The 241,224-nt window shown below is 40.3% G+C and overlaps 4 protein-coding genes across 4 annotated transcripts in view; 1 reads left to right on the forward strand and 3 right to left on the reverse strand.

Annotated features, from left to right (window-relative positions):
• Nucleotides 1-1,407, reverse strand: part of nr0b2a (nuclear receptor subfamily 0, group B, member 2a) — a 1,485-nt gene extending 78 nt beyond the window's left edge. Inside the window, exons 1-2 of the mRNA XM_007240988.4 lie at nucleotides 789-1,407; nucleotides 1-530 (exon numbers count right to left, since the gene is read on the reverse strand). The exon at nucleotides 1-530 is cut by the window's left edge and continues 78 nt beyond it. Coding sequence (XP_007241050.3) covers nucleotides 289-530; nucleotides 789-1,320 — 774 coding nt within the window. The 5' untranslated portion in view covers nucleotides 1,321-1,407 and the 3' untranslated portion in view covers nucleotides 1-288. The remainder of the gene's footprint in view (nucleotides 531-788) is intronic.
• A 15,864-nt stretch (nucleotides 1,408-17,271) lies between these two features.
• On the forward strand, nucleotides 17,272-29,983 carry nod1 (nucleotide-binding oligomerization domain containing 1). Its single transcript, XM_022662430.2, has 11 exons — nucleotides 17,272-17,983; nucleotides 20,045-20,219; nucleotides 21,576-23,388; nucleotides 23,871-23,954; nucleotides 24,047-24,130; nucleotides 24,472-24,555; nucleotides 24,659-24,742; nucleotides 26,872-26,955; nucleotides 27,055-27,138; nucleotides 27,867-27,950; nucleotides 29,838-29,983. Exons 1-11 carry the CDS (start codon nucleotides 17,822-17,824, stop codon nucleotides 29,908-29,910), a joined length of 2,811 nt encoding a protein of 936 aa, XP_022518151.2. The 5' UTR covers nucleotides 17,272-17,821; the 3' UTR covers nucleotides 29,911-29,983.
• A 29,483-nt stretch (nucleotides 29,984-59,466) lies between these two features.
• Nucleotides 59,467-226,663, reverse strand: LOC111196442 (NACHT, LRR and PYD domains-containing protein 12-like). Its single transcript, XM_049479605.1, has 8 exons — nucleotides 225,803-226,663; nucleotides 90,475-90,751; nucleotides 89,445-89,522; nucleotides 85,791-87,552; nucleotides 83,703-83,876; nucleotides 82,710-82,883; nucleotides 81,759-81,805; nucleotides 59,467-60,677 (listed from the first exon to the last, which is right to left on the reverse strand). The coding sequence occupies exons 2-8, from the start codon at nucleotides 90,740-90,742 to the stop codon at nucleotides 59,965-59,967; spliced, it is 3,216 nt and encodes a 1,071-aa protein (XP_049335562.1). The 5' UTR covers nucleotides 90,743-90,751; nucleotides 225,803-226,663; the 3' UTR covers nucleotides 59,467-59,964.
• LOC125802242 (NACHT, LRR and PYD domains-containing protein 12-like) lies at nucleotides 110,605-174,303 on the reverse strand. Its single transcript, XM_049479643.1, has 9 exons — nucleotides 174,298-174,303; nucleotides 172,477-172,496; nucleotides 168,777-170,558; nucleotides 167,756-167,929; nucleotides 156,856-157,029; nucleotides 151,216-151,389; nucleotides 150,236-150,409; nucleotides 146,489-146,535; nucleotides 110,605-112,026 (listed from the first exon to the last, which is right to left on the reverse strand). The coding sequence occupies exons 1-9, from the start codon at nucleotides 174,301-174,303 to the stop codon at nucleotides 111,044-111,046; spliced, it is 3,534 nt and encodes a 1,177-aa protein (XP_049335600.1). The 3' UTR covers nucleotides 110,605-111,043.
• Nucleotides 226,664-241,224: the final 14,561 nt, after the last annotated feature.

A 241,224-nucleotide genomic window follows, 5' to 3' on the forward strand; every position in this document is an offset into this window, starting at 1 on the left:
TAGGTACAGTCTCACAGAGACTACATCCATCACCTCCTTTTGAGGTTGGAGGTGAACACCAAGAACTCCAAAGGTGTTTTAGAGAGCTTTGCTCTCGTTATTCGTCCATTTACCTAAAAAACATTGTAGAAACATTGTTCTGTAACCAGTATAAACATTTTTTTAAGTCACTAAGACTGTATAAAAAGTCTTTAAGGTGTGTAAACAGTGGGAAAGTCCTCCTATTCCAAAGTCACTTTGGAACATCTAAACTTCAGCCATGGTGTCCATTCATTTTCAGGCGATTGGCTACCTGCTAAAGAGCATGTCCACCAGCAGGTCCAGCAGGTGAGCCTCACTGATGATTGGCCGGAAAAACAGTTCGGTGACGAGGCCGGGAGTTATGGTCTTCAGCAAAGATCCAGCCAGGAGCAGACTGGCAAAGCGTCCACGATCTTCTGGATGCAGGAGGACCAGGACTTCTTGAAGGGCGCGTTGAGCCTCCTGCTGGAGCCCCTCGATGAAAAGTGTCGCCCGCAAGCCAGGAACATCTGTAGGGAAAAGAATTTACAATGTAAGTGTCTGGGGGTGGTTCTCCAGTGAAGCAGATGGAGTACTTTGGTCTAGAACAAGTTGAGTTGAACAACTCTGGTAGGGTTATTAGTTGACCAGGAAATTGCCAGACCTTGTTAAGCTGCAAGGAATGTGCACCTCCAGCAATTTACCTGGATTGAGAACCACTATGCTTTAACTCTTTAAGGTATCAGCTTGGTGTCATGAACATGTACAACTGAAGAGGATCTACATACCTGGATTGAATATCACGGTGCCTTTGAGGTAAGCGTACTCCTTTGGGCTCAGGTCCAAAATCCAGAACTTCTTCAAGCAAGATTTGAGTTTCTGGACCCCTGCAAGCGTGGGCTCCTCCTGCTCTGGTTCCTCTGCATCCTGACGATTCATAAGGATCCTCTTCAACATGCTGGGCGCCGGCACGTCCTCCACCTCAAAGCTGACTCGCTCCTGTGCCAGGCCCAGGATGAAGAGTGGTGTCCAGCAGCTCTGCAGCAACACCAACTGGTCTTTGGGAGGAAGCTGCTGGAAGGCGGGAAGACTCTTCATGAAGTGGATGGTCTTCACCAGGATGCTGGAGGCCACTTGGCACGTGGCGGCAGGCGTCTTCAGTCGCACGGACCGGCGCATCTCGCAGTGGCACCTGTTGGAGGGTAAGTAGTTGAGGTTGTTCCTGGGTGGAGCGCCGTTCTCGGCCCGGCTGAGGATGTTGAAGAGGATGGCGTTTTGCCGGGCGTTGGCAGAGTCCGAGCACTGGCATTTGTAATCCATCTCAGGGATGGGCGATAGTCTGGTGGTAAAGTCAGGCGGTGAAGGTCTTTCTCTGTGCAGTGAGACCAGTACTGTGACAGGTACTCCCTCAGGTCAGGACGAACGGCTGTTTATAAAGGCCCGTTACTGGGTTAAAGCGATGAACCTTGACCAAATTACGTAGTCCCGCAGAGAAAAACAACTCGCCCCCGTCCCACGACTTGGCAGAGCGCTACGCAGCGATAAGCCTAGCTCAGGATCATCTGCTGGACAAAGTCACAGGACAGGAGTGAGGCAACGTTATCTCAGGCACGGTCATTAAACCAGGCTGTACCACGGATCCAAGGACTGTTCAGGTGTTCCAGCATGTGGAGTGCATTCATCACGAGCTCACACCTGAACGTCTGGCCTCGCGCCAGATTACACAGCTATGAGTTCAGTGACCCTGACATTAGACCTTGAGGGATAACTGTACCTTCATTAGTCTGATTTATTGCTTATTTCCTGACCTCACCCTAATTCACCGTAAATCAGTTTACTAGACTGATATAAAATATAGAATTTTTTATATTTAGAATAGTTCTTACACATGGTATAATAGGTTAAGGCTGGTAAAGTGAATGAGTGCGTAAAGTTCGTAAAAGTGTTCAAGTGAACGTGAACATATATTTGCACTACTGTTGTGCTGGATCTGTTAATACTTGTACTGTCATTCCCTCTTAATCACTATTGCACTTTTGTCTTTTGTCTCACGTATGTCTATCTGTGTCCCTGTTTGTATTGTGCATATAGTGCCTCCCATTCTTTTATATTTATAATCTTATTTTCTGTACTTGCTGTATTTTTGCGAAGGAGAGTAACATTATTTAGGTAAACTATGCAGTACTGACAATAAAACTACGTGACTTGACTTGACATATTTGAATGGAAATATTATTATGCCTTACATTTCTAATTACTAGAATCTTATTTGGTATGCATTAAATGTAGACAGTTACCTGCAAATAGAATAAATATAATCATTTCTATAAAATAAATTGAGTATTGACTAAAATCAAGTTCACTAAGATTCTAAAATTCTTTAGTAATAAAGATAATAAGGATAACATTCCAGTACTAAACCTAACCCAAACCTGTAAAATTCTATATATTTTTTAGGTTTATTCTAATGTTATATAGAGTTAATTACAAGTACACAGTCTCATTGATCTCACTGATCACTGACTTCATATTTATTTATGTTTAGTATGCTAATGTTTTATAGAGTTAAATACATGTAGACACTCTGGCTGACCACTGACTTTATTAATGTTTATTTGGTTTTAGTTTTCTAATGTTATATAGCGTTAATTACAGGTAGACACACTGGCTGACCACTGATTTTATTAATGTTTATTTGGTTTTAGTTTTCTAATGTTCCTAAGAGATAATTACATTTAGACACTCTCACTGATCACTGACTATATTAATGTTTATTTGGGTTTAGTATTCTAATGTTATATAGAATTAGTTATAGGTAGACACATTGGCTGACCACTGACTTTATTAATGTTTATTTGGTTTTAGTTTTCTAATGTTTTATATAGAGTTAGTTACAGGTAGACACTCTCACTGACCACTGACTTTATTAATGTTTATTTGGTATTAATATACTAATGTTATATAGAGTAAATTACAGGTAGACACTCTCACTGACCACTGACTTTATGTTTATGTAAATCTGCTTTGTTTTTTCAGTTGTAAAAAGCTCTATAAAAATACATTTTATAGTAAATATTTTATATTAAATAGATTTAATTGGATGTTTATTTGGTTTTGTTCTAATGTTATAAGGTCAGTGTCTAGCTGTTTTCAAGTCTATATCATCATTGGTCAGTAATGGTTGGGTGTAAAACACTACTGTACAGTACAGTGTGTATATTAGATTAAGTATGTATAAATATATATAAGTATATATATATATATACTATAAGTATATAAGTAAGTATAAATATGGCAGCGAATGCTGGACACTTAAGCCAACTCTGGAGAAGTCCCTTGATGGGTGTTACACCAGGATGCTGCGTGCAGTACTTAACATCTGCAATGATGCACATGTAACCAACCAAACCCTGTACGAGGAAATACCAAGAGTGAGCGAGAAAATTGCGGTAAGGCGAATGAGACTTGCAGGACACTGCCATAGGCACCAGGAATTGCCAGCCAGCAAACTGGTGCTATGGGAACCGACACATGGGAGCCGCTCAAGAGGACGTCCCACACTAACCTATGTGGACGTACTCAAGAAGGACGCAGAAGCCCAGAGTACCAGTGAATTGAAAAGATGTATGGGGAATCGGGATGACTGGAAGAAACGATGGAAGGCTCGTCTGAGGACGACCTAGAGATTACAAATGATTAAAGCTGGTACAGTCTGATCTTGTCCCAGCGGTTCCGGGCTGGTAGTAAAAGTCCAGTTGGAGTCATTAACCTCCTGTGTAGCGGGACGTTTCCCGGGCTGTTATTGTAGAGCAGTTATGATCATATGAGTCATTCCCGGCTTTATTATCCCAGCAGTGCCTAGCACAGAGGCCGCGGCCCGATAAGCAAATGACTTTATTGTTCTGAATCAAATCAACAAACTGTTAAGGCCCTCACGTCTTCAGAACCACCCGGAGACCCGTCACCAACCTTCATATTCTACAGCTTTCTAATGGTGACCTGCAAGATCTTGCAACCCGGCCAGTTTACGAGAGAAACAGAAAATAATTGTATATATATATACACTGCTCAAAAAAATAAAAGGAACACTCAAATAACACAATATAACTCCAATTAAATCAAACTTCTGTGAAATTAAACTGTCCACTTAGGAAGCAACACTGATTGACAATCAATTTCACCTGCTGTTGTGCAAATGGAATAGACAACAGGTGGAAATTATTGGCAATTAGCAAGACACACTCAATAAAGGAGTGGTTCTGCAGGTGGGGACCACAGTCCACTTCTCAGAACCTATGCTGTCTGGCTGATGTTTTGGTCAGTTTTGAATGTTGGTGGTGCTTTCACACTCGTGGTAGCATGAGACGGACTCTACAACCCACACAAGTGGCTCAGGTAGTGCAGCTCATCCAGGATGGCACATCAATGCGAGCTGTGGCAAGAAGGTTTGCTGTGTCTGTCAGCGTAGTGTCCAGAGACTGGAGGCGCTACCAGGGGACAGGCCAGTACACCAGGAGACGTGGAGGAGGCCGTAGGAGGGCAACAACCCAGCAGCAGGACCGCTACCTCCGCCTTTGTGCAAGAAGGAACAGGAGGAGCACTGCCAGAGCCCTGCAAAATGACCTCCAGCAGGCCACAAATGTGCATGTGTCTGCACAAACGGTTAGAAACCGACTCCATGAGGATGGTATGATGGCCCGACGTCCACAGATGGTGGAGGACGCTTGGCATTTGCCAGAGAACACCAGGATTGGCAAATTCGCCACTGGCGCCTTGTGCTCTTCACAGATGAAAGCAGGTTCACACTGAGCACATGACAGACGTGACAGAGTCTGGAGACGCCGTGGAGAGCGGTCTGCTGCCTGCAACATCCTTCAGCATGACCGGTTTGGCAGTGGGTCAGTAATGGTGTGGGGTGGCATTTCTTTGGAGGGCCGCACAGCCCTCCATGTGCTCACCAGAGGTAGCCTGACTGCCATTAGGTACCGAGATGAGATCCTCAGACCCCTTGTGAGACCATATGCTGGTGCGGTTGGCCCTGGGTTCCTCCTAATGCAGGACAATGCTAGACCTCATGTGGCTGGAGTGTGTCAGCAGTTCCTGCAAGATGAAGGCATTGAAGCTATGGACTGGCCCGCCCGTTCCCCAGACCTGAATCCGATTGAGCACATCTGGGACATCATGTCTCGCTCCATCCACCAACGTCACGTTGCACCACAGACTGTCCAGGAGTTGGCGGATGCTTTAGTCCAGGTCTGGGAGGAGATCCCTCAGGAGACCATCCGCCACCTCATCAGGAGCATGCCCAGGCGTTGTAGGGAGGTCATACAGGCACGTGTAGGCCACACACAATACTGAGCCTCATTTTGACTTGTTTTAAGGACATTACATTAAAGTTGGATCAGCCTGTAGTGTGTTTTTTCACTTTAATTTTGTGTGTGGCTCCAAATCCAGGCCTCCATTGGTTAATAAATTTGATTTCCATTGATGATTTTTGTGTGATTTTGTTGTCAGCACATTCAACTTTGTACAGAACAAAGTATTCAATGAGAATATTTCATTCATTCAGATCTAGGATGTGTTATTTGAGTGTTCCCTTTATTTTTTTGAGCAGTGTATATATATATATATATATATATATATATATATATATATATATATATATATATATATATATATATATATATATATATATATATATATATATATATATATAGTTCTACATGGAAGGCAGCAACACATTGGTCTTCATGATGTTCTGCACATATCACTGAGCTGTTAGTGTTCCTCCTATCACTACTAGGGGTGACCGACTGTCACTATATGAGATGCTCCTCAGATCATCACACCCGCAGTTTACACTGTGAGCTCTTCAGTCCACCTCAACGGCAGGATTGAACCAGCCATCATCAGATACCAAAGGAGAAAATTTACTGCATGCTGAGTTTGCAGTATTTAGAGTTTGTTATTTTCTTGGTCAAACATAAAAACATAAAGTAAAGTAAGTGAAATAAAGTAAATAATTTTATACAGAAGGGAAATGGAAATGACAGTTTTTGGACTTTGAATCTCCAAAGCCCAAAACAACAGAAATAAATCAATATTGCATTCTGCAATAATACCAGCCTGTTTACCCTGCAGCCTCTGCAACTCGGATACACTGACCAGAGGGTTCCTGCCCCGGGTCACGGTCAGCTCCAAACTCCACCAGATACTACCCTCCACTGTCTGTCTGTCTGTCTGTCTGTCTGTCTGTCTATCTGTCTATCTATCTGTGTCTCTACCTATGTATCTGTCTGGCTGTTTATTTGTCTTTCAATGTATCTGTCTGTGTAGCTGTCTGTCTATATGTCTGCCTGTCTTTCTGTCTCTATATATGTCTCCATCTATCTATGTATCTGCCTATCTGTCTGCCTGTCTCTCTCTCTCTATATATGTGTATATTTATCTATGTATCTGGCTATCTATCTGTCTGTCTGCCTTTGTCTATCTATCTATCTATCTATCTATCTATCTATCTATCTATCTATCTATCTATCTATCTATCTATCTATCTATCTATCTATCTATCTATCTATCTATCTATCTATCTATCTATGTCTTTGTCTATATGCCTGTCTATTTACCTATGAATATGTCTGGCTGTTTATGTGTCTGTCTATGTGTCCATCTGTCTAGCTATCTGTCTATATGTCTGCCTGTCTTTCTGTCTCTATATATGTCTCCATCTATCTATGTATCTGCCTATCTGTCTGCCTGTCTCTCTCTCTCTATATATGTGTATATTTATCTATGTATCTGGCTATCTATCTGTCTGTCTGCCTTTGTCTATCTATCTATCTATCTATCTATCTATCTATCTATCTATCTATCTATCTATCTATCTATCTATCTATCTATCTATCTATCTATCTATCTATCTATCTATCTATCTATCTATCTATCTATCTATCTGTGTCTTTGTCTATATGCCTGTCTATTTACCTATGAATATGTCTGGCTGTTTATGTGTCTGTCTATGTGTCCATCTGTCTAGCTATCTGTCTATATCTCTGTCTGTCTGTCTTTTTGTCTCTATATATGTCTCTATCTAGCTATGTATCTGTCTATCTATGTATCTGTCTGTATGTCTGTCTGTCTGCCTTTGTCTGTCTATCTATCTATCTATCTATCTATCTATCTATCTATCTATCTATCTATCTATCTATCTATCTATCTATCTATATGTTTTGCCTATCTATCTGTTTGCCTCTATATATGTATGTCTCGATCTAGCTATGTATCTGTCTGTCTGTCTGTTTGTGTCTGTGAGCAGCAGGAAGTTATCAGATTTATCAGTATGTATAAAACAGTGTTACTGTGTTCTGGTCTGAAAGAAGGAACAGCAGCAGATATTATTGTGGAACAGTTTAATGAGAACTGCAGCCCCGAGGTCCTGACCACACCTGGAGATAACACCTGTCCTGCAGCACCTGCAGCTCCATATTTACCTCAACAAAAGACCAAATGCCTCGAAACCCCCACCAGGACACTCTGCTGATCAGTACCTGCAGAGAGGTTCTCAGGTGTACTCTGATGTTCTGAAGTGTTTCTGGTGTGCTCTGCGGTGTTCTGGGGTGTTTTCAGGTGTTCTAATGTGTTCTCATGGATTCTGATGTGTTCTGATGGAAAGTCAGGTGTTCCCTGGTGTTCTGGTTTGTTCTCCGATGTTCTGGGGTGTTTTCAGGTGTTCTCAGACAGTCTCAGGTTTTCTGATGTGTTTCTAGGTGTTCTCATATGTTCTGATATGTTTTCAGGTGTTATCTTGTGTTCTCAGGTGTTTTTTCTTTCATTTTCTTTCATTTTTTCTTTCGTGTTCTCAGGTGTGCTGTAGCTGAAAACACCCAGCATGCTCAGGTGTTCTGGTGTGTTCTGAGGTGTTCTCAGATGTTCTGGGGGGTTTTCAGGTGTCCTCAGGGGTTCTGATGTGTTTTCAGGTGTTCTGGTGTGTTTTCAGGTATTCTCAGGTGTTCTTTGTGTGTTTTTAGGTGTTCTCTGGTGTTCTTAGGTGTTCTAGTGTGTTTTAATGTGTTTAATGTGTTCTCAGGTGTGCTGTAGCTGTATTTTATGAGCAGGTGTTCTCACATTTTTTCTTTCGTGTTCTCAGGTGTGCTGTAGCTGAAAACACCCAGCGTGCTTAGGTGTTCTGGTGTGTTCTGAGGGGTTCTCTGATGTTCTGGGGGGTTTCAGGTGTCCTCAGGGGTTCTAATGTGTTCTGATGTGAAGCCAAGTGTTCTCTGGTGTGTTCTGAGGTGTTCTCAGGCATTCTCAGGTTTTCTGATGTGTTTTTAGGTGTTCTGGTGTGTTTTCAGGTATTCTCAGGTGTTCTTTATGTGTTTTTAGGTGTTCTCTGGTGTTCTTAGGTGTTCTAGTGTGTTTTAATGTGTTTAATGTGTTCTCAGGTGTGCTGTTGCTGTATTTTATGAGCAGGTGTGTTTGTGTGTATTAGTCTGAGACGGCTCCTGGAGCTATTTATATCGGGTTTATGATCGGGCCGGGCTGTAAAGTTGAAGGTCGAGACGGAGCGGAGGTCCGGCTTCTCCGGGCTGAACGCCAGTAACCCGTCCAGCAAGCATGTCAAGGATAAGCAGCCTTTAGTTTATAGCTGAGGAGTTACATAACTTCTCTACACAAACTGTATATAACTCAAACACATTCACCTGCAGCCTGACCGAGATTATAGTACAATACAGTGGTGTGAAAAAGTGTGTGCCCCCTTTCTGATTTCCTGATTTTTTGCATGTTTGTCACACTTAAATGTTTCGGAACATCAAACCGATTTAAATATTAGTCATTATAGTTATTATTAAGGGAGAAAAAAATCCAAACCTACATGGCCCTGTGTGAAAAAGTGATTACCCCCTTGTTAAAACATACCGTCACTGTGGTTTCTGACACCTGAGTTCACTGTCTCTAGCCACACCCAGGCCTTGATTATACCACACCTGTTCTCAATCAAGACATCACCTAAACAGGACCTGTCTGACAAAGTGAAGTCCACCAAAAGATCCTTAAAATCTACACATTATGCCGAGATCCAAAGGATCTGGAAAGGGTTATAAAGCCATTTCCAAAGCTTTGGGAATCCAGTGACCCGCAGTGAGAGACATTGTCCACAAATGGTGAAGACATGGAACAGTGGTCGGCCGCCCAAAATTACCACAAGAGCGCAGCGACGACTCATCCAAGAGGTCACAAAAGACCGCACAACAACATCCAAAGAACTGCAGGCCTCACTCGCCTCAGTTAAGGTCAGTGTTCATGCCTCCAACATCAGAAAGAGACTGGGCAAAAATGGCCGACATGGCACAGAGTTCCTAGACCAAAACCACTGCTGATCAAAAAGAACATTAAAGCTCGTCTCAATTTATCCAGAACATCTTAATGATCCCCAAGACTTTTGGGAAAACATTCTGTGGACCGATGAGACAAAAGTTGAACTCTTTGGATGTGTGTGTCCCTCAGTACATCTGGCATAAAGAAACACTGCATTCCAGAAAAAGAACATTATACCAACAGTAAAACATGGTGGTGGTAGTGTGATGTTCTGGGGCTGTTTTGCTGCATCAGGGTCTGGAAGACTTGCTGTGATAAATAAATGGAACTATGAATTCTGCTGTCTATCAAAAGATCCTGAAGGAGAATCTCCCACCATCTGTTTGTGACCTCAAGCTGAAACGAACTTGGGTTCTGCAGCAGGACAATGACCCAAAACACACCAGCAAGTCCAGCTCTGATTGGCAAAATGAAGACCTTGGAGTGACCTAGTGAAAGTCCTGACCTGAATCTGATTAAGATGCTGTGGCATGATCTTAAAAATGTTAATGCTGGAAACCCTCCAATGTGGCTAAATTTACAACAGTTCTGTAAAGATGAGTGGAGACAGAATTCCTCCACAGCGCTGTAAAAGACTCACTGCAGGTTATCACAAACGCTTGGTTGCAGTTGTTGATGCTGAGGGCGGCCCGACCAACTATTAGGTTTAGGGGCTAATCACTTTTTCACACAGGGTCATGTAGGTCTGGATTTTTCTTCTTCCTTATTAATAAACACCATCATTTTCAACATAATTAATCATTATCTTACTATAATATTATATAAGATTAAGTAATTTAAGACAATTCATGATTTTAAGAAAACAGGGGAAAGTATACATTTTAAACAATTAAAAAATATATTTTGGGGAAAAAAATTAATTGTGAAAAGACTTTTAAGAACAATTAAAATGAACGACCACATTTTCCAGAACTGGGAAACAATAAAGTGATTTTAGAAAAACAAAGAAATATTAATAAAGAAAAAAATTATTATTAGATAATTAATAATGAATAAATCTAGTAATTAAAATGAAAAAATACTAGGGAAGTGTAGCTTAAAATAAATTATACATATTTTAAGAAAAATCTGAAAGAATGAAAAAAGGTGAATAAGTGATTTAAGAAAAAAAATCTGATAATTTTATCAGATAAAATGATTTTATTTAGAAATTAATCCATAAATTTTTTGCATGTTTGTCACACTTAAATGTTTCGGAACATCAAACCGATTTAAATATTAGTCATTATAGTTATTATTAAGGGAGAAAAAAATCCAAACCTACATGGCCCTGTGTGAAAAAGTGATTACCCCCTTGTTAAAACATACCGTCACTGTGGTTTCTGACACCTGAGTTCACTGTCTCTAGCCACACCCAGGCCTTGATTATACCACACCTGTTCTCAATCAAGACATCACCTAAACAGGACCTGTCTGACAAAGTGAAGTCCACCAAAAGATCCTTAAAATCTACACATTATGCCGAGATCCAAAGGATCTGGAAAGGGTTATAAAGCCATTTCCAAAGCTTTGGGAATCCAGTGACCCGCAGTGAGAGACATTGTCCACAAATGGTGAAGACATGGAACAGTGGTCGGCCGCCCAAAATTACCACAAGAGCGCAGCGACGACTCATCCAAGAGGTCACAAAAGACCGCACAACAACATCCAAAGAACTGCAGGCCTCACTCGCCTCAGTTAAGGTCAGTGTTCATGCCTCCAACATCAGAAAGAGACTGGGCAAAAATGGCCGACATGGCACAGAGTTCCTAGACCAAAACCACTGCTGATCAAAAAGAACATTAAAGCTCGTCTCAATTTATCCAGAACATCTTAATGATCCCCAAGACTTTTGGGAAAACATTCTGTGGACCGATGAGACAAAAGTTGAACTCTTTGGATGTGTGTGTCCCTCAGTACATCTGGCATAAAGAAACACTGCATTCCAGAAAAAGAACATTATACCAACAGTAAAACATGGTGGTGGTAGTGTGATGGTCTGGGGCTGTTTTGCTGCGTCAGGGTCTGGAAGACTTGCTGTGATAAATAAATGGAACTATGAATTCTGCTGTCTATCAAAAGATCCTGAAGGAGAATCTCCCACCATCTGTTTGTGACCTCAAGCTGAAACGAACTTGGGTTCTGCAGCAGGACAATGACCCAAAACACACCAGCAAGTCCAGCTCTGATTGGCTGAAGAAAAGCAAAATGAAGACCTTGGAGTGACCTAGTGAAAGTCCTGACCTGAATCTGATTAAGATGCTGTGGCGTGACCTTAAAAATGTTAATGCTGGAAACCCTCCAATGTGGCTAAATTTACAACAGTTCTGTAAAGATGAGTGGAGACAGAATTCCTCCACAGCGCTGTAAAAGACTCACTGCAGGTTATCACAAACGCTTGGTTGCAGTTGTTGATGCTGAGGGCGGCCCGACCAACTATTAGGTTTAGGGGCTAATCACTTTTTCACACAGGGTCATGTAGGTCTGGATTTTTCTTCTTCCTTATTAATAAACACCATCATTTTCAACATAATTAATCATTATCTTACTATAATATTATATAAGATTAAGTAATTTAAGACAATTCATGATTTTAAGAAAACAGGGGAAAGTATACATTTTAAACAATTAAAAAATATATTTTGGGGAAAAAAATTAATTGTGAAAAGACTTTTAAGAACAATTAAAATGAACGACCACATTTTCCAGAACTGGGAAACAATAAAGTGATTTTAGAAAAACAAAGAAATATTAATAAAGAAAAAAATAATTATTAGATAATTAATAATGAATAAATCTAGTAATTAAAATGAAAAAATACTAGGGAAGTGTAGCTTAAAATAAATTATACATATTTTAAGAAAAATCTGAAAGAATGAAAAAAGGTGAATAAGTGATTTAAGAAAAAAAATCTGATAATTTTATCAGATAAAATGATTTTATTTAGAAATTAATCCATAAATTTGAGATAATCGCTAATCGATAAAGCTGATAGATAAACTATACTGGTCATACAGCGGGTTTACTGGTTTTCATTAAAGACCAGTTTAGAGCGGGTGGATCCAGTGAGCAGTTGGAGGTGGTGGTGTGGTGGATGTTCAGCAGGGTGGGTGAAGGTGTTTAATACTGAGAGGAAAACCTGTGGCGCCCCCTGCAGGTCAGAACCCTCAGCACTGTGGCCAACGATAGATTCATTTTCCTAAATGATTAATTATTTTCTTAACATTCTCATATAGATTTACACCTTATATTTCCTTATATTTTTATATTTAAATTTCCTAAAATTTAAAAGTTCATAAAATTTTGCTATTTTACCAAACTGACAAATTATCTTTTTATTTCTGATCTTTTATTTTAAAGTTGTTGGTTAATTTGATCTATTTTTTAATTCATTCATGTGATCAGTTTACTCTGTTTATCAATTATAATGTTTTTATTTCAAATCGAAAACGAAAGGAGGAGAATAATAAATTATACAGTAAAACACAAACACAACTACAGTGAACTATTTACTTAAAACAATTAGACAGCTTCAGTTTCTGATTCAGTTTCTCTGATTTTGCTATTTATAGGTTTATGTTTGAGTAAAATGAACATTGTCATTTTGTTCTATAAACTACAGACAACATTTCTCCCAAATTCCAAATAAAAATATTCTCATTTAGAGCATTTATTTACAGAAAATGAGAAATGACTGAAATAACAAAAAAGATGCAGAGCTTTCAGACCTCAAATAATGCAAAGAAAACAAGTTCATATTCATAGTTTTAAGAGTTCAGAAATAATCAATAGTTGGTGGAATAACCCTGGTTGGTTTTTAATCACAGTTTTTTTCATACATCTTGGCATCACGTTCTCCTCCACCAGTCTTACACACTTGTGGTGTTCCACAGGGTTTTACTGTAGGACCAATAAAACTTATGTTAATAATGATAAAACTGTAGTTCTGAGAGTGAAGGACTGAAGTGTAGATTATATACAGGTTCTAAACACAGTTTTAGAACCAGTGTAATGTATAATCAGTGGAGCTGAAAACAGTAGCACAATAATGGGTGTAGAAACAAGGAGGTGTTCATAATGTTCTGCTAAATCTAAATCTCTGTATTTATTTCTGCATCTACACTGTAGTACAAAAAATTACTCAAGATTCAAGATTCAAGATTTAATAGTTTATTGTCTCTTAAACAGTAAGAAACAAGTTTCCTTTTACAATAAAATTATTTATTTCCTCACCGCCAAGTATACCACATAAAGATAAAAGTGCAAAATACACAATAAAACAAGAAATAACAAACTAACTAAATACAGATTTTTACATAATTACTGTAGAGGATAAGGCCTGTTTCTTTTGGGGGAATCTTCTTTTTTTTCTTTTTTGTGAAGTTTAGTTAGTCTTTAATGTTACAGTATTATAGTATAAATTACATTGTTAGATTACACACCTCTTCTCTCTATGAAACGTTTGAATTATTGACTTCCTATTCTTAGTAAAAGTCATAATTCACCTGATGTACAGAATTATCTTCAGGATTATTAGATAAAAAAATGTGCTGTTTGTATAAATGAATGAGAAATGGATTCTATGACTAGATAAAGCGCAGGTTGAACACACCATTTTGAGAGATTCAATCTTATTTTGAAAAATGCTAAAAAAAAAAAAAAACAGAGAAAAACTGTAATTTTAATATATTTACAGATTATAACAAGCCTCCACCTGAACCTGCACTACCACTCTTTACCACCAGGACAAACGTTTCATGCATGTTTTTGATTTCAGAGTTTTCACTTACTGTGATTAATGATAAAAGATTAAGATTGTGTGGAACAGAAAAAAATAAAATAATTCAGAATTAAAACAAAATAGAAATAGAAAAATTAATTCATATATTTTTAAGAATTTTAAGAATAAATACTCAATTAAAAAAGAAAGAAAGAGAAATCTAAGAATAGTTGATATAAATAAATGAGCGATTTTGCAAATAGGACAGTAATTATATGTTTTAAGAATGAGAAAATTTTCATATTTGTAAGGGAAAAAAAAAGATCAGCTTATTGTCACATATTAGAAATGTGACAAAACAAAACCTGAATTGGGACTTCGAAGCAGTTTATCAAAATACTGTGATTTAAAAGAATCATTTTAGTTCTAAACTGAGTTTTGAGTTTGACATTAGTACTTTAGGGGATAAAGCCTGTTTTTGGGGGGGATCTTCTTTCTTTAGTTCTTGTTAGTTATTTGTGTAAATTTTCTTTCTTTTTTTTGTTAGGTTTAGTTAGATAAACACCTAAGTTAAATATTACTTTGGGTTTTGTTTGCTATTTTAGGATTCTTATCCCTAAAGTTTTTGTAACGTTTTTTTTTTAATCACTTTGGCTTGTATTTCTCAGGGAGGTATAATCTTTGGTCTCACGAAAAACAATTATTAATTATTAATTATATAATGAAGTTATAGGACTGTAGCATATTGGAGCATATTTAGTTGTGCATTAACCAGATTTTGGAGTTCTATAAAACCCAAAAATCAAACTGTTATCACATGACATCATTAAAATCTTGAAGACCCCTTTATGTACTATTAATGATATAAAAATCAAGTGATATTTCTGTAAAATTTTGGAGTAATGGGAGGTCAAACCTAGAACAAAAGTCTATTCGGTTTTGTTCTATAAAATCAGCAAATTAAACTGTTATCACATGAAATCATTAAATTCTTGACTAAAAGCCTTTCTATTAATCTATTAATCTTACAAGTATTGAGTGATATCACTGTAGCATGTTTAAGTATAAAAGGTTAAAATTAGGGAAAATGTCTATTTAGTTGTGCATAAACCAGATTTTGGAGTCCTATAATACTGGAATTCAAACTGTTATCATATGACATCATTAAATTCTTAAAGAAGCCTTTCTATACTTTTAAGGTTATAAGTATCAAATGATATTTCGGTAGCATTTTGGAGTACTGGAAGGTCAAACTTAGGTAATGTGTCTATTTAGTGCATAAACCAGATTTTGGAGTCTTATAAAACCAGCAAATCAAACTTTAATCAAATGACATCAATACATTCTTGAAAAAGCCTTTATATACTATTAATGATACAAATATTAACATATATTTCTGTAGCATATTGGAGTAATGGGAGGTCAAACTTAGGAAAAAGGTCTGTTCGGTCTTCCGTAAACCAGAATTTGGAGTGCGACAAAATCAGCAAATTAAGCTGTAATCAAATGACATCATGAAAGCATTGAAAAAGCCTTTCTATAGTTTTAATTTCATAAGTACCACGTTATATTAATGTAGCATATTGGAGTTATGAAAGGTCAAATTTGGGAAAAATGTCTATTTGATTTTACAGAAGGCCAAATTTAAAGTTCTATAAAATCAGCAAATCAAACTGTTATCAAATTTCATCAAAAAAAATCTTAAAGAGTCCTTTCTATACTATTAATCGTATAAGTATCAAATGATTTTACTGGAGCATTTTGGAGTAATGGTAGGTCAAAATTAGGAAAAAAATATATTTATTTGTGCTAAAAACTGATTTTGGAGTCTTATAAAACCAACAAAGTAAACTGTAATCAAATGACATCATTAAATTATTAAAGAAGTCTTTCTATACTATTAATGTTTTATACTATTAAAATATTAAGATATTTTTTACTCTAGTGTATTGGAGTAATGAATAGTCAAACTTAGGAAAATTGTTGATTTATTTCTGCGAAAACCAGAATTTACAGTCCTATTAATCCAGCAAATCAAACCATAATCAAATGACATCATAACATTTCTGAAGAAGCCTTTATGTACTATTAAACATATAAGTATTAACTTATATTACTGTAGCATTTTATAGTAATGTGAGGTCAAAAAAAATGTCTATATGTTCATGCATAAACCAGAATTTGAAGTCTTATGAAACCAGCAAATCAAACTGTAATCAAATGACATCATTAAATTATTAAAGAAGTCTATATATACTAGTAATGTTACAAATATTAAGATATATTACTGAAGTGTATTGGAGTAATAAAAAGTCAAACCTAGGACAATTGTCTATTTATTTCTGCGTAAACCAGAATTAACAGTCCTATTAATCCAGCAAATCATAATAATCAAATGACATCATTTATATACTATTAAATATATAAGTATCAAGTGATTTTACTTTAGCAGTTTGGAGAAATCGGAGGTCAAACCTCAGAACAATTTAGTTGTGCATAAACCAGATTTTGGAGTCTTATAAAACCAGATAATCAAACTGTAATCAAATGACATCCTTCAATTCTTGAAGAAGCCTTTCTATACTATTAATAATATAAGGATCAACTTATATTACTGTAGCATTTTGGAGTAATGGGGGGGGGGGGGGGGGGTCAAACCTCGGAAACAAAATATCTATTTAGTTGTGCTTAAACCAGAACTTGGAATTTCTGTAATCAAATGAAATTCATTAAATTATTGAAGATCCCTTTCTGTATTATTAAATATATAAGTATTAAGTTATATTACTGTAATATGTTTTGAGCAGAGACTGTAAAAAAGATGGACGCCGTGTCTCCGTTGCCGTTCATTCAATGAAAATGAAGCCAAAATCTTCCGCCATGTTGGCGATCCTGAAACCCGAGTCTGTAGAGCGCAGTAGAGACCAGAGGAGGGAGAAAGAAAGACTGTGGAGAGACCGCCTACTCATTTAAATAACCCCGCCCACGAGGGCTGCCTCGAGGTCACAGGCTGCAGAGCGGGGCGGAGCGGAGCTGACGGTCTGTTATTGGTCCCGCCCATAAGCAGCCCTTTTACCATAACCACACCTTTTTTGAATAGAGCTGAATAACGTTTTAAAAAACGAATTCTGTGGGGATATAAAAGTGTAACAATATAAGCAGAGGCTACACTAGCTGCTGCATTTAAGTAATGGAGGTAGAATTACAGTATATTAGAAAAAAACGTGATTGAAAGTTTTCTGTTTTGCCATTGAAACCTATGGGGATGGGTGGAGTTACACAGCTTTCTGCAGCCGAACAGCAGGGGGCGCCCGACCTGTGGTGGCTTCACTTTTAAGAGACGATGCTCTGTCCAGCTATATACAGTCTATGGTTTTGAGTAACATGCTGTTAAACTTAGGAAACACGAATAGTTGCTAGGGGTGTGTGTGTGTGTGTGTGGTTAGTGTCAGATTTCAACAGACATTCCAGTTTCACTTCCTGAAACAGAGCAGCGACACACACACACACACACACACACACACACACACACACACACACACTGTGAGAGGCAGTGATCGAGTGTTGGGTTTTTATGAGTTTCTCTACAGTTTTACTTTCAGTTCATTAAACGATCTTCACCAGCAACACCAGCATGACTGAACTGGAGATACTGGCGATACTGGGGACACTCTTCAGCTGACAGACGGTCCACTTGTGTGTGTGTGTTTGTGTGTGTGTGTGTGTGTGTGTGTGTGTGTGTGTGAGATGGACGGGGCTCGAGCTCTGAAGTTACTGACCCTCCACCGCGAGGTTCTGGTGGAGCGCGTGAGGAACACACAGTGTGTGCTAGATAACCTGCAGAACCAGGGATTCATCTGTACCGAGGACCTGGAGATCATCCAGCACACCAACACCAGAACCCAGCAGGTACACACACACACACACACACACAAACAAACACACAATTCAAAAACTATACACACTCATAGTGTATTATACAGGAGAAGCCACACCCTCTTCACCATGACTGGTTGCTTAAATATATATCACTAGGGGTGTGCCATATCCTATCGTACATGATAATATCACCAAAAATGTAGAATATGGTGAACAATATTATGCCCTAAAATATGGTACCATATCAACCACCCCTAATTATCACATCAGGGTTCTACTTTTTTACTGTTTTTGGTAAAAGAAAAATTCATACTGTTCTCATTTCCCATTTATATATCTACTAGAGACAGATTATATCTGTACAGTATCATTTATTTTATGAATGAAGTTCAACTTATATAGCGCCTTTCTAGAAACCCAATGACGCTTTACAATTAACACGTTTTATTATCCACATAAAATTATCCACACACCGGTGAGAAGCAGCAGCCAGTAGCACACAGCGTACTCTCAACCGGAAACAACCGTCTATCTGGAGGACTGCATCCAGCACTACAGCATTTACCCAGGACAGAGTACCTGGGCATATCTGGGCACAATCATACACACATATTTACATACATTTACACACACACACACACACCAAAAACTTACATACATACCACACACTTTACTTTACTTTGATTTACTTTACTTTACTTTACTTTACTTTACTTTACTTTGATTTACTTTACTTTGATTTACTTTACTTTACTTTACTTTACTTTACTTTACTTTACTTTACTTTGATTTACTTTACTTTGATTTACTTTACTTTGATTTACTTTACTTTGCTTTACTTTACTTTACTTTACTTTGATTTACTTTACTTTACTTTACTTTACTTTACTTTACTTTACTTTGATTTACTTTACTTTACTTTACTTTACTTTACTTTGATTTACTTTACTTTACTTTGATTTACTTTACTTTACTTTACTTTACTTTACTTTGCTTTACTTTACTTTAATTTGCTTTACTTTAATTTGCTTTACTTTGCTTTACTTTGCTTTACTTTACTTTACTTTACTTTAATTTGCTTTACTTTAATTTGCTTTACTTTGCTTTACTTTGCTTTACTTTACTTTACTTTACTTTAATTTGCTTTACTTTACTTTACTTTACTTTGCTTTACTTTACTTTACTTTACTTTGATTTACTTTACTTTACTTTACTTTACTTTACTTTGCTTTACTTTAATTTGCTTTACTTTGCTTTACTTTAATTTGCTTTACTTTACTTTACTTTACTTTGATTTACTTTACTTTAATTTGCTTTACTTTACTTTGCTTTACTTTACTTTACTTTACTTTGATTTACTTTACTTTAATTTGCTTTACTTTACTTTACTTTACTTTGATTTACTTTACTTTAATTTGCTTTACTTTACTTTACTTTACTTTACTTTGCTTTGCTTTGCTTTGCTTTGCTTTGCTTTACTTTACTTTACTTTAATCCTGGATATATGGAGATAAATGGAGTACATTATTATTATCATGACATCCTGGATCATTGACTTCTGTTACAAATCTGATAAAATTATTTGTTTTTATATATTTCAATTAGCCATATAAAATTCTAAATATTTTTTCTAATTCAATGTTTTGTCTTATTGCCAAAAGTATCCATATCATGAAAATACCATGAAATATCAAGATATTATTTTAGAGTCATATCGCCCACTCCTATATCACACAGTGTATAAAGGTAATTTAAAGACCGGTGAATGTTTTCTGAACGTTTTTAAGATTGTTTTATTAAATGTTTTTAAATGTTCTTGACTCGACTTGAATAATAATGTTCTAATGCAAACCTTTATTTTGTCAAACATTTTCAGAATGTTCCTGAAATTTTATTTCTGTAACATAACAGGCTAATGTTCCTGCAACCTTTTTAACATTTTCCTTATTTTTCAATAACATTCTCTGTTAGTTTGGATAAAAAAAGAAACACTTTTGCTTCACTTTTTCAATATGGAATGGCATTCCTTAAAGAACTGAAAGTGTACCGATGATGTTTTTATGTTTGTTTGTTTTTTCCTTTTCTAAATAGGTTCGTAAAATCCTGGAGCTGGTCCAGAGTAAAGGAGAAGAAGCTTGTGCGTATTTTATTCACATTCTCCACGAGGCGTACGATGCGTACATCGACCTCCGGCCGTGGTTCCAGAGTATCCAGTATGAACCCGCCGACTCGGTCAGAGCCTTACCGGTGATCAACACCGACCCGAGTAAGTTCTGGATCTTCATTATTACAAAATCATCAATAAGAAGTGGTGCTGTGTAGGACCGTGATCATTTTAAAAACTTTTACTCTACTGTCAGTCAAAGACATAGCTAGCCACGTTGACCCTCCTTTAGCTGATGTTACAGATAACTAACATTAGCAGTTTGTGTTCTCCTCCAAGCATGTTGAGTCTGAGCCATATTAATGATCAACACTGTCCTGAGTGCTAGATCTTCTTTATTACAAAATCATCAGAAAAAACTGTGAAGGAGAGTGCTGCGGGACTGGGGTTTCTGCAAACATCATTCACTCTGAATAAATACGGTTCCTGAAGTGTTCTTGACTTAAAACAATGGTCCTGTAAAAAACCAAGACAGTTTCAAATATGTCTGGATGTTTTTTGTTTTTTGAGGTCCAGATAACTGGATTATTTGCTTAAGGCATTATGCTAGTAACACTAAGGTCCAGGTTTGGTATCTGTATGGGTCATCAGTGTAAAAATATGTATAACACATTTACAGATTGTCATCTATGGGGCAGTGGTGGTAAGATATCTGGCTTTAACAAACTGCCACAGTTAGGTCCTTGTGGCAGTGACTGGGAGTCCCAGACAACCCTGTGTTTCCCTCTCTTCATTTAGCGTGATAAAGGCTAGCCACTGAAGGTGTCTGTTAGCTGATGTAACAGAATTAGCGTAAGAGTTCAGAGTTCTCCCCTAAGTGTGATGAGCTCCAATGGTGTTGTGCTGGCAGTAGTCTGAGACGATGTTGTGGAGTTTCTTTTCTTGTCTTGAAGAAAGACTCTGCCTTTGTTCTTCCAGTGCTGGGAGCATCAAGTAAGAAAGGAAGTTCTTATAAGTTGGAGGTCTTATGTAATACAGTATATCTTTTAAGGGGGATTAATGGAAAACCTTCTTAAAAATGTCACTAAATAGTAGCAAAAATGGCCAAAGGGCTCTGTTGCAATACTTTGTACATAGAACCCACTGTTGACCCTCTAGAATGTCTGGCCCAGCACTCTGACCTTGGATAGCTCAGTTGGTATATGCAAAATCTGTGAGGCAGTAGTAGGTCAGTGGAACAGGGCTATGGGTTCAATACCTAAGGGTCTCTTTAGGGTCCCTCAGTAAGTATTTTAACCCTTACTGCTCCCTGTGGCCAACCATGGTGGCTATTTACCACTCTGGGCAGTTGTGTCCACTGCACAGATGGCTTAAATGTGGAGGCCAAATTTCATCTGTGTCCAAAACAAATGGAGACACCAGCTGTTCTTTGTCTCTTTATAAGTTACAACATGTTAATACTCTACAAATATTCACTCCATAAATGTCAGATTTTTTAACACTCCTATTTGTTCTCAGTCAGCAGATACAGCGAGAAGCTGAGGCAGGAGCTCGGGAGAGACACTCGCTTCCTCACCTCGTATGCCCAGCGGGAGGAAACCCTTCTGGAGGACCTTTACACCAACACACAGATGGAGCTACTAAACGACCGAGGCGAGAGCTTGGGCTACCTAGAATGTGTGGAGGACATCCTCGGAGAGCAAGGTGTCTTCAACAAGGAGGCAGAGACTATCTTTATCACGGGGGACGCTGGTGTAGGCAAGTCCGTTCTGCTCCAGAAACTTCAGAACCTGTGGTCAAAAAGGGAGTTAAACACTGGAGCAAAGTTCTTCTTCAAGTTTCGGTGCAGGATGTTCAGCACCTTTAAGGATACGGATGAGATCTCCGTGAAGGATCTGATCTTCAAACACAACTGCTATCCAGACTTGGATCCAGACAACGAGGTCTTCGGTTACATCCTGCGGTTTCCGGAGACCGTCCTTTTCACGTTCGATGGATACGATGAAATCCAGATGGACTTTGATACGGAGAACGTACCAGAAGTGGTTTCACCCGAGGAGAAAACCCACCCACTTCTCGTTCTCATGAACTTGCTTAGCGGTAAGCTTCTGAAAGGTTCCCGCAAGATTCTGACCGCTCGAACCGGCACAGAGGTTCAGAGCAGGATTATTGGGAAGAAGGTTGTACTTCGGGGTTTCTCCCCGGACCACCTCAAAAGTTACCTGGCTTTGCATTTTCCTACAAACGAACACAGGGAAGTAGTGTCTGTGCAGCTGGAGGCTAACCCTCACCTGTGCGGTCTTTGCTCCATCCCCCTGTTCAGTTGGATCATATTCAAGAGTTTCAAGCACCTTCAGTCGGTGTATGACAATTTTGAGCTTCCAGAATCTTGCATCACGCTCACAAATGTGTTCCTCCTGCTCTCAGAAGTGTTCCTGGGTCACATCACCAAAAGGCCAGGTCTCCTGAAGAGGAGCACCAGGTGCACTTCGGACACCTTTAAATCCGGCCTGAAGATGCTGTCTGCATTTGCTAAGCTGGCTCTTCTGGGCATGGAAAAGGGCAGCTTCATTTGCAGCCAGGAGGAGGTGACGTCCTGTGGGCTGAGCGAAGACAGCCTTCAGATTGGATTTCTGCGACCGGTCAGTCACTACGATGCTTGCGGAGGTGCTGCAACCTTCGAGTTTCTCCACGTGACCCTGCAGGCGTTCCTGACAGCCTTCTCACTGGTGCTGGACTCTGAGGTGAGTCCCGAAGAAATCCTGAAGTTCTTCGCTAAGTGTGAGTACAAGAAGTCGTCTCGTTTCTCCTGTGTCTCCTGTCTGTGTACGCCTTCGCGTGCCAGAGATACGGACCCGTTTATGACCAATGAACACTTTCAATTTACAAACCTCTTCCTGTGCGGACTTCTGTCCAAACCCAACGCCGCTCTCCTGGAGCACCTCGTACCACCACTCGACCTGAAGAAGAAACGCCGGGCCCTGAAATCCTACCTGTCCAGCAGTGTGAGGATCCATCTCAGGGGTCTTCCTCGGTATCCTAGCACTGATATCCAGGGCAGCAAGGTTCATGTAATGCCCAACTTCCTGTGGATCCTCCGGTGCATCTTTGAGACCCACAGCGAGGACGTGGCTCGGCTTACGGCCAAAGGCATCTCTGCGGATTACATCAAGCTAGCCTACTGTAACATCTACTCGGCCGACTGCAGTGCCCTGAACTTTGTGCTGCATCACCACAGGAAGTCTTTGGGAGTCGACTTGGACAATAATAACATTAGTGACTATGGAGTGAAGCAGCTGGTACCTTCCTTTAGCAAAATGACAGTGGTAAGGTAAGAAAAAAATTGGGCTGGACTAGATCTGATTCAATTTTTTATAAAAAGTATGTCTCTAAAGGGGAAACTTAACTAGAGAAGGAAAAAACTGTTAAAACTGTTAATAAACGAATAGAGGTGAGAACCACAGGGCAACTCACAATATGATATCATCCTGATACATTGCCCACAATAATATATACGATGATATCACAGTACTCTGATTCTGCGATACTCAATATATCACAATACATGTTGAATTGTATATTTTCATCTTTTATCTTCCTTTACCTTTTGTCGTCGGCTTACTTGGCGAGAAAGAAAGAATTTCATTGTTCGAGGAAACTTCCTTCTTATTGTGCAATAAACTCTTTGAATCTTGAATCTCTTGAATACAATTCTCTACAATAGTTCACAGCATCTGTGTTACTGATTTTGAGAAAAAAGAGGCGTGTCCAGAGTTTTCACTGGTTCTGTATTTGCTCTCTGTTATCTGTCAGGTTTTGTGTGAATCAGCTGACAGACAGCAGCATCGAGGTTTTGTCCAGGGAGCTCATCCGCTACAAAATCGTCAGGGTTCTGGGGTGAGTTAAAACATGTTTAACTGGAGTTTTATTAATGCACTTTATCATTGATATAATATACAGTATATATATATATTCTTTATTAAAAACAGACTCTACAAGAATCACATCACAGACGCTGGAGCCAAACTGGTGGCACAGATCATCGAGGAGTGTCCTCATATCATGACTGTAAAGTAAGAGTACAACATATTTATGATAATGATAAAAGAGTGATAATTAATAATTAATATTGATTCAAAACTGTGCTGGATTGTGTATTGGATTACTAGGCGGATCTGTAGGCAGATATATGCTATATTCTGTATTTAAAAGAAAAAACGTATTTATATAAATTTATATAACCTCATATAACCATTGCAGTGCTTTCACCGCTGAATCTGTTAGCTTCACGTTTAACCTGCTGAAACCCTGCTGGGGCCGGCTGTTAGCATCATGGCTAATCCGCTACTCTAAGCTTCAGATCAGATATCATGATGTTTTTATGAAATGTGATGTAATGCTGTTGTTTCTGAAGGATGGGCTGTAATCACATCACCGCAGTGGGCGGCAGGTTCCTCGCTGAAGCCATTAAAAAAAGCAAGTCTATCTTTGATGTTGGGTAAGACTGAGCTCCATCAGAGTGGAGTTTATATTAATAAAGTATCCAGTTTGTATTTTTGTGAAGGTAACTGTAAATGTAACTGGTGTTTTCGTGCTGGTAGGATGTGGGGGAACAGTATTGGGGATGAAGGTGCAGAAGCGTTCGCTGAAGCTCTGAAGAATCACCCAAAACTCACCAACCTCAGGTGAGCTCACCTGTGCTTACCGACACCTGTACCCTCCATTATTTAACCTTCTTACTATGAATACTACTACTAGAAATCATATAGTACCCACTATGTATTATTCTGTATCTGATATGAGTTATTCAGTATCCACTATGTATTAATTCTCTACTATGAGTTATTCAGTGTCCACCATGAGTTATTCAGTATCCACTATGTATTAATTCTCTACTATGAGTTATTCAGTATCTACTATGAGTTATTCAGTATCTACTATGAGTTATTGAGTATCCACTATGTATTATTCAATATCTACTATGAGTTATTCAGTGTCCACTATGTATTATTCATTATCTACTATGAGTTATCCAGTATCTACTATGAGTTATTGAGTATCCACTATGTATTATTCAATATCTACTATGAGTTATTGAGTATCCACTATGTATTATTCAGTATCTACTATGAGTTATTGAGTATCCACTATGTATTATTCAGTATCTACTATGAGTTATTCAGTATCCACTATGTATTATTCAGTTTCTACTATGAGTTATTGAGTATCCACTATGTATTATTCATTCTCTACTATGAGTTATTGAGTATCCACTATGTATTATTCATTATCTACTATGAGTTATCCAGTATCTACTATGAGTTATTCAGTGTCCACTATGTATTATTCATTATCTACTATGAGTTATCCAGTATCTACTATGAGTTATTCAGTATCTACTATGAGTTATTCAGTGTCCACTATGTATTATTCATTATCTACTATGAGTTATTCAGTATCTACTATGAGTTATTCAGTATCTACTATGAGTTATTCAGTGTCCACTATGTATTATTCAGTTTCTACTATGAGTTATTCAGTATCTACTATGAGTTATTCAGTGTCCACTATGAGTTATTCAGTGTCCACTATGTATTATTCATTATCTACTATGAGTTATTCAGTATCTACTATGAGTTATTCAGTATCTACTATGAGTTATTCAGTGTCCACTATGTATTATTCAGTTTCTACTATGAGTTATTCAGTGTCCACTATGAGTTATTCAGTTTCTACTATGAGTTATTCAGTATCTACTATGAGTTATTCAGTGTCCACTATGTATTATTCAGTATCCACTATGATTTTTCAGAATTCACTATGTATAATTCTGTATCTGCTATAAATATTTAGTACCTAATATTAATTATTCAGTACCTACTAAGAAATATTAAATGTCCACTTTGTATTATTCTGTATCGGCTATGACTTATTGATTATGCACTATGAATTATTCATTATCCAGTATGAATTATCCAGTATCCACTGTGATTTTTTAGAATCCACTATATATAATTCTGTATCTGCTTTAATTATTTAGTACCAATCTTCATTATCCACGATGAATTATCCAGTATCCACTCTGGATGATTAAGTATCCACTATTAATTATTCAGTGTCTACTTTTAATTATGTACTATTTATTATAAATTTATCAATTAATTAACATCCTCTATGGATTATTAAGTATCCACTATGACTTATCCACTATTCACTATGAATTATTCAGTATCCACTATGATTTAATGAATATCCACTATTAATTATTCAGTATACACTATGAATAATTCAGTATCTGCTCTGGATCTACTTTGAATTGTTGAATGTCCGCTATGAATTATTCAGTATCTACTTTTAATTATTTAGTATTTATTATACATTAATTAGCATCATCTATGGATTATTCAATATTAATTATTGAGTATCCACTATGACTTATTCACTATGTACTATGAAGTATTCAGTATCCACTATGACTTATTCACTATTCACTATGAAGTAATCAGTATCCACTATGAATTATTCATAATTATTCTGAATTCTACGTAGAGTCAGTATTAAAGTAAATGTAATAGTAGTGTAAATGTAATTTGGTTATCCAGTGTGAATTATTTAGGGTCCACTTGTCTATGGTGAGCTCCTGAGTTGTGTGATGTTATTCAGTAAACACTGTATATTTATTAATTAGTTTATTCTTGTGTAGAAATAGAAACAGCTGGCAGTGTATAATCAGATTATATCTTTAATTAAACTGTTAGATTTGTTTTAATCCAGAAACTCTGTAACTCTTGATTCCCTTTGTTGTTGTTGTCAGTCTGTCGGCGAATGGGATCTCGTCTGAGGGTGGGCGGAGTTTAGCTCGAGCGCTAAAGGAGAACTCCAGTCTTCATATCTTCTGGTGCCGCTCAGATTAACTCATTAATATCACCTTCATTAGCATAAATTAACATTAATACTGACAGCAGTGTGCATGTAAATGTTGTTTTGTTTTTTTCAGGTTGATTCAGAACAGTATTTCTGATGATGCGGCGTCGGAGCTGCAGGAAGCTCTGAGGAGGAACACGGCGCTGACGCACCTCATGTAAGATATGTAATATATATATATATATATATATATATATATTCATAAAGTTTTAAGAGTTCAGAAATAATCAATATTTGGTGGAATAATCCTGGTTGGTTTATAATCACTGTTTTTTTCATGCATCTTGGCATCATGTTCTCCTCCACCAGTCTTACACACTGCTTTTGGATAACATTATGCTGCTTTACTCCTGGTGCAAAAATTCAAGCAGTTCAGTTTGGTGGTTTGATGGTTTGTGATCATCCATCTTCCTCTTGATTATATTCCAGAGGTTTTCAATTTGGTAAAATCAAAGAAACTCAACATTTTTAAGTGCTCTCTTATTTTTAAAAACCTGTAACACCACACAACAGCACAATAACAAAGCTAAAATCTTGTTACTCTCAATCCTGTTACTGTCATTCCTGTTACTCTCAATCCTGTTATATAGCTTTTTAAAAAATGTGTACAGGTAATTTCCTGACTTTTACTGGTAAAACACTATTATTGCACCAACTGGGGGCACTTCTGTAATGTTTCTGTAGTTTTGCTAAAGTTCAACAATTATTGAGAGCAAGGAAACTGAATTATCCTGATATAACTGTAGTAGTATTTTTCACAGTTATAACTGGAGGTCGTCTCTATATATGAGGTAAAGGCAGGCAGTCGTTAGATCCTTTATGATCCATGGTGTGTAGATGTTAAATAATATGTTTAGAAATATGTGAAACTTTTTGTTTTTGCAGATTAATAGATAATAAGCTGAGCGCTCGTGGAGCCCAGATGCTGGCGGAAGGTCTGGCCAACAACACATCTATCAAAGAAATCAAGTGAGTAAACATGACTGTCAACCCTGTAACTCTCAATCCTGTTACTCTCAACCCTGTTACTCTCAACCCTGTAACTCTCAATCCTGTTACTCTCAACCCTGTTACTCTCAACCCTGAAACTCTCAATCCTATTACAGTCAATCCTGTAACTTTTAACCCTGTTACTCTCCATTCTGTTGCTGTCAACCCTATAACTCTCAACCCTGTAACTGTCAACCCTGTTACTCTCAACCCTGTAACTCTCAACCCTGTAACTCTCAACCCTGTTACTATCAACCCTGTAACTCTCAACCCTGTACCTGTCAATCCTGTAACTCTCAATCCTGTAACTCTCAACCCTGTAACTCTCAACCCTGTAACTCTCAACCCTGTAACTCTCCATCATGTTACTCTCAATTCTGTTACTCTCAATTCTGTTACTCTTAACCCTGTAACTCTCAACCCTGTAACTTTCAATTATGTAACTCTCTACCCTGTGACTCTCAACCCTGCAACTCTCAACTCTGTTACTCTCAATCCTGTAACTCTCTACCCTGTTACTCTTAACCCTGTAACTGTCAACCCTGTAACTCTCTACTCTGTTACTCTCAATCCTGTTACTCTCAACCCTGTAACTCTCAATCCTGTTACTCTCAACCCTGTAACTCTCAACCCTGTAACTCTCAACCATTTAACCTTTATGTTACTGTCAACCCTGTAACTTTAAACAATGTTTTTGTCAACCCTGTAACATTTAATTCTGTTACTGTCAACCCTGTAACATTTAATTCTGTTACTGTCAACCCTGTTATTGTCAACCCTGTTAATGTCAACCCTGTTACTCTCAATCTTGTAACTCCCCGCCCTGTAACTCTCAATCTAATTACAGTCAACCTTGTAACTTTTAACCCTGTTACTCTCAATTCTGTTACTTTCAACCCTGTAACTCTCAATCCTATTACAGTCAACCCTGTAACATTTAACCCTGTTACTCTCCATTCTGTTACTGTCAACCCTATAACTCTCAACCCTGTAACTCTCAATTCTGTTACTGTCAACCCTGTTATTGTGAACCCTGTTAATGTCAACCCTGTTACTCTCAATCTTGTAACTCCCCACCCTGTAACTCTCAATCTAATTACAGTCAACCTTGTAACTTTTAACCCTGTTACTCTCAATTCTGTTACTTTCAACCCTGTAACTTTTAACCCTGTAACTCTCAATCCTATTACAGTCAACCCTGTAACATTTAACCCTGTTACTCTCCATTCTGTTACTGTCAACCCTATAACTCTCAACCCTGTAACTCTCAATTCTGTTACTGTCAACCCTGTTATTGTGAACCCTGTTAATGTCAACCCTGTTACTCTCAATCTTGTAACTCCCTACCCTGTAACTCTCAATCTAATTACAGTCAACCTTGTAACTTTTAACCCTGTTACTCTCAATTCTGTTACTTTCAACCCTGTAACTTTTAACCCTGTAACTCTCAATCCTATTACAGTCAACCCTGTAACATTTAACCCTGTTACTCTCCATTCTGTTACTGTCAACCCTATAACTCTCAACCCTGTAACTGTCAACCCAGTAACTCTCAATCCTATTACAGTCAACCCTCTTACTGTCAACCCTGTAACTTTCAATTATGTTACTGTCAACCCTGTAACTCTCTACCCTGTAACACTCAACCCTGTAACTTTCAACCCTGTAATTCTCAATCCTATTACAGTCAACCCTGTTACTGTCAACCCTGTAACTCTTAACCCTGTTACTCTCAGCCCTGTTACTCTCAATCCTGTAACTCTCAATCCTGTAACTCTCAATTATGTTACTCTCAACCCTGTAACTCTCAACTCTGTAACTCTTAACCCTGTAACTCGACCCCTAACGTTTCTTCCTGTTCTGCAGTATATCGGGGAATCAGGTGTGTGTGGAGGAGGAGCCGCTGTTCCAGAGCGAGAAGAGGCTTCGCTTTCACTGAACCACACACACACACACACACACACACACACACACACACACACACACACACACACACCACACACACACACACACACACACTACACACACACACACACACACACTATACACACACACACACTACACACACACACACACTATACACACACATTACACACACACTATACACACACACACACTACACACACACACACTACACACACACACACACACACATTGCACACAACACACACACTACACACACACTACACACACACACACCACACACACACACACACTATACACACACATTACACACACACTATACACACACACACACTACACACACACACACTACACACACACACACACACATTGCACACAACACACACACTACACACTACACACACACACTACACACACACACACACATTGCACAAAACACACACACTACACACACACACACACACACACACTATACACACACACTACACACACACACACACACACACACACTGCACATAACACACACAATACACACACTACACATATTACACACACACACTACACACACACAGTGAGCACCGCTACATTTCAACTGTTTATTTAATGTTAGGACTGTTTACAGAATGTTTACATGATTGGAATGATGGTAAATAAAATGTGCATCTCATTAAAAACTGCTGCCTTTCAACTGAGATTCTGTCTTCATCTCATCATCTCAACTGCCAATTTAACCCAGTCCATTTTAACCCGGACCACTTCAGTACAATTACCCCCGTCTAATTTAACCCATTCCAGTTTATCCCAGTTCAATTTAACCCAGTCTAGTTCAACCCAGTTGAGTTTTACCCAGTCTAGTTTAACCCAGTTGTATATAACCCAGTCTAGTTTAACCCAGTTCAATTTAATCCAGTCTAGTTCAACCCAGTTCAGTTTAAACTAGTTTACTTTAACCCAGTCTAGTTCAACCCAGTTCAATTTAAACCAGTTTACTTTAACCCAGTCTAGTTCAACCCAGTTGAGTTTTCCCCAGTCTAGTTTAACCCAGTTTTATTTAACCCAGTCAAGTTAATCCCAGCCTAGTTTAATCCAGTCCAGTTTACTCCAGTTCAGTTTAAAATAGTCCAGTTTATCCCAGTTCAGTTTAACCCAGTCTAGTTTAACCCAGTTTAGTTTTACCCAGTCTAGTCCAACCCAGTTCAATTTAAGATAGTCCAGTCTATCCCAGTTTAATTTAACCCTGTTCAGTTTACCCAGTCCATTTTAAGATAGTCCAGTTTATCCCAGTTTAATTTAACCCAGTTCAGTTTAACCCAACAGCATCATGAAGAGCAAGGAACTCACCAGACAGATCATAGAGAAGAAGTTTAAATCAGGGTCAGATTATAAAAACACATCCCAAGCTTTGATCAGGAGAATCTGTTCACAGGAGAACTATAAGTCCTGCTCTCCACAAATCTTATCTTTATGGAAGAGTGGAAGAAGAAAACCATTGTTGAAAGAAAGACGTAAGAGGTTCTGTTTGCAGTTTGTAGCTACAAGTCATGTAGGAACACAGTAAACATTTGGACCAAATATAAACTTTTTGGCGTAAAGGTAAAGCAAAGCTATGTGTGGCGAAAAAGTAACACATGCTTATCACCCAGATCCCCACTGTGAAACATGGTGGTGGCAGCATCATTCATTAACAGTTTATAATACCCTGCTATAACCCACTGTTTATTAACAGTTTATAATATCATGCTATAATCTACAGTTTGTTAACAGTTAATAAATACCCTGCTATAATCCACTGTTTATTAACATTTTATAAATACCCTGCTATAACCCACTGTTTATTAACTGTTTATAATACCCTGCTATAATCCACTGTTTATTAACATTTTATAAATACCCTGCTATAACCCACTGTTTATTAACTGTTTATAATACCCTGCTATAACCCACTGTTTATTAAAAGTTTATAAAAAACCCTGCTGTAATATACTGTTTATTAACTGTTTATAATACCCTGCTATAACCCACTGTTTATTAACTGTTTATAATTTACGCATAAGTGGAAGTAAAAGGTTCTTTAATCCCTCAGACTTTAACCCTTTAAACAGCCAATCAAAACAGTCTCTGGCCCTGGATAACTCTCCTCACCTGTGCAGGTGTTAATCTGCAGGATGTTCAGGACACCACCTGTTCACCTCAAATTACTCGTTCACCCATTCAGCCTACAGCAGTATAGTTCAGTATAGTTTAGATCACATATATTTAACATCAATTCTCAGTTCATTTCTAATATACCTGGTGTAGAATAATAAATACTGATACAGTTGTAATACTCATTAATTGTGTTATAATTTTACTGTAAGCTTATTTAAAATATGGGGTTACACAAAGTAGTTTAAATGTTACTTAAGTATAGTTAAAATAGTTCCATTTTAGTACAGTTAAGAACGTCTTTTGTACTATTTTTTATACAATTAAAAAATAATAAGTACAAAGAAATGTGTTCAATTTTATCACTCTTTAAATATACTGATTATACTGATACTATACCATAATAATGCTTAGCATACTTTAATCTACTTTTTTCACTAGGGTATGTATAACTATTTGTGTTACTATTCTAACATTGCAATTTCTTTCAAGGTCAATAAAGATTATATCTGTCCATCATCTAACTATCTATTATTGTATTAAGAATACACAAAACAGGTAAAACGGTTCATGAAATCTGTTCAAATATTCAATGAACTTAATTTGTACATAGGTACAAAAAATACTAAAAATGTATATTGTATACTTTATTGTGCATTTACAGTTTGTCTGTAGTAATGGAAATAAACTGAGTTTTGGAAATCGATTTTTAAAAAAGTGAATTTCTAAATCTTTTATCTTTAGTAAAGCAGTGGTGGAACAGATAGAGTTACTGCTGTTACTCTCTACTGCAGCATTTACACACTTACATCATCATAATAACTAGAAAAACACACCGAAACACAGAGAACTCTGTAACTATTAAAAAACAGGAGGACCAGTGAGTTTTTAGGCCTTTTTCTCGGTCACATGACAACACAGAGTTCAGTAGCTCCTCCATTTCCACTCGCTGTTGTGTTTTTTTTTTACGTGGATCTCCGTGGAAACCGTGGCGCGCCCAAAGTGTAATTACGGTGCGCAGCAGTGGACAAATATCTATTTTATTAAAGGCGAGGAGACGAAACTCAGAGATGTGCGTCCGGACGGGACTAAAATTACCGGAGGAGCACGGAGTTCAGAGAAAAACAGTAGATAATTCAGCCTGTAATTTACTCAGAGGACGTCTGAGAAAAACACCTACATGATCGTTCTGGACGGGAATAAAATCACAGAGCATAAAAACTCCTATAAAAGAGAAAAGTGGTGATAAAACAGCAGTAATAAAGTCATTAATAAGATAAAGATAAAATAAAAAATGCAGCTACAGCACCGCATTAATTAAGTACATTTAATATAATTAACTATTTCTATCTCTAGTTGTAAAACACTCTAACGGGCCAAATACCACAACTCTAAAACAGGAAGCTGTGTTACAATACGGATTACACAATCATCAACAACGTGACTGACCACACCACCCCCAGCACACTTAACCCCTTCAGTCCTACAACTACACTTCACACACTTAACCCCTTCACCTCCAACATCTACATTACACACACTTAACCCCTTCACCTCCAACATCTACATTACACACACTTAACCCCTTCACCTCCAACATCTACACTACACACACTTAACCCCTTCAACTCCAACAACTACAATACACACACTTAACCCTTTCACCACCAACAACTACCCTGAACACACTAAACCCCTTCACCTCCAACAACTACACTACACACACGTAACCTCTTCAATTCATCAACTACACTAAACACACTTAACCCCTTCAACTCCAACATCTACACTCAGCACACCTAACCCCTTCACCACCAACATCTACACTACATACACTTAACCCCTTCAACTCCAACAACTACACTCAGCACACTTAACCCCTTCAATCCAACAACTACACTACACACACTTAAACCCCTTCAACTCCAACAACTACACTACACACACTTAACCCCTTCACCTCCAACAACTACACTACACACACTTAAACCCCTTCACCACCAACATCTACACTCAGCACACTTCACCCCTTCACCTCCAACAACTACACTACAAACACTAAACCCCTTCACCTCCAACATCTACACTACACACACTTATCCCCTTCACCTCCAACATCTACACTCAGCACACTTAACCTCTTCAACTCCAACAACTACCCTCAGCACACTTAACCCCTTCAACTCCAACAACTACACTCAGCACACTTAACCCCTTCAACTCCAACATCTACACTTCACACACTTAAACCCTTCAACTCCAACATCTACACTACATACACTTAACCCCTTCAACTCCAACATCTACACTTCACACACTTAACCCCTTCAACTCCAACATCTACACTACACACACTTAACCCCTTCAACTCCAACAACTACACTACACACACTTAACCCCTTCAACTCCAACATCTACACTACACACACTTAACCCCTCCAAGTCCAACAACTACACTACACACACTTAACCCCTTCAACTCCAACATCTACACTTCACACACTTAACCCCTTCAACTCCAACATCTACACTACACACAGTTAACCCCTTCAACTCCAACATCTACACTACACACACTTAACCCCTTCAGTCCAACAACTACACTACACACACTTAAACCCTTCAACTCCAACATCTACACTCAGCACACTTAACCCCTTCAACTCCAACATCTACACTTCACACACTTAACCCCTTCACCTCCAACATCTACACTACACACACGTAACCCTTCACCTCCAACATCTACACTACACACACTTAACCCCTTCAACTCCAACAACTACACTACATACACTTAACCCCTTCACCTCCAACATCTACACTACACACACTTAACCCCTTCAACTCCAACATCTACCCTAAACACACTTAAACCCTTCAACTCCAACATCTACACTCAGCACACTTAACCCCTTCAACTCCAACAACTACACTACACACACTAAACCCCTTCAACTCCAACAACTACACTACACACACTTAACCCCTTCACCTCCAACATCTACACTCAGCACACTTAACCTCTTCAACTCCAACAACTACCCTCAGCACACTTAACCTCTTCAACTCCAACAACTACACTCAGCACACTTAACCCCTTCATTCCAACAACTACACGCAGCACACTTAACCCCTTCAACTCCAACATCTACACTACACACATTTAACCCCTTCAACTCCAACATCTACACTACACACATTTAAAAACTAACAAAACTCTCTAACGGGCCAAATACCACAACTCTAAAACAGGAAGCTGTGTTACAATACGGATTACACAATCCTCAACAACGTGACTGACCACGCCACCCCCAGCACACTTAACCCCTTCAGTCCTACAACTACACTTCACACACTTAACCCCTTCAACTCCAACAACTACCCTCAGCACACTTAACCCCTTCAGTCCTACAACTACACTTCACACACTTAACCCCTTCACCTCCAACATCTACATTACACACACTTAACCCCTTCACCTCCAACATCTACATTACACACACTTAACCCCTTCACCTCCAACATCTACACTACACACACTTAACCCCTTCAACTCCAACAACTACAATACACACACTTAACCCTTTCACCACCAACAACTACCCTCAGCACACTAAACCCCTTCACCTCCAACAACTACACTACACACACGTAACCTCTTCAATTCATCAACTACACTAAACACACTTAACCCCTTCAACTCCAACATCTACACTCAGCACACCTAACCCCTTCACCACCAACATCTACACTACATACACTTAACCCCTTCAACTCCAACAACTACACTCAGCACACTTAACCCCTTCAATCCAACAACTACACTACACACACTTAAACCCCTTCAACTCCAACAACTACACTACACACACTTAACCCCTTCACCTCCAACAACTACACTACACACACTTAAACCTCTTCACCACCAACATCTACACTCAGCACACTTCACCCCTTCACCTCCAACAACTACACTACAAACACTAAACCCCTTCACCTCCAACATCTACACTACACACACTTATCCCCTTCACCTCAAACATCTACACTCAGCACACTTAACCTCTTCAACTCCAACAACTACCCTCAGCACACTTAACCACTTCAACTCCAACAACTACACTTAGCACACTTAACCCCTTCAACTCCAACATCTACACTTCACACACTTAAACCCTTCAACTCCAACATCTACCCTAAACACACTTAACCCCTTCAACTCCAACAACTACACTCAGCACACTTAACCCCTTCAACTCCAACAACTGCACTACATACACTTAACCCCTTCAACTCCAACAACTACACTCAGCACACTTAACCCCTTCAACTCCAACATCTACACTACACACACTTAACCCCTTCAACTCCAACAACTACACTACATACACTTAACCCCTTTACCTCCAACATCTACACTACACACACACTTAACCCCTTCAACTCCAACATCTACACTAAACACACTTAAACCCTTCAACTCCAACATCTACACTCAGCACACTTAACCCCTTCAACTCCAACATCTACACTACACACACTTAACCCCTTCAACTCCAACAACTACACTAAACACACTTAACCCCTTCAACTCCAACATCTACACTCAGCACACTTAACCCCTTCAACTCCAACATCTACACTACACACACTTAACCCCTTCAACTCCAACAACTACACTACATACACTTAACCCCTTCACCTTCAACATCTACACTTCACACACTTAACCCCTTCAACTCCAACATCTACACTACACACACTTAACCCCTTCAACTCCAACATCTACCCTAAACACACTTAACCCCTTCAACTCCAACAACTACACTACATACACTTAACCCCTTCACCTCCAACATCTACACTACACACACATTTAACCCCTTCAACTCCAACATCTACACTAAACACACTTAAACCCTTCAACTCCAACATCTACACTCAGCACACTTAACCCCTTCAACTCCAACATCTACACTACATACACTTAACCCCTTCACCTCCAACATCTACACTACACACACACTTAAACCCTTCAACTCCAACATCTACACTCAGCACACTTAACCCTTTCAACTCCAACATCTACACTACACACACTTAACCCCTTCACCTCCAACATCTACACTACACACACACTTAAACCCTTCAACTCCAACATCTACACTCAGCACACTTAACCCCTTCAACTCCAACAACTACACTACATACACTTAACCCCTTCACCTCCAACATCTACACTTCACACACTTAACCCCTTCAACTCCAACATCTACACTACACACACTTAACCCCTTCAACTCCAACAACTACACTCAGCACACTTAACCCCTTCAACTCCAACATCTACACTTCACACACTTAACCCCTTCAACTCCAACAACTACACTACACACACTTAACCTCTTCAACTCCAACAACTACACTACACACACTTAACCCCTTCAACTCCAACAACTACACTACACACACTTAACCCCTTCAACTCCAACATCTACCCTAAACACACTTAAACCCTTCAACTCCAACATCTACACTCAGCACACTTAACCCCTTCAACTTCAACAACTACACCACACACACTAAACCCCTTTGACTCCAACAACTACACTACACACACTTAACCCCTTCAACTTCAACAACTACACCACACACACTAAACCCCTTTGACTCCAACAACTACACTACACACACTTAACCCCTTCACCTCCAACATCTACACTCAGCACACTTAACCTCTTCAACCAACAACTACCCTCAGCACACTTAACCTCTTCAACTCCAACATCTACACTTCACACACTTAACCCCTTCAACTCCAACATCTACACTACACACACTTAACCCCTTCAACTCCAACAACTACACTACATACACTTAACCCCTTCACCTCCAACATCTACACTTCACACACTTAACCCCTTCAACTCCAACATCTACACTTCACACACTTAACCCCTTCAACTCCAACATCTACACTACACACACTTAACCCCTTCAACTCCAACAACTACACTACACACACTTAACCCCTTCAACTCCAACATCTACACTTCACACTTAACCCCTTCAACTCCAACAACTACACTACACACACTTAACCTCTTCAACTCCAACAACTACACTACACACACTTAACCCCTTCAACTCCAACAACTACACTACACACACTTAACCCCTTCAACTCCAACATCTACCCTAAACACACTTAAACCCTTCAACTCCAACATCTACACTCAGCACACTTAACCCCTTCAACTTCAACAACTACAACACACACACTAAACCCCTTTGACTCCAACAACTACACTACACACACTTAACCCCTTCAACTTCAACAACTACACCACACACACTAAACCCCTTTGACTCCAACAACTACACTACACACACTTAACCCCTTCACCTCCAACATCTACACTCAGCACACTTAACCTCTTCAACCAACAACTACCCTCAGCACACTTAACCTCTTCAACTCCAACATCTACACTTCACACACTTAACCCCTTCAACTCCAACATCTACACTCAGCACACTTAACCTCTTCAACTCCAACATCTACACTTCACAAACTTAACCCCTTCACCTCCAACATCTATACTACACACACTTAACCCCTTCAACTCCAACAACTACACTACACACACTTAACCCCTTCAGTCCAACAACTACACTACACACACTTAACCCCTTCAACTCCAACATCTACCCTAAACACACTTAACCCCTTCAACTCCAACATCTACACTCAGCACACTTAACCCCTTCAACTCCAACAACTACACCACATACACTTAACCCCTTCAACTTCAACAACTACACTCAGCACACTTAACCCCTTCAACTCCAACATCTACACTACACACACTTAACCCCTTCAACTCCAACAACTACACTACACACACTTAACCCCTTCAACTCCAACATCTACCCTAAACACACTTAAACCCTTCAACTCCAACATCTACACTCAGCACACTTAACCCCTTCAACTTCAACAACTACACCACACACACTAAACCCCTTTGACTCCAACAACTACAGTACACACACTTAACCCCTTCACCTCCAACATCTACACTCAGCACACTTAAACTCTTCAACCAACAACTACCCTAAGCACACTTAACCTCTTCAACTCCAACATCTACACTTCACACACTTAACCCCTTCAACTCCAACATCTACACTCAGCACACTTAACCTCTTCAACTCCAACATCTACACTTCACACACTTAACCCCTTCAACTCCAACATCTACACTCAGCACACTTAACCCCTTCAACTCCAACATCTACACTTCACACACTTAACCCCTTCACCTCCAACATCTATACTACACACACTTAACCCCTTCAACTCCAACAACTACACTACACACACTTAACCCCTTCAGTCCAACAACTACACTACACACACTTAACCCCTTCAACTCCAACATCTACCCTAAACACACTTAACCCCTTCAACTCCAACATCTACACTCAGCACACTTAACCCCTTCAACTCCAACAACTACACCACATACACTTAACCCCTTCAACTTCAACAACTACACTCAGCACACTTAACCCCTTCAACTCCAACATCTACACTACACACACTTAACCCCTTCAACTCCAACAACTACACTACACACACTTAACCCCTTCAACTCCAACAACTACACTACATACACTTAACCCCTTCACCTCCAACATCTACACTACACACACACTTAACCCCTTCAACTCCAACATCTACACTAAACACACTTAACCCTTCAACTCCAACATCTACACTCAGCACACTTAACCCCTTCAACTCCAACATCTACACTACACACACGTAACCCTTCACCTCCAACATCTACACTACACACACTTAACCCCTTCAACTCCAACATCTACACTTCATACATTTAACCCCTTCAACTCCAACATCTACACTACACACACTTAACCCCTTCAACTCCAACAACTACACTACACACACTTAACCTCTTCAACTCCAACAACTACACTACACACACTTAACCCCTTCAACTCCAACAACTACGCTACACACACTTAACCCCTTCAACTCCAACATCTACCCTAAACACACTTAAACCCTTCAACTCCAACATCTACACTCAGCACACTTAACCCCTTCAACTTCAACAACTACACCACACACACTAAACCCCTTTGACTCCAACAACTACACTACACACACTTAACCCCTTCACCTCCAACATCTACACTCAGCACACTTAACCTCTTCAACCAACAACTACCCTCAGCACACTTAACCTCTTCAACTCCAACATCTACACTTCACACACTTAACCCCTTCAACTCCAACATCTACACTCAGCACACTTAACCTCTTCAACTCCAACATCTACACTTCACACACTTAACCCCTTCAACTCCAACATCTACACTCAGCACACTTAACCCCTTCAACTCCAACATCTACACTTCACACACTTAACCCCTTCACCTCCAACATCTACACTACACACACTTAACCCCTTCAACTCCAACAACTACACTACACACACTTAACCCCTTCAACTCCAACATCTACACTTCACACACTTAACCCCTTCAACTCCAACATCTACACTACACACACTTAACCCCTTCAACTCCAACATCTACACTTCACACACTTAACCCCTTCAACTCCAACAACTACACTACACACACTTAACCCCTTCAACTCCAACATCTACCCTAAACACACTTAAACCCTTCAACTCCAACATCTACACTCAGCACACTTAACCCCTTCAACTTCAACAACTACACCACACACACTAAACCCCTTTGACTCCAACAACTACACTACACACACTTAACCCCTTCACCTCCAACATCTACACTCAGCACACTTAACCTCTTCAACTCCAACATCTACACTTCACACACTTAACCCCTTCAACTCCAACATCTACACTCAGCACACTTGACCTCTTCAACTCCAACATCTACACTTCACACACTTAACCCCTTCAACTCCAACATCTACACTCAGCACACTTAACCCCTTCAACTCCAACATCTACACTTCACACACTTAACCCCTTCACCTCCAACATCTACACTACACACACTTAACCCCTTCAACTCCAACAACTACACTACACACACTTAACCCCTTCAACTCCAACATCTACACTACACACACTTAACCCCTTCAACTCCAACATCTACACTACACACACTTAACCCCTTCAGTCCAACAACTACACTACACACACTTAACCCCTTCAACTCCAACATCTACCCTAAACACACTTAACCCCTTCAACTCCAACATCTACACTCAGCACACTTAACCCCTTCAACTCCAACAACTACACCACATACACTTAACCCCTTCAACTTCAACAACTACACTCAGCACACTTAACCCCTTCAACTCCAACATCTACACTACACACACTTAACCCCTTCAACTCCAACAACTACACTACATACACTTAACCCCTTCAACTCCAACATCTACACTTCACACACTTAACCCCTTCACCTCCAACATCTACACTACACACACTTAACCCCTTCAAATCCAACAACTACACTACACACACTTAACCCCTTCAACTCCAACATCTACACTAAACACACTTAAACCCTTCAACTCCAACATCTACACTCAGCACACTTAACCCCTTCAACTCCAACATCTACACTACATACACTTAACCCCTTCACCTCCAACATCTACACTACACACACACTTAACCCCTTCAACTCCAACATCTACACTAAACACACTTAAACCCTTCAACTCCAACATCTACACTCAGCACACTTAACCCCTTCAACTCCAACATCTACACTACACACACGTAACCCTTCACCTCCAACATCTACACTACACACACTTAACCCCTTCAACTCCAACATCTACACTTCACACATTTAACCCCTTCAACTCCAACATCTACACTACACACACTTAACCCCTTCAACTCCAACAACTACACTACACACACTTAACCCCTTCAACTCCAACATCTACACTTCAGACACTTAACCCCTTCAACTCCAACATCTACACTACACACACTTAACCCCTTCAACTCCAACAACTACACTACACACACTTAACCCCTTCAACTCCAACAACTACACTACACACACTTAACCCCTTCACCACCAACATCTACACTACACACACTTAACCCCTTCAGTCCAACAACTACACTACACACACTTAACCCCTTCAGTCCAACATCTACCCTAAACACACTTAACCCCTTCAACTCCAACAACTACACTCAGCACACTTAACCCCTTCAACTCCAACAACTGCACTACATACACTTAACCCCTTCAACTCCAACAACTACACTCAGCACACTTAACCCCTTCAACTCCAACATCTACACTACACACACTTAACCCCTTCAACTCCAACATCTACACTACACACACTTAACCCCTTCAACTCCAACAACTACACTACACACACTTAACCCCTTCAACTCCAACAACTACCCTCAGCACACTTAACCTCTTCAACTCCAACAACTACACTCAGCACACTTAACCCCTTCATTCCAACAACTACACACAGCACACTTAACCCCTTCAACTCCAACATCTACTCTAGACACATTTAACCCCTTCAACTCCAACATCTACACTACACACACTTAACCCCTTCACCTCCAACATCTACACTACACACGTAACCTTTCACCTCCAACATCTACACTACACACACTTAACCCCTTCAACTCCAACATCTACACTTCACACACTTAACCCCTTCACCTCCAACATCTACACTCAGCACACTTAACCTCTTCAACCAACAACTACCCTCAGCACACTTAACCTCTTCAACTCCAACATCTACACTTCACACACTTAACCCCTTCAACTCCAACATCTACACTCAGCACACTTAACCCCTTCAACTCCAACATCTACACTTCACACACTTAACCCCTTCACCTCCAACATCTACACTACACACACTTAACCCCTTCAACTCCAACAACTACACTACACACACTTAACCCCTTCAACTCCAAAATCTACACTCAGCACACTTAACCCCTTCAACTCCAACAACTACACCACATACACTTAACCCCTTCAACTTCAACAACTACACTCAGCACACTTAACCCCTTCAACTCCAACATCTACACTACACACACTTAACCCCTTCAACTCCAACAACTACACTACACACACTTAACCCCTTCACCTCCAACATCTACACTAAACTCACTTAAACCCTTCAACTCCAACATCTACACTCAGCACACTTAACCCCTTCAACTCCAACATCTACACTTCACACACTTAACCCCTTCAACTCCAACATCTACACTACACACACTTAACCCCTTCAACTCCAACAACTACACTACATACACTTAACCCCTTCACCTCCAACATCTACACTACACACACTTAACCCCTTCACCTCCAACATCTACACTCAGCAAACTTAACCCCTTCAACTCCAACATCTACACTCAGCACACTTAACCCCTTCAACTCCAACAACTACACCACATACACTTAACCCCTTCAACTTCAACATCTACACTAAACACACTTAAACCCTTCAACTCCAACATCTACACTCAGCACACTTAACCCCTTCAACTCCAACATCTACACTACATACACTTAACCCCTTCACCTCCAACATCTACACTACACACACACTTAACCCCTTCAACTCCAACATCTACACTAAACACACTTAAACCCTTCAACTCCAACATCTACACTCAGCACACTTAACCCCTTCAACTCCAACATCTACACTAAACACACTTAAACCCTTCAACTCCAACATCTACACTCAGCACACTTAACCCCTTCAACTCCAACATCTACACTACACACACGTAACCCTTCACCTCCAACATCTACACTACACACACTTAACCCCTTCAACTCCAACATCTACACTTCACACATTTAACCCCTTCAACTCCAACATCTACACTACACACACTTAACCCCTTCAACTCCAACAACTACACTACACACACTTAACCCCTTCAACTCCAACATCTACACTACACACACTTAACCCCTTCAACTCCAACAACTACACTACATACACTTAACCCCTTCACCTCCAACATCTACACTACACACACTTAACCCCTTCACCTCCAACATCTACACTCAGCAAACTTAACCCCTTCAACTCCAACATCTACACTCAGCACACTTAACCCCTTCAACTCCAACAACTACACCACATACACTTAACCCCTTCAACTTCAACATCTACACTAAACACACTTAAACCCTTCAACTCCAACATCTACACTCAGCACACTTAACCCCTTCAACTCCAACATCTACACTACATACACTTAACCCCTTCACCTCCAACATCTACACTACACACACACTTAACCCCTTCAACTCCAACATCTACACTAAACACACTTAAACCCTTCAACTCCAACATCTACACTCAGCACACTTAACCCCTTCAACTCCAACATCTACACTACACACACGTAACCCTTCACCTCCAACATCTACACTACACACACTTAACCCCTTCAACTCCAACATCTACACTTCACACATTTAACCCCTTCAACTCCAACATCTACACTACACACACTTAACCCCTTCAACTCCAACAACTACACTACACACACTTAACCCCTTCAACTCCAACATCTACACTTCACACACTTAACCCCTTCAACTCCAACATCTACACTACACACACTTAACCCCTTCAACTCCAACAACTACACTACACACACTTAACCTCTTCAACTCCAACAACTACACTACACACACTTAACCCCTTCAACTCCAACAACTACACTACACACACTTAACCCCTTCACCTCCAACATCTACACTACACACACTTAACCCCTTCAACTCCAACATCTACACTTCACACATTTAACCCCTTCAACTCCAACATCTACACTACACACACTTAACCCCTTCAACTCCAACAACTACACTACACACACTTAACCCCTTCAACTCCAACATCTACACTTCACACACTTAACCCCTTCAACTCCAACATCTACACTACACACACTTAACCCCTTCAACTCCAACAACTACACTACACACACTTAACCTCTTCAACTCCAACAACTACACTACACACACTTAACCCCTTCAACTCCAACAACTACACTACACACACTTAACCCCTTCACCACCAACATCTACACTACACACACTTAACCCCTTCAACTCCAACAACTACACTACACACACTTAACCCCTTCACCACCAACATCTACACTACACACACTTAACCCCTTCAGTCCAACAACTACACTACACACACTTAACCCCTTCAGTCCAACATCTACCCTAAACACACTTAACCCCTTCAACTCCAACATCTACACTACACACACTTAACCCCTTCAACTCCAACAACTACACTACACACACTTAACCTCTTCAACTCCAACAACTACACTACACACACTTAACCCCTTCAACTCCAACAACTACACTACACACACTTAACCCCTTCACCACCAACATCTACACTACACACACTTAACCCCTTCAACTCCAACAACTACACTACACACACTTAACCCCTTCACCACCAACATCTACACTACACACACTTAACCCCTTCAGTCCAACAACTACACTACACACACTTAACCCCTTCAGTCCAACATCTACCCTAAACACACTTAACCCCTTCAACTCCAACAACTACACTCAGCACACTTAACCCCTTCAACTCCAACAACTGCACTACATACACTTAACCCCTTCAACTCCAACAACTACACTCAGCACACTTAACCCCTTCAACTCCAACATCTACACTACACACACTTAACCCCTTCAACTCCAACAACTACACTACATACACTTTACCCCTTTACCTCCAACATCTACACTACACACACACTTAACCCCTTCACCACCAACATCTACACTACACACACTTAACCCCTTCAGTCCAACAACTACACTACACACACTTAACCCCTTCAGTCCAACATCTACCCTAAACACACTTAACCCCTTCAACTCCAACAACTACACTCAGCACACTTAACCCCTTCAACTCCAACAACTGCACTACATACACTTAACCCCTTCAACTCCAACAACTACACTCAGCACACTTAACCCCTTCAACTCTAACATCTACACTACACACACTTAACCCCTTCAACTCCAACAACTACACTACATACACTTTACCCCTTTACCTCCAACATCTACACTACACACACACTTAACCCCTTCAACTCCAACATCTACACTAAACACACTTAAACCCTTCAACTCCAACATCTACACTCAGCACACTTAACCCCTTCAACTCCAACAACTACACTACACACACTTAACCCCTTCAACTCCAACAACTACACTCAGCACACTTAACCCCTTCAACTCCAACATCTACACTACACACACTTAACCCCTTCAACTCCAACAACTACACTACATACACTTAACCCCTTTACCTCCAACATCTACACTACACACACACTTAACCCCTTCAACTCCAACATCTACACTAAACACACTTAAACCCTTCAACTCCAACATCTACACTCAGCACACTTAACCCTTTCAACTCCAACATCTACACTACACACACTTAACCCCTTCAACTCCAACAACTACACTACATACACTTAACCCCTTCACCTCCAACATCTACACTTCACACACTTAACCCCTTCAACTCCAACATCTACACTACACACACTTAACCCCTTCAACTCCAACATCTACCCTAAACACACTTAACTCCTTCAACTTCAACATCTACACTCAGCACACTTAACTCCTTCAACTTCAACAACTACACCACACACACTAAACCCCTTTGACTCCAACATCTACACTTCACACACTTAACCCCTTCAACTCCAACATCTACACTCAGCACACTTAACCTCTTCAACTCCAACATCTACACTTCACACACTTAACCCCTTCAACTCCAACATCTACACTACACACACTTAACCCCTTCAACTCCAACATCTACCCTAAACACACTTAAACCCTTCAACTCCAACATCTACACTTCACACACTTATTCCCTTCAACTCCAACATCTACACTACACACACTTAACCCCTTCAACTCCAACATCTACCCTAAACACACTTAAACCCTTCAACTCCAACATCTACACTCAGCACACTTAACCCCTTCAACTCCAACAACTACACCACACACACTAAACCCCTTTGACTCCAACAACTACACTACACACACTTAACCCCTTCACCTCCAACATCTACACTCAGCACACTTAACCTCGTCAACTCCAACAATTACACTCAGCACACTTAACCCCTTCAACTCCAACAACTACACTCAGCACACTCAACCCCTTTAACTCCAACAACTACACTACACACACTTAACCCCTTCACCTCCAACAACTACACTCAGCACACTTAACCCCTTCACCTCCAACAACTACACTCAGCACACTTACCGATGGACATCCATCTCATCAGGTGATCAACCTGGAACAGACTGGACACTTCACACCTGTAATCAGTTAATATAATATAATACTAATTAAGCTGCCATTTGAGATAACAATTTATTAACTTTTCTTATTCCTGACACATTATACAATTCTCAACAATTCCCACCAACTTACAATTCTTAAAAACCTTTAAAAAACTTTAATAACTCTCAACACTTCACAACAATTCTAACAATTGAATTTTCACAGGTTTCAACTATTCCCAACAATTAACCTATTCCAGACAAATGGTTAAATTCTAAACCATTTCAAATATTTTCTTGAATTCTGCACAATTCTCAACAATTAACACAATATCTAACAAGTAACTCTTATCAGTTCCCAAGAATTTTAAACATTTTCCTAAACAATTCAATTTTTCATTTTTGACAATTCTCAACAATTTATGTAACTGTTCTCATAATTCCCATCTATTTCCAACAATTTTCAATAGTTTTCAGTATTCCCACCACTCTAAACACTGCAGGACTTTGTTAGAAAGAGGAACAGATCCGCGTTCCTTTTCATCCACTAAACACAAAGTAAAGGGGGAAGGATTTACTGGTGCATGCTGGGAAATGTGGAACTAAAAGCTTTAAAGTGAACACAAAGAAACAACTGAGAGAATCCAGAGGGGATGTAAGTGGCAGCAACACAGGGAGGTAGAAGACAACAGAGAACAGGTGTGGCAGCAGTGGTGGTAGGTGGGGAAACAGAATGGCAGTAAAAAGCTTAAGGGGACTTTGGAGGAGTAGTAGAGGATTAAAAGCATAAAGAAGGACATTAGGAGGCACAAAAGGAACATACTGTAGGTGGTGGCAGTTGCAGGTAGTAAAGAGAAAGTAAGGCAGTAACGGACAAAAGAAGGTAGTTGGTGGCAGCAGTGGAGTAAAGGGATAAAGAGGTAAAAAATGCATAAGAGGGCAGAAGAGACTTTTTGGCAGCAGTGAAATGGATGGATTGTGGAGGTAGAGGGCTATTGGTGGTCAAGAAAAAAGGGCAGGACAGGGCAAAGGAAGGCTATTGGTGGCAGTGTAGGAGGGGAAACTGGGGCAGCAGTAGAGGCATTAGGAGGCAAGAAAGATAGTAAAGGGAAGGGAAGACAGTAGACTTAAAGGGGCTAAGGAGGGCTGTAGGTGGCAGTAGTGGAGAAATGTATTCCAAACTTGGCAGCAGTAGATAGAAAGTGGTAGAGGATGGAAGGGGCAAGTAGAGGACAGTAGGTGGCAGCAGGAATTCGTGGTGGGGCAAAATAGGACAGTAACAATCAGGAAGGCTAAAAAAAAAAGGGCAGATGAGGGCAGCAGGAGACATTTTAGCAGCAGTAGAGGGTAGATGGAAAAAGAAGGGCAATAAATGGCAAACAGCATATTTGGGGCAGCAGTAAAAAGTAAATGTGGGGAAAAGGGCAGTATTATGCAAAGGGAAGCCAAATATGGCAGCAGTATAGATGGAAGTTAAGATGGATGTAAGGGGGGGAGAAGGGCAGAAGAGGGCAAGGTGAGGCAGTCGTGGCAGCAGTAAAGGGATTAAGGGCTAAAGACGGGCAGAAGAGGGCAGAACAGACTTTGGGGCAGCAGTGAATGATGAAAGGGGAAGGTGTAGGCAAGAGAGGGTAGTAAGTGGCAGCAGTAGAGGGTTGCCACATCCTTAAGGTGTCAGCTTCAGTAGGGGGCCCAGTATCTTCATGAGGGAGAATCCTAGAATAGTTTTCTCAGCATCTTGAAGGAAGGAGTTTCTGGAGGTGCTGAACAATAGTTGCTGCTTTTCCTTCACGCTCCAGCTCATCCCAATTAAATCACCTCAAATCACCATCTCAGTTCATCAGCTTTAGATCAGGAGATTAATGTGGAGAAATTACACTTTTTTACTACGTAATTCCATATGTGTCCCTTGATTGTTTTATCACTTTACAATTATATACAATGTAGAAAATAAAGAATTAAAAAAAAAATTGAATGAGAAGGAGAATGAGAGTTCAGTGATGTTTTGGACGGATGAGTGAATTATATTATATTATACATATTAAACACAATATTCACAGTGTAGGTCATATATACAGCGTATACAGTAGATGTTGGCAGATTCTTCTAAAATGGTACAAGTGCAAGCGCAGCTTTAAAGGGGAACTCTGGTGTAAAATAGACTTTTATTGTAGTAAAACATGATAAAAAGTTCTTACCTTTGATGAATAGCTCACCTCCGTTCTCCCACAGCGTTCAGAGATCCAGAAATTTTAACAGTTTATCCAACAAACACCCTTCAGACTGGGAGATACGGGGCATAATTTACCCTGATAAATCACTTTTTACACCGTTATCCAGCTCAAAGTAGCTCCACACCTCCTTACTAGAATCCGGAGAGCCCTGATATTTAAAATCAGGCATTAATAACAAAAAAAGTGCACAAGAAGCTCATTAAAAACCACTGTTTACATCCTATAACACTACTAGCATCAGCTCCGAGCACCGCCATCACTGTACTGATAATAACATAGACATATATATACATAGACTCTGCATAGCTATGCTGAGTCTATGTATATATATATGTTTACTATTTTCAGTTCAGTAATGTGACTATATTAGAGCTTTAATATAGTGTTGAATATTACATTTACAATGTTAAAAATCATGAAAAGAAAATTATAGGATGTCACATGCTCTGGAATAATAATAATAAAAAAAGCCTGCAGAAAGAGAATCGAAATGCACGAGAGAGCGCAAGGAGAGGGCGTGGCCCAGCTCGCACTTCACACCAACGTCACCTGACGTAAAAGCGCAGAGGGATAAACACATCGGCGCTGTTGTGAAAGGGGAAGGGTGCTGTGATATTTTTTTATTTCACACCTGTATTTACACAAGGGCGTAGGAGCGGGCTTGATATTGGGGGGGACATTTGCTAATATGAACCAAAGCCCACCCAATAGTTTCCTAGAACAACATTTGTGGAACTATTTTTTATCACAAATAATCTTTTTTTTATTTTTTATTATAAGTTAACATCCAAGAAAAGGTGACTTTACAACCTAAACAGGTTACTCCACGTTACAGTTAGTGTTGTTAGAAAAAAAATATGCATGCAATGTCTGAATTATATACACATCACAACAACTGATCAGTTATCACCTAATATTTAAAATAATATAACAGATTAGGTAATAAAGTAAGTGGTGGTATGATGTGTTTAATACACTGCTGTTTAATACATAATGATTAATTTAGGCTCCATAGGGGGCTAAAGGATTTTAACAGGTAAACTCAGTAAAGGACTGTTTATAAGATGATCAGTTCAATCTGATGGAAAACACTAGTTTAGGGCAGTGATCAGGATTAAGAAACTGCTTTAAACTACCAACATTACCAAGTACTAAATTCTAGCTATCCACTACATCCAGCTTCTAGATAACTAGTTAGCTAAATGAATTTTCGTTCATTACAGCTCACAGTAAATCCTGTAATCCTAAATTAATAAAGACAGTTTGAAAATGAAACAGTGATTAGCTGCTCAGGTACAGGGCAAGTTGAACATTACATATACAGTTTTTTTTTCTTTAACCTTGACTCCCAATCTATCTCATTCCAAAGTTAAGCTAACGCACTAACACAGCTGCAGTTTATTAATCACAGTGGGTTTAATCTGTGTGCTGATTCAGAGACGTGTATTTTTAACCAGCTATCAGAAACATATCATCACAGTTTACATTATTAGATACCATTACCTTTCTTTTAGAAATAAAAAATCCCCGTATATCCAGATCTTAAAATCAGCTGCACCAATCTCACAGCGAGGGAGGGGCTCAGGAGCGAGCCCGTGTAGGGCGAATTTTATAGTCTATGCGGAATTTGATTGGGAGCCAGTGTAGTGCTGATAGTACTGGACTAATATGGTCAAATTTTCTAGTTTTAGTAAGGACCCTGGCTGCAGCATTTTGAACTAGCTGAAGTTTATTTAAGTGACTGCTGGAACATCCAGACAGTAGCGCATTACAATAATCTAGCCTTGAGGTAATGAAGGCATGTACTAATTTTTCTGCGTCATGCAGGGATAGGGCATTTCTTAGCTTGGCGATGTTACGTAAGTGTAGAAAAGCTGTTCTAGTAACATTAGATATGTGTTTATCAAATGCTAGATCTGAATCTATAATAAATCACAATTTCACATCTTCCTCGATTTTCTTTATTCTAAATTTGTCATCAGGTGTGATTTGTGATTTTAAACTTAATATTTTTCATACTGTGACAGAACAAACAAATTAGTTTTCAGCCCTGTTCTGTCCCTGCTGTAATTTTCTCAGTGCATACACATACACAGCTATTTTTTCCATTTAATACTAATTCCCCCTTTTAAAAGTTTAACATTCTGCTAGCTTGGTACATTTAACATATTTTACAGTTAAAAGTATGCTACTGGGAACACATTTCTGTTTTAATAGCTGCCGGTACAATTTTTGCATTTCATACACTCACCTGTACTCTCTTCCTGGTCTGGCAAAGGGCCCTACAATTGTTTTAGCTAGGGTTAGATAGGGCCTGAGCAAAATTGGGGGCATGCTCACTGGGCCCATTTTGGGCCATACCATTTTGAGGGGGTTCTTTAGGGATTTTAAATATTTTAATTATTCTTTCCTTTTCTTATTTTCATGTTTATTATATTGGATTGTGGCCTATGACATGAATAATGATTATTTTGAGAATGTATTTTTCCATTGTCTGTTAATTTGATTTATTGTTTGTTTTGTTTATAATTGTATCCCCCTGCAATGGAAAATCTGTTGGTTTTGGCTGGGTTGGGTAGACCAGTGGTGGCCTATTTAAGGCCTCATTTCATGTTGGATAGAAGATGGTTAAGGTTGAGATATGGTATGGTTGGTTGTCGTGTGAACCAATGTACGACTTAAGGAATATGTTGATTCCTTATGTAAATTTTTGTAAATAGATTTTGTTTTGTTTATTTTTTTTTGGTTTTCTTTTTTTGTTTTCTTTTGGTATTTTTCTGCATTTGTGCACCTTCACCAAATAAATTCACTTGCACTGGATGTGCTACTGCAGTTGCCATCATTTTTTCATTCAACCCACAACCTTTTTTTGCAATGGAAAATCTGTTGGTTTTGGCTGGGTTGGGTAGACCAGTGGTGGCCTATTTAAGGCCTCATTTCATGTTGGATAGAAGATGGTTAAGGTTGAGATATGGTATGGTTGGTTGTCGTGTGAACCAATGTACGACTTAAGGAATATGTTGATTCCTTATGTAAATTTTTGTAAATAGATTTTGTTTTGTTTATTTTTTTGGTTTTCTTTTTTTGTTTTCTTTTGGTATTTTTCTGCATTTGTGCACCTTCACCAAATAAATTCACTTGCACTGGATGTGCTACTGCAGTTGCCATCATTTTTTCATTCAACCCACAACCTTTTTTCGGCACAACTACCCGCACCTATAAGTAAGGTGTGACAGATGGTGGCAGCGGTGGGATGGCAACACGCAGGACAGTGAAGGTGCCGAAGAGAACTGGTCTTCGTTCACACAAGGTGGTTCCTGTAAAGACCAAAGCTCCTTTTACAGGATCAGACACAGATGAACCGTGGGACACAATGGACTCAGAGGGGGAATACACAGCCCAGGGTGCACGTCCAAAGGCACGGGATCGTCCACCTGCTGAGCCGCACAAGTCATCTGGATTGTCTGAACTTACAGCGCTTCTGGGCCAGTTTCTCTCCACCCAGCAGAACCGAGAGGAGAGGCTACTTCACGAGTTCCGTGAGTTGAGAACAAGCCTTTCAAAACCACACCTACAACCAGATGAGATGAGCATTAATCCAGGTGCTCCTGCTGCAGCTGGGACTTCAAGGTCTTCAGTGACTTTGTTGTCTGCAGATGACCAGAGTCCCAGAGTGCCTCTTCCCACACCAGCACCCAGACGGCCTCGTCCCTTGGATCTCCCGGAGTTTCCAGAGCCAGTTCCACAACTGGCACAGGGTTTTCACCCTGCAGCAGTTCTCAGCCAGAGACCCAGAGACATTTACCGGACTGAGCCAAAAATGCCCACTTTCCAGGCTGGGGAGGACATTGAGAATTATCTTCTCCGTTTTGAACGTCTGGCAAGGACTTGGGAATGGCCAGTTCAAGAATGGGCTTGCCGGCTTGTTCCGTTGTTGACGGGCAAGGCTCTTGAGGCATATACGTCCATGGATGAGGACTTGTCAAACTCGTATCCAGACCTGAGGGAGGCACTGCTTGCAAAGTTTGACATATCCTGCGAGACTTATCGTCAGCGCTTCAGGGGGAGGTTCACCCCAGCAGGAGAGACACCCAAGGAGACATACCACCGTCTCAAAGGACTTTATCGTCGCTGGATTAAACCAGAACTGCATACCAAAGAAGAGATCGGGGAGTTCATCATACTGGAACAGTTGTTGCGCGTTCTACCAACAGATGTCCGCACCTGGGTCCAGGAGCATGAGCCAGCAAATGGACTGATTGCTGCACAGTTGGCTCAACAGTACTTGAATGCACGACGAGGACTGCCTTGTTCTTCATCAAGACCCAGATGGGACCCAAGACCTACTGAAGGTACTGTCAGCCCTTCTCCAGAGCATGGACCACCTAAAGACATGCGAGATGGACAGAAAACAAAAGGTACCTTGATTTGTTTTTATTGTCGGCAGCAAGGACATAAGGCATCTGTATGTCCTCTTAAAAGACCTAAACTGTCAAGCTACTGTTATGTGCCAAGAGAGGGGGACATTTTCTTATCAGACAGAGGGGAAGCAGTAATAACTGAGCCTAGAGATTTTGTTTCCAGCAGTTTGGGAAATTCTACTGACATTTCTGTAGTGGTTAATGGTCAACCTTTACAAGCTATGTTGGATACTGGGAGTGCTGTGACCTTGGTAAAGGGGGATTTTTTGCCACCTAGTCTGATTGACCATTCTGTGTTGACCAAAATACAATGTGTACATGGTGATGTAAAATGTTATCCTACAGCTGATGTAACTCTTGAGGTTTCTGAGAATGTGTTTCTTTTGCGGGTGGGAGTGGTTAATGACTTGCCCAAAGACATGGTGATTGGCAGGGACTTGCCTGTCTTGGCTGAATTGTTAGAAGAAGCCCAGTCCCCTGTTAATGTCTCCTGCCCAGTGTTAACACGTTCCCAAACCAGAGTTGGTATTGAGCCACTTCCTTCTGTGTCTGATAGCCTGTTTGAGGGTGGGAAGGAGGGCCCAAAAAAGTCACGTCAGAAACGTCGTCTTGAGAAAGCTTTAGGATCACCCACACATCTACCAAACACCACACACGTTAATACTGGTCAGTGGCAGGTCCCCACAAACATAGACACTCTTCAGAGAGAGGACCCTTCCCTTGCTCCCTTGTATGCCCAAGTAGGACAGGATGATAGCACTGGGTCATTTACCTGTAAAGACAGATACATTCTAGAGAATAACATCCTTTACTTGGCAGATTCCCCTGACAAACGTATGGTTGTTCCCACAAATTGCAGACCTTCGGTTCTACACCTTGCACACACTATTCCATGGGCAGGTCACCTGGGACAGAACAAAACTTACCTTAGGATTAGCCGTCGCTTCTACTGGCCTTCTATGTATTCTGACGTCCAGAAATACTGTAGTTCATGCCCTGAATGTCAAAAAAACAGCCACATTCGACAAACTGACAGAGCACCTCTGCAGCCTATGCCCATTATTGCCACACCTTTCAGACGTGTAGCCATGGATATCGTAGGTCCTCTTGAAAAGAGTAGTTCTGGCTTTAGGTACATCTTAGTTGTGTGTGATTACTCCACCAGATTTCCTGAGGCTTTTCCTCTGCGCTCTATCACCACCCCCAAGGTAATCTCTGCACTAGTGCAATTCTTCTCCAGGGTGGGGTTTCCTGACGAAATCCTCACTGACCAAGGCACAAACTTTACCTCTCGACTTATGTCCCAATTCCACCAGCATCTGGGAATCACCGGAATTCGCACATCACCCTACCACGCTCAAACTGATGGCCTTGTTGAACGGTTCAATCAGACCCTGAAATCCATGTTAAAAAAGTTTGTGTCAGACACTGGAAAAGACTGGGACAAGTGGTTGCCCTTCCTGCTCTTTGCTTATCGTGAAGTACCTCAAGCTTCAACTGGGTTCTCGCCATTCGAGCTCCTGTATGGGTGGTCTGTCCAGGGACCTCTTGACCTCTTGCGCCACCAGTGGGAGAACCAGACAGAAGATGGTAAAGAGAGGGGCATTGTTGACTTTGTCTTGCAGATGAGAGATCGCCTGGAGTCCTATAGAGAGCAGGCCCGTCTTCACCTTGAGAAAGCTCAGCAAAAACAGAAAACATGGTATGACCAGAAAGCTCGTCTGCGTGAATTCAAACCTGGTCAGAAGATTCTGTTGCTGCTTCCTACCTCTTCCAACAAGCTTCTGGCAAAATGGCAAGGTCCATTTGAGGTCCTGAAGAAGCAAGGACCTGTGACCTATGAAGTGCTTCATCCTGAGAAGGGAAAGAAAACACAAACATATCATGTGAATCTGATGAGAGAATGGAAGGATCGAAAAGAACCAAACCTTGCCCTGTTGGTCCAGCATGTAGAGGAGGACGGTGAAGATGCGGTGGATCAGCTTCCCTCTTGGAGATCTTCATGTGAGCCATGTCTGCGCCATTTGACTGCTCAGCAACAAAATGGTTCAACCCTGGTATTTTACCGTCATCCCTCCATTTTCCAAACAAGACCTGGATGCACTAACATGGCACAGCATTCCATTCATCTTAAAGATGACAGTCCAATCCGGCAAAGACCTTATAGAGTACCTGAAAGGCTGCTTGAACCTCTTAAGGCTGAGATTCAGACGATGCTGGATCTAAGGGTCATTGAGCCCTCTGAAAGTGAATGGTGTAGCCCAATAGTGACTGTTCCAAAGCCTGATGGGTCTCTACGGGTGTGCATTGATTTCAGGAAGATCAACGCTGTTTCAAGGTTTGATGCATACCCAATGCCACGAATTGATGACCTGTTGGAAAGGCTTGGGCATGCTCAGTTCATTACAACCCTTGACCTATGCAAAGGTTATTGGCAGGTTCCTTTGGCTAAGGAATCTCGGGAATATACAGCATTCCGAACACCACTGGGGCTCTTCCAGTTCACTGTTATGCCCTTCGGACTACATGGTGCTCCAGCGACATTTCAAAGATTAATGGACCGTGTTTTAAGAGGCTGTGAAGATTACTGCTCCGCATACCTTGACGATGTGGTGATCTTCAGCAAGAGTTGGGATGAACATCTTAAGCATGTTGACGCTGTCCTTGAACACATTGCTGAAGCTGGGTTGACACTTAATGTGAACAAGTGTAAGTGGGGTCAGTTGGAAACCCAGTACCTTGGATATCAGGTGGGGAGGGGCTTGATCCAACCGCAAGTGGACAAGGTGGAAGCCATTAGGAAAAGTTCTCGTCCCCACACCAAGAAACAGGTACGCTCTTTCCTTGGCTTGGTTGGCTGGTACCGTCGACTCATTCCCCAATTTGCCACTATTGCTGCCCCACTTACTGGACTGACCCTCAAGTGTGAAAAGAATCCAGTTCGATGGACAGACGATTGTGAACGATCCTTCACAGCTCTTAAGGAAGCACTGTGCTCCAAACCAGTTCTGATCAGCCCAAACTTTTCCAGGCCATTCACGGTGCAAGTTGACGCTTCAGCAGTTGGAATTGGTGCTGTCTTACTGCAAGGTACTGAAGGTCAAGAACAACCTGTGTTGTACCTCAGTCGGAAGCTGTTGCAGAGAGAGACAAGATATTCCACAGTGGAAAAGGAAGCACTTGCCATTAAATGGGCCTTGGAGAGTCTTCGTTATTATCTGCTGGGAAGAGAATTCATTTTAGAAACTGACCACAAAGCTCTGACAGTCAATGAAAGACCACAACTCACGCATCACTAGGTGGTACTTGGCGCTGCAGCCTTTTTTGTTTCGAATTCGTCATAGAAGCGGACGACAAAACATCATGGCAGATTACCTTTCCCGATTGCCCACGTTGTGCAATCCAGGAGGGGTGGAGGGTGATGTGACAGAACAAACAAATTAGTTTTCAGCCCTGTTCTGTCCCTGCTGTAATTTTCTCAGTGCATACACATACACAGCTATTTTTTCCATTTAATACTAATTCCCCCTTTTAAAAGTTTAACATTCTGCTAGCTTGGTACATTTAACATATTTTACAGTTAAAAGTATGCTACTGGGAACACATTTCTGTTTTAATAGCTGCCGGTACAATTTTTGCATTTCATACACTCACCTGTACTCTCTTCCTGGTCTGGCAAAGGGCCCTACAATTGTTTTAGCTGCCCTTATATAGGGCCTGAGCAAAATTGGGGGCATGCTCACTGGGCCCATTTTGGGCCATACCATTTTGAGGGGGTTCTTTAGGGATTTTAAATATTTTAATTATTCTTTCCTTTTCTTATTTTCATGTTTATTATATTGGATTGTGGCCTATGACATGAATAATGATTATTTTGAGAATGTATTTTTCCATTGTCTGTTAATTTGATTTATTGTTTGTTTTGTTTATAATTGTATCCCCCTGCAATGGAAAATCTGTTGGTTTTGGCTGGGTTGGGTAGACCAGTGGTGGCCTATTTAAGGCCTCATTTCATGTTGGATAGAAGATGGTTAAGGTTGAGATATGGTATGGTTGGTTGTCGTGTGAACCAATGTACGACTTAAGGAATATGCTGATTCCTTATGTAAATTTTTGTAAATAGATTTTGTTTTGTTTATTTTTTTTTGGTTTTCTTTTTTTGTTTTCTTTTGGTATTTTTCTGCATTTGTGCACCTTCACCAAATAAATTCACTTGCACTGGATGTGCTACTGCAGTTGCCATCATTTTTTCATTCAACCCACAACCTTTTTTCGGCACAACTACCCGCACCTATAAGTAAGGTGTGACACATACCTACGTATTATAGCGATGAACCGCAATTTATTTGTTGGCAACATTAATAAAATACAGGGTGAAATACTGTTTTAACAACAGAAAACACGCTTGAATAGGATTTCTCTGAATTGCGGATAAGTGAAATATGCCTTTCCCTATTGGAAATAATGTAATAGTTCTTTTATTCATTATGAATATTTCGGTTCATATTTAACTACAGTTAATTCTGTTTGAATGATTTAAAGTTCATCTGTTACAATATACAATTTAAGGTGATTACATGTATATGTAAAAACACTTTTTCACTGCATTTTCTTTATTTTCATGATTATTTACATTGTAGATTCTCACTGAAGCATCAAAACTGTGAATGAACACACGTGGAGTTTTATGTACGTAACAAAAAAAGGTGAAATAACTAAAAACATGTTTTATATTCTAGTTTCTTCAAAATAAAAGCCCCCCTTCACTCTGAATACTGCTTTGCACACTCTTGGCATTATTCTCTTAATGAGCTTCAAGAGGTGGCCACCTGAAATGAAAAGTTCTCCAACAGTCTTGAAGGAAGGAAGGAGTTCCCAGAGGTGTTTATTAGCACTTGTTGCTCCTTTGTCTTCTTCAGTCTGTGCTCCAGCTCACCCCAAACCATCTGGATTGGGTTCAGGTCCGGTGACTGTGGAGGTTCAGCTCATTTTTTATTAAGTACATAAAACTCCACATGTGTTCATTCATAGTTTTGATGCTTCAGTGAGAATCTACAATGTAAATGTAAAAAGCCGGCCAGAAGAAATGACGCCCCCAGGAACAGTCAGAGGAACAGTGGTGCAAAAATGAACCCGTGAAGGGTACTCCACACAAAACATCACCAAACACCTGCCCGATTCCCAGAACAGTGGAATAATCTTATCATTATTTTTATAGAAGTATTTTAAATTGTGTAAATATTTAAACTGACATGAATTTCAGCAGAGCAGTAAATAAATGAATGAATAAATGTCACAGACTTCAAATTCCCCATCTTTTTATTTCAGAAACATATCAGACATCTTTACAATCAGAAATATAACATGAATTATACAATTTATTAAAAGTCTTTCCACTGTAAATCTACTTCTCAATACCGTGAGCGTTTATACTTGTGCGAAGGCGTGTCTGCGTCGCGTCAAAGAAGGCGAATAATCAGCGTTAATTTATACCCCGTTATTTTCCATTAATTAATCACATAAAAAATATGCATTAAAACATTGGCGCTTATTAATCGCATTCCTTGATGTCCTTTAATCCAGATATGTAACTAAGCGACAAAGACAGCAGCCGCTGTGATTGGTCCCCTGACACATATAGACACATACACACACACGCAGACACTATGCACACGCACACACTATACACACACACTATACACACACACACTATACACACACACACTATACACAAACACACTATAAACACACACACACACACACACTATACAAACACACACACACTATACACACACAGGGTTATTCTATTTTACACAGAGTCACTCTGGAGCCAACATTTTTAACCAAAAACAAACTATTAAACCCAATCCCTGCATAGAGGGGTTGAGTAAAGGTGGTGTAGAATGTGTGTAAATGTGTGAGAGTGTGTGAGTGTGTATCAGAGGAGACTCTGTAGAAGGACAGAGTGCCGGAGGGACAGTCCACATACACTCCTACTCTCCTACAGTCGGAGGGAGGAGTGGAGAGAACAGTTCTGTTATTATTGTGAAGAACAGAGTATCTGTAATCAGAGCAGATCAGATTCCAGGAGTTTATATTCTCTCCAAACCGACAGTCTGATCTTCCTCCTTTCCTGCTGATGGTTTTATAACTCAGAGCTACATCAACTCCTCCTCCTCCTCCATCTCTCCACTCAGCCTCCCAGTAACAGCGTCCAGTATCACCAGTTACACCAGTATCACCAGTTACACCAGTTACACCAGTTACACCAGTATCACCAGTATCACCAGTTACACCAGTTACACCAGTTACACCAGTATCACCAGTAACACCAGTATCACCAGTTACACCAGTTACTCTCTCTCTACTCAGAACCTGCGGATAATAATCAAATCTCTCTGGATGATCAGGATACGACTGCAGCTCCTTTCTCCTCTCCACCCTCCTGTTCTCCTCACTCAGAGAGAGACCAGGGTTTACTGTGTTTAGATCCAGTGTGAAATCACAGCCGTCTGAAAACAAGAACACACACATTACACACACATTACACACACATTACACACACACTACACACACTACACACACATTACACACATTACACACACACACACTACACACACACACTACACACACATTACACACACATTACACACACTACACACACTACACACACATTACACACACATTACACACACTACACACACATTACACACACATTACACACACACATCACACACACTACACACACACACACACACTACACACATTACACACACACTACACACATTACACACACACACTACACACATTACACACACACACTACACACATTACACACACATTACACACACACTACACACATTACACACACACTACACACATTACACACACACTACACACACACTACACACATTACACACACACTAGTGTAGTGTGTGTATGTGAGTGTGTAGTGTGTGTATGTGAGTGTGTAATGTGTGTAGTGTGTGTATGTGAGTGTGTAGTGTGTGTATGTGAGTGTGTGTAGTGTGTGTATGTGAGTGTGTAGTGTGTGTAGTGTGTGTTTGTGAGTGTGTAGTATGTGTATGTGAGTGTGTAGTGTGTGTATGTGAGTGTGTAGTGTGTGTGGTGTGTGTATGTGAGTGTGTAGTATGTGTATGTGAGTGTGTAGTGTGTGTAGGTGAGTGTGTAGTGTGTATGTGAGTGTGTGTATGTGAGTGTGTAGTGTGTGTAGAGTGTGTAGTGTGTGTATGTGAGTGTGTAGTGTGTGTATGTGAGTGTGTGTAGTGTGTGTAGGTGAGTGTGTAGTGTGTGTATGTGAGTGTGTAGTGTGTGTAGTGTGTGTATTTGAGTGTGTAGTGTGTATGTGAGTGTGTGTATGTGAGTGTGTAGTGTGTGTAGGTGAGTGTGTAGTGTGTGTATGTGAGTGTGTAGTGTGTGTAGTGTGTATATGTGAGTGTGTAGTGTGTGTATGTGAGTGTGTAGTGTGTGTATGTGAGTGTGTGTAGTGTGTGTATGTGAGTGTGTAGTGTGTGTATGTAGAGTGTGTAGTGTGTGTATGTGAGTGTGTAGTGTGTGTAGTGTGTGTATGTGTGTGTGTAGTGTGTATGTGAGTGTGTAGTGTGTGTATGTGAGTGTGTAGTGTGTTTGTAGTGTGTGTATGTGAGTGTGTAGTGTGTGTGTAGTGTGTGTATGTGTGTGTATGTGAGTGTGTAGTGTGTGTGTAGTGTGTGTATGTGAGTGTGTAGTGTGTGTATGTGAGTGTGTAGTGTGTGTATTTGAGTGTGTAGTGTGTATGTGAGTGTGTAGTGTGTGTAGGTGAGAGTGTAGTGTGTGTATGTGAGTGTGTAGTGTGTAGAGTGTGTAGTGTGTAGAGTGTGTAGTGTGTGTATGTGAGTGTTTAGTGTGTGTAGAGTGTGTATGTGAGTGTGTAGTGTGTGTATGTGAGTGTGTGTAGTGTGTGTAGGTGAGTGTGTAGTGTGTGTATGTGAGTGTGTAGTGTGTGTATTTGAGTGTGTAGTGTGTATGTGAGTGTGTGTATGTGAGTGTGTAGGTGAGTGTGTAGTGTGTGTATGTGAGTGTGTAGTGTGTGTATGTGAGTGTGTGTAGTGTGTGTATGTGAGTGTGTAGTGTGTGTATGTAGAGTGTGTAGTGTGTGTATGTGAGTGTGTAGTGTGTGTATGTAGAGTGTGTAGTGTGTGTATGTGAGTGTGTAGTGTGTGTGTAGTGTGTGTATGTGAGTGTGTAGTGTGTGTAGTGTGTGTATTTTAGTGTGTAGTGTGTATGTGAGTGTGTGTATGTGAGTGTGTAGTGTGTATAGGTGAGTGTGTAGTGTGTGTATGTGAGTTTGTAGTGTGTAGAGTGTGTATGTGAGTGTGTAGTGTGTGTAGAGTGTGTAGTGTGTGTATGTGAGTGTGTGTATGTGAGTGTGTAGTGTGTGTATGTGAGTGTGTAGTGTGTGTAGTGTGTGTATGTGAGTGTGTAGTGTGTGTATGTGAGTGTGTAGTGTGTGTATGTAGAGTGTGTAGTGTGTGTAGGTGAGTGTGTAGTGTGTGTATGTGAGTGTGTAGTGTGTAGAGTGTGTATGTGAGTGTGTAGTGTGTGTAGAGTGTGTAGTGTGTGTATGTGAGTGTGTAGTGTGTGTATGTGAGTGTGTGTAGTGTGTGTAGGTGAGTGTGTAGTGTGTGTATGTGAGTGTGTAGTGTGTGTAGTGTGTGTATTTGAGTGTGTAGTGTGTATGTGAGTGTGTGTATGTGAGTGTGTAGTGTGTGTAGGTGAGTGTGTAGTGTGTGTATGTGAGTGTGTAGTGTGTGTAGTGTGTAGAGTGTGTATGTGAGTGTGTGTATGTGAGTGTGTAGTGTGTGTATGTGAGTGTGTGTAGTGTGTGTATGTGAGTGTGTAGTGTGTGTATGTAGAGTGTGTAGTGTGTGTATGTGAGTGTGTAGTGTGTGTAGTGTGTGTATGTGTGTGTGTAGTGTGTATGTGAGTGTGTAGTGTGTGTATGTGAGTGTGTAGTGTGTTTGTAGTGTGTGTATGTGAGTGTGTAGTGTGTGTGTAGTGTGTGTATGTGTGTGTATGTGAGTGTGTAGTGTGTGTGTAGTGTGTGTATGTGAGTGTGTAGTGTGTGTATGTGAGTGTGTAGTGTGTGTATTTGAGTGTGTAGTGTGTATGTGAGTGTGTAGTGTGTGTAGGTGAGAGTGTAGTGTGTGTATGTGAGTGTGTAGTGTGTAGAGTGTGTAGTGTGTAGAGTGTGTAGTGTGTGTATGTGAGTGTTTAGTGTGTGTAGAGTGTGTATGTGAGTGTGTAGTGTGTGTATGTGAGTGTGTGTAGTGTGTGTAGGTGAGTGTGTAGTGTGTGTATGTGAGTGTGTAGTGTGTGTATTTGAGTGTGTAGTGTGTATGTGAGTGTGTGTATGTGAGTGTGTAGGTGAGTGTGTAGTGTGTGTATGTGAGTGTGTAGTGTGTGTATGTGAGTGTGTGTAGTGTGTGTATGTGAGTGTGTAGTGTGTGTATGTAGAGTGTGTAGTGTGTGTATGTGAGTGTGTAGTGTGTGTATGTAGAGTGTGTAGTGTGTGTATGTGAGTGTGTAGTGTGTGTGTAGTGTGTGTATGTGTGTGTGTAGTGTGTATGTGAGTGTGTAGTGTGTGTATGTGTGTAGTGTGTTTGTAGTGTGTGTATGTGAGTGTGTAGTGTGTGTGTGTATGTGTGTGTATGTGAGTGTGTAGTGTGTGTGTGTAGTGTTTGTATAGTGTGTGTAGTGTGTGTGTGTAGTGTGTGTATGTGAGTGTGTAGTGTGTGTGTAGTGTGTGTAGTGTGTGTGTGTATGTGAGTGTGTAGTGTGTATGTGAGTGTGTAGTGTGTGTAGTGTGTGTATGTGATTGTATGTGAGTGTGTAGTGTGTGTGTAGTGTGTGTAGTGTGTGTGTAGTGTGTGTGTAGTGTGTGTAGTGTGTGTAGTGTGTGTGTAGTGTGTGTATGTGTGTGTGTAGTGTGTATGTGAGTGTGTAGTGTGTGTAGTGTGTGTATGTGATTGTATGTGAGTGTGTAGTGTGTGTGTAGTGTGTGTAGTGTGTAGTGTGTGTAGTGTGTGTAGTGTGTGTGTAGTGTGTGTAGTGTGTGTAGTGTGTGTGTAGTGTGTGTGTAGTGTGTGTAGTGTGTGTAGTGTGTGTGTGTGTAGTGTGTAGTGTGTAGTGTGTGTATGTAGTGTGTGTAGTGTGTGTAATGTGTGTACTAGGGCTGCACGATATGTAAAATGTTACATTGTATTGTTTTAGTTTTCTGAGATGTATATTGTGATATTACACAATGCAGGACCCGTGATGTCACAGGCCCCGCCCCCACCCGCACGCTGTCTCACCACAGAGACCCGGACCGTTTCCCAATACACAAGAACACAAGTCTGGACTCCTGTACTTGGTGAGTACGGACTTGGGAAGTTGGGATGGCGAGTGTGTACTCCGAGGACGGGAGGAGCTGAAAACACAGGAGCACATTTTCACCTAGCCGCTTTCTTAACAAATAAACACATATCTGAAGTCTAAAGCCCTACATTCTCCCTAAAAATAACTTCAAACATTATTTTACCACACAGCAGTACTGTTTTAAAAACATACAGGTGCTTCTCCTCCTGCATTACACTGATACTGCTGAGAGGTGCATTCTGGGATATCGGGCTGTGACAAGTTCACACAAGTCACCTTCCATGCATCCTCTATGAAGTGGGAGGAGCAAGAACACATCCGGGTATTAGTTGTGTGCTTGGCTAACTGTGATCTTCTGAATTGGAACAGTTCTTGGGCTGCAACTGATGACGTTTCCCGAGTCCACAAGAACACAAGTACTGACAAGAACCGGACCGACCGAGAGCTGAGTCAGCGCTTTAGAGTCAGCTAATCACTCAAAACCCGAGAAAAACAGCAGAACAGCCATAACTAAGCATTTAAATGGCCTTTTAAAAGGTAAATAAGAGCGTTTATTTTTCTGGGATTAAAAGCATGAATTCAGCTTTAACTGGAAATATCTGCACTGCTAAACTGTGCGGAACTGAGGTGCACAGCTTTATACTCGCTGTCTCAGGCCGTTACAGGGTTCATACGCTTTTCAACTAAAACATTTCCACGACTTTTCTAAACGTTTTGTTGGAATTTAAACATGTACAAAAATACACTAGTGTATGAAGATCTGCCAGAGACAAAGAATTCTTGGTGTACAGACACAGCTGTCACAAAGCAGCAGAGACGGCCGAGTGAGTAAACAAAGCTGACCTATGACCTAGGTGATCTAACTATGGAGAAACAACATGGTCAGTCCTTATAAGGAAAAAAACAAAAGAGTCTGTCCTAACGTAGAAGTAGAGTCAAAAGGTAAAGATAGATTTGTGCATTCAAATCACCAGGTATGTACGTACTATGCTGTACAAGATTGTATAAATGTTCCTGGTCCGAGGAGACGAGTTAGTTGGTAACAGACGGTCAGGGGTTACGTGCTCACTGCAATAAAGCCTGCATCTCTTTGTTCCTGAAGTCTGCTTACTTTTTGTTCGGTAAAGACTAGTTTTTGAGATACCTACTGTTGGAAAGAAGGAAAACAAAAAAACAACAGTTTTTGGTGGCCCGTACAGGGACCCAATCCAGCTCCGGCGTGACTGCAGCATCACCGGGGAGGAGGTCTTAGTCTGTGTCGACTGTGTATCTGTGTGGCTGAACTGAATAAACTTCTTTGAAAAAACAGACAAAACATATGTAAAGTGAGTAAATGTTAAATGACAAATCTCCACATGGGGTGAGCTAATGTGTCATAGTAAGATTCCTAAAATAAGCAATCACAGAGTCTCAAAGTAAGTAAAGTAAGTCTTCAATAAGAAAATCCTTATTTACAACTCCAAAATTCAGAATGTTTTCTGCGTACTCTGAGGTTAAATGGTAAAGGTTGAGAATTTTAAGTAAGACAGGATAAAATAATTACTCCTAAACTAATAAAAATAACCGTACACTTATAATAATTAGTAAAAATTCTGATTAGAGAAGAATAAAGTAAAACCTGGTAAACTTCAGTCCCTTGCAGTGTCTGTGTGAGTGCAATGAGTGTAAATGTGCTTGATTGTGAAAGGGGCTGGCCACCTCCTGTTCAGTTGTCAGCTGTGTGTTTATTTATGTTACCTGTTGTCTGTCTGCGAGAGGTTTTAGTCCAACGTGCTCAAAACCTCAGTCTTCCATGTTTATAACAGCCAACCAAAATGATATAAGAAGACAATAGATAAATGAATAGGCTATAGATAGGTGTTAATTAAAATAAAATGAAAAGATATAGAAATAAACTATTCAACTCATGCTCATCGAATAAAGACTAAGTTGAGCTTAATTCAACAGTTGCCTTTAAGACAGTTTATTTGAATTGAACTAGTATTGACTCATAAGGTTTGGTGTTGAGTGTCCATAAATATCTTTAAAAAAATGATCAACACTTGAGGGTGTACAAGAGACCAGTGATCTTCTAGGGATTTCTCATACGTCAGGATCGAACAGTAGGCGGCCGCTGATAATCGAGAATGAGCGATTCCGAACACATTCGGTCACTCTACTGACATATGAGATCTCTGGAAGTTACGGTAATGAATTTACCATCTTGAGTGCAACAACAGAAGAAAATAAGTACCTAAAACCATTAAGGGAAATAAGCATAAAATGAAGAATTAATATTGTGAAAAGAAGAAGATAAGAAGTTAATATAAAGTAAGGGAATATGATCAGGATAAATCTAGAAAACCCAGGTAAAATGCAAATCCAATCAAAAGAAACTGAAATTAAAATAAAAAGTAATAAGTTTGGCCTTAAAAAAACAGATAAAAATATGTATGTATATAAATGTACGAGAAGCATAGCAATACAAGTAGAATACAGTTCTAAATTGGGGTGCCAGTGGGTTCATTAACCAAGTCTTAATTTACAGTTACTAACCATGATGAATGATGATGTATTGTAAACTGGGTGTTAAAACACTCACAGAGCACAATCTACAGACAGGTCATATATGGTTCTAATTGCCCACATGATGATCTGATAGGGTAATTGACTTAAATTAAAGTGTTTTAACAAATCGATTTATTCATGCTGTTGCTATTTATGTAATCCCATTATATGCCACGTGGACATTTGTTTTTACTTTGAAGATCATACAATTAAGAATTCATTTGGTATTGGAATAGTATGCAAACTATGAACATGACTACCCTGAATATCTGCTGTATACTAACTAACCACAATATGGTTGGTGAGTGCACAGTAGATCCATCGTAATCGCATATTTTGTAAGGATTGAAGACTCTAGTGAGGCATAGTATGAAAACAACAAATCATAGAAAAGATCCTTTTCAGTGTGCATACACACATAATCAGAGTAGTCATACTGCTTTATTCAGTATTGAAATATCTTGATAAACCACACACATATGCAAGAGCATTTTTAATATATAAAAATAGTGTTACCCATCACCACGGGGTCATTAAGCATTTAGATTAAGAAAAGGGGGGGTCAATAACGAACGACACACACACACACACATACTCATACACAATCAAGAACACAGACACATTCACTCACACACACCCTTTGTCACGCCTGACTGTAAACAGGCAGAGAGAAAATAAGAGACACTGCTGGGATGTAGAACGAAGCAGTAAAATTTATTGAAATAAACAACAAAATAAACAATATAAAAGAGGACTAGAGCAACACACTAAAGTAGGGCAAAACTGAAAACAAATATAAACACTGACAAAGTAAACGGGACTGGGCCAAAAGAAACAGGGACTAAGGAATAAGTGGAACGGCCAAAACAATAAAACCAGGAAGTAGTAAGGGGAATGGGGAAAAACAAAGGGAGCACTAGACTACAAAATAGCAAACAGAAAACTACTAAGCAGAGCTTAGGAAAATGGCTAGACTAAGAAAGTAAACAGGGCAAACAAACAAAACAAGAAATAAAACAGGGATACTTAGGCCGGGAGGAGTCCAAGGGAAAACAGGCTTGGGAGATAGAACGCTTTGTAGAGTAGCAAACAGGCTGGAACCACAAGGAAACACAGACCATGAGAGCGACCAATACTCGGAAACAGCAGAGAGGAGCAGCGTGCTTATAAGCAACTCTGCCCAGGTGAAGCTGATCTCTAATCAGGGCTGGATGACTGCATGAGCGTGCCCTGATTAGAGGAAGTCCATATATGGGCATGGAGTGCCTCTCAGAGTGTGTGTGCGTGTGTGTGTGTGTATGTGTGTGTGTGTGTGTGCTCTAATTAGGGGAAGTCCTTATTTGGGCATAGGGTGCTTGGCTTGGCTGGACGGGCCTGACAGTACCCCCCCCCCCGAGGCGGCCGGGAGGACCCCCGGACGGGTCGGCCCGGACGATGGCCGACGGAAGCAGAGACAGGCCCGAGGGTAGGAGGCGCGTAGGGACCAGTGGAGCTGGGTGTAGAGCCCCGCGAGCGCGGGCCAGACCGTCTGGGAAGGGATCGGGCTCCCCGAGGGCGACCACGGGGCCTGGGAGCCGGCCGGTCTGGGTTTCGAACATGGAAGTCACGGAGGAGGTCAGGGTCAAGGACTTGGGAGGCCGGCACCCAGGAGCGTTCTTCGGGACCATAGCCTTCCCAGTCAAGAAGGTACTGCAGCCCACCCCCACGCCGCCGGGAGTCCAGCACCTCTTTCACCTTGTAGGCCGGGGCTCCCTCCACCTCCAGGGGCTCTGGAGGGGTAGCGCTAGGCGTGGCCTCGTCCAGCGGACCTGGGACAACAGGTTTGAGCAGTGAGACATGAAAGCTGTTGTGAACCCTTGAGTATCGGGGTAATTGAAGCTTATAACACACATTATTGATTTTACTGAGAATGGGGTAAGGACCGGAGCACTTAACTTGGAGCTTCATTGAGGTCTTGTCTCCGGTCCTCAGGTCCCTTTTGGCCAGCCAAACTCGGTCCCCTGGTTTGTAGTCTGGATCCGGTCCCCGTCGACGATCAGACTGGGCCTTGTAGCGTCGCAGGAAAGCCTGAATGTGTTGGTGGGTGGATGACCAGACCTCTTCACAGCGCCGCATCCAGTCGTCGACAGCGGGTACAGGGGTCTCCACAGCAGTCCAGGGGGCTAGAGGAGGCTGGTAGCCAAGATAGACCTGGTAAGGGGTCAGACCTGTGGTGGTGCATCGCAGGGAGTTCTGGGCCATCTCGGCCCAGACCAGGAACTTGGACCAATCCTCTGGATTCTGGTGACAATATGAGCGCAGGAATCTCCCTAGTTCTTGGTTAGTGCGCTCACACTGGCCATTGCTCTGGGGATGATAACCTGACGTAAGGCTGACACTCACCCCCAAATGTTGACAGAAAGCCCTCCAGACTCCGGATATAAACTGGGGTCCACGGTCGGATACGATATCCTCAGGAGTGCCAAAGTTTCTAAACACTTGGTCGACTAGGGCTTGGGCAGTTTGAAGGGCGGACGGCATACAAGGAAACGGTACAAAGCGAACCCCCCTTGAGAAACGATCGACAATAGTCAGGATTGTGTTATAGCCCTGGGAGCTGGGGAGATCGGTTACGTAATCTACCGCAAGATGGGTCCAAGGGCGTTCTGGAATGGGAAGTGGCATGAGCTTGCCTGCGGGTAGAGTCTTTGGGGTTTTACATTTTGCACAGACGCTACAAGATGACACTACCTTATGAATATCAGCCCTCATACCCTCCCACCAGTACTTTTGAGAGAGAAGGTGATAGGTCCTCCTCTCTCCTGGGTGACCTGATGAGGGTGAAGTGTGAGCCCAAATGATTAGCTGGACCCGAAAGGGGACAGGGACATAGGTCCTACCCTGGGGACATGCTTGGGGAATAGTGACATCCTTAAGGGCCTGGGAAAGTTCAGTGTCCAGGTCCCACTGGATAGCCTGTATGCTAACGCTGGTGGGCAGGATGGGCGCTGAACTAGAGGGAACAGGGCAGTCTTTCTGGAAGACTCGAGACAGGGCATCTGCCTTAGTGTTCTTGGACCCTGGTCTATAGGTTATAGAAAAAGAAAAACGTGAAAAGAAAAGGGACCAACGGGCTTGACGAGAGTTGACAATCTTGGAGTTTCTGAGGTGTTCCAAATTCTTGTGATCGGTAATAACTTGAAAGGGGACGACGGCACCCTCTAGCCAGTGCCGCCACTCACCCAAGGCCAATTTCACGGCTAGAAGCTCACGGTCTCCTATGCCGTAATTTTGTTCGGCTGCACTTAACTTGCGTGAAAAAAAGGCCACTGGGTAGAGTCTGTCCCCCTCCCCATGCCGCTGGGAAAGCACAGCCCCTGGGAACTATTGATTCGTTCCATATCCGGTTCTAGAGTGAACGCTGGCGCGACTTGCTGCCGCTGCTCGCCCGGAATTTTAATATTTGTATTTTTTTAAGCTGTCCTACGGTCTTTGGTCCTGCGACCTAGGACAAAAGAATGATACACAAGATCTCATCTGGCAGACTTTACATCTGTTTTTGAAAATTAGTCTACACTTCTGTGTAGTTATACGGACAGCTTCTGAGCCTTACCTGCCTCTGCGCACCTGATCAAGCTACCTGAGTCCTCGATCACAATGTTGACCGGCATGACCCACATCTGGTCCGTGCTTCTGTGGCTTCTCCTGGCATTTGTTCACCAACCCGCGACGGGCTTGCTTCAGTACTCCGCTGCTGAACTCCTCCGGCTGCGGTACCAACTGTCTGATCCTCCGTTGGCTGCACTACTCCTCCATTCGGATGCAGCTTTCCTTCCCCGCCGGAGATACATCCACCGCGGATCTCGCAGAAACTTCCACGAGGACTCAACGAAAGAAATAAAATCCATCTGGTCCACTTCTCGCCGTCCATCTCGCAACTACAGCCGGGCTGTTGACCACAATGTGCTAGCCTGCTTAGCCCGGTCGGCTAACACCCCCGGCAAACCAGACAACTCCACTGTCAACTTCGGTCTTCTTAACATTCGCTCACTCACAAGCAAGGGACATCTCATCCAGGATCTCCTCATCGACCGTAAGCTTGACTTTCTCTGTTTAACTGAGACCTGGCAACAACCAAATGACTTTGTACAACTTAACGAATGCACTCCTCCGGGGTTTGTTTACATCTGCCAACCTCGTGACACCGGCCGGAGGGGGGGAGGTCTCGCGATAATTCACCGCGAGAAGTGTAAAGTCTCGCCGGTGTCTGTGCCTACCTTCTCCTCCTTTGAATCAACAGTGTGTCAATTGTCTGGACCTATTCCCACTATCATTACAACTGTCTATCGTCCCCCAAAACAAAACAACCACTTTCTCAATGATTTTGCTGCTCTGCTTACTCATCTCTCCACCCTCTCACCAAATAATATAGTACTGGGAGATTTCAATATTCATATGGACAATATCAATAACCCTCTTACCAAAGACTTTACATCTTGTCTTGACAGTTTTGGATTCCAGCAGCACACAGATGCTCCCACTCACACTAAAGGTCACATTTTGGACTTGATTTGCTGCTCTGGTGTCTCACCTTCCTACCTTACAACAGATTATCTCCCTATAACTGACCATTTCCTGCTCTCATTCTCTATTAATCTCCCTCTCTCCATCTCTAAGCCCCCCCGTCTCATTTCTTTCCGTAACATTAAGAACATTAATTTAGATTCTCTTTCCTCATCTATTCACCACCTCACAAACACTCTCAACTCAACTACCCTTGAAGAGCTGATATCACACTATAATACTGGACTCCACCACATACTCAACTCTCTCGCTCCGCTAAAAACCAGGTCTGTTTCCTTTTCTCAGTCTGCCCCCTGGTTCACGCCCGAACTTCGGCTCATGAAAGCCAAAGGACGGCAACTTGAGCGGCTCTGTAAGAAAACTGGTCTAACTATTCACAAGGACATTTACAAAAATCATATGCTACACTATAAGGACTGCATCACCGCATCCAAATCCAACTACTACACTAGTCTAATCTGTTCCAATGAAGGTAACAAGTCACTATTTTCATTATATAAGAATATCACCCAAGCCCCAGACTCTCTGCCATCTCACCTCTGCTCAACTGCTTTCTGTAACTCCCTCATGTCATTTTTCAATGAAAAAATTCTGAACATTCATAAACATCTCACTTCACAACCTACGCTTGGCATATTTCCTGAACTTTCCCCCCCTGTCCACTCTTTTTCCTCGTTTCAGCTTCCCTCAAATTCGGAAATTTCAGATCTCATCCGTAAATCTAAACCATCCACCTGTCAGCTAGACCCTCTCCCTACAGGCCTGGTCAAAGCCTGCCTCCCTTCCTTGCTCCCTCTAATTTCCGCTATTATCCATTCTTCTCTCTCCACTGGAACTGTTCCTGCGTCATTTAAAACTGCTGCAATAACCCCAATCTTAAAAAAATCTGGTGCTGACCCCACAAATTTTAATAACCTACGGCCAATCTCTAATCTACCCTTTATCTCAAAAATCCTTGAGAAAACAGTAGCAGCTCAACTACATACTTATCTGTCTTGCAACAACCTGTATGAACAGTTCCAATCTGGATTTCGCCCTCTCCACAGTACAGAAACCGCGCTCATAAAAATCACTAATGACCTCCTCATGGCAGCTGATTCTGGTTTACTCTCCATCCTCATCCTCCTTGACCTTAGTGCAGCATTTGACACCATCTGTCACACCACACTCCTCAATAGACTAGTTTCCATTGGTATCACTCAGACTCCTTTAAATTGGTTTAAATCATACCTCACCTCTCGCACTCAGTTCATTCAGCTCAAAACTTTTACTTCTCTGCCTTCTCCTGTCACTTCAGGTGTGCCCCAGGGCTCTGTCCTGGGGCCCCTCCTATTCATCATTTATCTCCTTCCCCTTGGAAATATCTTCCGCAAATACAACATCCATTTCCACTGTTATGCGGACGACTCCCAGCTCTACCTTGCCACCAAACCCAATTCAAATCTTCCACCCTCCTACCTTACTGACTGTTTGTCTGAAATAAAACTATGGTTCAATTCAAATCTACTAAAACTTAACAGTGATAAAACTGAGGTTCTCCTCGTAGGCACAAAATCAATACTATCCAAAACCAACAGTCTGTCTCTTAACATTGACAACTGTTCCGTCTCCCCCTCCCCACAGGTAAAGAGTCTGGGTGTCATCCTGGACAGTACTCTCTCATTTCAATCACACATCAACAACATTACCCGGTCTGCGTACTTCCACCTCCGCAATATAAACCGTCTTCGCCCTTCTCTTACTCCTCATGCCACTGCCATTCTTGTACACAGCCTTGTCACCTCTCGATTAGACTTTTGCAACTCTCTTCTCTTTGGTCTCACCAATAAAACTCTCCATAAGCTTCAACTGGCCCAGAATTCAGCTGCCCGTATCATCAGTAGAACCCCCACCTTCCATCATATCACTCCTGTTCTCCAACAGCTCCACTGGCTCCCAGTAAAGTTCCGTATCAATTACAAAATCCTCCTGCTCACCTTTAAGGCCATTCACAATCTTTCTCCACCATATCTCTCTAATCTTCTTCAGGTTGTAATTCCATCTCGTTCCCTCCGATCTTCTTCCTCCATCCACCTTACCGTCCCTACTGCTCGCCTCACCACCATGGGGAGCAGAGCCTTCAGCCGCTCTGCTCCCCAACTCTGGAACTCTTTACCACCTCATATCAGACAAATTAACTCACTCTCACAATTCAAATCCACCCTCAAAACTCACCTGTTTAAAATTGCCTATTCCATCTGATTGTTTTCCCTTTTTAACCTGTTTTTAAATGTTGTGTATTTTGTATGTTTATTTAATGCTTATTTTGCACTTTGTAAGGTGTCCTTGAGTGACAGAAAGGCGCCTGAAATAAAATGTATTATTATTATTATTATTATTATTACTCCAGTGTCAGAGGCGTCTACCTCTACCACAAGCTGTTTCTTGGGGTCAGGATGCTTCAGGATAGGAGCCGAAGTAAAAGCCTGCTTTAGGGCCTTGAAGGCCTTATCTGCCTGAGGGGTCCAAACAAGCTTCTTGGGAGCACCCTTGAGGAGGGAGGTGATGGGTGTTGCCAGGGTGCTGAAGCCCCTAATAAACCGCCTGTAAAAGTTGGCAAACCCTAGGAAGCTCTGGACGCCCTTCACCGAGGTAGGTGTGGGCCAGTCCAGGACAGCCTGCACCTTCTCCTGGTCCATGATCACCCCGTCTGCACTAATAAGATACCCCAGGAAGGACACTTGGGACAGGTGGAATGCACATTTTTCCAGTTTAACATAAAGCTCATTCTTGAGCAGACGGCTTAGGACTTGGCGGACATGGCCTACATGGGACTGGAAATCTGGGGAGTAGATTAGAATGTCATCTAAAAAAGCAATTACAAACTTTCCTAGGAACTCCCTGAGAACATCATTAATCAAATTCTGAAATACAGAAGGGGCATTAGCTAAACCATAGGGCATAACCCGGTACTGGTAATGGCCAGAGGTGGTGAGGAATGCAGTCTTCCACTCGTCTCCTTCTTTTATCCTGAGCAGGTTATAGGCACTTCGGAGATCGAGTTTAGTAAAGACCCGGGCACCCCTAAGCTACTCTAAAGCTGATGGAACCAGAGGCAAGGGATAAGGGAAGCGCTTGGTAATAGCATTAAGGGCCCGGTAGTCAATACAAGGGCGGAGCCCCCCACCCTTCTTCTTGATAAAGAAAAAAACGGAGGCTACTGGGGACCTGGATGGCTCTATGAAACCCTGAGCTAGGGCCTCCGTGATGTATTCCTCCATGGCTCTCTCCTCCTCACCAGTCAAAGGATAAACACGGGCCTTAGGGAGGACTGGATTGTCAACAAGGTCAATGGAGCAGTCATAAGGACGGTGAGGAGGAAGTTTGGTAGCCTTTTCCTGACTAAAGGCCCCGTGGAGGTCTTGGTATTCAGGGGGAATGGTTACAATGTTTTGGGGCTCAGGACTCTCTACACTAGTAGAGTGGACTCGGACTGGGACCCGGTGAAGGCAGTGGGGTTGACAGTATGGGGACCAGGCTATGATCTTCTTCTCAGGCCAGGAGATGTGGGGATTATGAGTCATTAGCCAGGGAAGACCCAGGATGAGGTCATGGTCGGTTTGGGGCAGGATTAGGAGACGGATCTCCTCAGTGTGAAGACTTGAAACTGCCAGAGACAAGGGCTGTGTGACGTGGGTGATAGGTGCTAGACCCAGGGGTTGACCATCCAGAGCGGTGACACAGAGAGACGGCCTGACAGGTTCTGTAGGTATCTGGAACAGCTCCACCACCTCCGCACTGATGAAGTTGCCCTCTGCACCACAGTCTATCAGGGCTAGAACAGAGAAAGTCTCATTTACACAGTGAATCTGAACAGGCAACAAAAATGATTTAGAGACCAACCCCCTGGTTGCAGTACTCACTACATTAGCGCGTGGAGTAAACTCCACACGCTGTCCAGAAGGTTGGGCACGGGCTCCTAATGGACGCAGTCCACAATCACGCCTAGCATGATTAGAGCCCCCACAATACAAACAGAGCCCCTCTCTGAAACGGCGCTGGCGCTCCTCAGGTGACAGTCGACGGGAACCCAGCTCCATAGGCTCCGGAGTAGGTGGCGTAGGCATAGTGCTTGACCTGTAACCAGTGGCATTACTATGGGTTGCTACAGCGTTACGTGCCTGTATGGGGTTGGGAGCCGCTGGGCGGCTCAAAAGCTGATCCAGCTTTATGGACATGGAAATGAGCTGGGTAAGATCTAGCTCGTCATCTCTACACGCCAGCTCTCGCTGGACCCGTGTGCTCAACCCATGACGGTACATAGCTAGAAGCGCATTTTCATTCCAACCGCTTCCAGCAGCGAGCGTCCGGAACTCAAGCGCATAGTCAGACACAGAGCGACTGCCCTGGGTAAGCCGTAGGAGAAGCTCTCCTTTAGCCAGTCCCTTCCTGGGGTGCTGAAACACAGCACGGAACTCCTCTAGAAATGATTGCAGGGTTCTCCTTTCATAAAGGGGGTAAACAGCGGTGGCCCATTCCAGAGCTCTGCTAGCGAAACAGGAGACTACGAAGCCGATCTTAGCTTCATCAGTGCCGGTGGGTTGGTTCTTAAAATAGACCGCACACTGCAGCAGAAACCCCTCGCAGAGTTCAGGATCACCATTATATGTATCGGGTCTACTGACCGGATACGTGTGGGCAGGGACTGGGACAGGGTCAGGGACACTAGGCAGGTCTAGCGAAGTTTTGATTAGTGTCGCTAGGTCTCGAACCTCACTGGCTAGTCCAGCGACCTGCTGTTGTTGGCCTTCCTGGTGTTGCGCCAGCGAACCAACAACCTCTGAAACGCGAGACAGCGTTTCCTGCTGTTGACCCAGGAACCGTCCTTGGGTCTGAACAGCTGTACTCAAGGCTTCCATCCCAATGGTCTCAGGGAGGGCCAAGTATTCTGTCACGCCTGACTGTAAACAGGCAGAGAGAAAATAAGAGACACTGCTGGGATGTAGAACGAAGCAGTAAAATTTATTGAAGTAAACAACAAAATAAACAATATAAAAGAGGACTAGAGCAACACACTAAAGTAGGGCAAAACTGAAAACAAATATAAACACTGACAAAGTAAACAGGACTGGGCCAAAAGAAACAGGGACTAAGGAATAAGTGGAACGGCCAAAACAATAAAACCAGGAAGTAGTAAGGGGAATGGGGAAAAACAAAGGGAGCACTAGACTACAAAATAGCAAACAGAAAACTACTAAGCAGAGCTTAGGAAAATGGCTAGACTAAGAAAGTAAACAGGGCAAACACACAAAACAAGAAATAAAACAGGGATACTTAGGCCGGGAGGAGTCCAAGGAAAAAACAGGAACTAGGGAAAACAGGCTTGGGAGATAGAACGCTTTGTAGAGTAGCAAACAGGCTGGAACCACAAGGAAACACAGACCATGAGAGCGACCAATACTCGGCAACAGCAGAGAGGAGCAGCGTGCTTATAAGCAACTCTGCCCAGGTGAAGCTGATCTCTAATCAGGGCTGGATGACTGCATGAGCGTGCCCTGATTAGAGGAAGTCCATATATGGGCATGTAGTGCCTCTCAGAGTGTGTGTGTGTGTGTGTGTGTGTGTGTATGTGTGTGTGTGTGCTCTAATTAGGGGAAGTCCTTATTTGGGCATAGGGTGCTTGGCTTGGCTGGACGGGCCTGACACCCTTAGACACACACTTACACACTCCGAGTCTCAGAAGTTAGTGACCTACTCATAGTTAAGAGTGGTCAAACTAGCTAGTTTCCACATTAAATTATTTGTTTATCACAATAAACATTATATGACTCCACAGTCTTTAAAAAAATAAGGTTAATGCTGTCCCAAGAATTGACTTCAGTGATTTAAATAATAATGCAGGTAGATGTACACTATTCCAAACTAAATACATGTAAAATGACATTACTTCTTGAATACCTGTAACAATGTACATTATTTCATTGCAGAGTTCAAAGCATTTGGTACCTGCAAGTGAAAATTATCATTAAGGGGCTTAGCCTTTCATCACATCCCTCTAGGAACATTTACACATTTTATAAGAATCAGATCTTAAAATAAAGATACCTTCCTCATAAGTCCCCCTCTCAACAGTCCTGATAAAATGGGGTTGGTCTATTATAGAGGCCCTCGTCGTCTTACAGGTGAAGAAATTGGCTTTAACACTAAATTGAGACTAGAAGGGTAGAGGATACAATAGGTCTTCTTCTTCTTAATCCTCTTCGTCCCGGATGGGACATAAGGCTTCGACGATCTGCCTCCATCTGGACCTGTCTTGAGCAGCATGCTGTGCCTCGCCCCAGGTTAGATTCATCTCCTTTAGCTCAGCTGTCACCGTACGCCGCCAGGTGTTCTTGGGCCGGCCTTGCTTCCTCTTCCCAGGTGGAGTCCATCGTAGTGCGATCTTGGGAATGCGGTCTTGATCCATCCTGAGAACATGCCCAAGCCATTGGAATTGGCTGCGTTTGATCTGTAGCACCACACTGTTGCATTTGGTCTTCTTATATAGATGTGCATTGGATACTTTTTCAGGCCAGAAGATTCGACAGAGTTTCCTGAGGCAACCATTGTGGAAGGCTTCGACTTTTTTCATGTCATTTGATGTTACTCACCAACACTCCGAACCGTACAACAATACAGATTTCACATTACTGTTGTAAAGTCGGACCTTTGTTCTTAAGCTATATTGCTTAGACTTCCAGATTTTGTCTAGTCTAGCAAAAGCACCCTGTGCCTTACCGAGTCTTGCTCTAATGTCCTTTTGTGCAGAATTGTCCTTACTGACAAGACTTCCCAGATAGGTAAAGTCCTCCACATAATCGAGAGCGTGCCCATTCACTGTGATACAATAGGTACACATTCTAAAAGCTGATTTTTAACCATGCCATAATAGATTTCTATAAAAATCTAGTCATAATGTTTACAATTAGATTACATTATCATGTAACCAGGAAAGTTATTGCCATCCTGATTAAAGTTCATGTGTACCTGCACAACACGTGTGGACCTGAACATCATTGACACCCTCACAAGAGTGACAGTAAAACCAACAGACTACGCCCACTGATATGTAGGTCCGAGGAGACGAGTTAGTTGGTAACAGACGGTCAGGGGTTACGTGCTCACTGCAATAAAGCCTGCATCTCTTTGTTCCTGAAGTCTGCTTACTTTTTGTTTGGTAAAGACTAGTTTTTGAGATACCTACTGTTTCCATGACCGTCTTTAAAATATCAGTGCAGACATGAACAGTAAAACTAAAAATGTTAAATCTGATTATAGTAGGCCTATATCTTACTTAAAATGTATTTAAATAAAAAAAAAACATTTCTTTCAGCAATGCTGACAATTTTCTATAATAAAATGTGTGTTAAATCCTGAGAGCTCTACTGAGTTAACTCTGAGCTGATTCCAACACCAGGATAACTGAACAGTTTACAGTATAATAATCACTATTAGAAGCAACCAGCTAATAATTAATTTATTTTTCCTTTTAAAATGGGCACAAAAATAAAATATTAAAGCAGATTTTTTTGGTCACAGAGATTTTTTTTTCTATTGAACTATTTAACATGTAATACGTTTAATATAAAAACTCACTTATCAATTAGTAGAGTGAAGCAAAAGTAGTCAAATGTCACTTACTTTTAGAGCCACTCTAAAATATTAGTAAAGAAAACTACACTGTTGCATCGAGCTCTCAGGTTATGTTGTAACATAAACTAAAACAGAACTAGTCATTTTCCTTTTAATTTTAACATTTATTTTTTAATGAACACGATGGAAACTGATCTACACTGAATAAGATAACCCTCCTTCAAACACACCTCTGATATCTCTCAGTCTCAGTGCTATAGGCAGCGGCGGGCGCGCGGGGTCTCGCTGTGTTTTGGAGAAGTTAAATCCGGACAGTCTGTATCACAGTTTAAAGGAACAGAGAGATTTCTGCGCTTTAGCTCTGCAGGGTAACCATGCTGTTCCCGGAGGTAAACACCGGGGCGTGTTTAGTTAGCTAACACTAGCTAGCTCCGTGCTGCTTCTCCTGTGTAACGTTACAAATATCCCATTCCTGCAGTTGGGGTCCTCGCGTCTCTGCCTTTCTTTAGTCTGAATGAAGCCGGACAGCATTAAATCAGCATGTTTCTCTCACTGAGTGAATTACAGTTACAGTGCAGCAGCTGAAGCTCCGCTCAGATTTGCTGTTTTCAAATTCCGTGACTTTTCCAGGTTTCGTGACCGTATGAACCCTGCGGTTACCTCGTGTTTACACCCTCTCCCCCTCCACTTCCACCTCCCCTCACCATCAATCCCCCCGCCTTTTTCAGCAGCAGCCAGAGGCGGCGCTGTTCACTCAGAACGCTGTGTATCTACTTCTTGTGTCAAGAATCAAAACACTGCAACATGAGTTTTTATTGCCTTACGTGACATCACAGATCCCGCCATGTGACTATTGCGCATGTGCACATCGCTATGTTGATGCTTAAACGATATATCGTGCAGCCCTAGTGTGTACTGTGTGTATGTGAGTGTGTACTATGTGTACTGTGTGTATGTGAGTGTGTAGTGTGTGTATGTAAGTGTGTACTGTGTGTATGTGAGTGTGTACTGTGTAGTGTGTGTAGTGTGTGTATGTGAGTGTGTAGTGTGTGTAGTGTGTGTATGTGAGTGTGTAGTGTGTGTATGTGAGTGTGTACTGTGTGTACTGTGTGTAGTGTGTGTAGTGTGTGTATGTGAGTGTGTAGTGTGTGTATGTGAGTGTGTAGTGTGTGTAGTGTGTGGTGTGTGTAGTGTGTGTACTGTGTGTATGTGAGTGTGTACTGTGTGTATGTGAGTGTGTGTATGTGAGTGTGTAGTGTGTGTATGTGAGTGTGTAGTGTGTGTAGTGTGTGTACGTGAGTGTGTAGTGTGTGTATGTGAGTGTGTAGTGTGTGTAGTGTGAGTGTGTAGTGTGTGTATGTGAGTGTGTACTGTGTGTACTGTGTGTAGTGTGTGTATGTGAGTGTGTACTGTGTGTAGTGTGTGTATGTGAGTGTGTAGTGTGTGTAGTGTGTGTATGTGAGTGTGTACTGTGTGTATGTGAGTGTGTAGTGTGTAGTGTGTGTATGTGAGTGTGTAGTGTGTGTATGTGAGTGTGTAGTGTGTGTATGTGAGTGTGTAGTGTGTGTATGTGAGTGTGTAGTGTGTACTGTGTGTATGTGAGTGTGTAGTGTGTGTATGTGAGTGTGTAGTGTGTGTATGTGAGTGTGTAGTGTGTGTAGTGTGTAGTGTGTGTATGTGAGTGTGTAGTGTGTGTATGTGAGTGTGTAGTGTGTGTAGTGTGAGTGTGTAGTGTGTGTATGTGAGTGTGTAGTGTGTGTAGTGTGTGTAGTGTGTAGTGTGTGTAGTGTGTGTAGTGTGTGTATGTTATTAATAAACATTGTTATTTAATAATAGGTCTTTGCTTCTTCAGTGTTGTAATGTTAATTTACATAATTCTGAACAGATTTCGCTCATTTAAAAAGCCTGAAAAAGTTTTTAAAGCTCAGTTTGAACTTTTTACTCATGAAGAAATGTGGGGTTTAAATCAGGCTCGGGTTCATAATGACAGTTTATGGGTCGGGCTGGATTCTTTGGGTCTGATCTTAACTCTAGTGTACACTGTGTGATTATTTTAATGGAGAGCGTTGTGGATAACTCACACTGCACGTTTGAATGGTTTGTTGTGTTTGAACAGCGACAGATGCAGCTGAAGCTCATTCTCACTCATTATCTCTCTCATCGTACAGTTTTAGAAATAAAAAATCACATCGAGAAACTGAGTTCAGACAGAGATAAAACTCAGTTCAGTTCAATAAACCTAAGATTAGTTCATCAAATATTGTAGAAGATAAAGAAGAGGATGAGCTTTTGCTGATTCCATCATTTAAAAGTGAAATGCAATGTAATGTACGTATAGTGTGTGTGTGTGTGAGTGTAGTGTGTGTGTGTAGTGTGTGTGTAGTGTGTGTGAGTGTTGTGTGTGTGTGAGTGTTGTGTGTGTGAGTGTTGTGTGTGTGTGAGAGAAAACTTACATTTCTTTAATCCAGGTTTGATTCTTATTTCGCCTCCATGTTCCATTCTAAACACACACACACACACACACACACACACACACACACAGACACACACACACACACACACAGACACACACACACACACACACACACACACACACACACACACACACACAGATCAGCAGGGTGTGAGAGTGAAATGCAGAGTTTCTCTCTCTGGGTTTATATTAGTGAACATGGTGAAGGAATATGAAGTTCTGGATTTTCCTGATACACAATAATTAACGTTAATCCTTAAGAAGAAACACCCACTCCTTTATAACAGATTCAATATGCTGTCACACTTTAGCTTGTTCTTTTATTCCCAGCCTCTAGGGGGCGTGAGGGAGAATCATAGGGTCTCTGTTTAGAACAGGTGAAGAAGTAAAGGCTGAACCATAAAGATCCAGCTACAAAGGAAACATGGAGTCTTCAACTTTTAACCAACAAAAATGTGGACTTCACTTTACTCTAAACTCTGATGAGCTCAATCCATTTTATTAACACCTGAAACGCTGTGATTTATGAATAACGTACATTGAGGGTTCATCACGCTACGAAATCTGTAGTGTAGAACTTTAATCTTTACGTTCTGTCTATGGACAAACTCTGATCCTGAACTTGGATTATTATTCTTCCTGTGTTGATCTGAAGCTGGATGATATGAGTTGCTTTCAGCTTATAATATTATTTCAGTTTAAAATACAAAATCCACATCAAAAGGCTGAATACACCACATATGTATATGCACTGTGCACTTTATTATTAAAACTATATTAATTTAACTGAGAAAATGTAGCTCATTCTAACAAAGGGTAACACTGGACTCTCTAAACAGTTGATCACTCTTTTTTATCTCTAACTGACCCTCATCACTCTATCTAACATCTGCAGCACACCTGAATCTTCCCCCTGAGTACTTCTTCATACCTGAGTGTCTCCAGTGAGCAGTGTGGATCCTCCAGTCTGGCAGAAAGCAGCTTCTCTCCAGACTCTCCTGGGTGGTTGTAGGTCAGATCCAGCTCTTTCAGGTGGGAGGGGTTTGAACTCAGAGCTGAAGCCAGAGAAGAACAGCCTTTTTCTGTGATCATACACCCAGATAATCTAGAGAGAAAGAAAATTAAAGTAAGTTATTAACAGAGAGAGAAAGAGTGACAGTGGCAGACTGAGAGATATGAGTAACATGATTAACACTATAATAGCTGAATCTCTAAGAAAAAATAGCATCTCAATGTAAAAAATACATTCAGAAATCCTAATTAAAATAAAAAAGTAATTTCCATTGATAAATCAAACGTTCAAATGTATTTAATGTCTGATATACTCTACTCTCTAGGAACACAGATTATCATGTCATGAAACCCACACCATACCAGTATGCACCTCTTAAACTTTGGAAACAGAAGTGTTATTGACGGAGTACAGGCACATTGTAATAATTTGGTTTGAGTTCCTCTCGCCAGAAATTGTTTCAATGTTGCCTGTGAATTATAATATTGTATAATAAACTACCACTGCCCCGACTACTGAATTGGGATGCAGCCAGGAAGAACCACCCTTAAGGAGATAGGGAACCCAAAACGGGCAGAAACTGAAGTCAAGCCGAGTGCGGCAGAGAGAAGGAAAAAGTTCATACAGCCTTATGGGCCAGATGTGTCATGCTTGCGGGCCACATTTGGCCCGAGGGCCGCCTATTGCCGACCCCTGCCATAAACCCTCCACAGAGATTCCCCACAACAATCCATGTAATCGTTCCAGCACGACAAAATCTGACAAAAAATCTGCATCAACCCATATTAATAGCAGACGATGTAGATTATGTACACTTTTCAATAAGGTCCTGGTGTATATTTTATAGATAAAGATCTTGGTAAAGCACTGAATATTTCTTCACATTTATCATTTTGTAATGAACCAACAAACCTGAGAATCTGCAGTTTACAGTGTAAACTCCTCAGTCCAGCAGAAAGCAGCTCCACTCCTGAATCCTGCAGGTCATTGTTACTGAGATCTATTTCCTTTATGGAGAAGTTTTCCAGCTTCAAAACTGATCCCAGACTTTCACATGTCTTTTCTCCAAGATTACATGAAGCTAGTCTACAAAATGAGGAAAGCACAGCAGATTTTACTTAAGAATAGGCATAATGAAAGTTTTTTTTATTATAAAGTAAATCCATAGCATTTATGATAATGTAACAATAAGAAATGGCTGAAAATGAGTCTTATATTATTAATAATCCATTTTAGGTTTATTAGAACATCCAACAATCTCAAAGTATAAAATACAGCAAACACTCAGTGATTGGCAGTGTTCTGGTTTAACCTTCCAACAAAAAATATTGTTAGTACAAAGCTTAACAATAATCATAAACTAGCTAAACTACTGTGATGACCCCCCCCCCCCCCCCCCCGCCCCCGACTTTGAGCATGGAATGGTTTGTCCCGGAGGTTGGACCAAGGGCACTTAGCGTGGTGTGGGTTTTAATTTGTGGCACTTGAAAGCAACTAGCAAGAATACTTAAGCTCTCAGAAATTGTACTCTTTCTCTTTTCTAATGAATGAAAAAAGTACAGTTTTCTCTAAGGACAGTCTCCTTAAAAATAAATAAAATTTTCAGTTTAAACATTAAAATGCCACAGGAACCCCTTACTTGTCTTATAAATGCAGCTGCTGGTTATTAAATGGCTACTGATTACTACATAATTAGGTCTTAACCTTAGTACATATTACATGTCTGTTCAGATGATTCATTTAGGAAGTACAGGCCAAAAGTTTGGACACCCCTTCTCTTTCATTGAGTTTTCTTCATTTTTATGAATATTTACATTGTAGATTGTCACTGAAGGCATCAAAACGATGAATGAACACATGTGGAGTTATGTACTTAACAAAAAAAGGTGAAATAACTGAAAAAATGTTTTATATTGTAGTTTCTTCAAAATAGCCACCCTTTGCTCTGATTATTGCTTCTGAGCTTCAAGAGGTAGTCACCTGAAATGGTTTTCAGGTGTGCCTTATTCGGGTTAATTAGTGGAATTTCTTGCTTTATCAATGGGGTTGGGACCATCAGTTGTGTTGTGCAGAAGTCAGGTTACTACACAGCCGACAGCCCTATTGGACAACTGTTAAAATTCATATTATGGCAAGAACCAATCAGCTAACTAAATAAAAATGAGCGTCCATCATTACTTCAAAAAATGAAGGTCAGTCAGTCCGGAAAATTGCAAAAACTTTAAAAACCTATAAATGTACAAGAACCCACAAAAAGAATGGAAACACACGGACTATACATACAGAGGGACCACAGGAAACACCTGACGACAGGTAACCAGGGTGCAGAGCTACAAACGAGACACAGGTGGAAAGACTGAAGGAGGAGGCACTGGGGAAAACACTTAAGCACATGGAGGACGGCATAGGAGTAGAGGACAAAAGACAGACACAGAGAGAGGTAAAAAAACAGGGATAAACACGAACACAGAAAGGAGGACAGAAACAGAACAGGGCCAGGACGTGACATGGACAGTGCAGTTATAAAGATATGAATTAAATTACCAGATTATTGCTAGAAGAATGAGTTAAAACACGTATTATACTATCGTGATATAAAAAAATTGCTCACTAATAAACAAAAAGCTCCTGTCACACCTGCACCTTTAAGATCAGCCTCAGCGGAGTACTAATAAGCTGACTCCGCCCCTCCCACACACCTGTCGGACATCAGTTTATTACTAGGACTATATGAAGAGTTTGATTCCAAAACACGATAAACGCTATTTAAAAAAAAATGAGTAAGAGCCAGAATCTGAATGTTATGTGAACACTCTTGAAAAGCCAATATTCAATTTTCATCAAAACGCCACATCCGCCGTGTAATACTGCCCTGTTTTCTCTCTTTCTTTCCAAAACGCGACGTGTTTGGTCCCCCACACCCGCCCCGGCGGCTCACAATATGTAGAGAGATCATACTTAATAATATAATAATATCTATTAACAAAAAATAGTACTTACAGAGCTCGCTGCGTGTTTTTCACCACAGGCAGTAATCTCCTCAGTCCTTCTTCTGACGCACTGTATTTCTTCAGTTCAAACTTCTTCTGAGTTTCCTCTGACATCATCAGCACAAAGATCAGAGCTGACCACTGTGGGGATGAGAGTTCCTGTTTTGAGAGAGTTCCTGAGTTCAGGAAGTTCTGGATTTCAGCAGTGAGTGAGTTGTCCTTCAGTTCACTCAGGCAGTGGAGGAGATTCAGGCTTCTGTCTGAATGCATTTCCTCTTTTAGTTTCTCCTTAATGTAGATAGCTGTGTTGCTAACGCTCTCTGCTTTAATCTTCAGGTTTGGCAGAAGTTCGGTCAGAACCTTCTGACTGTCCTCCACAGAGAGGCCGAGGAGAAAGCGGAGGAAAAGGTCCAGGTGTCCATTTTCACTCTGCAAAGCTCTGTCCACTGCACTCTTATGGAGATCTGTTACTGTGTTCTTCTTCCGAAGAAGTATGTTTCCAAATGTCTTCTTTTTGAACACATTCTTCTTCTTATTGCAGTGGGAGTGATGCACATATACAGCCGCAAGGCTTTCCTGAACACTCAGATGCACAAAGCTGAAAATGTTCCTCTCAGAAATTCCCTTCTGCTGGCTGAAAATCTGTGTACACATTCCTGAGAACACTGTACCATCAGTAACATCAATCCCACATTCCTTAAGATTATCCTCATAGAAGTTCAGCTCTCCACTCTCAAGATTACTCAAGGCCAGTTCACCGAGCTTCAGAATGATGCGCTCAGGGTCAGTCTTCTGACTGTATTTCTCCTTCATCAGGTTTTTCTGCTGCAGTAGGAAGCTCATGTACATTTCTGTCAGGGTTTTGGGGATGTTCTTCTCACTCTCTTTATCCATCAGTGGCTGAAGCACAGTGGCAGAGATCCAGCAGAAGACTGGGATTTGACACATGATGTGGAGACTCTTTAACTTCTTTATGTGTGAACTTATTTTCTCTGCTACATCTTCTGTTTTGCAGTATTTGATGAAGTACTCTTTCTTCTGTTCATCATTAAATCCTCGTACTTCTGTCACCAGATTGATGTATTTCTGGGGAATCAGATGCGCTGCTGCTGGTCGACAAGTTACCCAGACTAGAGAAAAGGAAAGCAAATTTCTGTTGATGAGATTTGTGATCAGTGAGCCCACTGTACTCTTCTCATTCACATCTTTTACTTCCTCTCCATCTTTAAACTCCAGTGGGTAACGATACTCATCCAGCCCATCAAAAATAAACAGCACTTTACCATCTTCTTCTGGAAGAGACTTCAGTGCAGGCTTTGAGGAGAAAAAGCAGTTATTCAGTAGTCCAATCAAACTGAACTCCTTCTCTTTCTTCAGATTTAGTTCACGGAGGGGTAGAGGGAAAATGTACTGAATGTCCTGGTTCTCCTTTCCTTCTGCCCAGTCCAGTATGAATTTGTTGACTGACACAGTTTTCCCGACTCCTGCAATTCCCATTGTCATCACTTTTCTGTTCCGTCTACCTGTACCCGGCTGGACTTTAAAAATATCACAGCATTTTATACACTCTTCCTCACTGCCAGCTTTATTGGGAGACATCTCTATTTGCATCACTTCATGTTCATTAATGACTCCTCCACTTTTATTCTGCACTATAACGAGATCAGTGTAGATATCTTCCAGGAACTCCTGATGACCTGTCTGTGAGCACTCAATTACACGCTCATAGTTCAATTTCAGAGTGTCCTTCAACTTGATGCAGTGTTGTTCATCTTTTGACAGAGAAGAGAAAGTGCTTTTAATCAGTTTTTATTTTACATTAGTAAACAAACAATTTGAAGAAAAAAAATTGAAATGTAAAAAACACTGATGTCAGTATCAATTGTTTCTCAATAACATCTCAACTAAAAGACAATGTTCTGAAATACTTTATAATACTGTAAGTCTTCAAAAATTATGAGCACCCTTGAGCACCTGTATTTACACATTTTGTAATGTAAAGCTCATTTAAAGCTATTCAAACATAAAAACAATTCTTATGCACACTGTTTAATTCTTAATCTGTTTATCATGACAGGATAAAAAACTTTAAACCTGTAATGTAGACTGTGCAACAAATATAATACCTTAATGCAGAATGTTTTACAATTGCAGACGAATATAAGTATAAATCAAAATAATCATTTGGTATATGCAGTCTCTTTGTGCCACATTGTTCAACAGTTCCTCATAAATTACCACCAGGGGCATGCTATCTTGTCAAAGCATGCTAACATAGTGTCGAGTTATAGGTAAATATTTTGTATTTATTATTTGAATGATAATTTACATTTTGTAGTACACAACAAATACACACACACACATAATAACAATAAACTTAGATCGTATAATGCAGCAGAGGAAAACAGAATTACCACGAGAAATATTTCGGCTGAATATTTTCAATTGCCGTACATTCAGTGCCTTCAGATGTGAAAGAGTATCAGACTTCAGTCTTTGAAAAGGACTTTAAGAGTATTTTCAACATGTTATACTGTACGTTTGGCACAATTTTTTTTTTTTTTAACAACAGTGTTCTGAGCCAGAGGAGAAAATACGTGTTTTTTTCCTCCATCTTCTCCCTCAGTTTCACTTTCACTATCCACCTAGCTTGTTATCTGTGGAAACTGCAAGCAATTGGGGATGTTGTTGATATGAGATTGCTATACTGTTCACTCAAAAATGAAAAATATACAACAAAATTCTAATATTAATATTATACCAGAACACAGAGTTACAGAACTACCAGCAGTAAAAAAAAGTTCAGTAAAGTGAGCTAGGGTTTGGCATATTAGCCTAAAAACACAATACCAGCCAAGCAGTAGTGGTCACCAGCACACTATCTCTAGCAGCAGTAAATCTACACCTTTTACCAGGCAGCTACATAGCTCAAATTTTTATCAGCAAATCTGCAAACAATCTCAAATGAAACGTCTTATAACTAAGAAGTCTCACCTCCATCTGCTCGTCCCATTGCCTGATCAGATTAAAGAGTAAAGAGTAAAGATTTGGGCTAAACACACACTCATATGCAAATCATCTGAATTCAATTTCCAAGCCTCATAAATTATGGTTTGTACTAATATTTGAAAACATGGGCCCGTCTCAACAATTTTCTAAATGAATTAAACAATGAAAGAAAGTAACTTATGCCCAAATGTCAGTTGAAGTTCTACAAAGCTGCCTTCACATTTCACAATTTTAGGCCCAATTCGTTTTAGGAAATTGGGTAAATTGTTTTGTGGACAGATAAAGACAAACTAAAACTTTTATTCCACAACCAGCAAAAAAAAACAGATAAAAATTAAACTACAACCTGGAATGATACAGGCTGAGATTTTTGCAAAACGCCCAAACATTGATTTTATAATGTAAATGCATATTTTTGTATTTTTATGTTATGAAAAAGAGATTCAGGTTTAATACAATCAAAATTATATTATTAAAATGTGGCTAATCTTTTGCATGTAACGGTAATTCACAAACTGCATTACACCCCAAATGCAAAGTCAAAGTGTATATCACTATAGAGACTCAGTATATTGGGAAGACCACAGTGTTAATTGCTAATGTTTCATGGTCATTGGTAATGTTCATGTATTAACACAGAATAACAGCGATTATTTAATGAGTTTACCTGCAGTCAGTGTAGTAGAAGAGGCTGCTGAACTCTCACTCCTTACCTGTCCTCCACCTGCTCCACCTGAGGGAGAGCACAGCAGTACAGAATAAGAAACAATATCAGATAATTCAATCACAAAAACACTGAACTGAGCACTAGTCTTTATTATTACTCAACTAAATACAATGGTAAAACAGTTTAATTACACACACTTTGTGATTTAATTTGTTGTCAGTGCAGATTTTTATCTAACAATTTGTATCTAATATTAATTGTCCAGTTACCCCACACTCTTGTTAGGACTCCACATATCAATAGCCTATTTTCCAGCTCCCGCCAATCAGTGCAACAACAATAGCATTATAATGCACTTGGAGGAAAGCACTGGATCTCCAGCTCTGATACATCAGCTAACAGAAGCCTGTATCAACCAGAACCACGATGTAGGAGTGGTGAGTGCACAGAGCACCACCTACTGCTCTCTGACTCTGGCTGCTGATGGAGAAACAGCATGACCTACTGCTCTCTCTCTCAGACTCGGGCTGCTGATAGAGAAACAGCATGACCTACTGTACTCTCTCAGACTCTGGCTGCTGATGGAGAAGCAGCATGATCTACTGTACTCTCTCTGACTTCAGCTGCTGATGGAGAAGCAGCATGATCTACTGTACTCTCTCTGACTTCAGCTGCTGATGGAGAAACAGCATGATCTACTGTACTCTCTCTGACTTCAGCTGCTGATGGAGAAGCAGCATGATCTACTGTACTCTATCTAATGTGGCTGGGCCACCTCCCACCACAAGTCTGCCAGTGGAACTGTACAGGATAGCTTACATAAACATAATGCAAGAATTATGAAAAGGAAACTCACAAAAACCAACGACTGAGTTTACTAAAGAACATGTGGAGATGAAGACAAGATGAGATTTTAGCAAGATTCCCAAATATGCTATTTGGAGGAATATGATAAATTGAATAGAAAAGTGTGATAAAATCATTGCATCCTTAATGAATGTGATCAGAGCTGCATTACCTCTACTGAGTTTAGCATCCAGTTCCTCAGCCAGACGGTTCTTGTGTATCTTCTTCAGGATGGTCAGTGTGATCTTTACAGCTCCACTGATTTTATATCTCTCCACCATCTTATCCACAATCTCTTCTCTTCCTGCGTTCTCCAACAGACCCCTACCAATCCGGTCAAACCCTTCCACACCATTGGTCAGGTGTCGAGTGAATGATTTTAGTTCCTTACTCTCCAAGTCCTGTAGAGCCTCTAGCAACACATCTTCAGCATTCGCCATCCTGAATCACTGCAACCAAGAATGATTCAAGTTTAATGCAGGGATCTAGACACTAAAGTAAAAAAAAACTTACTGAAAGGGAGTTGTTGGAGAATGTTTTTTTGTGAAACGTTTTGTTGTTTTATCACTTTTTAACTTTTAAGTAATATTTTAACTATATTCTTACATTTTTACGTTTTCTGACCTTATTAATGAGCAATTGTTGCATTTGATACAGTAGAACTGACTCTCATGCACTAAAGTGCAACACTTTACATCAAGTTTCTCCAGGATCACAGGAGCTATCAGTGGGTTACAGTGCCTGCAATTACCACTGAGACTGTGATCCAGCTCACTGTAACAATGTTATTAGGCCATGCCCGCAAACTTGTTGTACATCTTCTTTCAACCTTTTTTAAGCTTTTTATTTTCCTTTATCAATGTATAAATAAAGATATCTAGTTTATAAACATACAATTTAAATTTGAAACCCTTTTTATGTCTCTATATATGTTATACAGTGGTGTGAAATAAGTGTTTTTCCACTTCATGATTTCTTATTTCTTTGCATGTTAGTTTCTTAACTGTTTCAGATCACTGAGTGCATTCAATATTAGTCACAAGTAAACAAAAATACAGTTTTTAAAAGGATTTTATTAGTAATGGAGATAAAAATCAAAACCTACACGCCCCCCCGCCCCAGTTAATACATAAGTTCAACCACACCCAGACCTGATAACTGAACTGAGGCAACCAAAAGGTCCCCAACAACATCCAAAGAACTGCAGGTCTCACTCGCCTCAGGTAAGGTCAGTGTTCATGACTCCACCATAAGAAAGAGACTGGGCAAAAATAGCCTGAATGGCAGAGTGCCAAGATAAAAAAAAAAACACCTCAGTAAAAAAAATTATGATCCCAACAGTTTTAGGAAAATACGACGGACAGACCGCAGAGACAAAAGTAGAATGTTTTGGAAGGTGTGTGTCCCGTTACATCTGCCATAAAAGTAACAGCACATTTCAGAAAAATAACATCATACCTACAGTAAAACATGGTGGTGTGATGGGGCTGTTTTGCTGCTGTCAGAAATGAAACTATGAATTTTGCTGTCTACCAAAAAGTCCTGAAGGAAAATGTCCAGCCATCTGTTCCTGAGCTCAAGCTTAATAAAAAAACACACCAGAAAGTACACTTCTGAATGGCTAAAGAAAAACAAAGACTTTGGAGTGACCAAGTCAAAGAGAGCAATGGTCACTCTGGAGGAGCTGCAGAAATCCACAGCAGAGGTGGGAGAATCTGTCCACAGAATAACAGTAGATTCAGGTTTAGTGGAGAATCTCTGGTAAAGATGTAGAAGTTTCTGGATTTCAGAGGGATGTTTTAATGTTATTAGTAACATCTACAAAACACCAACCGCTCCTTCTTTAAGAAGCTTTACTGGGTCAGTGATGGTCAGGAGTGAAGTGGGTGTTTGAGGAGAATTAGGTCGTTACTCAGCAGCTAATCTGCAGAGTATCTACAGAATGATGTGGAAAATCAGAAGCATAAACTGTGCAGACAAGATAAGATTTTATTATTGTTATCATTATTATGTTATAAAATGCATTAAATATCAAAGGTGTCAAAGATGACAATGACAAATATTTGCAGGGTGCTGATCAGTGTTAATTGTGACAGGTGATTTTGATTAGTTTTAGTCTTTTGATTAAAATGTATAAACTTTTTAGTCACATTTTGGTCATTTAGCTATAATTAGTTTTAGTCTAATAATGTATGTATGTATAAAGTAATGTACTATGCATTGTTACAGTTTTACAGATTTTTTATTATTTTGAGTTTTTTATTAAAACAAATAGCCTAAAGTGTTGTTACATTTCAATTATGCTAACATTGTGTTTTTTTAATCAGCTGATCTACTGTATAAAGACTGGGATGATGGAGGGAGGGGTCAGGAAGACCGAAGGAGGAGATGGGATGACGAAGGGAGGGGTTGGGACGATGGAGGGAGGGATTGGGATGACAGTGGGAGGGGTTGGGATGACGGCGGGAGGGGTTGGGATGATGGATGGAGGGGTCAGGAACACCGAAGGAGGAGATGGGATGAAGGAGGGAGGGGCTGGGATGATGAAGGGAGGGACTGGGATGACAGTGGGAGGGGTGGGATGACAGCGGAAGGGGTTGGGACGATGGAGGGAGGGATTGGGATGACAGTGGGAGGGGTTGGGATGACGGCGGGAGGGGTGGGATGACGGCGGAAGGGGTTGGGACGATGGAGGGAGGGATTGGGATGACAGTGGGAGGGGTTGGGACGATGGAGGGAGGGATTGGGATGACAGTGGGAGGGGTTGGGATGATGGAGGGAGGGGTTGGGATGACGGCGGGAGGGGTTGGGATGACGCAGGGAGGGGTCAGGAAGACCGAAGGAGGAGATGGGGTGAAGGAGGGAGGGATTGGGATGACAGTGGAAGGGGTGGGATGACGGCGGAAGGGGTTGGGACGATGGAGGGAGGGATTGGGATGACAGTGGGAGGGGTTGGGATGATGGAGGGAGGGGTTGGGATGACGGCGGGAGGGGTTGGGATGACGCAGGGAGGGGTCAGGAAGACGGAAGGAGGAGATGGGATGACGGAGGTAGGGGCTGGGATGATGGAGGGAGGGATTGAGATGACAGTGGGAGGGGTTGGGATGACGGCGGGAGGGGTTAGGATGACGCAGGGAGGGGTTAGGATGACGCAGGGAGGGGTCAGGAAGACCGAAGGAGGAGATGGGATGACGGAGGGAGGGGCTGGGATGATGGAGGGAGGGATTGAGATGACAGTGGGAGGGGTTGGGATGATGGCCGGAGGGGTTTGGATGACAGAGGAGCGAGAACAGGAAGGAGAGAAGGAGAGGGAAGAGGGAGAGAAAGCGAGGGCTGAACCCACAGGAGCAGGAAGGAGAGAGGAAGAGAGAGAGAGAGAGAGAGAGAGGAGTGGAAGCCAAGGGCGGCCGTGAAGGTGAATTCAAAAACGTCACGGACACGCCCACGCAGGGCGAGCCGAGATATCCGGCACGGCGACATGCGCTGAAAAAAAGCGCCAGTGGACGCGCACCGCGAGAGAGCAGCGCCGCGGGGGGGGTGGAGCCTCCGCAGGTTCCGGCCGGGTGAGGGTGGGTGGGTGAGAAAGAGAGAGAGAGAGAGAGAGAGAGAGAGAGCCGAAGGCATGAAGGGAGAGAGAGGAGGAGTGGCCACGCTCGAGCACCACCCAGCGAGGCTGTGAAGACAATTATAAATCATATGCTTTGCTATTTATTGTGCATATTAACAATTAACATAACTAAGAAGCCCGGGAAAATCCAATTTAGCCTTTTACATTAACCAATGACAATAAAAGGTAATGTGTTCACCCAAAAAGTACTTTTCATCAAAACAATAATCAGTAATGACCTCCATCAAAAAATGAAGAAAAAAAAACTTAAACAAACAACACAATAAATACAAAGAAATCACTCAATACAGTACTTTTCATTACATTTTAATAAAATATTTCTCCAGTTTAGGATAATATTTACTGTACATATTGAAACTGTAGCAGAGGAGTGTTAAAAGTAAAGATCAGAAAGTTCATATTAAAAGACATTGTTCATGTATCCTGTAGAATCCAGAGAGAAAGAGTAAAAATAAAGAGTGTAATTAAATGAAATGATCTTACCTGCTGTGAGCAGAGCTGTATCAGTCCATGAGCTTTTAGTCCTCAGCTTCTAAACTCCTGTACTTTTAGATCTGGAACAGAGGATAGAATTTAGCTTTTAGATCATTCTGATCATAAACTTTCCATATAAAACCTCTTCTGATCTGTAGAGGAAGCTTTTAACGCCAGACTTCAGTGCAGCTCCGTTATAAAACTGATGAGTAAAGAGAGCAAGCAGATCTGCGTAACAGGAAACAGTTTCACAACTCAAACTCAGACACAGCTACATACAGGAAGCCCACAGATGCAGTATGAATTCAGTTCTGTATCTGTTAGAGACTCTGAAGGTATTAGATCAGAGTAGAAATAGAAGAGAACAGTAGAGTTACAGAAGCAGATCTACAGAAATCCAGTGAAGTGGGGGAAACCGGTGAAGTTTAGAATACGCTAATTTACAAGGAGATTTACTATAATAGATTTGTAGTGTTTTGTGAAAATTTTAACTTTTGAAGAAATCCACTAGAAGTTGTGCTGACTAGAAATATTTAGTTCAGAGAATTATTTTTATGTTTAAAAAAAATCTCTTTACATTTTTCGTTTAAGTCTGATTAAATTCTATGAAATGTTTATTGTATAAATTCTGCTGACTTTCCTGTAGCTCCTTCGACACTGAGGCCAGGCAGTTCACTATTATATAACACACTCACACACACACACACACACACACACACACACACATATATATATAAATCCCAAGAGAAGCAGCAGCAGACTGTGGAGAATGACTACACACTGACGGTGGGAGGGGACGCCCAAAGTACCAAAGCAAATATCGTCACGACCACCATCAGGTAAAAACCCCTGCAGAATTGTTTAGTATGTTTAGTATTATTATAATAATTAGTGTAATGTTGTGGTTTGTTTGCTTCGGTTGTTGAGTGGTTTATCAAATGAATGATAATTTTAATAAGAAGAGTTCAGAATCAATAAATGGTGTTTTTTAATTATAGCTTTCATCTGTCTCAGCATGCTCTCCACCAGTCTTACACACTGCTTTTGGATAACGTTATGCTGCTTTACTCCTGGTGCAAAAATTCAAGCACTTTAGTTTGGTGGTTTGATGGCTTGTGATCATCCGTCCTCCTTTTGATTATATTCCAGAGGTTTTTAATGGGGTTCAGGGCTGGAGATTGTGCTGTAATGACAGGATCTTGATCTGGTGGTCCTTCTTCCACACCTTAATTGATCTGTGTGGAATTGAACATTGTCCTGCTGGAAAAACAGTTGGGAAACATTACTAGAACGGAATAAAGCAAGTTTTATTCCAGGATAATCTTGTATGCAACTTGATTCACATGTCATTCACAAAGACTAAACTGCCCAATTCCAGCCTTGCATCTCCAGATCATCACGATCCTCCACCATGTTTCACAGTGGGTGCAGGTACACCTCTGCAGATCTCCATCTAAACATTTGATGGCCAGGTCTTTGAGCAAAGCCTTGAGGCTCATCAGAGAAGATGATCTTACTCCAGTCCTCTATAGTCCAAGTCTTATGATGTTTTACAAACTTCATCCTGGCTTTTCTTTGCTCCTCATTGAAAAAGGTCACTTGATGTAGTCCTGCAGTTGCTAACTGACATTTAGGTAAATTGATGGTCAATCTCCAGACCTGAACCCCATTAAAAAACTCTGAATGTAATCATGTAAGATGTAAGATGGTAACAAGCCATCAAACAAAGCTGAACTGCTTGAGTTTTTGGGCCAGGAGTTGAATAAGGTTATTCAAAAGCAGTGTGAAAGACTTCATGCAAGCTGTGATAAAAAAAAATGGATAATTTCACCAAATATAGATTTCTGAACTCTAGAAACATTAGCATTGTTGTTTCTATATGAATATGAACTTTGCATTATTTAAGGTTTAAAAACACTGTACCGTTTTCATTATTTTGAGCATCTGCAAATAAATGCTCTGAATGGCAATATTTGTATTTGTAACCTGGGAGAAATGTTGTAAACAGGAAGTTATGAAAGATGGAAACCAGTGCAGAAATAAAACCCACAGCTCAGCAAAGGGCAGAGCTACTGTGGCCTATTTCACTTCCGCTTATGAAGGATTTTAGTTTCCTTCAGTCACATGATCACTTCTGAGAAACCACACTCAACCAGATCTACAGCTCCAAACTTAAATTAGCACTTCTTTTACAAAATTAAGAGCAGATTTATTGTATTATTATAAGTATACATTAACCTTAAATAGATTTATACACAATCATGTGTGACAGGATGAATTATTATTAGTATTATTTCTTATTAAAGCACTATTTTATTAGTAGTATTAATTGTTAGATTTTTAGACAATTAATCTGTTGTTTAGAGGGTTGATGATTTGTTTAGTTAATTAATGTAATGGTTTAATAAAAGTAGTTTTTTTTCTGTATACCGCAGCTTTCTCTGAAAGTCGGTCTGAGATCAGCTTATTCCAGTTCTTCAGTTTTATTACTCAGTGGGAATTGTTGGCGTCTGATCATTTGAGAAGCTTCTTTGTGGCGCTTCCATCCGTGTTGATTAAATGGGTGCAGTAAAGCTGATATGGTTTCTATCTGCATTTATTGGTGAAATAAAGCTGCTGTTTTCTCTCTTTTTCTAATTTGAGTGAATTCTTGTGAAAAGCTCAGCTGTCAGACAGAACTTGTGCAATTTAGGAAAGGATGAAACAGAAACTTCAAGTGAATCCAGAGCAAAATGTTATTGCTGAGTTGAATTGTAGTATAAGTTTGTGTTGGGTTTTTATTTGTTTTTTAAGATTGTTTTGTCGTTGTGATTTTGTACTTTACTAGATGAGCTACAGGTGCTGTTAAGTGCCAATAAGCAGCTTGTTGTTTTTAATATTAAATTTATTTCTTCTTTATTTGGTATTGCTTGAATTTTACTAAATAAACTTGTTTGTTGTCTTTGCTGTTCTTTTGGGTACCAGCAAACCTGTCTCTATTTAACATATTTGGGTGCAATTCCTAAAGTAGCGTAGTTGGCTACATTGTTTAATACTCTGTAACTGAGTTATCTCTCTGTACTGTTACATTAGCTATAGCTCACATTATCTCTCTGTACTGTTACATTAGCTATAGCTCTACATTATCTCTCTGTACTGTTACATTAGCTATAGCTCCACATTTTCTCTCTGTACTGTTACATTAGCTATAGCTCCACATTATCTCTCTGTACTGTTACATTAGCTATAGCTCCACATTATCTCTCTGTACTGTTACATTAGCTATAGCTCCACATTATCTCTCTGTACTGTTACATTAGCTATAGCTCTAAATTATCTCTCTGTACTGTTACATTAGCTATAGCTCCACATTATCTCTCTGTACTGTTACATTAGCTATAGCTCTACATTATCTCTCTGTACTGTTACATTAGCTATAGCTCCACATTATCTCTCTGTACTGTTACATTAGCTATAGCTCCACATTTTCTCTCTGTACTGTTACATTAGCTATAGCTCCACATTATCTCTCTGTACTGTTACATTAGCTATAGCTCCACATTTTCTCTCTGTACTGTTACATTAGTTATAGCTCCACATTTTCTCTCTGTACTGTTACATTAGTTATAGCTGCACATTATATATCTGTACTGTTACATTAGCTATAGCTCCACATTATCTCTCTGTACTGTTACATTAGCTATAGCTCCACATTTTCTCTCTGTACTGTTACATTAGCTATAGCTCCACATTTTCTCTCTGTACTGTTACATTAGCTATAGCTCCACATTATCTCTCTGTACTGTTACATTAGTTATAGCTCCACATTATCTCTCTGTACTGTTACATTAGTTATAGCTCCACATTTTCTCTCTGTACTGTTACATTAGTTATAGCTCTACATTATCTCTCTGTACTGTTACATTAGCTATAGCTCCACATTATCTCTCTGTACTGTTACATTAGCTATAGCTCCACATTTTCTCTCTGTACTGTTACATTAGCTATAGCTCCACATTATCTCTCTGTACTGTTACATTAGTTATAGCTCCACATTTTCTCTCTGTACTGTTACATTAGTTATAGCTGCACATTATATATCTGTACTGTTACATTAGCTATAGCTCCACATTATCTCTCTGTACTGTTACATTAGCTATAGCTCCACATTTTCTCTCTGTACTGTTACATTAGCTATAGCTCCACATTTTCTCTCTGTACTGTTACATTAGCTATAGCTCCACATTATCTCTCTGTACTGTTACATTAGTTATAGCTCCACATTATCTCTCTGTACTGTTACATTAGTTATAGCTCCACATTATCTCTCTGTACTGTTACATTAGTTATAGCTCCACATTTTCTCTCTGTACTGTTACATTACTTATAGCTCTACATTATCTCTCTGTACTGTTACATTAGTTATAGCTGCACATTATATATCTGTACTGTTACATTAGTTATAGCTCCACATTTTCTCTCTGTACTGTTACATTAGCTATAGCTCCACATTATCTCTCTGTACTGTTACATTAGCTATAGCTCCACATTATCTCTCTGTACTGTTACATTAGCTATAGCTCCACATTATCTCTCTGTACTGTACTCTGTTCCTCTTAAAGTTTCTTTCTCTTAATTTAAGGGAGTTTTTCCACAATAATCAGCATCTATGTGATGCTGCTCATAAGAGGTGTGGACCTGTTTTTCTCTGTGAAGCTGCTTTGTAAAAACTTTGGTTGTAAAAATCGCTATAGAAATAAAATTGAACAAAGGAAGAAGTACATTTGTAGAAATGCTTTATGGAGAATCTTAAGCACCTCCTTCTCTCAGAGCCAATAGAAATAGAGAACATCACATCATCGTGGGAAAACCACACCCCTTCGTGGGGGAAAACATTCTGATCAGTTTTAATAGAAGCGAACAATTTCTGCTACAAAATCAGTGTGGAATAATGAGCTAGAGAGTGAAGAGCCAGAATCACTTATTTACACTGGTACCATCATTACCTCACCCAGATACCAGACAGAATAAACCAGTTACCTAATGTTTAGTAACACTAGACAGATGGTCATAATGTTTTAGCTTAATTTTATAAGCGCATTTATATAAGATGTAGTTCATCCCAAGGACACTAGATGGAGACAGTGCACCTTTCTCTATTTTACCTAGAAGAGTTTACAAATCTATAATTCTTATTATTTCAGCTTTATTATCACACTGTGTAAAGTTGAAATAAATAGTTACATTATTTTTACTGATTGATACAAAAGGTAAAATTTACACTATTCTTAATTTCTATTAAACATCTACAAAAAGTGTGTTAATTGTGCAGAAAGTTTATTATTATGGTAAAGTTTAAAATATATAATATATGCATTTTATAAATATAAGTATATAGTTGAGGTACTGATCTTACTCTGGGAAACTCTTGTTCTAATCGAAGCTCAGTCTGAACTCAGTTTTATCAGTTAAAGCACAGCTGATAGATGATATAGAAAAAGAAAATCATAATTAAATAATTAAAATGTGAATTAAATGTGTTTCAGTTGATCTGATCGTGGTTTAATTTGATAGTAGATCCAGTTTAGTGGGAGTTTAGTTGTGGGTCAGGTGAACTGGTGCTTGTGTTACCAGAGTAAACAGGGTTAATTTAACACACAGCTGCTGCACTATGTTCACTATATGAAGTATCAGGCTGCTGGATTACAGTGAATAAAATACTTTTATTACACTTTATTAAGCTCCTCAGATTTACTCTGATTTTCCTCTAAATATAATTTTTACATGAATGCTTTGATGTGTGATTTAAAAATTGTACTATGTGAATATGAGACAACATTAATTCAGACTGATAGATTGAGGAAAATGCTGATAGTGGTACTAATAATATGGAAGAGTGCAGCTGTACTGGAGCATATAGCGAGTTATTACGTATTTTATTCAGAGAGATAATAACAGTTTTAATAAGATAAAGTCTAATAAAATATAGATCTAAATATTGTGATCACTAATATTCTCTTTATAAGCTCTGAAGGTGTTTTTGTGATTAATAGTAGAAAGACTTTTCAACCAAGACTGGCTGATTAACTACATCTGTGGTTTTATTTATTTACTGTTGATAAATTATTTATTTACATTATCGTTTTAAGATTTATATATGTAACAAACACCACACTGATAGTGTAAATGTGAAAAAAATATATAACTTACTGTGGATGATGCGTTCATTCTTGATGTTAAATGCTGCAATCTGGGGGAAAAACACATTTAACTAATCAATAACTCATAAAGACTCATAAATCGGTTTTATCTATTATACAGCACTAAAGCATAGTTATCTTCATCAACTTGAACAATATCATGGTATTAAATATAAGTATTTTTATGTCAATACCTGCATGCAATAGTCTGAATTATATTATATATTATATCACTATTTAATATTAAACAATATCTGCCTATTATTTGTGACTGAGACACAAAAGAATAATTTGATTAAAAGAAAAAGTCAGTGTTTAATGTTTGAGGTAAATTAAAGGATATTACAGTTTGGTTCTCTTTAAATGTATCAGATTCTTACTCTCGCCCAAGAACTGACTGTTCACTCGCTGCCTAATATAACTATCCACCGCTCAACAGGGGTAAAGGTAATTTATTATTTAAAGTTATTCACATCACCTAACAGTGGTTTTAATGTTATGGCCGACTCTAATACAAATGTGTGTTATTTGTTGCACATAAAACAACACTTTCCTCAGGTGTATATTGCATTTTTCTAACATAAAACACAAATATTGAAATAACTACTTAATTCAGAGCATGAGCCATTTCAGTAACAGACTTACTGTAAATTACTGTATCAGTAAAATAAAACATACATATTCTGCAGATAAATAAATGATGGGAAGGAGCCTGTCCATGAAGAGAACCATCAATAACAGTGTTTACTGTTCACTGAAAACCAGCAGTAGAATAACAGTATTTTATTATTTAATTAGTTTAAACACTTTACCATAAAATATAATCAGCAGGAAGGTTTAAGGAGTTTCCAGCGTAAACTCTCTGGAATCTCCGGCTGATGGAGGAGAAATATTAGTTTAAAAATCTGTTAAACTGGCTCTTAAACTGAGGTAAAATTGGAGGATAACTTACTGTACTGTACTTTACTGGGGTAAATTAATTAAAATAACAGATAGCAGTGAGAAGAACAGTGAGAATAGTGGTAATTAGTTTAATCTAAACACTTAAAACTCTTCTTATTCAGGTACAGCAGCTAATAAATGCTCTTTCTCCTCAGAAACTTCAGCAGCGTTTAGCTACAGCCAGTAATTTACCCGCTTCTGAACTTAAACTGCGCCTAAAACCAGCATTTAATTAGTCTAGATTAGTCTAAACTTCTTTAATCTCATCAACTTACCCATAAATTATTAGTGTTTCCTCCGTTTATTAAACAGTTTAAGAGAAACGGGGCTAATTCACTGCTAACTCTGTTAGCTGCTAACAGGCTAATGTGACAGGAATCTGACAGGAGAGCGTCTCGCGCCGAATCACAGCGCGCATAAAGAGCGCGTGAGGGCAGCGCTAATATATAAACTACTGCTTTAAAACCACTGAAACTCACCAAACTCGCTGATCCTTCCGCCGGGAAATGTAGTGCACTGATTTAAGTGCAATATAAAATTCAAAACCTGTAATCTGTGTATTAGTGCTAGAATTATACCCTTTAATTATTTAGCTAAAGTAATTGGTTTACAAAATATGTTTTTATTAAATAGAAAAATAAATTATTATATTATTGTGGTGTCGATTAATGTTATATAAAAGAACCCAACACGACAATTATCATATATAGCCATTAATAATGGACTTGTAATGCACTAAGACATGATTACAGGTTTTGGATTTTGTATTGCAACGGAAACATAAAAATATTAAGGATTTCAGAAGAAATGATAATATTATATACTATTTAATTTCATCTATTTGAGATGTATTTTTATTTTTAAAAAGACGTAAAAAATGTTTTATTTATCCATATTAGCAAACTATGTCTATTAGGATTTTTGTATATTTTAAAAGATAAATAAATTAATCAATTAAGTTTAAAAATGACTACTGATACTACTCACTACTACGAATATTAGCTTCAACAACAAACATATTACTACTAATGCACTAATATTAAACATGTTTAATAATTCTTTATTAATTGAATGAATGTAATTGTGTCTGATTCTGGCTAATGAGAGCTGATATGCCACAGATGACTAATTGGCTGGTGTTCTGGCTATTGAGATCCGATCACCTGGTGTTCTGGCTACAGAAAACCTGAAATCACAATGCACCAGAAACCCCAAAGTAGCCACCATAACTCTGACCCACAACGGTATACTTTCCAACACTGTCCATACCACCCCCCACCACACCAGAAGTATTCACCATCAGAACCTTCACCCTGAACCACAACCATATACGCTCCACTATTGTCCATACCACACCCCACCACACCTAAAGTGTCCACCATCAGAACCTTCACTCTGACCCACAACAGTATTCTCTCCAACACTGTCCATACCACACCCCACCACACCAAAAGTATCCACCATTAGAACCATCACTCTGACCCACAACAGTATACTCTCCAACACTGTCCATACAACACCCTACTGCACCAAAAGTATCCACCATCAGAACCTTCACTCTGACCCACAACGGTATACTCTCCAACACTATCCATACCACACCCCACCACACCAAAAGTATCCACCATCAGACCCTTCACTCTGACCCACAACGGTATACTCTCCAACACTATCCATACCACACCCCACCACACCAAGTATCCACCATCAGAACCTTCACCCTGACTCACAACGGTGTACGCTCTAACACCGTCCATACCACACCTTACTGCACCGAAATATCCACCATCAGAACCTTCACTCTGACCCACAATGGTATACTCTCCAACACTGTCCATACCACACCCACCACACCAAACCCACCACACCACACCCACCAGCAAAAGTACGCTCTAACACCACCTATACCACACCCCACCGGACACAATTCATATCAGTTCAAGAAGCTCCAGCCAGGAGATCAGAGGAGGATCTAGGACTTTTCTGAGTAATCAAGGGTCCACTATATTCATAGAGGGGCTGAACATTAATTAACCAGTCTCACTGTGTTCAAACACTTCAGTATAATTAAAAAATCTTACACAGAAACAACTATGTAGTTAATTCTGGGCCAAAAGTTTTACAGAAACAGTAAAATCTGCAATCAGAATTTTATTACTCATGAGGAATAAGTGTTGGGAGGTTGCAAAGCTGGTCGAGACAAACCCCACAAGACTTGCAGCCGTAACTGCAGTGAAAGGTGGCTCTACTAAGTATTGATATGAGGGGCTGAATTATGTGCTACTTTGTGTTGGTCTATCACTTTAAATCTTAATAAAATAAATTGGGTCCATTGGGTCCAGCGTTCTAAAGCGCAGGTTTGAACCTCCGCTCATGCAGCTTTGCCATCAAGCTCAGAGGGAGCAAAATTGGTCTGAGCGGATAAAAATGGGGAAAAATGTGAAATAAAATTATATAAAAAAACATTGTGGTTATGTATTGTTTATTTCGTTTAACTGTTTGTGTTGTGTGTGTGTGTTGTGTGGGGTGTGTGTTTAGTCACAGGTGGAACAGAACCCTGGACCAGATCCAGCAGTGTGTGGGGTGTGTGGGGTTCTGTGGTGGGTTTGGGTCTGATGGTTCTGCTGGTGTTCTCCGGCTGCCTGATACGATCACACAGAACTGCCCGGTGAGTCCAGATCATCCTCATCTCACTAACACAATCAAATCCTCACAGCAGTGTTCTGAATTCAGAATCTAGTAGAAAAGTTTCTCTGTAGAATAGAGACAGTTACTCAAAACAAAACTCTTTATAATACTCTTATTGGAGTTGGGATGAATATAACTTAATTTTGGGAGATTGATCCACGACCTTAGTCCTCCCACACTCCACCCTATACTCCACCGTCACTTCCTCTCTACCTGCGTGTCAAACAACTTTGCATGTGGTAATGGCTCCCAGCCCTTACCTGTTCCCCGATGGTCTTCTACCTGCGTCTCCTACAGCTGACTGTTCTCTTTCACCCCAACTCCTCCACTACTGTTGCTCACGGCTGCCTTTCCAGGTTGCAGTGTATTTTATCCAAACTGCCTCTAACGGCTCCTTGGTATGGTTTGGCTGCTCCCGCAAGGCCTCAACGCGTTCCTTGAAACTTCTCCGGACTTCAGCGGCTTCTCCTTCTTACCGCCGCAGCTCCCAGAGCCACCGCCCCGGCTCCTCTCCACCAGCTAAGCGGCCCTCCTCCCGTTATCGCTGGACTCCCCTCTTTATCCCTTTCATGCTGCCTGTGCCCCTTCGGCGGCTCGCCATTCTGGGCCATCTCCGGTTTGCAGTCGGCACTTTGGTTCCACGGTGTCCTTTCGCCCGGACCGGCAACTCCCGCAATCTGTTTCCCTGTCCCGGTCTCCAACCAGCGTTCTACTGCCCGGACCGCGTTGCCAGTGGGGGATCTGCTTCCCTACAGCCTCACTGGGCGGTACTCGAGCGTGGCCACGCCTCCTTGTCTTTCTCCTGGGCGATCCTCCTGATTTGTCCTTTTCTTCAATCCCTACATCAGTCCTCTGTCTTCCCAACCCACCTCCCATCATCTTCCCAATATCCTCCCCATCATCCCTCCCCCTCCTTTCATCGGCTGCCTGCCCTCCTTCTCTCTCTCTCTTTTCCCCCATGATCCCATCCCTCCCCCATCAAGCCAACATCAGTCCGTCTGATAAGTCTTTAACTGCTACTCTGATCTCCTCACCATTTCCAACCACCACCTATTCTCTGTTCATCAGAGACATCATACGAGAGCCGCGCACTTTTAATCAGCACCTCCTTCACTTCTCATATTCTGTATTACTGTATTTCAGGCTCTGTGCAGGTTACGTCTCTCCCTTCATTCTGCAACATTTAAAACTGTTTCCTTGCTTTCTTTAGTTTCCTGTTGCTCGGATTTAACCTCTTCCACTTCCACATAAATCCGCTCTCCCTGCTTTCCTGGCAGATCTTTCCATCCTAGATTAATAAAAATTTCCCCTTAAATCAAACACAGAAGTGGCACCGAGTGGTCCAGCTGATGTATCGAAACCGAGTCGCTGCGCTTTCCTCTGAGCGAGCTGGCTGCTCAGTGGCTTCACATGTATCGGAGGAAGCTTGTGCTAGTCTTCACCCTCCTGGTATGTTGGGGCATCAATAGTGATAGGGGGAGTAATTGGCTGTGTAATTTGGGGAGAAAATGCAAACATTAGAAAAATTAAAAATCATACACAGAACATTCACCTGGCTCGCTCAGGTACTACCCAATCACTCATCCCAAATTCTCAAACACTAGAGGTCCCAAGCCTACGTTAACTGTTACTGTTTAAACTTTTGGGGCTTCAGGTTCACACTTTTCCAGCGAAACTGCCCCGAACTCCTCCCCAAATCCTCTGAGTTCATTCCTTTCCTTCTCATTCCAGTCTAAGGGTGTGGGAAATACTATCAAAATTACAGAAGATACAGCCAATCAGCTTCTGTTCCAATACTTTTTAATATTATAATAATCTGATCTTCTGTCCAATTAGAGCTGCTGATAAAGACGCTGTAAACTTCACCGCAAACCATTAACACAGTACGTACACACTCACACTACACACACACTACTCACACACACACACACACACAATAGATACAGTTTAAAGTGTTTGTATTTGATTTTAAAGCAGTGATTGTGTAATGGGGTGGGAGCAGTAGCTCTCCAGCCCAGAAGGTTTTAGAACCCAAGTGCAGAACAGTGGATCTCAAAGCAGGTAAACCCAAGAAAAAAGGAAAATAATAATAATAAAAATAATAATAATAATAAATATATAATTGTTAATATATATATATATATATATATATATATATATATATATTATCATATATATATATCAACAGGATATATAATAATATTATATAATTATTATATTATATTATATTATATAATTATATTATGTATATATAATTATTATTAAACCCCGCTTCACGCGGGGATTGAACCCAGGCTGTCACGGCCGCAGCCCAATGCTCTAACCGCTGAACCAGCGAGCGGATTGGGACGCGGCCGCTTTATTCGCCCTTAGAGCCTCCGCCGAAAGGGGCGGAGCAACAAAAAACTGGCGGATAATGAAAACGGGTGGAAAACAAAAGCCTCGCCTAGCGTGAGCGAGAGAGAAGGGGAGTGAATCAAAACAAAGACCGCCGGTAAGTGCCGGCTACCTCTTATGGCGCGAGGTGAGGATAAACTAAACAAAGGGCTTCCAAACTAAACAAAGAAGTGAACTAAGGTGATTGTGGATTTTAACGCTGCTCCACCAGAGAGGAGAGGAACAGCGCGGGAGAGAGAAGGTGAGCAAGCCGCGTGGCCTCACGGCTGTTTCACCCACACACACACACACACTGACACAGAAACTCAAGAGGAGAGCGGTGGTGCACACAGCTCTACATAGTCACAGCTAACTCGAGGAATAAAAAGGGGATAGAGGAAAATACTTTGGCGGGAGAGGCACGCAAGCGATGCTGAACAGTGCTCTCTCCAAAGACAAAGAAGGAAAACGGCTGTTGCCGTGGATAGAGCAGGGAGGAAAAAGAAGGAGCCGAGGCTCACTCGAGAAACCGGCATAGATTCGCTCTGAGAAGCGTCAAAGATCCAGCGCCAGTGGGTGGTTTGCCCCGCTTTTAAGGTGTTCATAGCAGGTGTTGGTAATTAGCCAATTAACCCTCGGCGCTGGCCTGGCACGCCCTCCGATGCCCCGGAGGACGCCTCAGTCGGCCACCAGCCCTTACAGATTGGTTGATCTCCTCTGATTTACTCCCTCAGACCTCTGAGATCATCACCCCACAATTTGCTGGCTGGATCTCAGCCTCTTCTTAATCTTAAAGGAGAACTCTGGTGTGAATAGGACTTGGGTTCTAGTGGTCTCTAAATGTCTCTAAACATCTTAGAACCCACCCAAGATGGCGGCGCGTTAACACGCAGCGGCCGCTCCGGGTCCGTTAAATGGTGCTTTTGTGTTACTATTTGTCGTTTTTTTCTGTTTATTTCCTGCAAATATGTGCATCGGAACACCCGTGCACATGTTCTACCACCGCCAGACCCTGCTACAGTGGAGAAACCAGCCAGAAAACACGCTACCGGACGAGGTTCTGCAGACGCTACTTAAGCTGAGCCTGCTAAGAGACCCAGGCCGCCAGCCCGCAGTGTTTCCTGATGCCGGAGCCCAGCGGAAGTGCCATCGCAAGCGGTGCGAGCGTAAGCGGAAGCGCGGAAAGAGAGCCGGGATCCGCGCGAGGCTAAAGGCTAGTCCTAGCCGGCCGGCTATACCATTGCTCTTTCTTGCAAACGTCTGTTCCCTGGACAATAAACTGGACTACATCCGACTCCAGCGAACTACCCAGCGTGAGTTCACAGACTGCTGTGTTTTGGTTTTTGTGGAATCGTGGCTGAACGACAACATTCCAGACAGCGCCATTCAGCTAGCCGGGCTAACCGCGTTCAGAGCCGATAGGAGCGCGGCTCTATCCGGGAAGACCCGCGGTGGAGGCGTGTGTGTTTACATCAACACGGAATGGTGTAACAACGCTGTGACTGTCGCCAAACACTGCTCTCTGCTGGTGGAGTTCCTGATAGTCAAGTGCAGACCTTTTTATTTAGTACGGGAGTTCTCCGCTGTACTAATAGCTGCTGTCTACATTCCACCCAGCGCTAGCATTGGTGCTAATGCTGAAGAGGCTCTGTGTGAACTCTATCGGACTATCAGCGATCTGCAAAACAAACACCCAGACGGACTGTTTATTATCGCCAGAGATTTCAATCTCAAGTCAGTGCTCCCTAAATTCCATCAACATGTGAACTTTGCAACGAGAGGAGCGAGCGCGTTGGATCTTGTTTACACAAACATCCCCAGCGCGTACCGGGCGGAGCCCCGCCCCCAACTCGCTTTCTCGGACCACATGTGTGTTTGGCTGACACCAACATACACACCACTCATCAGACGCTCCAGACCAGTTCAGAAGCAGGTGAAAACCTGGCCGGCAGGCTCCATCTCTGCCCTTCAGGACTGTTTTGAGTGCACTGCATGGGACATGTTTAGGGAGGCTGCTACTGAAGGCTATTCTGTTGATTTGGAGGAGTATGCGGCATCAGTCACTGGCTACATCAGCAAGTGTATTGATGATGTCACTGTCTCCAAGACCATCACCACACGCCCAAACCAGAAGCCTTGGATGACTGCTGAGGTGCGTGCGCTGCTGAGGACCCGCGACTCCGCCTTCAGAGTGGGTGACAAGGTGTCCCTGAGGAAAGCGAGAGCCGACCTGTCAAGAGCTATCAGAGAGGCAAAGCGCACACACGGCCAGAGAGTCCACAGCCACTTCAAGGACACGGGTGACGCGTGGCGCATGTGGCAGGGCATCCAGGCAATCACCAACTACAGGACAATGCCACCATCCTGTGAACGTGATGCCTCCCTCCCTGATGCCCTGAACAACTTTTATGCACGGTTTGAGGCACAAAACAACACGATGGCGAGAAAGACCATGCCCAAGCCGGACGAGCAGGTGTTGTGCCTGACTGCAGTGGATGTGAGGAACACTCTGCGCAGAGTCAACCCATGAAAAGCTGCAGGACCAGACAACATCCCCGGCAGAGTGCTCAGGGAGTGCGCAGACCAGCTGACAGATGTTCTCACGGACATCTTCAACATCTCCCTGTGCAGCGCCACTGTCCCAACGTGCCTCAAGTCCACCACCATCGTCCCCGTGCCAAAGTAGTCCACAGTGTCCTGCCTCAATGACTACCGTCCCGTTGCACTTACATCCATCATCATGAAGTGCTTCGAGAGGCTAGTCATGAGGAACATCAAGACACAACTGCCCTCTTCACTGGACCCCCTGCAGTTTGCGTATCGTCCCAATCGCTCCACGGACGATGCTATCACCACCACCCTTCATCTCTCCCTCACCCACCTGGAGAAGAAGGACACTTACGTCAGAATGCTGTTTATAGACTTCAGTTCAGCATTCAACACCATCATCCCACAGAACCTCATCAGGAAGCTAAGCTCGCTCGGCCTCAACACCCCCCTCTGCAACTGGATCCTGGACTTTCTGACGGGGAGACCCCAGTCAGTCCGGTTCGGGGGCAGCACCTCCAGCACCATCACACTGAACACGGGGGCCCCCCAGGGCAGTGTCCTGAGTCCTCTGCTGTTCACCCTGCTGACTCATGACTGTGCTGCAAAACACAGTTCTAACAGCTTTATCAAGTTCGCCAATGATACAACCGGGCTGGGTCTCATCACCAAAGGCGACGAGTCAGCATACAGAGAGGAGGTGCAGCGACTGACAGACTGGTGTACAGTCAACAACCTTCACCTGAACGTGGACAAGACAAAGGAAATGGTTGTTGACTTCAGGAGAGCACAACACACCCACTCTCCACTCAACATCGACGGGTCCTCTGTGGAGATTGTTAAGAGCACCAAGTTCCTTGGTGTCCACTTAGCAGATAACCTCACCTGGACCCTGAACACCAGCTCTACAGCCAAGAAAGCCCAGCAGCGTCTCTACTTCCTCCGAAAGCTGAGAAAGGCCCGTCTCCCTCCACCCATCCTCACACTCTTCTATAGAGGGACCATTGAGAGCATCCTGAGCAGCTGCATCACTGCCTGGTTTGGGACCAGCAGCCAGAGAGAATCAACATACCATAAACAAGAAACAGTCCTAGGATCAAACACAGAGAGGTGATATTGAAGAACAGGGGAAAATCAGAGAGGAAAAGATACAAAAACAAGTCTGTAATGAGAGAGTAAACACAGGCAGGGAATAATGATTTATAGAGTGGAGAAACATCAATACTCTGTGAGGAGTGAAGTGAAGTGCAGGTGTATTTATAGGAGGTGTAATAGGTGTGGTCAATATTCAGGTGATGTGATGGTGTGATGGAGTGATGTCAGTGTGTGGTGCATTCTGGGTATTGTAGTCCGGAGGTTGGAGATCACAGGTAGAGCTGACTGTGGGAGAGGCAGGAGCTCCTTCGGACACGAGGCATGACATACATTTAATTACAATAATTACAATAATCACAATAATCACTAATAGTGTGCTGAATGTAAAGGAATAAGGAAGTTTATGTGATTATTATTTTTTTATTTACAGAATGTAAAATACTGTTTATCATATACAGATAACGAAGAAATAAAACAAAGCAGAGAAAAAAATTAAGGAGAACAAAAGAAAATAATAGAAAAATGTATATAATTTCAGTTTTTTTTATTTAACCCACAGCAATGGTGCCATCACTCACACTATACACACACACACACACACACACATTATACGAACACTATACACACACACACACATTATACGAACACTATACACACACACACATTATACAAACACTATAAACACACACACACACATTATATAAACACTACACACACACATTATACAAACACTATACACACACACATGCGCACACACACACACACACACTATACACCTACAGATACACAAACACAGATAAACACATACAGGGTTATTCTATTTTACACAGAGTCACTGAGGAGCCAGAATAAACCCTAATCCCTGCATAGAGGGGCTGAGTAAAGGTGGTGTAGAATGTGTGTAAGTGTGTGAGAGTGTGTGAGTGTGTATCAGAGGAGACTCTGTAGAAGGACAGAGTGCCGGAGGGACAGTCCACATACACTCCTACTCTCCTACAGTCGGAGGGAGGAGTGGAGAGATCAGTGCTGTTATTATTGTGTTGAACATAGTATCTGTTATTAGAGCAGATCAGACTCCAGGAGTTTATATTCCGTCCAAACCGAGAGTCTGATCCTCCTCCTTTCCTGCTGATGGTTTTATAACTCATAGCTACAACAGCTCCTCCTCTCCCGCTCCACTCAGCCTCCCAGTAACAGCGTCCAGTAACACCAGTAACACCAGTTACACCAGTAACACCAGTTACACCAGTATCACCAGTATCACCAGTATCACCAGTTACACCAGTATCACCAGTTACACCAGTATCACCAGTTACACCAGTATCACCAGTTACACCAGTTACACCAGTATCACCAGTTACACCAGTAACACCAGTTACACCAGTATCACCAGTAACACCAGTTACACCAGTATCACCAGTTACACCAGTAACACCAGTTAGACCAGTATCACCAGTTACACCAGTATCACCAGTAACACCAGTTACACCAGTATCACCAGTTACACCAGTATCACCAGTAACACCAGTTACACCAGTATCACCAGTTACACCAGTAACACAAGTAACACCAGTTACACCAGTATCACCAGTTACACCAGTAACACCAGCTACACCAGTATCACCAGTAACACCAGTTACTCTCTCTCTACTCAGAACCTGCTGATAATAATCAAATCTCTCTGGATGATCAGGATACGACTGCAGCTCCTCTCTCCTCTCCACCCTCCTGTTCTCCTCACTCAGAGAGAGAACAGGGTTTACTGTGTTTAGATCCAGTGTGAAATCACAGCCGTCTGAAAACAAGAACACACACATTACACACACACTACACACACACTACACACACACTACACACACACTACACACACACTACACACACTACACACACTACACACACATTACACACACACTACACACACTACACACACATTACACACACACTACACACACATTACACATTACACACACACTACACACACTACACACACACTACACACACATTACACACACATTACACACTACACACAAACTACACACACACTACACACACATTACACACACATTACACGCACACAACACACACACTACACACACTACACACACACACACACTACACACACATTACGTGCACCCTACACACACATTACACGCACACCACACACACACCTCACACACATTACATACAACACACACACATTACACACACTACACGCACACAACACACACAACACACAACACACACACATTACACACACTACACACATTACAAACAATACAAACACCTTACACGCACACTACACACATTACACACACTACACACACATTACACACATTACACACACACATTACACACACATTACAAACAAATTACACACACTACACACACTACATACACATTACACGCACTACACACACATTACACGCACACTACACACACATTACACACACTACACACACATTAAACGCACACAACACACACACACACTACACACATTACACACACTACACACACATTATGTGCACACTACACACACCTTACACGCACACCACACACACACACACACACCTTACACACATTACACACACATTACACACAACACACACACATTACACACACATTACACACACTACACACACACTACGCACATTGCACACACACAACACACACATTACACACACTACACACATTACAAACAATACAAACACCTTACATGCACACTACACACACTACACACACATTACACGCACACTACACACACACTACACACACTACACACATTACACACACACACATTACACACACATTACAAACAAATTACACACAGTACACACACACACATTACATACACATTACACACACTACACACACATTACACACACACTACACACACATTACACACACTACACACATTCAGTGTTGGGCACGTTACTTTGAAAAAGTAATTAGTTATAGTTACTCGTTACTTCTCCAAAAAAGTAACTGAGTTACTAACGAAGTTACTCCACTATAAAAGTAATTAGTTACCAGTAAAAGTAACTATAGCATTACTTTTTTATTATTCGCCCGTCAAAAAAAAGGAAATCAATTATGCATTTACTATTATTATTAAAAAAATAACAAACGAAAATAAACCCAAAATGTTGACAAAAATATAATCTAACGAATTTCAAAAAAATAAAACGAAATTCTCCACACAACCAAAGAAAATTACTAAAACTTGGAACTGAAAAAAACGGAAAAAACGGAAAAACGCGTCTGGGGATGAAATTAAACAAACCAAGCCACACTCAAAGGAAATATGTATATATATAAAAAACAAAATAATGGACAAAAACAACAATCTAATGACCGTTAAAATGGTATTAATATAACAGCTTCACCAAAAGAGAATAGAGCTTAGATCGTGCCCAAAAAATCCGACCGGACCCAGCCGGAGCCCGTGCACATTCTGCCCGAGCCCGAACCATGAACTGTCATTATGAGCCCGACCCGATCCGCCCCATAAACTGTCTGTTTTCGGGCTGTTTGAATGAGCGAAATATGATCAGAATTATGTTAATTAACACTGTAACATAAAAGCATAGAACTATTATTTAATTAAAATGATTTTTAAGAACAGCTACACACAATGCTGCAAGTCAAACGCGGAGGCGTTCACGTGCGCCCAGAGCTACGTGATTACAGTTTTCATTTTTATTATAGTTTAATTTTATTTTGTTTTTGATTTTTTTTGTCGTATTTTGCGGCTATAGCGCGAGCGCTTTACACAAGAACTAACGCCACGGACCAGGTGCCGCGCGCTCGGCATGACACCGCCCGCTGTACAACTCCGCTGTACAACAGCGCTTATAAATAAATTAAACACGAAAATTAGGGTATTTTATCAGTAATTTTAGGTCGTTTTAGTTAGTTTTATAAACACAAAATACAGTTCGAGATAGTTATGTTTTTTCCTTTTAAGTACCTTTTTTATTAGATTCAGTTAACACAAATGTTTTTTCACTTTCAGTTTTCGCTATTTCGTTCGCTTTAGTGAACAATAATAATTGGTTACTTAGCAACATTGTGATTATCACACCAGAGCTTTATGTAAAATAAAAAATAGGAGCCCGATTTCAGGTCGGTCCTCGGGTCAGGTCGTGTTCGGGCAGAGAATCTAAGCTCTAAAAGAGAAAGCAGCAGCACCACAAAAACCGCAGCAGCTAAAAAGAGCCTAACGTCCTTAATTCGGAACTTGGGCTGTCCACGGCAATCACTGAATTAATAAGAGCACGCAAATCGTCACAATTGTGCCTCACTTCACCACGCTAACCCACAGGCACAGCGGCCAGAAACTCAAGTTCACCGGAAAGAGGAGGGGTTAACCAGGGCAAAGCAAAGTGAAAACAAAAAAAAAACGGCTAAAGTAACGTGCAGTAACGGGGTGTGGGAAATGGTAACGGCGTTATAGTTACAGTCATAGTAATTAGTTAGATTACTCGTTACTGAAAAAAAGTAACGGCGTTAGTAACGCCGTTAGTTTTAACGCCGTTACTACCAACACTGGTCAGGGGACAAGTCCCACATTTATTACAATAATAAGTTAGTAAAGCATTTATTTTTTATTATTTTATTTTACTTTATTATTATTATTATTTTATTATATATATTTTTTATTTTACTCATAGATTTATTACAATATTTAGTTAGTAAAGCTATGTCTTCAAAAACAAAAATCACTATTTTTATACACAAATTGTCCTGTTGTATTGCTGTATTTATTAAGGCATTAGCTAACTATTTTAATATGGTTTAACAATAAATATTCTATTATATATTTTATTAAAATACTTGAAACAAATAAGCAAAAAGACTGACTTAACTTTTAATTTTCCCCTAAAACTTCCTCATTTAAACCAACACTTCAGTAACCTTCAACACAAATCTGAGCAATTAATGCATTTTCTTTAGTGTATGTCTTGTATGTCTTGGACTTGTTAGAGATGAGAGAACTTGACAGACTGACCCACTGACCCACTAACCAGAGGACTAAATGACTGAGGTAGAATCAGTTCTGCAATTCATAATGTATCTTAAGTGTTAGGGTAAGCACTCTAAACCCTATCCCTAAAACCCTAAGCAACATAAAATAATAAAAAATAAAAGAATAAAGTAAAATAATAAAAATAAAAGCTTTACTAACTTAATATTGTAATATATATATATATATATATTAGGGATGGGGGATATGGCCCTACAATAATATCACAATAATTCATGGTATTTTAGTGATAATATTCTTTGTGATATGACAAAATTGAAAAATTAAATTTTATTATTACATACAATATGATGGGGAACACCTTGAGATATTAAAAATACAAGAATTTTATCAGATTTGTAACAGAAGTCAATGATCCAGAATGTCATTACGCTAATAATGCACTCCAAATATCTCCATATATGCAGAATTAAAGTAAAATAAATGCTACTGGACAGACATAATCTGTCTCTAGTAGATATATAATGAGAAAATGAGACCAGTGTGAATTTTCTTTAGCTAAAAACAGCAAAAAAAAAAAGTAGAACCTTGATGTGATAATTAGGGGTGGGTGATACGGTACGATATTTCAGGGTATAATATTGTTCACGATATTCAAAAATATCGTACCTGTAAAAATAGTTGGTACCACTTTAAAATAAGACTACGTTTATAAAGGGTTTATAACATGTTTACAATGAGTTTATTAATGGTCACTAATTAGGTTGTAAATGCTATACAAATCATTAATAATCAGTTATAACACATACGTAGAAAGGGCAACAATATAGATGGCTGTGGGTTCACTATTCGACAAACAACAGGTCATTGTAGCCCTTTCTATATATGTGTTATAACTGATTATCAATGATGTTTAAGACATTTACAACCTAGTCAGTAACCATTAATAAACTAATTGTAAACCATTTATAAACCCTTCATAAAGGTAGTCTTATTTTAAAGTGGTACCAAATAGTTTTAGCATTACAGATATATATATAAAAGGAACAAAAATTAATAAATATATATTAGAAAACAGTAAAAGTACATCAATGAGTCGACACATAGTGTACTAAAATCTCGATAGATCAACACATTCACAACCCAGAGAGAGAGAGAGAGAGAGAGAGAGAGAGAGAGAGAGAGAGAAAAAGAAAGAAAAAGGCAGTTGAGGGAGTGAGGACCCTTCAGACTTCATCCAAGCAGTTATACATTTATGCAAATGACATCCCAGCAAACAAGGAACGTCCCGGGGACGTTCGCGGACGTCCCTGTTTGGGCATTTTTGTAACGTTCTCTATAGGACGTTTGTAGGACCAAACTGACGTCCGCAGCAGGTCCTGTTCTCGTCCATACATAACGTTCCCTAACACCAAACAAGCCCCAAAACAGGCTAGATTTAGATTTAATTAGGCTACAAACCAAATGACATTACTTGTGAGTTTAATGCTAGTCAATGTTTTTTTTTTTTTTTTTTTACAATTTATCATGTGAATATTGATATTAAGTGTTTTCACTGTGCAAGCATCACATTTTCATTGCTTAAATTGTAACATCTTGTACCATCACCAATAGCTTATCAAAACTATACAAATACTGCACTTATAAAAATGGCATTAAGCCAACCTGAGGTCAAAACAGTTCAAGTGTATCTTGTGTGTATCATAGCAGGAATTACAAAAAAGTATTTCACTTTTGCTTGCCAGAAAAAAAAAGAAAAACCCATGAAGGTTTGGTCAGAATTGTCAAATATATTTCACAGATAACAAAAGACACATTGCATAAAACATTCTATTCTTAGAAATTTCTAAGTTTTTAAGTTAGGCTTTTTCTCAACTTAATAAATACATTCAGTACTGACCAACTTATAGAAACAGCCAAAAATAACAGCAGTACTTGTTTTAAAAAATATTATGGTTACAGGTTAGCTGCTCTTTGGGGAGACAAAAAACTACTAAACATAGTTTATTGGGTGATAGTTTTTATTGTCATTATAACATTCAACATGAGACATACTGCTTTGTTATTATCTTTACAAAGACAATCAGTGCATTTCAGCTGTACATTTAGAGAATCAAACTTATCTTTTTAAAAATGCAGATTGTGTTAATCATTTTATAATCCTTGATCAGTGGACAGTTTCCTCACCTTAAAAGCAACACAGACACTTGTACAACTCTCAATAGTACATTTCTATTATGAAGGACCAATATTTTATATGATTAGTAGCTGTCCTGTGATTGAATGAAACTAAGGGTGCTTTCATACCTGAAAGTCCGGACCATGTCCTGTAATTGGTGCAAATATCTGAACCATCTAGAAAAGTGCTTTCACACTGCAGGCGAATGTTTAAGGACTCCATGGTGATCTAACCAGGAACCAGCTAAAAAAAAAAGGAAGAAGAAGAAGAAAGACAGTACACATTATTCTTGACATGACATACATACAAGGCAAAGTGCAAGCAGAGGCAGTGTTTGCACTGGGGGCTTCTGGAAATATTGTCCCATCAGTAATTACCCATGTTCATGACTACCATATATGCAATTATTTTCTAATGAATAAAAAACAACACATGAATCTAAACAGAGAGCGAGTGTATCTTTACCTATAGACTGTCAAAAATAAATATATTGCTAAATGTAATCTAATGCTACTACACACTGAATCAACATCTTTGGACTGCAGCACAGTAAGCAGGGCACATTGTCATTGCAGTCGAATGGTATTAGCATGTTTAATTCGAAAAGTAGATGGTTGTCCACACTATGTGTTCTTTGATGAAACTGGTCAACCACCTTGACCATCAAACACCATCTTAAATAAAACATTTTTCTCAATCTTTTAACAGGGAACGAATGTAGGTTACATACTACACCACAGCCTTCCCTACTTACCTTTCCTTCACAAGCAGTAGCAGTAGGTCCAAGACGAATGAAGAATAATCGCTCAGTGAGGTGAGGAGCACATAGTGGTCTCCAACAATGACATTTCACTGGAAAAAGAAATAGGAGGTAATTAGCTACTACACAGGTGCACCATGAGGAGGATGGATTAGTTTCTATCAATCACCCTCTCTCTCTCTCATCCCCGCCCCTCTCTCTGTGTAATTCCATTTGAGTTTGTTTTTAAATGCTATCTTTTGATAAGTTTTTATTACACAATACTTACTCTGACCTTTTTGACTCCTGCATCTGACAAATAACACAAAGTGCAAAAAAAAAACTAAAACTAATAAAACTAAACTAAAACTAAGCTTTAAAAAATATATAAAAATGAATAAAAACTACAAAACCTTAGCATCTACACAGAGATCGAGACAGTGTATCTTTATCTGTATATTGAGGTAATATGGTTATATCAAGTGAATAATTAAAATACATTGTCAAAACTAATGTACAGAGGTAAGAGTGCATTTGCCAGTAAGTGTTTTTGTGAGAAAATATAATCACACCTACAATTAGAGTGCTCTGTCCTCCTAGTGGTAAAGACTTATTGTAGTCTGCACAGCTGAGAAGTCATTAGACACATTCCAATCATGGTGAATGAAGTAGGCAGTGAAGCTTATATATGGTTCAGATATATGATTTGGACACAGAAGTAAGAACAAACTCCTGCACCTTTTCAACACTCTCTTTACATTTGTGTATAGATGGAGATGGGGGGATTCTATGATTCTAGTACACAGTGCTAACTAGCTAACAAACTAGCCTGCCTCTCACTCTTGTCTGGGCTGGTATTTGCTGTAAAGCAGGACTGACTGTTGAATTGCCTGAGACACGTGATCCCATGGGGGCGTGTGCAGTGCTGCTTAACTTACAAGCGTGTTTTTTCCCTACAGACCACAATCTCAAAAAGACATATTTTGAGACTATATTAAATGTTCCTTAGAAAAAAATATATATTTTTACTTACCTGGGTAAAACCCAGTCTGAAGATCCAGACTTCTGCCTGCTGGGTCCATGAGGGTCCAGGGGACTAATGTGAAGAAAATGTGCAAATATAAAACAGAAATGTGAATATTGGAGTAGCTGAATGTTGGAAGAAAGCCCTGTACGCACAATGTGGATTTTTCTCTGTTGACTAATTACTATGGTTACTAATGTCTTCCTAAATGGCAAAGCGTTCAAAAGTAGAGGCAGTACTGAACTATGAGAATGTATACCAGCTTGTTTTTCTGACTTAATTTCACCATTCAAAACAAGCCAGTCATAGGGATTTTTTTTGCAATATGAAGGAAATGTTAATACATTGTTTTGTTCAGTTTACAATTGTGGTCTGGTATGTTACAGGTCAAATTTATTTCAATATATTTGGACTGTGAGGGAACAGGGAGAATGTGCCAACTCCACACAGAAAGACCTGGGTCACTCCATGTAAATATGCGTATATATATATATGTGTGTGTGTGTGTGTGTGTGTGTGTGTGTATATATCTATATATATATATATATATACATAAATATATATACGTATACGTATATATATATACACACACACACACAAACTCTGTTTTTCTCTGACAACAAGAATACCCTTACCTTATTACAAGAGAAGATTGTAAACTTGCAGCTTTCCGTCCATAAAATAGGGAATGGTGGTTTAGATAGGTGCAGCACAGCAGTCTCCAAAAAGGATGGTGTGCAGCAGATCAAATGAAAAAAAGGAAGATGAACACAGCTCACTGGAGACAAAGAAAATTAACAGGTAATCAACTTATTGAAAGAACCAACTAAATACAACAATGCCACTGCCACACTCTATATATATTTAAAATGTATCTAACAGACATGAAACATTTCACATTATTAAGATTTTGGAAAATAATAACAACAAAAATATCGATGCTATATATAAAGAAAGGTTTTATGCAATTTATAAATATATTTCATTCTTATAAATAAAAAAATATTGTAAAAAGTTTAATGGAAGGTGACTGACTAGTAGCGCACGCGGCGCACAGCTGTGGGCGCACGAGCCAGTTTTGGTCTCGTGAGGTTTCTGACAGTAACGGTTATTTTACCTCAGCTCCGCTAGTTTGTGGTCTGACAACACGTTTTGACGGTATAACATACAATATTTACAGTTTCCATAGTTAATTTGATTCATTTTTCATTATTGGTATTGTTGTTACTTTTATTACATGTAAATAGTGTTAATTTAAATCGGTGTGTACCTTATATATCTGCTAGCTTGCAAGTTGCTATTTCAAATCTTCGTAAATATACTTTCAGGGGGAGTGTCAATTAGATAGTTTAGCAAAGGACGCTACATTTTATGGTTAGTTAACGTAATAATAATAATAATAATAATAATAATAATAATAATAATAATACGGTGCGCGAATTACGAACAAGATGAGTTTCAGTCAACCCTCAAGAATACGTTCATTATGTAACCCTAGCTAACTTAGCTAGCTAGCTAGTTAGGCTAACGAAACGCTAATCAAAGTCAATGCCATAAAGAGAATCTCTGCCTGGTGAGTTTGAGACTATTTCTAAAGTATACGGTCAAGGCAATTAATTATGTTACCAAATGTAATTTTAGTGTTAAATAAATGATCTATGGCTCGGCTCAGCCGACGCTAACGTTAACATACATTAGCTTGCAAGCTAACTAGCTAACTCTAACATTATCAAGCTAGCTAGGTTTGAGTAGTGGCTAGCTGTCCTACAAGCAAAATATTTAGTTAATGTACGCTTATTGTATGCTTTTGCAACCTAATAATAAGCACTGTTGTACAATTTACAATAAAATGTAGTAAAACAACTATAAATCTCTATAAGTTATATAAAACAAAAACTTACCTCTCAGCCCGAAGCCTGCTCACATCACATAGAAACTCGACCCCAAATGAAATGATGCAACGCCTTCTGCCAGTGCAGAGCAGCAAGGGCAGGAGATAAAACACGGATAAGAATATCTCATTCCCCAGACACGCAAAAATCACTATTTGTTATTTAAGGCATGCTTATAATGTATTTAATGTATTCATGCAAAATATGGCTATTGACAGTTTTGTTTATCTTTTTTTCTCTAGCCCTATTCATCTGGCAGCATGTTCCCTAAAACGGTAAGTCCAATGATCTAGAACGACCCACATTATACTTAATGTTTTATTACTATACAATAATTATAGTTAATTTTATATTTTTAAGTGTTCAATAAACTGGATTTTTTTAAAGATAGACAAATATAACTACATTAATAGACATTACAAGTAATTTAACATTTTACTTTTTGGCATTTGGCATTGCTGGACTTGTGGCTCCGTACCGGGACTTCACTCAAGCTGCTGGAATACAATTCCCGTCTTATCCCGATACTATTGGTTTATATGAACATATATTTACATATCATGTGACAAGCGGCCTCCGACTAACATTTAACATCATTAAGCTCTGATTTCTGATATGATGACAATAATATCTCACATGAGGACCGCTTTGGAGGTGTTTCAATGAACAAACTCATGTAAAATAACTATTTTCGATATATGTTTTTTGTATTTATCTTGGTATTAGTGTTTTAGTCAACAAATAAGCACATACCCTATGCTGGTTACTCTTTAATTTGCGAGCGAGTTCATAAGTCATAAAATAAAGGTATATTATTATTATTATTATTATTATTATTATTATTATTATTATTATTATTATTATTATTATTGTTGTTGTTGTTGTTGTTGTATTGACCCTCCTGTTGTTTTCATTCTTTGTTAGCTATTTTTTGGTCTCAATATAAAATTAAAAATCCATTATTTGAGCTCATAAAATTCAGTTTATGTAAAAAAATACCAAAGGAAATAAAGAAGCTGAATTAATCCTTGGCAGAGCTTAGTGTGCTCGGAGTGGCCCTTATCTAATCTTATTCTTGCATTCATTTACATTCAACTATGTATGCATTCTCTATTCATCAGCCACTACTTCGCAGTAGATTAGATGTGTTTAACCTTCTGAGGGAATTCTCCTCTCCCAAATGTTTGAGTTGGTTGCGCCCACGAGTGGTCTTTTCTGGAGCGATGAAATTAAATATAGCAATAGAATAGGACGAAGCGTCACTGGCTGTGATGGAGGTAAAAAGAGGCCAGGTGGAGCCGAAAAGGCCAGATTAAAAAAAAAAGAAGATGGAAGAAGAAGCTGCCAAATGTTTAAAATTAACGAGCTTGTTTTCCAGAGGACAGACTCTAGTTGCAGCCAGTAAACAGAGATATGGAAATAATCTTGAATTGTCAGCTATTGCGCAACGTTTGCAATGTCGACTTAGCGTAGTTTATTTTGTAGAGCCCAATACACATCATTAACCTCTTAACACGCCCTGATCCACCGACGGCCCAGAAATATGTCATAATTAATATCTGGCTGTGTTTATTAAAATAATTATAGGCACCCAATATGCCATTTTAAAGATTAGAATCTCTGCTTTTAAGTTATCTAGCCTATTTAGCTGTATATCCTTTCAGAAAATAAACATTTAAAGCGAAATATGCCTTGTTTATTAGAATTATTAATCATAATTACCATATTTGCGTTTTTTGTAAGTTATATTCAGTGTTGGGCACGTTACTTTGAAAAAGTAACTAGTTACTAGTTACTTCTCCAAAAAGAGTTACTCCACTATAAAAGTAACCAGTTACAACTGTACCGTAACTGTAACCGTAAAAGTAAATTATGTAATTACTATTATTATTAGAAAAATAACAAGCGAAAATAAACCCAAAATGTTGACAAAAATATAGTCTAACGAATTTCAAAAAAAAAGAAACGAAAAACTCCACACAACCAAAGAAAATTACTAAGACTTGTAATACTGAAAAAAAAAACACGGAAAAAGCAAATTCGCGTCTGGGGATGAAATTAAACAAATTAGACAGGCACTTGTGCGTGTAAAATAAGTAAAGAACGAAATTAATACTAATAAAAAATAAACTATTATTATTATTATTATTATTATTATTATTATTATTATTATTATTATTATTATTATTATTGGCAGTGGTAGTAGAATAATAATACTTGACGCTATTATTAATACCAATTCTTTTTCAAATTATAAAAAAAGTTTTTATTGTTAGAATTCTTATGTTTAATATTATTGAGGCTGTTGCTGGTACAACAATAACAACAACAACAACAACAACAACAACAATAATAATAATAATAATAATAATAATAATAATAATAATAATAATAATAATACATGCTATTAAAATGCCACTTTTTATCATAATCATTTTCATTGCAGTTCCTACAACATAAGCTTTTATATTTGTATCCAGTTGATCTGCATAAATTCATATTCATTTTTTTTACTTCCCCTCTTGTAAATTGTCACTACCAGTTAATATGATTCTAACAATAATATAACCAGACACTTTGCACTACATCTATAATATTTAATGTGGTTCTATTTGTTTTATAAGTTACATCGGAAGCCATTTCCCTGTGGTTTATTTTTTGCCCTCGGTGTGAAACACGCGTTAATATTTAAAATAACAATTGAAATGAATTAGAAAAAATAATCATTGTTTTTCATTTTTGTAATAATTCAGTCAGTTTATTTAGTCAGTATTTAGTATAGCACTTGCCGTGGTATAGCTGTATTAAACCATCATACTGCATGTCCAGTCCGTGGATTTTCATTATATATTAAGTACAGTTAATATATGTTGTATGAAGAGATCACAAAATTGAAAATGAACAAAAATACTTCTTTGTTTATTCTCTTAGGCTTCATCCCAGGGAGAGGAGGCTTGGGACGCTGACAGCGAGCACACCACACATTTTCAAGATCAGTTCATGTTCACAGTTTATTATTGTTACAATAAAGGTTTTTGCATCATCACTTTTTGTGTCTAATTTTACGCTACAAGCATTTACTGTCCCATCATAGTCCGTGTTACCAGGAGGTCCTACAAACGTCCTAAGTATGTTGTATAAACGTCTCCTCAGAGTCCCCTGGATGTTATTTCGGGGTCCTATGAACGTCCTAAGAACGTTAAACAAAACCTTTAAAACACTTCCCATAAGCGTCCCCTTGGAGTCCTCAGGTGGTTCTAGAAACGTCCTAAGAACGTTACTAACAACGTTTAGAGGACTTTCCATCAACGTCCCCTGGACGTCCCGTGAAGGTTCCCTGGTGGTCCTACAAACGTCCTATGAGGACGTCCGCTGCAACATTTTGGCGACCCTACAAAATGCCCGTCCTGGGGACGTTCGCGGTGTTGGTTCGGGGGACGTCCTCCGGACGTGTTTTTGTTAGATGTGATTGCTGACGTAATCATATTGATAGATTCTGTCCAGAGTCCAGTTAACAGCTTGTTGTCCAGTTTTAATGACGTGATCAGCTCCAGCCTGTCTGAGCAACAGGTTCTCATCATGGTGTTGTTCAGCTCTGTGTCCTTCATGAACACAGCAGACAGTCCTTAAGTGTCCTAAAGTCTGTGAGAAGATGAAACAGAGGAAAAGAGTGGATGGAAAGATCTTCTGGCCTGTGTAAGTCTTTACTCCGTGTAGAACAGGCATGCGCTGGATATCTGAGGAGAGGTTTCCAGCACTTCACTCAGAGAGCTTGTTGTCTCCTAGTTCATATGCACTGGTCCCAGAACAGCAGAACAGCAGTGAAGCTTCTCTGCCGCTCAGGGTCACGTTCTCCTCACAGCTCTCACTGTTGATGAAAACACTCTGACCTTCCTGATTCCTGAAAAAGTAAAAACAACCTCCAAAGCCTTGTGTCACTGTGACACAGTTAAAAATAGAGCAAAGATCGTAAAGCTAAATTATTAAGTGAACAGTAAAAATAATAACTGTATATATAAATGTATAAAACAATTAAGAATAAGAGTGTGAAGGTGTGGTTATCTCCAATCACACCCTTAAATATATATATTTATATAACCCACATATCACACCACATACCCCACCATTTAAACCCCACATACATGCCACACTACGTCACACACACACTACACCCCACACTGCACACCCCACACACATACCACACCACCCACACTAGCAACTGTCTGTGAAAACCTTAGCAACCAGTTTAGATAGCAACTGCCTAGAAAACACTTAACAACTTTTCAACGATATTAGCGTACTTTTCCAAGCCAACTTAAAGTTGGTTCAGGAACTTTGCCTTTTCTAGTTCTGGTTTTATTCTTGTTAATATTAGTTTAGGTCATATGTTCCATTCAGGTGCAGTTTTCAGCTCTGCTCTCTTCCTACAGAATAACTTAGTAAACCTTATTGCTATTCTGAGGTGAATCCATGTTCCTATTATCCACATACTTCTTCATTATACTTATTTAATGCCTTATTTACCTTGTTATGAATATCCTGTCAATAATTGTGTGTTATTTTTGTGTTTCTTAATATTTGTGACAAACACGGGAGATCCCTGACCTCATGCAACCCTATGACCCATGGGATTCAAACAAGACTGTTTTTTACCACCTCTGATAATTAATTAACACAATTCATTGTCTTAGTTGACCAATTAATGAACTGAACACAATAGGGTTAATTTCCCCCTACAAAATACAGGTTAAAAAAGAATAATGACTTTGCTCCAGTTCCTGAAGTAAATCTTGCAGGTGGTTCATTAAGGTCACCTCCAGGTGTTCCTTATTTGACCCCTCCTCGCTGAACTCTGCCCGGCAAACTGACATGACAAAGTCTGCATCAGCCTGACACAATAAATCAGATGAATTAGTAAAACAAAAATGTAGAGACTTGTTTTTCTACATGACTTTTTCCTGAATATACCGCAAGTTAAGAGTTAACCAATAGTAAAAACAAAGCTTTTAAATGGAGTGAAACAGAGAATAATATAACATTAAGCATAACGTTTGTATAATATTTAATTGTAAAAGTATCTGCTGCTGTTTGCTGGAAGCTGCTGTTCACTCCGTTTTTGGAAGGACGCTTGAAGCTGGCGGGGTGTTTGAGGGCGTGGTCAGTCTCAGAGGAGGGTTCAGGGAACCGTCAGTCCAGAACCAGCTGACCAATGGAAATTCAGGGGGAAGGCCTTCTTCTAAGCCCCGCCCACCCGTGAAAACTGTGCCAAAACTCAGAAGCAAAAAACTGAAGCAGAAGCAAACAAGAGATTCCAGAAGCAAAAGTCTGTAACAGAAAAATCCCCAAAAAATCCCCAGAAAATTCACAAAAACACATAAATAAAAGCAAAGACTGGCAAAATCCAAACAGAAATAATTTTCAAATAACTGCAAAGAATAATAAAGTAACCAAGTATATTTAAAAATATATATTTGATATATTTTTTTTCTGTTTTGAATTTGCAACATACACTTTTTGCTTTTGATTCTTAACATTTTGATTGCGGATTTTATTTTTTTGCGTAAAACTTTTGGCACATAATTCACTCCATAGTTATGTGACTACTTATTAAAGTAATCAGTTGACGTGTCACGTCATCTATTGATCCAGTCTGTTAAAGTATAAAACATTTAAATAGCTATTTTAATTAAGCTCACCACATACACAGAAACATGTAGTTATGGCCAGGCCAGAAGCATATAAAAACATCATTAAAAAATGTATTTATTTCATGATTAAATTCAAAATGTGAAACTCATCATAAAGATTCATTACATAAAAACTGATCTAATGAAATATTTATTATGAAAATTATGAATATATTCTAATTTGATTAATATACAAAATCAATTGGAACGTTTGGAAGCGCGGACAGGTACCAAGTGGAGAAATAAATCCACATCTCCATAAAGCTTGTCAGAAGAAGGAAGCATGAAGCACCCTGAAATGTCCTGGTATAGGCTGCACAGACATAGGTCTTGATATAACATGAGACCACCACCAGCAGGGGGTTCTTGCGCTATTTTAAAAGTCAAATGTAATGCTTTTAAAGAACTTTTTAGGACCTCAAAAAATATAATTAATTTTTACACTTTTTTCTTTAAATTGTGTTCCCTTGTGATGCAGAAGAGAGCCAACATAGCATGTAAGTTGCATTACGTTAAACAACACACTGAATTGCATATAGGAAGCAAAAAAGAATAATGAAAGAACACTTTAAGCAGTCTCCATTATACATTATTAATCAACTCAAAATGAAAAGCCTGTCCTAAGCCAATAATTTATTAATTTATTTATTAATTAATAATTTATTAATTCTCTTTCCCGATAACTTTAGCTAGATTTCTGCTAACCTCGGTTCTCTAATGTTAGCTAGCTCTTACACTAACCTTAGTCCTCTCTCCAAAATTTCTACTTAACTGAGGTAAAGAACGTCGTTCCTTAACACCTGGCAGGTTAGCCTATCTAGCCTACGGCTTGCTAGTTAAGCTAGCTAGCTTAGCGTTAGAGATCCATTTCCACAATGGCTAAGTCAGCTAGGCAACTAACCTAATTCTGACACGGCAGATCGGCTATGTTAGTTAGGTAGTCTCTAAATCTGTTTCACATTCGTAATGCCATAATATATTTACATATATTCCACAGAACATCATATAAACTAATATGAATACATATATTAGAAGTTACAGGGGGCAGGATGGCGGGGGGATTTCATCGCGTTTTTTTCAACCAATGAGAATGCTGAGCAAGCGGTATTAGGAATTTAATTGGTCAACTGCTGTTGCAACGTCTGATTGGCTGGAGACTTTTGGCAGCTTTGTTGCAGTGAAAAGCTCGGCGCTCGAGCAGAGAACGCTCCGCGAGCACGCAGGGGGAAGTTGAGCGAGCGCGGACGCTCTCGAAACATTAAGAACAGCCAGATACCACACGAGCAAGATATATCCGAGAGCGCGCAGATTCCTACAAGAGGAGAGTTAATCTGAGAGAGAGCATGGTAAACCCGTGAGAGCGCACCTATATTTTACACCTGAGCAAATAAAATCCGTGAGAGCGCACCTATATTTTACACCTGAGCAAATAAAATCCGTGAGAGCGCACCTATATTTTACACCTGAGCAAATAAAATCCGTGAGAGCGCACCTATATTTTACACCTGAGCAAATAAAATCCGTGAGAGCGCACCTATATTTTACACCTGAGCAAATAAAATACGTGAGAGCGCACCTATATTTTACACCTGAGCAAATAAAATCCATGAGAGCGCACCTATATTTTACACCTGAGCCAATAAAATCCGTGAGAGCGCACCTATATTTTACACCTGAGCAAATAAAATCCGTGAGAGCGCACCTATATTTTACACCTGAGCAAATAAAATCCGAGAGCGCACCTATATTTTACACCTGAGCAAATAAAATCCGCGAGAGCGCACCTATATTTTACACCTGAGCAAATAAAATCCGCGAGAGCGCACCTATATTTTACACCTGAGCAAATAAAATCCGTGAGAGCGCACCTATATTTTACACCTGAGCAAATAAAATCCGCGAGAGCGCACCTATATTTTACACCTGAGCAAATAAAATCCGTGAGAGCGCACCTATATTTTACACCTGAGCAAATAAAATCCGTGAGAGCGCACCTATATTTTACACCTGAGCAAATAAAATCCGTGAGAGCGCACCTATATTTTACACCTGAGCAAATAAAATCCGTGAGAGCGCACCTATATTTTACACCTGAGCAAATAAAATCCGTGAGAGCGCACCTATATTTTACACCTGAGCAAATAAAATCCGTGAGAGCGCACCTATATTTTACACCTGAGCAAATAAAATCCGTGAGAGCGCACCTATATTTTACACCTGAGCAAATAAAATCCGTGAGAGCGCACCTATATTTTACACCTGAGCAAATAAAATCCGCGAGAGCGCACCTATATTTTACACCTGAGCAAATAAAATCCGCGAGAGCGCACCTATATTTTACACCTGAGCAAATAAAATCCGCGAGAGCGCACCTATATTTTACACCTGAGCAAATAAAATCCGTGAGAGCGCACCTATATTTTACACCTGAGCAAATAAAATCCGTGAGAGCGCACCTATATTTTACACCTGAGCAAATAAAATCCGTGAGAGCGCACCTATATTTTACACCTGAGCAAATAAAATCCGTGAGAGCGCACCTATATTTTACACCTGAGCAAATAAAATCCGTGAGAGCGCACCTATATTTTACACCTGAGCAAATAAAATCCGTGAGAGCGCACCTATATTTTACACCTGAGCAAATAAAATCCGTGAGAGCGCACCTATATTTTACACCTGAGCAAATAAAATCCGTGAGAGCGCACCTATATTTTACACCTGAGCAAATAAAATCCTTGAGAGCGCACCTATATTTCACACCTGAGCAAATAAAATCCGCGAGAGCGCACCTATATTTTACACCTGAGCAAATAAAATCCGTGAGCGCACCTATATTTTACACCTGAGCAAATAAAATCCGTGAGCGCTGAATGAAGTAGGCTCTTGCATTCAAAAACTCCGCTCTCGACTTTTGGCAGTAAAATGACGCCATATTAGTGGTGTTTTTACCGGAGATGGAGTCGCTCCACACGGTTTACACGTTATCTTGTTTTTTCGCGACGTCAAAGGAGAAATATATCACCTCTCCCCTCTCTCTCTCCCTGCTGCTGAACACTGTGGAGTTAATATCGAGCTCCGTAAGTAACGGCAGGTTAATTCCCGGGTTTTGTATTTAACCGTGCAGCGGTTTTGTCTCGTTTTTATTTTTTTAATACTGTTTTTATTTAGTTATCGTCTCGTTTTTATTTTTTTAATACTGTTTTTATTTAGTTATCGTCTCGTTTTTGTCTTGAAAAAAAGCTTAGTTGACGAAGACTATGACGAAAATTATTCCTCAACGAAATGAACACTGATTCTAAAGCAGTGATTGGTCGATCTCCTCTGATTTACTCTCTTAGATCTCTGAGATCATCACCCCACAATTTGCTGGCTGGATCTCAGACTCTTCTTAATTCTAAAGGGGAACTCTGGTGTGAAATTAAATAATACAGCGCTTTTAGCCAAAGCTCCCAACAGGCCACAATGCTAGGAGCATAAAGTTACCTGTGGAAAGAAATCACTATTTTTACACCATTAATAAGCCTAAAGCTGTTTCACACTTCATGAGTAGAATTCAGAGAGCCCTGATGTTTAAAAAAATAGGCACAGAGAAATTTTAAAGTGATCAGAAAGTTTACTAACTGTGATTTTTAGTGTTGATAATGCTGAGTTCCCTTTCACTCAAAGGGTCTCGCATCACTAATCTACTCATCAATGATGTTCATAAACATCAGGACCTCAGAGCATCTAAGAGCTGTGTGGAAGGAAGAACCTGGATTAGAACTTTCAGAAGAAGAGTGGAATCATGCACTGTGAAAAGGTCCATCACTGTTTACATTTCAGTAGAAACAGAACAGCTTACTTTTATCTAAGTGTTGATAATCTTGTAATAGGTGTTGTAAAGCTCTATGAAATTAGAACATGTATGTTTGGAATAGGGTTGTCACGATACCAAAATTTTGACTTCGATACCGATACCAACTGTAGTATCACGATTCTCGATACCAAAACGATACTTGGAAGAAAAAAAAAAACAATAAAAATATCTGAACATAAAATGTTTATTTTTGACTGAACTGGATTGAACACTGAACAATCGGTGCAAACGTTTTTATTCTAAAATGAAACATTTGAACAAAAAACAAGTTTCGTTATTATAACCTTAACTATAACATAATTATCTACTTCCAATTCCTAAAAACTAAAACTAAAACCAGAGGTAATGGTAGCCTGACTATGTGAACCTGACGGGCGGGCAGAAGTTACGTTCTGAATAAGGAAAATAAAGAGACAGAAGAACATTACAATGTTATGTTCATTTTAACACTCACTGCTCCGTTTTATTAATCAACCGTTTACCAGTGTAACGATCAGGCTACGTGCCTGACCACAGATTTGCGATGGAAACGCGAAAACGTGAACATCTTGAGTTCATGTTTCACAGCCAATGGGATAATGGAGAAATAGAGAAAAACACGGGTCCAAAACAAAACTCCTGCACACTCCTCTCCGTGTTAACGTGATTTACTAGCAGTCGCTAGTCGCTAGTAAATCTTAGTAAAGCTACAGAGTGTATCTTGACTAACTCCACTAACCTGTCGACTTCTCAGCTCTTTGTAGAGATCAGGGTGCTTGTCTGCTAAATGAATGAGCGAAATATGATCAGAATTGTGTTAAATAACACTGTAACATAGAAGCATAGAACTATTATTTAATTAAAATGATTTTTAAGACCAGCTAAACACAGTGCTGCAGGTCAAACGCGGAGGCGTTCACGTGCGAGAGAGAGACAGAGAGAGAGACAGAGAGAGAGAGAAAGAGACACAGCAAGAGTGAGAGAGGGAGAGAGAGAGAGAGAAAGAGACACAGCGAGAGAGAGATTTGCGTGTTCTGATGTGAGCTACTCACAGGTAAAGGTTCTCTTTTATCTCCTCGTGCTCATATTGTAGTCCCACACATAAGTCTGCAGCTCCCTCAGTGTTTTCTGTCGTATTTTGCGGCTAGCGCGAGCGCTTACAACTAACACCGAGGACCGCGAGGTGCCGCCGCGCTTGTGCCGAATCCGCTACTGAATCCGACTCCCGCTTCGCGGACAGAATCGGCACAACACCCTGTACAACTGCGGGAGTGAAAACAGCGCTAATAAATAAAGTAGTTTAGTTTCACTTTCAGTTTTCGTTATTTTCGTTATTTTATTTAAAAATAAAAATATAAATAAAAAACAGATGCCTACATCTCAGACTATTTTCCCACACTTCACTCCTCGCGCCCGTTTTGTCCACAAGTCGCGGACGAGAGACATCTGTTATTTTAGCCGTCGCCATTCTACACTCGCTGCTGCTCTGCTGGCTTGCGCGTGAATCGATTCATTTGTTCAGAACACTAAGTTTATCTGAATCCTGCCACACCGACTGCTGCGGTGTGAATCAGTTTTCTTATGAACTGAATCAAATCGCGCCTACTAATTTGACTCATTTGAAGCTAGTGACTGGGCTATACAGTATCGAAAGCATCGAACGCTAAAGAACCGAATCGTTTGTGATGACGTAGTATCGAAAAAGAATCGAACCTTCGGTACACCGTGCAACTCTAGTTTGGAAAGTTCTGTGTTTATCCCTGTATTCAGTCATTTTATTTACTTTTAGTTATTTCTTCTTCTTTATGTAATTGTGTAAAATTCATGCATTGTATTGTTGCATGTATTTGTAAATTCAGACCTGAAAATGTATAAATCAAGTAAAAAAAAAGACTCAGGACTCAAATACTGCAACTCAAATACTTTATTAAATACATATGGGTACAGTGGGTTCTCTAAACGAGCAGATTCAACACCAGTAAACAGCAGCCAGAGAAAATCAACATACCATAAACGATATATATATAGTACATATTACAATATATATATATATGTCACGATTTCAATGTTTCATCGAAATCGATGGAAAGTATGTCATGGTCTCGAGCCTCGAAGTGAAAAAGAGGATGGACGATACCTCCCTCTAAGCTACGCTAATGGTGCAGCACACTGTAGCCGACGCCGCGGACATTGTGACTGATAAAGGGATTTATGTATCGGGTGGTTAGGTGGGCGGACTGTATAGGTGTTGGTAGATGGTATGGTGTCTTCCTGGTGCGTCGGTAAGAACGCAGAAGAGTCGAGAATGAAGTTTAAGGCAGTTTAATGAACTTGAAGACAGCACAGTAATACACAAGGGTCAAATTTGGCTTTACAGATGATCGCAAATACGTGTGTGTGGATGTGTGTATGTGTGTGTGTGTGTGTGTGTGTGTGGTCTAAGAAAGGAAGGAAGCAAAAATATACAAACTCTGTGTAAATAAACAAACTCTGAAATAAATACATCCAGGCTGGTTATTTAAGGCACAACTAGCTTCCATTGGAAATCTATAAGGCTACTATGTGCTGGGGAAACACTGCCAACTGGTGGCAAACACACGGTCATTACACATAATACTGGCGCCCATTAAACAGCTATTACAGGCGTGAAAACCTCCACATTAAAACACACGATGGTATTTAGGCTATACTAACACAAATGACAGCTATTAGCACTTTAAAAAGAACAATTAAGGCTTAATGAACTGAAAATAAGGCTCTACAGATTACAAACACAGTCGCAGAAATATTCTACAAGGCTCTACATTACTTTCAGTTTCACTTTCAGGCTAGCGAAATTACACTATCAAAATGGACTAAATTATCAAACATTTAAACATTAAAACAGGACAAATAATACTCACAAATCTTCAATGACGCACACAAGGAACAAAATTTGACTTTAGAAGGTAAATGAAATGACTCTTCACGGAGAAACGTGGAGCCAAACGTCCGTAGCACTCTGCCTGGGAGCAGCTCTCACTGACTGAACTGCCCCTCACTCAAGACACGTGAACACTGAACTTCCCGCGACATGTGAGGACGTAATGACGAGCTCAGAATCTTCAGCGCAGCCAATGGCCTTTCTAACAGTGACTGCTCAAAGAGCAGCTCTTTCTCCAGAGAATGTGAACATTCTCATCTTCTTAAAGAAAAACTTAAAACATATATAAAAATAACAGCTGTTTTGTCTAGCCTCAAATATGTTAATAGTTTTGGTACCTTAAGGAGCATCTTTCTCTCAGATAAAGTTAATAATATATCTTTGTTAAAGAAAAAGTCTTAAAGTCTTATTTTTCATGTTTAACTGTTATAGTAGGATAGAGTTCAGTTTGTTAAGGCTCTAATTGTTCTATTATTTTGTACATGACTGTTCCTGTATTTTTGTATTATTTATTTTATTATGTTGCACATTGCTGTTTTAATAGTGCACACTGCTGCTACCAAAAAAAGCCACTAGATGGCATTACATATATTTCTAAATTAAATTATTAAAATGTGACATTAGTGCTTAATGTGGTGTATTACAGATCACTTGTATCACTTTGCATCACTTATATCAAGCCCACCTTTTGAAATAAGATATTGTAAATTTGATGAATCAAACCAATGACTGACCATAGACTAATCTAAAACTGGCATAGGCCTCTCTGCTGTAAAAAAAAAGAACAAAGAAAATCGAGAATCGAATCGTGATCCTAATATCAGAAATAAAATGGAATCGAGGATTTAGAGAATCGTGATATATATATATATATATATTACAATAATCACTAACAGTGTGCTGAATGATAAAGGAATAAGGACTTTTTTGTGATTATATATATTTATTATTGAAAGAATGTAAAATACAGTTTATCATATACAGATAAAGAATAGATGAAACAAAGCGGTTAAAAAATTAAGAAGAGCAAAAGAGAAAAACAAAAAACAAAAAGTGACATTTAAAATTTAACCCACAGCAATGGTGCTGTCACACACACACACACACTACACACACACACTACACACACTATACACACACACACACACACACACTCACTATACACACACACACACACACACACACACTCACTATACACACACACACACACACACACTCACTATACACACATACTTCCGGCGCCGACGCGAGTGGCTGCCTGTTCCAGTAGCTCCGTCTCTTTGTGTGTTTTTCTGAGTTTTTTTACGTTTATTTATCGTCTCTGTGCTACTACACACGTCTAGTGTGCATCTTATTTATATCCTAAGGATATTTTTTGTGTAAATATGCGGGGCAGCGAGGAATACCGTGTTTATTCCCGGGAAGAACTGCTAGCCCTCCGACCCGCGGGACGTGGGGGCATTGTCCACACAATACCGGATGATCTGAGAAGGAGGTACCGAGGTTGCAGGGCCGGCGCTATGCTAAAGGCTAAGCTAAAGGCTAAGAAGTCGGAGCAGCGCTGGAGGTACAAACCCTCAGTTCCGTCGGTGGTTATGGGGAATGTCAACTCACTGACCAACAAAACCGACGAGCTAGCCTGTCTGGTGAAGAATCAGAAGCTCTACAGGGAGTGTAGCGTGCTGTGTTTCACCGAGACCTGGCTCACCCCCGACACGCCGGATGCTAACGTGCAGCTACCCGGCTTTTCTTCAGTGAGGGCGGATCGGGACCCGGTGCATTGCGGGAAGCGGAAAGGTGGAGGAATCGCGCTGTTTATTAACAACAGATGGTGCAACCCTGGACATGTGTACGTGAAGGAGGTGATCTGCTGTCGGGATATTGAACTGTTAGCGGTGAGTCTCCGACCTTATTACATGCCGCGGGAGCTCTCTCACGCGATCCTCGTGTGTGTTTACATCCAGCCGAGAGCGGACGTGCAGGCGGCGTGTGATGTCATCCACTCCACCGTCGCAGCGCTGCAGACACAGCACCCTAACGCCTTCTATGTGATCACTGGTGACTTTAATCACGTAACGCTGGACTCTACCCTGCCTGCCTTTTTCCAGTTTGTGGACTGTCCCACCAGGAAAAACAGGACCATAGACTTGCTGTATGCTAATGTGAAGGATGCATACAGGGCTATTCCACTACCACCGCTGGGGAAATCAGATCACAATCTGGTGTTCCTGCAGCCTCAGTACAAACCACTGGTACTGAGGCAGCCCACTACCACACGCTCATTCAGAGTCTGGTCTCCTGAAGCAGAAGAAGCCCTAAGGGACTGCTATGACACCACTGACTGGAGCGTGCTGCTGCACCCACATGGTGAGGACATTGAGGGGGTGACTCACTGTGTTACGGACTACTTGAATTTCTGTATGGATGTTGCTGTTCCCACAAAGACTGTACGCTGCTTTCCAAACAACAAACCCTGGATTACCAGCTCCGTCAAGGACCTCCTCAACCAAAAGAAGAGGGCGTTCAAAGACAGAAACTTGGTAGAGCTGAAGCGCGTACAGGGGGAACTCAAGGTACGTCTTAAAGAGGCCAAGGAGTCTTACAGGAAGAAGGTGGAAAGAAAGCTGCAAGACAACAACATGAAGGAAGTCTGGGGTGCAATGAAAACCATCACTGGGTGCAAGAACAACAACGGCAACCCAGTAGATGGCGGTGTGGACAGAGCAAACCAGTTCAACAACTTTTACAACAGGTTTGACTGTCCTGCTCCTGCTGCCCCCTCCTCCTACCCTCCTGCAGCATCACCAACATCATCTCCATCTCTACCATCATCACCACCATCTCCATCACCTTCAACTCCAACTCCACCATCTTCATCACCACCACCATTACCCTCACCTCCATCTTCATCAACATCATCACCGTCATCATCATCACCACCACCCTCACCTCCATCATCATCTTCATCACCATCAGCACAATCACCCTCACATCCACCATCTTCATCAGCACCATCATCACCCTCACCTCCACCATCTTCGTCATCACCACCATCAACACTATCAACTGGCAGACAAATCATCTCCTCCAGTCCACCAACCTTTACTGCTGACCAGGTCAGGAGACAGCTGAGGAGACTTCACCCCAGGAAGGCAGCTGGCCCGGGCAGAGTGTGCCCCAGAATGCTCAAGGCATGTGCTGTTCAACTGGGTGAGCCCCTCCAACATGTTTTTAACCTGAGTCTGCGTATAGGGAGAGTTCCTGCCACGTGGAAGACAACCTGTCTCATTCCTGTTCCCAAGAAGGCACACCCGAAGGAGCTGAATGACTACAGGCCTGTTGCTTTGACATCTCACGTGATGAAGACCATGGAGCGACTGCTGCTGGACCAACTCAGACCTCAGGTCCACCATGCTGAGGACCCACTGCAGTTTGCGTACCGGGAAAAGGTGGGAGTGGAAGATGCCATCCTCTATCTCCTGCACAGAGCTCACTCTCATCTGGACAAGGGGGGGAGGTGCTGTGAGGGTCATGTTCTTCGACTTCTCCAGTGCCTTCAACACCATCCAGCCCCTACTACTGAGAGACAAGCTGATGGAGATAGAGGTGGATATGCACCTGGTCACCTGGATCACTGACTACCTTACTGGGAGACCACAACATGTCAGGATCAGGGACTGCTCCTCTGATACAGTGATCAGCAGCACAGGAGCACCACAGGGGACTGTTCTCTCTCCAGTCCTGTTCACACTGTACACATCAGACTTCAAATACCACTCGGAGTCATGCCACATGCAGAAGTTCTCTGACGACACTGCAATCGTGGGGTGTGTGCGTAATGGTGATGAGAGGGAGTACAGAAGCCTGGTTGAGGAATTTGTGATGTGGTGCAAGATGAACCATCTGCAGCTGAACATCTCCAAAACCAAGGAGATGTGCATAGACTTCAGGAGGTCCAGGCCCTCTGCTCAGCAGCCAATCTCCATCGAGGGGGTCGACGTGGAGGTGGTCAAATCCTACAAATACCTTGGTGTGCACCTGGACGACAGGCTGGACTGGTCAGTGAACACTGACTCCCTCTACAGGAAGGCTCAGAGCAGACTGTACTTCCTCAGAAGGCTCAGGGCTTTCAACATCTGCCAGAAACTCCTCCTGATGTTCTACCAGTCTGTGGTAGCCAGCGTCCTCTTTTACACTGTTGTGTGTTGGGGAGGCAGCATCAGCAAGAGGGATGCTGGACGACTGGACAGGCTGGTGAGGAAAGCTGGTTCTGTGCTGGGATTAGAGCTGGAGTGCTTAACACCACTGGCAGAGAGGAGAGCCCTCAGCAAGCTGCTGAACATCATGGACAATGTTCACCACCCTCTGCACAGCACCATCACCAGGCAGAGGAGCTCATTCAGCGGCAGACTGCTGTCCCAGTCCTGCTCCACAGACAGACTCCGAAAGTCTTTTGTTCCTCAGGCCATAAGACTGTTCAACTCCTCTCAGCACAGCAAACTAAAGACTCTGTGAAACTTTTTCATTCCGGCCACTCTGGCCACACCATGGACACACCCCCAGCTATGGACACACTCTCAGCCTTGCTGATGCCTAGAACACTTTTTATAGTTCTACCATATTTTGCACTAGTAGTTCATTCACTAGTTAATTCATCTACTGTTTACGTATCTTTTGCACTGTTTACGTATCTTGTGCACTGCTTAATTTAAGTTATTATATAACTGTGTATTTGCACTTTCTGTTTGGCTGACATCAGTTATCCTCACCTTATGCACATCAACTGGTGTTCACTGTCTATTGTGTTCAACTGCACTACCTCCATTCAACTGCACTACCTCCATTCTCCATCTCCATTACACACACACACACGAAGACTGTACATTTACACTTTATATTCTATTTCTTATTTGATTGTATTTATATGTATCTTTATATTTTATATTTTATCTTTTTTAACTTTGTGTATTGAGTAACCTGCTGCTGGATGCCAAGAATTTCCCCCCGGGGATCAATAAAGTATCTATCTATCTATCTATCTATCTATCTATCTATCTATCTATCTATCTATCTATCTATCTATCTATCTATCTATCTATCTATCTATCTATCACACACACACACTATACACAGACACATTCACTGCGCACACACACACACACACTCACTATACACACACACACACACACACTATACACACACACACACACACACACACACACTCACTATACACACACACACACACTCACTCACTATACACACACACACACTATACACAGACACATTCACTGCGCACACACACACACACACACACACTATAAACACATACACACAGATAAACACACAGACACACACACACACACACTGATATATACACACAGATAAACACACACACACACACACACACACACTGATATATACACACACACATACACACACACTATACACACTATACACACACATACAATACACAGAAACACACACAGATAAACACACACACACACACACACACTACAAACACACACACACACACACACACACACACACACACACACACACACACAGGGTTATTCTATTTTACACAGAGTCACTGAGGAGCCAGGATAATAAACCCTAATCCCTGCATAGAGGGGCTGAGTAAAGGTGGTGTAGAATGTGTGTAAGTGTGTGAGAGTGTGTGAGTGTGTATCAGAGGAGACTCTGTAGAAGGACAGAGTGCCGGAGGGACAGTCCACATACACTCCTACTCTCCTACAGCCGGAGGGACGAGTGGAGAGATCAGTGCTGTTATTATTGTGTTGAACATAGTAACTGTTATCAGAGCAGTACAGACTCCAGGAGTTTATATTCCCTCCAAACCGACAGTCTGATCCTCCTTTCCTGCTGATGGTTTTATAACTCAGAGCTACAACAGCTTCTCCTCCAAATATCCCTCCTCTCCACTCAGCCTCCCAGTAACAGCGTCCAGTTACACCAGTAACACCAGTTACACCAGTTACACCAGTATCACCAGTTACTCTCTCTCTACTCAGAACCTGCAGATAATTATCAAATCTCTCTGGATGATCAGGATACGACTGCAGCTCCTCTCTCCTCTCCACCCTCCTGTTCTCCTCACTCAGAGAGAGATAACGGTTTACTGTGTTTAGATCCAGTGTGAAATCACAGAACCCTGAAAACAAGAACACACACATTACACACACATTACACACACATTACACACACTACACACACTACACACACATTACAAACTCTACACACATTACACACACTCTACACACACATTACACACACTACACACATTACACACACTACACACACATTACACACACATTACACACACACTACACACACATTACAAACACTACACACACACACACACTACACACACACACACACACTACACAAACTACACACATTACACACACTACACACACATTACACACACATTACAAACACTACACACACATTACACACAGTACACACATTACACACACTCTACACACACATTACACACACATTACACACACTACACACACATTACACACACATTACACACACACTACACACACTACACACACACTACACACACACACTACACACATTACACACTACACGCATTACACACACATTACACACACTACACACACATTACACACACACTACACACACACTACACACATTACACACACTACACACACATTACACACACATTACACACACACTACACACACACTACACACACACTACACACACATTACACACACTACACACATTACACACACATTACACACACACACACATTACACACACACTACACACAAACTACACATTACACACACATTACACATTACACACACATTACACTACACACACAACACACACATTACACACACTACACACACATTACACAGATTACACACACACTACAGACATTACACACACACTACAAACACATTACACACACACTACACACACATTACACACACTACACACACATTACACACACTACACAAACATTACACACACACACTACACACACTACACACACACACACTACACACATTACACACACACTACAGACATCAAACACACATTACACACAGACGACACACATTAAACACACACACATTACACACACACACAGTGTGTGTAATGTGAGTGTGTAGTGTGTCTTAGGGTTGTCACGATACCAAAATTTTGACTTCGATACCGATACCAACTGTAGTATCACGATTCTCGATACCAAAACGATACTTGGAAGAAAAAAAACAATAAAAATATCTGAACATAAAATGTTTATTTTTGACTGAACTGGATTGAACACTGAACAATCGGTGCAAACGTTTTTATTCTAAAATGAAACATTTGAACAAAAAACAAGTTTCGTTATTATAACCTTAACTATAACATAATTATCTAAACACTTATCTACCAAAACCAGAGGTAATGGTAGCCTGACTATGTGAACCTGACGGGCGGGCAGAAGTTAAGTTCTGAATAAGGAAAATAAAGAGACAGAAGAACATTACAATGTTATGTTCATTTTAACACTCACTGCTCCGTTTTATTAATCAACCGTTTACCGTTTTTAATAAGCCCATGTTCAGTGTAACGATCAAGCAGGCTACGTGCCTGACCACAGATTTGCGATGGAAACGCGAAAATTAGCAAAATATGATCAGAATTATGTTAAATAATACTGTAACATAGATGCATAGAACTAATATTTAATTAAAATGATTTTTAAGAACAGCTAAACACAGTGCTGCAGGTCAAACGCGGAGGCGTTCACGTGCGAGAGAGAGAGACAGAGAGAGACACAGAGAGAGAGACACAGCGAGAGAGAGAGAGATTTGCGTGTTCTGATGTGAGCTACTCACAGGTAAAGGTTCTCTTTTATCTCCTCGTGCTCATATTCTAGTCCCACACATAAGTCTGCAGCTCCCTCAGTGTTTTCTGTCGTATTTTGCGGCTAGCGCGAGCGCTTACAACTAACACCGCGGACCGCGAGGTGCCGCCGCGCTTGTGCCGAATTCGCTACTGAATCCGACTCCCGCTTCGCGGACAGAATCGGCACAACACCCCCGCTGTACAACTGCGGGAGTGAAAACAGCGCTTATAATTAAAGTAGTTTAGTTTCACTTTCAGTTTTCGTTATTTTATTTAAAAATAAAAATATAAATAAAAAACAGATGCCTACATCTAAGACTATTTTCTGGAGCCCGAACCCGACCCGGCCCGAGGAATGTGGTGGGAAATCTCGGCCCGAACGTGCCTCGGGTCAGTTCGGGTTCAGGCAGCGAATCTAAGCTCTACTCCTCTGCACTGGATAGACTTATAACACCGTGTACAAACTGGGTTTGTGGTGTTGGTCGGATTCCCTTCTTTATCAGCGATGTAAGCAAGATTTGCCCACACTTCACTCCTCGCGCCCGTTTTGTCCACAAGTTGTACACTAAGTTTATCTGAATCCTGCCACACCGACTGCTGCGGTGTGAATCAGTTTTCTTATGAACTGAATCAAATCGCGCCTACTAATTTGACTCATTAGAAGCTAGTGACTGGGCTATATACAGTATCGAAAGCATCGAACGCTAAAGAACCGAATCGTTTGTGATGACGTAGTATCGAAAAAGAATCGAACCTTCGGTACACCGTGCAACTCTAGTGTGTATGTGAGTGTGTAGAGTGTGTAGTGTGTGTAGTGTGTGTAGAGTGTAGTGTGTGTAGTGTGTGTATGTGAGTGTGTAGTGTGTGTAGTGTGTGTAGAGTGTGTAGTGTGTGTAGTGTGTGTATGTGAGTGTGTACAGTGTGTACAGTGTGTATGTGAGTGTGTAGTGTGTGTAGAGTGTGTGAGTGTGTAGAGTGTGTATGTGAGTGTGTACAGTGTGTAGTGTGTGTAGTGTGTGTAGTGTGTGTATGTGAGTGTGTAGTGTGTGTAGTGTGTGTGTAGTGTGTGTGTGTGTAGTGTGTGTGTAGTGTGTGTGTGTGTGTGTGTAGTGTGTGTAGTGTGTAGTGTGTGTAGTGTGTGTGTAGTGTTTAGTGTGTGTAGTGTGTAGTGTGTCTATGTGAGTGTGTAGTGTGTAGTGTGTGTAGTGTGTGTGTAGTGTGTGTGTAGTGTGTGTGTAGTGTGTAGTGTGTGTAGTGTGTGTGTGTGTAGTGTGTGTAGAGTGTGTTGTGTGTGTGTGTGTAGTGTGTGTAGTGTGTAGTGTGTGTATGTGAGTGTGTAGTGTGTGTAGTGTGTGTGTGAGTGTGTAGTGTGTGTGTATTACACACACTACACACACACTACACACATTACACACACTACACAAACACTACACACACATTACACACACATTACACACACTACACACATTACACACACTACACACACATTACACACACATTACACACACTACACACATTACACACACATTACACAGATTACACACACTACACACACATTACACACACATTACACACACTACACACATTACACACACTACACACACAACACACACTACACACACGTTACACACACATTACACACACACACTACACACACTACACACATTACACACACATTACACACACACTACACACATTACACAAAAACACACAAAAACACACACATTACACACACACTACACACATTACACACACATTACACACACATTACACACATTACACACAATACACACAATACACACACATTACACACACATTACACACATTACACACACATTACACACACTACACACACATTACACACACACTACACACATTACACACACTACACACACGCTACACACATTACACAAATTACACTACACACATTACACACACACTACACACACATTACACACACATTACACACATTACACACACTACACACACACACTACACACATTACACACATACTACACACATACTACACACATTACACACACTACACACAAAACTACACACACATTACACACACTACACACACACTACACACACATTACACACACTACACACACACATTACACACACTACACACACAACACACAAACACACACACAAACACACACACATTACACACACACTACAGACATCAAACACACATTACACACAGACGACACACATTAAACACACACACATTACACACACACAGTGTGTGTAATGTGAGTGTGTAGTGTGTATGTGAGTGTGTAGTGTGAGTAGTGTGTGTATGCGAGTGTGTAGTGTGTGTATGTGAGTGTGTAGTGTGTGTATGTGAGTGTGTGTAGTGTGTGTAGGTGAGTATGTGAGTGTGTAGTGTGTGTAGTGTGTGTAGTGTGTGTGAGTGTGTGTAGTGTGTGTGTAGTGTGTATAGTGTGTGTGTAGTGTGTGTAGTGTGTGTGTGTGTAGTGTGTGTAGTGTGTGTGTAGTGTGTAGTGTGTGTAGTGTGTGTAGTGTGTGTGTGTGTAGTGTGTGTTTGTAGTGTGTGTAGTGTGTGTAGAGTGTGTAGAGTGTGTAGTGTGTGTGTAGTGTGTGTAGTGTGTATGTGAGTGTGTAGTGTGTGTAGTGTGTGTAGTGTGTAGTGTGTGTAGTGTGTGTAGTGTGTGTGTAGTGTGTAGTGTGTGTAGTGTGTGTGTAGTGTGTAGTGTGTGTACTAGGGCTGCACGATATGTAAAATGTTACATTGTATTGTTTTAGTTTTCTGAGATGTATATTGTGATATTACACAATGCAGGACCCGTGATGTCACCGGCCCCGCCCCCACCCGCACGCTGTCTCACCACAGAGACCCGGACCGTTTCCCAATACACAAGAACACAAGTCTGGTCTCCTGTACTTGGTGAGTACGGACTTGGGAAGTTGGGATGGCGAGTGTGTACTCCGAGGACGGGAGGAGCTGAAAACACAGGAGCACATTTTCACCTAGCCGCTTTCTTAACAAATAAACACATATCTGAAGTCTAAAGCCCTACATTCTCCCTAAAAATAACTTCAAACATTATTTTACCACACAGCAGTACTGTTTTAAAAACATACAGGTGCTTCTCCTCCTGCATTACACTGATACTGCTGAGAGGTGCATTCTGGGATATCGGGCTGTGACAAGTTCACACAAGTCACCTTCCATGCATCCTCTATGAAGTGGGAGGAGCAAGAACACATCCGGGTATTAGTTGTGTGCTTGGCTAACTGTGATCTTCTGAATTGGAACAGTTCTTGGGCTGCGACTGATGACGTTTCCCGAGTCCACAAGAACACAAGTACTGACAAGAACCGGACCGACCGAGAGCTGAGTCAGCGCTTTAGAGTCAGCTAATCACTCAAAACCCGAGAAAAACAGCAGAACAGCCATAACTAAGCATTTAAATGGCCTTTTAAAATGTAAATAAGAGCGTTTATTTTTCTGGGATTAAAAGCATGAATTCAGCTTTAACTGGAAATATCTGCACTGCTAAACTGTGCGGAACTGAGGTGCACAGCTTTATACTCGCTGTCTCAGGCCGTTACAGGGTTCATACGCTTTTCAACTAAAACATTTCCACGACTTTTCTAAACGTTTTGTTGGAATTTAAACATGTACAAAAATACACTAGTGTATGAAGATCTGCCAGAGACAAAGAATTCTTGGTGTACAGACACAGCTGTCACAAAGCAGCAGAGACGGCCGAGTGAGTAAACAAAGCTGACCTATGACCTAGGTGATCTAACTATGGAGAAACAACATGGTCAGTCCTTATAAGGAAAAAACCAAAAGGGTCTGTCCTAACGTAGAAGTAGGGTCAAAAGGTAAAGATAGATTTGTGCATTCAAATCACCAGGTATGTACGTACTATGCTGTACAAGATTGTATAAATGTTCCTGGTCCGAGGAGAGGAGTTAGTTGGTAACAGACGGTCAGGGGTTACGTGCTCACTGCAATAAAGCCTGCATCTCTTTGTTCCTGAAGTCTGCTTACTTTTTGTTTGGTAAAGACTAGTTTTTGATAAAGAAGGAAAACAAAAAAAAAAAACAACAGTTTCCATGACCGTCTTTAAAATATCAGTGCAGACATGAATAATAAAACTAAAAATGTTAAAACTGTTTATAGTAGGCTTATATCTTACTTAAAATGTATTTAAATAAAAAAACATTTCTTTCAGCAATGCTGACAATTTTCTATAATGAAATGTGTGTTAAATCCTGAGAGCTCTATTGTGTACAACTGAGTTAACTCTGAGCTGATTCCAACACCAGGAGAACTGAACAGTTTACAGTATAATAATCAATATGAGAAGCAACCAGCTAATAATTTATTTATTTTTCCTTTTAAAATGGGCACAAAAATAAAATATTAAAGCAGATTTTTTTGGTCACAGAGATTTTTTTTTCTATTGAACTATTTAACATGTAATACGTTTAATATAAAACCTCACTTATCAATTAGTAGAATGAAGCAAAAGTAATCAAATGTCACTTACTTTTAGAGCCACTCTAAAATATTAGTAAAGAAAACTACACTGTTGCATCGAGCTCTCAGGTTATGTTGTAACAGAAACTAAAACAGAACTAGTCATTTTCCTTTTAATTTGAACATTTATTTTTTAATGAACACGATGGAAACCTTGATTTAACATGTCCCTTTGGTCACATTATTTTCAGGTGAGTTTATTTCATTTAATAATTCTGTTGAAGCACAGTTCAAAATCAATGTCAGATTTTCATTTGTCCATTTTCACAGAATATTTATTTATTATTACTTTTGTCAGATTTAAGTTATTTCTGTGACCATTGTAGGTTTTTCTTTTATTAACCACGGTGTACCAACAATTTTGTCCGCATGTGTAGTGTGTGTGTGTGTGTGAGTGTGAGTGTAGTGTGTGTGTGTGTGTGTGTGTGAGTGTAGTGTGTGTGTGTGTGTGTGTGTGAGTGTAGTGTGTGTGTGTGTGTGTGTGTGAGTGTAGTGTGAGTGTAGTGTGTGTGTGTGTGTGTGTGTGTGTGTGTGTGAGTGTAATGTGTGTGTGTGTGAGAGAGAGAGAAAACTTACATTTCTTTAATCCAGGTTTGATTCTGATCTCGCCTCCATGTTCCATTCTAAACACACACACACACACACACACACACACACACACACACCACACACCACACACACACACACACACACACACACACACACACACACAGATCAGCAGGGTGTGAGAGTGAAATGCAGAGTTTCTCTCTCTGGGTTTATATTAGTGAACATGGTGAAGGAATATGAAGTTCTGGATTTTCCTGATACACAATAATTAACGTTAATCCTTAAGAAGAAACACCCACTCCTTTATAACACCATTAACACAATTAGAGGAAACCAGAGCCTCAGATTTAAATTTTAATATCTAATAACAGATTCAATATGCTGTCACACTTTAGCTTGTTCTTTTATTCCCAGCCTCTAGGGGGCGTGAGGGAGAATTATAGGGTCTCTGTTTAGAACAGGTGAAGAAGTAAAGGCTGAACCATAAAGATCCAGCTACAAAGGAAACATGGAGTCTTCAACTTTTAACCAACAAACATGTGGACTTTACTTTACTCTAAACTCTGATGAGCTCAATCCATTTTATTAACACCTGAAATGCTGTGATTTATGAATAACTTACATTGAGGTTTCATCACGCTACAAACTCTGTAGTCCAGAACTCTAATCTTTACGTTCTGTCTACGGGCAAACTCTGATCCTGAACTTGGATTATTATTATTCCTGTGTTGATCTGAAGCTGGATGATATGAGTTGCTTTCAGCTTATAATATTATTTCAGTTTAAAATACAAAATCCACATCAAAAGTCTGAATATGTAATGGGTGGGGAGCGGTAGCTCTCCAGCCCAGAAGGTTGTAGAATCCAAGTGCAGAGCAGTAGATCTCAAAGCAGGTAAACCCAAGAAAAAAAGGGGAAATAATAATAATAATAATAATAATAATAATAATAAATAATCGTTAATACATAAATCAATAGGATATATAATATTATATAATAATATTATATGTATATATGTATATAAGTTCTTATTAAACCCCGCTCCACATGGGGATCGAACCCAGGCTGTCGCGGTCGCAGCCCAGTGCTCTAACCGCTACACCAGCGAGCGGATTGGGATGCGGCCGCTTTAATCGCCCTTTAAAGAGCCTCCGCCGAAAGGGGTGGAGCAACGAAAACGGGCGGAGAGTGAAAACGGGTGGAAAACAAACCTTGCGCCGAGCGTGAGTGAAAGAGAGGGGGAGAAAACGTAAACTAGGATCGCTGAGGAAGTGCAGCTACCTCTTATAAAACGAGGTGAAGGAGTAACTGAACAAAAGAGCTTCCAAAGAAAACAAAACTGAACTGAGGTGCTTGTGGATTAAACGCTGCTCCACCAGAGAGGAGAGGAACAGCGAGGGGAGAGAAAAGGTGAGCACACCGCGTGCCTCGCGGGCTGCCACACACACACACACACAGACTCAGAGAACAAGAGGAGAGCGGTGGAGCACACAGCTCTACACAGCCACACCAAACTCGAGACGGAAATAAAGGATAGAAGCAGAAGGGAAATGAGAGCCAGAGCTCAGAGAAAAATCGGGCATAGATTCGCTCTCATGAGCTTCAAAGATCCAGCGCCAAGTGGCTGATTGGCGCTGCTTATAAGGTGTTCAAAGCAGGTGTTGGTGATTAGCCAATCAACCCTCAGCGCTGGCCTGGCGCGCCCTCCGATGGCTGTATGGGTTGTGGAGAGCCTGGTGTTATCATATTCGTCAGACCCTCCAGCAGAGAAAGAATCCTGGTTCTCCAGGGTCACTTTTGCCTGTTTGAGATCTAACTGCTCTGCTGGATCCATGGTGGGCTGGATCTTTCTGTAATGGGTGGGGAGCGGTAGCTCTCCAGCCCAGAAGGTTGTAGAATCCAAGTGCAGAGCAGTAGATCTCAAAGCAGGTAAACCCAAGAAAAAAAGGGGAAATAATAATAATAATAATAATAATAATAATAAATAATCGTTAATACATAAATTAATAGGATATATAAAATTATATAATAATATTATATGTATATATGTATATAAGTTCTTATTAAACCCCGCTCCACAAGGGGATCGAACCCAGGCTGTCGCGGTCGCAGCCCAGTGCTCTAACCGCTACACCAGCGAGCGGATTGGGATGCGGCCGCTTTAATCGCCCTTTAAAGAGCCTCCGCCGAAAGGGGTGGAGCAACGAAAACGGGCGGAGAGTGAAAACGGGTGGAAAACAAACCTTGCGCCGAGCGTGAGTGAAAGAGAGGGGGAGAAAACGTAAACTAGGATCGCTGAGGAAGTGCAGCTACCTCTTATAAAACGAGGTGAAGGAGTAACTGAACAAAAGAGCTTCCAAAGAAAACAAAACTGAACTGAGGTGCTTGTGGATTAAACGCTGCTCCACCAGAGAGGAGAGGAACAGCGAGGGGAGAGAAAAGGTGAGCACACCGCGTGCCTCGCGGGCTGCCACACACACACACACACAGACTCAGAGAACAAGAGGAGAGCGGTGGAGCACACAGCTCTACACAGCCACACCAAACTCGAGACGGAAATAAAGGATAGAAGCAGAAGGGAAATGAGAGCCAGAGCTCAGAGAAAAATCGGGCATAGATTCGCTCTCATGAGCTTCAAAGATCCAGCGCCAAGTGGCTGATTGGCGCTGCTTATAAGGTGTTCAAAGCAGGTGTTGGTGATTAGCCAATCAACCCTCAGCGCTGGCCTGGCGCGCCCTCCGATGGCTGTATGGGTTGTGGAGAGCCTGGTGTTATCATATTCGTCAGACCCTCCAGCAGAGAAAGAATCCTGGTTCTCCAGGGTCACTTTTGCCTGTTTGAGATCTAACTGCTCTGCTGGATCCATGGTGGGCTGGATCTTTCTGTAATGGGTGGGGAGCGGTAGCTCTCCAGCCCAGAAGGTTGTAGAATCCAAGTGCAGAGCAGTAGATCTCAAAGCAGGTAAACCCAAGAAAAAAAGGGGAAATAATAATAATAATAATAATAATAATAATAAATAATCGAGAGTGAAAACGGGTGGAAAACAAACCTTGCGCCGAGCGTGAGTGAAAGAGAGGGGGAGAAAACGTAAACTAGGATCGCTGAGGAAGTGCAGCTACCTCTTATAAAACGAGGTGAAGGAGTAACTGAACAAAAGAGCTTCCAAAGAAAACAAAACTGAACTGAGGTGCTTGTGGATTAAACGCTGCTCCACCAGAGAGGAGAGGAGAGAAAAGGTGAGCACACCGCGTGCCTCGCGGGCTGCCACACACACACACACACAAACAAACACGGTGGAGCGGTGGAGCACACAGCTCTACACAGCCACACCAAACTCGAGACGGAAATAAAGGATAGAAGCAGAAGGGAAATGAGAGCCGGAGCTCAGAGAAAAATCGGGCATAGATTCGCTCTCATGAGCTTCAAAGATCCAGCGCCGAGTGGCTGATTGGCGCTGCTTATAAGGTGTTCAAAGCAGGTGTTGGTGATTAGCCAATCAACACTCAGCGCTGGCCTGGCGCGCCCTCCGATGCCCCGGAGGATGCCTCGATCGGGCACCAGCCCTTACAGAATACACCACATCTGTATATGCACTGTGCACTTTATTATTAAAAATATATTAATTTAACTGAGAAAATGTAGCTCATTCTAACAAAGGGTAACACTGGACTCTCTAAACAGTTGATCACTCTTCTTTTATCTCTAACTGACCCTCATCACTCTATCTAACATCTGCAGCACACCTGAATCTTCCCCCTGAGTACTTCTTCATACCTGAGTGTCTCCAGTGAGCAGTGTGGATCCTCCAGTCTGGCAGAAAGCAACTTCTCTCCAGACTCTCCTGGGTGGTTGTAGGTCAGATCCAGCTCTTTCAGGTGGGAGGGGTTTGAACTCAGAGCTGAAGACAGAGAAGAACAGCCTTTTTCTGTGATCATACACCCAGATAATCTAGAGAGAAAGAAAATTAAAGTAAGTTATTAACAGAAAGAGAAAGAGTGACAGTGGCAGACTGAGAGATATGAGTAACATGATTAACACTATAATAGCTGAATCTCTAAGAAAAAATAGCATCTCAATGTAAAAAATACATTCAGAAATCCTAATTAAAATAAAAAAGTAATTGTAAAATTTCCATTGATAAATCACACGTTCAAATGTATTTAATGTCTGATATACTCTACTCTCTAGGAACACAGATTATCATGTCATGAAACCCACACCATACCAGTATGCACCTCTTAAACTTTGGAAACAGAAGTGTTATTGACGGAGTACAGGCACATTGTAATAATTTGGTTTGAGTTCCTCTCGCCTGAAATTGTTTCAATGTTGCCTGTGAATTATAATATTGTATAATAAACTACCACTGCCCTGACTACTGAACCACCCTTAATGAGATAGGGAACCCAAAACGGGCAGAAACTGAAGTCAAGCCGAGTGCGGCAGAGAGAAGGAAAAAGTTCATACAGCCTCATGTGCCAGATTTGTCATGCTTGCGGGCCACATTTGGCCCGAGGGCCGCCTATTGCCGACCCCTGCCATAAACCCTCCACAGAGATTCCCCACAACAATCCATGTAATCGTTCCAGCACGACAAAATCTGACAAAAAATCTGCATCAACCCATATTAATAGCGGACGATGTAGATTATGTACACTTTACAATACGGTCCTGGTGTATATTTTATAGATAAAGATCTTGGTAAAGCACTGAATATTTCTTCACATTTATCATTTTGTAATGAACCAACTAACCTGAGAATCTGCAGTTTACAGTGTAAACTCCTCAGTCCAGCAGAAAGCAGCTCCACTCCTGAATCCTGCAGGTCATTGTTACTGAGATCTATTTCCTTTATGGAGACGTTTTCCAGCTTCAAAACTGATCCCAGACCTTCACATGTCTTTTCTCCAAGATTACATGAAGCTAGTCTACAAAATGAGGAAAGCACAGCAGATTTTACATAAGAATATGCATAACGAAAGTTTTTTTTTATTATAAAGTAAATCCATAGCATTTATGATAATGTAACAATAATAAATGGCTGAAAATGAGTCTTATATTATTAATAATCCATTTTAGGTTTATTAGAACATCCAACAATCTCAAAGTATAAAATACAGCAAACAATCAGTGATTGGCAGTGTACTGGTTTAACCTTCCAACAAAAAATATTGTTAGTACAAAGCTTAACAATAATCATAAACTAGCTAAACTACTGTGATGACCCCCCCACTTTGAGCATGGAATGGTTTGTCCCGGAGGTTGGACCAAGGGCAGTTAGCGTGGTGTGGGTTTTAATTGGTGGCACTTGAAAGCAATTAGCAAGAACACTTAAGCTCTCAGAAATTGTACTCTTTCTCTTTTCTAATGAATGAAAAAAGTACAGTTTTCTCTAAGGACAGTCTCCTTAAAAATAAATAAAATGTTCAGTTTAAACATTAAAATGCCACAGGAACCCCTTGTCTTATAAATGCAGCTGCTGGTTATTAAATGGCTACTGATTACTACATAATTAGGTCTTAACCTTAGTACATATTACATGTCTGTTCAGATGATTCATTTAGGAAGTACAGGCCAAAAGTTTGGACACCCCTTCTCTTTCATTGCGTTTTCTTCATTTTCATGAATATTTACATTGTAGATTCTCACTGAAGCATCAAAACGACGAATGAACACATGTGGAGTTATGTACTTAACAAAAAAAGGTGAAATAACTGAAAACATGTTTTATATTGTAGTTTCTTCAAAATAGCCACCCTTTGCTCTGATTATTGCTTCTGAGCTTCAAGAGGTAGTCACCTGAAATGGTTTTCAGGTGTGCCTTATTAGGGTTAATTAGTGGAATTTCTTGCTTTATCAATGGGGTTGGGACCATCAGTTGTGTTGTGCAGAAGTCAGGTTACTACACAGCCGACAGCCCTATTGGACAACTGTTAAAATTCATATTATGGCAAGAACCAATCAGCTAACTAAATAAAAATGAGTGTCCATCATTACTTCAAGAAATGAAGGTCAGTCAGTTCGGAAAATTGCAAAAACTTTAAAAACCTATAAATGTACAAGAACCCACAAAAAGAATGGAAACACACGGACTATACATACAGAGGGACCACAGGAAACACCTGACGACAGGTAACCAGGGTGCAGAGCTACCAACGAGACACAGGTGGAAACACTGAAGGAGGAGGCACTGGGGGAAAACACTTAAGCACGTGGAGGATGGCATAGGAGTAGAGGACAAAAGACAGACACAAAGAGAGGTAAAAAAACAGGGATAAACACGAACACAGAAAGGAGGACAGAAACAGAACAGGACCAGGACGTGACATGGACAGTGCAGTTATAAAGATATGAATTAAATTACCAGATTATTGCTAGAAGAATGAGTTAAAACACGTATTATACCATCGTGATATAAAAAATTGCTCACTAATAAACAAAAAGCTCCTGTCACACCTGCACCTTTAAGATCAGCCTCAGCGGAGTACTAATAAGCTGACTCCGCCCCTCCCACACACCTGTCGGACATCAGTTTATTACTAGGACTATATGTAGAGTTTGATTCCAAAACACGATAAACGCCATTTTAAAAAAAAATGAGTTAGAGCCAGAATCTGAATGTTATGTGACCACTCTTGAAAAGCCAATATTAAATTTTCATCAAAACGCCACAGCCGCCGTGTAATACTGCCCTGCTTTCTCTCTTTCTTTCCAAAACGCGACAAATGCCAGTCTTGTTTTCCCGCAGAACGCCACATCTCCACTCATCCAATCACAGGGCAGCATTCCACGAGCTATCTAATGTAAACATCATAGCACGCGCCCTGTTGAGCCGGCCGGTATTTCGTGTAGCCTACTTTCACTTTCGTTTTTCACTCTCAAAGTCCGCGAAAATGAGCGGTTTTGATGGTATAGAGGAGCCTGTTCGTGCAGCAGTTATTGAAAAAAAGAGAAAGCCATCAAAAGAGTCTCGTGTACGTGAAAAGGTAAAGAAAATGAGGCATTCAGGAGGGGGAAAATGCCGGCTGCATCTGCAGTTCACACACACACACACACACACACACAATACACACTATACTACAACACACTACACTACACTACACTACAGCACATGAATTTAACGTGATTTTGGGGATTTTATTGTCTTAATGTCTTGTTCGTTAATGAAATGTTGCACTTCATCGAAAAGAAATGTTTTAAAATTTGTGTTTTTAGATTCAGATGTACAATTTACTGTTATTTATTATTGTATTTTGCACATTTTCAGTAAAAAAAAATCTATTGATGCCAAAGGATATATAAGACATTTTGAAAAAAACTTGGCAGGGATTTATTGCGTTTTGCGAAAAAACGAATTATTTTTAAAAATAAATCTTTAAATATTAAAATCTTGATTTGATTTTGTTGTGTTATTTTAACCTTAATATGGTATTTGATAGTTTGAAACAGAAAACGGTGGTTTTCAGCCTACCACTTTCTCGCTAAAGAAAACCCTTTTTTACTCAAATTAAAAAAATTGATTTATAGCGTTTTGGAACCAAACTCTTCATATATACTGGGACAATTACTGAGTTTTGAACTTTGCCTGTATTTTTGGATTACGATTTTATCTTACGTTTTTGGATTAATAAAGCCTGCCTGCATTTGCATCCAAATCACCTTGGTTGGTTCTTACAGCTCCAGTTCCACAATCTGATCCATTTTACACTCACCAGATTATACGGAGGAAATGGAGGAATGCTAAATGCTTTTTCTTTATTAGGATTAAATAAATTTAAAGTCCTAAGTATCATATACATCACTAAAAATACAATCATTTTTGTATACTACTGGTGAGGCTTCTGATCAAATACTGCATCTGACAGGTGCACTTTTAGACTTTTTGATTTCGCAGGACATTTTGATAGTCTGATGTACCTTTATTAACCCAAAAATTAAAATGCATATTATTAGAAGCATTACAGATTCTAAAAAGTATACATATGTAATACTCTACATAAACATGAATAATTTGAGCATTTATTTAAATGATCATGAATGAGGATGTCAGCAGTGTAAATTAGTAGTTTAACGTAGTAATATGAAAATATCTCTCTGTGATAGCTGTGGGGGGTTCAGGGTGCTGCTACTGGACTGAGGGGCATACCAGATGTTTTTTTTCTCCTCCAGAATAAAGTTGAGTTAGAGCTGGTTTATTGTCTGTTTAGAGATTGGATATGGTGTTGACTATTAAAAATGCTCAGATGTGTAAAACTCAGACTTAGCCATGTGCAGCTGCTTAACTGACCCTGACTCAGAAACCTGTAGTAGTAATCAGTGCTATGTCAGGCATGCTGGCTCTGTAAAGCCATAAACCAGGGGTAGGCAATTAAGTTTTCCAATTAAGTGGAAGGCTGAAGAGGCTGTTGACCACGCCATCAGCAGGTTGATGCACAGAGAGATTGTTGGCAGGACACAGTCAGGGAGAGCTAGCTTGGGGTGGGGATCAGCCCCCCCTAAGTTTTGGTCAAAAGCTACAAGAATGAAGAGAAAAGACCTGGTAATTGAAGAAATTGTCAGGAGTGAGGAAGAGCTGTACAAGGTCACTCGGGCCACCTACGACACCCTTCCCAGCCCCAGCAATCTGAGTCGGTGGTACAGCTCCGAGGAAAACTGTCATCTGTGCAATGCCCCAAACCCAAGTCTTCAGCACATCCTGTCCAGTTGCAAGACAGCTCTGGCTCAGGGTTGGTACAGGTGGCCACATGATCAGGTCCTGCTGAAGCTGGCAGAAGTCCTTGAGGTACAACGGCTGGAAACAGCCAAAGACCACCTTTCAACAGCACGAAAGCTGATCCATTTTGTTGGAAAAGGGAGAGGGGCTCAAAACATCACCCAGAGGGAGAGAAGATCACTGTTAACACCTGGATGTGACTGAAGCTTAAGAGTGGACCCTCCAGAGATAACCACGACCTCTCTGAGACCAGACATCATCCTGTGGTCCCCTTCAGTCAAAACAGTGATCCTGGCAGAGCTCACGGTCCCTTGGGAGGGAGGAATGGAGGCAGCATTCGAAAGGAAGAAGGAGAAATACACCAAGCTGGCAGCTGAGTGTCGAGAGGCAGGTTGGTCGATCGTTATCTGCCCTGTGGAGGTTGGCTGCAGGGGGTTTATCGGAACATCCATCCAGCGCCTCTTGAGTAACATAGGAGTGAAAGGGCCAAAGCTGAAGAAGGCATCCAAGGACTTGGTAGAGGAGGCGGAAAGAGCCAGCTTCTGGCTGTGGCTGAGAAGGAAGGACACGTCGTAGGGGAAACAGGGGTCCTAGGGGTAGCTGCAGGGGCGGCAGGGATACCGTGGTTGCTCCACCTCCGTGAGATGTTCCGGAGCGAAACATCAATGAAGGGTGGCTCCCGGCCGATGACCCTGAAACTACCCCCCTTTGGCACCGTCGGAGGTGTGTCAGGCGGAAATGCCCTGCAGGTAGCCCTTACCTGTGCTTATATCTAGTTTTGCTGAAACTCCAGTGACCACTGCAAACAGGTCAGTTGGCATCCAGAAAAGACTAGAGGCGGTCAGGGAAGACTGACTGGAAGCAGGAAAGACTGCACTGGGTGTGGACAGGCTAGTTACCCTCTCCACAAGCCCACTTCAAGATGGGCTTCAAGAAAAACTGCTCAAAAGGTCCACCGAGAGGCGGGATGGAAGATAGAACAAACAGGACGGACAACATGGTATCAATCTTGCACTGCGCCAGCAGATCAGACAAGCAGGAGACAGAGCTCGGTTGAGCACCAAAGTGCTGCTGTTTCCAATCTTGCAGATGACCAGGGAGAAGAAGAGCGCCTTTCCCAGCAGCAGGAGCACAGACAACACCTAGTGCCCACCCCACAGAATGAGCATCAGGAAGAGACCCCTAGCAGAGAACCCCCGACACAAGTAAGAAGTGAGAGACCGATCTGACAACCCAAGGTCAAGTGGCCCAAAGCCAATGACAAAGTGGCATGGAGAAGTCTTAATCAAGATCTGCACATCATCCTTAAAAAATCTCTACAAGGCAGTGCAAGCACCAAGCTGAACCTCTTCGGTAACATCATTTACGAAGAAGGCAAGGAGAGATTTGGAGAAATGGTGCGAAGAAAGAACACCCACAGGGAGCTAGGGAGGTGAGAGAAGGAGATACTCAAGCTGGTAAAGGAGAGGTGTCATGGTTGCGGCCACATCTGGCGGAGATTCCCCACAACAATCCATGTAATCATTCCAGCACACAATGCATCTGCATCAACCCATATTAATAGCAGACAATGTAGATTATTTACATTTTTCAATACAGTCCTGGTGTTTTTATAGATAAAAATCTTGGTAAAGCGATTAATATTTCTTCACATTTATAATTTTAAAATGAAACAACTGACCTGAGAATCTGCAGCTTACATTGTGAACTCCTCAGTCCAGCAGAAAGCAGCTCCACTCCTGAATCCTGCAGGTCATTGTTACTGAGGTCCAGATCTGTTATGGAGAAGATGTCCAGCTTCAAATCTGATCCCAGATTTTTACATGTCTTTTCTCCAAGATTACATGAAGATAGTCTACAAAATGAGGAAAGCACAGCAGATTTTACTTAAGAATAGACATAAGAGATCTTTTGTCTGCTTCATGTTGTCAGACAGGATCTGTTTAAGGGATTTCTTGACTCTACAGGCCTGGTGGTGGTTAGTAATGAAAATGAGCCCAGGTTTCTAAAAAATTTAACTAATTACAGGTAATTCATAGGGGGGTAAATACTTTTTCACAAAGGGTTGGACTGGTCTGGAGATTTTTTTTTTTGTTAATAAATGAACTAGTTTAAAAAGGGTTTGTCATAGTGGGGCAGAAATCAAGGCTTTATTAACAAAATGAGTAATACAGAGAGTAGTCAGAACAGGCAGGGTCACTACCAGAGAACAGGGGGCTGTTCCACGAAGTAAGCTAACTCAGTAAGCCAGGCTTTTTAAGACGAGCCTGGCTCATTTTGATCAAATTTTGGTTCCACGAAAGAGGCTCGAACTAAGCCTTGTTCAGTTACTACAGCAACATATACGTTTGTACAAACCTGCTCTGTACCAGGCTAGAGTTGACGCTTAGTATAGCTGCAGCACTTCTATTGGATGAGCTGTGTGATGTCATAGCCTTGCGGGTGGGAAACAAATCAAGGAACAAGGTTCCGCCACCGGTTTATCGGTTTGTATACATTTAATTGAGTATTGTACTGTATTTTAAATGTGTCTGCACATTGCAATTTATTGGTTCAATCTTCAGGTCAGTGTAAAATGAAATACAGCATTTAATTGCAGTTATTTTCCACAAAGATAAATTTGCATCAACTCTATATCACGAAAACACTTTTATTCGTATTAATGATGCCTGGTAATTTAGAGTAAGTTACTTTTAAGTATATTTGTTATCCCATAATTCTTGTTCAGATTCATTCAAGTGTTTTTACAAATGATATCAATTCATATATGTGATCATATTTGCTAAATATAAATAATATGTTTGGTTAACTTAATGATGCAAAAAAGGTAATGGATACAGACAACTATCTTACCAATATTTTCTTACAGGTGATATAAATTAGAAAAAATGTAGGCTATTAAAAGAGTAGGGCCACCACCAGTATCAGCAATAGCTGTGTAATGGGTTGGAGTGCTACAGATAGGTGGCACTCCAGCCCAGAGAGTTGTAGAACCCAGTGGCAGAACAGTAGATCTCAAAGCAGGTAAACTCAAGAAAAAAGGGAAATAATGATAATAACAATAATAATTAATTATATATAATCATTAATATACATAAATATATATTAATAGGATATATAATATTATAATAATAAAATTATATGTATATATATATGTATGTATGTATATATAGATATAAATATATTTATATATATATATATATCCTTATTAAACCCCGCTCCACGCGGGGATCGAACCCAGGCTGTCGCGGTCGCAGCCCAGTGCTCTAACCGCTGCACCAGCGAGCGGATTGGGATGCGGCCGCTTTATTCGCCCTTAGAGCCTCCGCCGAAAGGGGCGGAGCAACGAAAACGGGCGGAGGACGAAAACGGGTGCAAAACAAAGCCACGCCTAGCGTGAGTGAAATAGTGGGGGAGAATGTAAACAAGACTCGCCGCGGAAGCTAACGGCTACCTCTTATGGCGCGAGGTAAAAACAAAAGAGCTTCCAAACTAAACAAAGAAGTGAATTGGGGTGCTTTTGGATTAAACGCTGCTCCACCAGAGAGAAGAGGAACAGCGAGGGGAGAGAACAGGTGAGCACACCGCGTGCCTTGCAGCGGCTACCACACACACACACACACACACAAACACAGAGACACAGGAGAGAGCACACAGCTCTATCTCCAGCAGACTCGAGAGAGAAGAAAGGGACAGAGGAAGATACTTTTGCGGGAGGAGTATGCCAGCGGTGCTGGATCATACTCTCTCCAAAGGGATAGCAGGAAGAGAAAGAGAAAAGAGCCGAGGCTCACTCGAAAAACGGGCATAGATTCACTCTCACGAGCTTCAAAGATCCAGCCCCGAGGACCTGAATCTCAGGGTTTATATAGGGGCAAACCCAGGTGGAGTGGATCAGGTCTGATTAGGGGCTCAAGACCTCCCCCTGGCGGCCGAAGAAGCACTCGGCCGGCCCCTAGCCATTACAGGACCCCCCCTCCGAGGGGCGGCACCCGACGGCCCTAAACCCGCCGCACGGTCCCGCCGGAAGGCCCTAACCAGATCGGGGTCCAAGATGTACCTGGAGGGCACCCAGGACCGTTCCTCCGGCCCATAGCCCTCCCAATCCACCAAGTACTGGAGGCTCCCGCGCACCCGACGGGAGTCCAGGAGCCGGCGGACAGTGTAGGCCGGGGCACCACCCACGACACGGGGTCCGGGGGGAGAGGCACGACCAACGGAGCAGAGGTAGGGTCTCAGGCGGGACACGTGGAAGGTCGGGTGTACCCTCATGGCAGGGGGCAGGGCGAGGCGGTAGGACACCGGATTGATCCGGCGCACTACCTTGAAGGGTCCCAGGTACCGTGGAGCCAGCTTGCGTGGGCTGCCCCGCAGTGGGATGTCCTTGGCCGAGAGCCAGACCCGTTGTCCGACCCGATAGGAGGGCGCAGGCCTCCGCCTCTTGTCTGCGTGACGCTTCTGCATCGCCCGGGCAGACAAAAGGGCGGCCCGAGCCCTTCTCCAAGCCCGGCGACAACGGTTAACCGTCTGGTCGGCTGAAGGCACTCCCGTTACCGTCTCCTGTCCGGGGAAGGCAGGCGGAGCATAACCGAACTGGCACTCGAAGGGTGACATCCCTAGGGACGAGTGCCAGAGCGTATTATGGGCATACTCCGCCCACCTCAGTTGGTCTGACCAGGTAGACGGGGCCGCCAACGCCAGACAGCGGAGGGTCCGTTCCAGGTCCTGGTTGACCCTCTCTGTCTGCCCGTTGGACTGGGGGTGGAACCCCGAGGACAGACTGACCTCAGCCCCCAGTAAGCGGCAAAAGGCCCCCCAGAACCGGCTGGTGAACTGCACCCCACGGTCCGACACGATGTCAGCGGGTGGTCCGTGGATGCGGACCACCTGGTCCAGCAGCACCTCTGCAGTCCCCTGCGCGGTTGGTAGCTTGGGCAGGGCCACAAAGCGACCAGCCTTGGAAAACCTGTCCACAATGACTAATATCACGGTGTTGCCCCGAGATGGGGGCAACCCCGTGATAAAGTCCATGGACAGGTGTGACCAGGGACGTGAGGGGACTGCTAGAGGGTGCAGTAGACCCGTGGGCCTGGTTCTGGGGTCCTTACCCTGCGCACATGTCACACAGGCGGCCACGTGGGCACGCACGTCTTTTCCCATGCTGGGCCACCAAAACTGGCGCCGCAGGAACTCGAGCGTGCGTGTGACCCCTGGATGTGCGACCTGAGGTGAGGAGTGTCCCCAGGTGAGTACCCTTTTCCTGAGGGAGGGAGGTACATAATCCCGACCTGGTGGGCCATTCTCTGGACCAGGATCTGTCTCTTGGGCCCGTCTGATGGCGTCCAAGAGTCCCCACCGAAGGGGCGCCAGGATCCTGGCTGGAGGTAAAACGGTGGAGGGCTCGCCTAGGAGAGGAAGGGGTTCCCACTGGCGAGAGAGGGCGTCCGGTTTGATGTTCTTGGATCCAGGGCGGTATGACAAGACGAAATCAAACCGGGTAAAAAACAACCCCCATCTGGCCTGGCGTGGATTTAGGCGCCTGGCCTGTTGGATGTAGGCCAGGTTTTTGTGGTCTGTCCAGACCAGAAAGGGGTGTTCGGCCCCCTCAAGCCAGTGCCTCCACTCTTCTAGGGCGAGCTTTACCGCCAGGAGCTCCTTATCTCCCACGTCATACCTCTGCTCGGCAGGGGTCAGACGGTGGGAATAGTAGGCACATGGGTGCAGTCGGCCATCCAGCCCCGCCCGCTGGGACAAGACCGCACCCACGCCTACTTCAGAGGCGTCCACCTCCACGACAAATGGGAGTCCAGGGTCAGGCAGTCGGAGAACTGGCGGCCTGGTCAGCAGGTTCTTGATTGCATCAAATGCCTCCTGGGCTTCTGTGGTCCAGGTGAACCGCCCTGAGGTCTTCCTGGTCAGGGCGGTCAGTGGGGCGGCCACAGTGCTAAAGTTCCGGACGAACCGCCGGAAAAAATTAGCAAAGCCCAGGAAGCGCTGGACCAGGCGTACTGAGGTGGGTTGGGGCCAGCTCTCGACTGCCTTGACCTTGGTGGGGTCCATGTGCAGGGTGTTATGGGACACCACGAATCCCAAGAAGGACACCGTCTGCACATGGAACTCGGACTTCTCCAGTTTGACGTAGAGGTGGTTCTCTAGGAGTAGCTGGAGCACACGTCGGACATGGGTGACGTGTTCATTTACCGAACGACTATACACGAGTATGTCGTCCAGGTAAACGAACACGTACCTGTCCAACGCCTCCCGGAGCACCTCATTAATATACCCCTGGAAGACAGCGGGGGCGTTCATCAACCCGAAGGGCATAACTAGGTACTCATAGTGCCCAGAGGGGGTGATGAACGCCGTCTTCCATTCGTCGCCCGCCTTGATCCTAACTAGATTATAGGCACTGCGCAGGTCCAACTTAGTGAAGATGGTGGCCTGCTGCAGTGCCTCGAAGGCGGACGACATAAGGGGTAGGGGGTAACGGTTTTTAACCGTTATTTTGTTGAGGCCTCTGTAGTCTATACAGGGCCTCAAACCCCCATCCTTCTTCCCTACAAAGAAAAAGCCGGCGCCGGCCGGGGAGGAAGAGGGTCGAATGAAACCCAGGGCCAGAGCCTCCTGAATATACTCTTCCATCGCCCGGCGCTCGGGGCCTGACAGGGAGAACAACCTTCCCCTGGGGGGACTAGTTCCAGGGAGAAGGTCGATGGCCATGTCACAGGGGCGGTGGGGGGGCAGTATCTGGGCCTTCTTTTTGCTGAACACCTCCCCGAGGTCATGGTAGTCGGTGGGCACTCGGGAAAGGTCAGCAGCCTCAGGATCGAGGTTTGTGCCTCTGGGGGCTTGGGAAGGCTGGAGGCAGGAGGTCCGACAGGCGGGCCCCCATGCCAACACTGACCGGGACAGCCAGTCGACATGGGGGTTATGCCTCTGGAGCCAGGGGAATCCCAGAACCAGCTGCAAGTCAGGGGCGCTGATGATGAACAGCGTGATCTGTTCAGAGTGCGACCCGACTCGCAGTGTGAGGGGACGTGTTTGATGTGACACCATCCCTGGCTCCAGGGACCGCCCGTCAATCGCCTCTATAGGCAGGGGCTCCCTCAGACGGACCAGCGGCAAGGCTAGCTTCCTGGCTGTGGCTGCGTCCAGGAAGTTACCCGCCGCTCCTGAATCCAGGAAGGCGGGCAGGCGGACCTCAGAGTCCCCACATGCCAGAGTGGCGTTGAGGAAAACCCCTGTAGTCCGAGGGAACCCGGGTCGGTCCGTTAGGGGTTCCTCACCCCCTAACGGATGCTGGCGTTTCAACACCAACTGTGGACAGTCGGTGCGTTGGTGCCCTGCTGTCCCGCAATAGAGGCACCTGCCGTCTCGCATGCGGGTGTCTCGCTCCTCTTGCGAGAGGCGCGTGTGCCTCAACTGCACGGGCCGCCCTCTATTACCTGTAGGACTGGGGGGTCCATCCCCAGTCCGTACCCTATACCGCTCCCTTAGGCGGTTATCCAGCCTCTGGGTGAGCTCAATGAGGTCATCAAGTGTAGTTGGTGAGTCGCGATGGGCGAGCTCATCCTTGAGATCCTCATTGAGCCCGTGATGGAATGCGCTAGCGAGCGCACTAGCGTTCCACCCACTTTCAGCCGCGAGCGTACGGAACTCGATGGCATACTCAGACACCGACCTCCTACCCTGACGCAGGTTCAGGAGGCGGGCCCCCGCCTCCTCTCCTCGAACCGGAAGGTCAAATGTTCGCGAAAGAGCTTCCGCGAACAGCATAGCTGTGGTGCAAACACCCGGCTGGTGTACCCATACTGGGGTTGCCCACGCTAATGCCTTTCCGGTGAGGAGGGAGACGATGTATGCCACCTTGGCCCGCTCCGACTGAAAGCGGGAGGGTTGTAGCTCGAAAGCCAGCGAGCACTGTAGGAGGAAACCCCTACAGCCCCCTGGCTCGCCCCCGTAGCGCATTGGAGCCGGTAACGGTGGCTCAACGAAATGTGCAGAGGGGGGTGCAGCCGCCACAGGCTGCTCTGCCAGAACAGGGTCCGGCCCCTGGGGAACTGGTTGAATGGTTGGGGGTGGGTTCCGGGCCAGCCTAGCCGTCAGACCCTGCAGCTGGGCTAAGATCTGCTGCAGGGTCTGCTCATGCTTCCCTATTGCCACCCCCTGGTTCCCCAGGGCAATTTTTACCTGCTCGAGATCCAACTGTTCTGCTGGATCCATGTTTGGGCTGGATCTTTCTGTAATGGGTTGGAGTGCTACAGATAGGTGGCACTCCAGCCCAGAGAGTTGTAGAACCCAGTGGCAGAACAGTAGATCTCAAAGCAGGTAAACTCAAGAAAAAAGGGAAATAATGATAATAACAATAATAATTAATTATATATAATCATTAATATACATAAATATATATTAATAGGATATATAATATTATAATAATAAAATTATATGTATATATATATGTATGTATGTATATATAGATATAAATATATTTATATATATATATATATCCTTATTAAACCCCGCTCCACGCGGGGATCGAACCCAGGCTGTCGCGGTCGCAGCCCAGTGCTCTAACCGCTGCACCAGCGAGCGGATTGGGATGCGGCCGCTTTATTCGCCCTTAGAGCCTCCGCCGAAAGGGGCGGAGCAACGAAAACGGGCGGAGGACGAAAACGGGTGCAAAACAAAGCCACGCCTAGCGTGAGTGAAATAGTGGGGGAGAATGTAAACAAGACTCGCCGCGGAAGCTAACGGCTACCTCTTATGGCGCGAGGTAAAAACAAAAGAGCTTCCAAACTAAACAAAGAAGTGAATTGGGGTGCTTTTGGATTAAACGCTGCTCCACCAGAGAGAAGAGGAACAGCGAGGGGAGAGAACAGGTGAGCACACCGCGTGCCTTGCAGCGGCTACCACACACACACACACACACACAAACACAGAGACACAGGAGAGAGCACACAGCTCTATCTCCAGCAGACTCGAGAGAGAAGAAAGGGACAGAGGAAGATACTTTTGCGGGAGGAGTATGCCAGCGGTGCTGGATCATACTCTCTCCAAAGGGATAGCAGGAAGAGAAAGAGAAAAGAGCCGAGGCTCACTCGAAAAACGGGCATAGATTCACTCTCACGAGCTTCAAAGATCCAGCCCCGAGGACCTGAATCTCAGGGTTTATATAGGGGCAAACCCAGGTGGAGTGGATCAGGTCTGATTAGGGGCTCAAGACCTCCCCCTGGCGGCCGAAGAAGCACTCGGCCGGCCCCTAGCCATTACAAGCTGTTTTCTTTCTGGTTGCTAAAATATTTCATGCAGTAAATTTATAATATAATAATATACACTAAAATATGTAGTTTAACTAACCAAAAGGAATTGCACATTTAACCTTGTGTGGCTAACTCAAGCAAGGCTTACTCAATTTTTTTTTAAGCTCGCTTCGTGGAACAGCCCCCAGGAGCAAACAGGAGAAAACATACCAGGGTCACAATAAACAGTCCAGGCTTTGGTACACAGACAAAGGGCAGGCAAAAATCTGAGTCGGGGTACCCGTAAAAACGGTAATACTCAAGGATACAAACAAAGGCAAAGAGAAACACGTTGTAATGCTGGACGAACCAAAACAATGCTCAGCACTGAAGCTGAGTTCAAGGCAGTCTTTTATACCTGGCTCCACAGGTGCTAGTACTCAGTTACTGCCTGAAGGGGTCACGTGAGAGTCACAGGCTGGTGCGTTCTAGGTAATGTAGTCTAGTGACTGGAAGTCACAGGTATAATTGAGTGTGGGTGAGAATAGCACAGTTTCAGTGGTGGGCGCGACAGTGTTTTATATATTTACTGAGATTATATGTCTAATGTTAAAGTTTGTTTGATAATGTGAAAAATTTAAGTATGACATAAAAGCAAAAACAAAAGAAATCTGTATGAGATGTCCATTTCAACCATCGCAATCACCGTGTTTAGCTTTAAAACATATAAATGCAGAAACACACAGTCTACAGACAAAACAAGCATGGAAATCCACAATAATCAATTTTAGTTAGAAGTTAATATGTTTACCATTTAATGCAGGTTTATATAAATAAATTGTAAATTTGTTTTGAATGTTCTTTTGTGTTTGCATTTCAGTTCTTTTCAGCTGGAATAGTTTACAAATAATGTAGCATTAATATTTATCAACATCTTTTTAGGACAAGTGGTAACCTATTATTTTCCCTAACACAAACTATAAACAAACAATTACTTATTACACAAGATTTTTTATATTTAGAATGTAAAATTTACAATATTCTGGGGTTAATGATCAATTATTAATTAAGACTTTGTGGTTAAAACTGTTACTTTCTTATAGTAAATAATGTTTAAGAAAAAATGGTATATTAAATAAAATCAATGGTCATATTAATGCTTGTTGATCAGATAGGACCATATCTTTATTTATTATTTACTGATCTTGAACAGTGGTCAATTTGGAAGAAAAACTTTTTTTATTAGGATATCAGGTCAACATTTTAATAATCCTTTTAGTGTAGTGCCAAACAAAGCTTATCACTTCTACTACTACTACTATAGTAGTATAGTACCAGCACCAGACACACACGTGACTCACAAAAGCCCCTCAGCATGACACCAGCAGAAGTAAGGAGGACAACAACACCGGACGGGTGCTAAGAGACTGTGCCGACCAGCTCTCGGACGTCCTGGCAGACATCTCAACGCCTACCTCATCCAGGCAGCTGTCCCTACTTGCTTGAAGACTACTAACATCATCCCGGTCCCCAAGAGCTCCGCAGTGAATGGTCTGAATGACTTCCGGCCAGTTGCCCTCACTCCGATAGTCACAAAGTGTTTTGAAAGACTGTTTTAGACCCACATCAAAGCCACCGTCACTGTGGATCCACACCAGTACGCATACAGGAAGAACCGATCCACAGAGGATACCATTTCCTCCGTGGTCCACACTGCCCTCACCCACCTGGAGCAGAAGGAATTCTACGTCTGTATGCTCTTTGTGGACTTCACATCTGCTTTCAACACCATGATTCCTCAGACACTGATAACCAAACTCTCCTCACTTGGACTGAGCTCTTCCCTGTGCAACTGGGTCCTAGACTTCCTGACCAACAGGCCGCAGTCTGTGAGGATTCACAACATCTCCTCCCTCTCCATAATCCTCAGCACTGGCTCCCCTCAGGGCTGTGTGCCCCCTCCTGTTCACACTGCTCTAATATGACTGCTCACCTATCCATCCAGGCTGCCATATTGTGAAGTTTGCGGACAACACGACAGTGGTTGCATGTCCAGCTACAGGCAGGAGGTGGAACACCTGGAGGATTGGCGCAGAGAGAACAACCTCTGCATCAATGTAAATAAGATGAAGGAGATGATTGTGGACCTCAGAAGGAGCCAGCATGCCCAGGAAGGTACATCAGCGGCTCTACTTCCTCAGGAGGCGGCGACAAGCTGGTCTCGGGAGCGCAGGCCTCACCTCCATCTACAGATGTGGCGTTGTGTGCTTCAGCATCACACGTGTGGCATGGAAGCTGCACTGCTGCAGACAGGAATGCTCAGCAGAGGGTGGTAAAGGCTGCACAGAGGATTGTTGGAGTCAGCCTTCCCCAGCACCAGGGACATCTACACCTCCAGATGTAGAAAAAGAGCCACCTGCATCAGGAAGGATCCCACCCACCCAGCACATGCACTTCCTGTCCCGCTCCCCTTAGGCAGGAGGCTGCGGAGCATCAAGTGCAAAACAACTGCTCTTTATTCACATTATCATGCTGCTACAGCAAACTTGCCCTCTGGACTTCATGTTGCTTCTACCTGCCTACTCTCCATATTTTTGAGTATTTATCTTGATATCTATTTTGTTCTATTCTATTTTATTGTGTTCTTCTTGTATTATTTTTTATTTTATCTATATTTATCTATTTTAACAATTGCTACAGAGTAGATGTAAATTGAATTTAATTGAGAGCATTTACATTTTCATCAATTATTTTGGTAACACTTTACTTGGATGGTCCATTTGATGGCTTTGTTGAGGCTTAACTGACATTCAACTAACATTCAACTGAATGTCTATTAACTGCAACTTAAACCTATGTTGAATGTAAATAATTAAAAATAGAACATAACCCTACACCTAACCCTAACCTTAACCCTTAATCAACCCTAAAATCTAACCCTACACCTATCCCTAACCTTAGCCCTAACCTAACCTTTTAATCTAACTCTAAACCCAATGCTAAAATGTTAAGATTAGAGTTTGGGTAAGAGTTGGATGTTGACATTCAATAGAGAATCATTTACCTTCACCTTTCAGTTTAGTTGCATTTATTAGACATGCCGTTGAATGTTAGTTGAATGTCAGTTGAGCATCATCAAATGGACCATCCAAGTAAAGTGTTACCATTATGTTTCTAAAAGATTCTCATTATTGTGTACATAAGTGAAAAAATACTTAGTATCCAACAAAAAGATCACTTTTAAATGGTTGGTGTAAACTGACCTCCTAAAAGCTTAATTAGGTCTGTTTGCTGTGAATACACATATCTTCACATTTATTATTTTAAAAAGAACCAACTGACCTGAGAGTCTGCAGTTTACAGTGTGAACTCTTCAGTCCAGCAGAGAGCAGCTCCACTCCTGAATCCTGCAGGTTATTGTTACTGAGGTCCAGTTCTATCAGGGAGGAGTTTTCCAGTTTAAGCACTGATTTCAGACTTTCACATGACCTTACTCCAAGATTACATGAAGCTAGTCTGCAAGACAAGGAGCAACTGATTTTATAACAAGCTCAGTGGGAAAGGTCTGCTTGAAACAGAATTACATTGTGAAATACAGTGTTCTTCTGAAGACTAGTCTTTATTTATTTAATTATCTTCTTAAATCAACGATAATCTGCTTCTGTAAGCAATTATTAATAGTTTATCATATTTAATACAGTAACTCTAAGTTAATTCAATATTTCTTTAATAGAAATATAAGAGAAATAAGATTTACAACTATAAAGTCATATTAATTCTTCTGGAACATATAGGATACAGTACTCAGGATAGAGTACTAATATGTTGTTGGATTTTATATTGTTTTTTGCTTACACTTACACTTACAGTCCTGACTTTGACTTTATTTACTGATCAGTAACTTTGATAGTAAAAAATAACTTATTTGTAACTGTACTCATTAGCATATGAGCTCAACACATTAGTAATCTTCTTGGCAAATTTCCAATTAGTCAATTTAATTATCAGTGCAAATGTTTATACTATTGCAACTATTACTACCACTACCTTTGAATATTATTTATTGTATTTGTAGGATAGTGTACCTAGTCTAATAAGATTTTAAAACTTAAAACAATCATGTATCCCTTGAAAATGTATCCCTTGTCAGCGAGATCCCTCTGGGGATACTCTGTATATCCTTTAATAGAGGTATGTCAGATTCAATATAATTTTTATTACACTTTGTATATCTGCTGTTGTGAATTTTTATGCTCTAAAATTGTTTAGTTAATTTTATTTTAAAAATGTTTAAATATAATGATATGTAGAGAGATCATACTTAATAATATAATAATATCTATTAACAAAAAATAGTACTTACAGAGCTCGCTGCGTGTTTTTCACCACAGGCAGTAATCTCCTCAGTCCTTCTTCTGATGCACTGTATTTCTTCAGTTCAAACTTCTCTTGAGTCTCCTCTGACATCATCAGCACAAAGATCAGAGCTGACCACTGTGGGGATGAGAGTTCCTGTTTTGAGAGAGTTCCTGAGTTCAGGAAGTTCTGGATTTCAGCTGTGAGTGAGTTGTCCTTCAGTTCACTCAGGCAGTGGAGGAGATTCAGGCTTCTTTCAGAGTGCATTTCCTCTTTTAGTTTCTCCTTAATGTAGACAGCTGTGTTGCTAACGCTCTCTGCTTTAATCTTCAGGTTTGGCAGAAGTTCGGTCAGAACCTTCTGACTGTCCTCCACAGAGAGGCCGAGGAGGAAGCGGAGGAAAAGGTCCAGGTGTCCATTTTCACTCTGCAAAGCTCTGTCCACTGCACTCTTATGGAGATCTGTTATCTTCTTATTAATCCACAAAAGTTTTTTGAGAACTTTCTTTTTGAAAACATTCTTCTTCTTATTGCAGTGGGAGTGATGCACATATACAGCCGCAAGGCTTTCCTGAACACTCAGATGCACAAAGCTGAAAATGTTCCTCTCAGAAATTCCCCTCTGCTGGCTGAAAATCTGTGTACACATTCCTGAGAACACTGTACCATCAGTAACATCAATCCCACATTCCTTAAGATTATCCTCATAGAAGTTCAGCTCTCCACTCTCAAGATTACTCAAGGCCAGTTTACCGAGCTTCAGAATGATGCGCTCAGGGTCAGTCTTCTGACTGTATTTCTCCTTCATCAGGTTTTTCTGCTGCAGTAGGAAGCTCATGTACATTTCTGTCAGGGTTGTGGGGATGTTCTTCTCACTCTCTTTATCCATCAGTGGCTCAAGCACAGTGGCAGAGATCCAGCAGAAGACTGGGATTTGACACATGATGTGGAGACTCTTTAACTTCTTTATGTGTGAACTTATTTTCTCTGCTACATCCTCTGTTTTGCAGTATTTGGTGAAGTACTCCTCCTTCTGTTCATCATTAAATCCTCGTACTTCTGTCACCAGATTGATGTATTTCTGGGGAATCAGATGCGCTGCTGCTGGTCGACAAGTTACCCAGACTAGAGAAAAGGAAAGCAAATTTCTGTTGATGAGATTTGTGATCAGTGAGCCCACTGTACTCGTCTTATTCACATCTTTTACTTCCTCTCCATCTTTAAACTCCAGTGGGTAACGATACTCATCCAGCCCATCAAAAATAAACAGCACTTTACCATCTTCTTCTGGAAGAGACTCCAGTGCAGGCTTTGAGGAGAAAAAGCAGTTATTCAGTAGTCCAATCAAACTGAACTCCGTCTCTTTCTTCAGATTCAGTTCACGGAAGGGTAGAGGGAAAATGTACTGAATGTCCTGGTTCTCCTTTCCTTCTGCCCAGTCCAGTATGAATTTGTTGATGGACACAGTTTTCCCGACTCCTGCAATTCCCATTGTCATCACTTTTCTGTTCCGTCTACCTGTACCCGGCTGGACTTTAAAAATATCACAGCATTTTATACACTCTTCCTCACTGCCAGCTTTATTGGGAGACATCTCTATTTGCATCACTTCATGCTCATTAATGACTCCTCCACTTTTATTCTGCACTATAACGAGATCAGTGTAGATATCTTCCAGGAACTCCTGATGACCTGTCTGTGAGCTCTCAATTAAACGCTCATAGTTCAATTTCAGAGTGTCCTTCAACTTGATGCAGTGTTGTTTATCTTTTGACAGAGAAGAGAAAGTGCTTTTAATCAGTTTTTATTTTACATTAGTAAACAAACAATTTGAAGAAAAAAAAAAATGTAAAAAACACTGATGTCAGTATCAATTGTTTCTCAATAACATCTCAACTAAAAGACAATTGAATATCAATGTAGACATGTTCTGAAATACTTTATAATACTGTAAGTCTTCAAAATTATGAGCACCCTTGAGCACCTGTATTTACACATTTTGTAATGTAAAGCTCATTTAAAGCTATTCAAACATAAAAACAATTCTTATGAACACTGTTTAATTCTTAATCTGTTTATCATGACAGGATAAAAAACTTTAAACCTGTAATGTAGCCTGTGCAACAAATATAATACCTTAATGCAGAATGTTTTACAATTGCAGACGAATATAAGTATAAATCAAAATAATCATTTGGTATATGCAGTCTCTTTGTGCCACATTATTCAACAGTTCCTAATAAATTACCACCAGGGGCATGCTATCTTGTCAAAGCATGCTCACATAGTGTCGAGTTATAGGTAAAGATTTTGTATTTATTATTTGAATGATTATTTACATTTTGTAATACACAACAAATACACACACACATAATAACAATAAACTTAGATTGTATAATGCAGCAGAGGAAAACAGAATTACCATGAGAAATATTTCGGCTGAATATTTTCAATTGCCGTACATTCAGTGCCTTCAGATGTGAAAGAGTATCAGACTTCAGTCTTTGAAATAGACTTTAAGAGTATTTTCAACATGTTATACTGTACGTTTGGCACAACATTTTTTTTAACAACAGTGTTCTGAGCCAGAGGAGAAAATACGTGTTTTTTTCCTCCATCTTCTCCCTCAGTTTCATTTTCTATCCACCTAGCTTGTTATCTGTGGAAACTGCAAGCAATTGGGGATGTTGTTGATATGAGATTGCTATACTGTTTAATCAAAAATGAAAAATATACAACAAAATTCTAATATTAATATCATACCAGAACACAGAGTTACAGAACTACCAGCAGTAAAAAAAGTTCAGTAAAGTGAGCTAGGGTTTGGCATATTAGCCTAAAAACACAATACCAGCCAAGCAGTAGTGGTCACCAGCACACTATCTACACCTTTTACCAGGCAGCTACATAGCTCAAATTTTTATCAGCAGAAAATCTGCCAACAATCTCAAATGAAACGTCTTATAACTAAGAAGTCTCACCTCCATCTGCTCGTCCCATTGCCTGATCAGATTAAAGAGTAAAGAGTAAAGATTTGGGCTAAACACACACTCATATGCAAATCATCTGAATTCAATTTCCAAGCCTCATAAATTATGGTTTGTACTAATATTTGAAAACATGGGCCCCTCTCAACAATTTTCTAACTGAATTAAACAATGAAAGAAAGTAACTTATGCCCAAATGGCAATGGAAGTTCTATAAAGCTGCCTTCACATTTCACAATTTTAGGCCCAATTCGTTTTAGGAAATTGGGTAAATTGTTTTGTGGGCAGATAAAGAAAAACTAAAACTTTATAACACAACCAGCAAAAAAATCTAACTATAAATTAAACTACAACCTGGAATGATACAGGCTGAGATTTTTGCAAAACGCCCAAACATTGATTTTATAATGTAAATGCATATTTTTGTATTTTTATGTTATGAAAAAGAGATTAAGGTTTAATACAATCAAAATTATATTATTAAAATGTGGCTAATCTTTTGCATGTAACGGTAATTCACAAACTGCATTACACCCCAAATGCAAAGTGAAAGTGTATATCACTATAGAGACTCAGTATATTGTGAAGACCACAGTGTTAATTGCTAATGTTTCATGGTCATTGGTAATGTTCATGTATTAACACAGAATAACAGGGATTATTTAATGAGTTTACCTGCAGTCAGTGTAGTAGAAGAGGCTGCTGAACTCTCACTCCTTACCTGTCCTCCACCTGCTGCACCTGAGAGAGAGCACAGCAGTACAGAATAAGAAACAATATCAGATAATTCAATCACAAAAACACTGAACTGAGCTCTATTCTTTATTACTAAAATAGAAACAGGACAACCTACTGTACTCTCTCTCAGACTCCGGCTGCTGATGGAGAAGCAGCATGACCTACTGTACTCTCTCTCTCTCAGACTCTGGCTGCTGATGGAGAAGCAGCATGACCTACTGTACTCTCTCTCTCTCTCAGACTCTGGCTGCTGATGTAGAAACAGCATTAGGTACTGTGCTCTCTCTCTCTCTCAGACTCCGGCTGCTGATGTAGAAACAGCATTAGGTACTGTGCTCTCTCTCTCTCAGACTCTGGCTGCTGATGGAGAAGCAGCATGACCTACTGTACTCTCTCTCTCTCTCAGACTCCGGCTGCTGATGTAGAAACAGCATTAGGTACTGTGCTCTCTCTCTCTCTCAGACTCCGGCTGCTGATGTAGAAACAGCATTAGGTACTGTGCTCTCTCTCTCTCAGACTCTGGCTGCTGATGTAGAAACAGCATTAGGTACTGTACTCTCTCTCTCTCTCTCTCTCTCTCTCTCAGACTCCGGCTGCTGATGGAGAAGCAGCATGACCTACTGTACTCTCTCTCTCTCAGACTCTGGCTGCTGATGTAGAAACAGCATTAGGTACTGTGCTCTCTCTCTCTCTCTCTCTCTCTCTCTCTCTCAGACTCTGGCTGCTGATGTAGAAACAGCATTAGGTACTGTACTCTCTCTCTCTCTCTCTCTCTCAGACTCTGGCTGCTGATGTAGAAACAGCATTAGGTACTGTGCTCTCTCTCTCTCTCAGACTCTGGCTGCTGATGTAGAAACAGCATTAGGTACTGTGCTCTCTCTCTCTCTCAGACTCTGGCTGCTGATGTAGAAACAGCATTAGGTACTGTGCTCTCTCTCTCTCTCTCTCTCTCTCAGACTCTGGCTGCTGATGGAGAAGCTGTCTTAGATTAATAATGCATATTAATTTGTCCCTCAGGCCATAAGACTGTTCAACTCCTCTCAGCACAGCAAACTGAAGACTCTGTGACACTTTTTCATTCTGGCAACTCTGGCCACACCATGGACACACCCCCATCTATGGTCACACTCTCAGACTTGCTGATGCCTATAACACTATTTTTATAGTTCTACCCTATTTTGCACTAGTAGTTCATTCATCTACTGTTTACATATCTTTTGCACTGCTGAATTTAAATAATTATATAACTATATTTCCACTTTGTGTATGGCTGACATCAGTTATCCTCACTTTATGCACATCAACTGGTGTTCACTGTCTATTGTGTTCAACTGCACTACCTCCATTCGACATTACACACACACACTAAAGACTGACTTTAAAGAGAAAAGGGTGTTAAATCTAATATAGTTTAAACTTTCTTTAACACACTTTCATTTTTGTGTTACTGAATGGAACCAGTTCATCAGTGTTACTCAGTTTATCTAGCAGTGGTTTTAATGTAATGGCTGATAGGTGTATGTGTGTGGTCTTGTATTAATAAAGTCTTGGTATTACTCTGAAATGAGTAAAGTTAAGAGTTAAATTAGTTCTGTCTCTCTGCAGTAGTGCATGTGTTTAAGGGTTCATATGCTTTGCATCTTTATGATAATTCTATTTTTTTTATCACACAGATCTTAATAAAACTGTGACCTCAGTGTGATAAAATTATACAGAAACTAAAAATGGCATTTGTGTACAATCAGTGTCTGATAAAGACAGTTAAGTTTTTTTTATCTTTTCTTCTTTTTTATTTTTCATTTACCTTCATGCTGAGATTCAGCTACAGTGTGAATATGAACTGAGCCATAAAAATTTCCTTGTAGAACAGGTGCAATGACATTCCCTCCAGTCTGAGCTGTGGGGTTCTGGGTTGTGGTGGTCTGGACAGGACTGGTTTGATCTGTGTTCACATGAAAGCAAAAGTCTGAGTTCCAAGTGTATCAAAATTTCCACAGTCAAAAATCAGAATCAACCAAAGGTGGAGTAGTAGCCAAAGGCAGAACTTATGTAAAAGTACTGTTACTTCAAAATAATCTTTATGTAAGTAGAAGTAAAACTGCTCATTTGAATTATCACCTCAGTAAAAGTAAGAAAATATTGATTAACAAAACGATTCAAGTAGTGAGTTTCTTTTCTTTCCCAAAGAGATTTATATGATGTATTTGCTGGCTACTAGTTATCAAAACGATGAGTCGATATATTTATCAGTAAGATTATTTTGTTAAATAACTGAATAATTGTCAGTCCTGACTTTGTCAGTCTGCCTATTCAGGACAATTGTCCCCCCCCAAAGACTACATTTCCCAGCAATCTCAGTTCATGGACTACAATGACTCGGCTGAACACGTGACTCTGCAACGTTCAGCCTTTCTCACCTTCTGATTACACATTTCCCACACCTGTTTGCACCTGTATAAATATCCCTCTGTTCCCTTTGTTCCTCGCCGAGTATTAACTAGTTTTCTAGCACTGTTATGACGCGTTTTCCTGACTTTCTTGAATTCTTGTTATCGACCCTTTTCTGCTCTTAGTTTTCTCTCTTGCCTAGCCCTCTGGTTTTGTTGTGGATTTTTGTTACCGACCTTGTTTCCTCCTCTGACTACTATCTTGCCTTTCCCTGTTTAACCTGCATGGTTTACCGTGTACCGACCCTGGCTTTGGCTCACTACGTTCTAGTATGATGCTTTGGATCTGTGTTTATAATAAACCTGTGTTTTCTAATCAGCACTTGTCTCTCGTGGTTCCTGGCCCTGCTAACAACAATAAGCTGTAATTAGTCTAACATAGTTAATTCAATAATGTTATACTGTTAATCTGCAGCTTTATTACTATAAATACTGCTGTCGTTCTGAAATTACAGATGGACAGAATTTTTTGTATCAAATTTCTTGCAGTGTTTAGTGAACCAGGGGGTGGGGCTGTAAACCCATGACTGTTTAAAACCCTGTGACCTTTAGCACTGTGTGTTGTTGACCTCTCCAGAGAGTAGATTTAGTGCAGGGTGTAGGGAGTGATGTGGGACGGATCTGTAAACTCTGATGTGTGAAGAGCACTTATAACTATGCGTTATAACAAGAGGACGATGTAAACGTGAGGAAAACTAGGTGTCTTTTCTCTAAACATTGCATTCGGGTTCGGGGCTCATTAAAAATCGTTCAGCCCAGGACAGATGTTGCTCCTGGTGAACGGACTTGTACAAGGTCCTGAAGGAAGCTTTCAGAGATGTGTTTGAATTAAGCAACAGAAAATGTGCATTGAATTAAAAATGACTCATTACTTATAGTTGTAATGTGTAACGTGAGGAACAAAGGTGAATATAATGGAGTAAAAGATTTCTGACATCACAAATGTACTCAAGTAAAAGTGTTAAAAAATATAATGTAATTAAGTAAATGTAGCGTGTTACTACCCACCTACCAATCAATTATTCTCTGTCAGCAAATTTCTTTAAAAACTCTTTTCTTTACATGTTTTAGACAAAATGTGCAACAGTGGACCTGGAAGAAGCGCTAGAGAAAACTTAAATCATGTTACCTTATGATTTCCAATATTTGTTCATTAGTATTTCTTTATTTTATCTAAATATAAGAAACTATATAAGACATTAGTTAAAAAAATGATTGATCTTGTCCAAGAAAGAAAGAGAAAGGAAAGAAAATGGGGGAGGAGCATCTGCTACATCACCTTTTTGAACTGGATCGTCCTCCAACAATTGTGGATCACCTTCCATCCTGTAGGACTGCTCCTGTAGAAGGAGAGTAGATTCAGGTTTAGTGGAGGATTTCTGGTAAAGATGTAGAAGTTCCTGGATTTCTGAAGGAGGACAGAACCCATGTTTTAATGTTATTAGTAACATCTACAAAACACCAACCGCTCCTTCTTTAAGAAGCTTTACTGGGTCAGTGATGGTCAGGAGTGAAGTGGGAGTTTGAGGAGAATTAGGGCAAACAAACAACATAAAGAAACTAAAAGAAATCAGACAACACAGTAATTTACATTACATTTCTATAAAATAATTCTCCAGTTTAGGATAATATTAACTGTACATATTGAAACTGTAGCAGTGGAGTGTTAAAAGTAAAGATCAGAAAGTTCATATTAAAAGACATTGTTCATGTATCCTGTAGAATCCAGAGAGAAAGAGTAAAAATAAAGAGTGTAATTAAATGAAATGATCTTACCTGCTGTGAGCAGAGCTGTATCAGTCCATGAGCTTTTAGTCCTCAGCTTCTAAACTCCTGTACTTTTAGATCTGGAACAGAGGATAGAATTTAGCTTTTAGATCATTCTGATCATAAACGTTCCATATAAAACTTCTTCAGCTTTTAAAGATAAGCTTCAGTGCAGACCCGGACTCCAATACCCAGAATGCACCACATTAAGACATCACCCATTCAGTCCCTCATATGACACATCACATGACACCTCCCCGACCACAATCACCTGAATACTGACTTGAATATTGACCTGTTTCACACACTATACATACCCCTGCACTTCACACACTCCTGGAGTATTAAATCTGGTTCCGTCTGTCTATATAAAGCCCTTTTCTTGCCTGAGAATTTAGCAGCCAGTAGCAGCTACACAAAACAATACAGTAGAGCAAACAACCAGAACAGAACAAGAAAACACAGTAAGAAATATAAGACTGTGCTAACTGAGGCTTGAAAAATGATCTATATCTAATAAGATATAAATAAAACAATGCTGTATCATCAAGATAAGTATCTAGCATGGTCAAAGAATAAATACAATAATATATAAATACAAACAAAACAAAACTATAGGTGTGAAAACAGTAACTGCACTCGTATTTGGATCAAAACAATCAAACCTAGACGCACAAAAGGAGGTGGATCTTGGTTTGGTTTTGGTTCTGTTCACGGTAAGAATGTAATCTCAATGTGAACTGACTATTAGATATACCCCTAAGGTTTGAGCTAAACAGCTTACTAATTACCCAGATAATTAATACAGTTAGTAAATAATGCCAGCTCTGCTGCCCCTCCATGTTAATCTGTTTTACAGTGAACATGGTATACGTAGCATTCCCTGCTCACTGCCAGTGCAGTCCAGACAGCTCTGACCAATCAGAGAAGACATTGTACTTGTTTGGTTTGTTGGGGAGCATTTTTGTGCTTTTAGGTTTGTGTGTGAAAACAAACCAAATCTATGGGGAAAACAACCAAAATAAATGGACTGATTCAGACCTGAGAAACAGACTACAGGTGTGAAAACACACTAATTGGTTTAATTTCTCTAATTCCCTAATTCAAAATCTCTCTTCCCCCACCAGTTGTTATCTGGGACGAGCTTAAATCCAAGTTCTTTTTCTACATTTGGAAAGTTATCCACTACACAGTGTAGTAAAATAAAGGGAGGTCTCTTTTTCCATCATTTAAATTATATACCCAAGCTTTTGTCCTTCATCCACTGGCAGTGTGGCTCAATCCAAGCCTTCGCACATCATGGTTCACCATTGAAGAGGCTATAATTTCAGACCAATAATATCATATTTAATATCCACAAGTTTAAATATCCATTGAGAGATTCTCTCTACAACAAACTGTCTCTTGTAGAATGTCTTTTTTTCTGTTAATTCAATCCCCCCTTTTTCCCATTACACTGATAATATCATCCTCTCCTCACTCCTTTATCCTCTTCTTCTTTCACTCTTATCCTCCCCTTTACCCCAGTGAGAGTTTAACCCTAAATGTTCTATTCAGTCAGAGCGAGAGAAGGAACGATTCTGAACTCCTGAACCTGACAGACTGGTTATGATAGACTGAGCTGTTCTCATACGTTTCTGTAAATAAACTCAACTCAACTCTGAACATCCAGATTCCTGATAAAATATACAGACTCTGATTTACAGGATCTTCTTTCTGATCATTTCTGCAGTCTGACTTTTATATCTTCTAAAACTCTGATCCACCAGATGGTGTTCTGGAGATGTATATATAGATTTATTTAACTCTATATGCACTTGATGATCTCTCCCCTCTGTGATTTATGTTTTCTAGGAGAATCAGGGATTTTTAAGTGTTATTTCTGGTTCTGTCCATCACTCTCAGTGTTCTGGAGACAGTTTAATTCTGATATATCAACACTGAGAGAGAAAAGATTACGGATAACTCCAGATCTATACCTTTAAACAACATTTCAAACCTTGATTTATCATCATAGCAGTGAAATCTACTACTGTCTGCTTTTACAGCTGCAGAACTCATACTGGATAATCGATGGATCCCACCTGTACACTGTACAGAAGAGTCTGGATCATAACTCTACTGGACCTCATTTCCATGGAACTATCTACAGTCTATTAAAGCGAGCAGCTGGAACTGACTTTATTTTCTTCTGGTTTTTAGCTGCACTTTTATAGAAGGGCTGAGGAATGAGGAACGGTCTGTATTTTCCTTTTTTTCAGAAAGAGAAAACCAGTTGAAGCACATTTTACTCCCATCAGAACAAAAACACATCAATCACCATAGAGAGCAACGTCCAATCAGATTCAGCTGTAGCTCATTATCATACAGAGATTAAAAACAGTTTAAGAGGAAGCCAGTATGATGTACAGTCTGTTAGACTATAAGGTAGAGTAGAGATTAGCACACTGCTAGCTCATTTAAATGTTTTAAATGTTGATATTAATACGTTTGTGATTTGACCTTCTTTTCTGGGTCAGGCTCGATAACATAACATCAGTTCAGTATAATAAAGTGAACTTATTCACAATCTAATCAATCCTGGATTCTGAAACCTTGATCATGAAAATCATGCTTGTTCATGTGATAATTAAGAATCTCACTGGAGATAATGAGATATTTCAGCTAAAATATCACAGAAAATATTAGCTTGTATTTAGCAATATTCTCATTTAGAAAATCTTGTAAATCAGAGGATTCAGTGATGTTCAGGAGAAAAACACAACATCTGAACACAGAACAGAACCTATAGGGTTCTGACCATATTTTAGATTTTTGAAAACCCCGTTCATTTCTGAAAACTGATGTTAGATCCAGAGTCTAAATATGAGCAAACTGTAGAAAACAGAATAACGCAGGACTTCAGTGTCCAATTATTATAATACTGCTTTCAGCTTCACCTTAGAAACTCATAAATACGACTTTCTAGCTCATAAATACCACGTGAATCACGTTCAGATGCTTTTCCCCATTTCCTTCTGTCTTTCTGTTTCTGTTTTCAGTTAAATGTTTTAACCATCGCTGTCAATGTTAACGTGCTAAAGCATGCGATTAATCTGTAACATATATTTTTTTTATGTAAAATTAATAATTGTACCAAGCTTAGCGCCAGTTTCCTCCTTAATTTCCTCTTTATAACAGAGGCTGGTGATGAACAGCATCAGTGGTTTTATTTAGCAACGCAAACACAGCATCACTACTGTCGAGTTCACAGGTTAAAAACTATTTATTTATGTAGAAATATGAATTAAATCTCTCTCACACGCACAGCTGCTCCTGTTTCCTGCTAAAGCTCTTCATTAAACACTTACTCAGCACATTAAAATATACTCATTTAAAAAGACTAAACCCCCAATCTACAGCATCATTACTGTCTCCTTCCCAAAACTACAGAGAAATATCAGCATTTAAAGAGAAATCCAGAGTGAAATGGACTTGGGGGGAAGTAGTGAAACATGATAACCAGTATGAACTTTTGTTAAACAGCCCAACTCCATTCTCCCCCAGCATTCTGAAATACAGCACTTTTAGCTGAAGCTCCCAACAGACTTACAGTGCTAACAACTACCATCTACCTTCAGAGCAGAGTAATGTAGAGAAATCACACTCATATCATATTATTATGTGATAAAGACAGTTCACCTCATCACCATAACCCCGGGGACATTAGTGAGTGGGAGTGTAGTTGTGTTTACTGACCTCCTGTTCCTGTCTTTAATAAAGCTGTAGAGCCCAAATGGATCCAGTTAAGAGGCTGTTTTATCCCACCGGGAGGATCCACTGATGGGGAGGGAAAGGGGATCACTCTTCTCAGGGGAACCTGTAGAATAGAAATGAAATAGATATGTATAAATTATAGAACATGACCAATCATATAATAATACTTACTGCTAATAACTGTTTGAAGTAATCTAGTTTAATCAGTAATACAGAACTGGGGTTGTTTTTGGATAATTTACCCCTCCATAAAGAATTTAGTCTCCTGGGGGCGGAGCTTCTGCTCTATATGCCCTGGGTTTTTACCCAGCAGGGGTTCTTCTCCCCCCCCCCAGTCTATATCATACCATCAGGCTGATGTTCTAGCTGCTGGTAGTAAGAGTGGGAGAATTGGGTTGAGTTAAGGGTAGAGGCTTGTAGACGTTTCTACACATTTTCTCCAGAGTGAAGAGTCTGAAACTGGTGTTAAAGAAAAAGTATTTGCCCCCCACAGATTTCTTTTGGTTTTGCTTTTATGTCATAACAATATTTTTTCAATTATCAAACAAACTTTAATATCAGACAAACCTGAGTAAATATAAAAAGCACTTTCTGAATGATAATTTTATTTACTAAAAGAAAAAAAACTATCCAAAGCAATCTAGCCCTGTGTAAAAAAGAATTTTCCCCTAAATCTAATAACTAGGTTGTTCCACGGCAACAACTGCAATCAAGCTTTACTGATAACTGATAACGAGTCTTTCTCATCACTGTGGAGGAATTTAGTTCCATTCTTCTTTACAAAACTGTTTTAATCATGATAAGATCATCCACAGCATCTCAATCAGACTTTAACTAGATCCTCCAAACCTGCATTTAGATTATTAATCCATTCAGATGTGAACTTGTTGTTCTGTGTGCTTTGGGTCATTATCCTGCTGCAGAACCCAAGTTACTCCTGAGCTTTAGGTCACTAAGCCACTGCATTAATTCAGATGAACGATGATTGGTTAAAAGAACTGGAAGGAAGAAAATTAGTGGGAGCAGTTCTTTTAGATCTAAGTGCTGCGTTTGATGTGTTGAATCACGATTTGCTATTAAAAAAACTAGCCTGTTATGGGATAAATCCAACTGTAATAGCATGGTTTAAAAGTTATCTTTCGGATAGGAGTCAGAGGGTTTACTACAATGGAAGTTTGTCTGAGAGTAAAAATGTAAATCTGGGAGTACCACAAGGAAGATGTCTTGGGCCATTATTATTTTCGATATACATAAATGACTTGCCTTTAGTATTGAATTTTTGTTATGTGCATTTAACTGTGACGTGTGATTTATATTTATGTGTGAGATGTTAGCTGGACCTCAGGAAGAATAGCTGCTGTAGCAATAGCAGCTAATGAGGATCCAAATAAAACAATAAAACAACAATAAAATATAGCCGCAAGCGGCGATTTACGGGGTTCGAGCGTTACAGGCAAAGAGACCCCTGGAGGCCAGTTAGGCTTAAAACATGTTGCCGGTTGACCGGCATCGCCAAACTGGATGAGGATGACCAGCATGACCGTGAAGACCAAGCTAGATTACCAGCATGACTAATCTGGATGACAAACTTGTTGACCATATTGACCAAGCTGGAAGACCATAATGACCAAACTGGATGACCAGCATGGCAAAGGTGGTTGGCCAGTATGACCAAGCTGGAAGACCACCATTACTATGAGGACAAAGCTGAATGACCAGCAGGACCATAATGACCAATGTGAATGGCCAGCATGACCAAGCTGGATGGCCAGCATAACCAAGCTGGGTGACCAGCGTGACCATAAAGACCATAATGGCAATGCTAGATGAGTGGTGTGAGTAAACTAGTTGAAAAGCATTGATAAATTGAGCTGTAGTGTTCATCAGGTTTTATGTGGTGTCTTACTGCACTCTAGTGGGCATTTGGTGAAACAAATTCAGTTCTTAAATTGAAAAAACACAAGGCATAAAAAGGGCATATAAATAACCCGTATATAGTATATAAGTTTTGACCTGATTAACATTCCGTCTGTTAAAAGCTTGCTGGAATGTGATTGGCTAATAGTGACCACAAAAGTGTCCATATCAAATTTTCATTTGGTGTACCATTAGTGCATGGGCCATAGATGATAATTGGCTAGGATGACCTTGATAGCTTGTATGCTTCTAGAGAAACAGCTATCGAGCATTGGCCCCGCCCCCTGGGGGTGTATGTCTACTTAAACTGACAGGTTATCTGAGAATCATGTAATGATCAAAGGACTGAAGTGGTATTAGTGTCAGGTTAAGCATTCAAAAGTTATAAGTGTTAAAGACATTTTACTGCACCATGGTAGAACTCATTTGCATATGGCGGCCATATTGTTTATAAATGTAAAGATTTTTTTAATAATTATTGAGGAGTAAGCTCTGCTGAACTGTTTGACACCAAACATGTCATGATTGGTCAAGGATCCAAGGACAAGATCTCAAAAGTAGGTTTTGCATATTATGCAAATTTAAAAAAAAATTAAGTGGGTGGAGCATAAACAAGAATGACCCAGGTGGCTGACCATCATGAACAAGAAGGATAAATATGTTCAATTAAGCAAGACAAGCAAGATTGAATAAGTTCAGCAGAGCTCTAATTTAGAATAATTCACCTGTAGCTGTTTCACCAAATGACCACCAGAGTGCAGCAAGAGACCACATATAACCTGCTGGAAATCTATCACTCTATCAGAAAGACAGAACATTCCCTATCAGTGTGTTTCTATTTATTAAAAAGAGAAGAAAAGTCCGATTGGGCTCCAAATTGGTACTCATGATCAAGTGTTCTGTATATACATGTATGTAAATTTGTGTGTTGATAGGGTCAAAGGTTCCTGACTTCTGTCCATTTAGGCTTGAAAAAAGCGATAATACAGGCTTGAGGCCTAAAAAATCGCTGTAGTTTTCCAGCCGTTGTAGAGGGAAAACATGTCCGATGTGGCTGAAAATTTGCAATCAAGATCAGATTATCAGTCTATATATGTGTATAAATTTGTGTGTTGATAGAGTGAAAGGTTCATGTCTTCTGTCCATTTAGGTTGGAAAATAGCGATAAATGGAATAAATTGAAAATAGTTATTTTTTCACTGTAGAGCCTACTGAAGACTTATTTGGCTCATACTTGGCACATGTGCTTCAAATGTCATTGTTAATTAGTAGCTTCTACAGTTTTGGCATGTTTTAAACTTTGACAGAGTTTTGGCCAAATAACTCTGAAAAGGCTTTCACGTACATGTTTGATCAAGGTTTATGGGCCTCAAATAGTTAAATGTCAAGATTTTTTTGATAATTATTTACCTTCAGGGTCTCAAGATTGCATCAAGACCAAATTTGTTTTGAATGATTAAGGACTTAAAGACAAGTTCGAAAAGAGCAATTTTTACTCTTTTGGCCACTGATGAAAATCTTTGCATTTTTGGTAAACACATGTAATTACAAAGTTGTAAAGGCTACAGCAAAGTATACAACTAAAAAAGAATAACAAGCCTAGGCCACTTATACCTTTAGATATAACTGATTTTCTGCTATAGCGCCCCCTTGAGGCCAATCAACGCCATATTTTAATGCATGATAGAAGGCCCTGAGATACATGTAGGGTATAAGTATCGTCCTGATTGGTCATTGTTTAGCCTGTCAAAAGCTTGCTGGAAACTGATTGGCTAATAACGATCGCAAAAATTTGCATATCAAATTTTCCTTCTGTAAAACATTAGGACATAGGCCATAGATGATACATGCCAAAGGAGAGCTTCATAGCTTGTACGGTTCCTGAGAAACAGATTTTTAGCTTTGGCTCCGCCCCCTGGGGGCGTATGTCTACACAGATTGAATGGCTACCTCAGAATCATATTGGCATCAAAGTTGTAAAGTGGCATTAGTGTCGGTTTAAGCATTCAAAAGTTACAGCTGTTAGAGTAAATTTGGGTGTGCCACGGTAAGATTAATTTGCATATGGTGGCCATATTGTTTACAAATTTCACAATTTTTTTGATAATTATTGAGGTTGGGACTCTGCTGAGTTGTTTGACACCAAATATGACAGGATTGGTCAATGACCCTAGGACAAGTTCTCAAAAGTAGGTTTTGCATATTATGCTAAATAGCAAAAAATCTAAGTGGGCGGAGCTTAGTGGTTCTATTGACCTTTTTGATTTGCCATTAACCAAGGAATCATATAATGCAAGAATGTTTGCTCTAGCTATCAGGGCGTAGGAGTTACGAGGCCAAACGCGTTGACCTTTGCCATAGCGCCCCCTTGAGGCCGATCGGGCTCATCTTTTGAATCTGAGTAGCGGTGAGAAGTACTACCATATGACCAAGTCTCAGCCCTGTAGGCCTTACGGTTTCTTCTGCCCAATCACTTCTATGGCAGAAAAAGAATAAGAACTATAATAAATATAGCCGCAAGCGGCGATTTACGGGGTTCGAGCGTCACAGGCAAAGAGGCCCCTGGAGGCCAGTTAGGCTTAAAACCTGTTGCTGGTTGACCGTCATCACCAAACTGGATAACCAAGCTGGGTAACCAGCGTGACCATAAAGACCATAATGACAATGCTAGATGAGTGGTGTGAGTAAACTAGTTGAAAAGCATTGATAAATTGAGCTGTAGTGTTCATCAGGTTTTATGTGGTGTCTTGCTGCACTCTAGTGGGCATTTGGTGAAACAAATTCAGTTCTTAAATTGAAAAAACACAAGGCAGAAAAAGGGCATATAAATAACCCGTATATAGTATATAGTATATAAGTTTTGACCTGATTAACATTCTGCCTGTCAAAAGCTTGCTGGAATGTGATTGGCTAATAGTGACCACAAAAGTGTCCATATCAAATTTTCATTTGGTGTACCATTAGTGCATGGGCCATAGATGATAATTGGCAAGGACGACCTTGATAGCTTGTATGGTTCTAGAGAAACAGCTATCGAGCATTGGCCCCGCCCCCTGGGGGTGTATGTCTACTTAAACTCACAGGGTATCTGAGAATCATGTAATGATCAAAGGACTGAAGTGGTATTAATGTCAGGTTAAGCATTCAAAAGTTATAAGTGTTAGAAGATATTTTACTGCACCATGGTAAAACTAATTTGCATATGGCGGACATATTGTTTATAAATGTAAAGATTTTTTTTTTTTAATTATTGAGGAGTAAGCTCTGCTGAACTGTTTGACACCAAACATGTCATGATTGGTCAAGGAGGCAAAAACAAGATCTCAAAAGTAGGTTTTGCATATTATGCAAATTAAAAAAAAATTAAGTGGGTGGAGCATAAATAAGAATGACCCAGGCGGCTGAGCAGCATGACCAAGAAGGATAAATATGTTCAATTAAGCAAGACAAAAAAGATTAAATAAGTTCAGCAGAGCTTTAATTTAGAATAATTCAAATGTAGCTGTTTCACCAAATGACCACCAGAGCGCAGCAAGAGACCACATATAACCTGCTGGAAATCTATCACTCTATAAGTAAGACAGAACATTCCCTATCAGTGTGTTTCTATTTATTAAAAAGAGAAGAAAAGTCCGATTCGGCTCCAAATTGGTACTCATGATCAAGTGGTCTGCATATATATGTGTGTAAATTTGTGTGTTGATAGGGTCAAAGGTTCCTGACTTCTGTCCATTTAGGTTTGAAAAAAGCGATAATACAGGCTTATGGCCTACAAAATGGCTGTTGCTCTTTGGCCATATTAGAGGCAAAAAATATCTGATTTGGCTCAAAATTTATAATCAGGATCACAATATCAGTCTATATATGTATGTAAATTTCTGTGTCGATAGGGTCAAAGGTTCCTGACTTCTGTCCATTTAGGTTTGAAAAAAGCGATAATACAGGCTTGAGGCCTACAAAATCGCTGTAGTTTTCCAGCCGTTGTAGAGGCAAAACATGTCCGATTTGGCTGAAAATTTGCAATCAAGATCAGATTATCAGTCTATGTATGTGTATAAATTTGTGTGTTGATAGGGTGAAAGGTTCCTGTCTTCTGTCCATTTAGGTTGGAAAATAGCGATAAATAGAATAAATTGAAAATAGTTATTTTTTCACTGTAGAGCCTACTGAAGACTTATTTGGCTCATACTTGGCACATGTGCTTCAAATGTCATTGTTAATTAGTAGCTTCAACAGTTTTGGCATGTTTTAAACTTTGACAGAGTTTTGGCCAAATAACTCTGAAAAGGCTTTCACGTACATGTTTGATCAAGGTTTATGGGCCTCAAATAGTTAAAATGTCAAGATTTTTTTGATAATTATTTACCTACAGGGTCTCAAGATTGCATCAAGACCAAATTTGTTTTGATTGATTAAGGACTTAAAGACAAGTTCGAAAAGAGCAATTTTTACTCTTTTGGCCACTGATGAAAATCTTTGCATTTTTGGTAAACATATGTAATTACAAAGTTGTAAAGGCTACAGCAAAGTATACAACTAAAAAAGAATAACAAGCCTAGGCCACTTGTACCTTTAGATATAACTGATTTTCTGCTATAGCGCCCCCTTGAGGCCAATCAACGCCATATTTTAATGGATGATAGAAGGCCCTGAGATACATGTAGGGTATAAGTATCGTCCTGATTGGTCATTGTTTAGCCTGTCAAAAGCTTGCTGGAATCTGATTGGCTAATAACGATCGCAAAAATTTGCATATCAAATTTTCCTTCTGTAAAACATTAGGACATAGGCCATAGATGATACATGCCAAAGGAGAGCTTCATAGCTTGTACGGTTCCTGAGAAACATATTTTTAGCTTTGGCTCCGCCCCCTGGGGGCGTATGTCTACACAGATTGACAGGCTACCTCAGAATCATGTTGGCATCAAAGTTGTAAAGTGGCATTAGTGTAGGTTTAAGCATTCAAAAGTTACAGCTGTTGGAGTAAATTTGGGTGTGCCACGGTAAGATTAATTTGCATATAATGGCCATATTGTTTACAAATTTCACAATTTTTTCGATAATTATTGAGGTTGGGACTCTGCTGAGTTGTTTGACACCAAATATGACAGGATTGGTCAATGACCCTAGGACAAGTTCTCAAAAGTAGGTTTTGCATATTATGCTAAATAGCAAAAAATCTAAGTAGGCGGAGCTTAGTGGTTCTATTGACCTTTTTGATTTGACAATAACCAAGGAATCATATAATGCAAGAATTTTTGCTCTAGCTATCAGGGCGTGGGAGTTACGAGGCCAAACGCGTTGACCTTCGCCATAGCGCCCCCTTGAGGCCGATCGGGCTCATCTTTTGAATCTGAGTAGCGGTGAGAAGTACTACCATATGACCAAGTCTCAGCCCTGTAGGCCTTACGGTTTCTTCTGCCCAATCACTTCTATGGCAGAAAAAGAATAAGAACTATAATAATAATCAGAACAATTACAATAGGGTTTCTAGCACTACGTGCTCGAACCCCTAATAATAATAATAATAATAATAATAATAATCAGAACAATTACAATAGGGTTTCTAGCACTACGTGCTCGAACCCCTAATAAAACTAAGGAACAGATGGCCGGATATTCTCCTTCAGGATTTTCTGGTAAACCAGTACTGGAATCAACAGAGGAACTGAAGCTTTTAAACTCTATATTTGCACTAATGTTTATACGGGTTCTGATTCTACTGGTTCTGTCATTCCCTCTTTAATCTCCCATCATATCTAACTGGTACACTCTCACTTTTATATTGCTCTATTGTCTTTTGTCTCTTGTCTCATATACTGTATGTCTATATGACCTTGTTTAGTGTTTATTTCATTCTTATATCATTTATAATTTGATTTAGTTGAATTTTAGTAAACTATCACTTTATGTTTTTTGGCTGTTACTTTGGGTAGGAGAGTAACAGAAGTATAATACTCTGGAGTTCCTGTACATGTACTGTATTAACAATAAAACTAAAGCTACTTGACTACATGTGATGTGCATGTTCTCTAATTGTGTGTATTTCCGATACTCTGTAAGGACTGGGAGAAATCATTTTACAGGTTCCAACACTTTCATTACTGTATTTGAGTATTGTTGCTCTAGTGATGTGTAGTTAAAGGATTCATCAAAATTTCAGACACTGAAACATTTCAGCCAAAACTAAAAGTTTTCCACCTAAACCCATAAAGCACTTCCTTCTTTTAATGTGAAATGTAAATAAAGAGATTGATAAAAAATCGAGCAAATTAAAAGCTAAACACAGCTTCCTCTAAAACAGCTGCCTCGTTTTTTCACAGGGATTCTTTTACAACATGAAAAAACTCCTGAAAATCTGCTGCATTTCTGTCTAGTAAAATTCAAATGTATGAGCTTCAACAAGATTGCAAAATTAAACTCAAAATGAAAATATTTTATAAGAATAAAACTATTTAAAGATAAATATTGATCCTACCTTTCTATTTCCCGTGTTGTAACGCAGTGTCTCTTTCTAAGAGTATGTCTGAGGTGTGATCAGATTACAGGAAGTGTCACATGAGCTGGTTAGACTGCTTTCAGATTGGTTAGTCAGATTTTAGAATGTTTTCAGGTGTGTCTCAGGTGTGTCTTCATATGATCACAAAACAACACAGCATAGTCTCCATCTAGTGGCCAGTTATCAGAGAAATCTAGATATAAATGATCTACAATGTTTTTAAAAAGTTCCTGAAAAGACAGACAGTAATGTTCCAGAAACATCCTGAAAACGTGTAACATAATAATGATTTACATCACAATATAAACCATTAACCCAGAGTAAAAACTAACAAAAACTAATATTATAACTAATATAATCTAAAATAACTTTCTTAATACCTAAATACAATAAATAAATACAATAAAATAAAAACCATGATAAAAAAACTGATACTTTTAGTTTGATTTCACATTGATAAACAATATTTAATGAAAGCGTCATTAAGCCTTTTACAAACAAAACAATTAAGCATTTATTTAAATAGAATTTAATACACTGCTCGAAAAAATGAAGGGAACAGTAAAATAACACATCCTAGATCTCAATTAATAAAATGTTCCAGTTGAAAATCTTTATTTATTACATAGTGGAATGTTTGAAATATTTGTTTCTAATATTAATAAATGTCATTACATGGAACAGCAGTTAGTCAGTGGTATTATTTAATATAATAATATATAATAATAATGTCTTTACTCCAAATATTGCTTGTAAAAATAATTATTTTTTCAACAGACTTCAGTTAAATGTTACCTTGTGTTTTCAGTGTAAAAGTGGTGCAGATAGTTTTAAAGTTTCTGGGTAAAATGGTAAAAGACTCTGGTTTATTAGCATCATTACTGTACATTACATCCACTACAGCTTCATTAAAAAGAAAATTAAATGAAGCTTTTTTGTTGTTTTTTGTTTACTATGGGGGCGCCATAGTAAACAAAACTTTAATTCTTAAAAAAAAACATTTAATCTACACAGATTTCTCTCCTGAAAACTGTTTATCTGGGTGAGTAAAGCACTTCTGTTTATTTACAGTAAGCTTAGATTTACACATCTGTGACTGAAACGGTCGATAATGCAGACTTTACAGCGCAGCTACAAACAGAGCAGCAATGGAACTATCCGCATCACAGCAGTGCCAATATGACACGTTATAGCACTTCTCTCAGAGCCAATAGAAATAGAGCACATCACGCCCCTCGTGGGGAAAACATTCTGCTCAGTTTTAATAGAAGTGAATGAGAATTTGGGGGTCAGTGAATTTTTAAACATATTTAATATAAAAAGTAAAAAGCAGCTTATTTTCATATCCTTCCTCCTGAACAAAGGATCAGATATTTACATAATCTAAATATGATTGGACTCCCTCAGTGTCCGATTTCTGCCCCAAAATCAGTGTGGAATAATGAGCTAGAGAGTGAAGAGCCAGAATCACTTATTTACACTGGTACCATTATTACCTCACCCAGATACCAGACAGAATAAACCAGTTACCTAATGTTTAGTAACACTAGACAGATGGTCATAATGTTTTAGCTTAATTTTATGAGTGCATTTATATAAGATGTAGTTCATCCCAAGGACACTAGATGGAGACAGTGGGTTAGGGTTAGGGTTAGGGTTAGGGTTAGGTTAGGGTTAGGGTTAGGGTTTCTCTATTTTACCTAGAAGAGTTTACAAATCTATAATTCTTATTATTTCAGCTTTATTATCACACTGTGTAAAGTTGAAATAAATAGTTACATTATTTTTACTGATTGATACAAAAGGTAAAATTTACACTATTCTTAATTTCTATTAAACATCTACCAAAAGTAGATTATATCTCAATACAAAAAGTGTGTTAATTGTGCAGAAAGTTTATTATTATGGTAAAGTTTAAAATATATAATATATGCATTTTATAAATATAAGTATATAGTTGAGGTACTGATCTTACTCTGGGAAACTCTTGTTCTAATCGAAGCTCAGTCTGAACTCAGTTTTATCAGTTAAAGCACAGCTGATAGATGATATAGAAAAAGGAAAATTAAATCATTCATAATTAAATCATTAAAATATGCATTAAATGTGTTTCAGTTGATCTGATTGTAGTATAATTTGTCCTGTTTATTCTATGTTTAGTTGTGGGTCAGGTGAACTGGTAATAGTGGTACTAATAATATGGAAGAGTGCAGCTGTACTGGAGCATATAAAAATTGTTACGTATTTTATTCAGAGAGATAATAACAGTTTTCATAAGATAAAGTCTAATAAACTATAGATCTGGACATTGTGATCACTAATATTCTCTTCATAAGCTCTGAAGGTGTTTTTGTGATTAATAGTAGAAAGACTTTCAACCAAGACTGGCTGATTAACTACATCTGTGGTTTTATTTATTTACTTTTGATAAATTATTTATTTACATTATCGTTTTAAGATTTATATATGTAACAAACACCACACTGATAGTGTAAATGTGAAAAAATATATAACTTACTGTGGATGATGTGTTTATTCTTGATGTTAAATGCTGCAATCTGAGGGGGGAAAACACATTTAACTAATCAATAACTCATAAAGACTCATAAATCGGTTTTATCTATTATACAGCACTAAAGCATAGTTATCTTCATCAACTTGAACAATATCATGGTATTAAATATAAGTATTTTTATGTCAATACCTGCATGTAATAGTTTAAATGCGAGATAATTATAATCATTATTTATTATTAAAAATATCTGCCTATTATTTGTGACTGAGACACAAAATAATAATTTGATTAAAAGAAAAAGTCAGTGTTTAATGTTTGAGGTAAAATTAAGGATATTACAGTTTAGTTCTCTTTAAATGTATCAGATTCTTACTCTCGCCCAAGAACTGACTGTTCACTCGCTGCCTAATATAACTATCCACCGCTCAACAGGAGTAAAGGTAATTTATTATTTAAAGTTATTCACATCACCTAACAGTGGTTTTAATGTTATGGCCGACTCTAATACAAACATTTATTATTTGTTGCACATAAACCAACACTTTCCTCAGCTGTATATTGCATTTTTCTAACATAAAACACGAATATTGAAATAACTACTTAATTCAGAGCATGAGCCATTTCAGTAACAGACTGTAAATTAGTGTATCAGTAAAATAAAACATACATATTCTGCAGATAAATAAATGATGGGAAGGAGCCTGTCCATGAAGAGAACCATCAATAACAGTGTTTACTGTTCACTGAAAACCAGCAGTAGAATAACAGTATTTTATTATTTAATTAGTTTAAACACTATTACATCAGAATTTACCATAAAATATAATCAGCAGGAAGGTTTAAGGAGTTTCCAGCGTAAACTCTCTGGAATCTCCGGCTGATGGAGGAGAAATATTAGTTTAAAAATCTGTTAAACTGGCTCTTAAACTGAGGTAAAATTGGAGGATAACTTACTGTACTGTACTTTACTGGGGTAAATTAATTAAAATAACAGATAGCAGTGAGAAGAACAGTGAGAATAGTGGTAATTAGTTTAATCTAAACACTTAAAACTCTTCTTATTCAGGTACAGCAGCTAATAAATGCTCTTTCTCCTCAGAAACTTCAGCAGCGTTTAGCTACAGCCAGTAATTTACCCGCTTCTGAACTTAAACTGCGCCTAAAACCAGCATTTAATTAGTCTAGATTAGTCTAAACTTCTTTAATCTCATCAATTTACCCATAAATTATTAGTGTTTCCTCCGTTTATTAAACAGTTTAAGAGAAACGGGGCTAATTCACTGCTAACTCTGTTAGCTGCTAACAGGCTAATGTGACAGGAATCTGACAGGAGAGCGTCTCGCGCCGAATCACAGCGCGCATAAAGAGCGCGTGAGGGCAGCGCTAATATAAACTACTGCTTTAAAACCACTGAAACTTACCTAAAATTACCTAAAATCACCTGAACTCACCTAAACTCACCCAAATACTCACATAAAATCACCTGAACTCACCTGTCTCGCTGCTTCTAGAAACACCCAGCAGGAGTACTGATCTACAAACGCTGAAATAACCGAGTTATTAATGATCAAACTCGCTGATCCTTCCGCCGGGAAATGTAGTGCACTGATTTAAGTGCAATATTAAATCCAAAACCTGTAATCTGTGTGTTAGTGCCAGAATTATACCCTTTAATTATTTAGCTAAAGTAAATTGGTTTACAAAATATGTTTTTATTAAATAGAAAAATAAATTATATTATTGTGGTGTCGATTAATGTTATATAAAAGAACCCAACACGAAAATTATCATATATAGCCATTAATAATGGACTTGTAATGCACTAAGACACGATTACAGGTTTTGGATTTTGTATTGCAACGAAAACATAAAAATATTAAGGATTTCATAAGAAATGATAATATTATATACTATTTAATTTCATCTATTTGAGATGTATTTTTATTTTAAAAAAGACACGTAAAATAATGTTTAATTTATCCATATAAACAAACTATGTCTATTAGGATTTTGTTTTGTATATTTTAAAAGATAAATAAATTAATCAATTAAGTTTAAAAATGACTACTGATACTACTCACTACTACGAATATTAGCTTTAACAACAAACATATTACTACTAATGCACTAATATTAAACATGTTTAATAATTCTTTATTAATTGAATGAATGTAATCGTTTCTGATTCTGAGAGCTGATATGCCACAGATGACTAATTGGTCCAGCGGTCTAAAGCGCTGCCACTATTAGCAGGAGGTTGCAGGTTTGAACCCCAGCTCATACAGCTTTGCCATCAAGCTGTCGGCGCTCAGAGGGAGCACAATTGGCCCTGCGCCTTCTGGGTGGGTACAGTAGATGGCGCTCTCTCCAGCATCACTCCTAGGGTGATGTCTGCAGCACAGGGCGTCTGTGAGCTGATGTATCGGAATTGAGTCGGTGCACTTTCCTCCGAGCGCGCTGGCTGCTCAGTGGCTTCAGCATGTGCTAGTCTTCACTCTCCTGGTGTGTTGGGGCATCACTAGTGATAGGGGGAGTAATTGGCCATGTAATTTGGGGAGAAAATGCAAACATAAGAAATAAAATTATAAAAAAAAAAAAAATCATACACAGAAAATTCACTGTGACTACCTGATCACTCATACCAAATTCTCAAACACTAGAGGTCCCAAGCCTACGTTAGCCACAGACCTCCTCACAAATCTTCTTGCTGTAGTCGAACTTCTGATTAAACTTTTGGGACTTCAGTTTCACACTTTTCCTGCAAAACTGCCCCAAACTCCAGCCGAAATCCTCTGAGTTCATTCCTTTCCTTCTCATTCCAGACCAAGGAAATGGGAAATACTAGCAAAATTACAGAAGATACAGCCAGTCAGCTTCTGTTCCAATACTTTTTTTTTAATATTATAATAATCAGATCTTCTGTATGATTAGAGCAAGTTAACAAGTTGAGTAATACGGTTAATGTTTGAAAGTGAAATATATTTATATTTATATATGATTTAATGTATATTATTTTTGAAGGTATGTGACTATAAATATTTTAAATTTAAAATTTTGTTCTAGGAATCAGGTCATAAAACATTTGAATAGATATATTATAGTTTGAACAGAGCTGTAGATGTAAAAACACAATTTTTAAAGGATCTAGTTTTATATCCAACACTAATCCAGCACACCTACTGTAGCTCCATTCAATACATGAGATTAAAAACACACATTCACACACTGTCCTGTAGAGATGATCTCAGGATGTACTGAGAGACTTTATGAGTTAAAGTAAGAAACTGATAAAGTGCTGTAAGGAACTTTACACAGACTTTTGGGTTTAATATATTCACTCTTTTTATTGTTTTATTTTTGCTACATCTTTTTCCTTTCTGACCTGTTCCTGCTGTAACACTAGCTATATGTTTACTACTGTGGGATTAAACAGATGATCTGATATTACAGTTTTTTACAACTGTTTACACACATTTTCCAAGCTCTGTGTCTATTTTTCAAAACTCTACACACAAAACCCACAATTGCTCACACAAAATGCCTCAAATCTCCAGCAAAATGACACACAACATTCAAAATGTCATCAACACATCTCAAAAGCAAGCACTGACCTCACACTGCCAACACCTTTATCATAATATGACATTTTGGATTCATGGTGTACACACTGTTGATCAAAACCTAAAGCTCTTCTTTCATTCAGGGATTCTGTGTTTATTTCCATACAGAAGTGCAGAGAGAAGGTGAAATACACACAAACAGTTTTCAAACCCTAAATATTTATTTTTTCCAAATCAATGTTCGGATTAAGGCTGCCACCGTGAATCGGACCCACAGTCCAGCCTCTCTCATGGTCAACCCATGGTTGATCACATGATCAACCAATGTAGCCCTAATCTCATCTGAGACAGCTCTCCTTGCTTCCCTTCTTTGCCTTTGTCCTCTTCCCTGTCCAACTCGTCCTCTTCCTCCCCTTCCAACTCCTCCTCCTCAAACCCGAACTCCTCGTGGACGTCCTCGACGTCCTTTGGTGTTCAAAGCTCTTACAATCGCCTACAAGGTGATGACAGTACAGGCTCCTTCCAACCTGCACTCGCTCCTGAAGGCTTACGCTACCTCCCGGCCGCTGCGCTCCTCCAATGAACGTCGCCTCGCTTTACCAAACACTCACACAAAGCAATCCAGACTGTTCTCATACAGAGTTCCCCAATGGTGGAACAAACTACCTTCCACTACCAGATCAGGAGAATCTCTCGCTATCTTTAAGAGACTCCTGAAGACAGAGCTCTTCAAAGAGCACTTACTCTCCTAACACCTCTAACAAACTAACTACTTCTAACCTCATTTCCTTCTTCCCCTCCTTCACTCCTCTATCCTATTATTCCCCTTTGACCTCCTTTTATCCCTATCCAAAGATGTTTTACCTTTAAACTTATTTTACATTGTACTTGACTATTGTAAGTCGCTTTGGACAAAAGCGTCTGCCAAATGTAATGTAATGTAATGTAATGTAATGTAATGTAATGTAATCTGATTACCATTTACTGAAGCAGTAACTGTAACTTTTTGTTATTTCTTCTTCTTTATGTAATTGTGTAAAATTCATGCATTGTATTGTTGCATGTATTTGTAAATTCAGACCTGAAAATGTATAAATCAAGTAAAAAAAAAGACTCAGGACTCAAATACTGCAACTCAAATACTTTATTAAATAAGTAGGGGTACAGTGGGTTCTCTAAACGAGCAGATTCAACATCAGTAAACAGCAGCCAGAGAAAATCAACATACCATAAACGATTTGTACATGACTGTTCCTGTATTTTTTTATTATTTATTTTGTTATGTTGCACATTGCTGTTTTAATAGTGCACACTGCTGCTACCAAAAAAAACACTAGATGGCATTACATATATATCTTAATTAAATTATTTAAATTTGACCATTAGTGCTTAATGTGGTGTATTACAGATCACTTGTATCACTTTGCATCACTTATATCAAGCCCACCTTTTGAAATAAGATATTGTAAATTTGATGAATCAAACCAATGACTGACCATAGACTAATCTAAAACTGGCATAGGCCTCTCTGCTGTAAAAAAAAAAGAACAAAGAAAATCGAGAATCAAATCGAATCGTGACCCTAAAATCAGAAATAAAAATTGAATCGAGGATTTAGAGAATCGTGATATATATATATATAGTACAATAATCACTAACAGTGTGCTGAATGATAAAGGAATAAGGACTTTTTTGTGATTATATATATTTATTATTGAAAGAATGTAAAATACAGTTTATCATATACAGATAAAGAATAGATGAAACAAAGCGGTTAAAAAATTAAGAAGAGCAAAAGAGAAAAACAAAAAAACATAAAAAGTGACGTTTAAAATTTAACCCACAGCAATGGTGCTGTCACACACACACACACACACACACACACACACACACACTATACACACACACACACACACTATACACACACACACTATACACACACACACACACACATACACACATTATACAAACATTACACACACACACACACACTATATATACACACACACACTATACACACACACACACACACACACACACACACACACACATACACACATTATACAAACATTACACACACACACACACTATATATACACACACACACATTATACAAACACTACACACACACACACATTATACAAACACTACACACACACACACAAACACTCGCTATATATACACACACACATACTATACACACACAGATAAACTTACACACACAGATACACTTACACACACACACAAACACACAGATACACAAACACAGAGACACACACACACTCGCGTGCACACACACACACTGATATATACACACAGATAAACACACACACACACACACACACACGCGTGGACACACACTGATATATACACACAGATAAACACACACACACACACACACTATACACACACTATCCACATACATACAATACACAGAAACACACACAGATAAACACACACACACACACACACAGGGTTATTCTATTTTACACAGAGTCACTGAGGAGCCATAACCATAAACCCTAATCCCTGCATAGAGGGGCTGAGTAAAGGTGGTGTAGAATGTGTGTAAGTGTGTGAGAGTGTGTGAGTGTGTATCAGAGGAGACTCGGTAGAAGGACAGAGTGCCGGAGGGACAGTCCACATACACTCCTACTCTCCTACAGTCGGAGGGAGGAGTGGAGAGAACAGTGCTGTTATTATTGTGTTCAACATAGTATCTGTTATCAGTGCAGTTCAGACTCCAGGAGTTTATATTCCGTCCAAACCGACAGTCTAATCCTCCACCTTTCCTGCTGATGGTTTTATAACTCAGAGCTACAGCAGCTCCTCCTCTCCCGCTCCACTCAGCCTCCCAGTAACAGCGTCCAGTTACACCAGTATCACCAGTTACACCAGTTACACCAGTATCACCAGTTACACCAGTATCACCAGTTACACCAGTTACACCAGTATCACCAGTTACACCAGTATCACCAGTTACACCAGTATCACCAGTTACTCTCTCTCTACTCAGAACCTGCTGATACTCATCAAATCTCTCTGGATGATCAGGATACGACTGCAGCTCCTCTCTCCTCTCCACCCTCCTGTTCTCCTCACTCAGAGAGAGATCAGGGTTTACTGTGTTTAGATCCAGTGTGAAATAACAGCCGTCTGAAAACAAGAACACACACATTACACACACATTACACACACATTACACACACACACTACACACACATTACACACACACTACACACACACTACACACACTACACACACACACATTACACACATATAACACACACTACACACACATTACACACACACTACACACACATAACACACACATTACACACACTACACACACATTACACACACTACACACACTACACACACTACACACATATTACACACACTACACACACATTACACACACTCACATTACACACACTACACACACCACACACACACCACACACACATTACACACACTACCCACACATTACACACACACACTACACACGCCACACACACACACACATGACACACATTACACACACTACACACACATTACACACACACACACATTACACACACTACACACACATTACACACACACACACACCACACATACTACACACACATTACACACACACACTACACACACATTACATGTGTGTAATGTGTGTAACGTGTGTGTAGTGTGTGAGTGAATTGTGTGATTGCGTGTGTGAGTTGTGTGTGTGTAGTGTGCAGTGTTGGGAGTAACGGCGTTAAAACTAACGGCGTTACTAACGCCGTTACTTTTTTCAGTAACGAGTAATCTAACCAATTACTATGACTGTAACTATAACGCCGTTACCATTTCCGACACCCCGTTACTGCACGTTACTTTAGCCGCTCTATTAAACTTTTTTTTTTACTTCACTTTGCCCTGGTTTACCCCTCCTCTGTCCGGTGAACTTGAGCTTCTGGCCGCTGTGCCTGTGGGTTGGCGTGGTGAAGTGAGGCACAATTGTGACGATTTGCTGCTCTAATCAATTCAGTGATTGCCGTGGACAGCCCAAGTTCCGATTTAAGGACGTTAAACTCTTTTTAGCTGCTCCGGTTTTTGTGGTGGTGCTGCTTTCTCTTTTAGAGCTTAGATTCTCTGCCCAAATCCCACCTGACCTGAGGACCGACCCGAAATCAGGCTCCTATTTTTATTTTATATAAAGCTCTGGTGTGATAATCACAATGTTGCTAAGTAACCAATTATTATTGTTCACTAAATAGCGAACGAAATAGCGAAAACTGAAAGTGAAAAAACATTTGTGTTAACTGAATCTAATAAAAACGGTAATTAAAAGGAAAAAACATAACTATATCGAACTGTATTTTGTGTTTATAAAACTAACTAAAACGAACTGAAATTACTGATAGAATACCCTCATTTTCGTGTTTAATTTATTTATAAGCGCTGTTGTACAGCGGAGTTGTACAGCGGGCGGTGTTGTGCCGAGCGCGCGGCACCTCGTGGTTCGTGGCGTTAGTTCTTGTGTAAAGCGCTCTCGCTAGCAGCAAAATACGACAGAAAACACTGAGAAACTGCACAATTATGTATGGGATTACAGTATGAGCGCCAGGCAGATGAAAGAGAAACAGCAGATACAGTGTGTGAGAACATTTACCTGTGAGTAGCTTATACCAGAACAGGCAAATCTCTCTCTCTCTCTCTCTCTCTCTCTCTCACGTTTCTTGATCTCTCTGATGAGATGTGTGAAAACTAATAAAAACTAGCAAGCCCACCCTAAAAACTTACTGAACAGAAAAAATAAAAACAAAATAAAATTAAACTATAATAAAAATGAAATATGTAATCACGTAGCTCTGGGCGCACGTGAACTCCTCCGCGTTTGACTTGCAGCACTGTTTTTAGCTGTTCTTAAAAATCATTTAAATTAAATAATAGTTCTATGCTTCTATGTTACAGTGTTAATTAACATAATTCTGATTATATTTCGCTCATTCAATCAGACCGAAAACAGACAGTTTATGGGGCGGATCGGGTCGGGCTCATAATGACAGTTCATGGTTCGGGTTGGGTCGGGCTCGGCAGAACGTGCACGTTTTGGGCCCGATCTAAGCTCTATTCTCTTTTGGTGAAACTGTTATATTAATACCATTTTAACGGTCATTAGATTGTTGTTTTAGTCCATTATTTTGTTTTGTTTATATATACATATTTCCTTTGAGTGTGGCTTGGTTTGTTTAATTTCATCCCCAGACGCGTTTTTTCCGTTTTTTTCAGTATTACAAGTTTTAGTAATTTTCTTTGGTTGTGTGGAGAATTTCGTTTTGTTTTTTTGAAATTCGTTAGATTATATTTTTGTCAACATTTTGAGTTTATTTTCGTTTGTTATTTTTCTAATAATAGTTAATGCATAATTGATTTCCTTTTTTTTTGACGGGCGAGTAATAAAAAGTAACGCGATAGATACTTTTACTGGTAACTAGTTACTTTTATAGTGTAGTAACTCCGTTAGTAACTCAGTTACTTTTTTGGAGAAGTAACGAGTAACTATAACTAATTACTTTTTCGAAGTAACGTGCCCAACACTGGGTGTGTGAATGTAGTGTGTGTGTGAGTGTGGTGTGTGTGTAGTGTAGTGTGTTTAATGTGAGTGTGTAGTGTGCGTGTGTAGTGTGTGGTGTGTGTGTGTATAGTGTGTGTGTGTGTGTGTGTAGTGTGTGTAGTGTGTGGGTGTGTGTGTGTAGTGTGTGTGTGTATTGTGTGTAGTGTGTGTGTAATGTGTGTGTGTAGTGTGTGTGTAATATGTGTGTAATGTGTGTGTAGTGTGTGTAATGTGTGTGTAGTGTGTAATGTGTGTAGTGTGTAATGTGTGTGTAGTGTGTGTGTGTAGTGTGTAATGTGTGTGTAATGTGTGTGTAGTGAGTGTGTGTAGTGTGTGTGTGTGTGTGTGTGTGTGAGAGAGAGAAAACGTACATTTCTTTAATCCAGGTTTGATTCTGATTTCACCTCCATGTTCCATTCTAAACACACACACACACACACACACACACACACACAGATCAGCAGGGTGTGAAATGCAGGGTTTCTCTTGGTTTTATATGAGGAAAAATGGTTCTTTTATTTCCAGACTCTAGGGGGCGTGAGGGAGAATAACAGGGTCTCTGTTTAGAACAGGTGAAAAATCTTCCTCTCAAAGAACAAACTAACAGAAGTAACAGTTTAAATATTTAAATTTAACACCAAATACATCAGTATTTTATATTCAATCAGCTGAAATGATCAGATTAAAATGATATTATTTTTTTCTACAGTAAATGAACAGTGTTACACTAAACCTCCACTGATTTTCTATAGAAATATCTGTGTGGATGGAGATGAAGGCAGGATCATCATCATCTTCATCCTCTGCAGTGACTCGGGGTGGAGTGTGACGGTCCTCCTTCTTGGTCTTTGTGGGTCTTCAGATGGACGTAGAGGTTGATTCTGTGCAGTATGGAAAAGGGAATGTAGTAGTGGTGGATTTGGGTTTGATCTCTTTGGATGTTGTTCTTTCATTTCTGAGTCTGTACTTACAGTTCATCCGGAAAGTATTCACAGCGCTTCACTCTTTCCACATTTTATTACGTTACAGCCTTATTCCAAATTAGATTATATTAATCTCTGTCCTCAAAAATCTACACAAAATACCCCATTATGACCATGTGAAAAAAAGTGTTTTTGAGAGTTCTGAAAAAAAACTAAGAAATCACATTTATGTAAGTATTCACAGCCTCCGCCATGAAGCTCAAAACTGAGCTCAGGTGCATCCTGTTTCCACTGATCATCCTTCAGATGTTTCTACAGCTTAAATGGAGTCCACCTGTGGTAAATCCAGCTGATTGGACATGATTTGGAAAGGCACACACCTGTCTATATAAGGTCCCACAGTTGACTGCCTGTCAGAGCGCAAGCACCAAGCATGAAGTCAAAGGAATTGTCTGACAAAATTGTCTTGAGGCACAAATCTGAGAAAGGATACAGGAAAATTTCTGCTGCTTTGAAGATCCCAATGAGAACAGTGGCCTCCATCATTCCTAAATGGAAGAAGTTTGGAACCACCAGGACTCTTCCTAGAGCTGGCCGGTCGTCTAAATCGAGCAATCGGGGGAGAAGGGCCTTGGTCAGGGAGGTGAGCAAGAACCCGATGGTCACTCTGTCAGAGCTCCAGCGTTCCTCCGTGGAGAGAGGAGAACCTTGCAGAAGGACAACCATCTCTGCAGCAATCCACCAATCAGGCCTGTACGGCAGAGTGGCCAGGCGAAAGCCACTCCTTAGTAAAAGGCACAAGGCAGCCCGTCTGAAACTTACCAAAAGGCACCTGAAGGACTCTCAGACCATGAGAAACTAAATTCTCTGGACTGATGAGACAAAGATTGAACTCTTTGGTGTGAACGCCAGGCGTCATGTTTGGAGGAGGCACTGCTCATCACGAGGCCAATACTATTGATGTATATTTGAGCATACATATTTTCCATACAGAATGGCCTCTGGACCGCAGAGTACAAATGGAGAAGGCCCTAACTTAAACACATCTGTTTTTTTAAGCATAGGCTATAAGGTATGGGGAGCACTTCTTTCCCCTCCCATGCATTGAGTCAGACTAACTTATGTATGTGCGCTATAGGAGTGTATGTTAAGTGCTTCCAGCTGTGAGATGTTTCAAACATAAAAGGTGGGACTTCAGGAATTCAAGCCAGAGAGCGAAGGATCAGATCTGGGAAAAGAACTCTCACAAGCCAACCCGGGTGCTTATTATGATGCTGTTTTTTGTACTAATTATTATTTTTTCTGCAATAAATGTACTTATATACAAAGAACAGTATCAGCAAAGACTTATTTCATGCATCTACATGACATCACAGCTCAAGATACTACACCATCCCTACAGTCAAGCATGGTGGTGGCAGCATCAGGCTATGGGGATGTTTTTCAGCAGCAGGAACTGGCAGACTAGTCAGGATAGAGGGAAAGATGAATGCAGCAATGTACAGAGACATCCTGGATGAAAACCTGCTCCAGAGCGCTCTTGACCTCAGACCGGGGCGACGGTTCATTTCTCAGCAGGACAACGATCCGAAGCACACAGCCAAGATCTCAAAGGAGTGGCTTCAGGACCACTCTGTGAATGTCCTGGAGTGGCCCAGCCAGAGCCCAGACTTGAATCCGATTGAACATCTCTGGAGAGATCTGAAAATGGCTGTGCACAGACATCTCCCATCCAACCTGATGGAGCTTCAGAGGTACTGCAAAGAAGAATGGGCTAAACTACCTAAAGAGAGGTGTGCCAAGCTTGTGGCATCATATTCAAAAAGACTTGAGGTTGTAGTTGCTGCCAAAGGTGGTTCTACAAAGTATTAACCAAAGGAAGTGAATACTTATGTAAATATGATTTCTTTGTTTTTTAATTTAAATAAATTTTCATTTATGGTCATAATGGGGTATTTTGTGTAGAATTTTGATTGTATCTTGTACATCCTGGTAGAGATCAGTGTTATACAGTGCAGCACCCCTCCAGAAAAGGTTTCTCCAGATCACCCTGTCTTTTACTGTTTTTTTCCCAGGCTTTAAGCTCTTAATTTTTTTGACGTTTTCCTTAATTCTCTATTTTGGCCTCCAGGGGCGCCATTCCCTTCTGCTAACTGGGAGTAAAGAACTTGTTCAGGAAGGTGAGAAACAGACATGCAGGATCCTTGTGCAATGACAAATGCATTATCTTTTGAGATGATATTTACAGTTCTGAACTGCTTTATAATGGTTCTTAAATAAAAAACTGTGGATGTTTCTCTGCCACTTAGCTTTTACCACTCTGAACACCAAGCTATCTCAACATAGAGGAGAATAACAGGAGAAAGTGAGTTAACACTTTAAAACCGCAATAAGAATCTTCATTTTCATGTGCTTTTGAGAACATCTGAAATGGTATAAGTGCTCAAACCAGATGTCTACCACTGATCTGTCTCTGGACTATAGAGTAAGTATTTGATTTGTTTCCCTCAGACACTTACAAAGCGTTTCTGCATTATCCTTCTTTGTTTAACCTTTTATGAGTTAGCCTTGTGCTTTGATAATGCCCTGCTGTGTTTAGACCTGAACTGTCTGAGCCTCTCTGGTATGTGTATTGCCTTAAATTTGTATCTTTTGGTTCTCACCCAGTCTGTTGTTGACCATATTGTTGGATTGTCCCTTTTTAATAAAGCCTCTTAATTAGATCTGTGATTGTCTCATCCCTGCCTGGCTCTGACAACGGGCCTCAATCATGAAACCTTACTAAAACCTGTTAGTAAAAACTGTTAGTAAATTCATCATTAAATGAACCTTTCTGAAAACATTCTGCCAGATTCATAAATGCACTACATACACAGGAGATTAATTAATAGAACATATAGCTGTTAATGAATACCAGTCATTCCCAATGTAAGCATGCATGTTAACTTACAATTAGTATACAATTACCATACTTCTTTCCCATGAATAACAAATGGCTACAATATAAGGGAGCACATAGACTGACAAATAATAGGATAAAGCCTCCAAAATGTTACATTACGTTACATTACATTTGCAGACAAACCAAGTCTCCCTGAAGCTGCGGGAGTCTCCCGTATTTCGGTAGTGGCTCCCTGATGCCCGCGAGTCACATATAATCTCCCGGAATTCAGAACGAGTGTGGGAAGGAGAGAGAGAAAACAGAGAGGGTTCTGATTGGCCTGTTCTCTGCAAAGAGTCTGTGAGATAGCCAATCAGTTTTTAGTGTGGGCGGGCAGTATTTTTCCCCCCTCCCGGACGGGATTTGTTCAGTGAGTGAGAGAAAGCAATATTAATAATTATTGTAATAAGATATGAAATGTTTTTGATGTTGTGCAATTTTTTGGTGATATTGTAACTGTCAATTTTTGTCAAATAAAGGCTTCCCCCCCCCAAAAAAAAAAAAAAGCAGGACAGGGCCTTCCAAAAAGAAAAAAGATAAAACTCATTTCACCTCTCAATACTCTAAATTTAATTAAAAAAACGTAAAATTAATAAATATAATGGTAAAATTTCGTTATCCTTTGGTGTGATTTTTTTTTAACCTCCCTGAAATCAACTTTTGCAACTTGGGATGTCTGCATTTGGCAGACAGTTTTGTCCAAAGCGACTTACAATAGTAAACATCTTTATATAGGGCCTAAAGAAGGTCAAAGGGAAATAATGGGATAGCTGCACGAAGAGAATCTCATTGGCTAATTTTTATCTATAAATCACTCTCTGGGCATTTGCCATCTTATATCTCTTCACTGATCTTACTTAATAATAATGCATATCAGACTCGCTTCAGTAGCAGGATCACCTGTCAGGTACCGAGAGTTTTTAGTGAACTGGGAAAATCTGCTTTTAGCTACAGAACACCAGCGAGCTGGAGCTCACTGAAGCATTTTAAACTTTTAGTTTCTAATCACCATCAGAAAAGCCTGTCACTGTTTTAAATGACTTTTTTATTAGTTTATCTTTTTTCTTATATTATTTATATATACTTTTTATTTATTTTATTCATTTATTTTTTGTTTATTTATTATTACTTTTATTTTTTATTTCATTTTAATGTTTTGCATTTTCATTCTTGTTCTTAGTTCTATAACTCATTTAATCACTTATCATTTTTAATATTTTACTTTACTTCTACTTTTATCTATTTATTTATTTTATATTTTATATATTTTTTATTTTTATGTCAAATTAGTTTTTTATGGTATTTTAGAATTTTCTATTTTACATATATATTTCTATTAAATGTTGATTTAGAATGTGTACTTTTATTTATTTATTTGTATTTATTTATTACATTTTTTTAAACATTTTATTTCTTATTATTTCTAAATTATCATTAAATGTGTTCAATCCCTTTGATGTTATAAAGGCTTGGCAACATTGTAAATGAGGGTCACCCTCAATGTTTCTTTTTATAAATTACATCACCATAGTCCAGCACTGCTAGTATGTCTGCCTCCACTATTCTTTTTCTAGTGTGAATGGGTAAACAGGATTTTGCTTTTGTCTGCACTTAATGGTGAGTTTGTTAATGTGGGATTTAAAAGAAAGTTTTTTATCGAGCCTGATGACGAAATATTTATATTCGCTAACTTGTTCAATGGTGGTGTCACATCTTTTGCCTGTTTTCTGTCTATTCTCATGTCTGTTATTCTCACGTGACCCGGCTTCTCTGTGTTTCTCCCCTGGTGTTTTTCCACTCACCTGTGTCCATTTGTAGCTCCGCCCCTCATTAGTCAGTCCCCAGGTGTTACCTGTTCTCTTTCCCGCCTTGTGTGTGTATTTAAGCGTCCCTGTCATTAGTGTTAGTTTGTCGGTTCTTGTGCGTTTGTACATCTGTCACGGCTGTGTGTATATCCCGTCTGTTATTTAGTCTCCCGGTCTCTGAGTTTCTGTTTGGTTTATGTTTTGTTTTCTGTTCTATAATAAATGTTACTTGCATTAGCGTCCGCTCTCCTCGTCCTGCCTTCACACTCAGCGTTACAGAAGAACCGACCAAAAACCATGGACGCTGCAAGTAATCCATTTTATGGATCCAGGCTGGCGATCCGACCCACTCCATTCTCTCGCGGCGCTCAGGAGGAGTATGGGACTGAAGACTCCTCCACTTCCCGGCGCCGGAGGAGAAAAGGGAGAAAAGAATCCTTCCGGAGGGAGGATTTTCTTAGGGGGGCGCTAAGGATCGGTGCAGTGAGCCTCGGGTCGAGCCATGAGTGCCCGAGGCAGAGGACGCGCAGCCCGTGGGACTTCCTGGGATGTGCTCCCAGTAGCTCCGAGGAGGAGGAGGAGCTCTACCCCGCACCAGCCCGTACTCCATGGCCGTATTCCCTGGCGGCTGAGAAGCCGCGCTCAGTGACTTTCGCGGCCGAGATGCCGCGCTCCGAGAATCCCGCGGCCGAGACGCCGCGCTCCGAGAATCCCGCGGCCGAGGCGCCGCGCTCCGTGAAGCCCGCGGCCGAGACGCCGAGCTCCGTGAAGTCCGCGGCCGCAAAGCTGCGCTCCGTGACTCTCGCGGCTGAAACGTCGCGCTCCGTGAATCCCGCGGCCGAGACGCCGCGCTCCGAGAATCCCGCGGCCGAGACGCCGCGCTTCCGAGAATCCCGCGGCCGAGACGCCGCGCTCCGTGAGGCCCGTGGATGGGACGCCACACTCCGTGACTCCCGTGGCTCATCCGCGCTCCTCGACTCCCGCGGCCGAGACGCCGCGCTCAGTGACTCTCGCGGCCGAGATGCCGCCTTCTGTGAAGCCCATGGCCGAGTTGCCGCGCTCCGAGAGGCCCGCAGATGGGAAGCCACGCTCCGTAACTCCCGTGGCTCATCCGCGCTCCTCGACTCCTGCCACCCCTGAACTTGAATGTGGTGCTCCCACAGCCCCGGAACCTGCATACACTGCAGCACCAGCAGCTCCAGCACCAGCAGCTCCCGCTGCTCCAGCTCCAGCACCAGCAGCTCCAGCACCAGCTGCTCCAACTCCAACACCAGCAGCTCCAGCACCAGCTGCTCCAACTCCAACACCAGCAGCTCCTGCTGCTCCAGCTCAGGCACCAGCAGCTCCAGCTGCCCCTGTTCCCACTCCGAGAACAATGTTTGACCCTAGGCCCTGTGTCCCTAGGCCAGCTAGACCTCCTGACTTTGCCCCCAGTAATGTGCCCAGGCTAACCCCACAGACTTTTGCTGGTCCTGGGCACCCTCTTGTGTTTTTTGTGCCCCTGTCTCTCCCTGTCATGGTTCCCGTGTCTGTCCATGTTCCAGTTCCTGTCCCCAGTGGTTTTTCTGTTCCTGTCCCTGTTACTGTGTTCGTGTCAGTTCCTGTTAATGTGTTTGTTCCTGTTCCCCTGTCCAATCCGGTCCAGTCTACTCTCCCGTCTGCTTCCAACATCAAGTTCCCGTTCATGTCCACTGTCCAATCCCCTGTCCAGTCTCTGTTCGTGTCCAGTCCCCAGTCCAATGTCCAGTCCACAGCTCCATCCCCAGCTCAGTCCACTGTCCAGTCTCCTTTCAAGTTTCCTGTCCAGCCCTGTGTCCTGTCCACGGTCCAGTCCCAGTCTCCATTTGTGCCACATGTCCAGTCTCCGTGCGCTGTCCAGTCCCCCATCCAGTCTCAGTCTACAGTCCAGTCTGTTTTCCCTTTTGTGTCTAATCTCCAGTCCCGGCTTTTCTCCCCTGTCCAGTCTGCATTTCAGTTTCCTGTCCCATCCTCTGGCCAGTCTCCTCTCTTCTGCGCTCAGTCTTAGTCGTGTTTGGTGTCTTGTTCTTTGTTTTCCACCCTCTCCTGACCAGCTCCTGGGGTTTTGTTTTTTCGCGCCCCGGGAGTTGGGCGTTAAGGGGAGGGTTCTGTCACATCTTTTGCCTGTTTTCTGTCTATTCTCATGTCTGTTATTCTCACGTGACCCGGCTTCTCTGTGTTTCTCCCCTGGTGTTTTTCCACTCACCTGTGTCCATTTGTAGCTCCGCCCCTCATTAGTCAGTCCCCAGGTGTTACCTGTTCTCTTTCCCGCCTTGTGTGTGTATTTAAGCGTCCCTGTCATTAGTGTTAGTTTGCCGGTTCTTGTGCGTTTGTACGTCTGTCACGGCTGTGTGTATATCCCGTCTGTTATTTAGTCTCCCGGTCTCTGAGTTTCTGTTTGGTTTATGTTTTGTTTTCTGTTCTATAATAAATGTTACTTGCATTAGCGTCCGCTCTCCTCGTCCTGCCTTCACACTCAGCGTTACAGGTGGATCCTGTCAGAGTAGTAATAGTTCCGGAATTTAAAATAATATTTGAAAATCTGGAAAACAGCATGAATTTGGTTTTATTCGCATTTAAAACCAACTTGAGTTCATATAGAGCAGTCTGTAGAGTGTTAAAAGAACGTTGAAGTTTTTCTATTGCAGCATGTGCAGAATCTGCTGAGCAGTATAAGATTGAATCATCTGCATAAAGGTGTAATTTGCAGTTTAAGGTAGAGGCGGCAAGATCATAAAAATATTAAATAAAACAGGACCCAGGATTGAGCCCCTGGGGCACTCCATTTGTTATGGGCTGTAGGTCTGATTTATGTTTACCAATAGACGCACATTGCTTCCTGCCAGAAAGGTAATCCTGGGCCCACAGAGTTGCATTATTGCTAAAACCAATTTTATGTAAAGAACCTAATAGTAGATCATGATCAACAGTATCAAAAGCTTTAGTGAAATCAATAAAAATGGCAGCACAGTACTTCTTCTTGTGTAGGGCCATGTATAGATCATTTAAAACCAGAGTGGTTGCAGAGAGGGTACTATGTCTTTCTCTAAATCCAGATTGATAGTTATACAGGATAGAGTTTTACTAGAGGAAAGACTTGAGCTGGTTATTCACTATGGATTATAAAAGTTTCGATAAACAAGACAGTTTTGAGATTGGTCTCTAATTATTTAAATCTGCCGCGTCTCCTCCTTTATGCAGAGGAATAACATGAGCTGTTTTCCAGATACTGGGAATTCTGCAAGATAAAATAGAAATATTAAAAATGTATGTAATATGTTCTGTAATAACTGGGGTTGCGAGACGCAGAAGGTAGGGTTCCAGACTGTCCTCATCTATTGTTTTCCGAGGATTAATAAAGGAAAGGGCGTTAGCTACTATGTATGGAGAGCAGGTCTGGAGGGAGAAGATTTTCTGGGAAGCAGTAGTAGTGATGACAGGCTGATTTACAGGCAGGTTTGAGTCAGTGTTAATAAATATCTAAACCAGCTGCAGCAAAGTGTTCATTAAAAGCTTGGCACAGTTCTTGCTGTTCAGAGATCAAATTACTATTGACTAGAATTTTTGTTGAGAAATCTTGTGGATTAGAGGAGCTAGTAATTTGGTTGAGAAAATAATCTGATTTGGCTTTTCTAATTGCAGAGGTGCATCTGTTTCCCAATTGTCTAAAAGTAAGCCATGTTTCACCTTCCCCTGTGCTTCTGGCAATTGACCAGGCTTTATTTCTTGACTGTAGCAGTAAGGAAATTTCTCCTGAAAACCAGGGGCTAGATCTGTCTCTTATTCGCATTTTTTTGTATGGAGCATGTTTATTCGCCACTGAAAGGAATGATTTCCTGAAATGTTCTAATGCAACATCCACATCTGTACTTTCAAATGTTAAGTGAATTTTGCTCACTGCTAAGTCAGAAAGAAAAGCTTGTTCATTTAATTTTTTTAATTTCTTCTAACCACCATCTGAGAGCCCGTTTGTATCTTTGAACTGGTTCTAATGCACCCGATCGGACAATGATCACTAAAGCCAAGGTCAAAAACTCCAGCGGCAGTAATTTTATCTGTTTTGTTAGAAAAGATTAAATCAATCAGGGTAGATTTGGAGGGGTCTTTTAGGTTTGGTCGGGTTGAATCAGTGATCAGCTGTGAGAGGATAAGATTGCTGCAAACTTCTTTTGACTGATCGGATGCATTAGAAAACCAGTTCAAATTAAAATCACCTAGGACCAGCATTTCTGAAGATGTATAGTGTGATAAAAGCTCTGCTAACTCATCTGTTGCAGAGGGTGGAGCAGAAGCAGGCCTGTAAATCCCCATGATGACAAAGGAGTAATTCTTTCCTGGTGATACCCTTAGTGCTAAAAACTCAAAACACTTTTTCTTAGAAGTGGCTTATTATTTCAACTTTGACATTCGTTTTTATAAAAACAGCTACTCCACCCCCTCTAGATTTTCTGTCTATTCTATACAACATGAATTTTTCTAAAGCTACATCAGTGTCCCTTACATGCTGCCTGAGCCAGGTTTCAGTCAGAATTAAAATATCGGGTAGGCCGTGCAGCAGCGTCCGGAGGCGAGGTGCTCCGCCATACACGGAGTGGAGCAGCTCACCTCCGTCCGTTTCGGCTTTGCCCCTAGCAGGGGCCAGGGATCCTCGTCGTGAACAGCCGCAGCAGCCGCTGGGAAGACACTGCTTTCCAGCCTGGTGTTAATCGCCTGCATCGACGCCAGCATGGAGTCCAGCAGAACCTCGTTGTCTTTAATCTGGTACAGTACAGAGATTCACCCTTCTAGCTCGGAGATCTTTTGGCTTAGCCATGAGCAGCTCTTGCACCATGCTTGTGTGTTGAGTGGAGGCATGGTAGCTACCGTCATCCTCTGTTTACCAGCCGAAAAATAAAAAAAGTATATAAAAAATAAATAATATAAAATAAAGCGCAAAGCGGCAGGATTGAGCAACAGAAGCCTCATGGTGTGTGAAGGAGAGCTGATCGTCAACCATAACACCCAGGTTCCTAGCAACCTTTGTCGGTGAGAAAGAGAGGGAGTCGACGATTTATTTGTAGGTGATGCTCCTTCATCCATGAGGATATGTCTGAGAGACACTGCGATATCCGTGCAGAGACTGAGTGATCTTCGGGAGCGAATGACAGGTATAGCTGGGTGTCATCAGCAAAGCAATGGTAGGAAAAGCCATGTGAGTGGATAACCTGACCAAGCGAGGCGGTGTATATTGAGAAGAAAAGGAGTCCCAGTACCAAACCCTGGGGAACCCCAGTGGATAGGGAGTGGTTTGAGGACAGCTGTCCTTGCCACGACACCTTGAACGAGCGCCCAGTGAGGTACGATCTGAACCATGACAGCACATTGTCTGAGATCTCCATGTTTGAAAGTATAGTTAGGAGGAAGTCGTGGTTGACCGTGTCGAAGGCGGCCGAGAGGTCCAGCAGAATGAGCACTGAGGACTGGCCTGCAGCTCTGGCAGTTTTCAACGCTTCAGTCACAGACAACAGAGCCGTCTCGGTAGAGTGTCCTTTTTTAAAACCAGATTGGTTCTGGTCCAGGAGGTCATTCTGGGTGAGGAAGCCAGAGACCTGATTTAAAACTGCTCTTTCTAATGTTTTAGAGAGAAAAAGTAGTAGTGAGACCGGTCTGTAGTTACCAACCTGGGCGGGGTTGAGAGAAGGCTTTTTAATCAGTGGTGTCACACATGCTTGTTTAAAAGCAGTCGGGAATACACCAGAAGTTAAGGAGGCATTGATCATGTGAGTGATAGCCGGAATGATTGCAGGTGCTTTTGCAGTAGGTTTGAAGGAATCGGGTCAAGTGGACACGTAGTATGATGGATACATGTTAGGAGAGCCAGTGTCTTGTTCTCAGTGAGAGGAGTAAATAAAGGGGAAAGTGATGCCTTCGGTAGAGGGATACCGGGTAGCAGAGCATGTAGTAGGACTGCTACATGTTGGATCAGTAAACTGGTTGCTGATGGCTGCCACTTTCCCAGTAAAGAATGAAGCAAGTGTTTCAGCAGTAAGGCATGTAGCCGGAGGAGGAGGATGAGGAGGAGGGTTGAGTAGTGATTTAAATGTAGCAAATAGTTTCCGGGAGTCTGTGAGGGAGCTGAATTTATTGTGATAAAATTCAGCTTTAGCAGTAGTGAGGTTGGCTAAAAAAAAGAAGCCAGGAGCAGTTGGTAGTTTTTTAGGTCTGCATGATTTTGCTTTTTTTGCCATTTTCTTTCGGCAGCTCGGAGTTTGGAGCGTAGTTCCCTGAGTGTGTCATTTTTAAGCCATGGCTGCGGTTTGTTTGAGCTAATGGCTCGAGATGTAAGAGGATAGAGGTTGTCCAAACAGGAGCTTAGAGTGGAGCAGAGAGTATCAGTGGCATCATTTACATTGAATGATGAACATGAGCCTGGTGGAGGCATATTGTCAGTCACCAGCGAGGAGTACTGGTCTGCTGGGAGATCTCGAAGATTTCGGCGGAACGAGACCATAGTAGGAGTAGCTGTGGGTTTTTTCGAAATACGAACATTGAGTTGCATGAAGTAGTGATCCGAGAGCTGCAAAGGAGTGACAGTTAAAGAGTTGGTGTTAAAGTTACGAGTGAAGATCAGGTCTAGATGTTTGCCAGCTTTATGTGTTGGAGGGCTGGTGACCTGCTCCAGATCGAAAGACTGCATGAGGGATAAGAAGTCTGTGAAGCTGGTACTGTCATGGTGGATGTTCATATCCCCTAGAATGAGCATGGGACAATCTTGCTCAGGAATAGAAGACTGTAGCATGTCGAGTTCATGTGTGAACTCGCCCATTTGTCCAGGAGGACGGTAGATAACAATAATGGCAAGTTTTGCTGGAGTATTAACCAGTGTGGCATGATACTCAAATGAATTGTATGTGTTTGCAGGTAGTAGTGGAGTATGTTTTAAGCCATTAGCGATTAATAGGCCAGTTCCACCTCCTCGTACTGAGAGACGAGAAGTATGGGAGAAGGAATAATTATTTGAAAAAGCCGCTGGAGTAGCAGTGTTTTCTGGTTTAATCCAAGTTTCAGTCAGGGCCAGCAGTTGTAATGATAGATGATTTGCATGAGAGGCGATAAAATCTGCTTTATTAACAGCCGACTGGCAGTTCCATAGCCCAACAGAGAATGAGGTAGTAGTGGGCGTGGTTTGCTTTAGTGGACGCAGGTTAGTATGATCCTGGCGCCTGTGTGTGTTTTTCACCTTCTGTGCGTACTGGAGATAACAGGAATGTGATGGGAGCACATTTTAAGAGGCAGTAGAACAGGCTGCCTTGTCGGTGACCTTGCTCAGTGGACTCGCGCAGGTAGACTCGCAGGTCTTTACCCGTGTTGGTCTTCACACGAGGAGGTCTTCACACAACAGCTGACGCCTTGGCCTCGGCGAGTGTGAGTGATGAAATAGGACTCTAAATTGCACACAGCTGCGTGCGATATAGGAAATCAGTGCCATCAGACTGTCTTTTAAAGCCGTGAGTAACGCCCCCGAGGTCTGCAGACTGCAGAGAATGTGTGAATGAAGGGGGTTGCAACGCGCCGCTCTAACAAAACTCGCCAAACTGGTACAGCATAGCTGAAGTGTAAGTGAAGTAAAAGAGCAGTCTGGTGTAGCTTGAGTTCCCTGATCGCCCTGTTAGTATGCCCTGACCTTATTTAGGAAATCAGCGCCACCAGACTGTCTTTTAAAGCCGTGAGTAACGCTCCTGAGGTCCGCAGACAGTGAATGTGTGAGTGCTATGCCCCGCTCTAACAAAACTCGCCCAACCTTGTCCGAAAAGCACGCTAAAAGCGTGTTTGCTGTTGCTGGTACAGCGTGCATAAATTGCAAAAGAAAAAAATATCTTGATCCGGAAATTGAAGTATTATTAAATTAAATCCACTCAGATCGACACATTTTATTTTCCAGTTTTCACAGTGGCATTTTTGGCTCGGAAAAGAAAAGATTTTGGCAGCAACTGACACGTGCTGTAAATGCAGTGTCCTCTGTTACTAAAACAGTCCAGGATCAAGAGAAAATGGTTCGATGTGAAACTCATATGTATCAGCAGACATTGCAAGGCACTTTCTCAGACAGGAAGTCCTCTATCCTCAAGCCTATCTGCTGCAGATAAACGAACTGTCTGCATTATTGGGGAAAACTTGTGGTCAATTATTATTTCTGGTGGCAATCTGCTGCTGGACGTACTCCCAGATAATGACAAAAATATTCTAGATCAGTACTGTGTTCATGTTTATTATTACTAAAATATTAACTGAGAGAATGTAGCTCATTCTAACATTCAAACAGCTGATCACTCTTCCTTAATCTCTAAATGACCATCACTCTACCAACATCTGCAGCTGGACCTTCTTTCTCTCATGCACACTCTGAACAAATCTGACTTTTTCTTCATACCTGAGTGTCTCCAGTGAGCAGTGTGGATCCTCCAGTCTGGCAGAAAGCAGCTTCTCTCCTGACTCTCCTGGGTGGTTGTAGGTCAGATCCAGCTCTTTCAGGTGGGAGGGGTTTGAACTGAGAGCTGAAGCCAGAGAAGAACAGCCTTTTTCTGTGATCATACACCCAGATAATCTAGAGAGAAAGAAAATTAGAGTAAGTTATTAACAGAGAGAGAAAGAGTGACATTGGCAGACTGAGAGATATGAGTAATACGAATAAAACTATAATAGCTGAATCTCTAAGAAAAATAGCATCTCAATGTAAAAAATACATCCAAAAAATTATAATTAAAATAAAAAAGTAATTATTACATTTCCATTGATAAACCACACGTTCAAATGTATTTAATGTCTTACATACTCTACTCTCTAGGAACACAGATTATCATGTCATGAAACCCACACCATACCAGTATGCACCTCTTACACTTTGAAAACAGAAGTGTTATTGATGGAGTACAGGATCATTGTAATGATCTGGTTTGAGTTCTTCTCACCCTTTATTCTAAAATAGTTTCATTGTTGCCTGTGCATTATAATATTGTAATCAATGTAAAAAGCAAAGTTTTCTCTAAGGACAGTCGCCTTAAAAATAAATAAACTCTTCAGTTTAAATACATTAAATTGCCACAGGAAACCCTTTCTTGTCTTATAAATGCAGCTGCTGGTTATTAACTGGCTACTGATTACTACATAATTACGCACTGACCTTAGTACATATTACATGTGTGTTCAGATGATTCATTTAGGAAGTAAGTAAATACAGATATGCAAGTGAACCAGCCAGACAATAACTGTTTATAAACACAGTCACTTTAAAACGCACAGAGATATTTATCTTGTACTGCTCGATTCACATTATCATCATTAACTTGCACTCTGGACTTCAAGTTGCTGCTACCTGTCTACTCTCCCTATTTTTTATTGTTTATTGTGTCCTTTTATTTTATTATCTTATTTTATCTATATTTAACTATTTTAACAACTGGTCTCGGTGTAAACTGTATCATGAGATCACAATTTCGTTCCACCTCATGTACCACATGTGATGCGAATGACAATAAAGTCTCCTTGAATCCTTGAATCACTAAAAGGAATGAAGTGGAACTCACCCTGTTCTAGACTGAACTGGAAAGTGCTGTTGTAGAAACATGAATAAAATTATGATTTTAAAAAAGTGTTAAAGGAATTAAATAAACAATTGTCAGATTTTTAAGGTCAGAGTGACTAATTCTAAATATTCTAAATATACCGAATGAATGTAAATTGAATCTAAATGCGACTATTTACATTTGCATACATTCTTTTTCCAAAAGATTCTAATTATTGTGTACATAAGTGAAAAAAAAACTTTGTATCCAACAAAAAGTTCACTTTTAATTGGTTGGTGTAATCTGACCTTCACTAGAAGCTTCATCCGCTCTGTTTGCTGTGAATAAACATATCTTCATATTTATTATTTTAAAATGAACCAACTGACCTGAGAGTCTGCAGTTTACAGTGTGAACTCCTCAGTCCAGCAGAGAGCAGCTCCACTCCTGAATCCTGCAGGTCATTGTTACTGAGGTCAAGTTCTATCAGGGAGGAGTTTTCCAGTTCTAGCACTGATTTCAGACTTTCACATGACTTTACTCCAAGATCACATGAATCTAGTCTGCAAAACAAACAGCAACAGATTTTATAATAAACTCAGTGGGGAAGGTCTGCATGAAACACAATTACATCGTGAAATACAGTGTTTTTATGAAGACTGGTCTTTATTTATTTATCTGCTTAAATCAAAAGATATTGAAAGTTTATTCTGCTTCTGTAGGCAATTATTATTAGTTTGCCATATTTAATACAGTGACTCTAAGTTAATTTAATATTTATTTAATAAAAGTGTAAGAGAAATAAGATTTACAACTATAAAATCATATTAATGCTTCCGGAACATATAGGATACAGTACTCAGGATAGAGTACTAATATGTGGTTGGATTTTATATTGTGGTTTGCTTACACTTCCATTACAGTCCTGACTTTGACTTTATTTACTGATCAGTAACTTTGATAATAAAAAACTTCTTTGTAACTGTACTTATTAGCATATGAGCTCAACATATTAGTCATTCTCTTGGGAAATTTCCAATTAGTCAATTTAATTATCAGTGCAAATGTTTATACTATCGCGACTATTACTACCACTACCTTTGTATATTATTTATTGTATTTGTAGGATAGTGTACCTAGTCTAATAATATTTTAAAACGTAAAACAATCATTTCCACATATATTGCGGTCATGTCCTATGCATCAATACTTCCGGAGTTAAAATGAACAGTGTGAAGGGTAAAAATGTATCCCTTGTCAGCAAGATCCCTCTGGGGATACTCTGTATATCCTTTAATAGAGGTATGTCAGATTTAATATAATTTTTTATTATACTTTGTATATCTGGTGTAGTATATTTTTATTCTAAAAATGCTTAAACATAATGATATGGAGAGAGATCATACTAACTAGTATTATTAAGCTTCTTAAGAATATCATAATATTTCTTTAACTCACAGAGCTCTCTCTGTGATTTTCACCACAGGCAGTAATCTCCTCAGTCCTTCTTCTGATGCTCTGTATTTCTTCAGTTCAAACTTCTCCTGAGTCTCCTCTGACATCATCAGCACAAAGATCAGAGCTGACCACTGTGTGGATGAGAGTTCCTGTTTTGAGAGAGTTCCTGAGTTCAGGAAGTTCTGGATTTCGGCAGTGAGTGAGTTGTCCTTCAGTTCACTCAGGCAGTGGAGGAGATTCAGGCTTCTGTCAGACTGCATTTCCTCTTTTAGTTTCTCCTTAATGTACTTAGCTGTGTTGCTAATGCTCTCTGCTTTAATCTTCAGGTTTGGCAGAAGTTCGGTCAGAACCTTCTGACTGTCCTCCACAGAGAGGCCGAGGAGGAAGCGGAGGAAAAGGTCCAGGTGTCCATTTTCACTCTGCAAAGCTCTGTCCACTGCACTCTTATGGAGATCTGTTATCTTCTTATTAATCCACATAACTTTGTTCAATACTTTCATTTTGAACACATTCTTCTTCTTATTGCAGTGGGAGTGATGCACATATACAGCTGCAAGGCTTTCCTGAACACTCAGATGCACAAAGCTGAAAATGTTTCTCTCAGAAATTCCCTTCTGCTGGCTGAAAATCTGTGTACACACTCCTGAGAACACTGTACCATCAGTCACATCAATCCCACATTTCTTAAGTTTATCTTCATAGAAGTTCAGCTCTCCACTCTCAAGATTACTCAAGGCCAGTTCACCGAGCTTCAGAATGATGCGCTCAGGGTCAGTCTTCTGACTGTATTTCTCCTTCATCAGGTTTTTCTGCTGCAATAGGAAGCTCATGTACATTTCTGTCAGGGTTGTGGGGATGTTCTTCTCACTCTCTTTATCCATCAGTGGCTGAAGCACAGTGGCAGAGATCCAGCAGAAGACTGGGATTTGACACATGATGTGGAGACTCTTTAACTTCTTTATGTGTGAACTTATTTTCTCTGCTACATCCTCTGTTTTGCAGTATTTAGTGAAGTACTCCTCCTTCTGTTCATCATTAAATCCTCGTACTTCTGTCACCAGATTGATGTATTTCTGGGGAATCAGATGTGCTGCTGCTGGTCGACAAGTTACCCAGACTAGAGAAAAGGAAAGCAAATTTCTGTTGATGAGATTTGTGATCAGTGAACCCACTGTACTCTTCTCATTCACATCTTTTACTTCCTCTCCATCTTTAAACTCCAGTGGGTAACGATACTCATCCAGCCCATCAAAAATAAACAGCACTTTACCATCTTCTTCTGGAAGAGACTTCAGTGCAGGCTTTGAGGAGAAAAAGCAGTTATTCAGTAGTCCAATCAAACTGAACTCCTTCTCTTTCTTCAGATTTAGTTCACGGAAGGGTAGAGGGAAAATGTATTGAATGTCCTGGTTCTCCTTTCCTTCTGCCCAGTCCAGTATGAATTTGTTGACGGACACAGTTTTTCCGACTCCTGCAATTCCCATTGTCATCACTTTTCTGTTCCGTCTACCTGTACCCGGCTGGACTTTAAAAATATCACAGCATTTTATACACTCTTCCTCACTGCCAGCTTTATTGGGAGACATCTCTATTTGCATCACTTCATGTTCATTAATGACTCCTCCACTTTTATTCTGCACTATAACGAGATCAGTGTAGATATCTTCCAGGAACTCCTGATGACCTGTCTGTGAGCTCTCAATTACACGCTCATAGTTCAATTTCAGAGTGTCCTTCAACTTGATGCAGTGTTGTTCATCTTTTGACAGAGAAGAGAAAGTGCTTTTAATCAGTTTTTATTTTACATTAGTAAACAAACAATTTGAAGAAAAAAAAATTAAATGTAAAAAACACTGATGTCAGTGTCAATTGTTTCTCAATAACATCTCAACTAAAAGACAACTGAATATCAATGTAGACATGTTCTGAAATACTTTATAATACTGTAAGTCTTCAAAATTATGAGCAACTTGAGCACCTGTATTTACACATTTTGTAATGTAAAGCTCATTTAAAGCTATTCCAACATAAAAACAATTCTTATGCACACTGTTTAATTCTTAATCTGTTTATCATGACAGGACAAAAAACTTTAAACCTGTAATGTAGCCTGAGCAATAAATATAATACCTTAATGCAGAATGTTTTACAATTGCAGACGAATATAAGTATAAATCAAAATAATCATTTGGTATATGCAGTCTCTTTGTGCCACATTGTTCAACAGTTCCTAATAAATTACCACCAGGGGCATGCTATCTTGTCAAAGCATGCTAACATAGTGTTGAGTTATAGGTAAAGATTTTGTATTTATTATTTGAATGATAATTTACATTTTGTAGTACACAACAAATACAAACACACACATAATAACAATAAATTTAGATTGTATAATGCAGCAGAGGAAAACAGAATTACCATGAGAAATATTTCGGCTGAATATTTTCAATTGCCGTACATTCAGTGCCTTCAGATGTGAAAGAGTATCAGACTTCAGTCTTTGAAATAGACTTTAAGAGTATTTTCAACATGTTATACTGTACGTTTGGCACAATTTTTTTTTTTAACAACAGTGTTCTGAGCCAGAAGAGAAAATACGTGTTTTTTTCCTCCATCTTCTCCCTCGGTTTCATTTTCTATCTACCTAGCTTGTTATCTGTGGAAACTGCAAGCAATTGGGGATGTTGTTGATATGAGATTGCTATACTGTTTAATCAAAAATGAAAAATATACAACAAAATTCTAATATTAATATTATACTAGAACAGAGTTACAGAACTACCAGCAGTAAAAAAAGTTCAGTAAAGTGAGCAAGGGTTAGGCATATTAGCCTAAAAACACAATACCAGCCAAGCAGTAGTGGTCACCAGCACACTATCTACACCTTTTACCAGGCAGCTACATAGCTCAAATTTTTATCAGCAGAAAATCTGCAAACAATCTCAAATGAAACATCTTATAACTAAGAAGTCTCACCTCCATCTGCTCGTCCCATTGCCTGATCAGATTAAAGAGTAAAGAGTAAAGATTTGGGCTAAACACACACTCATATGCAAATCATCTGAATTCAATTTCCAAGCCTCATAAATTATGGTTTGTACTAATATTTGAAAACATGGGCCCCTCTCAACAATTTTCTAAATGAATTAAACAATGAAAGAAAGTAACTTATGCCCAAATGTCAGTTGAAGTTCTATAAAGCTGCCTTCACATTTCACAATTTTAGGCCCAATTCGTTTTAGGAAATTGGGTAAATTGTTTTGTGGACAGATAAAGACAAACTAAAACTTTATAACACAACCAGCTAAAAAATCTAACTATAAATTAAACTACAACCTGGAATGATACAGGCTGAGATTTTTGCAAAACGCCCAAACATTGATTTTATAATGTAAATGCATATTTTTGTATTTTTATGTTATGAAAAAGAGATTAAGGTTTAATACAATCAAAATTATATTATTAAAATGTGGCTAATCTTTTGCATGTAACGGTAATTCACAAACTGCATTACACCCCAAATGCAAAGTCAAAGTGTATATCACTATAGAGAATCAGTATATTGGGAAGACCACAGTGTTAATTGCTAATGTTTCATGGTCATTGGTAATGTTCATGTATTAACACAGAATAACAGCGATCATTTAATGAGTTTACCTGCAGTCAGTGTAGTATAAGAGGCTGCTGAACTCTCACTCATTACCTGTCCTCCACCTGCTGCACCTGAGAGAGAGCACAGCAGTACAGAATAAGAAACAATATCAGATAATTCAATCACAAAACACTGAACTGAGCTCTATTCTTTATTACTAAAATAGAAACAGGACAACCTACTCTACTCGCTCTCAGACTCCGGCTGCTGATGGAGAAGCAGCATGACCTACTGTACTCTCTCTCTCTCAGACTCCGGCTGCTGATGGAGAAGCAGCATGACCTACTGTATTCTCTCTCTCTCTCAGACTCCGGCTGCTGATGGAGAAGCAGCATGACCTACTGTACTCTCTCTCTCTCAGACTCCGGCTGCTGATGTAGAAACAGCATTAGGTACTGTGCTCTCTCTCTCTCTCAGACTCTGGCTGCTGATGGAGAAACAGCATTAGGTACTGTGCTCTCTCTCTCTCTCTCAGACTCTGGCTGCTGATGGAGAAACAGCATTAGGTACTGTGCTCTCTCTCTCTCTCTCTCTCAGACTCTGGCTGCTGATGGAGAAACAGCATTAGGTACTGTACTCTCTCTCTTAGACTCTGGCTGCTGATGTAGAAACAGCATTAGGTACTGTGCTCTCTCTCTCTCTCAGACTCTGGCTGCTGATGTAGAAACAGCATTAGGTACTGTGCTCTCTCTCTCTCTCTCTCTCTCTCTCAGACTCTGGCTGCTGATGTAGAAACAGCATTAGGTACTGTGCTCTCTCTCTCTCTCAGACTCTGGCTGCTGATGTAGAAACAGCATTAGGTACTGTGCTCTCTCTCTCTCTCAGACTCTGGCTGCTGATGGAGAAACAGCATTAGGTACTGTGCTCTCTCTCTCTCTCAGACTCTGGCTGCTGATGTAGAAACAGCATTAGGTACTGTACTCTCTCTCTTAGACTCTGGCTGCTGATGTAGAAACAGCATTAGGTACTGTGCTCTCTCTCTCTCTCAGACTCTGGCTGCTGATGTAGAAACAGCATTAGGTACTGTGCTCTCTCTCTCTCTCAGACTCTGGCTGCTGATGTAGAAACAGCATTAGGTACTGTGCTCTCTCTCTCTCTCTCAGACTCTGGCTGCTGATGTAGAAACAGCATTAGGTACTGTGCTCTCTCTCTCTCTCTCTCTCTCTCTCTCTCTCAGACTCTGGCTGCTGATGTAGAAACAGCATTAGGTACTGTGCTCTCTCTCTCTCTCAGACTCCGGCTGCTGATGTAGAAACAGCATTAGGTACTGTACTCTCTCTCTCTCTCTCTCTCTCTCTCTCAGACTCTGGCTGCTGATGTAGAAACAGCATTAGGTACTGTACTCTCTCTCTCTCTCTCTCTCTCTCTCAGACTCTGGCTGCTGATGTAGAAACAGCATTAGGTACTGTGCTCTCTCTCTCTCTCAGACTCCGGCTGCTGATGTAGAAACAGCATTAGGTACTGTACTCTCTCTCTCTCTCTCTCTCTCTCTCAGACTCTGGCTGCTGATGGAGAAACAGCATTAGGTACTGTGCTCTCTCTCTCTCTCTCTCTCTCACTCAGACTCTGGCTGCTGATGGAGAAGCTGCATGTCTTAGATTAATAATGCATATTAATTTGTCCCTCAGGCCATAAGACTGTTCAACTCCTCTCAGCACAGCAAACTGAAGACTCTGTGACACTTTTTCATTCTGGCAACTCTGGCCACACCATGGACACACCCCCATCTATGGTCACACTCTCAGACTTGCTGATGCCTATAACACTATTTTTCTAGTTCTACCCTATTTTGCACTAGTAGTTCATTCATCTACTGTTTACATATCTTTTGCACTGCTGAATTTAAATAATTATATAACTGTGTATTTGCACTTTGTGTATGGCTGACATCAGTTATCCTCACTTTATGCACATCAACTGGTGTTCACTGTCTATTGTGTTCAACTGCACTACCTCCATTCGACATTACACACACACACACTAAAGACTGACTTTAAAGAGAAAAGGGTGTTAAATCTAATATAGTTTAAACTTTAACACACTTTCATTTTTGTGTTACTGAATGGAACCAGTTCATCAGTGTTACTCAGTTTATCTAGCAGTGGTTTTAATGTAATGGCTGATAGGTGTATGTGTGTGGTCTTGTATTAATAAAGTCTTGGTATTACTCTGAAATGAGTAAAGTTAAGAGTTAAATTAGTTATGTCTCTCTGCAGTAGTGCATGTGTTTAAGGGTTCATATGCTTTGCATCTTTATGATAATTCTATTTTTTTTATCACACAGATCTTAATAAAACTGTGACCTCAGTGTGATAAAATTATACAGAAACAAAAAATGGCATTTGTGTACAATCAGTGTCTGATAAAGACAGTTAAGTTTTTTTTTATCTTTTCTTCTTTTTTATTTTTCATTTACCTTCATGCTGAGATTCAGCTACAGTGTGAATATGAACTGAGCCATGAATCACATTTCCATGTAGAACAGGTGCAATGACATTCCCTCCAGTCTGAGCTGTGGGGTTCTGGGTTGTGGTGTTCTGGACCAGTTCACGGGGAGCTGTGGGGTTCTGGGTTGTGGTGTTCTGGACCAGTTCACTGGGAGCTGTGGGGTTCTGGGTTGTGGTGTTCTGGACAGGACTGGTTTGATCTGTGTTCACATGAAAGCAAAAGTCTGAGTTCCAAGTGTATCAAAATTTCCACAGTCAAAAATCAGAATCAACCAAAGGTGGAGTAGTAGCCAAAGGCAGAACTTATGTAAAAGTACTGTTACTTCAAAATAATCTTTATGTAAGTAGAAGTAAAACTGCTCATTTGAATTATCACCTCAGTAAAAGTAAGAAAATATTGATTAACAAAACGATTCAAGTGGTGAGTTTCTTTTCTTTCCCAAAGAGATTTATATGATGTATTTGCTGGCTACTAGTTATCAAAACGATGAGTCGATATATTTATCAGTAAGATTATTTTGTTAAATAACTGAATAATTGTCAGTCCTGACTTTGTCAGTCTGCCTATTCAGGACAACTGTCCCCCCCAAAGACTACATTTCCCAGCAATCTCAGCCCATGGACTACAATGACTCGGCTGAACACGTGACTCTGCAGCGTTCAGCCTTTCTCACATTCTGATTACACATTTCCCACACCTGTTTGCACCTGTATAAATAGCCCTCTGTTCCCTTTGTTCCTCGCCGAGTATTAACTAGTTTTCTAGCACTGTTATGATGCGTTTTCTTGACTTTCTTGAATTCTTGTTATCGACCCTTTTCTGCTCTTTGTTTTCTCTCTTGCCTAGCCCTCTGGTTTTGTTGTGGATTTTTGTTACCGACCTTGTTTCCTCCTCTGACTACTATCTTGCCTTTCCCTGTTTAACCTGCATGTTTTACCGTGTACTGACTACGTTCTAGTATGATGCTTTGGATCTGTGTTTATAATAAACCTGTGTTTTCTAATCTGCATTGTCTCTCGTGGTTCCTGGCCCTGCTAACAACAATAAGCTGTAATTAGTCTAACATATTTAATTAAATAATGTTATACTGTTAATCTGCAGCTTTATTACTATAAATACTGCTGTCGTTCCGAAATTACAGATGGACAGAATTTTTTGTATCAAATTTCTTGCAGTGTTCAGTGAACCAGGGGGTGGGGCTGTAAACCCATGACTGTTTAAAACCCTGTGACCTTTAGCACTGTGTGTTGTTGACCTCTCCAGAGAGTAGATTTAGTGCAGGGTGTAGGGAGTGATGTGGGACGGATCTGTAAACTCTGATGTGTGAAGAGCACTTATAACTATGCGTTATAACAAGAGGACGATGTAAACGTGAGGAAAACTAGGTGTCTTTTCTCTAAACATTGCATTCGGGTTCGGGGCTCATTAAAAATCGTTCAGCCCAGGACAGATGTTGCTCCTGGTGAACGGACTTGTACAAGGTCCTGAAGGAAGCTTTCAGAGATGTGTTTGAATTAAGCAACAGAAAATGTGCATTGAATTAAAAATGACTCATTACTTATAGTTGTAATGTGTAACGTGAGGAACAAAGGTGAATATAATGGAGTAAAAGATTTCTGACATCACAAATGTACTCAAGTAAAAGTGTTAAAAATATAATGTAATTAAGTAAACGTAGCGTGTTACTACCCACCTACCAATCAATTATTCTCTGTCAGCAAATTTCTTTAAAAACACTTTTCTTTCCATGTTTTGGACAAAATGTGCAACAGTGGACCTGGAAGAAGCGCTAGAGGAAACTTAAATCATGTTACCTTATGATTTCCAATATTTGTTCATTAGTATTTATTAATTTTTTATCTAAATATAAGAAACTATATAAGACATTAGTTAAAAAATGGATGATCTTGTCCAAGAAAGAAAGAGAAAGGAAAGAAAATGGGGGAGGAGCATCTGCTACATCACCTTTTTGATCTGGATCGTCCTCCAACACTTGTGGATCACCTTCCATCCTGTAGGACTGCTCCTGTAGAAGGAGAGTAGATTCAGGTTTAGTGGAGGATTTCTGGTAAAGATGTAGAAGTTCCTGGATTTCTGAAGGAGGACAGAACCCATGTTTTAATGTTATTAGTAACATCTACAAAACACCAACCACTCCTTCTTTAGGAAGCTTTACTGGATCAGTGATGGTCAGGAGTGAAGTGGGAGTTTGAGGAGAATTAGGTCAAACAAACAACATAAAGAAACACAAAGGAATCAGACAACACAGTAATTTTCATTACATTTTAATAAAATAATTCTCCAGTTTAGGATAATATTAACTGTACATATTGAAACTGTAGCAGAGAAGTGTTAAAAGTAAAGATCAGAAAGTTCATATTAAAAGACATTGTTCATGTATCCTGTAGAATCCAGAGAGAAAGAGTAAAAATAAAGAGTGTAATTAAATGAAATGATCTTACCTGCTGTGAGCAGAGCTGTATCAGTCCATGAGCTTTTAGTCCTCAGCTTCTAAACTCCTGTACTTTTAGATCTGGAACAGAGGATAGAATTTAGCTTTTAGATCATTCTGATCATAAACTTTCCATATAAAACCTCTTCTGATCTGTAGAGGAAGCTTTTAAAGCCAGACTTCAGTGCAGCTCCGTTATAAAACTGATGAGTAAAGAGAGCAAGCAGATCTGCGTAACAGGAAACAGTTTCACAACTCAAACTCAGACACAGCTACATACAGGAAGCCCACAGATGCAGTATGAATTCAGTTCTGTATCTGTTAGAGACTCTGAAGGTATTAGATCAGAGTAGAAATAGAAGAGAACAGTAGAGTTACAGAAGCAGATCTACAGAAATCCAGTGAAGTGGGGGAAACCGGTGAAGTTTAGAATACGCTAATTTACAAGGAGATTTACTATAATAGATTTGTAGTGTTTTGTGAAAATTTTAACTTTTGAAGAAATCCACTAGAAGTTGTGCTGACTAGAAATATTTAGTTCAGAGAATTATTTTTATGTTTAAAAAAAATCTCTTTACATTTTTCGTTTAAGTCTGATTAAATTCTATGAAATGTTTATTGTATAAATTCTGCTGACTTTCCTGTAGCTCCTTCGACACTGAGGCCAGGCAGTTCACTATTATATAACACACACACACACACACACACACACACACACACACACACACACACACACACACACACACACATATATAAATCCCAAGAGAAGCAGCAGCAGCCTGTGGAGAATGACTACACACTGACGGTGGGAGGGGACGCCCAAAGTACCAAAGCAAATATCGTCACGACCACCATCAGGTAAAAACCCCTGCAGAATTGTTTAGTATGTTTAGTATTATTATAATAATTAGTGTAATGTTATGGTTTGTTTGCTTCGGTTGTTGAGTGGTTTATCAAATGAATGATAATTTTAATAAGAAGAGTTCAGAATCAATAAATGGTGTTTTTTAATTACAGCTTTCATCTGTCTCAGCATGCTCTCCACCAGTCTTACACACTGCTTTTGGATAACTTTATGCTGCTTTACTCCTGGTGCAAAAATTCAAGCAGTTTAGTTTGGTGGTTTGATGGCTTGTGATCATCCGTCTTCCTCTTGATTATATTCCAGAGGTTTTTAATGGGGTTCAGGGCTGGAGATTGTGCTGTAATGACAGGATCTTGATCTGGTGGTCCTTCTTCCACACCTTAATTGATCTGTGTGGAATTGAACATTGTCCTGCTGGAAAAACAGAGTTGGGAAACATTACTAGAACAGAATAAATTAAGTTTTATTGCAGGATAATCTTGTATGCAACTTGATTCACATGTCATTCACAAAGACTAAACTGCCCAATTCCAGCCTTGCATCTCCAGATCATCACGATCCTCCACCATGTTTCACAGTGGGTGCAGGTACACCTCTGCAGATCTCCATCTAAACATTTGATGGCCAGGTCTTTGAGCAAAGCCTTGAGGCTCATCAGAGAAGATGATCTTACTCCAGTCCTCTATAGTCCAAGTCTTATGATGTTTTACAAACTTCATCCTGGCTTTTCTTTGCTTCTCATTGAAAAAGGTCACTTGATGTAGTCCTGCAGTTGCTAACTGATATTTAGGTAAATTGATGGTCAATCTCCAGACCTGAACCCCATTAAAAAACTCTGAATGTAATCATGTAAGATGTAAGATGGTAACAAGCCATCAAACAAAGCTGAACTGCTTGAGTTTTTGGGCCAGGAGTTGAATAAGGTTATTCAAAAGCAGTGTGAAAGACTTCATGCAAGCTGTGATAAAAAAAATGGATAATTTCACCAAATATAGATCTCTGAACTCTAGAAACATTAGCATTGTTGTTTCTATATGAATATGAACTTTGCATTATTTAAGGTTTAAAAACACTGTACCGTTTTCATTATTTTGAGCATCTGCAAATAAATGCTCTGAATGGCAATATTTGTATTTGTAACCTGGGAGAAATGTTGTAAACAGGAAGTTATGAAAGATGGAAACCAGTGCAGAAATAAAACCCACAGCTCAGCAAAGGGCAGGGCTACTGTGGTCGATTTCACTTCCGCTTATGAAGGATTTTAGTTTCCTTCAGTCACATGATCACTTCTGAGAAACCACACTCAACCAGATCTACAGCTCCAAACTTAAATTAGCACTTCTTTTATAAAATTAAGAGCAGATTTATTGTATTATTATAAATATACATTAACCTTAAATAGATATATACACAATCATGTGTGACAGGATGAATTATTATTAGTATTATTTCTTATTAAAGCACTATTTTATTAGTAGTATTAATTGTTAGATTTTTAGACAATTAATCTGTTGTTTAGAGGGTTGATGATTTGTTTAGTTAATTAATGTAATGGTTTAATAAAAGTAGGTTTTTTTTTTTGGACACCGCAGCTTCCTCTGAAAGTCGGTCTGAGATCAGCTTATTCCAGTTCTTCAGTTTTATTACTCAGTGGGAATTGTTGGCGTCTGATCATTTGAGAAGCTTCTTGGTGGCGCTTCCATCCATGTTGATTAAATGGGTGCAGTAAAGCTGATATGGTTTCTATCTGCATTTATTGGTGAAATAAAGCTGCTGTTTTCTGTCTTTTTCTAATTTGAGTGATTTCTTGTGAAAAGCTCAGCTGTCAGACAGAACTTGTGCAATTTAGGAAAGGATGAAACAGAAACTTCAAGTGAATCCAGAGCAAAATGTTATTGCTGAGTTGAATTGTAGTATAAGTTTGTGTTGGGTTTTTATTTATTTTTTGAGACTTTTTTGTTGTTGTGATTTTTTACTTTACTAGAAAAGCTACAGGTGCTGTTAAGTGCCAATAAGCAGCTTGTTGTTTTTAATATTAAATTTATTTCTTCTTTATTTGATATTGCTTGAATTTTACTAAATAAACTTGTTTGTTGTCTTTGCTGTTCTTTTGGGTACCAGCAAACCTGTCTCTATTTAACATATTTGGGTGCAATTCCTAAAGTAGCGTAGTTGGCTACATTGTTTAATACTCTGTAACTGAGTTATCTCTCTGTACTGTTACATTAGCTATAGCTCTACATTATCTCTCTGTATTGTTACATTAGCTATAGCTCCACATTATCTCTCTGTACTGTTACATTAGCTATAGCTCCACATTATCTCTCTGTACTGTTACATTAGCTATAGCTCCACATTATCTCTCTGTACTGTTACATTAGCTATAGCTCTACATTATCTCTCTGTACTGTTACATTAGCTATAGCTCTACATTATCTCTCTGTCCTGTTACATTAGCTATAGCTCTACATTATCTCTCTGTACTGTTACATTAGCTATAGCTCCACATCATCTCTCTGTACTGTTACATTAGTCATAGCTACACATTATCTCTGTCCTGTTACATTAGCTATAGCTCCACATTATCTCTCTGTACTGTTACATTAGTTATAGCTGCACATTATATATCTGTACTGTTACATTAGTTATAGCTACACATTATCTCTGTCCTGTTACATTAGCTATAGCTCCACATTATCTCTCTGTACTGTTACATTAGCCATAGCTCTACATTATCTCTCTGTACTGTTACATTAGCTATAGCGCTACATTATCTCTATGTACTGTTACATTAGCTATAGCTCTACATTATCTCTCTGTACTGTTACATTAGCTATAGCTCCACATTATCTCTCTGTACTGTTACATTAGTTATAGCTGCATATTATATATCTGTACTGTTACATTAGCTATAGCTACACATTATCTCTGTCCTGTTACATTAGCTATAGCTCCACATTATCTCTCTGTACTGTTACATTAGTTATAGCTGCACATTATATATCTGTACTGTTACATTAGTTATAGCTACACATTATCTCTGTCCTGTTACATTAGCTATAGCTCCACATTATCTCTCTGTACTGTTACATTAGCTATAGCTCTACATTATCTCTCTGTACTGTTACATTAGTTATAGCTCCACATTATCTCTCTGTACTGTTACATTAGTTATAGCTCTACATTATCTCTCTGTACTGTTACATTAGCTATAGCTCTACATTATCTCTCTGTACTGTTACATTAGTTATAGCTCTACATTATCTCTCTGTACTGTTACATTAGCTATAGCTGTACATTATCTCTCTGTACTGTTACATTAGCTATAGCTCTACATTATATATCTGTACTGTTACATTAGCTATAGCTCTACATTATCTCTCTGTACTGTTACATTAGCTATAGCTCTACATTATCTCTCTGTCCTGTTACATTAGCTATAGCTCCACATTATCTCTCTGTACTGTTACATTAGCTATAGCTCTACATTATATATCTGTACTGTTACATTAGCTATTGCTCTACATTATCTCTCTGTACTGTTACATTAGCTATAGCTCTACATTATCTCTCTGTACTGTTACATTAGCTATAGCTCTACATTATCTCTCTGTACTGTTACATTAGCTATAGCTCTACATTATCTCTCTGTACTGTTACATTAGCTATAGCTCTACATTATCTCTCTGTACTGTTACATTAGCTATAGCTCTACATTATCTCTCTGTACTGTTACATTAGCTATAGCTCTACATTATCTCTCTGTACTGTTACATTAGCTACAGCTCCACATTATCTCTCTGTACTGTTACATTAGCTATAGCTCTACATTATCTCTCTGTACTGTTACATTAGCTATACCTCTACATTATCTCTCTGTACTGTTACATTAGCTATAGCTCTACATTATCTCTCTGTACTGTTACATTAGCTATAGCTCCACATTATCTCTCTGTACTGTTACATTAGCTATAGCTCTACATTATCTCTCTGTATTGTTACATTAGTTATAGCTCCACATTATCTCTCTGTACTGTTACATTAGTTATAGCTCCACATTATCTCTCTGTACTGTACTCTGTTCCTCCTAAAGTTTCTTTCTCTTAAGTTAAGGGAGTTTTTCCACAATAATCAGCATCTATGTGATGCTGCTCATAAGAGGTGTGGACCTGTTTTTCTCTGTAAAGCTGCTTTGTAAAAACTTCGGTTGTAAAAATCGCTATAGAAATAAAATTGAACAAAAGAAGAAGTACATTTGTAGAAATGCTTTATGGAGAATCTTAAGCACCTCCTTCTCTCAGAGCCAATAGAAATAGAGAACATCACATCATCGTGGGAAAACCACACCCCTTCGTGGGGGAAAACATTCTGATCAGTTTTAATAGAAGCGAACAATTTCTGCTACAAAATCAGTGTGGAATAATGAGCTAGAGAGTGAAGAGCCAGAATCACTTATTTACACTGGTACCATCATTACCTCACCCAAATACCAGACAGAATAACCAGTTACCTAATGTTTAGTAACACTAGACAGATGGTCATAATGTTTTAGCTTAATTTTATAAGCGCATTTATATAAGATGTAGTTCATCCCAAGGACACTAGATGGAGACAGTGCACCTTTCTCTATTTTACATAGAAGAGTTTACAAATCTATAATTCTTATTATTTCAGCTTTATTATCACACTGTGTAAAGTTGAAATAAATAGTTACATTATTTTTACTGATTGATACAAAAGGTAAAATTTACACTATTCTTAATTTCTATTAAACATCTACCAAAAGTAGATTATATCTCAATACAAAAAGTGTGTTAATTGTGCAGAAAGTTTATTATTATGGTAAAGTTTAAAATATATAATATATGCATTTTATAAATATAAGTATATAGTTGAGGTACTGATCTTACTCTGGGAAACTCTTGTTCTAATCGAAGCTCAGTCTGAACTCAGTTTTATCAGTTAAAGCACAGCTGATAGATGATATAGAAAAAGAAAATCATAATTAAATAATTAAAATGTGAATTAAATGTGTTTCAGTTGATCTGATCGTGGTTTAATTTGATAGTAGATCCAGTTTAGTGGGAGTTTAGTTGTGGGTCAGGTGAACTGGTGCTTGTGTTACCAGAGTAAACAGGGTTAATTTAACACACAGCTGCTGCACTATGTTCACTATATGAAGTATCAGGCTGCTGGATTACAGTGAATAAAATACTTTTATTACACTTTATTAAGCTCCTCAGATTTACTCTGATTTTCCTCTAAATATAATTTTACATGAATGCTTTGATGTGTGATTTAAAAATTGTACTATGTGAATATGAGACAACATTAATTCAGACTGATAGATTGAGGAAAATGCTGATAGTGGTACTAATAATATGGAAGAGTGCAGCTGTACTGGAGCATATAGCGAGTTATTACGTATTTTATTCAGAGAGATAATAACAGTTTTAATAAGATAAAGTCTAATAAAATATAGATCTGAACATTGTGATCACTAATATTCTCTTTATAAGCTCTGAAGGTGTTTTTGTGATTAATAGTAGAAAGACTTTCAACCAAGACTGGCTGATTAACTACATCTGTGGTTTTATTTATTTACTTTTGATAAATTATTTATTTACATTATCGTTTTAAGATTTATATATGTAACAAACACCACACTGATAGTGTAAATGTGAAAAAAATATATAACTTACTGTGGATGATGCGTTCATTCTTGATGTTAAATGCTGCAATCTGAGGGAGAAAACACATTTAACTAATCAATAACTCATAAAGACTCATAAATCAGTTTTATCTATTATACAGCACTAAAGCATAGTTATCTTCATCAACTTGAACAATATCATGGTATTAAATATGAGTATTTTTATGTCAATACCTGCATGTAATAGTTTAAATGAGATGATAATTATATCATTATTTATTATTAAAAATATCTGCCTATTATTTATGACTGAGACACAAAAGAATAATTTGATTAAAAGAAAAAGTCAGTGTTTAATGTTTGAGGTAAATTAAAGGATATTACAGTTTGGTTCTCTTTAAATATATCAGATTCTTACTCTCGCCCAAGAACTGACTGTTTACTCGCTGCCTAATATAACTATCCACCGCTCAACAGGAGTAAAGGTAATTGATTATTTAAAGGTATTCACATCACCTAACAGTGGTTTTAATGTTATGGCCGACTCTAATACAAACATTTATTATTTGTTGCACATAAAACAACACTTTCCTCAGCTGTATTTTGCATTTTTCTAACATAAAACACAAATATTGAAATAACTACTTAATTCAGAGCATGAGCCATTTCAGTAACAGACTTACTGTAAATTACTGTGTCAGTAAAATAAAACATACATATTCTGCAGATAAATAAATGATAGGAAAGATCCTGTCCATGAAGAGAACCATCAATAACAGTGTTTACTGTTCACTGAAAACCAGCAGTAGAATAACAGTATTTTATTATTTAATTAGTTTAAACACTATTACATCAGAATTTACCATAAAATATAATCAGCAGGAAGGTTTAAGGAGTTTCCAGCGTAAACTCTCTGGAATCTCCGGCTGATGGAGGAGAAATATTAGTTTAAAAATCTGTTAAACTGGCTCTTAAACTGAGGTAAAATTGGAGGATAACTTACTGTACTGTACTTTACTGGGGTAAATTAATTAAAATAACAGATAGCAGTGAGAAGAACAGTGAGAATAGTGGTAATTAGTTTAATCTAAACACTTAAAACTCTTCTTATTCAGGTACAGCAGCTAATAAATGCTCTTTCTCCTCAGAAACTTCAGCAGCGTTTAGCTACAGCCAGTAATTTACCCGCTTCTGAACTTAAACTGCGCCTAAAACCAGCATTTAATTAGTCTAGATTAGTCTAAACTTCTTTAATCTCATCAACTTACCCATAAATTATTAGTGTTTCCTCCGTTTATTAAACAGTTTAAGAGAAACGGGGCTAATTCACTGCTAACTCTGTTAGCTGCTAACAGGCTAATGTGACAGGAATCTGACAGGAGAGCGTCTCGCGCCGAATCACAGCGCGCATAAAGAGCGCGTGAGGGCAGCGCTAATATAAACTACTGCTTTAAAACCACTGAAACTTACATAAAATTACCTAAAATCACCTGAACTCACCTAAACTCACCTGAAATCACCTGAACTCACCTGTCTCACTGCTTCTAGGAACACCAAGGAGGAGTACTGATCTACAAATGCTGAAATAACCGAGTTATTAATGATCAAACTCTCTGATCCTTCCGCCGGGAAATGTAGTGCGCTGTTTTAAGTGCAATATAAAATCCAAAACCTGTAATCGGGTGTTAGCGCCAGAATTATACCCTTTAATTAATTAGCAAGTAAATTGGTTTGCAAAAAATAAATTTTATTTAATAAAAAAAATACATTTATATAAAAATTATACTATTTAATTTCATGTATTTGAGCTTTATTTTCATTTCATTTTAAGATACTTACTATAGGATTTATTTTATCCATATAAACAAACTATGGCTATGGATAAATATTTTATATTTTAAAAGATAAATAAATGAATCAATAAAACTATTAAACTTATACTTACATGTATATATAAGTTAAAAACAACTACTGATACTACTTACTACTACTAATATTAGCAGTAACAACAAACATATTACTACTAATGCACTTATATACTATTTAACGTTTAATAATTATTTATTAATTGAATAAATGTAATTGTGTCTGTAATTGCTTTTCTGGCTGCTGAGAGCTGAATGAAGGCTAACATTTGTGCTATTAAGTGCTGATTGGCTGGTGTTCTGGCTACAGAAAGCCGATTGGAATGTTGTTCTGACTACAGAATGTGATTGGCAGGCATTACATTTACATTTACATTTATGGTATTTAGCAGATGCCCTTATCCAGAGCAACTTACAACAGTGCTTTATTGTTTACATCAAACTGGCGTTCAAATAGCGAGAGACTGTGGTGATATAACATGATTTAATGTATTCTGTCTTGTTTTTTATTTGTTGATGTTGAGCTTATTGGTTTTATTTGTTCTTATTATATGTGTACAGATCCTTGGTCAACACGAGTGTTTAAAGAGTGATTTATAAATAAATCTAACATACTCACACAAAATGAGACCGAAGTCTTTTCAGGTGAGTCAGTTCAGTTACAGGCCATATTTACAGCGTTATTGTACAATGATATCCTCTCTGTTTGAACAGGGACAGTCTAAAACAATCCAACAAAAACAAACCTAAAACAACTCTACATCGTTCGCCTCCGTAATGCACAAAAAAACAGGATTGTTTTGCTCGTTCCCGCTACCGCGCTTGTGCAGGTCTCCACATCCTCCACCTGCAGCGTAAGCAGAAAGCTGATTGGTTGCTATTGTTGAATGTCCAGTGCCTGACTGCATAAAACACATTACGTTTTTCCTTTCAGTTTAAACATTAAGAGATGATTTTCCCTTAACCGAGGGAATCACTTAAGTGTTAATAAAATAAAATCCTTCGGAAAAAAAAGGTTTAATACAGTGACTTTACTGCAGTCAGATTCCACTGTAACCATGACAAACACTCCTCAATGGCAATAACCGTTCTCTGAAGAACACTTTTAGATATGCCCGCTCTGCTTGTTAAGCGATTTTTCTTAAGATTTAGCGACTTTGGGAACTCTCCAACATAGTATTTTAAAAGATAATCTTAGATAATCTAAGAGTCAAAAAGATACAAAAATAAGGCTGTAATGAGAGAGTAAACACAGGCAGGGAAAAATGCTATGTATAGTGGAGAGCCATCAATACTCAGTGAGGAGTGAGTGAAGTGCAGGTGTATTTATAGGGGGTGTAATAGGAGTAGTCAATATTAGTATTAGGAGCAGTCACACTGAGTGACGTCAGTGTGTGGTGCATTCTGGGTATCGTAGTCCGAAGGTTGGAGATTGCAGGTAGAGAGCTTAGTCTGGGAGAGACAGAAACGCCTTCGGCCGCAAAATGTAACATACATTTAATTACAATAATCACTAACAGTGTGCTGAATGGTAGATGAATAAGGACGTAGTTGTGATTGTATTTTTTATTATTTGAAGAATGTGAAATAGAGTATATCATATACAGACAAAGAAGAGATGGCAACAAGGAGTGAAAAAAAGGAGAGCAAAAGACAATAATAAAAAAACGTAAAAAAAAAAGTGACGTTTAAAATCTAACCCACAGCAATGGTGCCATCAAGTTCATTGTTGGAGATAACACAGAATACACACAAACACACACAGATACACACTCATACAGATACACACACAGACACACACACACAGATACACACACACAGACCGTTACATGCATCTGCACGTAGAATGTGTTTTTCTGTCTTTCTACCCGTTTCTCTCTGTCTGTCTGTCTCTCGCTCTCTCCCTGTCTCTGATTTGCTGATTAGGTTTGGTGGAAAGATCCAGTAGAAAGTGCGTTGCCTTGCCACCCAATAGATCTTCCCTGCTAGATCTACAGCCCGCCAATGACCTACATAATTTTTTTTATACATATTACATCTCTTTTATTGAATAATGTGCTAAATGTGCCTGGAAGTAGGATTTTTTTTTTTGATGAGGATGATTTTTTTATCAGGTTTTATTTTGGACATTTGAGTACCCCAGTTTAGCACTGTTAGAGTCTTGCAAAAAGGATGAGTTGCTTCAAATAGCTGGCAACTTAAAAGTTACTGTTTCTAGAGCAATGTTTAAAAGAGACATTCAGAATTTAGTAACACAACATTTAACTGATTTAGTCTGTACAGCTTGGGCAGACACTACTGGTGAGGCGTCCTCCTCTGCAGAGGTTAGCACAGTGGTTGACAAGGGGTTTTGGACAACTTGGACGGGCCAGAGGAACCAGCAACTCCGTTAGCAGCGGCAGAAAGTGAGGTAAGGGCTCTTCTTTCTCCCTATGAACCTGAATCCATGCCCTCTGTGGCAGAGGGTCCTTTTGACTTCCGCCTAGCTCATCTCCAGGAAAAGGCTAAGGAGAGAGCTGAGGCACGTCAGCTTGACCATGAGTTATGGTTGGCCGTTCGTAAGTTGGAGTTCAGTCCAGTACAGTTAGCCGCTCGTGCTCACTCAAACGTCCCCCGCTGTGTCATCTTCTCTGTTGTTTGATGTCAGTAAATATGTGGCTATGGTTCCGAATCAGAAGTAGACACCTATTTTTTGTGTTTTTCAGAGGCTGGTTGTTATGTTGGGATGGCCAAAAGAGATTTGGACTTACTTCAGTGCAAGTTAGTTGGGAAGGCTCAGGAGGTTTGTTCATCTCTTTCTCTCAAAGATAGTCTGCAATATGATGTAGTTAAAGCTGCTATTATGCATGCTTATGAATTAGTCCCTGAGGCTTATAGACAGCTGTTTAGGAGCCTCCATAAACAAGCATCTCAAACGCATGAAGAGTTTGAGGGAAAAAGCAGTCCTTTTTGACAAGTGGTGCAGCTATTTAAATTCTCTGCATGAGTTAATCCTCCTGGAGGAGTTTAAAAACTGTCTACCGGAACGAGTAGTAGTGTACTTAAATGAACGTACAGCGCCAACTGGGTCTCAGGCTGCTGTTTTTGCAGATGAGTTTGTGCTGACCCATAAGCAGAATTTTCTGTGGGAGCTAAAGTTGTTTGTGGCGCGCTCACATGACAACAGAGAATGCTATTATTGCCACAAAATAGGTCACATAGCTGGTAACTGCCTTGATCTTAAGGAAAAGAGGGAGTAAGCGGGTTGATGGTCCAGCTAAACCTGTAGCTCTTGTGGATCGTAGCTCTGTACTGGCAGGTGAGTGTGTTAGTTCTTTACTGGACCCATGTTATAGCCCATTTGTTTCACATGGTGAAGTTAGGCTTGGGCAATGAAACTATTAAAGTGCTGTTGCACACCGTGTATTTTTCTTCTGATCTGCTCTCTGGACTGTTCAGGTTTGCTGTATGTGATGCGTTGCCCATGGATGGCATTACCGTAATTCTGGGCAATGATGTCGCTGGTGGGAAAGCGTTCCCAATTTTAGAGACTTTAGATTCGCCCGTTTTATGTAGTTCTGATGTGTGCGAAAGAGAAGCACCTAATGTTTTCCCTGCTTGTGTTGATACTCGTGCCCAGGCGTGCAAGTTTGGAGATGATGTTGAGCTGTCTGATACCATTTTAGCTTGTAATATACAGGACAAGGTTTCTGATGCGCTCTTAGCTGAGAGTTTCCCTGCGGAACAGAAAGATAAGAGCCAAGTGTGTTACCTTGACAACGGACTTTTTAATGCGTAAATGGAGTGCGCACAAAAACTCCGAGCACCACACATACTGCCAGATTCTTGTCCCCTTGGCTTATAGAAGTCACATGTTAAGCTTAGCTCATGATGCACTGTGGTCGGGACACTTAGGTGTTACCAAAATGTACAATTGTGTTCTGAAGTATTTTTTTTTTTGGCTATCACTTAAGCGAGATGTTGTTGAATATTGCCGTACATCTCATGTGTGTCAGTGCACCGGGAAACCTAATCAGGTGGTTCCCCCAGCCCCTCTTTGTCTTATTCCTGTTATGACAGAGCCTTTCAAAAGGGTGTTGGTAGATTGTGTTGGTCCGTTGCCAAAGTCTAAAATGAGTAACGAGTTTCTGTTGACTATTATGTGTACAGCTACGTGCTTTCCTGAGGCGATTCCACTCAGAAAAATTACAGCGCCAGTGATTATTCATTTTCTGATTACGTTTTTCTCTACCTTTGGGCTGCCGAAAATGATCCAAGTGGATCAAGGGACTAATTTTATGTCTAATATTTTTAGTCAGGTCATTAAAACTCTAAACGTGCAGCACGTTGTTTCCTCTCTGTATTGTCCAGAGTTGCAAGGGGCTATTGATCGCTTCCACCAGTCGGTCAAAGGAGCTTTTTGAAAGATTTGTTTTGAAACTGGTAAAGAGTGGGATGAGAATGTTCCAATGATGTTGTTTGCTTTGCGGAAAGCTGTGCAAGAATCTTTAATGTTTAGTCCTGCAGAGCTGGTGTTTGCCCACACGTTGTGTGGTCCCTTGAAGGTAATGCAGGAATCTCTGATGGAGAACAGCAATGCTGTTCAGCCCAAGCCAGTGTTAGATTACGTGAGTTCATTCTGTGAGAGGTTGCACAAGGCTTGGGAAATAGCAAGGGAAAGCTTACAGTCATCCCAGAAGCAAATGAAAAAGATTCATGACAAACGTGCTGTATCGCCAATTTTAATCCAGGGGATCAGGTTCTCGCTCTCCTGACTGTTTCTGGTTAATCTCTTTCTGCTCGCTTCTCAGGTCCTTATTCTGTGGAGAAAAGGTTAAGTGATACAAACTACCTCATTAAAACCCCTGAAAGAAAAAAAGAGTTCTCGTGTTTGCCATGTTTACATGCTGAAACTGTAACTCACCAGAGGCAGTACTGATGCCACAAATCCGGTTTTGGTTGCTGCTACAGCAGACGCGTCAGACGACGATAACTCGTCACAGTTGCATTCTTTCAGCGTTGTTACTGCTTGCATCCCTAACTCTCAAGCAGTAAGTGAGCTACCCATGAGATTGAGTCAACTAACTCAGAGTCAAAGAGAAGATATTCTCTCTTGAGTTAAGGAATTCCCTGAGCTGTTTAATAATGTCCCTTCACAAACATCTGTGTTGTGTCATGATATAAAGGTGACCACTGAACGCCAGGTTAAGCAGCACCCATATCGTGCTAATGCAAAAAAGAGAGAGCTGATGAAAACAGAGGTAGAATATTTGTTGGAACATGGCTTTGCAAAACCTAGTGTGAGCCCATGGAGCTCGCCATGTTTAGTTACGTTCAGGTTCTGTACAGACTACAGAAAGGTCAATGCTGTTACAGTCCCAGATTCCTATCCATTGCCATGAATGGATGACTAATTGATAATATTGGTTCTGCTCAATTTGTGACTAAGCTTAACTTAATGAAAGGGTATTGGCAGGTTCCTTTGTCCCAAGAGGCGTTGGATATATCAGCGTTTGGTTACACCTGATAATTTCCTACAGAACACCGCAATGGCTTTCAGTTTCAAAAGTGCTCCCGCTACATTTCAGCGGCTAATTAACACTGTTTTTAGGTGATGTTCCAAACGGCTTTGCTTATTTATACGATGCTGTGCTTTACAATCATGATTGGCCCTCTCATGTCTCTACCTTGCGAGAGGTTTTTAACCGATTAAAGGGTGTGTCTTTGACACTGAACTTGGCTAAATGCATGTTTGCTCAGGCTACTGTATCATACCTTGGTATGGAGGTTGAAAAAGGTCAAGTGCACCCTCTGGCATCGAAAGTTGCTGCAATTCATGACTTTCCAGCACCAAAGACTATAAGTAGTTTGTGTCGATTTTTAGGCATTGCAGGCTACTTCAGACGCTTTTGTAAAAACTTTTAGATGTAGTAGAACCTCTCACTAAGCTCTTGAGTCCTAAAGTGGATTTTGTCTGGTCTCCTGCTTGTGAACACGCTTTCACTAGTGTGAAAATTTTGCTAACAGATGGCCCTATTCTTTTGGCTCCTGATTTTAGTAAGCCGTTTTTGCTGGAGGTAGATGCTAGTGATGTCGGCGCTGGGGCAGTTCTTCTTTAAGAAGATCCTGATGGGATTCTTCATCCAACTTGTTGTTATTCTCACTAATTTAACAAGCACAAACGTAAATATTCCACCATAGAGAAAGAAGCGTTAGCCCTGATTCTGGCAGTACAGCATTTTGAAGTTTATGTTGGGGGTTCTCCTTTTCCTGTGGTTGTGTTTACTGACCATAACCCATTAGTTTTTCTGTCTAGTATGTTCAATCAGAATCAGAGGCTGAAGCGGTGGGCTCTCCTACTACAGGATTACCAGCTGGAGATTCGACACAAGAAGGGAGAAGATTATGTTTTTTTACTCTCTCGCTATTAAATCAATTAGACCTAATGAAAAACACTTTTTTATTGTGATGTAACTGATTGCAAACTGTGTTGCTCTTTTTTTGTGCTACGTGAATCTGCACATAGAATGTGTTTTTCTGACTTTCTCCCCGTTTCTCTCTCTCTGTCTGTCTCTCACTCCCTTGTTGTCTCTGATTTATTGATTAGGTTTGGTGGAAGGATCCAGTAGGAGGAGTGTCGCCTTGCCACCCAATAGATCTTCCCTGCTAGATCTACAGCCCGCCAATGACCTACATGCTCGGACCAGATGGGGCACGCATTTTGGGATATAACGCAGCTCAGTCACTTCAGTGGAGAGATGAGAGCTGAGAGGAAAGACCTGTGTTAAGAGACTCTGTGACTGTTTAAGCTGTTTCTGTCTGTTTCCGTGTTTCCTGTAAGTAGTGAATGTTTGGGTGAAAGTGGAGTTTGTAGTTTGATTCTGTGAGATTGAGGTGTGCTTGTCTGAGTGTCTCCCTCCCTTCTCCCTCACCACTCCACTCTGTTGCACTTTAGTGGACAGATAAGTTGGGCCCTTCACATTATTCATCACATAGGTAACACAATGTCTAGATACATCAGGTAAGGGGCGGGTGCCACTATTGTACTTTTGGTTTAGTTTAGGGTTAGG

The sequence above is a fragment of the Astyanax mexicanus genome, chromosome 1 (assembly GCF_023375975.1).
Source record: "Astyanax mexicanus isolate ESR-SI-001 chromosome 1, AstMex3_surface, whole genome shotgun sequence".
Classification (NCBI taxonomy): Eukaryota; Metazoa; Chordata; class Actinopteri; order Characiformes; family Acestrorhamphidae; genus Astyanax; species Astyanax mexicanus.

Excerpts from the sequence above, each read along its gene's own strand:
- nod1 (XM_022662430.2), top strand. The coding sequence starts at position 17,822 with ATGGACGGGGCTCGAGCTCTGAAGTTACTGACCCTCCACCGCGAGGTT. Across the intron at positions 24,743-26,871 it reads CCAAAACTCACCAACCTCAG|TCTGTCGGCGAATGGGATCT; the intron begins GTGAGCTCACCT and ends TGTTGTTGTCAG. Across the intron at positions 26,956-27,054 it reads TCCAGTCTTCATATCTTCTG|GTTGATTCAGAACAGTATTT; the intron begins GTGCCGCTCAGA and ends TGTTTTTTTCAG.
- LOC111196442 (XM_049479605.1), bottom strand. The coding sequence starts at position 90,742 with ATGGCGAATGCTGAAGATGTGTTGCTAGAGGCTCTACAGGACTTGGAG. Across the intron at positions 82,884-83,702 it reads TGTAAACTGCAGATTCTCAG|ATTATCTGGGTGTATGATCA; the intron begins GTTTGTTGGTTC and ends CTTTCTCTCTAG. Across the intron at positions 81,806-82,709 it reads TGCTCACTGGAGACACTCAG|AATGGAACATGGAGGCGAAA; the intron begins GTATGAAGAAGT and ends GTGTGTGTTTAG.
- LOC125802242 (XM_049479643.1), bottom strand. Across the intron at positions 157,030-167,755 it reads TGTAAACTGCAGACTCTCAG|ACTATCTTCATGTAATCTTG; the intron begins GTCAGTTGGTTC and ends CTCATTTTGTAG. Across the intron at positions 151,390-156,855 it reads TGTAAGCTGCAGATTCTCAG|ACTAGCTTCATGTAATCTTG; the intron begins GTCAGTTGTTTC and ends CTCATTTTGTAG.